This window comes from Crotalus tigris, unplaced genomic scaffold (genome assembly GCF_016545835.1).
Source record: "Crotalus tigris isolate CLP2741 ecotype Arizona unplaced genomic scaffold, ASM1654583v1 scf7180000017585.4430047, whole genome shotgun sequence".
Lineage (NCBI taxonomy): Eukaryota > Metazoa > Chordata > Lepidosauria > Squamata > Viperidae > Crotalus > Crotalus tigris.
Window position 1 is genome coordinate 3,099,253 of NW_024096493.1, and position 288,358 is coordinate 3,387,610.

Sequence of the window (288,358 nt, forward strand, 5' to 3'; positions counted from 1 at the left end):
GAGAGTCTGCAATCTCATGGATTCTATCAGTAAGGAATCCTGGGTCTCTGCAGGAGGCAAGATAGGCAGATGAAACAAGCATGATGACATCATCAAGGAAGTTCCATGGTTTCCTTATTTGCCTCACACATCTGGCATTACCAGAAATAAGAGAATAATATACTTGAAAGAGACCTTGAAGGTCTTCTAGTCCAACCCCCTGCTCAACCCCTATGCCATTACAGACAAATGGCTATCCAATTTCTTCTTAAAAACCTCCAGTGATGGAGCACCCACGAGTTCTGAAAACAAGCTGTTCCAATGATTAATTGTTCTCACTGTCAGGAAATTTCTCCTTAGTTCTAGGTTGGTTTGCTCCTTGATTAGTTTCCATCCAATGGTTCTTGTTCTTCCTTCAGGTGCTCTGGAGAGTAGGTTGACCCTCTCTTCTTTGTGGCAGCCCCTGAGATATTGGAATACTGCTATCATGTCACCACTAATCCGTTTTTTTCATTAAACTAGACATACCCAATTCCTGCAACTATTCTTCCTATGTTTTAGACTCCAGTCCTCTAATCATCTTTGTTCTTCTTCTCTGCATTCTTTGTAGGGTTTCAACTTTTTTTTTAATATTGTGGCGACCAAAACTGGATGCAATATTCCAAATGTGGTCTTACCAAGGCATTATAAAGTGGCATTAACACTTCACATGATCTTGATTCTATTCCCCCCATTAGTATAGCTAGGACCATGCAAAGGTATCATTGGTGTGTTGACACCACTATCATTTTGACATTATTGTGGTTTGTAGAGAATGCTACTGAATAAGAAAGGAAAGAGTAAGGGAGCTAAAAGTGAAAGTGAAAGATTAGGAGAATCTTGGCTAATTAAACCGGATCTTTATTAGGGTCAAAGATCAGCATAAGGTGGGAGGGGTACAGCCAATTAAAAAGCATAGAAAATAGGTCAAAGGCTAAACAGTAATAAAAAGCTATGGATAAAGATATAAAACAAACTTGTATATAAAAAACATACATCTAAAACGAGGGTTAGGGTTAGGGTTAGGATGTAGGAGACTGTAGAGGCAGAGTAAATCTAGCACAAAGCAGAGCAATCTATAATAATAAACTAGGAGCCATTCAGTTTAGTTTATGGTAAAGGTCATCATCTGATGCATTTTAAGGGTCCATATTCAGAACCAGGCAACATTTTTTTGCTTGCTCAAGGTTAGTATCTGAGAGCAGCAGGGAGATATAGAATTATCCTGTGCATCCTGGATATTTATGCAATAATCGTGACAGGAGATTAGTACAACATGTCTATGAAATCTGTATAAAATGGACACCAGATTTAAGCCTCTCCGAGCCTCACAGTAGTCTGCAGCAGCTCGTAGCTCACTTTGAAGCTGTTCTGCCAATCAGCTGGCTGGCGATGCTGCGGAATGCTCCGAATCGCTCCTCCGGTCAGGTTGGTGTCCGGGAGAGGCAGCGTCGGCCCTCAGTGAGTCTGTTGCGATCTTAGGGATTGGAGCCTTAAGGGCTGCACTACGGAAGGAAAGGGAGCAAAAACAAATTTAATGGAAATATTAAAGGGAGCATTCAAATGCACGATGGTTTGTGCGAAGCCAGCTGGCTGGCTAGGGCAGGCAGCTGCCTGGGGAACCTAAGGTAGGATTCTCCTGATAAGGAGTTCCAGTAATTCAAACTAATAATGAAGTAATGTCCAGAAAAGGAATATAGAAGATCTAAGGATATAAGGATATACACTTGTCTAATTTTCCTGCTCCAAGAAACACGTCTGTAGAGCAAGAGACTAAGTCTAAACTGGGGTGCAGTTGGCACAGCAGAGGCGGTTCTACACTTCAGACTTAGTCTTATTGGAGCAGGAAGATTAAGACAACCCATTCGTGGATTCTCCATCCAATCATGCTTGAGAAGTACACGTTCTATTGTTTCTGTGTGTCCAGAGTCACAGATACCAAAGTGGTGGTTAGGGATTCTGAGGTTAGTTAAGTATGCCATAGAGCAGGGGTGTCAAACTGCTGGCCCGCGGGCCGGACTCGTCATCCGGAGGTTGCACCCACCCTATTGCGGCATGGCAAAATCGTCCCAATATGTTGCACGACGTCATGTGACATCGTGAGTTTGACATGTCTGCCATAGAGGATCTTGGGTACAACCCCAAACTGAAGGCAGAATCAAGGTATTTTGAGGCAACTGAACGTAAAAATAAAAGGAGAGATATTTTTTTCAGTACTTTTTCAGTTTTTTTAAAATTTAATAGATGTAAATGGTAAGTCTTTGAGATTATTTCTCAAGTTATTCTTTAATTTTCATCTATTTATATTATGGATAGCCAATCTTGTGGGGCAAATTTGTATTTTTTTTAAAAATTAAGCTATTAACCCTTATCTCTAACAGTTTATATCTGAACATTATGTATTATTTGTACTTGATCTTTATCAAACTGCAAATGTTAGCTGCTTATGGTGTTTTTTCATTTTAAAAAGAAATGAAGAACTCAAATCTGACTTTATTTACTGTATTTAGGCATTCATTCCCCACTTTTTCTCTGGAATGTTGAAAATTACACTTATAAATACACTTTCACCACAATTCTTTTGAAGCTTAAATTATTGTTTACATTTTCAGTACTCTCAGCTATGGTTATGTTCGAATTTTGTAATAAGGTAGATCAATGCTAGGAGCTCATCTAGGCTTATAACCAGCTACATAATACAGTATAGAAGAAAACCATAAATAGAGGCAGTGGGAAAGAGAGGGTCTGTCACCACTGTATCCTTCGATTTATATGAACACTTTTCGTATGCCCTTTGAGAACTGGGACGGCACCTTTTTTGATTAAAAGGTTTGACAGAGTTGCATCACTCTGAGCTATAATTTGTAAAGAGTATTTTATGGTTAATCTTTGTAAAGAGTAAATTTGTAAAGCGTATTTTATGGTTAATCGTTATCTCCAATAATGACAAAAGTTATTATAAATAACTGCAAAGAAAGAAGCTGAAAGAGTTACTACACCAACCTGAGTGAGTGAAGCCAAGGTCGTTCTGAAAGCTCAAGTACTTTCCAAGCGCATCAGGTTTGAATAGAGAGTCTGAGTTAATGCAGAGGAAGTTTAGATCCAGATTCCAATTTAAAATCCCAGCTGAGCTGCTTTTTGTTTTTGTTTTTTCTTTTTTGGTCAGGCTTCTTGATTTTGTTAGCACCATTGTGCTTCTTTGATTGTTACCACTTAAAATTCTCTCTCCGTGTGATTCTAATTATTTTAGTCTGCCTGCCTTTAAATAGCCATGCTCGAGGTCACTTACTCCACCCGTTGCTGTATAGCTGAGATGTTCCACTCTCTTTTGACTTCAGATTTTATAGTCCATTAACTTTTAGGAGCACCTAAACAGATTCTCCATGTATGGCGGGTTACAGAACAAACATTTTTAAGAGGAGTTGACACAATGGTAAATGTGGTACACACATTTTTAACAAGGGTCTCTAAGCGTTTTCTTCCTCAGCAGTGTCATCAAGATTAGAGAAACAGTTCATAGCATTTTACAGGTCGATAAGAATAGCTTTATTGCATTATAAAATAACCTAATCACAGGATTTGGCATAGTCTTTGAAAAGCATAGTGCCATAGCTACGCCCGAAGGATGAGAGTCTCAAATATTATCTTTTATAGTGTTCTGGATTTTCACCTCCTGGTCACCTCCTGTCCTTTGGGGTAGTGGCGTGGTAGTTCTCAGTGTCAGGGTGCACTTATCTGCTATCTTTTCCCTATTCCTGGCTTCCTGAAAACAGTGACTCTTTTCTGGGAAATTGAAAAAAAAATGAAGTAAATTCTGCAATAGCATCTCCTGATCATGTAATATTGAGGTATGAAACTATGGGAGTCAACCATTTTTCATGCAAAAAAAATAAATCAATTTTTGTTTTTTAAATAAACGGAGAGTAGAGAATGTACACTGTCCCCCTCCATTTTTTTATCTTTAAGTAGCCCCATCCATAGCTATTCAATCAGAAAGAAGATAGAAATACAGAGTTGTTCAAATCACAAATTGCACCTACCAGGGACTCCCATAAAAAAATGCAAAGTTTGTGGCAAATCACAAGATGATTTTGGCCTGTGACTTATTTAGAGGCAAGTCCACTATAAAGAGATTCCAAATGGCATAAAATAACCATTTGAAGACCTGACTATGCTAATTGGCCTGGGGTCCTGGTGGGGCATGAAGGTAATTAATGGCCTGAGATAAGAACTCATCTCCTTCCAGTATATCTCTAGCTCCCTTCCTTGCCAGCTTTGTCAATTTGTAAGTAAATTTTAGTGTTAATATTGATTATTTTAATCAATATTGTTTAATGTTTTATTTTGTTGCTTTTATTGGTTGCAAGCTTTGCAGAGTCACCTCCAGGAGAGATGGGAGGCTTACAAGTGAAATAAATAAGTATTGCACTTCCCCCATATTATTTATAAACATTTAGATAATAATAAATTGGACGGTTTGATTCTTTCAATAGAGGGCATCCAAGTAGTGCAGTCTTTCATATATGGTGCTTCATTGCCACCCTATCTGTCTCATGGATCTTAATAATGAGAAAAGATCCACGATCTATTTAAATGAAATAATTTTTCATAAAAAATTTCCTGGCTATATTTTTATAATGCCCAAGGTTAACATTTAATACAGTGCTTATTGAATCAGAATACTAATCTAACATGCTTACATATATCATACAGTACAGTATAGTTTAAAGAAATGCACATAAGTTGTATTAAATGCCTGTAAGATGATGGACTTGTCAGGAAAGATTTGGGGAAGGATCCTATTCTTGCATAAAATTTTGCTAAGTTTTAATTTCCTTGAAATCAATAGAACTCCATTCGACTCTTGAAAATGCCTTTTCTTTAGTGAATACTGTCTTTTAATGTCCCTCTATAGTGTCATCAAATTGCTGTAGATTATCTAACTCATTACTCCATTGTTTGTACAAATTATAAAAGACAAATAAACCAAAAAAAAGTTTGTAAATCTACGTCTGACAGCATCCCAGTGTCACTAGATATGTTTTAAATCAAATATCACATTATAGAGTAAGATCATGACCTGGACCAAATCCTTCCGACAATTTCATTTCATTGAGTTCTTTCCTCCTGAAGCTATTCCTTTTCTGCATCAGGAGAAAAATATAAATGGTTGAATTATTCCATGATTAAAACGAGGAGAGGACTGTGAAAATACTGAGGAAGTTTATGAATCAAAAGAGGAGGGAAAGAGTATTGTGCTATAAAGTTGCATCTTTATTATTTCAAGTCCTCAACTGAGCGAGAGGAACCAAAGATCATACTTGGCCATAAATGTGTCCAATGTTTTAATGCCTCTCGTCTTCAGTTGAAGGACTTCAGTAGCTAGGCTGTAAGCCTCACCGGAGGACTGCTGCTGCTGTTTAGAAGATTATATAGACTCCATATAAAAAGTTGATACCTATAAAGACAAGTAGCAGCCATTAGGGTTGCCAGTTAATCCCAGATGGCACCAATATAGTTCTCTCCATTCAATGGGTAGAAAATCCAGGGTTTTATTAAGTGACCCAAATGGAACTGAATCTTCAGCTTGAGTTTCAAGGCTCAGAGTATTGAATTCCCAGGAAAGCTGGATAAATGTGCCCTCCTCCCTTGTTGACTCCATCAGGACTCCCTCCGCACATTTTCCATTATCAGAAGAGCTCTGTTAAGCAAACCTATTATCGTTTCTCCCTCTGGTTTGTTTTCCAAGTTGTGAGAGGGAGAGCAACTTCTCTAATGGCCCACAGATTGATGATTAACATTTTTACATGTCCCTGCTGGTAAGTAAAAGAACTGCTTTGTGGACAAGGGAAATGCCTGGGAGAAGGAACCGGAGTCATCTTGCGGTATTCAGTTGTGCTGCTTCATTAATCACCATCTTTTATTATTTGGAGGGCTTTGAGCCAACTCCAGTGGGTTTCTCCGGAAAACGGGCTGGATCCAAAGCAAATGCTCTGAATGCACCTTTGACATCTGGCCTAGCAGCTGGCTATCTGCTCCACAGCTTTCCAAGAACAGAGAGAGCCACGTTCGGCATGACCCTTCCATTTTGTCTGATTTAAAGTGACTGCAGAGGGCAATGAATTACCTTAAAGGAGCTCTTTGATAAAACCCTAAAGTTTTATGCTGGAACCCTGCCGGCCTTCCTACTTGGTGAGCGTGAACAATCAGACAATTGAACTGATTTGACTTTGCCACTCCTGGAGTTTCATTGCCTTTAACCTGGGGATGTAATGATGGTAATGTTATGCTAAGTGCCTCTCTTACGGGGGTTGTCAGATCAAGTAGGCAACCCATTCTTGTTAGTTGAAAACTCTGGTGATTTGCAGCAAGAGGGAAAATAGTCTGAGCCTGATTAACGTGGCTGGGAATGGAGTTGAGTTCCTTTAACGTTCCTGCAGGTTGGTTGATTATTCTGATTATCTGCTTTAATTGTTTATTCATTACAAGATGAGTTTATTTTGGAATTCTTCAGCTCCAGGAATCAATTGTTTGGTCTGGGAGCTAGCATGTTATACGGTGGATGAACATTGGTATTCATATTTTGGGGAAGGACTCTGATTTTAAGGAGCTCATATTAAAAACAAGGCTGGGAAAGGGTTGCATTTTTATAAGAACTGACCTAAGTCACACTTTCCAAGTTAATGGAGATACAATCAACTTTTGCACTTCTCTAAATTTTGCAATTCCTTGAATTTTATGAGCCATTCCCTGATTGTTTTTTTTAAAGTACATTAGAGAGAAAGGAATACAAAAAAAAAAAAAAAGTATACTAAGAGCAACCAAGTTAAGAAGAAATCACTTGCAAAAATATGGATACTTGAGGAAAACATGCAAAAATCATTCAAGGGTTTCTTTAATGCAAAAATACAAATTTTCATATAACTTTTCTTTTGAAATGTGCCAGATGACGTTGAGCTATGATAAAATAAATTTGTAAACATGTGGCCGTTGTTGAAATGAAACAGACAAACATTGCCATTGTTTCTAAAGAGATAGATTGACCCCCCTCACAAGAGGTTGATAAGCTGGCTCAGTAATAAATCAGTCAGGCTTGTACTGGTGATCATGAATTTCAAAATGGAAAAAGTGCTGCCTAGGAAGAAAGAGAAGAGCCCTTTGCAAGTAGTGGTGTAACTTAATATTTGAGGCTCTGAACTTCATAGATTCAAACTTCCTCTCTTCTCTTTTAGATCAGGGCTTTTTAACCGGTGGCACACATACCACTGATGGTACACTGGCACACATACCACTGATGGTACATTGGCACCTGGCAGGTGCTATGTGTACAATGGGTTGAAAAGCACTGTAAAAAAAAAGTGTAAAAAAAGTGTAAAAGTGGATGAGGTGATGAAGCAGCAGCAATGCCAACCAGGCTTGTGGGAAAGTCAGCTGGAGCTGTATAAGAAGTTGGCTGGGTTCTGCTGAGAGCCCAGGATCAGTGTATGCAGCTATAGCTGATTGGCGGCAGCCTTGGGGGTGGCAGGCAGCCCCACACAGTCTTCAGGTGGAGATTCAACTGGAGCTGCATGAGGTGTTGCCTGGGTCCTGCTGAGAGCCCAGGATCAGTGCCCGCAGCTACCGCTGATTGGTGCTTCCAGTGCACCCAGAAGGGAAAAGGAGAAGAAGAAGAGAGAGGAAAGGCTATAAAAGGAGCAGGTTTTGGTGGGAGAGGAAGAGAAAAAAAGATAACGGGGGGGGGGAGAGAAGGAGGGCGGTGAAAGTGGAGCCGTAAGGAGAGCAGTCAGATGGAGGTGCACTGAAAAATGGGGGGGGGGCAGAGGAGACAATATAAAACGAGGGGAGAGAAGAGAAGATATAAAAGAAGGGGAGAGAAGAGAGGATATAAAAGAAGGGGGGGAGAGAAGATATAAAAGGAGGAAGGGTGAGAAATTTGTTAAATGAGTTTTGCTCCATTTTGTGACTTTTCTTGCCACATTTGTTAAGTGAATCACTGCAGTTGTTAAATTAGCAACATGCTTTTTAAGTGAATCTGGCTTCCCCTCTGACTTTGCTTGTCAGAAAGTTGCAAAAGGGGATCACATCACCCTGGGACAATGTGACTATCATAAATATGAATCAGTTCTCAAGCATCCGAATGTAAACCACATGACCCTGGGAATGCTGTAACGGCCATAAGTATGGAAAATGGTCATAAGTCACTTTTTCCAATGCCGTTGTAACTTTGAACAGTCACTAAGTGAACTGTTGTAATTCAAGGACTACCTGTACTTTATCACTTTTTTCTTTTTTGGGAGGGAGGGGATCATCAAGTTTTTGACACCTTGCTAGGCAACTGGTGGTACTCGAATATTGCTGTATCCTAACAGTGGTACTAACCTGTGAAAAGGTTGAAAAGCCCTGTTTTAGACATTACTTCAATTGTGATGCATAAACCAATTCTGGAGCAAATACAGGCAGCATAATATAGGGCACTGTTTCTCAACCTTGGCAACTTTAAGTTGTATGGACTTCAGATCCCAGAATTAAGATGCTGGACTATGACTGGAGGTTTAATCAGCCTTCAGCCAGCAGTTAACCTGGTGTCTGAGTTATTTACTTTTGCTCAGAAAGGCCAGCCCATTTTACTGGGTTGTTCTGGAGAAAAACTGTGATGACTGCCCAGGACGCTTCCCCAGATACCTCTCTAGATGTCAGCTTGGAGGAAGATGACCCATTTCCAGGGGCATCCAGGAGGGGAGTTGGTCAATGGTTCCAAGCAGCCGAGAGTGATTTGGTTGAAGCACAGCTGCAGCAGGACAGCCCCGAGGCTTCAGATGGAGAAAGCATGCAGCTGCAATCAGTCAGTGAGGACGAAGAGGAACTGCCTTCAACACCTGATCCAAGAACACGTAGGGCAGTCAGCCAGATTACTCGTGAGGAAGCAGCCTCTCCCTTCTTGATGGGCTGCATCAGAAGTTGGCTATTTAGGACAGCAGACAGATGGAGATGAGGCTAGGAGCAATGTGTTTGGGTTTTTTTTTGCTGTGTGTTCTTGCCTTGAACTTTGGATTGTGTCTCTTCAGCTGTTTGCCTTTGCCTTTGAACTTGCCTTTGCTTTTTCCTTTGCCTTTGCCTTGGGAATTTGCTTTGGCCTAGTGGACTAGAGTTGCCTTTTCCTTGAGGACTAGTGTTGGCTTCATTTGAGTAGCCTGTGGAACTCATTGGGTTTGAGATGGTGCCGGCATAGGGAATTGCTGGGGAATACCAATTCAGGTTTCGAAGCCTTAATAAAGACCCCTTACACCTGCGGGGTGTGTGCGCATATGTGAGTGGTACAGCACAAAACCAGGAACACAAATCTATACACACTGAATGAAGGCTGGGCTGAATGAAGACTGGACAGCCACCTGTCTGAAATGGTATAGGATCTCCTGCTTGAGCAGAGGGTTGGACTAGAGGGCCTCCAAGGTCCCTTCCAGCTCTATTCTGATTGATTGCATGAAGAGTTACTAAATGTCTATAATTATTGTAATGAAAGGTTGGAAGTTTATATATTCTCTTTATGATATTCTTTCTTTTCTCTTTCTTGGCTTTTATTTCTTACTGTTCTTTTTCCTTTCTTTAAGTTTAATTTGTGTTACCTTGTACTATTGGAATCAAAATCCTTAATAAAATTATATACCCAAATTGTAGTTTTTGAAGAAGGTATTCTCCTTGACAGAACAAAAAAAAAGTCATTTTGTTTCATTTGCAGTCTCAGGGTTAAAGAAAGTAAGGGACACATACTTTAAAAGGCATATACTGGGTGAGTTGTGAAATTTTATATTGGTTGCTATGGTAGTCAATAACTGCTAGAAAAGCAATGATTGAATTTTAAATGCTGAACAGCTTGGTTTATGTAAATTGAATATCTATAAATTATACAGAGTACAATATTTTTGTGGCTTCAAACACATTCTGTTTCAAGATTTTTCTCCTCTTCCATATCCAGCCATTTTTCTACTTTTTTAAAAACTAAGAACTACATTTTTTTTCTATCCAATCACAAGAGATTCTGTTACAAAGAAAAGGATCACATTTACTATGTCATTACACATTCTTATATAACACATAGTACCACATACTTATATATGTATCTGTTTGTTTTTAAATGCTTTTAAGAATCAAATTGCATATTATTTTAAATGTATAAGAAACACAGGTCACTTCTCTTCCCTTTGCCCTTCCCTCATCCCCTCCCCTGCTCCCACCGCTCCTCCTCTTTCCCTTCTTCCTTATTCCCTCCCCTGCTCCTACCCCTCCTCCTCCTACAGATATCCCATGGTGAAGAAGTATGTGAGCTCATATCTAGCCACATCTGGAGGGCTAAAATTCACTCTTCCTCCTTTAAATTAGTTTAAGCAATGGGAACAAAAGCATGACTGCTGAAATAATCAGTTATTAACGCAAATGCCTTTATTTCCTCCCAAGCTGATCCCTCTTTTCCTTCAGATTTCATAGTGTTTAGCAACACTTCAGGGATCTACTCTCTCCCCATTCCTATTTCCCGTCTATATCAAGACCTATGTCAAGGTCATCCATTAGCACGGAATATAGTATCATCAACATGCTGATGATACCCAGTCATATATCTCTGTCGTGATGTAGAGGTAGACCAGACTAGAATACCTAAAGTTATGAATTCTATTTCTAGTTTTATTATATACTCACAATAACAAAATCTTGCAAGTCTCAAAATGCTTCTTCCCTCCCTTTTCTTTTCTTTGTGAAAACTAGGGAAGATCAAGTTGAGATGTTTTCTCAAACTACAATTACACCTGGGCTAACCAAATGATCCCAGTAAGGTTTTTTTTTCCACCAGTGTTGGAAGACTGTAGGGGTTTGGATGGGGGGAAAAGAGGCTTCAGCTGAAGCCCGTGGCCAAGTAAAGTGAAACATCAGCCTTGAATTGTTACTATGCTGGAAGTAGCACAGAAAAGATATTCCTTAATTCTCATTGCTGTTATCAGATAGATGCACAGTGTGCTTTCGTCTGGCAAAATTCTGTCTATTGGTGAACAGCAATAAAATTATTTTCAGTATTTACATGTGTCCTTCTTGGTTTCCCATGCCTGACAGGCCTGATAAAATTGAGTAACTGTGGAGATAAGTCTAAGTCCCTTATATCCAGAGACTTTCCATCTTTAATTCTGTGGTGGCACTTCCCCAGTGAGAGTAGATGCACAGTTTGGAAATCCTCCTGGACTTATGACTTCTGTTTAAAGGAGGCCCTTGCATAGGTTAATCTGGCATGTCAGTTGTGCCCATTTTGGAACTGGGAAGCCCTACTCACTATTTTTCTCTTTCTTTCTTTCTTTCTTTCTTTCTTTCTTTCTTTCTTTCTTTCTTTCTTTCTTTCTTTCTTTCTTTCTTTCTTTCCCTTCCTTCCTTCCTTCCTTCCTTCCTTCCTTCCTTCCTTCCTTCCTTCCTTCCTTCCTTCCTTCCTTTTTGTTGGATGACTGATGTGCAATCTCCTGATGTGCAGGCTGCCCTTGAGAGCATTCAGAAGTTGCAACTGTTCTAGAATGCAGAAGTATGAGAGGGTTTGGCATCTCTTGTTAAACCCATGTAACATCATGAGTTGCAGTGACTCTCAGAGAGCTTCCAGGTGTGATTCATGATCCTGGTTTTACTTAAAATGCTCTACATGGCATAGGATAAAGCTATTTGCAGGGCTGCATTCTCCCATCATTTCTGCTCATCCCACCAAGAGGGTTCCTTCTGTTCTGGGTCCCTTCCATTAAATAGTGTCATCTTATTGGACTCTGGAGTCATGCCTTCTTTGTGGGAATATATATATATATATATATATTCACACTTGGGAGATGATATAAATAAACAAACAAATATGCTCAGATGAGCCTCTTTTTGCAGCTTTTAGTATTTGAATGTTATTTATTTTTGGAGGATGTTTTTATTTGTCTTAGTTCAAAGTACTTTGAAAGCTATGTGCAACTTAACCCTTACTTATTCTTCCCACATGAATCTATTTTAGTTGGAGTTAATAAAGTAAAACATCATTAATTCAGAATAGGAAATAAGCTTGTGTATATGAAGCATCATTCTTTGAATAGTCTTTATGTGGGTACATCATCCAGAAGTGTTCCCTTGTGATATTTCCCTAGCAGCACAACAGCAGTGCTGATTTCAGAGTCCCTAAGCTGATTGAAATGACTCAAGGTCTCTTCAATTGTATCCAAATAGGGTATTTCAAGCAAAATCCCTGATAATATGGTAAGATTTAATCACATTCAAATAAATGTGGACAAAATTCTTCTTCAAAACCTGTTGCTCTGTGCAGAAAAGCCAGAGTAAGTGCAAGCAAGGATACTGAATGGAGCATGGCTGAACGCTGAACAAAGCTTTGTAGCTATTTTTTTAAGAGTGGTTTTCCTGTTTTCAGTTATCTTTGTTTCTGAAACGAAGAAGCAACTACTGCATTTCAGAAGTTTAGCCAGGAGGAATTCTTTTCCCTTTCAAATTGCTCTTTGACACAGAGAGAAGCTGTGGTGAGTGGGAATGGATGTGCCCTTGCCTCACTAAACTCTTTAAAGGGAGGAGATTTGCTAAAACCAAAGAGAAGGCAGTTGTGAACTTGATCAAGTTCCCAGAAATTGTGGAGTCTTGGGTGCTCTCTGAGTTTGGTTGTTTTCTTGCAGACGTTTCATTGCCAAATTAGGTAACATCACCAGTGCTGATAGGAAGTGGAGTTTGCTCTCATTTAATATACTTGTATAAAAACTAGTTTAGTATATAAAATGAGAGCAAACTTCACTCTCTATGAGCACTGATGTGGTTATCTAGTTTGGTAATGAAATGTCTGCAAGAAAAGAACCAAACTCAGAGAACATCAAGGATCCCACAGCTCAACTGTGAGTTACAAATATTGTCTTCTATCATTCCTAGGACTGAAAGCAAAATTATCTTTATAATATTATAATTATAATTGTATTTATAATTGTTTTTTTACAAATCTAGCTGTAGTTGACTCTTTATTTGTAGAGTGAATTTCACTAACTTCTAATTATTGATCATGCAAAAATATCAGAATTATGGAAAAAAACTACCATAGGCACAAACTGTTTTATTCGAAGGATAAGGTTCGATTTATTCACAAAGGACACTCATTCCAGAGTATTTTTATATATATATATTTTAATTTTGTTCAGCATTAAAGAAAGAAACTTCATTAACATTGATTGTCATTTACAGAAAACATTCAAAAATCATGTGTGCATTATTATGGAATGCTAACAGTATTGAACTAATAACTTACAGGACATAAAATAAAACAAAAAGCTAATACATTCTAAAGAAATATAAAATCTTTTAAAAACTTCAATAGGGGAGGGTGGGGGATGCTGGTCCTAAAACATTTGTAAGAAAAAATGGTCACTTTCTAAATGAATCAGGCTGTAGTTTGCTTGTTTTTTTTTAATTTACTCACGTTCACATAAATATTAAACAAGGGAAAAAGCAGAGAGAGAGAGAGAGGTCAGAAAGAAACTGCAGATATCAAACAAATGTTATGTCACCTGTTTACTCTGCATCTACAGGCCAGGAAGTATTATGAGTATTATACAATTAAATTTCATGGGCAAAATTAATATTGAGATTATGAAATGCATTCCTCTAGATTTTTTTCCTGTGCCAATTTTCAGGCAACAACATAAATTTGATGGGTTTTTTGCCCCCCACCAGTGGCAATTAATGTTTGATCAAAATGGAGAACTATCCATACAATATAGGGAGATAACTTAAACCTACAAAAATGACAGCTACAGCCAAGCACCAAATAATTTTTGGCTCTAACAGCACAATCAGAGATGTTATATCTCACTGGAAATAGAATAAAAATATTAAAGTTCTGAAACTTGGAAGTATATGAAAATCAGTTTATCTCATCATTCTAAAAGCAAGGAAGCATTTCAAAGGATTTTTTCCTCCAAAAAATATTAGAAAGTTTTATTTAAATCTAAATATATATATTTTAAAATAAATTGGTCATCATAAAATACTACCCATGAAAATTCAATTTAGGTAACCCATAAAGGCAGCCTAAATCATTTGTATTTTTGATCCCATCTGCTTTTCTTTCACAGCTGTTTAGACCCCAGAGGTATTTTCCCCCATTAAGATCCTTCAAATATTATTTGGAGAAGGTCAGTTATGGCTTCATCTTGCAGCTACAGAGTGATCTGACCTCGGATTGAAATAACAAATGAAAAATGTACAAAAATATCTTAGTTCATTTGACAGAAAACTTCATTTCGGCTAATTTACACTGGAAGGGTTTGTGGGAAGACAGGAAATGTCATCCGTGAGAAGGTTTTCCTGTCCAAATCTCCCCAAACTAAATACAGATTGGCCCAGGAATTGGGTGTTCAAACTCCTTTTGTGTCAGCTGGATTTCTGTAGGAAAACTTCCCAAAGGATTTGTCTAGAAATATAAGTCAGCAATTATTTTGCAAATGGAATTTTCTATTCCACTAGGTATTTTCCAATTTGCATTCTTACTTGAAATAGGATTTACTGACAACTCTTCCCCTCCCTCCGTTATAAAACAGGAATATGACACTAAACACCAAGACTGTTCAAAAGGCTTTATCTATTACAATCAGTTTCCATAAAAAAACTGAGAAATACATTACACTCATAGGAAGCAAGTACATAATTTGCTCTTTGATGTTATTTTCTCCTTAAAAAAGCATTACAAAGTCTTATGCTTAAACACAGACATAGGAAAAAAAAAAAAAACCAACAGTGTATTTAACTGTCCCAAAGATTATTTACAGGAAAAAAATTTACAGAGACAGCATACATAGTATTAGATCTTCTGCCAGTATATATTAAAAGTAATTCCATTTGAAAAAATATTGTATTTGTCTTCTACATTTCTACAATACATACTCAGGCTTTATTGTTGTATATGTGTGTGATTTTTTTTTCAGTGTCAAACAAATGAGGCAGATATTAGAAAGTTGGATGATAAGGACAGAGTTTCTGCAGATATTTAAATTCCTGTTGTATGTAAATTGCCTCTCACGTACAGCCAGAATAAATTATTTCTTTAAAGGTAGTCAAATAAAAATAGCTTTTTGCATTATTTTTTTCAACAGTTCCTTTCCAGGTGATGCCCATGCCTGAAAATTTTTTTTTTAGGAAAAGCTCAATTAAAAACAACAACAAAAAAACCACAGCTGACATGGCAAAGCTATCATGGAAAAAAATTGGAGATCAATGGTTTTCATGAGAATGCTCTCACGTGCTCTCATAAGTCCTGGTTCAGCCACATTTCAAGGAAATCCAGTAATGACTTGTCATGTTTTATGACTGTCAAAAGGCAGAGCCTGACTTGAAAGAAGAGATGGTATGCTATCGCTGCCAAAATCAATAAAATAAATTGTCCCTGAATGATATTACATAATCTGAATTAGGAAAAAAAATGGGTTTCACCACTTCAGGACTATCAATGAGGCCTGAAGCCAATATGTATTCATTAAGTAGTTTCTTTGATAGATCACAGAGATCCTAATAGGGCTCTAAGCAATAGTGAATTCTCTCAGCCCTGAGGATTCAAGTCTATTTTACAGAGCAAAATATAGCCATAATAGTTTCCTTTTGTTAACCATCTCCATTTGTGTTTTAGTATGCATTGAAAAAATGCATGGCTTTTCAATAAGAAACAGATATAACCTTCAGACGTAGGCATGTGTCTGATGCAAGGCTATCAAACTAGTAAAACAACTAAGTTTTTTAAAATATTGCATGACTTCTGAATCCATCTAATCTGGACAAGGAACCCAAACCCATTATGCTTATTAGCCCTGGCAGAGTCCATTGCTAGCAGAATATTGTTAATTATACATTTTCTGCGCAATAGAGGAGATGGCTTAGGGCAAATATGAATACCTCAGAAAAATAATGCAAAAAGCAGTCCTAGGAAAAAAGCATCACACCTTTCCTACCCAGTGTTTTAAATGGGGTTCAGAAAGCTCAATATATTTCAGTTGTGCTTTGGCCACAAGTGCAATCATTGTATCTCTATGCCTCGTGTAGACTTATAGGTCAAGCTGTGAGATAAGAGAAATGCTATGCCATTTGATGGCTTTCCAGAATAAGTGCAGGATTCCCGTCGCCAAAAGAGGAATGCTTGGTTTGCTTGAGGGAACTTCCAAAGTTTGTAGAACATCGTATGACACAGGTTTTGCCTGATTCAGACATTGAAGTAATACATTGAAAAGACACAATCATAGTGCATATGAGCCTTAGAAGATGGCATACTAATCTATTTTGCTTTGATTCTTTAGGTCAGGAATTTAATCAAAGACAAATATAAGTGCTTTTTTTAAAAAATAAGCCGTTTTAATAAGATAAAATCTTTGAATTTTATCTTCAGGATAAAATCTGTTCTTTACACCAACCTAAGTTTATTAACCATTTGGATTTCTGCTTCTGGAATAACAAAGAATCCAATCCAATGGGGCAATATAATTTTAAAATATCCAAGATAATAACTTCTTAAGTTATTCTTTTCCTGCTGAACATGTTTGAATTGCCATTTTTTTACTTACATAAAACTTCTCTGTCTTTCTAGAAAGAAGTATACATTCCCCCTAAACCAACAGCAGTATCTTCAGTCATATTAACAGTTCCATCTTTCAAAAATGACCTAACAGAATGCCAAAATAACAATAAACCAATATGGATATAATTACAGTAGAAGATTTTTTTTCTCGCTGAAAGTTTACAGAAGACAACGTGCAAAACAAACATTTTCTGCAAATATGCTTACAAAAAAGAATTTTCGGATTTTATTGCTGCTATATCCAATTTTTTGCTCATCCTATGAGTGATGGTACCACTGGGATGAGGAAAATAAACAAAGTATTACATTTTAGGGTACTAAATTCACTGTACGCAGTTCTAGCCTCATGGTCTGTGATGATGCTGGAAACATTTTTTGGATCACCACATTATAGTCCTCCAAAATATTTGTGCGTTTCTTTATTTTTTTTATGTAAACTGAAAGGATGGAATTTTTTTTGTTTCTTTTAAAATTAATGTATGAGCACAATCAGTCCATGTCACTATACATTCAGATTGCTGTTTTAAAAGAAAGTTCTGGAAGTTACCACTGGAGAAATATTATTAGGTATCTTTTAAATAAGGAGAAACAACTATTTTGAGGGTAAAACGTGGTTCAGAATTAGGTATATGGAAGAATTTTCCAAGTGTAAGAATATTTGAATAATGAAACAGTTTCTTCAAGAATCTAGCAGAATCCTTTCATATTCTTAGTGTTGTCAGAGCTGAAGATTAGATTATATACATAAAATTCAAATTGTTTTATAAGACATGAATCTCTAGTGTGCCACGTTGTGAATAGATTTACAGTTGTGCAAAGCTTTTGGAGGAGGTAGTCCCGCAAAGCACATTCACAAGCTGAACATCCCAGCTTGAAATGTTAAAGTAGCTACTATATGTCTTTTGGATGGCTTTTGCTGCAGCTGAAAAAACCCTGCCCTCAGAGGACTGCCAGAAGTGAAATTGCTATGTACACATATGCATAGGCAGATGACTCATGAAACTGCGGTATAATCTTCCTACTTGTGAAAAATTGCTTTGGGAGAACCTCAAATGCTTTGCCCAATCCTAATATTTTCATGTGATGCAAAAAGAGGCATACGACAAATTTAGAGTAAGTGTGAATGTTGAAGCGGACCAATGCAGTTCAGGACAAGCTCCCTTCACCAACCTTGTCCTGTTTCAAGATCCTGCTAGACCTTGTTTTTCCTTATTCAATTTGCTGAAGCATGGTTCTACAACAAGCATGATAGGAAAGGGAAAAAATGCATCAAATGTCATTGGGAAAATTCATGGTAGGACAAGTTTGTCACAGCACAGACTGGCCACTGCAATCAGACCAAGGTAAGTAGTGATAGGAAAGGACTCTGCATGGAATTTTGATAAGCCAGTATTGGGCTAGTAGAATGCTGTTTCTGCCTGCCCTCTCTTAAATGCCAGTCATTTCAGTGGATTAGATAAACACACATTTTAACCTTGCTATTATAGGACTTTGCTAAAGAAAGTGCTAAAGAACTTGTGGGTTGTTGATCAAATTGGACCCCCAAAAATCGAAAAAGAATGCAAATGAGGATGACGGGTGACTGAAGTGCAATCAAGGACTTCAAAAATACTTAATAACGCAAAGTCCCTCTTGGTCTATATTTACATCATTTAAATACCAAACTGACTAGTAGCAACTTAATGGATTTCCCCCCTCATCTTCCCTTTATGTCGAATTTAGTTTTTTAGAACAGCTTTAGTTTGCAAGGAATTACTAAGTGGATTCAAGGAAGGGGGGTGTTTTTATTTTTATTTTATTCACATAAAAGGCATGGTAAGCTATTAAAATAAGGAGGACATTTTAAAATAATAAATGGTATTACTTTTAGAATATTTTTATATGCTATGTGAAATTCCAATTTAAGATACCATTTGTTTCCCAATTGAGATTATGTCACTTGTTTTAAAAGGTATTGTCATTTATTTTATTTGTTTGTTAGATTTATACCCCACATTTTCTCCAGCAGGTCAAACTGAACCAATGAGCTTGGCCAAACCAAGAGATTAGTCCAATGAATTTCCAATACCCAGGATATATTTGAAGTTGGGTTTGTTTGATTGTAGTCCAACAAATTAATGAGTGTATCATGCAAGCTATACTGTTGAAAACTATTAACTGACAAGTTAAAATAGTGGGTGAATCAATACTAAAGGCACATTCATCTTCTATCATTCACAGGCTGTTGGCAAAACTTCACAAAGGCAAGATACTTTAAAGGATGTTGATGAGTAAATATAGCAATAGTTGTTTGTGATCCAACCTAGATTAAATTATGTGATGCAGTAAGGAAAAGGCAATATCCTGGAATATAGGAAGTTAGGAGGGAGATCATTGATTAATTTGTCCCAGCATTATCAACTTCAGTGGCTTTTATAGTAGTCTTTATGGCTATAGACAACAGTTTTTCAATTTCTCCTAGATGAATCCTATGAGATGTTTAGTCTTGGAACACACACACATACTCCTCTCTCTCTCTCTCTCTCTCTCTCTCTCTCTCACACACACACACACACACACACACACACACACACACACACACACTCACATGAATTGTGCCAAAATATGCCAGTAATTCATATTATTATAGTTAGGCCAGAAAATATTTGGTGTGAATTGTTAAGATCATGGAAAAATTTTGATTGCCAACACACAGACTTGCACGAAAGGGCTCTTCTAAAATAAAAAGAAACTATGGATATGACCTGTTCCCACTTTTTCTAGCATTGTCCTATATATTTCTCCATGTGGTAAATCAGCGGTTAATTGTTAATACATTGAAATGTTTGGAGTCCAAGACATTGATTCTAAATCATTTATCTAGATTAAATCCCAAGTCTCACTGATTTATAGATATATATTCAAGTAAGTGCATATACAATAGCTGTGCAATAAATCCACCATCCTCAATCTTTCAAATCAATATTTTTTGCCAAATGGTTTGAAATTTTTGCCTATATGCGCAACAATTTGATTTCAATGGATGTATGTTACGTTTAAAATATGGATTTTGTGCTCCTAATGAAAATGTACCACCAGTGGTGAATGATGCTCAAGAAGAACAACAGTGAATTCAGTTTCTAACCATTCATTTCTAAAGCTGGCTTGAAAGCCTTGTCTGGTTTTCCACATTTTGGCATCTCAATTTGTGCCTTTCAACACATTTCTAATAGTTTTTTCTTTCATATTAATGTCATTATATATTATTTTTAATAAGGTAATAATATCCCTGAGTGGCATACAGTGCAAATCTGCTTTAAGCAGTGATTGTCAATTACAAAGAGTGAAGGTTTCACATGAAAGAAGAAGATGGCGCTATAGTGTTTGTGGTACATCAGGTGTTGATTAGCTTATAGAAATGAGGCAAAATGGCTGGGTCATCACAGTCAGACATACAATTAAGTGTCAAGAAAAATCTGGAAGTCTCAGTTTTCAGTGTTTCAAGTCCATATGCATTTCACCACTGCTTCCATATTGCCATGTTGGGACGATAACTGAACCCAATCTACAGTTCCACATTTGCTCCATGGTGTATATGGGCTCCTTAGCTGGATGGGCTCTCCTGTTATTTCAAAATGGAGAGAACAAACTCCTTAATGTGAAGGAATCACTAGATGAATTTACTTTTATGTCATCAGTCTGATTTTCCCTAAAGATTTGCTAAAAAAGGCAAACATGTAATGGACCTTATACTTGATCTGGGCCCCAGGCATTGTCCAATTTTACCAATTAATTAATTTTACTAATTTTAAAAAAATCCTTCCTTCCTTCCTTCCTTCCTTCCTTCCTTCCTTCCTTCCTTCCTTCCTTCCTTCCTTCCTTCCTTCCTTCCTTCCTTCCAACATATTGGCAGAGTGCAGAGAAATGGAATTAAAGGAATGATCAACTTGGACAGCTATTTGTGTATGCGTAGCTCTAAGAATAAAATAAATTTAAGGGAAACTTCCCAATTTCCCCCCAATATAGAATCAAGATGGAGTAAAAAGAAGGAAATCAAGAGGACCGTATTATATGAGAATTGGAAGAGCTCAAGACCTCCTAGTCTCAAGTCCTGCAAGGTCCCTAATGCAAACAATCATCAAATATATATTGCATTTGGAAACAGCCTGGTTTAATTGAGTGTCTTCTATTACCCTGTTTTCCTAGCAATCGGTAAAGTAATCTTTCCATTAGAAGGAAATATGACTCTTGGAATTAATTCTTTATACAGAGAGCCAGCAGGAGTGACATTTATACAAAATTAAGTCCCTGTAGAAGTGTAATAAGCAGTCTACATCTGTCTGCTCAGACACTGAGAATAAAGTGACTCAGTGCTTGTACATTATCAGAATACAATATAAAGTGTTATTGCTGTGTTGGTTCCAGAACAGAAAAATCAACTAAAGACAAGAAGGATATCATTTACTGGGACAGTGTCTCTTGTCAATCCCATTCCTTGTAGAGGAAAAGTTTTAAACAAAATAAAATAGGATGTAGCACACATTGATCCAAGAAAGATGTTTTGATATAACTGCACCTCACACACTTCTTTTTGTAAGAATTGCAATATTACTGCAAAACAATACTGTGGCATGGCTAAGGTGCATCTTCTGCCTATCTCTAAAAGGCTCTGGAGCCTTGCAAGAAAAAGATACAAATGTCAGAACTAAACAGTTGGAAAATTATTATGGTAGTGATATTTGTGTGCGTGTGTGTGTTTGAGAGAGATAAAGATAGATAGATAGATAGATAGATAGATAGATAGATAGATAGATAGATAGATAGATAGAGAGGCAGACAGACAGACAGACAGACAGGAGAAGAAAATGGTATGTTGCTCTTCATTTCATCCTTTTATAACAGGTACCGTATTTTCCGGTGTATAAGACGACTTTCTAAATCCTGAAAATCTTCTCAAAAGTCAGGGGTCATCTTATACGCAGGAATATACGGGTAGCTGTTCTCTGAATTTCAAACCAATCTGCCCCCTAGTGGCCAGCCCTATTTTTTTTTACAGAAATAAGCACTAACAGGACAAAGCTTTCTAGCAGCAAAGGAGTTCCTATTGTGCTCATCTATAAACAGAAATTCAATATTGTATTGTATTTTCTGGCGTATAAGATGACTTTCTAAACCCTGAAAATCTTCTCAAAAGTTGGGGGTCATCTTATACGCCCAGTCGCCTTATATGCCGGAATATATGGTACCTCTAAATTAAGAGAAGTAGCTAATTAATCCCTTCCAGCAAAAAGCTTCTATTAGCAGAAACAAAAATTGCAATTTTCAATCCCCACTGATGTTTACTTTCAAAACCTGTAATGGATGATTTAGGGACTAACTAGCAAATTTCGAGGGATTGTATAAGAGAGAGAAGCTCTCTTGTATTATATGAGTGGGAGTCTGCTTATGTATTTCCAAGTTTCATCTTCTTTAGATCTCTCATTACATTGTTCAGAGCTCAATGGATTAATTTAACAGTTTAGGAAAGAGTTGCTTCAAGAGGACTGTAAGATAATGTATTTCTGGTTTGGAAAATCAGAGGTAGAGATGTTGAATACCTTTCAAAAAACACTATTGTACCACAGCCCTGCTATATATTTCTATAGGAAAACCTGGAGTGCAGAACACTGTGTGAATAAAGCAATTTTAAAAGAATAGCATTGAACATTGTAATCTGTAAAGAATGTTAATGTCAGAAGCTCAAAAGAATGACTTTATGGGGTAGCAGACATCTGAATGCAGGTGTAATGCAAAATAATGTAAGTATTCTATAGTTTTTTTCAATTTCTAAGATGGTAAGACAGAGCAATAATGAAGGCCCAATTATGAAGGATGTGTCTTTGTAAGACCTTTAATAACTGTACGTGCATACCTCCGAAGAGTGAATCTGAATCACACAATCCTAAAGGACTAATGAAAAATATAGTTTGAGAAACTCAAGAGAAAGAGAGTGATGGTAGGGAGAAGACAATTGTATTGTACCTGTTTATGAATTCCACTTTATAATTTGTGGGAGACTAAGAAAATTTTAATAGAAAGTATCCTGGAACTAGGGTATAAAATTTTGTAGAATAACTATTTTCCTATTAATTGAGTCATTTGTAGGGAAAATAGATCTAAAGACAGAGCTTCAACTTTATTGCACATTAGAAACTACTCAACTAGAGCTCTGGATATGAAATGAACCAAAGAAAAAGCTGTTGATCCCAAAGCTGCAGTATAGTTATATAATGGTGATGCATATGGGAAGTCTGCACTCTCACAAAAGATCCTAGCTGATGACTGGATGGCCTTGTGACTTTTACTTCATTCTTCAAAGCTGTCTCTTACTGGACCTGCTCTGATGGCCCTTGAAGGATGTCAGAGCAAACTGAATCTCTAATTGTTCTTGTTTCAGGAAAGATTAATAAAATAAATTATCTGGTCCACACAAAATAAATGTACTGCGTTGGATGCTGTATGTTGTACTCTGCAATTTAAACAGTTGATTGGTAATATATTTGATAATAGTATAGTTTAGTATAGATTTCAGCGCTATCATTGATGAAAAGAAAAATCTCCCATTAATTTTCTCTCTGTCCATTTGAATTATCCAGACAAGGCTTTGGCACCAATTACACAAATCTGACTTTTCATTCACTGGCTGAGTACTCATAAACATTATATACAAATTGATCAGAAATGGTACCATCTTGTCATTATATATAGATGGCAGAGCAAAATTCTACTTGCCCAACATAAACCTAACACATTACAAAGAGAAATTTAAAAATGCAGGAGAACATCCTTAAAAACAGGGATGTTATTTTATGCTACAAGTGTGCATGTGTTTGTGTGTGTACATTCCTTACGCATATATGTATATAAGTGTATAGTATTTGGTACATTTCAGGGATGGCTAACAGTTGACTCATAAACCAATTTTATCCTCTCTCCGATAGTATTGTCAAATGTGAATTAAATCTTGATCAAAACATTTCCTGCAATTTTATTCAAAAAGGAAAAAAAATGTTTTTCAAATGATGTTTAGGTTGTGTTCCTCTGTGTATGAGAGATTTAATATTGCATCTCTTTCTCTGGATTTTATAAATAAGGTCCTAGATTAGTGTTTCTCAACCTTGGCCATTTCCAACTGCCAGAATTCTTATCAACGGCCATGCTGGCAGGGGAATTCTGGGAGTTGAAGTCCACATACCTAGAAATGCCCTGGATGATTCTGTTTTATTGGAATTTATAACGGAGAGGTGATTGAATGGTGCATAAAAATTTTTCCTGGTTACAAACATGGTCTAAAGGATAGATCAGGTTCAAGAGTGTGAATGTTGGCCCTCCCTGATATATACTGCTCATAGACAGACAGGACATGAAGTTTCCCCATGTGTCAGAGAATCCATATGGGACTTCAGTACTCCAGCTGTTCCCTTATCCCCCCACCCCAGGATAACACATAGGGCAATGGACAGTCCCCAACAACCTTTGTATACTGAGTAGGGAAAAGCGATAGGGCAAGCATGGTATACTCACTCTACTGCTTTGAAATATGCTTTGCTCACTCTTGTGCCAAGAATTCAGGGAAAGCAGAGCCTTTTAAAATCAGTATGAAGCCCTCAATGTATTGATGCCGCACCCACAAAGGGAAAGTCCATGACTTTTTGCATACACATACACACCTGTTTCCAAGACAGCTACAAATGGCCACATGCATTTAACTAGCTAAAACATAGAAATAGGTAAGCCTAGTTTAGTGGATTTTCCTTAAATTATATTTGACTAAACAGAGTAATGTTGCAAATTACTCCTCTGCTTTCTTTTATATCTACAATAAACATCTATAAACAGTGGTCTCCCAGAACATAGCTCCAATAAAATAAAATAAAATAAAAAATAAAGATAACACCCAGTATTCTATACTTGTGATTTTCTGGTCAGTTAAAAATTAAAACGGAAAACAAAATTAACCAAAAGAAGAGAAACCATAGAGGCTCCAGTCAGGAGTGCATATTTACATTCTTCAAACTGTAGCGGTGAAAAATAATTCTATTAAGTGCAGGACATTCCTAGGTTTGCAGTAGTGACATGTTTTAAAGAAAGTCTTCATGACAACAATTCTTTTGTCTGATCAGTGATGCATTTCCAGGAGCTTTAGCTTTCCCTTCACTTGCAACCAGTGGTAGAATCTGGATTGAACAGTTCCTTGTATAATGGAGGAAAAAGTGTGTTCACAATATCAGGATGAGATTGTTTAAATACCTGCAATTTTTCTCCATGCAGGTTGCAAAGTGCAGTAATGGTTGGTATCTTGGCTACTAACTGGAAGGCAGACAGAGAAAGATAAACCAAGAAATTTTTTTATTCCATATCAAAGAGTACGTAAAGGCATACTTTCAAATTCTTCCAACATCGTTATTTTTTTTTTACTTTTAAAAATATTGTAGTAGAATTTAATTTGGGGCTGCTTAATAAAATTGCTGACTTTCCTATGCCAACTAAAGCTAAGGCTGGGCATTAAACAGTTCATAAACAAAGTACACACTGCTTAAAGAGGTTTAAATCACTCAAATAAAGTTTAGGGAACCAAAGACTAGCTAAAGTCAATTTTAGGAAAGAAAAAGTGATTTGTTAGAAAGACAAAATCAGAACTTCTGTGACAGGCATCCTGTCAATTAGATTAATCAGTTAAGGCCTTCTTAATATACTTGAGAAGCTTAAGCCAGAAAACTCAAAGGGAAGCACCTCATTTTATAGCAAATGTCTGTTTCTCTCATGAGAAGCATAACTTTGCATGCTTCCATTCAGTAGAAGAGAATTTGCAGCAGTGACATCATCCATTCTGAGGGGAGCCAGAGGCAAGATGACTTTTGGGGAGTCCCTTGCCTGACTGGGCCAGCAATGTGCTTATTCAACTTTCAATACTTTGGTTTTCCCCCCCCACTTATATAATCTCCTCCTCTTCCTCTTTGTATACCTCACCCCCTGACACCTGTCAAGGAGGTGAGGTAAAACCTATCAGCTCATCTGACTTTAGAAAAATATACTTACACTGTAGTCAAGGCTACTTCTTCAAGCAGCTTTTCAAAGTAACATTCCCTTCAAATGTAGTTTAGTAGTAAGCCTAGCCAATCACACGCTGCTTCTTGTACAAGGGAGCTAATTAGGGCATTGGTTACAGAAGGGCCTTGCAGAGAAGATCCTCTGCAACTCGTGGTTTGAGTCCAGTAGGTGCTTCTGAGGTACAGAAGAATTCCAGCAACACATTTCCAGCTATGTCATTTGGTCTTCCGCATGAACCTACTGGAGGTCCATAAATATGGTGGGAAATAGCCTGTTAGAGATGAGGAACAGTGTTCCAGGAACAACTAGCTTCAGCCAGAATTGGACCCCAAAACCAATTAGGGTATTATGTCTAAATTAACCTGCTGTTTAAGCAAGCTTCCCCATGGAAGTCTATATACCTGTAGGTCTGTACTTTCCTTTGATGTCATTGACAAAGCTTTTCCAAGTAAGCCTGGGAATCATTAGATCTGAGTAATTGCTTTCTTTACTGGGGAAAACTGCCATTACAAACAAATATCCTAGTATAGTTGTATTTCTAGACATTGGGTTCTCTGTATTGATGCTCTACCTTTGCCAAAGTCTCATCATCAAGATGATTCTTCTGAATCACATGTTGAAGTGCAAAATAAATCTTTTCCTGAAGTTTCTGGACTTTTCTTGGTTCTAAGAGCCAAGCTCGATCTGGCCAAAGAAGACAACAAAAATTTTAAATAAGCATAAACATAAGTCATTAGTAGGTGGAAAGGAGATTCATGGTAATTGGTTTAATATTCAGCAATGTAATATCTCTGGTTTGTGAAGGAAGTTCACTACTATAGTTTCAAATCAAAATCGAATTACTTTGAATTAAGCAAACAATGGCTTTCCACTTTGCTGTGAAATCCTCAATGCACTTCTCTAACAGATCAATCTATTAATGTGCCATGCAGTGTTATCAATTCCACAGGAACATAGTTTACGATTCAGAAGATGTTCTATAAATTTAAAGGACATTGAATTTAAAGAATTTTCCAAGAAAGTGGAAGTACTTGCAAACTACCTCCAAGTAACAATCAAACTGTCCTGTTCATTCATCTCAGTTGATCTGATGTTGAGGATTTCTGAACTACAAGAACTGATATCTGTGGGGTGCTCAGCAATGACTTTTTTTCTGGGCCTAGCTTCTAAATCTATAACTCATACCCCATTAAAAATAAAACACAAAACGGATTCCATCAATTGACGGTGGTGGAATGTAAGAAAAGGAAAATCAGTTGCAGAAAACTACCTGGTGATATCAGAACAGCAGATGAAAACAAGGCAATTTCTTCCTCGGTCAGCTGCAATGTACACAAATTCTTTGCGAAGTCAAATGCTTCATTCACAAGGTCATCAGAACCTACAGGCAACACAGAACACAGTCAAGTTCTGGAAATATCTTCTGAGTGAGAAACTTTGCAAATGCAATGATCTTTTCAACTAGAAAAGCTGAGAACTTCATGCTCCTTCTGTGTCTGAAACAGTGCAAGAAAATAAAAGCCATTTTTCCTCCCAGCAGCTGAGTTTTTGATATTCTGTAAAGATCTACTTTCACATGAATTACAGTATGAGCATTAGAAATATGTTCCTCTAGGATAGCACAGAATAACAGAGTTGGAAGGGACCTTGGAGGTCTTCCAGTCCAACCCCCTGCTTAGGCAGTGGCTATAGGATTTATACAGCTCAACTGTTAAGCACTGTTGTCAAGATATTACCTCCTACATGAAGTTTCTGGGCATGGGTTTGAAAATAGCGAGAATGAATCTCACACTCACATGCTTCAATTAGTTAAGCTTATATACTTTATGGTTGAAGAGATCTAGTTTTCCATTCAGCTCTATCAACAGCCTAATCATTCTCAGTCCTGGGTCCACTCAAGGGAGTCACATGATCCATGAGAATAATACTGGTGGGCTTTCCTGTCATTTGCCCATCAATTCTGCATGCTGCTGTCTTAAATACCCACCTCAACTTTAGAGATGGAATACATGAAAGAGGAACTAGTGAACAGTTATCAGGTTTGTAATGGAGCAGCCAGTCATTCACCTATCTAAATCAGAGGTCCCCAACCTTTTGGGCACCAGGGACCGGTTACGTGGCGAGAGGTTTTTCCACAGACCAGAGGGGGCATGGTTTTGTGTGCTGCCTGCATCCTGTGGATGGGGCTTTGCTTGTTTGTGCAGCCTGGTTGCTGGCATGCCGTGGCCCAGTACCAGTCCATGGACCAGGGGTTGGGGACCCCTGATCTAAACCACTTAGGAATATAAAGACAAATTGTGACCTGTCACTTAATTTCTTATTATAAATTTAATGTGCTCATTCACTTCATGTAATCTATGTAGAAGTAATTTCCCCTTTCAGGTTAGCTATCCACAAAAGAAAAAAAAGCAAACAAAAAAAACTGAAGTTACTTTTTAAAACTTTCTGAACACACTAGAATTTGTGATCTTACAAAATAACCTCTGCCCTTTCATACTTGTATCCTGAGGTCAGACATAAAAGCTGCCTCAGGATGTTATGATGTCTGTCTGACCAACTGGCCCTCATCTTTCCTGCTATGAATGCCTAAGCTCTCTCACTCTAAATCTTTGGATTCCTCCATCAGAATGTGTGTGTACTACCTTATACCTTAATCTTATTCTGATCCAAAATCCAAACTTCTACCTTTTCCAAATCTAGTAGAAGTTTTCAGCCTGTATTTTTTTTAATAATTTGGTAGTAGCTCATAAATCTACGGGAGAAATGAATTTCAATTCTGCTTACTTAGGTGACATGGCAAAAGCATGTAAAATAATTACTGAATAAACAGAGATTCAAAAACAAGAAAGTTGATTTGTTGCTACTATATGGGACATAAGCAGAATATCGTGATAAGAACTGGATTTTAATTCTCTTTCAAGGAAATAGATCTAGCAGATTCTTGGTCCCCTAAATACTGCAAATGGTGATGAACTGATATATATATATTTATCCCAATTACTTACAAAGCCCTCAGTTTGAATAAACAAAACAGCCTGCCTACCCAAAGCCTTGAACATTTGCATTCCTCCATATTTTCCTTCAAACAAGACGGTGTTGTTGAGTGGATTGAAGGCACGACACATTCTCACTAGAACAACTTCCAAGCAGCCTGAAATGATAACAAAGGTCCTGAGATATTACATAGAAATATCCCAACAAGATGGTATAGCCAGTTCTGTATTGTAAAAGTACCATCTCTGGTATTTGATGAATGTTGTAAGAAAAGATATATCAAAGCTTTATTCTAGAAGATCATTAATTGTTTAAAAGTTTGTTCCACTATGATGATGATAGATTTATTTATTTAATAAATTTATATATTGCCCATCTCACTGTCAATTGACTGGGGGGGGGCGGCTTATAACATCATGCTTTCAATCACTTTTATGTGCAGTTAAATCTATAACATTGGTGTTTCCACATGATAGATACTGTGCAATTTTCTATTCTGCATTCTGGAATAGAAAAAAAATAATGTTAAGAATTTGTAATTTTTACTAAGCATAACAGGTCCTGTATCTTTATCTTCTTTTATTGATCAACAATAAATAACAACATCAACAAGAAATTGATCAAATTTTATTGATGCTGATTAAGTATTGTATTTAAGTATTAAGTATTTATTATAATCTCCTTCACAAACCTGATTTGAGAAGTAGAATCTGATCATTCTGACAGAGTTCCATGAAGCCCGCTATCCGTTTTGCAAATTCCACCACATACTGAATCGCGTGTGTGATCTGGATTGCGCACTGCTGCCATAATGCTTCTCTTGACTTCAAGAAGAAATCACATGAAAAAGAAGGAAACCAGACAGAGAATGTTCTTTAGGTCAGAGATGAGTAGAGATTATGCTGTTGAAAATTGGTAGCAGATTGCCAAACATCTAATGTTTAATGTATCTGGCTAAGGTTTTTTTTTTTTTTTCTAAAACTCAGTTCCCCTCCTCCTCTGTCTCATGAATCTGTTTACCCACTTGCATAATGTCATTGTCCCATTCATTGCAGCTCTTATTCATTTAAAAAATATTCTCATTCCCCATAAAATTTGTCCACTCTTGAATTAGATTATGATCATCATGAAATGATTTGCCCTTCTGGATGTTAAATAAATCCCTAGTTTTCTTTAATAAAGGTTTCTGCTTCACTATCATTATGCTTATATTTCTAGCACTTTGATTCCAATCACCAACTTCTCTAGGAGGGTGGACCCGTAACAAAAAAAAGACCGGTATTAGGAATACCCCTCCTTATTTAAACCCAGGAATGGTTTTTGAATAAGTCTGGATAATACATTAGTTCTGCCAAGTTCTTAACACAATCAAATTATATGATTCCACTTTTGATATTTCTCTAATGAGGAAATTACAAGTGGAAATCACAAAAGAACAGAGAATTAGAAGATCAGTTGGGCATGTTTCATTCATTGTTCTAAGTGCACATTCATCTGGAAACTTGCACGATTAAATACATGGCAACTAAACATACAAACTGTGTTCAGAAATCTTGTACTAACACAAATAAATGACAATGCTTTCAACAACTCATAGAATGACTTAGGTTATAACCATATGACAGGTTGTTAGGTTTGTTGGAAAACCTTTTTCTCCACATTTGCTTATAGCAGGTGTATTTTCAGAGAAGGGAAAGAGGTAACTTTATTATAAGAAAGAACTGTAGTAGTTGGGGTTTTAATCTTCTCCTTTACAATAAAAGCTGAGTAAGAAAGGGATGATTATTGTAGCTACAATATGCATTGTGTAAAGAAAATAATATCAGCACCTCAGATCATCCAGTAAATTAAATTCATGAAATATAAGAGAAAAGATTTTTTTTTCCCCCACAGACCATAAGTAAAAGGCAGGAACACAACTGAGGGAAGGTACACAAAGTGATAGACACAAAAGGTTAGTACAAAAAAATAGATAGAGATTGGGACGATTGCTCCATCTTTTAAAACATCCTTATTTAATTTTGCAACTGCTGTAGTTACAATCATGAATTTAGAGAGGCAATGCAGATATTAGTTCTTTGTGGAAGAAAGAAACAAGACATTTTATTGAAATGTTTTTCTACCTTGCTCTGGTATATTTTGATTTCTTCATATGTGTGGGTTTGCCAGGCTAGCTGGTGTAGTTCCTCCATTGTATACTGACATGTCTCCAAATGGGACTTAATTATATTCTGTGCAATTCGATCTAAGAGATAGGAACAAAAACAAAACATTTGATTTACAAATAATTATATATATATATATATATATATATATATATATATATATATATATATATACATACATACATATACACACACACACACACACACACACCATCAGGAAAAAGGCATATGAGAAGCAGAAGAAGTACTGGGGGCCTGAAAAAGGAACTAGAGAGGATGTGGAAAATAAAGAGCAGTAAATGGTAAGAGCACTTGGGGCTGGGCCTCCTAAGCTGGGACAGTGGCTCCAACAGATCCCAGGGACAAAATTAAGCCTTTGTCCAGAAGAGTGTATTGCTAGGAAAAGTTAAGATCCTGTGTGGAATCTTCAAACTCTCAGGCCTCTGGTAGAGGACCTGAGATTGAGAAAGACACAGACCACCCATAAAGGTGAGGAAGGAATTTACACACATATGTATACACACACATACATATGCATACACATACTTTAATCATGTCATAATATACACTCTTTGGTTAGAAAGACAGGATAAAAATCAAATAACATTATTAAATAATAATTTTATAAAATCTATAGGCTGCCCCAAGAACTGATGGCTAGAATCACTGTCTTTCACCTCAACATTTCTAGCAGTAGTTCATTGTAATGACTTCATTTAGTGAAATGTTACACTGATAGTCCAAAGTGATATAAGACCTTGAAGTTGATTCATTGTGTTGTCCATTCATTTACAAGTTTTGGGGGGGGCATTCAAGTTATAAATGTACAATTTTACAATCAATGGAAAATGTAATCATTTCACCTTTGAGGTTTCTTTGGACTCAGATCATAAATTCAGGGATTATGAGAGAAGTGAGCATTGCAACAAACCTTTGCCCCAATCAGAGATACAGAAAGCTACTACTGCACACATGTACTGGGACTTGGGATGCTGAGTTGCCTATTACATAATGTTACTTTTCAGCCATTTTGAATTATGGAAGAATACCTTTTTCCTATGTTAAGTATTGGTACTGATAAGTAAGGAGTAAAATATGACGAAAGTCATGCAATAGTTTCTACTGAATATTGGATTGCAGCAGCAATGATTTAAAAATGATCCATTAATTTTCATTCTTACCAGACCATGTATAGATGGCATAGATGTGACAATATTCCACTCCTTTGCATGGTGAGTTACTGAATTTTGCTGCTACTACTGAATTTTTACTATTCATGATAAAAGAATTTGGGGCCAGAAAGATAAATTTAGTATCTTTTCATCTGGATTTGAAAAAACAATTTACTTCTTTTTTTTTAATTAAACTTGGCAAAATAGGTGACAGTGAATCGACCCTTTAGAAATGTATGCTGTGCATTCAACATACAATTACAGAATTAGAAAAGTCTTTATAGGCCAATAATGTGAGACAAGTAATCCAGGAACAATAAATCAGTCAAAACCTCTGCAAGGTAAAACATGGCTTTGCTCAAGATGTCAGTATAACCATTAATCCTTTATTAGGATTTCTCTTTAGAGGTTTACATGTTAAATAAAAGGTATAATAGTTAGTACTTCCATCTACTTTTCATTTGAGCTGTTGTGGTTAGCATGTAGCCCATGATTAAAGGGGTTTTGTTTGTTTGTTTGTTTGAACAGGTCAGTCTTGATTCTGTGCAACTTCCTGGACAAGTCCCTGCAGTTTTATAATAATAATAAAGTTGGAAGGGACCTTGGAGTTCATTTAGTCCAACCCCCTGCTCAGGCAGGAAACGCTATACTATTTCAGGTAAATGGCTGTTCAGTCTCTTCTTAAAAACTTCCAGTGTTGAAGCATTCACTGCTTCTGGAGGCAGGTTGTTCCACTGATTTTCTCAGCAACATATTGGGAAGTGGTTTGTTATTGCCTTCTTTTTAGGATTTAAACAGAGTGATTGACTCAAAATCACCAAGCTGGCTTCATGCCTAGAACCCAATATCCTAAATTTCTATTTTGATGCCTTAACCACTATACACAACTGGTTCTCAGTGCTTAAAGTACATGTACATAATGGTGTATCATCCACAAAGAAAGGAAGTTTCTCAGATAAGTGTCTGCACAGTGCATTATAAGAAAGTTTCTCAGATAAGTGACATCAAGAATATATACATCCACCAGGAGCATTTCTATGTCGTGTGAATACATATTAACTAGATGTCTGTTTTGTAATAGGAGTAGGGGTTATCTAGGGCTTTTCATAGACCTCTTACTTGAGACACTGGCTGTTGTTTAACCTGCCAGTGGATTTAACATATATCCTACTTGTGTTACAATTCTGTCATAGAAATGACTTCCCTGAAAATTGTTCTCTTTCACTTTAACAGAGATTATGCAATGTAATCATATAGCAAATGTCACTTTATAATACTAAAAAGTTGTCTATTGTCCAATTCACTTTGTGATATATTACATTTCCAATGACCATTAAAATCTGCACTTTATTTTATAAGGGTGGCTTCATTAATAATAAAATGATTTGCTAGGGAAAAGGGCAGGGTGTCATTTACAATCCTGATGTTGCAAAGATGGAATTAGGGAGCACATACGTTTCAAAATAACAACTCATCTGTCTTCTGATTTCCATATTTTCTTTTTCTGATACTGCAACACCTTATTTTTAAGCTATGGCATACTTTTCAAAACAAGAGTATTCTCATAAATAATTTATGGCTAAGTTATGAATATTGCTGGAGTTTTAAATAAATACTTGGAAATATTGTAAAGGTTGAACCAATTAGACTTTAAGGTATTTTAAAATAGAATATTGCGTAGTTCAGTGGGGAAATCTTGAGCCATAATATTCCTTATTTATATTCACTTCTCTACTTTATTGGCTTTATGAAGTACCAGCTGCTCATTTCTCAACTCTATAATTTTTTTAACTCTTGAGAAGTGTGAATGATTTTGCCAAAGATAGTTTACTTCTTACAAGACTAGGAAGTAACTGAGATGCTTTTCTTATATAAGCAATAATACCTCTTTTACAATCCTAAACTAGGAAACCAATATGAGCACACAGGCATGGCTGGAAAATCCACATTAAATAGAGTTCCTTATGTCTTTTTTTAATATTTATTTAAAACAACACCAGCCTAGCCAGACTTTGAAACGGAAAGAAAGAGACTGAATGGAGAAAGGATACAGAATCCCTCCTTCCCTACATTTATTTGATTTTTTGCTGGTGGCTGTAAGAATGCAAGGAATTGAGCTACAGAAATTAAAAAAAAAAAAATCCAACTGAAAATGAATAGAGGAAAAAAAGCCATATCTCTCATTATCTGCTTTCTGCCTTACTGATTATCACCCTATCTTGACTGGTCTCAGAATATATGTGGTTTATACAGTATATAGCAGTGATGGTGAACCTTTTAGAGACTGAATGCCCAAACTACAACCCAAAACCCACTTATTTATCGCAAAATGCCAGGGGTGCATCAGCATTGTGGTGCCCTCAGCGGGGGTGGGGGGGCATGGCGCACTGGGTGGGCATGGCTGCAGTGGTCATGGCAGACTGGGTGAATGTGGCCGGGGCCAGTCTCTCGCCATCTCCGGGGCATCCCAGGGTCAAACGCTGCTTGCTTGCTGACTTCCTGCCCTGTTGCTTCCAAAAGCCACGTGCTCGCTACTCTGGTGAACTCTGCTGGGGCAACAGCTCGCGTGCCCACAGAGAGGGCTCTGAGTGCCGCCTCTGGTACGCGTGCCATAAATTCGCCACCACTGGTATATAGCCTGAGCTTTAGATTGTGAAAATAGTTTAAGATTAAGATAGTTCAGAACAGAATGTTGTTCTAAAGAGACCTGTATGTCTGTCTCATTTCCTGTCACAGACTCCCTAATATTTATCAGAACATTTATTTTGGTCTATTTTTTTAAATCATTGTTGTTAACTGTTACCTGCAATTTCATTCACCCTGATACTTCCATTTTAAGTTGGTAATCATGAAGTATTAAAATTAAATAAAATTAAATAAAATTCCCAACATATCAGAATACAGTCATTTTGAGAAGACAAAATGGAACGGAACTCCTGGAAACATTTGGCGGGGGGGGGGGAAGGGGAAAATTTAGAATGTGGGGATTATAATTTTTAACAGTGGTAGATTCTATTGGCCATGAAGTGAATGGGATCGTGCCATCTCCCTCTATATCAGGGGTAGGAAACCTTGGCTCTTTTATGACTCGTGGACTTCAACTCCCAGAATTCCTGAGCCAGCCTGGCTCAGGAATTCTGGGAGTTGAAGTCCACGAGTCATAAAAGAGCCAAGGTTGCCTACCCCTGCTCTATACAGAATGGAATACAAAAAAGGACAAGGTTAAACAATACCTTTAAAATTGAGAAAAGACACATGAAACTTTTATGATGGGACCTAGAAATCTAGGCAATATGTGTCATTTCTCCTTTATTATATTTCCTTTTAAAAGCATTACAATCAACAGAAAAACAGAATGCCTTTAAAACATTGCAACCTTGTAGCAGCTAGGTGACAGAAGGCCACCTGAAGAAACTAGAAGCATTTGAAATGTGGATTTGCAGGCGACTGTTACGTATAAGCTGGGTTGACAAGATCAAAAATGAAGAGGTGATAAGCTGCCTGGGAAAGCCAAGGGAAATCATCAGAACAATTAAAAAATGAAAATTAGAATATTTCGGACATGTGATGCGACACCCAGAAAAATACGGCCTACTCCATTTAATCCTCCAGGGAAAGATTGAAGGCAAATGAGGCCCAGGCAGAAGAAGAACATTGTGGCTTCAAAATCTAAAGGACTGGTTTGGACAAAACTCAGTAGCACTTTTTTGTGCGGCTGCTGATAGAAACAGGATCGCCAACATGATCGCCAATGTCTGATAACGGATATGGCACAAGAAGAAAAAGAAACAGCTAGATATCAGCTCTGAACCTGCCCATCCACACAGTGTTGCAGACTCTGTGAAAAGAGTTGATTTAATACTACTTTAGGTGGTGGCATAGGTAAAACTATCATAAAGATAGGTCATCGATTTGTTTTACAAGTATTACAATTTATTCCCTCATTATTAGAAATCCTGAAGTTATGCCACCTCTGATTTTCCTACTTTTTCTCTTACTTATTCTTTCTTTTTTAAACTCTACACTTCAGGAAACACAATTGTGGGCTGGATTCACCTTTTTTTTTTTTTTTTGAGGGGATGAGGAGTCAAATAGGTTAGTAAATTATTGAAATTTCCAATTTAGTTTGCACCCAGCAGACAATTATTATATACAGATCATAGTGTGCACATATATCCCTTCAGTCCAGTTTTAGCAAAAATGTAGCTGATGTTTATTTATTCCACACCAGTAAATGTCAAAACAAACTAGCTGGCAAAACTGGAATAAAAGATAGAAGACATGCTAAAGAAGGGAGAAAGACAACTTGCAAAAATTAACATCTAGATCTGTTAAAAAGTACAGAACTTTCCAGAACCAAGTTCATTCCTAAGTGAGCATGTCTGTCTTAGAATGTTTTTGATATTTTTCCTCCTAAAACACAATTTTGAATCAACCAATAGTTTGTCAAGTCCAACTGCAGAATTATTTCATATTATGTAATTTATTCTGTTTCATCTAAGCTATCCTGGTTTGGGCTTCCTCTAGATGTAGCATCTCTGAAATTGAAAGGACGCATTTTTCAAACAGTGCTTTCAACTTCAAGTTTCAGATGCTATTATTCTTTCCCAAGATTTTCTGATTCCAATGTCATTGCCCTTTTCAAGCACTTTATGCCAGCCTTGTAGTGTGAACCAATTGCTTTTCAATTAGGATGGTTTAAGGAGTATCCATAATGTCTACCCTTTGAATATTGATCCACTGGTATGCTTTGTGAAATGTCTGAACATAAATTGAGATGTTTTCTAAATTAGAGTCTCTGGGTAGTCCGTCTCCCTGCTGGGCCCATAGCCAGTGGTGGGATTCACACCACTTCGGCAGAACTGGTAGCTAATGTTTTGTTGCCCAGGCTCAGAATGGACTTCTGGAAGTGGCATCCACACAGAGAACCAGTTGTTCACATATTTGAATCCCACCACTGCCCATAGCTATTTTGCTGGAAAATTACTAGGGACAGTTTTCAATTGCAGCACACTCCCAGTCAACCCATATCTCCAGATTAAAGCAAGCACACATGTCCCTCCTATCAACTAGCAAATATATGGCTTGATGTTATTTATTAACATCAAACCCAGTTAACTGGCAAAACAGGCAAAAGGTGGACAAGAATCAGGTAGAAAGGAGACATGAACAACAAGCAAAATTTTACATTATTTTACATCTATAGCTGTATCTATATCTATTTCAAAAGATACAGAACTTTCCAGAACTACTGAAAACATGGAGATTCCCCAAGGGGCTGGCCTTCAGTTATTCTAGTCTTAACTCTTGTATATATGTAATAGTAGCTGAATAGAAATGATACAGGATCCACCCTGTATTTTGCACCAGAAAGTAAGCAATTTGATGTACAGGAAGGACACATCCTTCCTGTGCAGCAAGTTGGTTCCTTTCTGGTGCAAAATACAGGGTGGATCCTGTATCATTTCTATATCCATAAAATGTGTAAGAGCCCTTTGTTTTTCTTTCACAGGTCACTAGTAGGACCTTCAGGAGAAAACAAAGATAATTGACTCTAAGAGTGGTGCAGATAGGATAAATTTCTCTCATAATGTAGTTCACCCTAGGATCATAATATCTTTTAATTATTGTTTTTGTCCAACTAAAGAATAAATAGATACTGTTAGTAGTAAGCTAAATGCTCCTCTGAAGCATCTTCTCTTTAATCGGTTTTATTTTCCTCTTGAGAGAACCTTGGCTTCTTAGCATCCACTTCATATCCACAGGGAAGAGCAGAAGTTTGAAGTAGGGCACTAAAAATGCGGATAATCATCTTAGTTAAAATTAGTAATGAATTTTAATTGACTACTTACCCATAGGATAGAATTACATTGCAAAGAGCTCACTTCAGCATACAGAATTGAGCCCAAAATTTCTGTTGCTAAGCAAACATTTGTTAAGTGAGTTTTGCCCCATTTTACAACTTTTCTTGCCACAGTTGTTAAGTGAATTGCTGCAGTTGACAAATTAGTAACATGGTTGTTAAATGAATCTGGTTTCCCCACTGACTTTGCTTGTCAGAAGTTTGCAAAAGTTGATCACACGACATTGATTCCCTGCAACCATCATAAATATGAACCAGTTGCCAAGCATCTGAATTTTGATCATGTGGCCATGGGGATGCTGCAATGGTCGTAAGTGTGAAAAATGGTCATAAGTCACTTTTTCCGTGACACTGCAATTTTGAACGGTCACTAAAAGAACTATTGCAAATCGAGGACTATCTGTATAGCTAACCCAGTATGTCTCAACCTTAGCAAAGGACTAAGCAATGGACTTCAACTCCCAGAATTCCCTAGCCAATATGTTCAGAATTGAAGTCCACACATCTTAAAATTGCCAAGGCTGAGAAACCCCATCCTTGGCTTCAAGAAGGCACCCTACTCTGTGGAGGCCTCCTGAGGATCCTGTCAGTCAAGGAACTCTGGCTGGTGGGATCCAGAAGATGAGCCTTCTCTGCTGTAATGCTGGCTCTCTGGAGTATCCTGCTCCCTGGGGTGAAATTTCCCCCCCATCTTTCTACCCTTCTGCAAGAACCTGAAGACCTGACTCTGCCAACTGGCCTGGAGATCCAAAAGGGAAGTACCACACTGGAGGTGGTTACTGGACTAACTAGCTGACCCCACCACCCTCTTCCTCTTCCTGCTCCCTTTTCACCCGCCATATTATTATACTTTTATTGTTTCATTGCTTTGCTTTTGTTATGTTTACATTCTTCATCATTTTTTCCCCCATTTTACTGTTGTAAGCCGCCCAAAGTAGCCTCACCGTGAGATGAGTGGCAAATAAATTTAACAAACAAACAAACAAAATGTCATTACGATGGAGCTCTTCTGGAAAGATGCAAATAGCATAATGTGAATACAGGTCCCATTCTTTGTTTGGGAGAAAAACAGTCTTTAATGCTTTTCAAATTTTCAAGGTTTGTGGGTGTGTCTGGCAGATGAGTATGAGAGAGGGAGTGTGTGAGAGAGATACACATAAAAGAAAGAAAGAAAGAGAAAACCTATATATGCTTAGTTTGTTTCTTTAGAATTCATCTGTTTGTTGAAGCTGGCATATAATTTTGTAATATAACTCTAAAATTTATGGGAAGATAAAAATAGAAAGTCAAAATTAAGATTTTAGATTGTCATTCTGTCTCAAGGATATCAGAAATCTAGCTGCTTTAACAAAGTAATAGATAATCCCTATTAAAAGCACAGATACTACTTAATTTGAAATTCCCATAAATAGCCAGAGTATCAATTTAGCATTTTGTCTCAAAAAATTTGAGGATGCTTTTTCTTAGTTTTACTTCTCCAGAAAGAATAATGCACATATATCTGAGATTATGCTGAATAAAGTTTTTTTAAAAAATCATTTTTATGATTTAATTCATTTGTGCATATGATTGCTTCTTTTTCTTGCCCCTTTTTCCTCTAAATAATAATCTAAATTGTTTTATATACATGTACATCTACCTTCCTTGGTTTTCAAAGGGATTTCTCAATAAATAATGTCTTTTTAAAATAAAATTTATCCCATATGCATGCCTTAGATCAGGGCTTTTCAACCTTTTCACAGATTGTAGGACATGACAATATTCGAATACCACCAGTGCTTAGCAAGGTGTCAAAAACTTGATGATTAAAGAAAAGGGGGGAGGGATTTTGAGTTTTACTGGTTAGATTCATTTGTTCTTATAGAAATGGCTACTTTATACTATTATGGAACAATAAAAAGTTGAGGTTCAATGTTAATGCTTCCTTCTACTGCAACAGAGGAAGTCGGAAGTCAGTGGCTTTTCTTTTTCCCTTCTCCCCCTCACTTTCCCCCCCCTTTTCCTCCCCACTGTGTCCTACAATTTGCTTTTGTATTTTATTGAAGCAATAAAATGTTACAAATTGTAAAAAAAAAAAAAAAGGTGGGGTGGTTCCTTTGCTGAATCACTTTCCCTTTGCAAGGGAAATGTATGATGAATTTCTCCATATTTATTAATATGCATCGCTACCTTGATAGTCAGGTGTTCAGTCGGCCCTGCTTCCTCTCCCTCTCTTTCTTTCTCCTCAGCCTTCGCTCACAAAAGCCCTCTCACACACACCCACACACACACACAACCTCCCCAGAAGCCTTTCCTCTCTGCCCCCCCCCTCTCTCACACACACACACCCTTCCCCACAAGCCTTCCCTCTCTCTCTCTCTCTTTCTCTTCACTGCTTCTCTAACAAAAGCCTTTTCTCTTCTGACTCTTTCTCCAATGTCTTTTTTTTCCTCTCCCTCTCCCGCCAAAACTGCCTCCTTTTATATCCCTTCCTGTCTCTGCCCCGTTCCTCCTTTCTCTTCTGGATGAGCCAGAAGTGCTGGTCCCGAGGCCTTTGTCTCGTCCCAGCAGCTTTGCAGCTCCGGAGGACTCTCTCTCAGGGCAAGTCCTGCGCTTCGCCGCTTTTGCTCCTTCCCTCCCCTGGCTATGCTTGGCTGGGCTAGGCAGGGCCATGAACCACCTGCCAGGTGCTAATGTACCACTGGTGGTATACATACCACCGGTTGAAAAGCCCTGCCTTAGATCATGGGTGTCATATTCGATCACATCATGTGACGTATCATGATGTATTGTGACATTTTATGCCTTTGCAGAGCCGGGGTGGGCATGATTTGAGTGTGTTGCATCCAGCCTATGGGCTGCCAGTTTGACACCCCGGCCCTAGATTTAAAAAGTAATCCAAAATTCTATGTAATTTAATATACATTTCTAGAGCTTTCAGTTTGCCTTGAGATAGATAGTTCAGGATTATCTCTTGAATTTATTTATTTGTTGGGGAACAATCTAAAAAAGTATGGTATGTCTACACCACTCCATTTAGTCCAGTTCTGAATGTTTATATGTGTATATGTTGGTTACCACCAACACTATTATTTTAAAATAATAGTGGTCAAAAAAATGCTATTCTGAGAATCAAATTTTCTAAAAGTAGGACCAGGTTGGTGCAGTAGTTAAAGGCATCAGGTTAGAAACCGGGAGTTTGTGAGTTCTACTTCAGCTTTAAAGACAAAGCTAGCTGGATGGCTTTGGGCCAATTATTCAGTCCTCTCAAACCATTTCTAAATGTAACTCAGGGTTGAACTGTGGAGTCCTTGGTTTTTCCTCTGAGCTTGTTTGTTTTAGACAATTCATTAATGTTTGCAAACAAACAACCAAGCTCAGACATCATCATGGACTGCACATAAATGTACTCTCAAAAAGGCACTTGTTTAAACCCCTTACATGCAGAATCTCTTCAAATGTTTTTTAAATCAATATTTTGCTAAAACCTTTTTTACAGTCTCTTAGATGTATTCTGCCCTGTTGAATGAACTTCTGTTTTTCTATTTGATTATTTAAGAGTTTCTTCTGGTGGTAGTTTGAACTATTTTATTCTTACAAATGATGATGTATATGCTGCTGCTATGTTACTTTCTACTACACATCCTTCCATCACTTTGAAGTTTCCTCCTTTCATTTCCCAAACTGAAAATCCCGTAAGAGGACGTCATCATGATGATGTCTTCTCTTGGAGTTTATGTCTGAAGTATTAAATGCTACATTTATCACTCAGCCACTTGCTTACTGATTTGCAAGAATATCACATTCCTGCCAAGACTACTTGAATTCTGTTAAATATTTTCATATAGAGTGAAGCAACTCAAATCCTTCCTCTTGATCATCTAGGGTGGTTCTCTTTTCTTCTGAGATTATGCTTCTATGCTTCATGCCAAACAATCTAATTCCTTAGACAAATTTCCTTTATCTTTCCAATAAAACTGGCTTTGGTATAAAATTCACAGGTTATATTTGCTATTTTTTTTTCCTCTCAAAATTTTCTAAGTTCACATTTTAGGGTAAAGAATGTCTCCCAATTTAACCATCCAAAAATATATTCTTCTTTATCCTGGGTTTGCAAAACAATCATCTTTTTAAAAAAAATTCTTAAAAGTTGAAAAGTTGAAACAAAAAAATTGAAATTTCAGGATCTCCTAAGATCCAAGGGACCTAAGTAAAAATTAAAATCAATTTATTCATTTGTTTTATTTATTCAATTTCAATAGCCACCCGTTTTAGTCAATGACTCTAGGCAGCTTACAATTAAAAATTGTTTTGATATTTTCCCAACTTTTAACTCCTAATCATCTTGGCAACCTTGTATTTACTTCTGCCACTATTCTAGATACTTCAATATAATCACAGTATCCATTTTACATTATCCCCCCCCCCAAAAAAATCAATTTACTGTAAAGATTATGTTCCACATTTTCTCACAAAGTCCAGTAACTGTTTATAAATATTTTCTTATATATCAATGTTTATGAAATGATGTCAGCCACAACAGCTGCAATAAAGAGGCGTGACAGAATTTTCTTTTTCCAGGATAAATAAATATTTTACAATCTCATCACCCAGAATGAAAACCTAGAATTGGGCTTGGCAGCTAAGGTGATTAGGGGGAATGATTATATTCTGCCTCTCACTTATTCAGGGAACCAATTCCATATAGACAATTCCAATCTTAATAATAACATTATATGGACAGATGTTTTTTTAGTTGTTTGAAACCCTGCACTTATTTACAGAATTAGAATTTAAGGAAGGAGAAAAAAGAGAAAGAGGAGACTCAATAGCCAAGTGGGTGAGTTTAATTACAAAAGTGATGGGTGCATTTTGGAAGACATGAAGGACCACGTTGGAGAGAGATCCTTCTGGACAAGATATCTAAGTGGGCACTAAGAGTTGATACAACATGGTAGCACATAACCAATCAGTCAGGATTTCAAAGTTTGATATACTATGTTTGGACATGATTCCCTCAATTTTCTGAATCAGTTTGGGTGAGCATTACAGGTGAATGAATAAGAATATAATAACCCATCAGAAGTATTTATGACATTCTAACTGTTGGAAGTGGCATTGCAATCTAAATGATTTAAAAGAAAAATGTTTAACAAAACATAAAACATTCCATTTCTACGCAGACCATGAAATCTATAAAACATATTACACTCTTTCGATTTTCTCTGCAGTGTAACAAGATGATCTATGTTTTGGGACACTACCTATAGGGCAGGGGTGTTAAACTGCTGGCCTGCAGGCCGGTTTCATCATACTGAAGCCACGCCCACCCCATTGCTGACAATGCAAAAAGAGTTGCGATATGTCACGTGACATGGCGAGTTTGACATCCGTGCTATAGGACAACAATCAGTAGTTTATAAGCCTCCCATATGAAAGTCATACTTCTTTCAGTTCAGTCTTACATGTGTTAATAAAGCAGCCATTGTATACTCATTATGATCAACTTTAATACTTGCAATTGTTAATAATTCTAATTGTCTTTGTGACCAAGAGGCTATTATCCTTCTTCTGAGTGAAATCTTCAAAAACCTCTAACAGGTTTACCAAATTCTTACCAATAGCTATACCTGTAGAAATCTGTCTGGTTCCTTTCTTGTCCTATTAATTGTTAGCTATTAATTGTTTTAGGGTTTTCTTTTAATTTTTAAATTTTCTTTTTATAGATATTGCATTGTATGCTGGTCTTTTAGTGCATGTGGTCTTGTAATGTAAATAACTTTTGATTGCTTTGTTTAGAAATATAATGTTTCTGTTTTCAAGTGTGATTTATAATGCCTTTGATAAAGGACCTGTTGTTCAAAATGTATCAGATTATGCAGGAAATTAAGAATCATGTTTTCATTTTGTTTATAACTGGGGGAAAAGTAACTTTGATGGTGCTAGATCTAAAAATCTGCATCCTGTTGTAAAGTATCCTAAACAACTTTAGGGTAATTTTCTTCAACAGATCATATGACAACTTGCTATTTGCTTATCTTAGAATAGCTCACCAATTATGTATCAGAACTGAATCTAGTGTGATATTGTTCATTTTGGTTTATTTATCCATCTTTACTGACATTTCATGTAATTTTGAGCAAACTTTCTAAGGACACTGTCTACAAAAGGTTGCCAACATTCGTGTTTGCTGTTCATACATCAGTTTTAATCAGTTTCTTTGAAATGATGGTCCTAGAAGTCTATGGAGATTGTCAGTCATCCAGGTTATGGTTGTCCCAAAGGTGCTTTTTCAAGAGGCAACCGGACTTTCTTATTTTTCTTTGAAGATGTTTTGTTGTCATCGAAGAAGCTTCTTCAGCTCTGACTGGATGGTGGAGAATGGAAGGTATTTATATTCCTTGCAGACAGCTGGTCATTTGCATTCTTTTAGAGAGGCCACTTGGAAGTTTATCTGTGATCTCAGGTCATCTGAGTAGTGCAAAATCAGTTCAAGTCAGCAGTTCCAAGAAGGCTCCATACCCATGTGCACTACTTAGGTGACCCTGAGGACATAGACAAACTCCCAAGTGGCCTCAACAATTCTCTAAAAGAATGCAAATGAACAACTGTTAATATAAATCCTTCCATTCCCCACCATCCAGTTAGAGCTGAAGAAGCGTCTTGGATGAGAAGCAAAACGTCTTCAAAGAAAAACGAGGAAGTCCAGTTGCCTCTTGAAAAAGCACCTTTGAGATGGTCCTAGAAGTACAAATTGCAGAGATTAAAGTACTTATCTGCCTAACTTTGCTTGGGTGCTATTTACACTTCAGTGTAATGTGGGGTTCCATCTATATAGCTAATTTTATTTTCAGCTGCACTCCCAATCTTATATATCTAGAAAGGAAGGATTGTTTTGCAATTTGTCAAAATCCAATTTTGTATTGATGTCATGCAATAGGATAGGGATGGCAGCATGCAGATTTTACAGCTTTTTTCGGGCTGCAGATCCCATCATCGTATCATGCTAGCTGGAGGTGATAGGAATTGAAATCAAAGACTGGTTGAAAGCCACATATATCCCATCCTCCCAAAAGGTACTGTTATTACAATGTCTTTGAAGCAACAGATACTGATTGTTAGAAAGCATTGAAAATCAAGTAGTATATACTATGGAGAGTAAATATCAATTACTGAGAGCTAGTAAGGGAAATAAATTATTGCAAAAGCCACCAAAAATAAATGCAGCCATTTGACAAAGTATAGATTTCAGAAATTAGCACTGTACTGCATTCTGCCAGTTGTTAAACACTCTAGCACCAAGCTGTACCCAAAAGTTAATGGTGCTGCTGAAAATGTACTGATTTTGTAGTGACATCTTCTTTTAAACCTCCTAGGCCAGCCTAAGAGGATTTTTATCAGGCTTCAAAGAAGGAACAGTTTTGGAATAGCAGTTTTGGTTTTATTTTTGCTTTTGTGCTGATTGTGGTTTTTAAGCATTATGATTTTTTTTGAGCTTTGGTTTGTTTTATATCTGACGGTGGATGTTTTCAGTTGTTCTACTTCTATTCTATGAGAACTCTGCTGAGAAGTAATTTTGATTTTAGTAGGGTAGAAGTATGTGTATATAACACTGATACAGACACAGAGAGACACAGACTCACACACACATCATGCCAAATAATGGGGAATTATTCTGATTACTTTCCAAAAAATACTGGTCATAAGATTTTTTCCCCTAAATGTTTTGCCCTCAGGGTGATTCAGCACAAAAAATACAAAACTATTAAGGGAAAAATAAATCCAGCTCACAGTAAGGATATGGCTGATCCACTTTTTGGAATAGTCATTATTGTTCAAAATGAAAAAGGGGGATATTTGAAGGGCTTTGATGCTAGCATAAACTGGTAAGCCCTCAATTAGGAATACTACCAAAAGTCATTATTTGCTGATTTTACATTGACCTTATTTGATGCCCATGGGATATAATGAACTGGATTTTTCTATAGCAAGTATACACAATTTAAATTCATTCTATATATTCTTTCTGCGTAACATTTTTTGAAATTTTATCTACATAAGAATGGGCATTGCATTATTAACCATGTAGAAATAATGTTACTAAAATTTTAACTGCATTATTTTTAAACTCATCTGCTAATTTTATTTTTCCCTTTGTGCCCCAAGGCCAAATAGTTTTATAGGCACCTCTCTGTACCAATCTCCTTTCACTACTTAGAGTTTGCCCTGCACCCAAATTCAATTCTTTATTTTGGGGGGGGGGTACCATCTAATTTAACATTGTTTCTGAAGGATTCAATCTCATATTATAAACTACATTCATATAAATTTATATAAGTTAGATATACACATACACACATACACACACATTCTTAATGCAATTATACTACAGATAGTAAAGAAAAGGACTTCAGTCAATGGGGTATTTCTTTCTCTACAAAGTCTGTATAAAAGTAAGCACTCCAGCCAATCTGGATAAGTCCACTTGATGTAACATGAACTAAATAAATAAATAAAAAACACCTACAAACCATAGCTTAGGCTGAATTTGCAATGAAGTTCTCCACTCAAGAGTCTCCCTTCTCTTCTATTCATATGCCTTTCATTTTTCTTCCGTTTTAATTAGCTTTTCTAGTATTTGTTAAAAATCAAAACTGTGGCATTTAATCTCCAGGCTTCTGATTCAAGTATCAGTTTAAGAAAAGCCTTATAGGTTTTTCACTTTTCCCAGTGATTCCTGCCAGTAAAGGATGGTTAGACATCACAAGACCATGTCAGCAATTGGTCGTGTGGAAGAACTGGATCATGCACTGCTGAATTCAAGATAAGAGGAAAATTCCGATATAGCAACATAGGCATTTTTCCCTTCCAGTTTCATTGCAAGTTAATGGCTGTGGCTGCCCCCATCTCTATGGAATACTTTGTCCCCTGAGGTCCTAGTGACTTTTAGGAAACTAATTTTTTCATCATGTCTTTGGGGCTTAATTTTTTTTCTGACTATTTTTAGGGTATTTTAATTAAGTTCATTTTTAATTCAGCTTCCCCAATATGATTCTTTTTGCTGACCTTGGGATTTTGCATGTAAAGTGCCTGTAAACTTTTCATGGATTTCTGCAGTATGAGGATGGGGATGGAGAAAAGTGTCAAAAAAACATTTCTCCCAGGGGTTTTTGCCATTTTGCCTTTTCCAACCTTCCCCTTCGAGCCGCCTAATTCTTTAGCCTCCCCCTAAAGAATTAGATGGCTTACACCTACAACAGTTAAAAAATAAATAAGTTAGAAGGAGCAAGATTGAATTGAGGATTTTTTCTTGATCAGGAGTGTAAGAAGAGTATTCTGAAAACCTGCCAAACATTTTAGATGACCCTCCCAATGGTGGGAGAGGTCAAAACGTAGTTGCCCTCCCAAGCTGTAGTAATCCAGTATGGACCCCAGATGATCAAGAATGGAGCAAGGAGTACTTTCAGATCCACTCTATATGATTCAAGCAATCAACGACATGACTTAGTATTGCCCTTTTTCTTGATCTAACAAATTCTGTAAATATTTGACAAGGCTGTATGTCATATAGAGCCAGTTTAATCTAGTGGTTATGGCACTAGGCTAGAAAGCGGGAAACTGTGAGTTAGGTGGGTTATCTTGGGCTAGTCACACTCTCTCAGTTCAACCCACCTCACAGGGTTGTTGTTATTGGGGAAAATAGGAAGAGGGGGAAGGTATTTTGGATACAGTAGATTTGCTGCCTTGAATTGTTTGTAAAAATAATAAAGGCGGGAAACAAGTAAGTAAGTAAATAAATAAATAAAACAGTGTGTCTGTTATAACAAAAGGATTTGATAACTGATTTAAGCATAAAGAAGTGTCTCTGAAAGGTTGCTTGTCTATTGAATTTTATTCATAATAATGATTAAACAATATTTTTTTTCTTCTCTGCTCTGTTATCTGTTTCCCCTCATTTCCCCTCATCTTCAGTTTTCTTTTTCTCTTTCTGACCCTATGCAAATGTATATTTTCCTTGCCCTATCACCAGTGTTTCACATTGCCAGAAAAATGTGAGAATGGCTTTCACGTGAAGTAGTGCGTGGGCCCCTGGAGGTGACGCTTCATTTAAATTGGGGGTGTCCAATCATGGTGACTTTAAGGAATTCTGGGAATTGAAGTTCACAAATCTTAAAATTGCCAAGGTTTGACATCTGTGATTTAAGTGAAAACATGAGGTGATTTTTACCTCCATAAAGCAATTCATAGGGCCACAGACAACTTTGGACTAGTGCTGTGGAGAAGGCTTCTTTCCTGAAATGCTTCTTGTGCTGCTTCCAAGTCCTTTGGTGTGGACCTCAGAACTGGCTGCAATGGCTGCAACAGGAACTCAGCTTGAAGTGTCCTCAGGGCATACAGAAAGGATTGTCTGACCCCTGGAGATGAGGTGGGTCCCCAGTCTTATGGGCTTCCAAAAAAGTATCAAATTCTGGCTGGCATGGGGGGTGTCTAAGAGTAAAGTTGGTTGGTGACTTGGAGGAAGTCTCTTCACTTTTGAAACTTTTGTAATCCTTAATTCTTTTTTAAACTCCATTTTTACTATTGTTTTTCTATGTTTGTTTTTTTTAATTTTTATTTATAAACTGCCCAAAGTCATTTAAGACAGTATAGAAATTTGATAGATAGATAGATAGATAGATAGATAGATAGATAGATAGATAGATAGATAGATAGATAGATATTATATTCCTTCATGAAGTTGCTTTGAAGGTACATTTAGTTTTAAAGTTAATCGAATGAAGCTCCCTTGTAGCTTGCATAGCCTTAGCAATTTATAATTCCATTGTCTAAATAAAGGAAGGAATTTAAAACTGATTTCTTTTGGATAATTTCTCCTGCCCAGATTTTTCTGAACATGCCCGTCACTGCCAGAATAAACCTCTGAAGGGTGTGCAGTATTTCTCTATATTTACTTGGGAGCGCCTAGGATTGTAGCTCATGCAGGGCTAGCATCTGCCATAAATTGGTCTTGACTATGTACATGTGTAACTAAACTTTATAAGGATCTTATGTTAGAGAAGAAGTACGATCAATCTATTACTCGTAGCTATGCTTCTGCATGATCACCTACTATTGTTGATTCTCCCTAAAACAGTATTTTCCCCATCCCCACCTTTTTTCTATTTCTAGAATAGAAAGATACTCAAATACTGAGACATTGCAAACATACAGAGGGAAAATTGTGCTGAGAACGCTCATGATCAAAATTTTATTTTCTCCCCCTTCTCCATTTTAGTTTGGGGAGAGGAAAAAACTTCTTTGTTCCTCACATCCATTGCTATGTCAGTACTGATGCTCAATGCTCTAGCTGAGTCACTGTGGGGAAAATGGGCCTTATTACTTCTGCATAGAGCTGTGGTAGCACAGTGGTTAGAATGAAGTATTGCAGGCTACTTCTGCTGACTGCCGGCCACCAGCACTTTGGCAGTTCGATTCCCACCGGCTCCTGATTTACTCAGCTTTCCATCCTTCTGAGGTCAGTAAAATGAGGACCCAGATTGTTGGGGGCAATATGCTGACTCTGTAAACTGCTTTGAGAGGACTGTAAAGCACTGTGAAGCGGTATATAAGTCTAAGTGCTATTGCTATTTCTAGGAAGGAAAGAAGGAAGGAAGGAAGGAAGGAAGGAAATCCCTGTTCCCAAATATGTAAGAACTTAAGCAAATTCATTTTCTTCCAAGAGTGTTTTTTTCTTTTTGCATGTCAAGATTCTTTATGAATTTCTAATATGTCTCTCTTATTTCTCAAGTGCACATTTCACCTATGACCAGGAATAATAGACAGGGCAGGACTGATAACTGACTGCAACTTTCTGCACAAGCACTAGATGGCAGGAAGTAGATACTCTACTTCCTCTACAGCAGGGATGTCAAACTGCCGACCTGCGGGCTGGATGAATCACATTGAAACCACGCCCACCTCATTGCCGGCAATGGGGAAAAAGTCAGGATATGTCACGACACGTTGCGTGATGTTACAAGTTTGACACCCCTGCTCTAGAGTATCTGTTTAATATTTCTATGTCTTTCTTTGTACATGTTATAATTTACTTATTAGTTTTATTTCTTTTATTTACTTTTTTTTCCAAAATTTGTATTGTTTTTATTCTTTTTTAAAATTTAATTTATTCTAGTTCAAAGGGTCATTGTATCTGAACAAAGTCAGAAGTTATTCTTTTCTGTAATTTTCCTTTCCTGTTTGCATGCCCCATTTTTGTTTTCTTCCCTTCTCCCCCACCTTTTCTCTTTCCATTTTTTATTAATTTATAATTTATATTTTTTTAAATTCAATAAAATTTTATGAAAAAAAATTATTTAATTGTGTGTGTGTGTGTGTGTGTGTGTGTGTGTGTGTGTGTGTGTGTCTCATACACATGAGTATTTGTTTGTTGTCACGTAATGGTCACCTGAATTTTTTTTTTCAGTTTGGATATGATAGCCCTGAGATGTGATATAAAAATAAATAAAAAGAAAACTATAACAACAACAAAAAGGGCTAAAATTGCAGGTTACATAAAATATCTTCTTCTCAAAAGTCAAAGTTATTCCTCTCACTATTTTAAATAGTCAGTTAAGATTATCATAATATTTGAAGGAGTTTTCACCTACATTTATAGCTATGTACATAAATAAAGCTTTAAGCAACTTTTTAATATATAGAATAACACTAATTAGTGAAAACAGAAAAGCAGTGAAGTACTTTTTAAAAGAACTTTATTCTGTAAGCCTTCAAACAAAGTTCAAGGCACTTATGGTGACTTCAACTGCCAATGTACTAATTTTCTATGATTCACTAAACCCACAATCCTCAGCTTGCTTACCTAGTAATAATTCCACTGAACTCTTGAGATTTATTTTTGAGAAGATATGCATAGAGATGTGAACCTTGTTTGTGGTCCCTTTCAAAAATAGTCATATTAAATTCCATCACTAACAAATTTACCAGAAGATAAATTCACGAAGTAACTTTTCTCCTCTCTTTTCTATGTATTCTGACTCTTCACTATTTGAAACCAGGGAGAATATAATTATGATGAAACTAGGCTGCATTTTCTAAACACTACCCAAAACTTTGTTTTTGAGATGGGTGACTATATAAATTGGAATAAAAAATGAATAAATAATGTCTAAAGGATTGAGAGGCTCAGAAGTATTTTTATAAATAAAAAATGGTGCTGGAGCCCTATGCACAGTGTTTTAAAATGTAAACATATCTTCTATTAATATTATTTAATTAAAACACCTATTTTAAACAAGGTAGAAATAACATGGCTTTGGGAATTCTTTCCAATCTTTGACCAGGAGTGGTCATAGGAAGTTTCTCATTTTCTTAGGCATGGTGAAGTATTATACTATATCTCTGTGTGCTTCAGTGTCTCTTTGTCTTGTGCCTATACGTGTTTGCATATGTGTGCACTGGGCAGGTTGCAATCTTTGGACCAGAAGCCAAGGGACTGGGAGAAAGGAGGAAGGAGAACTCAATCTGGAGCAGTCAGCAGGATTTTCATGTGTTGCCCATCTGCCCTCAATATCAGATTCAGCCAGTGGTGGGATTCAGCCAGTTCATACCACTTTGGCAGAACCGGTAGCTAATTTTTTGTTGTCCAGGCCCAGAATGGACTTCCAGAAGTGGCATCCACACAGAGAACCGGTTGTTCACATATTTGAATCCCACCACTGATTCGGCCATTATGTTGTATTCACCACTGAATAATATTCACTCTGCACAATGTAGTCCACATATTAAACAGTGTTTTAACTGCACCTCTAAGAATCTGATGACTTCAATACTCACTAGATGGCAATCTTGATCTACAGAACTATAACTGAGATATACCCAGGCAATCTTTAAAGCCGGAATAATTAAATATGATTCTCTAAGAGGGATCTTAAAATTAGTTGTGAGCAAGGAAGATAAAAGAGGACAGAGCCATAAGAAGTCTCCAGGCAAATAATTTTGTGTATGAGGAAGAGGTTTAGGATAAAAGTAAATGTGTGTGAGAGAGACAGGGAGAGAAAGGGAGGCAGAAATAGAGAGAGAGATTTTGGAGTTCAATGATAATTAGTAAATAAACTCCAAAGTTGGGACACATTGTCCCTTGGGAAAGTTCTGTAAAGGACCATGAATCAGAAAATGCCCAGCCTGGTATGTTGACATCAGAACAGTTTTCCAGAAGATTCTCTGTTCCGTGTTCAACAAATGCAAAGGGCGAAAACTCTGACTCTATTCCCCCTTCATATCTCTCTCCTATGGGAATCCAGCTCTGTTTCTGTGAACAGCCACAGGATCTCTAATGTTGTCATTTTAGGACGCTAACAAAATGCTCAGGTTTTCTTGTTAGTACATTTCCCCAGCCAGGGTGAACAGACACACAGGAAAAATGAAAATAGCCTAAGTGATGTTAGGTGTGTTGAATAATTTTTTTTTTAATCATTCAGGAGAATTTGAAAAATAACTTAGGTTCAGTAAAAATACATGCACAGCTAAACCACGTTTCTGACCTTTCTTTTAAAAGTGTACCTGCAAACACAGAAGGATAACAAAGCAAGGCACAGGGCTCTTGTTTGCTCTGCATTTTGGCAACCCTGTAGCCCATTCTTCGCTTGGCGGGTTTGCTTAAAAAGCAGTAATTTGCATTGTGAGCTGAGCATTCAAGGCTGTTCCACAGTTTTAAAGCATAAGGAAGCTTTGTTTCGATCTGTAAGGATCTGAGTGCTGTGATCCCAATCTGGAAAATGTGGTTAGAACCTATTCAGCCCTTGATAGTATCTTTCTCATGGGATACCCTTCAAGCTAACAGGGTTGTCATTGTGTACCCACTCTTCCCTTAATTACTGAATCATTCTCTGTTTATCTCTTTTAAGGCCAGAAACAAACAAAAAATTAATATAACTATACCATTTTAAGAAGCTTGCCCTTCTTTCATACTCTGTTTAGAACTGTAGTTTCTCTGCAGGGTTTTCTACCAGTTTTACTACTTTTTTAAAAAAAATGTTGGTCCCGTTGTGAGGTTTTAACAAACCGCTGGACAAAGAGGAATTCAATACATGAAAAGCATTCTCAGTAACTCTGTCTCCATGCTGGAACCATCTTTCCTACTTAACTTTTTTCCCATTCTAAGCTGCTGTGAAAACATAAGATTGAAAAATAATGCAATGCTTGGCTTCCTCTAGTTTTTTTAGGATTACAGTTCTAATGGTAAGTTAAAGATTGATCATCTTTCTTGAAACATTTTGATTCTAATTCTTAATTCTGATACGTTGTTAAGGAATGGAATACAGGGAGTCCTGGACTTATGACTGTAAGTCATTGCAGTCAGAAGGCAAGGTGTTGCGTTCAAAGTTATGACTGTTTTTAAGTGAACACCATGATTATTAAGCAAATCCATTTCCCCAATGGGTACTTTCTTTTGCCAGAAATTTTATTAGGACTAAGAAAACATCTCTGGTGCAATATTTGAGTTGTTCAAAATTCTTCATTAAGTTGCATGTTACACAAAAGAAAAATATTTAATGACTAAATTCAGATATCATTTCTTGGTGTCAGTTACTTAAGTGAAATTTAACCTTTGCTACAGACCTCAGCTAATTAATTCTACAAGTGAAGAGGCATGGTTTATTCAGTAAACCATGTTAATCAAACTATAGCTTAGCCATTAGAATCTGAATCAGGCTTACATCTACAACCTGAAGTCACTTTTTTTAATCATCAAACCCCTTGCTTTATGTAACAAAGTTATACTGCAATCTTATACAGTAACCAAGAAACAATGCTTCTGAAAAAAATATACACATAAGATAATACCACTAAAGCAGAGTCTACATATCTATATGTTTATTTACATTGGTCCTATGTTAAAGGATCTTTAGGTGAGAGAGTAGAAGATCTAGGATGTTGGGGTGTACGGAAAAACAACATTCCATTAAGAAAAATACTGTTGACAGAGATTGAATCTTTCTCTGTCTCCATACTAGCAATTCTTATGGATGACTGTACAATGTCTTATTCATCAATTCAATTTGTATGTTGCACCAATCCAGTGTTTTTCAAACATGGTCACTTTAAGTTGTGTAACTTCAATTATCAAAATTCTGGGAGTTGAAGTCCACACATCTTAAAGATACCAAGTTTGAAAAACTTTGCATTAACCTATAATATGATGGGAAATACAAGAAAATTAGTTGAATTCACACAACATGCTATGTTTATGTATATATTTATAAAATTTACTACAGCCACCCCACACTAAAGAATATATTTATAAACTATGAAGACTGGATTATCACATCCCTGCTAAGCTTGATCTACCAAATCTGGGTTGCAAAGTTCCAGCTGACCACTAGAATAGCAGCCTTAAGATGTTGGGGCAGCTCTGTCACATCCCTACTTTTGACTCCTGTGTTTCAAGAGATGGAAGCAAGGGAAATGTTAGCTTAAGGATTTTTGTAGCACCTCCAGATCCCAACTAGGCAGCAAAGACTAAAAGCGTTAAACAGCCTTTTGATGCCAGCTAGCGGTCATCTAGATTTTTGCAGGCCAGTTATCATATCCACATGTGAAGCTAAGAGCAAATCAATTATATTTTGGCTTAGTTTGGTAGGTATAGTCTGTGTAGTGTAATCAGCCAAGACCCAGCAGATTTGAGAAGACAGCCCCAAAAGAGTTATGGCTTTGTTCTAATTAGTCTGTGGTTTTAGGAAAGCTCTGGAGCTCAAGGCTATGCAACGCTTCAAAGGGGTGCTTCACTCCGACAAAGATTCAGTTCAATTCCCATGGAACAGATTCACAAAATGAAGTAGGGACCTGCTTTGATGTAGCAAACTGAATCAGATGGCTCCAAAGTGGTTACAGACTCCACGGCTTTTCTGCTGTTTTGGAAGCTTTTTGCAGACAAAATGTAATTTTGCCTTTTCGCTTCCATATATGGAGAAGACTGGGGGGCGGACAGGGAGGGGGGTGTTGTCAAGTATTTTCCCTGGCATTTAGTAAGTGACTGGCCAATGCGTTTATCGCCTCATTAAGTTCTCTGCCTATCAGAGCTCTCTTGGGGTGGTAAGGGTGGCACTGCTTCAGGCTTCCTTCATTTTCTTAGTACTCAGTGCTCATTAATATGGCCAGCTAAAAGGCTTAACTTTGCTCTCTCCTGTGCAAACAGAATTATACATGTTTGTGATGATCCTGTCAGCCAATTTAGAGCCCTCTTCATTTCTTAGCATTTTGAATATGGTTTCACAGCTGACCAGTCCAGCAGCTCTTTGGAGCCATATCTTACTTTTAAATTCTGCTTGATCCATGCTCGCGTAAGTTTCTCAATTATGAGTGAATGGATTAACATTTATTTATATATTTTCTTCCCATTTCTAAAGCTGCCCAGCTTCTTTCAGTGACTAAGGGCAGAATATCAATTTAAAATCAAGAAAGAGAGAGGATTCATAAGGGCTGGCTGAAATGTTCACTGCTTTTAAGAATAAGAGGACCGCAAGCCTACCAATGTCATTTTCTTTGGGCCAACCTGTTCACAGCCTGCATATCTATGGCCTTTTACCCCAGTGGACCAGCCTACTTGTTCTAATGAACCGATAGAGTGGCAGCCAAGCTCTATGAGGTGAAATTTATCAATGGGCTTTTCCAGCCTTATCCCATTCTGAGAGATTTATTTTAGGAGCAGCCATGTTTGCCATCCAGCTATCCCAATATACCTGATACAGAAATTGTATTAATTAGAAGGCCAAGTGAATGGGAATTCTTCACTACAATGTGAATCTCAGGATCTCAGAAAATGAAGGGCCTAATGTTTAAATGGTTTTTGAAAAATAATGCATTTCATTTGGAGGGAGGATACTTTCACCATTGATTCAACTTATCTCTGTAGCCCTTTGGGGGAACAATTTGGAGTTTGCTGTGTTGTCCTTTTTCCATCCTTGTTAATCTCTGCCTTAAAAGAGGCATCAGGGAAATATTTCAAACATTTAGTGGAGTCCTTCACTGCACCTGGCTGAAACATGGCAGGGTCAATTCCTTTTAAAAAATCTACCATTTTAGTCTGCCAAAGAAAGGAAGGAACAAAAGTGGCTGCAGGCATTTTGAAACTTGCCCATTACTGAATATGCACAAATCTGTTTTGAATTGAATTTTGAAGTAGCTTGGATCATGCTTATTCAACTTGCAAATGTACATCTCCAAATTCAACCAAGACTAATTGCCCAGAAGTAGCCTATTTTTATTCCTCTGCATAAATTTAAATGCTAGCAGAACATATTTATGGCTGTATTTTTATGGTCTGAGAAGAAGAGTTTTTAGAAAACACATTCCACTGAATGGCATACAAGATTAATAAATTATTGTTATAACAAATATAACAATCATTGGTTGAAAACTAATTATGTATTTTAACATAACTGTGAATAGAAAATATTGGTCATCATAAAGACATCTCCTTCCTCCCTATACAAGACACCTAACAATGAGGTTACACTGCCAATTATCAGAGTCATAACTGAAGAAATTATGCCTAACAGTTGAAATAAAATTCTCCAATGAATTAACAGGGAGAGTGTGAAGTGATTTATGCCAAATGCGGATGTAAATCTTGAGTCTTCAATGCAAGACCACAAAGTTCTGCATTATAATTAATTTTCATGCCAGTCCTATTAATGATCCACTTTCAGAGCGATTTGTTGACAAGAATGTGTATAGTTGTCGAAAAGATCATTAAACCCTCATGATAATGAGCTCTTTTGATAGAAACTCTCTATTTAGTAATTATCATTTGATGGATTTATCACTGACTGTGGCATTCAGCTTCATAAACAGATCATGAATTGCTCCATTTAAGTAATGTAAACATTTTAGAATTCCGTAAACTGACTCTACAACAAATCTAGTCAGACAGGATCAACCCGTTTCAAATGCAACCTTGCAGCTTGAGAGATGGACACACAACCATTGTGAAAATTACACTGACCACCAAAGACAAGATTGTCTTACCTATTTCTGCCATGGTTATCCCTGGAGCTAATTGTCCATTGTTGCAGAAGCTATAGGTAAACAAGTTTGGTACAGAAGTGAGGTCATAAATAGGTTCTTGCTTGATCTGTTTGATTCCGGTCATGTCTAAGCCAGACTGATCTGGGGAAGGCTGAGCAGAATCCACACTGTAATAACCCTCTGACTTCGGCAAGTCAATGACGTGCCCATTTGAATAAGTGCCATCTGTTTCATTGTTCAGGTTGCTTAAGCCATTGCTGATGCTACTGCTGTAGACTCGGGCCAAGGCTTCAGCCTCGCCGCTCTGTTGCTGGCGCTGCTCCTGCAGCCGCTGCTGATGCTTCTGTACCTCAGCATAGAGGCTGTCCCTCTGCTTCTTGGACATTCTTCCAAACTTTACAGCTGAAACAAGAACAATTTCAAAAATACATTGGTATTCTTATTTTTAAAATATCACTTTGACCAGGTGCAGGGTACTAAGTGCTTCAAACTGATTAGAGATCATTAATCTTTAAAGGCTATGCCAGTTTGTGATTTAATAATGGTTATTAGATAAAGCACAATTAAATGGATTTATACCACATACAAGGCAGCGAAGGAGTTTAAGAAACCACATTTGTTGAGAGATTTTTTTATATGGTATAAGATGTCCATCACTGGAACTATTCATTCATTCATTCATTCATTCATTCATTCATTCAGTATAAGAAGCACCATGGCATCTGGGAGATTGCTTTCAGTATGCAATCTTCTTGAAAATCTTTGCATAAAAATCTCTTATTTTGTCTCAATTAGACCAACAGAGAAATATAGATGTATATATTTGATCCTTACTGTGCAGAGGCTGAAATAACCTGTACAGGAACTCAAAGAGAATTAATATTGAGCAACTGTGAACTTATCCATTTTTAATGGGAGAAAAAATTTGTTCATATAATAGTTCAAGCAATTCAGTTTTGTTTCCACCTGTTTAACTTCATGGTGAGAAAAGCTTTGCTTATATATACTTGTTAAAGTAAGAATCAAGCTGTTTCTGCATCATTCCCTTGGAAATCTCAGCAACTTTACCTTAAGACCAGTAAACATGAGATTAATCTACTAGAAAGTAATGGACCTAAAGCAGTGGTTCTCAACCTTCCTAATGCCGCGACCCTTTAATACAGTTCCTCATGTTGTGGTGACCCCCAATCCCCAACCAGCTGGCCGGGGGGGGGGGTATCAAAAACTTGACCAAAAAAAGAGAGGGAAAAAATGGGAAAGTATAGGTAGTCCTCGACTTACAACAATTCGCTTAGTGACTGTTTGAAGTTACAACAGCACTGAAAAAGCGAATTATGATCATTTTTCACACTTATGATTGTTGCAGCATCCCCAGGGTCATGTGATTTACATTCGGATGCTTGACAACTGATTCATACTTATGACATTCACACTGTCCCAAGGTCAAGTGATCAGTGGCCAGGGGGCATGGCCAGCTGATCACTCAGGTTGCAGAGTGCCTGTGGGGTGGAATCTATGGGTCTCTGGGATGGGACTGGGGTGGGTGCCTGCCTTTCTTCCCTCCCATCTCTCCCCTTATCCCTTCCTTCCTTCCTTCTTTCCTTCCTTTCCTTCACCTCCCTCTTAGTCTTCCTCCTTCCCTCCCTCTTTCCCATTGTCCCTTCCTTCTTTCCTTCCTTTCCTTCACCTTAGTCTCTTCCTCCTTCCCTCCCTCTCTCCCATTGTCCCTTCCTTCCTTCTTTCCTTCCTTTCCTTCACCTCCCTTAGTCTCTTCCTCCTTCCCTTCCTCTTTCCCATTGTCCTTTCCTTCCTTCTTTCCTTCCTTTCCTTCACCTCCCTTAGTCTCTTCCTCCTTCCCTTCCTCTTTCCCATTGTCCCTTCCTTCTTTCCTTTCTTTCCTTCCCCTCCCCTTCCTTCCTTCCTTCCTTCCTTCCTTCCTTCCTTCCTTCCTTCCTTCCTTCCTTCCCTCTTTGTCCCTTCCTTCCTTCCCTCTTTGTCCCTTCCTTCCTTCCTTCCCTCACTTATTGTCCCTTACTTCCCTCCCTCTTCGTCTCTTCCTTCCTCTCCCCCTCTGTGCCCAGGAAGGGACAAGGGGGAGGGGGATAGGCTTCCAGAGGCAGAGCTCCGCCCAGCTCACTTGCTCAGCTTCACCAGAAAACATGTCGCTTGCTAAGTTAGCAGAAGCCCCAGGATCAGCGCGAGGCTACAGCTGATTCACGCTTCTGCTAAATTAGCAAGCGGCATGTTTTCTAGCAAAGCTCAAGCAAGTTTGCTGGGCAGGAGCCAAGGGGAGCTGCTACAGCTGACCTGCTTCTTGGCTGCTCTGCAAAAGTGCGGATCAACTGTAGAGGTTTGGTAGAGTTCGTGTACACTGCTGCCAAGCAGCATATTTTCCACAAACAAGTGAGGTGGAGTGGAGGGGGGGAGGGAGAGAAGGCGGTTGACAAGCCCTGCCTAAGACCATTGGAAATATGTGTTTTCCGATGGTCTTAGGCGACCCCTATGAAAAGCTCGTGCGACCCCCAAAAGGGTCACGACCCACAGGTTGAGAACCGCTGACCTAAAGTAAAGACTCCAGATACAACAAGAAATGTTTAGCTTTAACTTCATTCCATTTAATAAATAGTTTGTTAGTTAAATTAATGGTCTTTCCATTACAGTAAATTGAAATTTTACTGCATATGCCATTTATGTCAATTACATAATTACGGATGTAAATGGATGCAAATTATGTAATTTGGATTTAATGGATATTTGTATTTAACAGATGACCCTCCATACTCATTATTGTCATAGATTCACTTATCGAGTTTATCAGGATTATTTTACAGTTGATTTCTTCTTCAATGTCCTGTAAATTTCAGTCAGAATAGTCTGCCCTGTCTGATTCTTCTAAAAATCTTTTTGGTAGTTGAGATATACATTCATTAAAAAAACGGTTTACTATAAAATAATGATGATTTTTTTAAAAAATAAACCAGCTTGTTCATTGTTTTATATTGTTTGGAATAACAGTTAATGTTGGTCATTGTAAAGAGAGAGTATTTTAATTTTTAACTCATAGGCTTTCACTAATAGAGTGGAAGAAAATGATGCGATATAGTCCTCTGCAAATTTGGAATTTAAATAATTCCAAATTATTTAAAAGCCGAAAGGATGTCCTTTGAGTTAAGCATTCTTTTTAACTGAACTTGAGATTTCTGAAGGAAATGAAGAATATTTTAATTATTTTCTTTTAAAAACACATAGAGTCTGACAGTGACCATAGGATATTGTCACTCAAAGTGACAACCTTTTGTCCTTTTATGTATACTCTTTTGCTGGTTGCCTTTTCCTGACAAGGGAGCTGTAGGGTCTAGTCTCCCAGGCTCACTCACTCCAATTGCTCACCCTAGCCAAAGTTCGATTGAAATCAAGAGAATATTCTTCCTAGAGTGCCAGGCAACCACCATCCTGCTGTGCATAATGAGCAGCCTCGCAACTGCTTTTTCATCTCCCCATGTTCACTGTGCAGCAAACCAGGGCTCTAAAAATATTGTTTTCAGATTTGTATCCTGTGTGATTTATTAATTTTCTCCAAACCTTTTATCTGTGCGCTAATAGGATTAGTACTCTTGGAAGGTAACAAACCCCAACTCCCTATTATCACAATCTGTCAACGGGGCTATTATCTTCACACACACTTTTTGGGGGAGAATGTTATACAGATTACAATGAAGGGAAATAACAGACTAAGGGAAACACTCTACAGGAATCACACTTCCTCTAAAGAAGCACAATTTGTAAGTTACATCCCAGAAAAGATTTGTCACATATAACTTTAAAGTAATAAAAGGGTTCATTTCTTCTGACGAGAAAAGGGACAAAAATTGCCAGTCATAACGCAAAGCAATATTGTCATCTTCATTAGCCGTTTTTTTCAATAGGTTGGTACAGAGCTGGGGACAGCACCATGCAGGAATCCTTGCTGTTTTTGTCAGAATGATGAAAGCAGGGTCAAGCATTGCAAGCTCTTCTGCCTTCCGACATGTGAGTGACATCATGACCGCATTCCAAAGAGGCAGAGCTCATGTTGTGTGCCTCAATGTTGCTTTCATTATTCTGACCCCCTTTGTTCTCTCTCTCTCTCTGTCTCACATGCACACACACACACACACACACACATACACACACACAAATGCACGCTCTGCTGTTGACCAGGGAAAATGTAGCCCTATAGAAATTGCTGGACTGAAACTTCTATCAACCCAAACCTTTAGCTATCTGGCCTGGGATTTATTTGATCTGCAATCCAAAAACATCTGGCAGCATCACTTCAGCTCCACAATGGACACTATAAAAGCCACCTGTATGAATAGACATTTCTTTCTAGATTGAGGTAATATTTGGCCAAAAAAGTGACATGATATTGGGTAGGCACCTGTCGTCTATGGAAATCATCCAGGTCATGGTTGTCCAAAATGTGCATAGGTACGTGTCCTTTTTTGGGGGAATACTCTTTGACCCACTGCCATTATGAAGAAAGTATTGCAGGGTAAGAGATTTGGTCTTTTTAATGAAAAATAAAAGAATAAAATATGCAGGAAAAAATGTTTTTAGACTTGTGAAAAAAATGGAACACAGCAAGGACACATCCCTCAAGAATTTTCGATATTTACTGCGTTGAAACCCTTAAGAACATAATGGAGCTAACCTTTAACGTAACATAATTTCTATAAAAAAATAAATGCAGCTTCTTGTATATTAACATTACTCAATATTAGGCTTCATCCTTCCTAAAGGGTTATTTAAAATATTCAAGAAATTGCATTCATTTTCAAGGCAAAATATATTAACTGTAGTAGACTCTCCTGTCCTTATGCATTGCATTCCAGTTTAGTCCCCTGTCTCCTTAAAAAAACAAAAGCCCCAAACAAACTGGTAAGTTCACCTAAGTTGCTTTTACAATGTGCATTTAACCACACCAATTTTCATATCATTTCGTTTTCAGCTATATTGGAACATAATTCAGTATCTTTCTTCTTCCTCCATATTTGTAAGACTGACCCTGGTGAACAACAGTAAAATCAAATCATGGAAACAATTAATCAATGAAAAAACAATGGTTAACCAGGAATAAACAATCCACTATCTGCCTTGTGCATCCAGCTTCACAAAGTAGTTCTCCTTTCACTCTAGTCCAAGGCCTAGGGGAATAGCTGAGTCTTTAAGGCTTGTCTGAAGAAGATCAAGCCTGGGACTGTTCAAATCTCTGTGGGAACGCTGTTCCAAATGACAGAAAAAGCACACTTTCATGATTCCATGAGATGGTTAATGGATGGACCAGGAGCGTGTTGATTCTGTCTGAATAGACAGGCTGGAAGACAAGCAGCCAGTTTGGTCTGTGGCTAAGGCACTAGGTGGGGATACTGAGTTCTAGTTCTGACTTAGGCATCAAACCAACTGGGTGACCTTAGGCTAGTCTCTCTCTCTCTCACTTCTAAAAAGAAGAAGGCAATGGCAAACCACTTGCAAAAATCTTGTTAAGAAAATTGCATGGATTGACTCAAAGGTCAACACAAACATATTTGTGTTGACCACTATTCAAGCAGCCACAATCTTTCTGGCAACGAGGGCAGCCTGTAAAAAAGAGGAGTTGCCTGGGCATATGTCCGTTATTGCTGGCACTACTGCATTGTGGAACAGCTGCACCTTTGCATGTTCTTCAAGGCGGTCTCACATAAAGTTGCTTTTGCTTCCTTCCATAATGTCCAAGTTGATTATGATTTACCAATCAGGGTAGAGGAGTTCTGAAAAATGCTTCTGATTGACAGCACTTTCAGCCACTTGTTGCTCAGCCTGTGCTAGTGAATAGCCAAGAGCAGAAAATGCAACCAATCCAGGCTTGCTTTCTCCTCTTTAAATTTACCAGTTGCTAAATGCTCTGTCTCCCAGTTAGTAATATTTCTTTCTCCTTTGCTTCATAAAAACCAGAAGCAAACAAACAAATATTTGTATTTATTCATTAAATTTATATGCCGCCCATCTCCCCAATAATATTTCCAGCAATTGTCCCTAAAACATGCACAGACAATACAATAATTTGCTCACGTTATCAATTATAATGGTTATAATTGGTGGCTGAAATTTTCTTTTTTGTACATTTACTCAATGCACTAGTATTTTGTTTCTAGCCGTATTTCCTTACAGTAATTTCAATTCTGTAGGCTACCTTGAGCTTTTTTTGACTCAGTGGCCTTCCATCCATCCATCCATCCATCCATCCATCCATCCATCCATCCATCCATCCATCTCTATCTATCTATCTATCTATCTATCTATCTATCTATCTATCTATCTATCTTTCTATCTATGGAAAGTTTAAGCTGCCCATTTCGGTCACATAGGGACTTTGTGGACTCTAAATAATAGATAAAAATAAATAATAAAATAAATAAAATAAAGCTTTCATCATAATAGGCTGCTCTGGGGCCTGCTGTGAGCAATGTTTGTGTTTTGAGATTAAAGCATTCCCTCAGTTTAATAGACAAATGAGGGGGGCATGGGAAGGGACCTGTTAAATAGCAAATGCTGCATTCTAAAGTCTACTTAAACCAAGGTCTGGCAAATCCCATTACAGTTGTTGAGAAATTTAGCTTAATGCTTATCAGCAATTCTGTTCCAAATTTCCATTGTGACATCTTGTACTTGGATTAATTTTACTCTCTGTTTGACATCATAACCCCTCTAGTTACAAAGCCTTCTTTGGGGAACAGCAGGGATCCATTTCCCCGAACAGAAAGATGCCTTTACTTTGGGAAAGGGAAAACAGACTGCAAGGAAGAACAGTTCCAAAGACTGATCTGTGAATCAGAAAGCCAGGGCTTTACCATCTCGAGACATTCCCAGGGCAAGACACTTCTGCAGTCGGCAGTGTTGGCAGCGATTTCTGTTGGTTCTGTCAATTAAACAGTTTCTCTGCCTTGGGCAGGAATATGAAGCATTGTTTTGCTGACTCCTCCTGAAGAATCCCTAGTGAGGAGAAAAAGAAAGACAGCTAGATCTCTGTATTTAAGGCAGCATCTCAGAACCATCCTTGCAATTAAAATAGTGTCTGGATGTGGTATAATTTTTGAAATTTTGCCAGGTACAGATAAAGTTGGGATAATAATGAATGTCAGCCTTAGTGCTCGAACACAAGTCCCTATTTAGCTACGATACTCTGAATAATGCTAGTCTGCCTGCATTCTCAACTTAATGTTTCTCTCACAGTTGTTGCAAAGGTTAAATTAGGATAATTTTATACACACACTTTCCCCCAGAAGTTCCAAAGATTTTGGAAGGATTGTCAGGATACAAAAGTGAGAAATTAATAGAAAAGGGTTTTTCAGCTATAGGTTAAGAGGTGTGGACTTCAACTCCCAGAATTCCCCAGCCAGCATGGAGTTGAAATCCACACAGCAAAGTTGAGAAACACTAATGTAGAGTAACCAGTTTAACTCAAGAGTTATCTCCAAAATCTCTTGACTGGCAGTGCTCAGTTATACAATCTATAAAAACGATGAAGCTACTATTGTAAATAAAAGGAATACTTTTATTAGCCATATCTTCAGAGTTTCTGGAAAACTTGATATCCTTAGAAAAAAGAAGAAAGGAACAAACATTATGAATAAGGAGATTATGAACGAGGGGATGGTTTTTTAAAACTTTGTGAAGTACTGTTCAAATCTTAACTCTTATTATTCAGAGTTGAATAATATGAGTTGCTAAAATTTTGCAATCTTACATATGCTTACTTGGGAGGAAACTCTGTTCAATAGTATAGACTATGCCAGTGGTGGCGAACCTATGGCATGGGTGCCAGAGGCAGCACTCGGAGCCCTCTCTGTGGGCACACATGTCATTGCCCCAGCCTTGCCTCCACCTGTGACCCCCTCACCAGCAGCCTCCCTGGAGGAGAGTCACCCCTGAGCATGGCCCATGCGGAGCAGTGCAGCCAAGAACATGGCAGCCAGGCAGATATACAAGACTCTGCCCTCACTGCTCCAACATGCACAGTTGATGCTGCGGGGCGTGGGCAGAGGGCGTGGCTCCTGTGGCGCTGCTGGGCTGCCTGGGCGATATGTGGCAGTGACTGGGGGCAGTGAGTGGCCCTGCGGGCAGGCAGGCTGGGGTGGAGTGAGGGTGGGGGCGGGGCAGGGGGTGGGGCAGGGATGGGGCAGGGGCGGGGCCAGTTTTTGGGCACTCGGTCTCTAAAAGGTTTGCCATCGCTGGACTATGCAATGCCTTCTTAAATAGATGTTTCTGCTCCAATTTTATTCAAAACATTTGCTCCCCCCCCACCCAGCAATCTGGTATGGCAAACTGAAATATCCTGCTGTACTGGCAGTTTTTATTTCCCCTGACTAAGCCAAACAGAGGGGAACTCAAGTCTTTTTCATTCAAATGTCATAGTTTTTTTCTCACAATTTGAAATAGGAGCTAGAAGCAAGACTTGAGCTAAAGAGACGTGTGCATTTATATTTGTTGAGAAGCTGTTTTATATTTACAGAGAACATGTTCTTTTTGTGCTACTTGTACATGCCCTCAAACATTTTGGAAAAAATCACATGTATAGTCCTGAGATAAGGGAGAATGGCTGACATTTTTGCACCATTTTGAAAATCCTTGTTGAAACGACTCTCGTTTAATCCAAATATGATGGAAGCTGCCACAGAATGCAGTGATAACACAGACACATAAACATTACATACCTTGCAGCCTTCACAGGTGATGACCCCATAGTGTATTCCAGACGATTTGTCACCACAAATTTTGCATGGTATCACTTCAATTTGTGCTGGAAAAGAAAGAAAGTGTTGGTGCATGTTTCTGCCGTTCTCTCTTTTCCTTAATTTTGCATCATGAAATAGATAGCTGAGGAAGCCCAGCCGGTCACTATGGAATTCTATCCTATAGTGCTGTGAATTCTCAAACACAATTTCACTGTAAATAATGTAGGGTTATTCCAATTTCTTCTTTCAAGCTACTCTTATCTCTCTAGACAGCATGCTCCATAGATTTCATCCTGCATTTACTTGTCTTGCTGATAAGTCTAAATTCTTCTTTTCATAATTACATGACACGAAAATCTATTCTTCTCTATAAATTAGCCTCTTGCCTCTTCTAATAATTTTTCAGGCAGAAATCTAGACTTTTCCTACAGCCCTGGATGACGTGCAGAGAAATAACAACTCTTTTCATTTGCACCTGGCATGGTACAGTTCATATCACTATCGCAATATTGATCCACAATTTCCCCATAAACTATTATAATAGAGATACCAGGTCAGAAAAGACATCAATCTATTTATAAGCTTCTATGAACTTTTAGTCTAACTGCAATGCTATGTATATGGGAAATTAGTGAAATTCCATTTTGCCCACATTTTCTTTTTTTCTTATATATCAATGTGCATTAAAATGACCATCTAAGCATTATCAAGAAAAGGGATAAGGTTTGCATTAAAACCAGCCTATAATAATTTGCCAATTTGGTATAAATTTCAGTATAATGTGATATATAATGATGTAACCATTATATTGTTAGGTTTGGTTTTTGGTCGCCTCTTCTGGTTCCTGAACTTTTCTATCAGTCTCACTGAAGGACTACAGGCGAGTCACTTTTTTCAGTCCAAACCACCACATGACTGGTCTGAGACCCATAGAAAAGTTTAGAAACCTGAAGAGGCCACCAAAAACTAAGCCTAAATCTCTTTCCATGTAAGATTGACCTAAGACATTTTGTGACTGCATTGGTTTTAATGAAAAAGAAATCTTTATACTAGTATCATAATACTGTCCATGCTGACATAAAATTACTCATAGAAACTTAAAAGCCATGGCAGCAACAACATATTTACTCTAAAGTTGGTTCAGGACACTTTTATGAGGCATCTGAATAGAGTTAAGGATATTAAAGAAATATGTGATTTATGAGGCAATAATGAATAGAGTATTCATTCTTCTTCACGGCTAGGGCACAAGAAGAAGAAAAAGAAGAAATGTATACAGGTAGTCCTTGACTTATGACCACAATTGAGCCCAAAGTTTCTGTTGCTAAGTGAATTTTGCTAAGTGAATTTTACCCCATTTTACAATTTTTCTTGCCACGGTTATTAAGCGATTCTCTGCAGTTGTTAAGTTAGTAATATGGTTGTTAAGTAAATCTTGCTTCCCCATTGACTTTGCTTGTCAGAATGTCACAAAAGGTGATCACATGATCCCAGGATACTAGTCAGTTTCCAAGCAGCTGCAATGATTGTAAGTGGAAAAAATTGTCACAAATCACTTTTTTCAATGCCGTTGTTACTTTGAGAGGTCACTAAATGAACTATTGTAAGTCAAGGACTACCTGTATATGCATTACAGAAGATATTATCCATGCAACTTGAATTCAGAAAATTATACGCAAAGCTCCATATATTAAGAACCCATGTGCGCAAAACATTCTATATTAGTGAAAGTTTTGAACAATAACAAATGAATATTTTTCAGAAGGTATATAATAATCAGCTGGATTTCAAGTGATTTGTGCATCCCTATCTGAAATGGTTTCCAATAAGAAAAATTAAATAATGTGTTAGAGAAAATAGCTGGAAGCTAGATTTTCAGCTGTTAACTTTTGATTTTTTTCCCATTTGGGGACTATTTTGTACAAACAGGCATAATTAGACGATAAAGCTCATCACATGAGAATTCTACCCTGTTAAAAAGTCATTTATGCGTCAGCCCTAAGGACTTCAATCAAAGACATTCAAAGGTAATATGGATCAAGGCCCTTTGTGTACATGCTATATAAAGAAGAAATCTCCTGATGCCACGCTTCACCTAATAGACTACTCAAGAAATAACGCCTATTAAAAAAAAAATCCTGTAATTATGCAAGTACATTGCCTGACAATCAGGATGTTTGGGGAAGGTCTATTACTATATAAAATGATCCAGTATAGCAATGATTGCTTTTGGACTAATGCATAAGCAAGAGTCATGCACACATTGTGTATGCACAAATGCATTCATTATGAACAAATGAATTACACACTGGAATCTGGAATATAACAAGAAAGAGGTTTACCAGGAAGAGCTTTAAGAAATGATTGGACAACCGTTTATCTGAAATAATGCTTGAGCAGGGGGTTGGACTAGAAGACCTCCAAGGTCCCTTATAACTCTGTTATACTGTTATTCTGTAAGTCAGTTGTGTTATTTTGTATTCCACAAATACAATACATATGTATACAATACATATTCAAAGCACTATGTAGGTTTTACAGAGTATTGTGAATTTTCTTGAGATAACTCCTAATGTATGGAGATCCATAGATACCAAGCCTTATTTCCTCCAGAGAGGAACTAAAAAGTTCTCTCTTGAGAGTCTCTTATCTCCAGCTCCTACATTAGATATACTGTATGCTCTGATCACATTGGTGCCATCAGACCGATTCTCTCTTTCTTTGAGACACCATAACATCTGAACTTCATTATCTTCAAGTCTCAACCCAGAGAGTCCCATGAATGAAGAGCCAAATGGTTGGCTGAAATGTCTTATATTGCTCTTGACAGGAAATGTCACTATAGTCGTGTTTGCAGCTTTGCAGCATATTTCTATTAATATAGGGACAACTAACGCAACAGAGAAAAGAGAAACAGGCAGGCTTCATGTTTTGCAATCACAAACATATGCTAGGAAATGCAGACAGCAGCATTAGCCTTTTTTCCCCCTAGAAGACTGCAACACAGTTTAAGGCCTTGTAACAGAAACTTGAATCAATTAATGGCTGAAAGAAAAAGAAGTGATTATATTCCAGAAACATCTTGAATTACTGTAATTAACACACAGGGTACTAGGTTTCCTTTGCAGATTTAATGATGGCCAGCATCTCCTACGTCTTGTGGACATTGCAGCTTTCTTTGACAATTGAGAACAAGGTGTCCCTCCAACTCAGCTTTCCCCCATAGAGGTAGGCAAATAATTGATAAATTAGTTTAGCCTATGCTTCTTTCCATTCAGTGGAAATGAAAGGAAAATCCCCTCTTCCAAATTTATCCTAGCAGACACATTTGAAATTTTGTACAAGTTTTGTGGAACGATGGCTTGGCTTATAAAGAAGGGATGCTGAATAGGGATCTTTTTATTGGTGGAATGCAATCTGCTCAGTGGTGGGATTCAAATATGTGAACAACCAGTTCTGTGTGGATGCTGCTTCCGGAAGTTCATTTGGGCCTGGGCAACAAAAAATTAGCTACCAGCTCTGCCAAAGTGGTGCGAACTGGCTGAATCCCACCACTGAATCTGCAGAAATAATAGAGAAGGAACAACATTTTTCTAGTTTTCTTACTGTTGCCTTCTATGTCATCTTATGTAATGTCCCAGATACTCCTGTCTTGTAGTTTATGGTAGGAAAAATGTAAAGCAAAGATACATAACCCAGTCCAGAATCCTGAACTGAATTAAACCATACTGATTAAATTGGATTACTATTTAAACTTTCTTGTCAATCAATAAGACCCAAGCAACTATTACCAACTACAGTTATGAAAAATGCAATGTCATAAACCTGGATGTAAGCACCTAATCATAGGTTTTCATTCATCACTTACTCCCCTTACTCCTTACTGTGACTGGTTCTATAGAGATCTAGATAATTCTTATAAAGAATTCTTTTTATATTTTCCTGCATATCATAACACAGAAAAGGCCAATTTAGATTATACTGTATTAAAATATAGTGCATACTGTTCTATATTATCTTATAAATGGAATGCTGTCCATGCCATTTTTTTTCACTCAAAGCAATATTAATTAATTCAATTTATTAGTTACCAGAGTAAATTTTTATTTATTTATATTTCACATTTCTGAACTGCCCATCTCCCTCAAAGGACTGTGGGTGGTGTATAATAAAACATCAAAATATAGAAACAGTATATAAATATTAAAATGTTGGAGTTAAAATTTTAAAATTAAAAATGTGAAAATAATAAAATATTTAATGAGGCAAGAATAATTAAACCCTGTTCAAAATTAGTTGACAAAGGCATGGGGAAAGTCTCTAGTTATCTAAGGATATTTTGGATATCTAAGGAGGATTTGAGCAGGCACAGCTAAAATGATATTTCCTGTCCTTTCAGGTAGACAAAATTCAAAGATTTAAAAAGTGCCAATATTGTAAAAAGTAACAAGCTAAAATATTTGGAGACTAAAGAATCTTTATTTGGTGCCCCAAAGGAAAAAAAATTAGAAAGCCTCTCTTGAGAGACATTCCATTTCCTACATTCTACCCCAGTATATTAAAACATATTAATTTGTTTTTACATAACTGAAAATTAAATGAAAACATTTTCACTAAATGCAAAATATTTTCAATTTTTATTTGCAGGAAACCTTATTTCCTTTTTTTGGTACAATATACAGCAAAGTTGTATATATACAGTATTCTCACAGACATAACCTACATATAAACTATTATTTTGCATATGAAACTATACTGATGATACCTAGTTTGACAATGAAACATCTGCAAGAAAACCACCAAGCTCAGAGAGCACAAAGGACCGCAGGGTTTAACCCTGAGCTACATATATTCTCTTCTGTTGATGACAAATCTATAGTATAAAATAATGGGTAGAAAATGCAAACTCAGCACTTGCCTTTGTTTTTGGCACAGCTGATTTTCAAACATTTCCACAAAATGAAAAGTTTATTTGAAAAATGAACTCTGAATTTAGAAGACTTTTTTCCCCCTTTTCCTATTCTTGAACCTTTTATGGGAAGCTTCACCTGAACTGATCCAAATCTGGCATTTTATTAGATTACACTAAGATTAAGTAGATGATCAATTCTATTTCATTAAATAAGAAAGTGATATATCACCATGCATAAGCCCTTTTGGATAGCAGAAGAAAGTGTCTCTTCCCTCAGAACTTACTTTATCTATTTATTTAAAATATAAAAGACTTTTGAAAATCTTATACTGTATGTGCTTCTCTTATGTCATTTAATTCTTTGACAGTTTTCTTTTATTCCAGATCAGACTAGTATGCTTTTTTTTTAATCCAAGAAAGATTTTCGTCCTAATTTTGGGAAAGGTAGATCTGATTTATCATTTCAAAATGCAGTAGCAATTTCTCATTAATTAAGTCTTTGTTTGCAAGCTAGGGCAATCAAATAACAAGGGTTCAAGAATGAAACAAACAGTTTCTTGAATCAAATTAAGCACTTTCCATATTCTGAATTGTTAGAATACAATTGTAACAGCAGACTTTAGAGATAACAAAATGGAAGAGAAATAAGTATGAAAAAAAATAGAACGCTGTTTGACACAATTTATCGCCATTTAAGGTTTCCTGTAAAAATGTTTTGATAGGAGTCTTCACTGACAAATTACAAAGTAAAAGTGGATATGGTGGCCTATCACAGGGGTTCCTAACCTCCGGTTCATGGACCAGTACCAGGCTGCGGCATGCCAGCAACCAGTCCGCACAAACAAGTAAAGCCCCATCCGTGGGATGCAGGCAGCACACAAAACCACACACCCTCCAGTCTGCAGAAAAACCTCTCTCCATGGAACCAGTCCCTGGTGCCCAAAAGGTTGCAGACCTCTGGCCTATCACATTTTGTAAAATGAAGAAGCAAAAAGGAGAAAAACACACCCACTGCTGGAGTCTGCTGAACATATGTGAGCAGCAGAATTGTTCACAAGCAACACTTTAAATGTTTTTGGTACATCTTTTTTTTTTTTTTTTGTCATTTAACATAGTATGATTTGTTCAGGGAGGCGGGAAGAGGGAAATCTAACCAGAACTGTTTGCAGACAAGCAGATGTTAACTGTTTGGGATTAAATGGTTCTGCCAGAAATTTTTGTTTTATTCAAACAGCCCTAAGCTGCAATCCTGAACATTCTGCTTCCTAGGAGCAAGCTCTATTAAACACAGAAAGATTTATTTTCAAGTAAACAAGGATAGGATTGCAGAATACTCTTACACTTACATGTAGTTGCAATTTAAACGCTTATCAAAACTGAGCTAATATGCTCTGTGATACTTTGGATACATTTTATAACAGGAAATGGTTTGGAATGAGCTAATTTTTCCCAGAGTTTCAGAGACTAATTTCTGCTGTAATCATGTAAAATAATATTGGCTTTATTATATTGGTCAACAACAATAAAGTTTATTACTACCTACTGTTGCTGGTTTTATTTGAACAATTAAACATATATTGTTATGTTTCTTCTTCTGAAACTGATCGTTCCTAAATGTGATTAACTTATGATTGTGTAGCTTGTCAATTCCCTTATGTAGGCTAGTTCTATGATTTCCTAATATAAATTCACATTTTGTTACATATTTCTCAGTGTAGGAATTGCAGCATTTTGATACCAAAATCTACATCTTAAATTCATCTTGAAAATAAGTTATCAATGCTCACCCCTCAGAATTGGTAAAATATGATCTAACATGCAGTAATTAGCAACCTAATTGCTACTTTTTGCATCAATAGAAATGTATTATTTATTCAGGAGGATAGACAGCCATTGTGATGTCTAAACAGGATATAATTAGGTGTAATAAATCAAAACTATGCAGAACAAAATGTAGCTGTACAAATATAATTCTCGCCATCATGACTATTAACAATCCAGAACCAGTATGGGATCAGGTAGTACTTCCAAGCTCAAAATCTTTTAGGAGTATGACTGTTTCACAATATGTTAAATCTCAGAGTTTGAACCGGTCTGGATACTGATCAACATCATTTATATTTTCAATCTCTAGCTCATCACATCTCCATGATCAAACTTGTGTAATCCTAGTGCCTCAATTCTGGAATATAATAAGGGAAAATTATTTCTAAGATGAAAGAACAGAATGTTAAATAGAACAACTGGCAGAAACAATTTTGCCTTAATTTCCCACGAAGACCAAACACCTATACCATTTTTCTCCAATTCACCACTTCCAGAAGTATTGGAGCTTCTGTTTCTAAAGTCTCAGCACATACTCCCATCACATCTGAAGGAAACACATTGAAAAAGACTGGCCTAAAGATCATTCACTGTATACTGATAGCTCTATCATGGGCTGAATTAGGATGTCCCAGTGAATTATTCCTTGCCTCGTTGACCTTATTTGCTTCAAGGATACTGATGGATACCTGCATTCAGCAAAAGTTTTAATAATTCTATTCATTTTCAAAGGACACCTCTGGCCCACGTATGACCCAAATAACTTCATCTTCTGGTCTAGCAAAATGGCCGAGGTTTGGATATGATGATAACATCAGTGGGCCTCCCAATCAATTCTTAGAATATCTGTCCTTAAAAAAATAAGATTCAAGAGAAGTCAAGCCCTTTTAATTCAAGTCTCCCTGTCAGAAATACTGATTGCTTGGTAAAAATGCAGATTTTAAAAATATCATGACAAGATAGCTCATAGTATTTTGATACACACACCAGGAACCATGTTTATACCACATTTAGCTTGTAATGGGGTGATTTTCCTTCAGCATTTGTTATCACTGTGGGAGACTGCCTTCCTTGCAAAGTCTTTTTATGTAGCAGGCTTAGTTGTAGTCACTTTACCTCAGGAAGAAAAGTAGAGACTAGAAAAGATACCAGAAAATCTGCCTTACAAGAAAAGGTTGCAATATTTTGTTTAAAAAAATGACAAATAAAAGTTAATATAATAAATATATAAGATTATGCATGGTATAGAGAATGTATATGAAAAGGGCTTTTTTCCTTTCTCAGAATTCTAGAATCTGAGACAAAGTGAATGATGGGCAATAAATGATATTTGGTAGATTTATGGAACACAATGTTATCCACAGCCGCTTATAATGATGTTACCAATGTTATCAATTATAATGATGTTCAAAGGTAACATAGACCTTATTTCATACCCGCTTTGAGCAGATATTTGGTTAGTAGCTACTGGTTTAATCCAGTGGGCTCTTTTTATGTTCTTAACCCAGTGAAACCAAAGGAACTTTGCAGAATTGTGAGGATATTTATATTTTTCTACAGGACAGGCAGAACTGAGTGTCGAAGCAATAATCACCATCTATGATACTGATTATCAGGCCTTCTTTGGGAGTTTGTCTGATAATGGCTTACAATTCCAAGATTTCAAATTAATCCATTGCTAAATGTGATACAGAATTGTAAAGAAAATAAACAAAGAAAAAAGGGAAAAACCAGGTATCAGTAATAATGTTGTTTGATTTTTTATGAAAAGTCTGCAATGGGCTTTATATATTTCTGTATAAAGTAAAAGGAAGACATTTTATAAAGCAGAAAGGAAACAGAATGGCTGACAATATGTCATGCAGGAATTCTAATATCTGTGTATTTAAAATGGTCATTGTAGATTCAATTGGAGTTAAACTGTAGTGTAACATTGAAGACATTGTTTATTTAAAAGAACAGCTCACTTTTGCATCACAAAAATAATCATTCTGTGGAGAGTTCTGTATACAGTTTTTAGTTTGGAATTGGATTTTTTTTTTTTTACAAGTGAAACTGAATAATAGCTTCCATCATGAAAGAGAATATATCCCCTTGGACAAAAACTATAGAGAATAAACTTATCTATTTATAGAACCTTATCTGATCTCATGTGTTTGGAGTAATAAATGGTAATACTTCTTAGGCTCATATTTACCACGCTATGATAGTTATATTTGGGTCCACTGAAATCCTTTTGAAAATGCATCCATAACTCATATAAGAACCCTTTCTTAGTAGCATCCAGTGCACAACATAAAAAAACAGCATCTTGTAGGATCATTATTTATATCATTATTTTGAAAAACAGATCAAAATATAAGAGAATGACAGCTGGTGAAGTGCTGCTGAAATAAAATATGACAGATAAGAAGAAAAGACCAAAATTCAAAGAGTTTTTCTTCTTCCTTTGGATGGCACAGTCCAAGTCACATTAAAATTGCTTTAAAGCAACTTGTCAATCTGAAACTGGGATCTATTGTATTTCTTTGGATCCAGACCAAGGGTGCAGTTTTCTTAAGGCCAAAGGCTGTGCTTAGCCTTTGAATGGCCAGGGGCCACACTCCAAAAAGAATGCTCAGCCAGAAAAAAGCAAAACAAACAAATTGGAATAAATTTAATTTAACCTTAAGGAAAGCATGCATTATATTGGCAGGATTTCATTTGTTTATAGGTGATAAAATTAACATCTATCAGAATGTGTGAAAAAATATCTGGTCTGTTTAATAACAAACCTACGGGATATAATGTATAGAAAGGTAAAGAAATATTATTATTATTATTATTATTATTATTATTATTATTATTATTATTAATAATAATACAAAGACCTGCAAAAAGAAGCAGGCACCAAGCAGGCAATTTGGTGCGATCCCAAAACATCTGGAGTATTGCTTTGTATACCACTGGTATTGACAAAAATCAACATTAGTCAATTGCAAAAGACAGCATTGCATGGAACAGCTTACATCCTGCAGCAGTACCTTTAACACCATCAGACAACAATATCAGTCTGTCCCAGGTTGTTGGGAAGTACTCGACAGATGGACAAAAATGCCAAATACAGTCCAAACAACTGCCTGACTATTCTATAAACCATCATAATAATTCAACAATGTTGAAGGCTGTGGATAGACAAGAAACAATTTAAAACTGATTTGTAAATTGGAAGAACAAGCCAATGCATAATGAAATACTTTAAGGATATAGAATGGAAAGCCAATAAAAAATTCACTTGGAGCTAGTTAAGATCAGAGGTGTTAAAAAAAAGAAATGGAAGGCTTTATTTTAGTGGCTCAAGAACAAGATTTGCCAACTAATTGCATGAAAATTCAGCATATAACAAACTACAGGAAATGTTGCCTTCATAGAGAAAAGAATGAAACAATTGATCATTTGATCAGTGGCTGATCTATAAGCAGTGTCATGACCAAGTTGCCAAAATTATTCATTGGAAACTTTATTGGAAGTTGAATTTAAATTTTACAAAAACTTCAGGGAACATCAAGTAGAGAAGGCTTTGGAAAATGAGGCAAGTTAAGATCTTATGAGACTTTAAAATCCAGACAGACACTTGGTTTACAACACGCCTGATATAACAGTCATTGAAAAGAAGCAGGTCTGGTTCATTGATGTTGCTATTCCATGTGATGCTAGCATTAATAGAAAACAACTGGAAAAAAATTCTGGAACTTGCAAATGAAAGTTGGGCATTTATGGAAAAAGAAATCTTTAGATTGTGAATCTAACTGTAGATTACTCAAAATAACAACAGTTTCAGTTACACTGTAAATAGTTAATCTACTTCACATGATGTGTGGGTGTGAAAACACTTCAAAGAGTCTTCTGCTTTCGCCAGGGAGAAAACTTAACGACAAAAAAGGAAAAAAAAATGATAAAGTACACAAACCCAGATGCTCCACATTTGAGAAGCTTTTCAGATAGATTTACTGTACCTGGTCACTCATTCTGAAAATAGCTGCACTTTGGGTTTTGACAATACAGATATCCTCAATTACCATCCACATTTGAAACTGATTACTTGGTCATTAAATAAGGTAGTAGCTAAGAGATGCCACTGCTGTACTTATGAACTCTGTTCAGCTTTGCAGACTTGCAAAGATTTTAAATGCAAGGATAGGTTTCCCAGTTATTTTTTTCCCTCAGTTTTTAACTCTGAATAGTTGCTAAATGAGGCAGTCACTAAATGATGACTACTTTTATCAGTAATTTATACTTAATACCTTTTCTAGTAATGATTACCTTATCACAGAAATATTCATATGATTAATAATTTAGCTATTGTGCAACCAACTTCCACACGCAAGGTGTTAAGTGAGCTGCCTACCAGTCAGAGCTCATTTTTCAATTAAAGCACTGCTGCTTCATACCTTTTACTGATGTGGCTGCCTAGCTACACAAGAGCCTCTTCTCCCACCCACAAAACTGCACTGAAGAATTTTACATATTTTATTCAAGTTGAGAGCACCTTTCTAAGTACTTTTCAGAAAGCAATGGATATCTTCTTCAAAACCACCTGATTTACATAGAAATCATTCAGGGTTCCCTATCCTTCCCTGCTTTTGTCAGAGAGAAGAAGTTCCTAGAGAGGATCAATTCTCACAGATAGGCCGGCTGCAACCCTCTCAAATTAATGTGATTTTTTGTTACTGAACTCATAGCCACAGATAGGACCATACTGGGTAGATTGAGCAGAAATATACCCCAGCAAATATGATCGGGCAGAGATTCTCAATTCATCTTAAGGCAACAATAAAAAAAGAATAAAATATACTGTTTTAGTGAAATAAAAAATTCTTGACCAATGAGCAAACTCAGCCTTATCAATAACTCAGCAATAGTTAATAAAACAGGAAAGGCAACAGGGTCCTTCTGAAGAATCCAGATATCATTCCAGGGTTTCTACAAGTCCATTTTTCAAGACAAAAGTGACCAGTCCATAATTAGAGAAGACTCCTAGTACCTTCATTTGCATTCCTAGGAGATTAGCAGCCTATTTTCCCCATTTTAATCCTTAGAACCTCCACTCTTCCCCCATAAAAGGCCACCAAAAGCCACATCCAATGAAGCCCCTCTGTCCCCCAAACAAAAAAAGATTTTCCTATCCCTCCTCAGCTTGATATCTGGGAACAAGGAAGCCCTCCCATTTGAAGCTTTCTAAACTTCCTTCATCCAGATTTGGAAAATAAACTGTGGCTGCCTTAATATTTACCCCAAACTAACCCGAATTCCAGAAATGTGGTTTTACAGCTGATTGGCTGTAGCTGCGCGTACCCATCCTGGGCTCCTACCCAGCTCACTTGCTTGCGCTTCGCTGGAAAACATGCTGCTTTTTAATTTAGCAGAAGTGCCAGGATCAGCGCTGGGCTACAGCTCCTGGGCTCCTGCCCAGCTCACTCGCTGGCTAACTCAATCTGAAAACATGTGCTTGCTCGCCCTTCCCCCAAAACATTTGCTTGCTCGCCCTTCCCCCAAAAACATGCTGCTTGCTCACTCACCCTTCCTCCAAAAACAGGCCACTCGCTCTCCTCTCCTCACTGCTTCAGTAAGAAAAGCCTCTTCTCTTTTTGGTCTGCCCCCTTTATACCTTCTCTTCTCTCCACCCTCCTCCTCCTTTTCTCTTCTGGGTGCACCGGAAGCTCCAATTATCATGTTGCCACGTGGCAGATCATGGGGATTCTGCCAAGTTCTGCAGCTCCAGCTGATCTCCAGGTCTGTGCGGCTCCGCTTTAACTGGTTCCCTCCCCCACTACAATTAGCTAGGGCTCACATACCACCAGCCAGGTGCTAAAGTACCACTGGTGGTACACGTACCACTGGTTGAAAAGCCATGGACTAGAAGACCTCCAAGATCCCTTTCCATCCCTATGATTCTATGTTCTAATGTAACTACTTAGACCAATCTCTGAAGTTTTCTTGGCAACATTTTTTGAAGTGTTTTGCCACTGCCTCAGAGGTGAGACTGAATGACTGGCCCAAGGTCACCCAGCTGGCTTTGTGCCTAAGGTGGCACTAGAATTCACAATCTCCTGTTTTCTAGCCCTGTGCCTTAACTACTACATCAAACTTGCTCTCAGGATTATCCGTTGCATATTTATTAATTTTCTTCTTCTGCATATTATAAACAGTAATTTGATGACAATTTCTGGAAGATTCTGGAGGCTACTGTCAAAATTCTGGAAACTTAGTTTATACTCCCCATTAACTTTTTCAAAAATATAACATGCAGTGAAATGGCTTAGTGCTCTTCTTGTAATGACCTTTAGTGCCAGGGGATAAAAGAAACCCCAAGATCTCAGTGCAGTTCCTAACTTTCTGCATCTCTGAAATGCAAACCTCTTCCATATCAACTATTCACTGAAATGGGATGGAAGAACCTTAATCCAAAATCCTATACAGGCAGATTTTAATACATATCTATATTATTACTTAAAATACTAGTGGACGGCAAGAGAAAGTGGCTGCATGTTCATCTGGCATGGCTATACTCTAGCTTACTATCCATTCACAGCCTCATATTTCCTTGGACCTAATGATTTCTTATCAAGCAGCTGAAAAGATTCAGAGGCTGTGATAATAGGTGTCCTTGTAAGAATAACTTCAGCAGCCACTGTAAATTCAAGATTACCACTGAACCCATGTCAAGCAGTGGCATTTTGGCAGTATGCGATAATGCAACCTTATTTGGTGCAACTTTTACTGATACATCCCAAAAGGGCAAGGGAACTTTTAAAAAAATCCATAGCTATTTGACTCAATTCTTCCTCCTTTTCCATTAATAAGAGCTGGACAACATAGTATGCAAAGGAAACATTTTATTTTGGTGATGTGGAATATATATTTATGAAATAAATATGTGTGTGTGTGTGTGTGTAGTTGCACAAGGAAGAATCCCTCCCCCCCCCAGTACTGCAATTACCTGGAAACCTTATAACAAAATTCTCTCTTTTCTATCTCTGTTTCTACAATCTAATCATTTAATTGGCGGTTAGTAAAGTCTGAAGTGAAAATAATAGTCTTTTAAATACCTGGAAATGAAAAGCAAATTAAGTTAGCACAGTGTAAGAGCCAAGTAATGATATCATGTCAGTTCTGCTTTATACAGTTTAATCTTTAAAGTGTGTGTACAGAAAAAGGATATGTCAGTAAGAAAATTGTCGACTTCAAGTGAATCTGTTTCTCCATCCCAGCAAAAAGGGATTATTACTAGGAACAGCAGCGTTTTTTACTTGGAATGTATCTCAAATGCCACCACTAACATGCTAGTTAGTGTGGATTTAAAGATTTCCCTTTTGCCCGTCACTCTCAAGTGTCAGCAACCCAGGATGAAAATTTGCCAGCTTGGGAAATAGTTCTGCCTGAGAAGCCAATTTTAGCTGCCATGCTTTACAATATATGAGAAAGCACAGAGACACCAACAAAATAAAATAAGAGGAAAACATGGGAATTGCTACATTGGATCATTCTGTTCAGGGGGATTCTTCAGGCCCTTGCCCAGAAGATGATATACTGCTGATGACAAAATTACTGGCTTATGATAGCAAGGTTGTGGTCATCTGCAAGATTCAATTTCTGACATAGATATTTATAGTCCTGCTGCCACAGACAAATATCCTGGACTCTTCTTATGTCAGAGAAAAATGATCAGGGGTTGAATGTGCAAGCTCTTGCACATGCTACTTTTATAAAAGATGAGTGATGATAAGTAACACCTTGCCCAAATTCAAAGATGGGTGCTCAGAAAAGTAATGATATATTTAACTCTCTTCAACTTCAAGTGAAGGAATCTTCATTTATAAGTCACCTTCACTATAAAGGTGGAATTGTCAAAAGCTTTAAACACCTTGGTCTGTGATTGATATAGTGCTTGCCACAGCTCAACAGATTCTCTAATGGTCTTTTCGCTTCTGTTCTTTAACACAGATCTCCAAATTTGTGCATAATGGTTTACATCCCCAAAAATCCTCTGAGCTTTATATACAAATGTCCATTAATTCAGTTCCTAGAACATTCTTCCCACTGGGTAGTGATTTGGGGGGGGGGAATCCTGAAAAGTAGAAGAGAAGAAATTATTTGTCTGCTTCATTAGAAATAAAGTTTTCACATGAAAAATGAGTTTCACATTTTGAAAGGGAACGCAGCCAATTGCTTCAGGCAAATTGATGGAAAAGAAAGAGAAACCTTTCAGCTCTTTAACCAATGTCTTAACAGTCTAGTCTGTTTTTGCAATTTTCTGATATCCCTATTACAGACTTGATTTCTGTCTTTCTTTATTACAGTGCTTATTCTGTCATTATTTTATGGTGATAGTTATAAAACTGAATCAACATTATAATAAGAAAACCATTCCATCAACCCACAGCAAGGGCACTCATATTAAAAACATATGAAAAGGAATCTCAAAACAATATGAGTCCTCAAAATTCCAAGGAACAGCAACAACGAAAGGAACAAGCCCTCCATCCCAAAGTCACAGAGGAACAGGACAGTTTCAACTGGCCTTCTTGAGGACTATTCATTTGGGCAGCCTGAACCACTGGGGACAGACTGTTCTATAAGAATGGGGCAGCAGCCCAGAAGATCTGCCACATACTTTTTTTGGAGGGAGAAGATCCAAAGCATCCCTGTCTTGAGAAGAAAGCATGGGACAAATTCCCTTTAGGGAAGACATCCCTGTAGGGCTTGATAGATCAGATCCAGCAAACTGTCCCACTTAGTTCCCTTCAAATGTTCTGGGACAATATGTTTTAAAGGCACCAATTTCTAATCAGCTGAACAATTGTGCAGAATATGCACAACTGCATTTTTTGATTATTTTCCTTGCTATGCAGTGTATTTTTCTAACCTAGAAGCATAAGAGAAAATTTCAGATCTAGAAATTTTTTTGTAATGATGTCACTCCTCTCCTCTCCTCTAAAAAATTCTTCTGTCTTTATAAGCAAATGTTTTTTTTTTCCGATAAGGTTTGCAAAATGTGATGTTCAAAGTGCATCACTTCCATCACTTCTGCTTCACATTCCACCTATTTATTAACCAGATTAATAAATCATTTGCTACAAAAAAATTATTTTATGGCTTATTCAAACCACCTGTGTCTCTTATAATATCCATGCTTTTATTTAATTAATAGCATCAACACATTTAAGTATCTTATATTTGAGCTCGTCCCTATTGTTATATGAGCCACTTTCTTTGCAGAGATAACTAGCAGCTTATAAGCATTTTTTTTTGCAGATTTACAGTCCAGGTTTCTTCACTCCTTGGTTGCACCCTATTCAGAACTGAAAAATCCAGATATAAGGCATTATAAATTCTCTTTTCAATAGGAGTCAATAGACAAATGTTTCAACTTGCCACCACTGTTCAACTGTGTTTATATAAATGAGATCTGACATTACCTCGCTAACCATTGATGCATCAAAGATACTTATGAGATATTCTTATAAATAAGCTCTGCAAGTTTTAATGCATTTTTTTTTTTTTTAGAAATTCAAGTATTTTATTCTGGATCATTTCATTATGTTTGCCCACACAATGAAATACATTGAACTAGATAGTTAATAAACATCCATGTATAGTGCTTTAAAACCTGTGAAATTTTACTTTACGACCTGGAAATGTATAGCCTTTAGAAAACTGGATACTTCATATTGGCACTTCACTTTGACATTTTTTTCACCAAACAGAACCATTGAAATTCACAAAGGATGCAGTAATACTTTCAGAGACTAGACACACAAGGCCATAGCATTAGGCTTGCTGTATACACAAAATGGAAATTGCAAAATCTTCTTTTGCATAAGAACATGACTGACATGAATTAAGGCCATTTGGCTTTGTAATACCATTTGCTTTACATTAAACTTGTTGAGTCCGTCGCGAAATGGTAAGACACGAGAAGCAGTTGTAGTTCTCAGGAAACCTTTATTCTTCAGTTCAGCTTACATTGGAATATGGCGGCAACGCCTAAAACTCTCGGCCTCCTTTTATAGGCCTTTCCCGGGTCAATCTGCTACTTTTGGCGCACCAGAACCCGCGCATGTGCACATGTACTGGCGACAGCCTGTCTGGTCCCGGGCAGCTTGCACCTGCCCGGGACCGCCTGCAATGCCCCGAGCCTGCTTGCAAGGCTCAGGACATAACACCCCTTTCCCCCGGGCTAAAACTACGACCAATGCCATAATAATACACAACCCACTCTTAGTACAATGCTCTGCTCCCCCAATGTTCGGAGTTCCCCCCGTTTCCATTGCCTTAATGTTTCTACCTTCCTACTGGCTCTGTTTAGCCAATAGTGTTATGTAATTTTCTAAGTACTTAGGAGATTTCCTTGCTCTCTGTGACCTCCTAAGCTCTGGGTGTCTGATAGGTACCCCCTGACTGAGGGTTGATGTGTGCCTGTTTCCCTTGTTATGCCTTGGTGACTCCCAAGGACTGTGCTCCAATGCCTGGCCTGCTTGCTTGCCCACCGGGCTCATCAGGCCAGGGCTTCTTCCAGTGTATGACCTGGTTGTCTAGCCTAGCTGTAGGCTCTCTGGCCCTTCTAAGTGACTGTCACTGTTGGACATTTCTGTAGAACCTCCTTGGTCCATCCAAGACCTGTCAGGAGGCTGTCTATCCCCTGAATCCCATTCTGTGTCCGGGCTTGTGTGGGTTTCAGTACTGTCCCAAAACTCAGTTGTCCCCTGAGTGTAGTCAGAGGTGTTGTAGTCGGGATTTGGTTCCTCAACCACCTCCCTGTGTGTTTGCCCCCTTCTAGGGACAGGGTTGAAGTCAGGCCAACTAGGAGGAGTGTGTGCCAGCTCTCTTGCAGGGAATGGATTGTTGGGATGCTCCCAGGTATTCTCTCTGACTGGAGTACTGAGTGATACGGGTGAGAAGTGATCATGCCCCCGGGGTGACTCCCTGGCTGGAGTAGGCGTGAATGCCTGATAACTGGTTAAGCTCCTAGAATTCCTGTTTGGAGCACTTGCGGAATTTTGGGATGGGCCGTTTGTGGCTCCCTCATTGGTAAAGGGCAGCATTCCATGCCCCTCCCTTTGCTCAAACGGCTCCCCCTCCCCCCCTGGAAAAGACCCAGGAGTCTCAGCAGGAAGGTCCCATCTAGGGCGAAGTTGGTCAATGTGCCGACGCAGGACACGACCGTTGTCCAGGGATACCTCATAGGATAGAGGACCTGTGACCCTGGATATAGATGCGGGGACCCATGTATGACCAGGCCCGTAATTATGAGTCCAAACCGGGCACCCACAAGTAGTTGCCTAGGTGCCCTGGGGAGTGAGACAGAAGGAGGCAGTCTGTCCGGATGCAACCGGTCAAGCTTGGTAGTCAGTTTGCGCCCCCAACGAAGTTCAGCTGGGCTCCTCCCTGTAGAAGTGGACGGTGTGGTGCGATAAGAAAGGAGGAAGTCAGCCAACCTGTGATGCCAGTCCCCGTAGGTGAGCCTCTTCAAGGCGTCCTTGGTGATGCGAACCATGCGTTCAGCCATACCGTTGGTGGACGGGTGGAAAGGTGCAGAAGTGGCATGACGAATCATGTTAGCCTGCAAGAAAGCTTGGAATTCGGAGGAAGTGAATTGAGGGCCGTTGTCAGACACAATGACATCTGGGAGCCCGTGTGCAGCAAAAATCCCCCTCAGTACCTGAATAGTCTTTGCAGTGGTGGTGGAAGAGACAGGTACAACCTCAAGCCATTTTGAATGACTGTCAATGAGGACCAAGAAGAATTGACCCTGAAAGGGCCCAGCGTAGTCAATGTGCACCCTAGACCATGGAGACTGTGTTTCCTCCCATCTATGCACAGGAGCTTGGGGCATTTCAGGGCGTGAGCGTTGACAAAGGTGGCAAGCATGCACCTTAGCTTCTATGTCTTTGTCTACACCTGGCCACCACAAGTGGCTGCGTGCAAGAGCCTTCATGCGAACAATGCCAGGATGACCCTCGTGGAGGGAATCTAAGACCCTAGTCCTCATTGAGGTGGGAATGACAACTCTGCTTCCCCAAAGCAGACAACCCTGAGAGGTGGACAACTCGTTCCATTTAGACCAGAAACTCTGAAACTCAGGACTAGGACAGTGCTCAGGCCATCCAGACAAAACCCAAGAAAGGACACGTGAAAGTGTGTGATCTGTGCCTGATTCAGCGGCTACATCCCTGGCATTCAGGGGGGACTCGGGCAAGGCTTGAATGGAGAGAATATTGATGGCTGGTGCGGGGTCAGCCTCTATTACCGGCAGGGGTAATCTACTGAGCCCATCAGCATGGCCCATTTCCTTCCCAGGCTTGTGAAGTAGGGAAAAATCATATGCAGACAAAAAGATAGACCACCTGAGCATCCTGGGGGAGATGATTTGGGGAGTTTGTTTACGTGTGGTAAACAGTCCCAACAAAGGCTTATGGTCATTGAAGACCGTGAAATGCCTACCATATAAAAAATCATGGAATTTTTTAATTCCAGCAACAACAGCTAAGGCTTCCCTGTCTATTTGAGCATAGTTGCGCTCAGCTGAAGACAATGTCCTGGAGTAATATGCAACAGGAACCTGAGTTCCATCAGCCCTGAGGTGGCTCAGTACAGCACCCACCCCATAAGGGGAAGCATCACAAGCGATGCACACAGGAAGGGACTCATTGAAGTGAGCAAGTACACTGTTAGAAGTGAGCAAGGCCTTGACCTCATTGAAACTAGCCTCATGTGTTTGTGACCACTGCCACACTGCCTGTTTATCTAATAGCCTGTGAAGAGGTTCAGCTACACTAGCCTTGTGTGGAAGAAAAGAATTGTAGAAATTCAGAAGGCCCAGAAAAGCCTCTAGTTCGGCCTTAGACTTTGGCCTAGGGGCTTGCATAATGGCTTTTAGTTTGGATTCAGCAGGATGAATCACAGCAGCATCAATTTTGAACCCCAGAAACTCAGTAGAAGGCACCCCAATTTTACATTTGTCCTTCTTGAGTTTGAGTCCCGTTTTTCTGAACCTTAATAGGACAGCCCTTAGCCTTTCAGCTAGAATGTGTGTGGAGTCTCCTGCAATTAAGACATCATCAAAATAGGGGTAAACCCCAGGTATATCCCATAGTGTGTTTTCCATTACGCTTTGGAAAATCCCAGGAGCGACATTTACTCCAAATTGAAGTCGCTTTACCTTGAAAGCCCCTCTGTGGGTCACAATAGTCTGAGCTATAGCAGCGTCATCATCAACAGGCAGCTGTTGATATGCTTGAGCTAGGTCAAGCTTTGCAAAAACGCGCCCCCCCTTGAGGGAGGCCAGGATATGACTGACCACAGGAACAGGATAGGCATGTTGCTGCAATGCCTTATTTAGAGTGCATTTGTAATCAGCACAGATGCGAATGTCCCCATTTGCCTTAAGAGGCGTGACAATGGGGGTCTCCCATGGACTGGAGTCAACTGGTTCTAGAATTCCTTGTTGGATCAGTTTATCCAATTCAGTGTCAATTTTAGTCTTTAAAGCAAAAGGGACCCTTCTTGCTTTAATTCTAATGGGAGTGACCGTGGGGTCTAGTTTTAACGACACAGGGGGTCCTTTGAATGTGCCCAGCTGGGGGCTGAAAACATCTGCAAATTCTTTGCAGACTTCCTGTAGGTCGAGTGTTCTTGAGCCCTGTGACCGTGTATCCCCAAGGCCTCAAACCACTCGAGTCCTATGAGACTCGTTCGTTCACCCTCTACTACTAGTAGGTCTAGTGGACCCTCAAAATCTTTATACTGTACGTTAAGGGTGGCCTCCCCCTTAACACACACTCTGGAGTTTTGTAAGTCCGTTAGCACAATGTCAGAAGGCCTCAACTTGGCCTGGGTTCCGCTGCCGGAACAAATCTTCCTAAATGTGTGCATAGAAATGATCGAAAGTGCAGACCCCGTGTCCAGTTCCATAGTTAATGGAACCCTTGTAGCTTCACCTTAAGTGACAGCTTTTTCTTAATGGGCTTGTGTGTGCCTGTCCTGTAGATGCTTCTTCGCGAAGTGCAAAACCCCACCCTATTCTGGCTGGGGACCCTGGTACCTTTCAGGCGCAATTCTTCCTGAGGTTGTACCTTCTGACAGCCCAGGCACACAGCTGCAATGTGTCCTTGTTTTCTGCATGCCTGGCAGATAGCGGAGCGGAACTTGCAGTCGGCTCTCTTGTGGCAACCTCCACAACCGATGCACTTGGGGAGAGCTGAAGAGCTTCCTCTTGGTTTTCCTTCCTTTGTGGGGTGGAGATGGTCCACTTCCTTGTCCGGATCCTCCTCGGAGTTTCTTTGGACTTCTTCCTGGTGCACGGACGCAGCATCTGGACTGTTTCTGATCGGCCGCATGTTCTTGATGGCGCTGCCCGCTGCTTCCTCTGTGGTGACCTCTCTCAAGGCATCTTGGAAAGACAAGTCCTCCTTGGCAAAAAGTCTCTGTTGCAACTCTCGATGCCTTAGCCTGCATACAAACCGGTCCCTCAGTCGTTCCTCGAGGTCCTTGAACTCACAATGTTTGGCGGCTTTCCTCAGTGCGGCGATGTACTCCTTGGCCGATTCTCCGGGTCGTTGATCCCTCTGCTTGAAGGTGTGGCGCCACGCGATGACGGACATCTTAGGCTGGAAGTGCTCCTTCAATAACTTCTTTAGATCTGCGTAGCTGACAGACTCTAAAGGAACAGGTGCTGTGAGGTTCTCAGCGATTTCGAATGCATCTTGACCGCAAACGCACAGCAGGGTGGCAGCCTTCAAGCTCTCTTCCCTCACCTGGTTCACTTTGAGGTAGTTTTCCACCCTGGCTACGTAGGACTCCCACCTCTCTGGATGTGAGACGTCGAATTCTGAAAGCCTTCCACTCTTTGCCATTTCGAATCAGGAAGGGTCTATCAGCCAGCCTACCCCCGAATGCGCACTGGATTGGCGGGTAGCTGCCGAGTCAATGCCGTTCCTGCCGCTCCGGACTCACTCAGGTAAGCTTTACACCTTTTCTTCTTTGATGTAAGGCAATCCCATCCTCGTCGCCAGTGTTGAGTCCATCACGAAATGGTAAGACACGAGAAGCAGTTGTAGTTCTCAGGAAACCTTTATTCTTCAGTTCAGCTTACATTGGAATATGGCGTCAACGCCTAAAACTCTCGGCCTCCTTTTATAGGCCTTTCCCGGGTCAATCTGCTACTTTTGGCGCGCCAGCACCTGCGCATGTGCACACATACTGGCGACAGCCTGTCTGGTCCCGGGCAGGTTGCACCTGCCCGGGACCGCCTGCAATGCCCCGAGCCTGATTGCAAAGCTCAGGACATAACAAAACTAACATCATAAAATGATGAAAAGTAAGAGAAAAGAATGGCTGGAAGCAGTGGTGGGACTCAAATCGGTTCTTTGTGTGGATGCTGCTTCCGGAAGTCCATTCTGGGCCTGGGCAACAAAAAAGTAACTACTGGTTCTGCTGAAGTGGTGCGAACCGACTGAATCCCACCACTGGCTGGAAGCATTGTAGGAAGAAATGGAGTCCTATTGGTGACAGCAAAAAAAGAAAGATAAAGAATCTGAGGCCACAGTTTTCATCTAGGAATTGACTTTTAAGACTGCAACAAATGAGAGATAAAATTCAGAGCTGGAGACATTGGCTATAGAAAAACAGCACAAGGTCCAAAGGAAAATAATAATTAAAAAAAAACTATGTAAAAACTGAAGCCTCCAAAATTGTAGAGATCCATGCTAAGTGAGAAAAGCTGTGGACACTGGAAGTGGATATTGGCAAATGTTCACAATAACAATATGCACATCTCACTGCAAGAAATGACTGTCTAAGGTTCAACCTTGCACAACAAGCTCCTGTAAACAGAGGGACTCTGAAGTGTGTAAAAATACACTCCAGAGGATGCTCCTTCTTGCTCCCCACTCAGCATGCTTTAGAAAACATGAAGGTGCCATCTATCTGCACATTTATACATCTGGGAAGAAACTGTGCAATCTCCCAAAATGCAACTATTACCAAAATTGGGGCAGTTCTAGAAGTTTTGATAAAATGAAGAATTAGAAATTATCTTTAAAATTCATTGAGGAGGACAACAGGTCTTCAACTATTAATAGAGAAGGAATATGGTTTAAATTCAGTTTCAAAAACTGCATATCCCTCACAGATAGATTTTTGCTCTTACTGCAATTTTTAACTTATACCCCAAAGGAAGGTTATTACTCTTTTGTGTTCTTTCGAAGTCAACAGGATGTTGAAAAGAGATTATATAAAGAGGCTGAGATTCTTTTTGCTCTCTTTAATTGAAAAAAAAAAAGGGGGGGGGGTCAAATTAGCTGTGGTGCGTGAAGCTGGCAAAAAAAAAAAAAAATTACAAAAGGACCAGATAAAGAAGAAAATAAACCCTCTCTTAACCCTACCAACTCAGAATGATGCTAATTTCTCAATTTTAAGCCTGCATCTTTCCTGGTCACATGACCCAGAGCAGGGATGCTGTTAAGGGAATGAAAAGCATTCCAGAAAGCATGTTATTTGTGTCTTCCCTACCTTATTTATGAAGCCATGTATTTTAAACTGCATTGTTATACTTTTTAATCAGTCATTTAAAAATTAATAAAGTTTAAGCTATTCCACTGATGTCATTTTATTTTTAGCTCCATAATGGGACATTCGTTGGCAACATTTATTTTCAGTTCAAGGGGCTTATTGTTTGATAAGTAGTTACAGGATTGCATCCAACCACAAGGATAACACATTGAATAGACAGACAGTCTTTAAATATTATTTTTCTAGCTGATGAACACAAATATGCCAAAATTGCACTATAATGTGTCCATATGACAGGTTAAGTAGAGACATATTTATTCATTTATAAAGGGATATTAGGCAAAAACTGCAGGTGTGTTGCTGATGTCTTGGAAAAGATACAGTAAATGAACTACTGTGTATCTAACTATTGTCTTTTTAAATTACTGTGTCACTAGTAGATACCTGAATGACATTAAAGTCTATATACTTATTCCATCAACTGTATTCTGAATAGAGAACTGCCAGTTGATATATAATCATACAGATTTTTCAGCTAACGTGATAGCCAAATATAAAAATACCCTGCTTGAATTTGTCACATAGATATCTCATATTCTCTAAACAACTAGGATCTGCAAATACGGGAAATATAAAATATACATTAGATTCATTTAAATGTGCCTTTTTATTACTGTCAGCCGCAACATGGAAAAAAGTAACTAAGACAAATATTTTATGGATACGACACTACCTATCTCCTGTTTGCATCACAGTCCTTTCAGCAGTTCCAGGAAGATTCCACACCCATGAGGGCCCAGATAAACCTCCAAGTGGCCTCAACGACTCTCAGAAAGAGTGCTAACAAGATGATTGTAAGAAATATAAATCCATTCTCTGCCATTCAGTTAGAACTGAAGAACCTTCTTGGGTGAGAAGCCAAACGTCTTCAAGGAAAAACAAAGACAGTCCAGTTGCCTTTTGAAAAAGCACCTTTGGGATAACCATGACATAGATGACTGAGAACTTACATAGAGACTAAGACAAATATAATTCCAGATAAACTAACATAATTTAAACCTTAGCCTATTTTTTTTGGTGAAAAAATCCTTTTGAACCTTACATTTATAACAACAAATAACTAAGAATTGCAGCTATAAGAAGAGAAAACTGGCTGCATTTTGTATTTATTGAAAATCTCTGAACAAGATTGGCTAGAGTTTAGATTTTGAGACTTTGGGAAAAATCACATTCTCATTGTATTATAATCAGAGGCACTTTAAGTTCATGCTGCAGTTTCTAATTTCTAAGGCAATGGATGGCATTTAGGGTTATTGCACAGTGGGAAGTAGGCAATTCGTAGATTTTAAAAGAATAGAGGGCTGCATTCATCATGCAGTTCAGTTATGGAAACCGTTTGTACCATGAATCTGCTGAATTCTATTCCTTTAAGATCCATAATCAACGGTGGTTCCAAAGGGAAAAATTGATACTTACAGCAGCCCTTTTTACTTGCTTATGCTGATGGTGAACTATTGCTAAATCAATCTGCAGTCTGGGGAAAGGAAGAACTAACATCTATCTCTCAATCTATAGACATGGGGCATTTGCTTAGGGAATACATGCACAAAATCCTTGTTGCTTAATCATCTTGATTGTCAGGTAGCACAACTAAATATGTACACTGCTTTAATTGGGAAACTTACCACTAAAATACTAACATTCCCTAATACCAAGTCGTGGAACATGCTAATTATGTCATTGCATAAAAAACATATTATGTCATATATGTTCTATTTTGTAATTTGCATCAAACTCAAATGAAATGTAATGGATTAAATATAAATGCTATATATTTGGTCTCATAAGGACTTCTAACATAAAAATGAATTATCATGTCAATTGTCATGATGTCAATTGTCTGTATTTCGTTGCATAAAAAGGGGGTTGGAATTTTTTTAAACCTTGTGTGTTAGTAAACAATTGAGAGACAACTAGCAGCTTATTTTAACTGATGGATTGTGGTCTTGCCTAGGCAATCTGGCCTCTGAATTCATTGGACTTCCAAACACAATATGAACATCAAGCTCAGCCACAAATGAATTTTTCCACAGCATACAAGAAAGAGTCTTGAAGAACCAGTTGTTTGGTTGCACAAAACTACTTCAATAAATAATGAGTTTGCTTGGAGTAAATATTTCATTGAGATCTTGGGTAGACAAATAGTTTTTATAGAAGTCTCATTTTTGCAGAAATCATATTTACCACATATATCTATCACTTGTATCTATAATTTACAGAGAAATATAATGTTTGTGTGTGTGCACTTTTATATTTATTTTGTTTTCTGTGGTTTTAAATAAATGTTTCTTTTTAAAATATAAACTGCTATATTTTTAAGCATAATAAATATGCTCTGACTTAGGAATCAAGAAGCTACATAAGGTTTATCTTTTTTACTCAGTGAAACCATCCATTTTAGAGACATCCAGGTAATAGGGTCAAAATGATTCACATGATTTCTATGGGTATTTAATGTAAATTCAGAGTGGAAGAAGAAAACAATCTAGTTCATAATCAGAGCAAGCATGGGTATATAATTAGATACACAATCTGTATATTTGTATTTGGTATCTTTCCATCTCCATGTTCATCTTCCTTTTGTAGTGTTTGTAATATGTCTACTCCCTCCACTATGGCTCGCTCCTTCCTTCCTTCCTTCCTTCCTTCCTTCCTTCCTTCCTTCCTTCCTTCCTTCCTTCCTTCCTTCCTTCCTTCCTTCCTTCCTTCCTTCTGTTGAGAGAACACTTTTAGCTTGATCTAAATAATTCGCAAGAGCTGAAGAACTAGTAGAATGGCTATCACGACAAGTAAAGGGGCAGAACCCCTGTTCAGCTGCCTTGGGTGAAAGATCCACTGAATTCAATGGGATTTGGGTCTGAATAAAAATATGTTGATACAACTGCCCATTCATAAAGCAAGACCTAGCACAAGTGAGCAAACTACACCATTGAATTACATCTACAGCTAGTACTCAGCTCAAGCAAAACTGATCCCTTGGTTGGGCCTGCATTAGAGGCACCTCTTTGTCCCAAACCCAGGAACGGAAGTGTACCACCTGCTGCTTTTGTCATCTGAATTGTTTTCTCTTTACACATTTTCACTCCATAGAAGCAAATTGGAAATACGGTGCTTTTAGCTGAGGTGTAAATTTGAAGGAAGTAACACAAAGGCCATTCTGCAATAGTGTCTGTGAAATGTTGCTTAATAATAGAAAAACCTCCTGCTCTGAGAGAAAGGATTTGAAAAAAGAGCATTTGAGAAAAATCAAACCTAGAACTACCTCTTAGCAATTAAAAATATCCCTTTATTTTCTTATATTATTTTTAATGATCTATCTATCTACCTACCTACCTACCTACCTACCTACCTACCTACCTACCTACCTACCTACCTACCTACCTATCCTTGTTCTAGTTCAATTTCCCATCCTATGGAGAAATAGCACAAATGATATGAAGTGTATTATCACATAAATATTTATTTGTGACATCCTTATGGTTTACATCAGATTCCTAGGATAGAATAATACTACATTTAGAGAAATTGGTGCGCTGAAACTTCTCCAAACAATTTATTGTTTCTCTAGATGAAATTCTTGTTATAGAATAATATTTCATAACATTCTTTATATGTGCCGATAAAAATACAAATTGTTACACAAAGATAAGAGCAGTTGGTTCTGATTCAGGGGATTCTTAGACTCCTCTCAAAAATACTTTTCCATGTTAACCAGGCCTGGAATATGGACCTTATAAAGATGAAACCATAGATGTTTTTCAAGCATGATCCTTAGACTGAAATCCTCTAGCTAGAGAGCCAATTTAACATATAATGATTTTATGCACCAGGCAGAGGTAGCAATTTATTGTTCTTTTACCTGGTCATTTGCAAAAGAAGGGAGGGAGGGAGAGAGGGAGAGAGGGAGGGAAGGAGGAAGGAAGGAAGGAAGGAAGGAAGGAAGGAAGGAAGGAAGGAAGGAAGGAAGGAAGGAAGGAAGGAAAAACTAAATTGGAGATCTTGCTAAGAGGAATTGTTTTGAGTGCAAAGGTACATTTCATGCTGCATTTAAACTCCTATTTAGGATAGAAGGACAGAAGATGGGCATTTTAGTCTATTATTTTATTGTAAACTATAGAAGTAGTTTAGCTATCACAAGGCCGTAACTTTAAACCGTATCTAATTTAAATAGGAAATTTTGCAAAGAACTATTTAATGATTTTGCCATATAAACTAAATACTTATGTTTGCTTGTTTGTATTTTTAAAAAAAAAATACTGATGTTTTTAATATCTAATGTATAATAGTCACAAATGCTGTTCTGTATGTATTAAAAGAAATAAGGTTCCTATAATCCATGGCTAGTCTTTTGGCTTATGAAGGATGTAGGAATTATTCTGTTTATCAGAAGCTAAAGAGCTTCTTCTTCTTCTTTAGAAAAAAAATGTCTTTCAAAATTCCCTTCAAAAGATATTGAATTGTGGGTTTCTATACTTTCAATTGCTTATTCTTGTTTTTAATGTTTTGCTTTATGATTATAATTGTTATTAATGTCAACATTGTAATTGTATGTGACAGCTGTAATGATTTTTCACTGTTGTTCTATCTGTGCTGGGCTTTGATCTAGGAAATATAAATTTGAGAAATAGATTAATTAAAGAAAAAGCTGTCGTTTTACAATTAGCATATTCTTTTGTTTGTTAAAAGATTTTAAACCTATAATTTGGAGAGGTCTATTTATTTTATGCTAACAGTGACAAAAATATACCGCAAAAAGAAAGCAAACTGAAATTGTGGGCCCCTTACTAACATCGATACACCAATTTTTATCAGCAAGCTATTGCACTTAGTACAAATGAATCTTTAAATACAGCACGACAGGGTTTCCTATTTCTAGCCTTGCTGTCAGGTCAGATCAGCTACATCACTAGTTTTAGCGGCAGCTAGGGAATCAGGTATAACTTTGGGTTTTTTCCATTTCATACAAAAGTGGTTTTTACATTCAGTTTATACAACTGTTGTGTCTTTTCAGCTCCCTATTTCTATCAATCTTTCTTGCCTTCCCATCCCCATCCCATTACAGGTAGTCCTTGACTTACCACCATCTGTTTAACAACTGTTCGAAATTACAATGGCACTGAAAAAAGTGACTTACAATTGGTCCTTGCATTTACAACCACGGTGGCATCTCCATGGTCACATGATCATAATTTGCTTGCTTGGGCAATTGGCATGTATTTACAACTTTTCGCGATTTGTAACCTTCCCAGTCAGCTTCCACCAAACAAAATCAATGGGGCAAGTCAGATTTGCTGCATGATTCACTTAACAACTGCAGTGATTCAGTTAACAATTATGGCAAAAGAGGTAAAATCTTGCCTAGGATCCAGATTATGGTTTCCCTTAAAAAGAAACAGAACTGTGAATAGATCCCTATCCATATCCATCCTTCTTTGTGATTTTGAACAAATAAAAATTCAGATGTACACATGGATGGGTGTAATTGTGACACCTCACCTTTCTTTTGTCATTTGGGTTAATGAAGATGTTAAGCTTACTGATAACACCTTTGGCAGATTTATGTAATACGAGAAAAACTAAATGTTTACACATTTAACAAGTGTATAAATGAATATTTAAGGACTGATGACAAATGTGATAGACATAACCTGGATGAGACTTTGCTAAAGAAGAGAAGGGTTATTAGGTTGTGCCTTTTCTAGATGTGTTATGTGGATTAAAATAAAAGATTTTTCCACTGCTTTGATACTAAGTGAAGTGGACTTAAAAGTTAATTCAGACAGTATCTTTTTCTTGCACAAAATTTGTAGCCAAACTTAAAAAAAAATCTTCTTTATAAGTCTGAATCCCTTTGTTAAAGAAAAGAAGGGAAGAATCGTCATAATTATAACAATAATTATAGTCCCCAGTGAGGCATTGCTCTGAGGAAGATGAGAGGAAGATGAGAGCTATATCAGAGGTTCCTCTGTCAACAATACTGCACAGGCCATGGCTATGAAATATTGAAATCATCTGCCAAACTCTCTCACCTCCTTTACATGTACAATCTGAACCTATATGGCAAAACACCATCTGAAAATGAAATTGCTGCTCAACATTATCTGAATAAAAGAACCAAGACATTGCAATGGAGTTTGGAATGGACAAATATGTCACCCTCACCACCAACAGGAAAAAAAATAGCGAAAACTGAAGGACTCAAAATGCCCTGTTGAAATAACATCAAGAGTCTAGATGAAGATAATCATTGCAAAGATGATGTTGTCCTTCAGGCTCACAGTATCAAGCACACTAAAGTCAAGAAAAGAATTAGAAATGAGCATCTCAAGAGAGTGAAGATCTTAAAGTCTAAACTCAGGGGCAGAAATACCATCAAGGCAATTCATACCTGGGCAATTCTGGTCATTAGATATGTAAGTGGAATTATGGACTGGATTTAGGCTGAAGTAGAGGCCCTGAATAGGTAGATTAGAAAAAGAATAACAATGAAACACGTCTTTCATGCATCAGCAATGTTGACAGTCTCTGTTAGAAAGGAGCACAGGAGGGTATAAAATATTGTGAGTATACCAGATAGTTGAAGAGAAAAAAAAAGGCCATTGGAAGAATACCTAAAAGAGAGTGAAGAAGATGCACTGAATCTAGTACACCATTAAGATGTTGTTGTTTTTTAATACCAAACAGACCAAAGTGGCCTGTAAGAAAGACCAAATAAAGAATAGAAAAGAGGCATGGTAAAGAAAAGTATTATATGGCCAGTACATAAAAAAAAAACTAAAAGGAAAAGAAATTAACAACCGGCAATGGCTAAAGTAGAAAAATAGAAGAAAGAGGCAGAGGGTCTTATTATGGCTGCACAAGATCAAGCCTTAAGAACAAATGCAGGCAATGCCAGAATTGATAAGACAACAAGAGAAAGCAGAATGCAGCTGGAAGGGACACTGGAGGTCTTCTAGTCCAACCGCCTGCTCAAGCAGGAGACCCTATATACAAAAGCTAAAAAAATCTATACTGCACATAAAACTGTAACGTTGACAATTAATGGTTGCCCCAGCAGTGCTAGTTAAGCAAACAACCACAAAGAAGTTATATAAGGGTTAATGAAACTTCAAACATATAATTCCTAGTGTTATCCTAGCAGGTAATTTTACAAAATAATATTTAAAAAAAAATCAAAACAGGTCAGGTTATATACTTCAAGGAAAACAAAACAATATTGTTAACAAAAAAGGGATAAATATGCCCATTATATAGTACTCTGTAGCAGGGGCCCTCAGCCTTGGCAACTTTAAAGCTTGTGGACTTCAACCTCCAGTTGAAGTTGAAGTTGAAGTTCACAAGTCTTAAAGTTGACAAAGTTGTGAACCCCTGCTCTATAGGTATTTTAGAGTTTGTAAAATCCAATTAAAGCCAGGAATATATAAGAAGTAATTTGGTTAGCCAGTTAGAACAATTAATCAGTGGAAAGCCTTGCCTTCAGATGTTGTGAATGTTGCATCACTGGACATTTTCAAGTAGAGATTGGACAGCCATTCGTACAGAATACTCCATTTGTACAGGATGGTATAGGGTCTTCTTGAGCAGGGGGTAGGACGAGAAGACCTGCAAGGTCCCTAACAACTCTGTTACTCTTTTAAATTCTGTAAAATTCTGATTTGCATTTTATGGAAGTTTGTTTAATTTGTATCTTCTCAACTATAAATGGAGATGCATCTGTATTCTGAGGCTCTCATCTATCCATAGTCTGCAGTGCATCTGTCAATCAGAAACATGCACAAAGATGAATCAATTAGGGAAAAACATTGTGGAAAGTTCCTGCAGAAATGCATTGTATTGAATAACAATCTTAGAAAAATGAATTTCCATTAGGAAATTCCATTTCTAAATGTGTATATTGTAAGGCAATTGTGCAAAGGTGTAAGTATATACATTTTGATCTATATTTTTCATTTCAGATGCACTTAAGAGTACAGAAAATGATTTAGAAAAACTTAAGATTTGGAAATTGTCCATCCCTATTGAAAGATTAGAAAAGGACTTTAGTCCTGGCTCTTTAAAATATGACATCTTCTTTATTTGTTGCAAAAGGAAAATTTAAAATTATACACCTATGTCAAGGAGTTCTCTTTTGTAGACTTTGTCTTGTAAATCTGTGAGAACCATTAAGCCTACTCTACAGTTAAATCAAGAGAATAAATAAATAATTCTAACTCTTATATCTACTGTAAATTTTAGGATATAAAATTTATTATATTTATTTATTATTAACACATTTACCCAATAAATACCTATAGTAACAATAACAGCAGTACTGGTGTTTAGTATATAAAAATACTAAATTACAAGTCAAATTTTTTATTATTTATCGGTGAGATTTATATCCTGCATTTTTCCAGGAGTTTGATAACTGCATGAACAAATATATTTACATGGACCAGTCCTGATCAATAAATCCAGATATTAGAGCATCTCTTTAATTCCATCCATTTTATCTGCTATCTTCTCATCAGATACACTTCTCATAACCTTGTGGAGCATACTCATTTTCAAGTCCATGATCTGATTGCATCACATACCCAAAGTATATAAAATTCTGTTTGCTATCATTACTTAAGAAAAGAGTTATCCTTTATTTGGTTTAGATACAATTGGTTGATTCTTCAGATTTTTCAGTTTTCATTTTACTTTCATAATAGGTTCTTCTGAATCAGCCTTCTGCATTCTCAAACTTACTAGTATTTTAAAACCTAATTTTGATTCCTGTTGTCCTATCAGACTTGGTATTTATGCTGTATAAACAAATACAGAAATAATATGCATTTTTGTCTTATTCCCTTCCCTATTCTGAACCATTCTATTTCTCCAAACTCAGTTCTTGCTCATTATAAAAATTCTTCTAAATAGTAATCAGGGATTATGGCTTACACTAGTCTTAATATATTCCACATTCTTACATGATCTAAGTTTAAAGGCCTAGCTGTCAATAAAACAAAGGTAAATTCCTTGTATTGTTTTGTTTTTTCCATTATCTATTTTATCTAACAATTTGGTCTCATATTCCTCTGTTTTATCTGAACCCTGGTTGTTTAGATTTTTTTCTCTTCATGCACTGCTAAATGCATTGTAAAATATTATTATAATATATACAAGTTTTCCAATACCTTGGTCAGCCTTGAGCATATTTCTTGACATAGAGGTTACTGCCTCGTATGTTCATTTTGATGCATTTAGGGTTAGGGTTATGATTATAGTTCAGTCTCCCTTATTGTACATTGCAATCTGGAATAAAATTAAACACTTTTTAAGTAAATAACATAAGTGGGCAATTGCCAAAAGATCAGGGATAAAAAGCCTTGATAGTCCACACAATGAGGTATTAGTAATTCTTGCTCATTTGGTACAAAACAGCTAGATAGCTATCAATAGATCTTTGTTTACATGGTGTATATGTGGATACTGAAAAATTAGAATGTACTTGAAATAAAACAAGTACCAATAAAAATAGATAAAAATAACCTGTCCTGGAAGAATCTAAAGCTATCATCCGGCAAAAAGCCAACACTCAATTTAATCTCTAGAACAGAAAAACTGGATTCTAAGTGCAAGTTCTATTTCTGTATTGTTCCTTTAGTGGTTTGAAACTGCAGGGAATCTGTAAAGTTCTCCCTCTTTAAAAGACCTATGGTTCTTTATGACAGGCAATCTAATATAAAGTTCAGTCTTAAAAAGACTAAAAGAACATGAAGACTTCCACAAGAACTGAAGAGTTCACTGTTTGGAATGTATTTTCCTTTTAGGAATCTGATTTTATTTCATCCCGATATTTGGTCAATTACATATATGGAATTACCAAATACAAGCACACTGTTGATTGACATAAACTATTTGTTTGTCTTCTTGTTTTTCTAAAGTTCTCCGAGAAGATTACAAAACTGCCTAAACTATTAAAGATTTCTAAATCTACAGAATATGCATCAAAAAAGAAAACCATAAAAACAACACAGCACAATTAATAAATACCAGCATAGGAAAGATATATATACCATTCTAATGAAAACAGGATATTTCAATTTAAAATTAACCTTAAAACTGAAACAGAAACAGAAATCTTGGAAGAAGGAGAGAAATGTCTCCTGCTAAATGGGTAGACCTTTCTCTACAGGCAAATTTATAGCCGAAGATGCCTTTTCACCTGTAGAAACCTACCATCTTTACTTGACTTCATGGACATCAAAGGATGGAGATCCCAAAGGATGATTGAAAAGCTGACCCAAGGACTTCTGGTTACTGTTCGCGGCATCCCTAGTCGTACGCAGAGACTTCTCTCCTCGTCAGCTAGTTTTCCCTCCGCCAGTAGACCCTTATGCAGGTCAAAAGTTGCCCTGGAGGGTGCGACTTCTGTCGACGAGGCTTTGCTCGGCTGCGGAGGAGTGGCGGCTCCTCCAGCTGTTCGAGCTTTCTCTGAGGGCCGACGGAGAAGGAAGATCAGCCAAGTAAAATGCTTCAAACCACAAGTCAAAGAACATCTAAGCATTGAGAACCACTGTGGTGAATCCGGGTGAGGTTTTTTTTTTTTTTTGGCTCCTCTCTCTACTCTACTTTGCTTTTTTTTTTTTTTTGCCTGTAAGAGTTTTGTCAGAATTATTTCCCTGTCTTGGAAAAGCAGCTTCTATATGTTTGGGAAGAAAGGCGTGAAACAAAAGAATAAAATAAAATTTTAGAGACTATATTTTACTTCATCTCTTTTTGGGGTACAGAAAAAACTCTTTTTTAAGAGCAGTATTATCACGTTATGCTGGAAGATTATTTCTTTTTTCACATTATATGTTAAAAGATTGGAAAAAAGAGGAAAAAATGATGTCTGGAAAAGATTTTCTTTTAATCTATTGAGGACATCTAGTGGCGAAAACCTAATACTGCAACCTCTGATTTCTCTTGGTGGGTTAGACCTGACCTTCAAATTTTTTCAAGAGAAAAGATAAGTTGATGTAGCAGTGGGAATTGTGGGGGTGGATACTGCTCAACTTTTATTAAATACAACCTCCACAAAAAAAGGATAAAAAAGGAAAAAAAGAGACTCTCTTTAATCACTATCAGTATGGAGAAAGTTCAGTTACAATTAAACTGCAAACTTATATTGGAAAAGATTTATGAAGCCACTGCAGAAATATGTGCTACAATAAAAGAGTTTACTACAGAGTTAAGAACCAGAAGTTCCATCTCAAACCATCAAACTGATCTCCAGACCATATCTGACCATTCTACAAATCAAAACTTACTAGAAGAGGAAACAACTGAGATAAAAGATGTCACCTTATAAACATGTCATTTATAGTTTTGAGGATCAGAAGAACCAAAGATTAAGACTTGAGACTTTAAAGCAACAAAGCTTTAAGAATGAGGGAAATAGAGGCCTAATACAGAGAACAGGATTTCTATCATTTCAAAGGACACTGCAAGCAATAAAGAGAGACTTATTGGTGGAAAGGGAAACTTGGATATGGAAACCTGCTTGGCATAGAAGGAAGGCCAGAATAAGACTGAAAAGAGAAATTTAAAATGATGTGTAATGAATTAAAAGGCACTGTTGATTTATGGACTGTTTCAAGGATTAAGATTCAGACTTAGAAATAAGAAAAAAAATAGATATTTTAAAATAGATTAAGAATGTCATGGGTGGAATAATAGATTTATTTTAATGAAAATTATTATGTATTGGAATGGAAAAAAATGGTGGTTTTTTAGATTTGGATTGTTTTAATAATTAATTGACTGTTTTAAATTAGTGGATGATGCTTTTGTATGATAATATAGATGTGATAAGATATGATAATTAACTGAATGAAATTTGAAATTTGCTTGATGAACTGAAATGATTTAAAGCTTAATATTATTGTGTTATTTTAATTAATAATGGATTAAAGATAATCTAGAATATCAAGAATGTATTTTTTAAAACAATAGGTTTATTTGTATGAACATTATTATGTAATGGAATGAAGAAAATTGAAAAGATGTTTTAGATTTGGACTGAATTAATAACTAATTGAGTTAATTTAATAAGATGATGTGTTTTGTTTGATGACATGTATGTTATTAGTTATGATAATGAATTGGATGAAATTTGAATTTTTTCTAATGGATTGAAATGATTTAAAGTCTGATATTATTTTGTTAGCTTAAAGAGATTGATTAATTGATGGATTAGATATGTATATGACAGATTAATAGTTTATTTTAAATAGGGGATATTAGTGGAAGAAGAAATAAATAAGATTTATGACAAAATTAAGGAATTAGATTATATTTGGAAGGGATACCTGAATTGATCATGTTTTTATTTAAAGTTAATTTGATTACGGTATTGTAAATTTATAAAGCTTTAAAACCGGTCTAGGTTGAATAAATTTAAGCTAGAATTGGATTATTTTAAATATACTATGCTACTTGAGGGAAAAAAAGAGGGAATATTTGATGTATTGATTGAACGATGTATATATGTTTTGCTTTTGGGTGTTTGATCACCCTAACACCACAGTGTGTCCTGAGTACTTTGTTTTAATAATTAAAAAAACCTAATAAAATTTATTTCAAAAAAAAAAAAAAGAAAGAAAAGCTGACCCAAGGAAAGGGGTGATCTTTGAGATCAGTTGTTCAGGTCTTTAAAAATTAGTACTAAAATGTTAAATTAAGCATTGGCTTCATTACAAATGTTACATGTCAGGCAAAATTTCTTTGTTTAGCCTCCTTCAGGGATGCCCAGAACTGAGACTGTCCCTTCTGTATATAAATTACATACTCCTTTACTGAACAATGCCCCATCAGATGCATGTAACAATAAAGCAACCATGCTGTGCTATTCAAGGATTTCTATGACAGATATGGCCAGATCACACGTTTTCTTGTTCCCGCTTCCTACATGAGCTACACTAAATTTACATCATAGTTTAAATTTTAATGTGAAACAAGATCAGTGAACAACACTTGGATATAAAAGAGCTTTCTGCAATCCACATATTCTCATGTAACTCCCAGAATTTCCTGGAGTTCTCATCCTACTACATCTGGGTGGTACCAAGTAGCCAAAGATTGGTGCAAAAAATGTTGCTATATTCTACGGCAAATTAATATGTGTAGCCATCATTAACATATGCAACCATCAACCATTAAGAAGCATCATTAATAATTCATTTTATTAATCATATTTATCTGCCCTTCTACTGAATTGTGATATTGTCCTACAACTTATTTGACAAGATGATCAAAGGGATGAGAATCTGCAGATATAAGAGGTATAGCAGCAACTATAACTCAAGCATAACAAGCATTAAGAAAAAGCAATCCTTTTGTCAACCTCATTATCAACAGCAGAAACAATATGAAAAAGATGCCCCACCACTATGATTATAGATCAAATTGCTCCTCTTGCACTGCTGCTATTTAGCCACCTAGAAGAATCTTCTTAACAGTAGAGAGCTTATTTAATGTAACATTATAGCCTTGAAATTCTTTCTCAATGGAAAAAAAAACACACACTTCTGTAGTGCAAAGTGGAGGGATGGGAAAGTTCCTGTATAAATAGAAGCTTGAGTTCAGTAACGTTACAAAAGCTTTATATAACAGTGGACAAAGGAAAAATCAGTGTCAAAATCTTCATTACTCAGCCCTCCTATGGTGCTTGAGGGACACAGCTTTATTGGTCACCAAACTGAAGCGTTTCATTGTGTGTGTGTTTAACAAGAAACAATTCATTAATTTTTGAAATTTTTCTACTGACTTTTTCTTACTGAAAGAGTCAAAACAGATTATAATTTGGTTGAAGAGAATAGTATTTCCCAAGATAATGGAATTTGAAAGCTTGCACTTACAGTTTTATTTCTTTTAAGAGTCACAGAAGATGTGCTGTTAAAATGCACTCTTTTTTTTTCCTGCCCTGCCTATACTGATTCTCTTTTATGGTCCTGCATTTTGGGGGGTTAGAGATGTTGCATGAAATCATTTAAATCAGCCTTCATAAGCAGAAGTTCACTATATGTATAGGGACTACAATTCCCAGAATACCCTGGCAACAGAATCATATTGGACATTTTAGAACATTTCCAGTTTGGGAAGGTTGGTCTAAACCAGTGATGGTGAACTTATGGCACGGGTGCCAGAGGAGGCACTCAGAGCCCTCTCTGTGGGCACACATGACATTGCCCCAGCCTTGCCTCTGCCCATGACTCCCTCCTCACCAGCAGCCTCCCTAGAGGAGAGTCACCCCTGAGCGTGACCCACATGGAGCAGTGCAGCCAAGGACATGGCAGCCAGGCAGTGTTGACAAGACTCTGCCCTCATGCCCCAACGCGCACAGTTGATGCTGCAGGGCATGGGCAGAGGGCGTGGCTGCCGTGGTGCTACTGGGCTGTGTGGACAATCTGCAGCAGGCCCTGGAAGCAGTGAGTGGCTCTCCGGGCAGGCAGGGTGGGAAGGAACAGGGGCGGGGCAGGGGGTGGGGCAGGGGTGGAGCAGTGGCGGGGCCAGTTTTTGGGCACTCGGTCTCTAAAAGGTTCACCATCGCTGGTCTAAACTATGTATATCAAGCATCCAGTGGTGGGATTCAGCCAGTTTGCACCACTTTGGCAGAACCGGTAGCTAATTTTTTGTTACCCAGACCCAGAATGGACTTCTGGAAGCGGCATCCACACAGAGAACCAGTTGTTCACATATTTGAATCCCACCACTGCAAGCATCTCATACCTCTTTAAGGAACATTTTAGTATAGCTTTACCATTTTTCTCAAAATGATTTCTGAACTGATCAGGGAGATAGCTTTGATATGTTCACTTATTTATTTACTGTATTTGTTAATTTGGGCACTGCTTAATTCAGACTAATTCCAGAAAACTCACAGAATAAAAACAATATCAATAGATATACAGTAAATATAACAATACTGTACAAAATACAGATTTTAAAAAAAAGAATGAGCCAGTTAATGAATCTGGCCAACAGCAGCATATTTGCAACTTACAAGGGCTGCAACCATCCTAGTCCAAAGCCTGGAAGAAGAGGCAGGTCTTTAAGACCCTCTAGTCTAGAAGACCATCCGGGTGGGAACCATGTAGATTGTAGTGGTACCTTCATTCCAGAGGCCAGGGACCATGGCAGAGAAGGCATGTTTATGCTCTCCCAATAGATGGCACTGCTTGATTGAAGGAACTGAGAGCACACCAATGCTGTCACATTGAACTGGTCAAGCTAATATGGGAGATAATCAGTTCCTCAAGTAAGCACTTTGAATGGCAACCAAAAGTAAACTGGCAACTACTGTAGCTCTTGAAGCAAGAATGCCATACGGGCATTTCTCACAGCACTGCATGTTGAACAATTGAAGTTTCCGGGTAAAGTGGTCTTCAAGGGAAGCCACATAGAGAGTGCCCTCACACGGCAATTTCATATAAGTGTTGAATAAAAGGGCAGAGAAGCTCAAATCCACCAAGATGGGACTGAAGGAGTGGTCTCTCACTTCTAATCAGCATCAGATTAAAATGATCCCCAAGGAAGGAAAAGAATCACCAATATTCTCTTTGGCTGAACTAACACAGCACAGTTGGCTTAGTCTGCCACTGCTAGATCAAAGATTTCTGTTAGCCCCAACTCTCTCTCAAAGCAAAGTTCTCACAGCCACAAAGGAGGCATGTTACTTCACAAAATTGCCAGTTGTAGATTTTACACAACTGGAGTATGCTAAGCAAGAAAACTCTGCCCTAGAATATAGGAGCTTATCTAATTTTGTTTGAATTTCTATGGATGATTATCAGTTATGGACCTGAAAAAAAGTCCAAATATTTATGCTTTCTTTGGAGGACAACTATAGTGAGACTACCATCCCCTCACAATTATACACCCAAATTCATCTGCTACACCAAAGATGACTGCGTATTTTGGAAACCACTGTGCTTTAATATTCATAATTCTCCCAGACAGAGGAGAATTATGTGTCATGGCATGCACATTTAAAAATAATTCTAAAGGCTTGTGATGACTACAAAGCACCTTGCATGTTCTCTCCCACTGTCACATTCTTTAAAAGCACAGCCAACATGGTTGTTAAAATATTCATTACGAAAGCTGCCCCCAACCCCCACAGCAGCCTCAGGAGAAAATCTTGGGATAACTTTATGTTTTTACTATTAACCCCAGTTCAGCAGCTCAATTCCATTCTGACGAAAGCAAACAATGTTTTCCTTTCTGCCTCATGAAGTTGTTTACCTCATTAGTGGGCCTTTGCTAATTGTTTTTGATTTAATATTAGTGTACCACAGTCGGGTGTGAGCACCAATAAAAAACATAAATCCTACACATTAAACCTGGTTGTTAGTTGTTTCTGCTTGGTGCTGAAGTTGGTTAGATCAGGTTTCCAGAAATTTTATGCAACCAATTCTGAAACAGAGAAATGGATCTGTTTAAATATGGCATGCACAAATGCTGCTCTGGATGATTATTGGGTACCCAAACGTTTGCAAATTAAAGTTTATTTGAAAAACTGCACTAGCTAAAGCATAAAGTTCCTATTTAAAAAGCAGCATGAAGAAATTGCTATGTTCTTCAATCTATTGATTTTTATATGAGATTCAATTACCCATATCCTAAGAGCTTATTCACCAAGCAACTTAAAAGCAATAACAACAATAACAACAACCCTATCCAAGAATCAACTTTTAAAAATTACTATTATTTGTATACCTTGCTGATATTTTCTCAGAAATTAAATTAAATGCAACATCGTGGTAGCTGCTTTTTCAAAAAGCTTCTGAGGAAGGTGTGTAATCATTTTATCATTTGGAGAAACAGCTCCCCTCATTGGCCTTTTTGAACAACAAGGCTACACTTGAAGATGAAAATGTCCATTTTAGGAAATGTTTCTAATAAACTACCTGGGTTTATGGTATCATAACAAAGTGTGATTATCAATTGATTGGAATCACTATTCTTATTGCTTTTTTTCTAGAGTCAATGCTAAGTTGCTCTTTGTTAATACTGAAAGGACAGTCAGTGCTGGTTTTCACTTCTGAAAAATGGAAGAATTTTTGATATAATAATAATAATAATAATAATAATAATAATAATAATAATAATAAATGGTTGAAGAAGAAAAATGGCTTTGAAAGAATATCTGAAGAACAATGATGAAGATGCACTGAAATTAGTATATCAGGAAGGCTTACTGACTACTGGAGAGACCAAACTGGCCTACAAGAAAGACCAAATGAAGAACAGAATAGAGGCATGGGAAAACAAAGCACTACATAGCCAATACATAAAAAAATAGCTGGGAAAGCAGATAATAACAAGACCTGGCAATGGCTAAGAGCAGGAAAATTGAAGAAAGAGACCGAAGGATTAATTCTGGCTGCACAAGACCAAGCCTTAAGGACAAATGCATATAAAGTCAAAATTGAGAAGACAGCAACAGACAGTAAGTGCCGCCTATGCAAAGAAGCTGAAGAAACAGTGGACCACTTGGTAAGCTGTTGCAAGAAGATTGCACAGACTAACTACAAGCAGCGGCATGACAAAGTAGCAACAATGGTGCATTGGATAGTGGATGTGGCAGACAGCAGAATAGTGGACGTGGCAGTGCCTGGAGACAGCAGAATAGAAGAATAGAAGAGAAAGAACTGGAGAAGAAGAACAAAAGAACAATAGAAGAATAGAAAAGAAAGAACTGGAGAAGATAACAAAATACAAAGACCTATAAATAGAAATAGAAAGACTGTGGTAAAAGCAAGCAAGAGTAGTACCAATAGTAATAGGCTCCTAGGGTGCAATCCCAAAACAACTGGAGCACCACTTGAACACCATTGGCATTGACAAATTTGCTATTAGTCAATTGCAAAAGGCGGCCTTACTAGGAACTGCTTCCATCCTGCGACGATACCTGTAATACCATCAAACATCCACATCTGCCTATCCCAGGTCCTGGGTAAGGACTCGATAGGTAGACAAAATGCCAAATCCAGTCTGAACATCTGGCTGACTGTGCGATGATCAATAATAATAATAATAATAATAATAATAATAATAATAATAATAATAATAATAATAATGGAAAATTGGAAGGGACCTTGGAGATCATCTAGTCCAACCCCCTGCTCAGGCAGGAAACCCTATACCATTTTGGACAAACGGCTGTCCAGTCTCTTCTTAAAAACTTCCAGTGTTGGAGCATTCACCACTTCTGGAGGCAGGTTCTAGGTTGCTTCTTTCCTTGATTAGTTTCCACCCGTTGCTTCTTGTCCTGCCTTCAGGCACTTTGGAAAATAGCTTGACTCCCTCTTCTTTGTGGCAGCCCCTGAGATATTGGAACACTGCTATCATGTCCCCCCTCATCTTTCTCTCCATTAAACTAGGCATACCCAATTCCAGCAGCCGTTCTTTATATGTTTTAGCCTCCAGTCCCCTAATCATCTTTGTTGCTCTTCTCTGTACTCTTTCTAGAGTTTCAACATCTTTTTTACATCGTGGTGACCAAAACTGGATGCAGTATTCCAAGTGTGGCCTCACCAAGGCATTGTAAAGTGGTAATTAATATGTTTTAATATACTGGGGTAGAATGTAGAAAATGGAATGTCTCTCAAGAGAGGCTTCCTAATTTTTTATCTTTGGGGCACCAAATAAAGATTCTTTAGTCTCCAAATATTTTAGTTACTTTTTACAATATTGGCACTTTTTAAATCTTTGGATTTTGTCTATCTGAAAGGACAGGAAATCATTTGAGCTTTGCCTGCTCAAACCTTCCTTAGATATCCAAAATATCCTTAGATAACTAGAGACTTTTCCTATGCTTTTGTCAACTAATTTTGAACAGGGTTTAATTATTCTTACCTCGTTAAATATTTTATTATTTTCACATTTCTAGCTTTAAAATTTTAACATTTCTAGTTTTAAAATTTTAACTCCAACATTTTAATATTTATATTCTGTTTCTATATTTTGATGTTTTATTATACACCACCCACAGTCCTTCTTTGAGGGAGATGGGCAGTTCAGAAATGTGAAATATAAATAAATAAAAATTTACTCTAGTAACTAATAAATTGAATTAATTAATATTGCCTTGAGTGAAAAAAAATGGCACGGACAGCATTCCATTTATAAGATAATATAGAACAGTATGCACTATATTTTAATACAGTATAATCTAAATTGGCCCTTTCTGTGTTATGATATGCAAGAAAATATAAAAAGAATTTTTTATAAGAATTATCCAGATCTCTACAGAACCAGTCACAGTAAGTAGCAAGGGGAATAAGTGATGAATGCATACCTATGATTAAGTACTTACATCCAGATTTATTACATTGCATTTTTCATAACTGTAGTTGGTAATAGTTGCTTATGTCTTATTGATTGACAAGAAAGTTTAAACAGTAATCCAATTTAATCAATATGGTTTAATTCAGTTCAGGATTCTGGATTGGGTTATGTATCTTTGCTTTACATTTTCCCTACCATAAACTACAAGACAGGGGTATCTGGGACATTACATAAGATAACATAGAAGGCAACAGTAAGAAAACTAGAAAAAAGCTGTTCCTTCTCTATTATTTCAGCAGATTCAGTGGTTGGATTCAGCCAGTTCGCACCACTTTGGCAGAACCGGTAGCTAATTTTTTTTTGTCCAGGCCCAAAATGGACTTCCGGAAGTGGCATCCATACAGAGAACTGGTTGTTCACATATTTGAATCCCACTACTAAGAAGATTGCATTCCACCGATAAAAAGATCCCTATTCACCATCCCTTCTTTATAAGCCAGTGATGGTGAATCTTTTAGAGAATGAGTGCCTAAAAACTGGCCCTGCCCCCATATTGGAACACTGCTATCATGTTCCCCTTCGTCCTTCTCTTCATTAAACTAGGGATACCCAATTCCAGCAGCCGTTCCTTATATGTTTTAGCCTCCAGTCCCCTAATCATCTTTGTTGCTCTTCCCTGTACTCTTTCTAGATTCTCAACATCTTTTTTACAGCACAATGACCAAAACTGGATGCAGTATTCCAAGTGAGGCCTTACCAAGGCATTGTAAAGTGGTATCAACACTTCACGTGATCTTGATTCTATCCCTCTGTTAATGCAGCCTAGCACTGTGTTGGCCTTTTTGGCAGCTGCAGCACACTGCTGGCTCCTATTTAGGTGATTGTCCACTAGGACTCCGAGGTCCCTCTCACAGTTACTACTATTGAGCAAGGTACCCCTATACTATACCTGTGCATTTGGTTTTTCTTTCCCTGAGTTCATTTAATTTCATCTGCTTAAATAACTTCTCATCATTGTTAGGCCTGTTTAAGCCAAATATTTTACTCCTAACTAGGAGGTCAAAATTAATGCTTTCAGTGGAAAAATCTGTATGATATTTTCTGAAATAAAAAAAATGATAAATTCCTGCCATGGAAATTCTACAATCTAAAATTAAGGGGGTGGAGGAGTGGAGAAAGAGTGTGGAAAGGACATAACCTGAGCAAATGTTGTGACATGGAGACATAATCTTGTTATAAACTATGATGAGGGAAACATAATCAAGTCTTGTGGTGTTATGTTTTGACACAAACCTGGGCTTTGCTTGCTTCTGGATACCAAGGTTTAAAATTAGTATTCAGAAGCTTACCTAAAGTAACTTTTTGAAAACTTTCCAGTTCAGAAAATCTTGGGACATTGGAATCATGATGACGGACTGCCTTTCTATTTCCATAATGACTCAGAAAGGTAATTATTCAAATTTTATGCTGACTTCTTTGATGCAGAACTTACCAGCTTCGCAGAGGGCTTCGCAGAGGGCTTCAAAGGAAGCGATTATGAACTGCGCCTTTTGAATGAGTCAAAGTATATTTGCAATTAGGATATATGTTTGTGATGTATGTGTCTTCATTCTTAGGGATATATAAATAAAATTCATCATTTTATTTATGTATTGAATATATTGCCTGTATTATAAATATTGCTATGTTATTACTTCTTGAAATTAATTTATACGCCTGAATAACATAGCATCAAAGACATTATAAGCAACATTTCTCCATGCACAAGCTTTATCTGATGTTCATTCAATTGCCTATAAAAATATCTACAAGTTGGCAAATACACCAGAAATTGTACTAGGGTAATCCAAAAATATGGCTCAGGACATCTTTTTTCCAATATGATTTCCTTCTTATCTCATTGAGATTGTTGAGGGATATTTGCTAACAATGACCACAGCAATAAACCTTTTCCGCAACTGACCAGATCTCGGCCAAGATGAGGACCCTGGCCAAATTCGTTGGATTCTCAAACAGTCTTTAAAACACAGAACCCTAATGGCTAAAGATTGCAGCATAAGAGTCAGGTGCAAGGAACCAAACCCACACAGTGAATTGACCAATTTACTTATTTATTGTTGCAATGCCTATTTACAAGAGTCTCACCAGACTGACTACATTTTCTTGGGAACAGTGAGATCAGGCTTGAGGAAGGCACAGACCTTACCTTCTGAGGAAGGTAAGGTCTGTGCCACTTTCCACTGTGCAAGGACTCTAAGCTAGCTCCCTCTTCACACCTACCCCCACCTTAGGTTTTTTTTTTAATGCTTTTATTGCAAAATGCTAAGAGAGATTATAGTGGTATTAAACAACCAAATAAATGAATAACTAGAATCCAGAGATGTAACCATATTAATCTGTTGCAGCAAAAAAAAAAAAACTACTGTAGCACAAAGAGTCAAACATTTTCCCCTTTAATATTAGAACAAGCATGAAAATAGCAAAATAAATAAATAAATAAATAAAGCTCCTTTGAGGTCTTATTCCAAACAGGATTTGTTAAAATAACATGGCAAGGTTGAACAAGGTTGAACAGCAAAAATAAAAGGATCTCTTCCTTTTAAAATTACACACTTGCTTGACCTTGGGAAGGAATTTCAGAACCATCAAAATCCCTAGCAAAGATTTCAGATCACAGTCAGGTATGGAAATGAATCCCAGCCCACTTTCTACTAATGCTAACAAAGTTCAGAATAAAAACAACAACAAACTCTCTTTCTTTATACATGTTTACAGATAATATTAAGGTTTTACACTTGAGTCACACTTTGATTCAGTAAAACCTGGCAACACAATAGTGATGGTTCACTAAACTGTTGCAAAATCCAGCTATCAGCAGCAGGAAGAGAATTAGGTCAATGCATATAAAATAGAGTTCTGAAATCCAAACTGTAAATTATCAAAACATCTGTTTAGCAAAAGAGGTGGAAAGGGCACAAGCTGTTTTTCCCCAAAATGCTGCTGCTGCTGTTGCTGAAGCTCTTTGGGGACTCTGAAAAAAAGGTAGCAACATGTGCAAAAGCAGCAACAACACTTGAGTTGTCTTGCAAAGCAGATGATTTAAGAGTACAAAGAGTACCCGACAGAAGAGAATATTTGTACTCAGGGTTGAGCTGTAGGGTCCTTGGTGCTTTCTGAGCTTCGTGTTTTTTTTGTAAATGTTTCATTACCAAACTAGGTAACATCATCAGGACCTCACTACCAAAAGTCATTGCTAGAGCAAAGATATCTTGCCCATTGTAGTTCCACTTTTTTTGTGGCAGTGATAATAAAATCCTAATTAAGCAGATGTTTTCTGTTCTCCCAATTCTTAGTATGACCAAATAGTTCATTTATGTGCAGCAAACTATTTGTCTAGGACAGTGGTTCTCAACCTGTGGGTCGGGACCCCATTTGGGGTCGAATGACCATTTCACAGGGGTCGCCAAACAACGCAGTCCGCCATTTTTTCCCCCTTTTCCTTAGCTGTGCTACTCCCTTTTATTCTATTGGCTTTTGAAAGCCAATAGAATAGACTCTCTTGAATAGAGTCTAATTCTATTGGCTTTCAAAAGCCAATAGGAATTGTCCAGGCTGTCTCTGCCCTGCTGAGCCCGCCAAAAGTCCCATTCTGCAAACGGTGCTGCACCAGTTGAGTAGTCCTCGACTTACGACCAGTTGAGTAGTCCTCAACTTACGACCGGTTGGGGGTCGCGGCATTAAAAAGGTTGAGAACCACTGGTCTAGGACCAGGTTCGAGTCTATTTTCAACCATGGAAACTCACTGTCTGATTTCTGACCATTCATTCTTTCTCAGCTTGAGGAATTTTGGGCATAAAAATGTTGGGAGATTTTCATGCAAACAGCTTTAAATTCATCAGGGACAGGGAGGATACAAATCTAAGAAACAACCACATATTATTTGTCTAATGCCACTGTAATTTTGATATAGTCTGGTGATAAACTATATCAGTTATATGTAACGGATTCTCTGACTGCTGTATTTTGCCAGGTTCACTTTCTTCAAACTACGGCTTTGCAGGCTGGTCTACTGCAGATTACTGTAACCTGCCAGAAACCGGTAATCCTATCATGTAAGGATCTTTTCTTGAAGAGTACTGTGCTAAAAGTTGTGAATAGCTACTTTTATGCCTCTAAATGCACAGCAAATAGGTGAACCTTTTGAATGGAGATTTAGGTAGCTTTATTTGGCTCAGTGAGCTCTGCCTCTTGTGCATTTATTAAGGCCTTAATTAGGTTTGGCATTTCGGGTTTCTTCAGCTATGGACTGAAAACCTGTAAAACATTTATTGTAAGCGTGGCAAATATAGTCATTTGAAGTCTGGTTTCTAAAAGGACCTAAATGTCTATCAATATTGTAAATTAGCAGATGCATATAAAGAAGAAAGAAAAAAAACCAGTAATTTTTTTTATTTTCTTCACTTTCTTTTCTTTTCTGATATTTTAAACCTTGTTAAATTTGCTTCATTTATTTAGTTTTTACTTTTATTTCACACACACACACACACACACACACACACACACACACACACTATACTGGACATTTAATATTAAGTCATCAGCTTAATATCAAAACCTTTAATATAAATAAATACTATGATGCAATTTGCAGGTTTTTTTTCCACTAATACTCAACTTTAGATGAAAAAGTCAAATAGTTTAATGCTTGTAATATTGATATCCTAAATTGTAATTAGTTGAATGCTTTTTCCTCTTTTTTATTTTCAATGGTAAGTTATCTAAATAATAGAATGTTAATAATCTTTAATTACTATCACTGCATTGAAACAATATAATGTTATCAACATTCATAACTATATAATATAAAGACAAAATATTATGGAAAATTTCTCTGTGTGTATCAGAAAGAGGAGGGGAAGGAAGAGAGAGAGAAGGAGAGGGGAAGAAAAAAGAGAGAAGGAGAAAGAGAGAGAGAGAAAGAGAGAGGCAGGGATTTTAATACATACAGCTCAAAATGCTTCTGTTATTATGCTTTTACAATGAATAAAAGAGTAACCTGAATAAATAAATTTATTTTTGGTTTTGGAAAATATATAAGGCAGGTTTATTCAACAATAAAAAAACTTGTCTGACACAAAGCCCTGTACCGGGCTGAACGTTTATTCATTTGTTAAAACTGAATTGTATGGAATGTAATGAAGGTATGTTGAACTTTTGGGAAAGTTTCATAGGGCAGAAATACAAAAAGTTAAGAGGAGTAATAATAGTAATCTTTATTACAGTCACTAGCCAATTCAAAATCAAAAAGAGACTCAATTCTGAGACAGCACATGAAAACCAAAGTCAAACTGTTCAAACTTAATAATGATAAAACTGATGTGATCAAAGTATGGCATATTTTACAAATGGCAAAATGAAACAAACTCACTTTTTAAGACAATAGAATCACACTGACCCAATAGTAGCAATGGTAAATAAGATGGATTGTAAACGGGCAAGCATCTTTGTTATGGATTAAGACAGTATAAAAGAGACCACTCCACCACCACCCCATCCATAAATTTCATTATGATATCACCTTTGTATGATTGTACTAAACAATGTAGTGAATTTCCAAGCTGAGTCATGATTTCAGCTGAGCATGATACTGAGTAGCGTGAGCAATACAGGAGCTCTCTGGGCTTGGCAACTCCAAGGCATGTGGACTTCAAGTGCCAGATTTCCCAGACATTGGCAGTGACAATCATTTAAAACATTTAACTGTATGGTGTATAAATGATCAATGGCTTTATTCAATGTAATAGAGTTTGAGAGACTGAGTACTAGCCAAAGTGAAACTTCTGGAGACTGTATTCAAACTACTGAACCTATAATACTATACACACAATGGAATAAGGTCCGCTGAACTCAGGAATACAGAAAAACCTAATTTAAGCATTAAGTTGATGCTAAGTATAAAGTTAGTCATCACTGAAATCAATGAAGTTTTTCTTTCTTTTAAAACTGATAGTTATTGTGCATTTTTCTTTTTCTTTTTTTGTGTGCCTTTTGTCTTGAAATCCATGCAGATTTCCAGCATGATTTACCATGGCGTCATCCTAATTGTATACTGTAAAGTTTGCATATAATTCTACATTACATAATTATGCACAGAAATATAAAAAGTGTTCTACATTCTCGCTAGGAATGGAAGGAAATTAGGTATGTTATATATTGTCTCCAATGATCTCCTGATCAGTTCCTGTTCACATTTTAAAATATATCATAAAATGATTTATTCACCTATGTTCCTTGTACCTACAGAGAGTTTGTATGCAGCCTTTATGACAAATCTGCATTTTGGTTTATGGTTTCCTTAGTAGCTTTTGATAAGGATCAACGTGCACTTACTTGCGCACTGTCCCCTGCCATACATAAGCATCTCCAAATCATGACCAGTTTGTTTGGCAGAAGATATTTTATAAAAGGTAAACTCTGCCAATACCAAAAATTAAAATTTCGCACCCTCCACCTTTTTTTATTTCTGAATCAACAACACTGTGTTCAGTAAAGGATTACAAGTCACTATGGTCCAAGATGCTAATTACAAACTCAGGAAAACTGATTTCAACTCTCTAATCCATAAACCTAAGTGTAGTTGCCTTGTTGATCAGCAACAAGCAAGCAAGGAACTTTGATAGATCATACTTATAGACTTTGAGAATGACTTTCATAAGGTAAGCAGCATAGAACAAAAGAAGGTGGAGCTAAAATAAACTTAGATCAGATCAATACTTAAAGTAAAATATTACTAGGAACAGGCTGGATTGATTAAATGCAGTTAACTTCTGAAATTTTTAGAGAAGACTGATTCTATTCCGATCTTCTGTTTGTACACTAGGAGTAAAGGCTTTCTTCAGATATTACTGGCCAAGATGCTCCCAGTTTTTAGTCAGGGGTAGGCAGCCTTGGCTCTTTTATGACTCGTGGACTTCAACTCCCAGAATTTCCTGAGCCAGCATGGCTCAGCATGGAAACCTCTCCCTTTCCCCTCCGCGTGGCTGGCTCAGGAATTCTGGGAGTTGAAGTCCACAAGTCATAAAAGAGCCAACGTTGCCTACCCCTGTTCTAGGTGGTCAGAAATAGGAAGAGTTAATGCTGTAACATCCATCTTGAATGAATACATTAGACATAGAGGGGAGAGGGAAGGAAGGACGGGGGAGAGAGAAAGAGAAAGAAAGAGAGAGAATTGTCACGAAACAGCAGCAAAAGAAGAAGACAACTGGCACTGTTATGTAACATTTTACTTTAGAGACTATGAGCTGGCACAGTAGCTGCAAGAGATGTGATTTTAAGGCTTCAATCTACGTGTGCCTCAAAGGGTTGGAATTGTGCGTTCAACAGTGAGTACACTTAATGCGTTCTTTTTATGGAAAACCTCTGATAGGCATATAGTGTTTCTTCTTCATTCTTCTACACTGTTTACACAAACTGCCACATCATCTCTGCTTTTCAGAATGATCAAAGACAGGGCTGCAGACTTCTGTTTGCAGCTGCTTCTAAAAAAAACTTTAATTGGAACTCTTTAGCAGTAAATGTTTGGTTGTCCTTACTTCCTGAAGTTTAAAATATTTAACCAGTAGCAGTAGGCAGAAGAATCTTCTCTCAGTAGATTCAAGACTTAGACCATGGCTGGCTGGGGAATTCCAGAAGTTGAAGTTAAAGTTGCCAAGGTTGGAATACCCCTGACTTGGATCCTTGAACAACACTAGCTAATGCTATCACTATACAGTGAGTTCTGACGAAAAGTACTGTTCAACAGAAGAACTGGGCACAAATGTTTTTCAAACTTTTTCACTAAAATTGTGAGCAAAAGAATCATATGAATGATTTGTCTGAATTCTTCAAGAGAAAAAAGAAATTAAGCAACAATTTCTCAATAGCAATAATATTCCTTAGTGATAACAACAACACTGCTATTGGAAATGTCCAGCAGCAGACTTATATATCTGCAGACTTAGAGATGATCACAGGCCATTCATTTTGTGATCATCTCTTAACTAAATATATGTATCACATTCTATTCACGAGAATCAATTTTCTTCAGCTTTGAAAGAACCATAACAATCATTATAAAAGAAATGCTTTATTTTTAATATGGAAATATATATATATATTTGGAAATATATATATATATATATATATATATATATATATATATATATATATATATATATATATATGTAGGTCTTTGGTTTTCGGGTTTTCTCCCACGTAAAATTGGAAGTGTCTTGGCGACGTTTCGACGAAGTCCCATTCATTCTCCCATTACGTGGGAGAAAACCCGAACAACCAAAGACCTACATACAAATACCCGCGAAAACCTCAGAAAACAAATATATATATATATATATATATATATATATATATGCGTTTAAGAAAATTAAAAACGTGAACCCTGGGAGTGTTCATGATAGGAAATAAAATGATCACCAGGGTAATAAAACTATAAAATTTATTAAAAAGCGCCTAGCTTTCGCCGTCACCTGCCGGCATCCTCAGGGCTAGTGCGCCAGGGAGTGGGAGGGTCATTCTTATAGGTGTGGTGAGGTCTGCGCACGACTCCTCGACCTCGTCATTGGGCCTAAATAGGATAACTGCGTGCGGCTGGTCTGTTCCTTTCTATTCATCTCAACCGCCCGTTCATCCTCCTCCATCCTTCTCTCCCTCAATCTTGAGGTGGGCGGGCAAATGTCTCTATGGTTGCAACAGTCTCTATATTTGAGCTCTTTTCCCTCGGGGGTAGGTGACAGTGTGCATTTCGTGTTTCTTTTACAGTCCTCCTTCGTTCCATCGTTCTTCCTATGGCAAGTTTTTTGTTGTTGAATTTTGATATCTTTGTTTCTTATACAGGTATCATTTAAGTGATCACATGGGTCCTTTCGAGGTAGTTGTAATTCATTAACGGTCTGGGGCTGGAGGGGGGGACCTTTCAAATGTGGAGGGGGTAGTGATTCTTCAATTGTCCCTGTGTGTAGTCGCTTTGTGCGCGCTACGCCCTGTTCGGGCGATCCGGAAAGGGTAGCGGTGGGGCCATGCCTTCGCTCTTCCTCTTGGGGTAGGTATCGTCCAGGTGATCTCACACGCCCCTCCCGAATAGATATAGTTCGTCGGCAGTCCAAAGCCGAAGGGCAAGCCACTCGGTCGTGGGTGGAGGGGGGCGGAGGCTCCCCGCCCGTCGCCACCCCCAGCTGTCCGGCGCGTCTCCTGCTATGAGTGATCGATCCGGGGGGAAGGTTAGCAATAGAGTCGTGATCTGTTTGGTCTTTGCAGCGTCCTTCCTCGCTACAAGTAGATATAGATCGTCGGCAGTCCGGAGCCGAAGGGCAGGCCATTCGGCCATGGGTGGAGAGGGGCGGAGGCTCCCCGCTCGTCGCTACCCCCAGCTGTCCGGCGCGTCTCCTGCTGCGGGTGATCGGTCCGGAGGGGAGGGTGGCGATAGAGTCGCAATCTGTTTGATCTTTGTAGCATCTTTCCTCGACTTGTCTCCTCCTCCCTGCGTCGTCGGTGGTCATACGAATCCTCCGAAGCTCTCCGGAATACGCAAGCGGGGGGAACGGTGGCTTGATCTCTTGAGTTCTTTCTCCTTCTTGCGGTTTCCTCTCTCCTAACTTGGTCCCCTTGATCCAGCGGGGGGCTCTCTCTTTTCTTTCTGAAATGACTGGCATATTTCCTCCCATATGCAGGTGGATTGCCATATCTAAGGGTCTCCCCCCTCCTCCAACCGCGATGTCTTCCTTAGTATTGGTCACCACATTTCGAGTATCTATATCTTCCTTAATGCCATTAGAGTTATTATTGGAACGTCGGGGGTGCTGTCCTTGATTACTAGTGCTCCACAGCCTTAAAGCCATATATGCCGGGCACAGGTCCACATGCCGGTTAATAGAATTGTCATCCGAGAGCCATGCCTCCTTAAGTAGGCGGCCCCCCTTGGTATTGTCGCTAGCCAATACGCTGACCTCACTGAAATTAAATTTGTGATCTAGTTCCGCCATGTGTGCCCATATTTGAGAATGTGGATCTCCCCTTCTTACTGCTAACTTATGCTCGTGGACCCTGGTTTTAATCCGTTTGGCTGTCTCCCCAACATAGTTGGATCGGCAGTCCATACAATTGATCTTATAAATGGCTGCCGACCTTTCAGTGTTGGGGAGCGGGTCCTTTGGGCGCATTACAGCTGCCCGCAGTGTTTGGTTGGGTCTATGGGCCACTTGTATCTTGTGCGGTGCTAAGATCCTTGCAGTGGCCTCTGAGACGTTGTGGATATAGGGGAGAGTAATACGTGTGGTTACTTGAGATGTAAGTCTTTGGGGTGTGGGGTCACTCCGGGGTCCAGATGGTTTGCTGAACCGATTAATAAATTTGGCCGGGTACCCATTGTGTTTACACACCCGGAAGAGATAATTTCTCTCCTCCCTCTTGGCTCTGGCAGTGCTGCAGTGCGACTCCACTCGCTTGAATAAGGTCCTGACACAGCTGGCTTTATGAGCCATGGGGTGATTGCTCTCAAAGTGTAACATCCTGTCTGTACATGTGGGTTTTCGGTATACCCTGGTAGTCAGACATCCGACAAATATATATATATTTGTTTTCTGAGGTTTTCGTGGGTGTTTGTATGTAGGTCTTTGGTTATTCGGGTTTTCTCACGTCAAATTGGAAGTGTCTTGGCGACACTTGGGGCCCCATCCAATCAGAGCACAGCCAAACCCCTAACTAATCAGAACATACCTCCACCCAATCAGAACACAGCCAAGCTCCCACCCAATCAGTTCATACCCCCACTGGCAGTTAAAAGGAAGAAACAGCTAAGACCACACATTGCTCCTCGAAGCACGAAGCTGAAAACACCAACCTGAAGATAACGAATGGGACTTCGTCGAAACATTGTCAAGACACTTCCAATTTTATGCAGGAGAAAACCCAAATAACCAAAGACCTACATACAAACACCCGCAAAAACCTCAGAAAAAATGTATGTATGTATGTATGTATGAATGTATGTATGTATGTATATAAATTCCAGGGTGGCTTTCAACAATGGAAGCGTTCACTCACCCAAATTTAATTAATCCTGAGAAAATTTTAACATACAAAGATATCCTGAATATTTCGAAGGGAACTTAAAAACCAAACAAGAATTAGAAAAACAGGGCATCGACTTATTATGGCGGCCACATTTACAAAAACAAACAAGATATGAGAAAGATAACAAAATATATGGTTTGTATAAAGAGCAGATAATGTTTGATCAGGTACTATTAATATCAGACAAAAAACTAATTAAGAAACTGATAATTGTTTGTTAAACTTAAAGATGGGAGATGAACAACTAAAAGAAACAATGATAACATGGGCTAAAAACTTTGGGCACAATAATAGAGTTAGAAAACTGGCAAAATCTTTGGGAAAGAAACTATAAAATAACAATGGCAACTGCATATAAAGAAAATCTATATAAAATGTTTTATAGATGGTACTTATCACCAGCCAGACTAGCAAAAATGTTTAAAAATGTGTCTAGCAATTGTTGGAAATGTAGGCAAAAACCAGGCACATACTATCATCTTGGTGGACGTGCCCTAAAGCAAAAAAATTTTGGACAAAAATTCATCCTTGGTGAGAAAAAGTGCTAAGAAAGCATGTAGACTTTAAACCACAACTATTTTTATTAGGTATAATTTCAGGAAAATATAAAAAAGAAAATGTATATTTAATAGTACATGTATTAACAGCAGCAAGAATTGTTTTTGCTCAGAACTGGAAAAATGAAACACCTTCTGAAGATGACATAATCAAGAAAATACTGAAATGTGCAGAAATGAACAGACTTACATTGAAGTTTAAAGAAAAGGAAGACACAGAGTATTATCAAATATGGGATCTATTTTACCAATGGCTGGAAAAACGGTGTAGAGATTAGGATTTTATTACATGTTACTAAAATAAGATCCAGACAACATGTTGTTTGTTAAGCATTTATGAAATGTAAACTTATAAGACAAAATAAAATATATTATATATAAAAAAGTCTAAACTGAAAGGAACATTTAGGCCAACAAGTCCAATGAGCTGCTCTATGCAGGAATCCATATCATTATTTATACAAGAGGAACTCCCCATGTCTGAGTGATTGTTTCCATTATTCTTGATTTCTAAATCACAGAATTATGCCTTGCAAAAATCTTTCATAGTACTTGTTTTTTATTTTTTAATTGGCAAATTGAAGTTTGCAGCAGAAGTTGCCTGCAGAAAAAGCTAATGTTTCCATGCAGACCATTAAATGCTTCTCTATAAAAATATAATTAATATATGGAATAGTTTTATATGAGCCTCCTCAGACAATGCTGAATCAATCACTTACCCTTCCTCCTACTCATTCCTTCACTTCCTCAGCACTGACATCAGAAATCCATTGAGAAGAGAACATACATTCATACTTGTAGGTCTACAAATGTTCATGCTTCTGTATGTGTCTTCTTTCTATTGGATTTTGAGTTAACAATTGCAGAATAAAGCTATTTATTACTCCCATAAGTGCATTCCCTCTGTCTGTCTGTCTGTCTGTCTGTCTGTCTGTCTGTCTATCTATCTATCTATCTATCTATCTATCTATCTATCTATCTATCATCTGTCTTGTCTATCTATAATGTTTCTATGATATATTTACTTCTGAGTAAGTGCACATGACTTAATCCTTAATGATACCACTTTGAATTCACAAACAGGATTTTTTTTTTCTTTTTCAAGCAGAAAAGGAGCCTTGAATGAACTATTGGAGACTCTGTTTTTCTTCTTTCTTTGGATTCTTGTGACATGAGGAGGGGAATTTTGGGATCAAACTTGCTGAAGAATGAAAATAATCATACAGCCATTCCTATTTGGATTGGGATTCTGCACACTAACTTAACATCCAATAACAGGAAGAGATAGGCTCAACTTTATATAATGTATAACTCGATCCTTGGATTGGAATTTGATAACCACGGAGATGTGTTAGTGGAAACAATGGAACTTATATCTGAATAGGCTCTAACTGCAAGTAGGAACACTGAAAAGATTTCCCTGAGTCAAACAGCTTGCTTTTTATAGCAATCTGGAACCCTGCCACAAAAATAAAAAGTCGGAGATTTGTCTTCCCTAAAGTTTGTAATTACAGAATATAATTAAATCAAACATACAAGCTAAACTGTATTTTATTGGTGGTTTTCACGAAACAAAATGGGTTTTTTTAAGATGTACAGTTAGTGTTATTTGCTTGCCTTGAGATTAGTGATTTTCTCAGTTCTTGGATCCCAGCCCTGTCAAGGTCTAATAAAAGAACCTAAATTGCAACCGGACAAAGGCTGCTACTGTAGTTTAAAGAAAAAGATTTAGAGTCATATGCTATGCAGAAAGCTGAACAACCTTCCTGAATGAAGTAGAATACATTACATGTGTGACAGACTGATGCAGAATTGTAGGCATATTTGAATGTAAACCTATTGATCCTGCTTTAGCTGTCAAGAAAGCAGGGAGAGATGAGAGAAGCAGCTGAGAAGACAGGGTACCACTTGCTTTTAATTAGCGGCGTATGATATTCAGTATTCACAGGTTTTAGCACGTGCCAGTTTGCATTTTCTTCTTTGCTTTCAGAAATGCAATGGTACAGACAATATGAGAATGGCAGGAGATGCAATTTCCATTTTAAACATCCTAGGACTGTTAGTTATGCTGCTTTGTGGAGGTGGGAAGAAAGAAGAAGAGCAGAGAAGAACTACATCAGGGAAAATGCTGAGTGAGGGCTTCCAGATAAGTCTGGATTATTGCTGTTTCAAGACCACTTTCTTTTTGTCTTCCTTTGCCCTCATTGTATTAACACTTTCTTCGACAGAAATTGGCTTGTCTCAAAAACAACAACACATGAGTAATGGAAAGGGGCACCAGTCTTTCACTCTTTGAAGAAGAAGTAAACAATAGATTTCTGCAGAAACTCAATCTGGCACTTCTCAGGTTTACCTCATGGAGGTACCCTTGCCTACTGCCTTTAATTAATTATGCCAGAAGGAAAAATAGCAAGCAATGGTAGAAGTTAACAAACTAAAGTTTTGGCTGCAAGCACATCTAGACGGGGAAGCAGGGATTAGCAGGCAAAGTAACACTGCTTTTAAGGATATATTTCTGATCCAGCAAATTTCAAATCCGATATTCTATTTTAAATCAGATTGACAGAGTAGAGCCAGAAGCAGATGGCATTGTATAGTACTTACATTAGAAGCAGTAAGATGTAGTCAACATTTACAATCCTAGTATGCTGGCAGGTTTGAGTTCTTTTAGGAAGTATCACAAAAGAAAAACACTTGTCAAAGAATTGTTACTGCTGTTACATTTTCTAAAGGAATTAGACATCTCTTTTCTACCTCTTAAAACTTTGTCTGCAATATGTGCTTGTTTGTTTGTTTATTTTTTTATTTTGTGTGGAACAACAGACACTATTGGAAATTAATTCTGCTTAGCAAAAGAATATGCCTATCACTTTTAATCAAACCTAAAGAATCACTATTGGTCAACAAATGGTTGTTTCTGCATCTCTTTGCTGCCATCTATTAGTCATCCAAATTTTTGCAACTCCAATATGCTAGCTGGAAGGAAGGAAGGAAGGAAGGAAGGAAGGAAGGAAGGAAGGGAGGGAGGGAGGGAGGGAGGGAGGGAGGGAGGGAGGGAGGAAGGAAGGAAGGAAGGAAGGAGCTGCCATAATTGAGGGAGTAGACATACTACAAACATAATGCAATCCAGATGGACACACAACCCAACCTGAACCAAAGCTTGGGGAACAAAGATGATTCTACATCGATGATTAAAGGACAGTCATGTTTGAACATGTCTTTTTGGAGGATACTATTCTAGAAAGCAAGCAAGAGTCCTAGAGATACTGAAATTCATTCCTTCAGGATCCTGAAATTCTCAAGCTTAAATTTCAAACTATTCATAAAATTTACTTTCAGAACACAAATATAGCCATTTATTTATTTGTTTATTTATAGGTACATTTCACCTCAGTTAGAAGGGTCTCTAGGCAGTTAAAAACATAGTAAACAAAACACTAATGCATTACAATAACGGTCATAAATTATAAATTCCAGCAATACATTATATATTAAGTAAAATAGGCCCTGATGGATCCACAACTAATCCCCTCATACGTGAATTACTGCCAGGTGAAATAAACAATACTGAGCATGAGAGTCATTATAGTATAAGGTTCTCATAATCTGGCTTTACCGAATTGTGAGATGAAATGGGGTGATCTTGTCTTTTTGTAGTATACAGAACCTTTCCTTCCATGGAAGAAAAGCATGCCTAGTACAAATAGACTTTCCCCCCCAAAGGTATGGTTTTATCTGAATACACATCTATCAAATGAAACCAATAAATCAGGTAAGTGACAGCATTGCCCTATACTTGGAAAAATATCATTGAGTTTAATGAGCAAGCATAGAACTGTTGCAACCTGAAGCCTGAATTCAGGAGTATCTGATGATGGCAGGTACAACCGTGTCATTAAAGCCCCAATCCTTAATGGCTATGTGTCAATACCTAATAAAAGAAGTAAAGATTTCATTGTGCGATTGTGCCCTGCAGCTTAACTTTTTTAACCTGTTTGTATTACTTGATAAAACTGGGGCACGCTTTCAAAATGAATTAGAAGATGTACTTAGGAAACTGCTGTAATGCAAATTCAGCATATCTTTAATGAAGTTACTTCTTTTTTGGAGGGGGGGGGAGTTCTCTGTGGGCCTTAAAAAAAACAAGGCTACTTTATTGAGCTGCATTGAATAATGATGATGATGATCATGATCAAGTTTCAACTGTGTCTATTTTCAGGTTTCTGTAGAAATAAAAAATGACATGGCAGCATTAAAGAGTAATTGTGTGATTCTGCATAACTGAATCATTTTTTCTGAGTCATTTTTGTAATATGGGCAGACCTGTAATAGTATGAAGTTTTATGTACAAGAGTAACTAAACCAAATTTAATGGAGTTTATTTCTGGATCAGCACGTGTAGAATTGCACTGGTTTCTTTAAATATTTTTTCAAATACTCCTTAATGGTCATGGCTACAGTATGTGATATGAAAAGGCAAACATACCTTGGCTCAATGCATCATCTAAACTGCTTCAGTCTTGAAACTATAACTAAAATGGAAAAGTTGTAAAATTGACTAGAATCATGACTTGGAATCTGGATATTAGATGTGAGATGCAGAAATCTAGATATTCATTTGAAAGCAGTGAAAAGTCACAGCAAACTCTAACTATTTGCTCCCTCTCTTACTCTTATTTAGCCTGAACATTTTGAATTTTGTCAGTAATTAAATATATGTGCAGGCCCATCAGTTTAAATCTAAACTGAACTATAGATTTGCAGGATAGACAGTTATTTAAAGAATCTCTAATATTTTAGCAAGTTGATGAGAGCAAAATATGTCATATTACATGGAAACTAAATGCATCTCAAGTGTCAAATGGCTTTGTTCCTTATTTGGCAAATTTTAACAAATCTTTTTTTTTAGCAGGTTACTTTTTTGGTACATCACAAGATCTTTTCTTAAAATTCTGAGACTGCTGTTTTTAAAGAAAACACGACTCCTGCTTACTGTGCTTTAAAGTGATGCTAAATGATTTTGAAATTCTTTTCAGAACAGGATTATGAAGTAGTTCAGAGTTTTAAACTAGCTTTGTCCTTGGCTATGTCTCAGTATATAAAAGGACTCTGTCATCTATAAAGGTCTGTCTAATGGAATTTATCCATATTATGGGATGGGAGGTTTTTTAAGAGTTTGATGTATTGTAAGTAGATAATAAAACCTCAGGGGGGGTTTCCATGTAATCTAACAGTAACTGTTCCTTCCTAGCCTCAAAGAGTTTTTTCTCTCTCAAAAAAAGTTACCTTGATATCACCACAGATAAAATGTATAAAAAGGCAAAGCAGTTTTATGCTTTTATTCTTCCCAAAATGGCCCTCCCTAATAGCTGGCGCTCATTTTCAAATGAAGCCCAAATGGTTTTGAGAAAAATAGAAATCTGTGCAAAATCACATAGTGGATTAGAGGGGAATGTAGATTTTGTATAAAGGGATAGAAAATATGTGAAACAGATTGTTCTCTTCCTCTTCCAGCTAGGAGATCTACTATGGTCTGTGTACATTGGCTAAGAGAAAAATCACCCTATATTGGAGACAGGTAATTAAATGTGCATCACTTAACCAAAAATATGAAGGAGTCAAATAACACACTTTCAGATTAATCCATATGATTAAAAGGTATAGCCATAAGTGAGCTACACGCCACAAAAGTTATTATAAACTAATACAGTTCTCCACCTACAATAGAGTCAGTCAGTAAGATAGCTCCTATTCCCACTCTTGCTGGAGTAAGTACCCACTATATCTGGAGGGTCATTCTGACATTCTGGAGAAGCAAAGGGGCTCCAGAAGTCCAGCATTATAAAAAAACAAATTAAAAAAAAACCTTAATTGTATAGGACATCAGTTAATTTCTTCCAAATGTTTACTCTTTTGAATTTATTTCAAACTAAGAAGCAGAGATAAGCATTTTGTGTCAAAGGAAAGCCACAGCTTCTTAGCCTTCCTTACTTGATTTATGCATTAATGGTAATTTTGGGTTCCCCAAAGATCAAATGGTATCCTACAGAAATATATAATTCAAACTTCTTCTTCTTCCTTCTGGATTCTTTTATGCCTGCATTTTAAAACAGTGGAAACACCCCCATTTGCAAATGGGTGCATAGAAGGCAACTGTTATGGAAAAGGCTGCTGTTTGCATGTAAAACAAATACATGTTTCACCTTGTTCTCCAGGGCTTCAAATTGCCAAGCATGTGATATGCTGTCACAACTTATGCGTGACTAGCTGGTTATAGTTGCTGATCTATATGAAGAGGTAAGAATTTCTCACTGTGCATAAGCAGAAAGATCAGTTAGATAAAGTGATAGATCTGTTCCTTGCCCGGGTTCATCTGTTGCTATATTAAGGAGACTCAGCAGCTGTCAAATCAAATTCTGTGCCTGGTTTTGTGGTTAGCAAAAAAGAAAAAACAGCAGTGATGTCATGATGGAACCACTTTGTGACATAATTGTAGAAATAATGATGTTTTAAACTTTCTACTGTGCAAAGTATCCTATGCAGTCACCACTTTCCAAATCTGCCAGAGGAATCCATTTTTTTCCAAATCGAATGTTATTTTTTTTTAATTTAATAAGCCATAGATAAGTGCATGCAATTGTTTGATTGACTGAATATGATAGAAAACCCTCCAGGCTAAATTCTTCTGGTTACTAGTTTCATTGAAATTTTGTGAAAAGCACAAAATGCAGGTAGTCCTCACTTAACAACCACAATTGAGCCCAGAATTTCATCATAACACATGGCTGTGATTAATTGGATTTAAGATAACTTCATTTTATGACTATTTTTATAATGCACATATAGTTGTTAAATGAATCATGTGAATCACATGATTATTAAGCAAATCCATTGTCCCAAAAGGATGCTTTTTGCTAGCAAAAAAAAAAAACAAAAAAACAGGAACTGACAAAAAAAGTCATGCATAACAATCATGTGACCACAGGTCACTGCCATTGATCATAAATGAGGAACGCAAAATGCTATCACATGACAGTGGGGGGCAGGGGGGAAGTGCAGCAATTCAAGGATGGTGGTCCTAAGTAACTTTTTTTTGGGGGGGGGGGTCATCATAACTTTGAATTGTCATTAAGTGACTGAGGACTACTTGTACCTCATCCTTACTATCCTTCGCAAATATTGCTACTGCTATACCTTAACTGTATGATTATGCTATCTTGAAAGTATTAACTTACAATGTAGTGCAATACAATCCAGCACAATTTCTGCTTGGATATATGGTCTATATCTCCTTCTATGCTATAATATAAGAAAAGGCAACAATGGTACAAGCTACACAGTGTTATAAGCTACACAGTGTTACATATCAAGTTGAATGCGACTTTGAATTCTGCCTCCATCTTTTGGAATATGGGTGAGCTTCGGCAGTTAGTAAATGAGACAATGAGTGGCTGCTTTAAGCTATAGCAGTTAATCATGTATTGAATAATATACCACAGGTAGTTTTCCACAATGCTACATGTTCTAACAATGAAATCATCATACTACAATTGTAGAATATAATTGGATGTAAAAGTGTTTGTTTTGTTTTATTTAGAATATGGCTCTTTTGTTCTCTGTTATGATGAAATATTTCCCCATTTCATAAGACCTCGAAAACAAAATCCTGCTTAACCCAGACTTTTCTACCAGCTGCAACCTGCAAATGGAAAATTCCTACAGAATGTGAGGCAGCAGCTCCTTTTCATCTATAATATTTAAGATTGGATGTATAGAACAGTAACCACTAGTGGTCAGCTTTATCCTGTATTTGACTTCATACCCAAATGAACTAGGCCAGTGATGGCGAACCTTTTAGAGACTGAGTGCCCAAAAACCACCCCCACCCATCCCCGCTCCACCGTGCCCACTGGACCATCCACCACCTCCACGGCCCACTACAGATCACCCAGGCAGCCCAGCAGCGTCATAGTGGCCAAGCCCCCTGCCCGTACCGTGCAGCATTATCTGCGCGTGATGGGATGCAAGGGCAGAGTCTTGTCCCCACTGCCCAGCTACCATGTCCTTGGCTGCACAGCATTGCATGGGCCGTGCCCAGGGGCGACTCTCTCCAGAGGGCTGCTAGTGAGGAGGGGACTGTGGGAGGAGGCGGGGCTGGGGCGACAGTGTGTGTGCCCACAGAGAGGACTACACATGCTGCCTAGGCAATCGTTTAAAAGTTAAATTCCACATCCCAAGTCTGCCCAGTCACATTGCTTACTAGAGCTTCAATCCTTATCATATAATCCTTATTATAGGGTTCCAGGCCCTATAAATGCACTATACGTTCCAGTGTAAGAATTAGATAAAAATTTCAATAGAGGAAGAGGAAAATGCTCAAAGTATGATAACAAAAAAACCTAGAGAATTAGAATCATTTCAAATATTATTAATAAGTCCCTTGAACCAGTTTGTTCAAATGAATCTTCAAAGAAATGAATCTTTCAGTCAAATTTTTAAAGCAATTGAGTGCATCAAATTAACTATGTGCCATTGGTTTGATTCAGAGATTAAGTTAATTTTCTGGTGCTTTGCGTGGTCTCAAACATTGTTGCAGCTTTCTCTTCTTATTTGAACAAAACTAGACAGGAATTGAGTGGTACGGTGGACTTTCTGATAGAGACTCAATAGAAGTGCTATCACCTCCATAAGTTTTGCTTCTCATAACATTAGGATGAATGCAGTTCTGTGATTGTGTTTCATTCTTCTAGTAGACCTGGTTAAACAGGTTTGTTGGAAAGGGTGCAGGAAAAGAAAGAAAATCTGTTTTTTTTTTCTTTAGGCATAGTCTGCCTTTCTGCCAATTTGTACCCATTTAGCTTTACTCTTCCTTACCTTTAAGCTTTCTGGTGTTGTTTGTGGTACCTCTGAAACTCTGTATGTAATTTGTTGACAGCTCAACTTCTTGTCATTTTCTCCATTTCCCCAATATTGTAAAGCAGTCCCCCCTGCACCCCTCTGTTTTCTTTTTGTTATTTTCCTGTCTCTATCTTATTTTGACAATTCATTCTATGAGTCTGAGATAATGAGCTTGCAGTCAGAGTATTATGTATAATTCAGTGTATTTCTTTGTATCGTGAGAAATGTTGTCGACAAATAATGATATGTACACATTTTCAAGACTTTTTTAAAAAACAATTGTTGCTCAAGCAGTGTTTTATATATCCAAAAGAGGCTAATATCAATGAAATGTGTCCCAAAGGCTGCCAGCTCAGAAAAGGAAATGGATAAGCAGTAGGAATGTCTTTGACCTTTAGTAAGAATATACTGTTTAATCAAGTTTTCAAAAGGGTGTTTTTGTTTTAATAGCAAAGGGTCATTTTATGATTTGGTTCAGTACAAGTCTTCCATAAACTTGTCAGTGAACAATGGAAAGCTGAAATGCTATCCTTTCCTCATCCATTCTCTCTCTGCATTAAACAAGTTGTGAAAGGAAGATTTTAAAAAAGAATTGCAGTGAATTCATTGAAGGTATCTAGCTGAAACTTGGCAGGGTTAATTATTCTGAAGACTCTTTCATCATTGCTATTTTCAACTCCAGTCTGCCAAAAGTGAAGCAATGGGAGCCATTTTGACATTTTCCCATTGTAGCCATTGGCTAACTTTATCAAATCACATATTAGATTGAATTATCTTTGGCTCCGAGCATCAGTCTTGAAACTTACCACCTCTGAATCTCGAGTTGAAATTATATCTGGGCTGCTTCACACACTCCTAAAAACTGGTTTTAGAGAAGACAAGAACACAATTTGAAAAACTGAGTATTAAAAAGAAATAAAATATCAACAGAACACATTGGAATAATTACATTGAAGCTTAAATATATTAAAAGCATGATGGTAACTATTCACTATCATGAACTAATCTTTTTACCAGTAGATTAGTTAAACCGATTTCCATGTGTATGTATATCTTTGAATTTAGAATAAGGCTTCATGCATCAGAAGGAGTAAACTATATTTCTTGTATTCCTAAAAACTTGTATCCTCACAAATATGAATTTGTTTTGTAATTCTCTCTAATTGTATTGCAACTAATCAAAGTGAATGCTTAAGCTTTATCATAGTGCAAGATAGCTATAATTTTCTTCCATGGGAAGATTTGTGAGTCAGAGACAACACAATTTTATTCGCTAATTCATACTAGCTAGACTGTCACAGATTCTTCCAGTTATTTGCAAATGTTATTTGAAGCAACAATTGAAGTGTAGCAGTATGACTCTCACTCTTCCCTTGTAGAAGTGAAGCAGCTTAAAGGGGTGCTTCCCTGAGTGAAACAAATCAACCTCTTGAAGATCTTCATAGCCCTACTGATTACCAATTGTTTATTGCTTCTGTCTAATTATAATGTAGTGTAAAGCTCTACAAAACAATTGTATACTTTTGTAATTACCATGAATAGCCGAGGTAGTATGCCTCTGCATTTCCTGCATATTTATAAATAGGCAACAGGCATTATAATATACATCATATTTCATATTACAATTTACACCATAAATTGTAAATGCTGTTACTTGCAAGCGACTAAATTTTCATTAATAAAAAAATACTGTTTAATTTATTTACAGTATTTTTTTCTTAATGAAAATTTAATTTATTTACTAGAAATATTAGAATACTGAATTGTTCTAATATCTAAAAGTATATACACAAATTCTGATTGCACAATATTTTCCACAATCTTGCTATATGTAAGGAGAGATGTGTATATTTCAGTGGAAATAAATAGTTTAAAGAAAAAAACAAAATTAGTCATTTTTTCCAGTTTTCAAGAATGAATCTTATTTATTTTTATGTATTTTATTTTTTAAAAATATATAACCACCCATCTTATACCAAACTGAATGGTTCCTAATCTTCATCAGAAAACAACAAAACATTACAACCATTACATGAGATATCCTTTTTATTAGTATTTGATTAATTGACAGATTATTTATGGTAAATAATCACTTTATTTACCCATTAGTTTATCCATTGCAACTTTTTATTGGATAGTTATATGACAGTTAATCTTCTATGTTCTTTTTTGTAAGTGATAAAAGTGATACATAAGTGATAAAATTCAAATTACATACATACATACATACATACATACATACATACATACATACATACATATATTAGAAAAAAATCCATATACAGGAGGACAGAGGAAACCCATCCAATATTAGGAGCAAAACATGTCTATGCCTGAATAATGATTATTCAGGCAGTTAAAAATTAAGGAATGATATTAAAAGTAAAGGCTAGATTAAAACTAGAGGCTGGATTTCTGAATATTCAAATTGTCTTTTCAAATATCCATATTCCATTTAGATTATTTTTGTGCTCGGTGACAACACAAATATTATATTTAACATCTTTGCTGTCACATGCAAATGAGGTCAAATATATGGCTGAAATCAGATGAGCTTTTAATGTGGTAATGGAACTATATAATAGAGAAATAAAAGTTCAATATATTTAATAGAACACATTAATAGGATGAATGAATTATTCCAAAGTAAATACTTAGTTGAATATTATATTTTCATGTGAAAAGTCTGAAAAATGTTTCTATGTAGAAATTTTCTCTTGCATGGCTGCTATCATGCCATGCCAAGTAAGCTTTTGGATAGATTTTATGTAAATTATTTGCTAGAGGATAAATTCACCTACCAGGTTGCAAATTTTTATGTGCTATCTATACAAGCAAGATGTAGCAAGATGGTTACTGTGGAGTAAGTCTAAATAACTTGGATAAATAGATCAATTTATGCAGGTGTCTATTGTATTTAATGGTTCTTTCATTTGATTCAGGTCTAATACTACTAAAAAGTTTGTAATAATACCAAATCAGCAGCTGCACTTCTGGCACTGTTAATATGAAACAAGGACATGTCAGCCACATTAATCAGTAATTTCTTTGTGGAGACAGTTTTGAATTGATCACAAGTACACTCATTGTGGTAATAATGGGGAACAAACATTCACATCTCTTTTACCAATTTCAGGAGACATGTGCGCTTTCATAAGTTTCTGATCAAATCTTACTTTTAGTGGATTAAGTATCCTGCTGTTCTCTGTGATCAAACAGAAAACTGTTTTCTTTATAGTACAAACTGTTCATACACATGTACTAAGAAGGATTTGCTCCATTCAGTAGGAATAAACAAATCCTAGCACAAAGGTTGGGGAGGAGGGTGGGAATTATCGTCAGCAAGGAAGAGAAAAAAGCTGAATAAGTGAAGATAATGACACAACCTCCGTATTCAAAGGTGTCTGTTAGAAACTCTTTGAAACTATCAATAAGCATAGTCACCATTTTTAAAATTTTCAGCAAAAAAAAGTGTTCTTACAAAATTTAGCTAGGATTAGGGTTACTGCTACATTTCAGTATTCTTAACATGCATTGTGAAGATGAAATAGCCACAAGGAAATAAATGCCGGCACCAGGTTTAATTTTTTCCATGTTCCATACAGTCCTGTCCATTTAAGCACGCTGTCTAGTTGTTTTAAAATATTTATTTTTCTTTTAAAGTGTAAGTCTGTTAGGCCCAAAGAACCATGAAGACCCAGGGAATTACTTCAGAGTAGTTTTTTTTATTGTCACTCACCTATAGATACATATCTTGCCAAATTAAAGAGGCCCTTCCTCCTGCAATTCTGGCCCACATTCTACCACAAAATCCTTGCTTTGGTCAGCTGCATATTTAATAATCACTTGTGCCTCTTATTCAAATAATAATAATAAGAAACACTATGAACAGAATAGAGCTAAGGATAGATTCCTGCAGCAGTGCATTCCAGTTTCATGTTGAGCTATTTCTGAGTGCTATCTGGTAAGGTGACCAACCGTCCTCCTTTAGGGAGGACAGTCCTCCTTTTTTAAGTTCTGTCCTCCCTCAAAAAGTATTCTCCTACATGTCTTCCTTTTCAATATTTGAAGACTAATCTGCAGGGCTTTTTTTTTCTCATTGAACGCTCAGAACGGTGTTCCGGCACCTTTTTTGATGGTTTTTTTCAACTTTTGCATGAGCTGTGCTACTCCCCTATTGGCTTTCAAAAGCCAATAGGAATTGCTGCTGAGCGCACCAAAACACCCGGCCGGCAAACTTTGCACATGTAAGTTGTCTGCAGCGAAGGCGAATTGGCAGGAACTTTGCACCCCTCCCTGCTACCCAACTACACCATCTCCTAGTTAGTCCCAAAGATACCTGGTGAAGACTGGAGCAGCGATGCCACGGTAACTTTCTCTTGATATTCGGCCCTGCTAGGGCAATAATGGCTGAGGGTGCAAGAGGCAGGGGCACTGGGGCTGCTGTGAGTGAGGGTTTGAGGGGCGGCAGTGGCCAGCTGCCCCCCGTGCCATGGGAGACATGGGGCCTGCTCTACATGGGGCTGCGCAGGGTGAGTGGTGGTGCTGGCGGGGCAGCTGCAGGTGGGGTGTGTCAACGGCAGGCTGCCCCCTGGGGCCGGAGCCGGCGCTGGCAGGGCGGCTGTGGGCAGGGGCACGGCATGTAAGCATAATTACAATATAAAATGTTATTGTTACAAATGTTTTTATTATGCATTTATCATATTATAGTGCACTTAGTATTATTGTTGCAATGAATAAAATGTTTCTTTTATTTACGATATTTTTTTCTTCAATTTATTTGTGTCCTCCTTTTCATTGTAAAAATGTTGGTCACCTTATAATCTGGGTGCAGACATAGTTCGGCAAATTATGAATCCACTGGTATAATGGTTATTATCTAGCCAATGTTTCCCCATTTTATTAATGAGGATATCATGAAAACTTTATCATGCTTGATTCCAACATCGGGGCAGGTACAAAACACAGAAATAGGAACATATGACAATAATCTCCAAGAAGGGAGTTTTCTTTCCTGCCTTAACTTCTACTTCCAAACCTGAGTCCAGCCATAGACAAATACAGAGTTAGTTCCATTTCAATATTCTATTTCTTTTGGCCACCTCCTATTTTTATTTTCTGAATATTTACTGTTCATCCAGCTATCTCAGATTACTCCATGTTGCAAGCTGGCTTGTATGCAAAGACCAATCCTGGAGGCAGATGGAGTAAAGGAAGGGCAAATCCTTCCTGTTCTCACAGAAGAAGGGGAGGAGATAACAAAACATCTTGGCTTTATCATATTTAAAAGCAGAGCAAAAGGCAAGCCTGTTTAAAAAAATTTTAGCACCAAAAAAACAAAACAAAAAAAAGTCAAACCTCGGTCTTCTCATTCTTATTTTTTAAAAAGCATAAAACTATGATTGACTTAACTAAAGCAAAGTGCTCTTTTGGTCCCCTGCTGTAGTCTACAAAAGAATCTCAGAAACATTACTGCTTGCTGCTGTGGTGTTTGAATAGGATTTATCCTGCTTGCAAACCTGTAACTAATAATGAAAAAAATCAATATACACTCCATCCTGTTATAATGCCTGCATTTTACATTGTCAAGGGTTTAATAGTGCACAGTAGGTATTAAAGAGAGGCTGGGCACATCTTGTTGATCTATTCACACTTTTATTTCTCTTTTTGCAAAAAAAAAAAAAATCAGTAAAATATCTGTTATGTGTTTTCAAGGCATCTCAAATATTTTTAAAAGTATTATCTATTCATTTGAATATTGCAATACAGTTTCGGAGTAAAACATTTTCCATTTCTTTTTAAAAGAATTATAGAAACTTTAAAAACTAAATTATTTAAAACCAAAAATGGAAGAGAAATCCTGATTCTGTTATGATTTGAGATACTACTGAATGTTCAGTTGTGTTCCTTAAAAAGCAGGGGGAATGGTAATAGAAAATTATCTCTGTGAGACAAGATAACATCTGTTGGGAGCAATATTTTAATATGTGTTATTAATCTTGATATGAAGCTCTTTTGCAAATGTAAAGTACTATTTGCAATCTAATAATTTAAAATATAGATAAAACATAAATGATAAACCTGAATTTTTGCAGCTTTTTAAAAAAAATAATTTATGAGAAGAACAGTGAAAAGCGTATTATATGGGGTGGAAAATAAAGGTTGTTATTGGGTCCCTGAGAAAAACAAAAATTCTAAATCTACAATTCAGCATTTTTGTTGTTCTTTGCTATTAGTAATAATATAAATTCTGAAAAAGAATCTGAAAGCTTTCAAAAACAAAATGTTTGAGAGTCTGTATGTACTCTAGGGAGCGCAGACTTTGGAAAGGAGGTAAGGAGATGATATTAGATGTTTTTGTTTCCTATATTTGATCCTGTGACCGAAGAAAGATGTTTCCTTTTTCTTTTTAATTCTTATAAGGTATGGCTGTAGAAACTTGAAATTATTAATTTTTAATGCTGTGACCAATGATTAATTCAAGTTACAAAAGAAGAAAATAACAGTGATAGGATGAGGAATAACAAAATTAGAAGAAAATATAACAAAATGAGAAAAATATGGTGAAGGATACACACATAGAAAGAGACGGGAGAAAGAAAAACAATTGGGAAAGCATGGAAACAGGAAAAATTACACATGTTAATATGCATTAATTGAAATTAGAATAGACTAATTGACCACAGTGAGTTAATTTGAGTGAACATATGTAAGGCTGAATTGTACATAACAAACTCAATATGGGATTTCTTCTTGTTTCTGCTCAATGCAAAGTAACTGAAACAAGGGAGGAAACAGCAGCAATTCAGATATTTTAAAGATTTTTCTCATTTTAGTTTCCCTACTGTAAGAGGTGCTTTGTGCTATGGATGGAAATCTTGTGAAAATGACACAAGAAAAATCAAAGTTTCACCAGGCCTGGAATGGCAGCGTTCCTTTCAAAATAATAATGTTAAGTATGGAATAAAATGGATACATGATAAGATGGGAAAAACTATCATTGTTATTGTTAAGTCCTGAGAGAAATAAAGAGGTCTGAAGGCTCATCTTGAAAGCAACAGTACTTTTATTGGTAACAGCTTTCTAATATGGCACTTAACAACCCAGAGACCCAGATAGAAGAGATACTTTCTCCGAGCGCTTTTCGCGCTCTGCGCATGCACGCAGAGCCAGCGCCACTCAGTCTGGTCCCGGGCAACTTCTGCAATTGCCCGGGACCCTTGCAACATCCCGAGCCTCAGGACACAATACCCTCCCCCCTAGAGGGAACACACTCTAACCTTTCTCACACAATATTTTCTGTGACCATGTCACACATTCCATCACTCAAATGCAGGGAATGTGAACTCTCTGATGTTGAGTTTGGGCATGGTGCTCTGTATCATTTTGGAAATAAACGTATACAAAACCAAAAATAATAACAATACCCAGGAGGCCCCTTTTTGTTTGGGCCCCCTACTTAGACCCCCGTAAACTGGACTGCAGGTTAACATATTCCCTCAGGTATTTGGGTGGGTGTTTGGTCCGTTGCGACCTTCTCAGACTTGGCGAGGGTGCTGGGCCTACCTGCTTGCCTGCCCTACAACCATAGATGCCCCAGGAGCTGTTGCCTTGCCTGCCTGCTCACCTACCAGGCTCAGCAGGCCAGGACTTAGTTGCCCCACGTACCCAGTCGACCTGCCCCTCAGCTAGCTTGCCAGACCCTCTACATTCAAGCCAGCATACCTTGGAGGGGTGGTAGTCCCCAGGTCAACAATGGACTTTCCTTGGGAGCACTGTCCCTCGGACCCAAGGCCAGCCGATGCTGGGTGCTGGGTAGTGGAGTTACCCCAGTGCTCTGGAGCTTTCCCACCTGTGTCTGAGGTGCTGGAGTCAGGAGTCACCTCCCTGGCCACCCCCTTTCCTGTGGACCTCCTTCTGGGAGCAGTTGCAGGATCGTACTCTCGCCCTTGCTAGAATCCCTGTTCACTGTCCCTTTGTGCATTGTTAGGATACCCCCGGTCAGTCTCCCTGTCTGGAGTGTTATCTGGCATAAGTGAATAATGTGGATACTCCCGGTGTGACTCCCTGTCTGGAGTAATTGTGGGTGAGTGTGGTGACCCCTTGTCCCTTGAATTCCGGTACTGCATATTATCCTCCCCTCCCCCCCCAGAGCAGAGTCAGGAGCGGAAGGGTGAGAGTCCAATCTCCAACGCAGCTGATCTATGTGCCTGTGAATGACGCGGCCGTCTCCCAGAGTGACTTCGTAAGACAACGGCCCAGAGGCCTTGCAGACCACAGCTGTGACCCAGAGATGACCAGGCCCATAGTTACGTGCCCAGACCGGATCATCCACTTGGAGTCTCATAGGTGCCCGCGGATGTGACACCTGTGAAGCCACCCGGTCAGGGTGCAACCTGTCCAGTGATGAGGCGGCGACCCCAACAGAGTTCAGCAGGGCTCTTCCCTGTGGCAGTGCATGGTGTGGTGCGGTGTGCGAGAAGGAAATCTGCTAACCTGTGATGCCAGTTACCGTAAGTCAATTTCTTGAGGGCATCTTTGGTAGTGCGCACCATTCTCTCAGTCATTCCACTGGAGGACGGGTAGAAAGGAGCCGAAGTCGCGTGCCAGATCATGTTGGCTTGCAGAAAAGCCTGGAACTCAGAAGAAGTAAATTGGGGACCATTGTCTGAAACCAGCACATCTGGAAGGCCGTGTGATGCAAAAATGTCTCTCAACACCTGGATGGTCCTGGCAATAGTGGTGGAGGAAACAGGAACAACCTCTAGCCATTTGGAATGGCTGTCAACAACAATGAGGAAGAATTGCCCCTGAAAGGGCCCAGCCTAATCTATATGCACCCTAGACCATGGGAACTGAGTTTCCTCCCACCTGTGTACTGGGGCCAGAGGCATTTCAGGCCGAGAGTGTTGACACACTTGGCACCCATGCACCTGGGCCTCGATAGCTTTATTGAGACCTGGCCACTAAAGATGGCTGCGCGCAAGCGCTTTCATCCTGACAATACCTGGATGTCCCTCATGCAGAGAGGACAAGATTCTAGACCTCAGTGAGGTCGGGATCACTACCCTGCTACCCCATAACAGGCAACCTTTGAAAGTGGAAAACTCATGCTTCTTTTTCCAGAAGCTTTGAAACTTAGTATCAGGGCACTTGTCAGGCCACCCTGACAACACCCATGACAACACGCGTGTGAGCGTGCAATCAGTGGTCATTTCTGCAGCCACATCCCTAGCATTGAGGGGACACTCAGGCAATTCCTGGATAGACAGAATATTAACTGCTGGAGCAGGATCAGGCTCCAATTGCTGCAAGGGCAATCTACTCAGGCAATCCGCTTGGCCCATCTCTTTTCCAGATTTGTGAATTAATGTAAAGTCATATGCTGACAGGAAAATGGACCATCTCAGCATGCGAGGAGAAATGATACAGTATGTGGGTCTGTTTGTTAGTGGTAAACAACCCCAGAAGTGGCTTATGGTCAGTATAGACCGTAAATTTGCGGCCATATAAGAAATCATGAAATTTCTTAATGCTGACTACTATGGCCAAAGCCTCTCTGTCGATCTGAGTGTAATTTTGCTCAGCAGAAGACAGAGTCCTCGAATAATAGGCCACAGGCACCTGCATCCCATCAGCCATCAGGTGGCTTAGTACTGCTCCCACCCCGTAAGGAGATGCATCGCAGGCGATGCAAACAGGCAGTTGCTCATTGAAATGAGCTAAAACAGCATTAGACGTGAGCAAGGCCTTAACCTCCTTGAAGCTTTTGTCATGGACCTTAGTCCACTGCCAAGGAGCCTGCTTGTCCAAGAGCCTGTGTAATGGCTCTGCCACAGAGCCTTGTGAGGTAGGAAAGCATGATAAAAATTTAAGAGACGTAAGAAAGCTTGTAGTTCATCCTTGGATTTAGGGCTTGGGGCCTTTTGTATGGCATGCAATTTATCTTCAGTGGGGCGAATTCCTTGAGCATCTATTCTGAATCCTAAGAAGTCAGTAGAATTGACTCCTATCTTGCATTTTTCCTTTTTAAGTTTAAGGCCTCCTCTTCTGAAATGGAGCAATACAGCCCTTAATCTTTCAGCTAAATTTTGTGCTGACTCCCCAGCAATGAGGACGTCATCAAAGTATGGGCAGACCCCAGGAATACCTCGAAGCGTGCTTTCCATGACGCTTTGGAATATGCCAGGGGCCACGTTTACCCCAAATTGCAGTCTCTTGACTTTGAATGCCCCTCTGTGGGTTGCAATAGTTTGGGCCTCTGCAGCTGCATCAACAGGCAGCTGTTGATAGGCCTGTGTCAGGTCAAGCTTTGCAAAGATACGGCTCCCCTTAAGGGAGGCCAGAATGTGACTTACCACAAGGCACTGGATAAGCATGCTGTTGTAGTGCCTTATTTAGTGTGCACTTGTAATCTGCACATATACGTATATCCCCATTAGCCTTTAGAGGCATTACTATGGGGGTTTCCCATGGGCTTGAATCTACAGGTTCTAAAATGCCTTGCTGGAACAATTTGTCCAGTTCAGCATCTATCCTGGCCTTGAGGGCGAAAGGAACCCTCCTTGGCTTAACCCTGATGGGCGTGATGGTTGGGTCTAACCGTAGCGAGACTGGAGGCCCCTTGAAGGATCCAAGCTCTGGACTGAACACATGTGCAAACTCCCTGCAGACTTCGGCTAGGCTCGGCGTTTGCAAATTGTGCAGCCCTGTGACCTGGATTCCAAGAGCCTCGAACCAATCAAGTCCAATAAGGCTCGTGCGTTCCCCCCCCCCACAACCAATACATCTAGAGGACCTTCAAAATCCTTGTGCTGTACATTAAGGGTGGCCTCCCCCTTAACACACTCCTTAGAATTCTGAAAGTCTGTAAGTATTATGTTGGAGGGTCTTAGTTTGGCTCGAAGGCCACTGCTGTTGCAAATCTTCCTAAATGTATTGCTAGAAATAATAGAGAGAGCAGATCCAGTGTCCAACTCCATAGCTATAGGAATCCGTTGCAACCTTACTTTAAGGGACAGTTTTTTTCTTTAAGGGCTTATGTGTGCCTGTCCTCAAAATACTCCTGCATAATGCACAGAAACCCACCCTATTTTGGCTGGGGACCCTGGTACCTTTCAGACGCAACTCTTCCTGAAGTTGTACCTTCTGTTGACTCAAACAGACGGCTGCAATGTGGCCTCGCTTTCCACACACTCTGCATATGGTGGAACGGAACCTGCACTCAGCTCTCTTGTGGCTTCCTCCGCACCCGAAGCATTTGATGGCTGCAGTGACCTTGTCCTGATGCTCCTTTTGCTTCCTTCCCGTTGGCTGGTAAAGTCTATTCACCTCTTCTTCAGGATCCATGTCTGATCCTTCTTTGACGTCCTCTTGATGGACAGTAGCTGTCTCAGGAACGTTCTTGGTGGGCCATAGAGACTTCACAGCTCCTCCTGCTGCTTCTTCAGCTGTCACCTTTCTCAGTGCATCTTGGAAAGTAACATCCTCTCTGGCAAAAATATTCTGCTGCAAATCTCTATTCCTTAAACTGCAAACGAAGCGATCTCGCAGCCTCTCTTCCAGATCCTTGAACTCACATGGCTTGGCTGCTCTCCTTAAAGCTGCAATAAAGTCTTTAGCAGATTCACCTGCCCTCTGGTCCCTTTGCTCAAATGTATGTCTCCATGCAATCACAGACAATTTGGGCTGAAAATGTTCCTTTAGTAATTTCTTCAAGTCAGTAAACGTGACTGCCTCCAGAGGTGCAGGGGCCACCAGGTTTTCTGCTATTTTAAATGCTTCCTGACCACAGACACACAGCAGTGTTGCAGCCTTCAAGCCATCTTCCCTTATCTGGTTCACCCTAAAATAATTCTCCACCCTTGCAACATAAGAGTCCCATTTTTCTGGGTGGGAAATATCAAACTCAGAAATGCAACCAATCTTCACCATTCTGTAGTTACAGTCTTCCCTCTCACTCCTCTACTCTTCCTAGTGGGGGGGGAAAGGGTCTTTCAGCCGAGCTCACCCTCCAGCGACGCTGTACTGGCAGGCTTGAGACGCTGATTCCAATGCCGACTTCCCCTCTTCAGGACTTCTTTGTGGATAATTAGAGCTTGCCTCTCTTCAGCTCATAAATCATCCCACCTTCGTAGCCAGTGTTAAGTCCTGAGAGCAATAAAGAGGTCTGAAGGCTCATCTTGAAAGCAACAGTACTTTTATTGGTAACAGCTTTCCAATCTGGCACTCTACGAGGCACACAGGCTCTTTTAACAACCCAGAGACCCGGACAGAAGAGATACTTTTTCCGAGTGCTTTTCATGCCCTGCGCATGCGCACAGAGCCAGCACCACTCAGTCTGGTCCCGGGCAACTTCTGCAATTGCCCGGGACCCTTGCAACGTCCCGAGCCTGCTCCCCACAACACCTATTGTTGGGGAGGACACAACACCTATTGTTGGGGAGAATTTCTGTGATTTAAAAAAAAAGTATTAGAATGATGCTTCTGTTTCAAACAGTACCTATTTTGATTACTAAAGCACCATTTAACAGTGGCAAAAAATTTATCTAGGTTTATATGACAAGGGAAAGAAACAAGAGTTAAATCTGAAATTCTTCAAGAGGTAAAGGAACGAGGAGGATTGGAATTGTCTGATTGGAAATTGTACTTTGCAGCCTGCTGTTTGGTTTGGATGAAAGAGTTACTGAGAAATAAAAGAATTTTAGAAGTAGAAGAGCACGGCCTGAGGTTTGGATGGCATTTATGCTTCCACAAAGCTAAGGTCAATGTACACTTTAAAAACCATTATTTTAGAAGTGCCATTTTGAGAATATGAAATACAGACAAATGCAGGCTGTGCTTAAAATGCCTTTGTGCATCTCAGCACAGGAAATATTTTATAGAAATGAAACAGCAGGCAAAGGAAAATGGTTAATATACCAAGAGTAAAAACAAGAACATGGCAAATACAAGATGAAGTCAAAAGATCAACTGATTGTCAAAGGATTTAGTTTTCAACTGTTTTCATATGTTCAGTTAAGAGAAAAATTTAAAGTAGATAAAAGGATATTTGTAACTGAACATAAGACAGAATTGAAACTGAGTTATGTGTAAATAATGAATTTGTAATTGCTGAAACATAAAAGTTTTTACTTAAATTTGAAATGGAAGAACAAATTAAAGACTATGATAAAATGTGCTGAAAATGTTGATTATAATATATAGATGGAACAATGGCAAAATATGTGGCTGAAAGGACTGAAATTCAGATTGTGTTACAATTTGAAAGAGAATTTTTTTATAAAATGATGTACCCTTGGTACATGACATTAGAAAAACTGTATATACTGTATAAAGTTGCTTCAATTCTATGTTGAAAATGCAGAAAATATGGTCATTTTATTATGCTTGGTGGGCAAATTTAAACTTTGGATTCATGTATATATATATAGTGAAACAAAATAATGTATAAGTCTACTATTCAACTGTGCTGGGACTAATGGACAGACAACTTGGAAAGACTTATGGAACGTTGTTTTTGTACATGCTAACTGCAGCAAGACTATGTACAAAGATGAAAAGACTACAAAGGAGGAGTGATTGATGAAGAGGACAGAATTTGTGGAGACAACAAAATTGACTTGTTTCATTAGGGAAAAGGCAATATTTACATTTATTAGTGACTGAAAACCATTTATGGACTTTTTGCTGAAAACAAAAAAAATGATCTTGTGACCTATGGGTTTGAGGATTAGAAAGGGTAGAATTGGAAAGAACAAAATCATGATATAACCTTCAAGAGAGAGGATAAAGAGATGGGGGGCATATAAATTTAATAAATAAATAAATAAACATTTAAGGTCAATGTACACTCTAAAAATTATTATTTTAGAATTATTTATAATAAATAAATAAATAAATAAATACATTCATTTATAACTCCTGTAAAGAAGATTGGAAGCCACTTCTTAATATCTTTTCTTTTTATTTCTTTTCTCTCTTTCATCCCTCTTTTCTTATATTTATTCCTGATTTATTTATCTCTTTTATTACTTGTATTTTTTTTTGTTTACAACTGTATTGCTTATATTCTGTAACCTATAGAAATGTGGCTATGTGTACAATCTTTTCTACTATATTACTGAAGGATTACAAATAAAGCAAGCAAGCTTTATGAATTAGTTGAAACTTAGTTCTTCCGAAACTGAGCGTATGTGAGCAGTCACATAAAGTAGCTGCCATGCTCAGCAGGAAGATACAAAAAGATCCATTTACAAGGAGGTGAATGCACGAGAATGCTCATGATCATGGACTCGCCTCCCAGAGTCTTTAGTAGCGCCCAACCCCCCCCCCCATTCTCTGTCTCCTAGTACATACTCATCCTTATAACTACTGGGCTTATATAAACCAATCTTTATTTAAGTTCTTGTAAATAAAGGTTATGCCAGAAGTGGCACGTTCCATTGTGCCAGCTTTCCCCTTTCTGTATTTTTCAACTGAAGTAATAATTAAAATTGTTAAACATACTAAGAAACTTGTAGCAGGTTCATGAGCACCACAGATATCATCTTGTCTATGACAGATTGAAAGGTTTACAAGACTAAATTATTTGCATGCACTAAAATAATGCCCCAAGATGGCAATTAAAAAACACTGTACACAATTATGATGGTTTTACCTTTTATTAGGCCAAACCAAATATCACAAAATATCATACAGTTTCAAATTTTCCAGAACTCTTCCTCGCTCTTCACCAAGTGAACAAAATAAATAATGTACAACACCCTGCTGATCAGAATTTTTCTAAAAAATTCAATTGGAGGCAGGAAGCCTGGCAGGTGTCAAGAGAAATTTCTGTAAGCACATTCTTGCCCTTAGTACAAGGCTGAATATCCTTGGTATATTAGTTATATTTATTAGTATTTAGTTTGAAAATCTCAAATTATGGAACTAGGGTGGTCAACCCAAGACTGTTTCCTGAGGCAGTAATGGAACATTATGTGCAAGTCTATTGAATTTACTGAGAAACATGGGGGTAGAAAAATAGTTTTTCTCTATGATAATCAAAATTAAACAAGTACAAGTTGCATGTTTCTATCCTTTCATGATATCACATATCAGCTGAGCCAAAGTGCCATACTCTGCCAGATTGCAGGACCAGCTCTGTAACTCTTTCAGAATAAAAGTGTTATGAAATACTTCTTCATGATGTTACTCAGCTGATTGAATGAATCTCTGTCCTGCACTGTGAAAATGATACTGGAAGTCAGAAAAATAACAATTTTTGACTCTGCATGCAAGAATTGTTCCTGTTAAACGTTAAATATTACATCAGTATTTTTCAGCCTTAGCAATCCTAAGAAATGTAGACTTTAGCTCCCAGAATTCCTCAGTCAGAATCTTAGCGTTGCTAAGATTGTGTAACTCTGCTCTACATGACATGGATGCAGACATAGTTAAAGGGTTCCTACTAGATCATGGGTGTCACTCGATCATGTCAAGTGACATATTGTGATGGATTGTGACTTTTTTTTTGCCTTTGCAGCTCCAGAGTGGGCGTGGCCCACGCATGACACATCCAGCCTGCGGGCCACCAGTTTGACATCCCTGTACTACATGGTCCTTTAAAGCAGCTATGACATTTGAGCCCATTGCTAAATACTCAGATTTTGATCATGTGGCCATGGGGATGTTGTACTGGTCATAAGTGTGAAAAATGGTCATAAGTCCCTATTTTCAGTGCTGTTGTAATTTCAAAAACTCACCAAATGAATTATTGTTAAGCCGAGGACTACCTGTATATGATTTTATAATCAAAACAGATGCAAAATGGGAATAATGAAGTTTCCGTAGTTTTATATTAGTTATCAGATGAAATGAAAAAGAATCACACATGTCTAATCCAGTTGCATAACAGGGGTTCAATATACCTGTGCTTCTCACATTAGTAAAAGCACTGTTATTTAGAAATATGCCATTTTATTTTACTTCATTTGACTCAGCTACTATAATGATAAATGACTGACCTTTCATTTGAACCTTGTGGGATAAATGGCATAATTCTATCAGTGTCTATAAATCTAGCTGCTTAGCAACAAGAGCAACAATTCTTTCAGCTGAGCAATATGATACAAAGTATGATACAAACTAGCACTCCTGATAATGGTTCCTGCAGCAAGTCTATTTCTCAGCCACTTTGTTTCATTGAAGTGAGAAAAGTTACTTAGATAGAATTAGCTGATAAAACCGAAACAAATATGGACATTACTGGAAAATTTTTAATTCCTTATACTTTTCCATATAATGGCAGAAAATATGCATTTATGAAAAGAAAAATGAAAAGCTTTGAAGTCTAGATACTGGGAAATGGAAAGAAAATGTTTTAAAATGTAGAGCTTTGTAAGATCGGAAGGATAGTTGGATTTGGATAGATGAACAGAAACAAGTCCAACATTCTTGCACCTTAGTCTTCTCGATACTAAAAATATTTCTGTTTCTGTACATATTTAAGTATATTGCAATTTTCATGTACTTAGCCCATATATATATTAAAATTGATAAAATTTGTCTTTATAAATAAGTAATTAAATAACAAATGCAATATATTATATATTTATAATATTTATAAATGAATGTAATTATAAATATTACATTATAAATAAATAATGTAATTATTAAAAATTGGATACTGGTAAATCTAATATATAGGCTTTCGAACTAGCGATTTGTGTGCATATTTCAATGTGCACACAAATATGCACGCAAGAGAATGACCTAAAGACAGTTCACCTGGTTTCGTTCTGCTAATGAAAACACATTTCATAACTGCCCAGAGCATATTAATGAATCACTCATGGTGCTGCGGATGAAGTTCAGAATGACACAATGTATCCCAGCGACTTCTTTTCACAGCAGTTTAATTGATTGATTCTCTCTAAATATTATCCGAATGTGCACAACAGCTTCATGATGTGTTTCCACAACAATGATGCTGAGGTTCCAAGGGGAAGCTTATGTAATAAGTATTACAAAGGATGGATAAAACAAAATTGAATAAATCCTCTTGGATTAAATTAATATGAGTTAACATGAAAAACTCTTGGTGTTATTGCTCATTTAATTTTGATTTTGATTTTTTTTTTTTTTTGGTATCTAGATGACTGGATATTCATGAAAGAACATCACTCACTTATTTGAAACTGAAAATAAACAAAGGGAATTGTCCACAATATGATATTCTTATATTTATTTTTTTTCTAGTGTCTTGTGTGCAAATATCAAAATTAAAACAAAGCACATTGTTAGTTGAAAAGTTAATCATATTGGGAGTGAAAAAGGAGAAGGGGCTGCCTACTAGCTCCACGCTATAAAAATGACACTGAGGTGACCATGGCAGATCTGAAGGATGCAGTGTGAGACAAAGGGGCATGGAGAGTGCTGATCCATAGGCCCAGGGTCAGACACAACTGAATGACTGACAATGACAATGATATTGTTAATGTTATCAATATAACACATACAAGCTAATGTGTGAAGATGTATGTTGAATAGTGGGCAAAATAGTTGAATCGAGGTATGACTTCTGAATTTAGCCTGACTCCAGAATATTTCAAACTCAGCAGTTAAATATAGTTACGGTATCCAAGTGCAGTTTGGTATAGTGGTTAAAGCACCAGGCTAGAAACCAAGGAAGTGTGAGTTCTAATCCTGCTTTAGGCATGAAAGCCAGCTGGGTGGCCATTGGCCACTCACTCTCTCTCAACCCACAATCTCAGGCTTAGGCAATAAGCTAGTCAATTCCTTCGCAACCAGTGGATCAATACTCACTTGATCCCCCCTTCTCCAAAATGGACCCTGCATTTTTGGGGAAAATACTAGGAAAAATTAAATAAATTAAATTCAGTAATCAATTTGCCAGAAAATTCAAGTCAGCATTATTTAAACAGAATCCCTTTTAAGGATTTTAGAGAAGCAATTAATAAATGTCAATATTCCCTTTCCAACCCAATGTTTACTCTGTTCCATCTTGCTCATTCTATCACTTTGAATTTCCTATAAAATGTACTTGAGAAATATAGAGTGATTTGGGCAACAGGGTTAAGTGTCTTATCAAGTTTTCCAGTCTTTAAACTTACTTATTTCCTTTTCCAAAACAGGTGGGGGTAGGGGGTGGGGTGGGGGACAACAGAAAAAAGGGTCTCTTAGCCCTCATTCCAAACATTTACTAAATCAGACTAAAACCATTTGCAAGTCAATTCTGGAAATTTCTGATATCCAGATGTTCATTGCTTTTCTGTAATTTTTTTTTTTAATTTTAGATCATCATTTTTGGAAAAGAGGGCAGGTAGAAAAAATACTATATGATCCATTACCAGTTGCATTCTTAGAAGACAGATATTACAATATTCCTGTAAAGATTTGAACTTGATTTATAGCATAGGAAAGTTGAAACTTTAATATATGTTCTATTGTACTATTTATTTTGCCAAGTTGTTCATGCCAGCTACATTATTCTGCACATGACTAATGATCAAGCAGGTATGACCTATTTTATACATTTCTTACTTTCCCTTTTTGGAAAATACATATTCAGTTGTTACACTTAACTCAATTTTTGTGCATAGGCTTGTAGAGATCTAGGTATGGTTATTTCAGACTTGGCCAGATGTTTTGCATATATATGCAGATATACCCAAAAATGCATACTATGCTATTCACACACAGGGAGAGAGACAGACAGACTGATAAATATCTACACAAATTCAAATTTAAATTCTACTTAACTCTAAAAATAAGGAATGGGAACAAAAAGGAAATAAATTCTTCTTTTTCATGGAAATATATTTTTCAAAATTGGAAACTGATTCTGTTTGCAGGTTCTGAAGGAGATAATATAAAAAAGGGTTTTTTTAATTTTTTCTTGCATGGGACAGTCTCCCTCTATTCTCCTCAGGTTTCTTCACTAGGACATTGGGTCATTCTAATCAACAAACATTTGAGAATATTTGATAATTTGTCCACAAGTTTCCAGTCTGCTTTTTAGCTTTTTTTATTTGTTTCATAACTACAATTAGAAATTATAAAAAGTCAAAGCTGAATTGCACTTTGATACTCTCTACTCAGTCCATTGCACAAGAAAGTCACACAAGCTTTATTTAAAAGTGTTAATAAAATTATTTTTAAAAAAATATAAATTCAAAAACATTTTAAGACAAATTGAGATTTCAGAGTATAAATCAAATTTTTAATGGGCTCAGGAAGGAAGACATTTTCAAGTCCATTGTTCTAAGATTCCAGTTATAAAATATCTTTGGCATTATTATTAGTTTATATTTCATAACTGATCTCTATGATATGCGAAAATGAGAATATCTATAATTGCAGCTGATTGATATATTTAATATTTGATTCTTGATATTTGGTAACTACTTGTGTTATTTCCATGTACTAATAATTGAGACTGTACCACCTTTAGTATTTAACAAACCACCTTAGGAGAATATTTGATTTTCTTTTACTTCAGGCACTGCATGCATAATAAGATTTAATTTTTTTTAGAAGATATTAACTTTAAAATAACTTTATGCATGTTTTACTGACAACAAGCTTTATAAATAAACATGATAATGCTATACTTGAAATCAATCCGGCTCTGCAGGATATTTCTGTGCCAGCTGTCTTACTAAAGAGTTTAGGACAACTTAGGAACTTAACCCAGTGGTATTTTGATGGATATAATGAAGTTACTGCCCAGTTCATTTTTTCCTTTGTACCAACATAGAAGTTTTTTTGAAAAATTGTTTTCAAAAATAGTATTTTGTTCCTAAAGTGGAATTCATTCATTACATAAGTAATACATTATTATCTATATATTATAATACTAGTCATAAGGTTGCTAAAAATTCTTTTGAAAGTAGCAATGAAATAAATGAGAAATGAATAGTCAAGCAATGTGATCAGCATGCTTCTATGTGCCAAGATTTTTTAAAAATAAAATGTTATAATTACAATTCTTCTATTTTTAAAAGAAAACCTTTTAAAGCAAGATATTGCTATTAAAATGCCTTTGATAAAAAAGATATATTTCCTTTTTAACCACAAGAGAAACATTCATGTGGGTTTTTGTGTTTTCTGATTAGCATATATAACTGACAACTTCAAATATTGAAGGACAAAATAATTGCAGAAAATATAGTATGAAGAATGAAAACACAATCCTCATTCTGCCATATCAGATAGATTTATGATATGTCTTACTGCATAACTTTATGCATTATGTATGCATTTTTTTTAAAAAAAAATAAGCACTGAAGTGTTAGATCAAGATCAGGAGAAAACCTCTTGGGTACAGAAAGAATTTTTGCTGAATTTACAGCAGGGCAAAAGAGTTAAACTCTCTCTCTATACTCTATGATTTAATTTCTAATATTCTCCCTATAATTTTTCTCCCTTCAAACAATTATTTACAATGTTTAAAAATAGATGTGCAATACTTTTTTAAAAAATATTTGGGCTTGAAAATTCCTTGTTACAAGATCAAAACTGTTGTTTTGCATTTTAAAAAAAGATCCAAATTTCACTAGAAGTGCACTCCCATTAAAACGTTTCAAGGAAAAAAAAACAGTGCAACTACTGCAGAAAAGTTAATGCGAGTAGAGAAAGTAAAAACGTTAAGCTAAATCCCATAACGTAGAAGCTGACTTGCTAGACCTGCCAAACTTTACTGTTTCTAAGTAAGTTATATAAATATGTCCAGTGGTGGGGATGGAAGTAAAATGCTGGGGAAAGAAGATAATTTGGGCACTAGATGGAGAGTTAAATCAGAGCACTATCAAAGTGCCAGGTCTGAATCTGACAAGGCAAAGAGGAATAGAGGAAAAGAAGAGAGGAAAAGTGTTTGCACCTTTGTGGGAAGAAAAGACTATTTATAAATAAGAAATGTAGGGAGAAGACATTAGATTCGCCCCTCTGCCCAGCTGGGATTCCATTCCTTACAGAATGGAGGATGCAAAGAATTCAGGGGCATTCCTTGGCAACTAAGCCAATGTGGATGGAGAGATGCCAATAATTTCTATCAGTGAGATAGAAATTGATTGGCTGAGGAAGGACTGGATTGTGAAGAGCCTGAAAAAGTGGAGAATCCATTAGAGACCTGATCAAGAATGAGAGGTTAAGGAGCTAGGAGGAGCGTGATCAAAGCTACTATACAAAGGTGGTTGTTACAGTTATTATGTTTGCCGGGGGGGGGGAGAGGGATAGATTGTTTGAATATGTACATTAGTTTAGAAATATCCTGCAACTTTAAGGAGACTGCTTGCTCTATTACAGGGTTCCCCAAATCCGGTCCATGGACCAGTACCGGGCTGTGGCATGCCAGCAACCAGTCTAAACAAACAAGTAAATCCCCATCCACTGGATCCAGGCAGCACACAAAACTACTCACCCTCCAATCTGTGGAAAAATCTCTCTCCACAGAACCGGTCCCTGGTGCCCAAAAAGTTGGGGACCTCTGCTCTATTATGTGAAGGAGATAGCAAGAGTTTAGTGTTATTAGTGTACTTATGTGATCCTGTTTATGTGTCTGTTCTTTAATGCCGAAGGTAACATTTTAGAACATTCATAACTATTGTAAGAGCGTGGCTTTCTTATAATAATATTGAGGGAGAGAAAACACCCTTTGAGGGAGTTCTGGCAGTAGGCTTATTTAAAATAAGATCTGAAAGGGTATTTTGCTCAAGCAGTCCATGCGTGAGTCAGACTCCACACTGACTTCTGTGTTCCAGCAGGCCTAGATTTCAACAAGATTTCAATTTGGAACCCTAACCCTAAGCAGATCAGAACAGCCTGCTTCAGAAACATGTTCACCTAATTTCCAAATAATTTTGCTGCATATTATCTCTTGATCTTCTGCTGAATGGAAACCACCATTCATTGGAAAATACACTTTTAGCCACAATACTGAGCACATTTGGAAATATCACTCTACTCACTGAATTACCTGCAAACATTTTACTGTGAAATGTTAATTATCATAACTGTTGTATGTAACCAAGTTCCACTAAAAACAGTAAGTCAAAATAATACTTTAATTGAAAGTAAATATATGTCAGGTGAAGATTTTGGCAGATTAATCCAATGCAATTATGAATGGAATCATTTCATGAGTTTATACATGATGGAGAATTACAAAAGAGAGAACCATGAAAATTATGTATCATGAGCTTCAAAACAGGATATTCTGTTGAGGAGACAGTTTGGTTTTTGACAGCCTAACAATTTTGGCAGTTCTGAGTATTTTGACAAGATTTGGAACCAGTTTCCAAAGAAAACTGCCACGAACCTATTTCTTTTCAAACTCTTGCATTGTAGAAATCCAAGAAATTTGAGCAATTGCAACAAAAGACGCTAAAGGCTGCCCATATACAGCACAAGCTCAGTTATATACATTTTTTAGCTCACCACACTGGGCAGATAAGCAGCAACCAGTCCAATGCCAGGCTTCATCCATTTAATTCACTGGGGAGGGTCTAATACATTTTTCCTGAAAGATTGGTGCTGTTTCTTAAACAGTCTAAATATATGTTATGGTAATTATTAAAATTCAAATATACATCCAGCATTGAGAAGCAACTGATTGCACCATATTTATCGCGTTTAGAATATCACCATCTATTATTTATTTTGGTTATCTTAACAAAGAACTCAAAATTTAACAGATCTTGGTCAGAATGCACTTGTGAAATTTCTAGCTATGAATGTTCCTCCTGTAGTGCTGTAAATGCAGTCCAGCCTGTTCCTTTGTATCTGGTGTCTTTCTGCAAATTTGAATCTGTTGGCATCATATGAACTTATTCCCTAGATGAATACATGGTCCAAATACATAATGCTGCCTTTCTTTTAAATGAAGCTGTACAGAGGGTCACTGCTATAAACCTGCTGAAGCATTTATTTCTACGCTATATTATAAGCAGAGCTGCAAATAAGTACATAGTTAAGCAAACATTTGCTCCTATCTCATTGAAATGCTGGTCGGCATTTGAAATACACAGTGTTGAAATGCAGGACTGAAGCCAGGATAACTGCCTTTGGACTGTACAACAATCTCAGCACGTTTACCTCCCCTGTAACATGCTCTTTTGATGTCAGCAGTCTTGAAGGCTTGTCAAATTACTATGATGAAAACTAAAAACAGGGCTGAAAGGACTCTAAAGCACAGTGGCATAAGCTTCTCCCACTACTGTATCCCCCTAAAACTAGCAAAGGTGCTGGGGAGAGAACTCCTCTCTTGCCAGGGCCTTTGAAAGCTGGCCTTAACTGCTGAGGCTGCGATCAGGAATTTCAATTAGTGCTTACCACAGTGCAGCATATCTCTCTCTCTCTCTCTCTCTCTCTCTCTCACACACACACACACACACACACACACACACACACCACACACACACACACATACACAAACACACACACACACCCCTTTTGTTTTTTTGAGTTGATGAAGAAAGTTCATTTGAAAGAGGCCACCAACGTCCAGAACAAAGACCAGCAAAGAGGCATCTTTTAACTGCAGGAATCAGTCGCTGTCTGATTCAGATTCTTTAAGGCTGAAATAAGTTGGAGTATTGCTAGCCACAGGGTTACATGCATGTTTGAACATGGGGATGAAAACATGGGATACCTAGCTAGACGTTGATTCATTTTAAAAAGCATTGTTTAGATAACAAGCTATTTGGAATGCTAAGGAAAGACAAAGGCATACATTAGCCTTTCTCCCTTGGGGTTCCACTAAAGGTCATGAGGGGTTCTGCAAGAGATCATGCTTATAAACAAATAGAGGTTTGTTTGTTTTTTAACTTTGTGCTAGCATTTTTTATATGCTATGACTACCTATCCGCTGGCTACTTTGTTCTTGCTGTAAATGTGATAAATTGCAAATTGGATAAGTGTGGTTTTTTTTTTAATTATTTTTTTATGCAGGGCTTCCTTGAGGCCTAAAATTATTTTAAAATTTCCTCTCAGATAAAAATAAAATGAGAAAAGATGGCAAATATGCTTAAATAAATAAAAATCAGTGGCCTTTTAAACTCATCACTGGATAAATAGGTTTGAAGACCCGTTCAAAGCAGGGGCCTCTTTCAGCTCCATCAGCAGTTTTCTCCATAGTATGTTAAAAATTTCATTCACATTGTTCACATTGTTATAGTAAAAGCTAAGAGGACTTGAAAAGTAAAAACAAAAGGAAGATTTTACTCCTAATTTCTTACATTAAATTAACTGAAATTTATTTTTGTTCTATCATTTTTTGCTAGCTTGACACAATGAGGTATCCATCTAATGTACTAGAATTTTCTGTGACAACAAACAAATGGTCCATTTCTAGCCATGGAGGTAGTTGAGAGAAGAAGTGTTAAAGAACTGCTATTCTGGTAGCCCAAACTGGAACAGTTTATCGTGAATATAAAGTCGTCAAGGTGGTAGGGGAGGCTGTCTGTGGAAGAAGCTTTTAATTCCAGTTTTACTTTACCACAATTTAACATTGCATCAAACATAAACAATAGTTAACTATAATTTATTGAAATAAGCTAACTTCAAAAATTAAGGCATGGAGGAAGCTTATTTTATCATTAAGATTAACCATGATTTGAAAAAGCTTCCAAATCTTCAACTGTGGTTCATTGTGGATACTGGTTCAAATGTTTTAGATCTTGGGGGGAGGGGAATTGATGATTTTTACATGAAGTGCAGAACTACATGCCTTTTGTCAAATTATTAAGTCTCAAAGAAATTTAATTGTGTGTGTGTGTGTGTGTGTGTGTGTGCGCAAAGCAAAATCATATTAGGTGGAGCAAATCTGACTAATAAGCAGTTAACTGAGCCCTTCTTCTTTATTTTTCTTCTCCCCCAGAAGGTTTAACTTTGTGGTGTCTGCAGGGAAAGGTGTATTGATAATATTTTGGAAAAAGTGGAATATAGATGTCTATATAAATTAAAAATGGATGAAAATATACAGAACAATTTGAAAGCCAATGTGGTACAATGTTAAACGTGCTGGATCGGAAGCAGACAGATTGAGGTTCAACAGTTCTCTTAGTATAGCTGCCTGAATGATTTTGGAGTTGGACTGGGAAATTGACAAGTATATATTCATTAAACCGTACTTGATCTGTATGGTAGATCATGGACAATAACCTTCAGTGAAGATATTTTTGTCCTGCAGTTGTCTGATTTTTGTTAACTGTTAACAAGAATAGTTGTCTGGACTTGGGTGGCATGAAATCAAATCAATCAACCAACATAAAAATATGTTGAAATAATTTTTAAAATACTTAGCTATATGTCAATTTCCAACCGATGATTTCTTTACATATTATAAAAAGCTTTTTTAAATTTATAAAATAAATATCATTTCTAGTATTGATTTATATTAAAAAGTCAACCTGGTAATAATTAATATGCTATGCAGGCAATGAAGTCCGTTTGGAATAAGTAGAATACTTCCTGAATCAATCTTACGCATGAAATATATCAACCTGGAATATAAAGCAATCATCCTGATACAGTGATGCTACAGTCAGTTGGGCTACTTCAAGATGTAATTGAAGGCAAAAAAATGAGCAAGACTTCCTAACAAATGAATGCATTGGAAACAAATACCACTTTTTTTAAATTTTACACTTTTAATTTTAAAACTTTATTTTATGTTGAATACAGACTTTTGAAAAAGGCACTCATTCCTTCAGCTTTTGTTTATGAGAGATTACCCAATTTCTATTTTGGAAATTGCAAATGTCAGTAAGAGATATGACTGTTTTTCCTATTAAATAATTGTTATTTTATAAAAATATTGCTGTAAGTAACAAAGCTAAAAATTTGCTCATTAAGTTTGAAAGGACAAACAAAATAAATAGAGAATGGTGCAAAGGAGGGAGAAGAGTTATTGGCTACAGTATCTAAACTTCAAAAAGCCAGATGGCAATTTGACGGCAGAAGAGCCATTGAAGTCTCTTAACTTGTGTTTGTTTGTTTGTTTGTTTTTTGCAGCTTAGATCTACTAGCCTAGGAAAGAAGAAAGATACTTACCCAAGGTACAGTTCTTTTAAAATGATGAAGATATGAGAATCTGGACATTTTAGCCTATGGCAATGAAGGTAATAGTTCATGAATTTATTTTGATCTGACAATCTGGCACTCATCTCTTTGTCTTTCGAAGAAGGCAATCAGAAGCCCAGTGTACAAAGCAAATGCCGAGGAAAACTAAGCATGCTTTTAAGCAGATGGCACCATGCTTAGGAACAAACTGTACCGGACTCAGTAAGTTTGGATATTTGAGCTACAAGGCAGAGATTTGGATTTCAAATCATTATTGAAACAATATCATCCTAATCAAAAAGAATGATCCCCAAGCAGCTTCTCTTGGGAACATCAGCTGTTGCAAGCACAAAAAGGCTGATGCGGTCAAGCAAGACGACCACTGTTTCTGGCTCTGGCAATCATGCACATGGAACCATATGTTTCTCCCCACTCTGATTTCTATGCAACAGATTCAAGAAATCATTAGCAGTGAAGCATATACATATATCCCTCTGTGTGTAGCAATCCTTGGATAGTGAAGAGAACCTCATTTTTAGATCATTTTAGTTCTCAGCCAACAATTTGGTATTTAATATATACGCACACATTTACATCCCCAAACAACACACTTCTAACCTCAACATAAGCATTCCTTATAATTTATCCATCAACACATTAGATACATACATTTAAATACATTAACACAATCAAGAGGACATTATCATCCATGTCTTTACTCCATTCACAGCATTCAATCACATCGTTATAGCATTTAGGAACTTCAGTTTAAATATTTGTGCAAAATCTGTCACAATCCAAACCCACTTAATTTATCTCATGCTTCCTCTGACAAAGTTTTAATATTTTTTCTCATATGCATGTCTCATTGACCTGCAGAAGAATAAAAAAGGTGTATGTCAATTAACAATTTTACTCATTGTTACCTCTTGTTTTTGTTTTTTTAATCAAAATTCTATCAAACACTTTCTCAGTCACATTATAGGTTTAGTGCTTTTTCTTGCAACCTTTCCCATTGTATAGGGGAATACCAAAAGTATACCTCAAGTCATTAAGCACAGATGTCAAGTTGTCACACACATTAATTAAGTCACTTATTCAAGGCACTTTGCAAGAAAATCACATACAGATGCAACATTTTTCACTACTTATCACCAGCAAACGTTACTGTTTTTCAACATTCTCACAGGATTTCTTTATTTTGGGTTCTTACAGGAATCTCTGAAATATTATTTTTAGCATTCCCCGCTTCAGTTTTACCCCAAATAAATGCATCATTTTATTTCTCATTCAATTTACTGCGTTTGAGGCTCCTTGTTTAGTCCTTTTCCCCCACTTTTAATTAAAAAAAATCCTCAAAAATACTTCTGCGTTTTTTGTCACTTTTAGTTTCAGCCAAGTTTTTCTTGAGTACATTATCTGCAACTGCCTTGCCTCCCTATACACATTATACAATATCTTTCTTCATCTTTTTTGTAACAATCATTCTCCTATTTGGTTATTTATCTACCTCCTCTTCTTCCTTTCACCAAGCATCCCTCAAAGGCTTATGCAACATTCCTAAACATAATTCTTCCCACTTTATTCTAGGTGGTCACCAACAAATAAATATATTTTAATTTTAATCATAAATATTATTCGGTTTTTAGACAGTGAAAATACTGGATGCAGCAATTTCCTGGCTGAAGTAAGCAGATTTGAATAGTGGCTAGATGAAAAACTGTCAACAAAGCTTGCACATACTCTTTCAGGATGAATATATCATATAAATACAATATATATTTATTTATGAAATTTATATGCTACATTAATCATATTAGATTTAAGAAGTAAACAATGTGATAATATACTAATATATAATCTACATAATAATCTAACAAATTTAGTATAATCATGTAATACAATAAGCACCATAATACACTAGATGGCACCACAACTTACTCAGACAACTGTTATTCTATTCCTTAAAGACCTTCTGAAACAACCAGATTTTCACAGTCATCCAGAAGATCATGAGGGAAAGAACTTTCTTCACTCTTTGAAATGCTGTTGCACGGGGAAATTGGACAAAAGCTATCGTACAAAAGGTTTCTACTTATTATTCCAGTATTTATTATTTATTAATTTGATTTATATAGCTCAACTGTATGACACTGGAGGACTTCAACAATTTAATGACATATGAAACCAACGCAAATTAAATTAACAAATTCCACAACTAGCATTTAAAAGCAGTCTACATTCAAAATAGCCACTGTATAGGCTCCACTACACTTCTAGATCCCCACATTTGGTAGCACATCAAGTTTTTAAAGTATTGTAAAAATTGGTAGAGTTGGGGCCAAGCTGATTTCTGGGGGATGATCTCTGGGAAACATCTGGGTCCAAGCAGAAAATATTCTCTACCAGTAGAAACTAAGAGACTAGATGAACCTCCAATACTTGCCTGCTCTTTTAAGAGTAGCACAAATCCCATCAAAAATCAAAGAACTGACAGTTCTAGGAGGACAATGATGCTGACATTTCCTGCATCAATCTCCTTCCACAAGAAAAATAATGTGTGGTTTCCATAAATAGGCCTGCTTCCAGGTTGCCAGGGATCCAGGGAATCTGCTTTTTCCTCCTTAGTGACAATTACAAATAACTATTATTTGGGGATATTAATGAACTGTAACTATTAATTACCAAATAATAAACTAATTAAACAAATACATTCCTCTCAGGGTATGCAAACCTCTTTAGTAGTGGGCAAACCCATCTTTTTCTGGTGCTGGGAACTTCATCTTCTGCAGTGAGACATTGTTTATTGCCTGGACCAACCTTCTGTCCTCTATCTTGAAAATTTAACCAAACAAGGTAGACCTACACATGATGGAGCTCACCCTATGGAGAAACGTCTCAAACTCCTCATGATCACCTACAAAATAAAATAATAAAGTATCATCTCTGTCACCCCCTGAGGGCTATTAGGCTTCTGACGTGGAGGCAAATATGAAACCTTTTACTTACAGATGCCCCATTAAATGTCCTAGATCCAAAAGATAGGTATATTCTTTGGGTAATCCTTCTCTAAAAAGGTCTAGATTAAACATTTTTAGATTAAATATTTAACAGGCAGAATTATTAATTTTTAGCAACCTTACTGCCACATTAGAAGCTTGAACCTGAGCTCATACCCATATTTGATAATCACTGGCCGTTGTTCTCATGCAGAATCAGGTATGTTTTCACTCGTTACATCTCTGACAACTCCTCAGTATGTCAAGGACCTTCCTTGATTAGTAGACAGGGAGAACAATCAAGAAATTCTTTCTAGCATCTCATTGCTTTCATACTTCCAATGATAAGAGTGAGACATAATTAGGTAATACCCGCTGGTCCCTGGGAAATACCACAAATGCCATTTGAAATATGAAACCTATAAAGCAGACCATCCTAAATTGGTCCGCTCTCCAAATAAAGGTTGACAGTGCAAGTCAACCCCTTGGTTTTGAAAAAGTGATTTGTCCACAAGAAGAAAATTAATCAGATTGACTCATTTGCAACAGGGGTCAAACCAGAACTGACTTGGGATAAACCTGTAGTTGTCATGATAGCCTTAAATTCTTGAGCCGCCTTCAAAGAAGAAAGATTAAAATCACCCAGAATTAGTAGTGTCAGTGAATTCAAAATCAGTCCACTGAACAATAAATTCAAGCAATTCAAGAATGGCAGCTGGGAAGATTGGGCAAATATTTTATGATCAGTTAATCCAAAAGTCTGATGTTTCAATGTTTTGGTGGAGTTTTCCTTTTTTTCAGTGGACAGCAAGATATTTTAGGATTAAATATATGACAAGAATTCTGCTGCAAAATATTTTTTTAATTTTGTTTTAAGGGCTAATAAGATTGATTTTACCATAACTCTTATTTAAGCCAATCAATTCTACTAAATTTCCACCTATCATAACATTTCACTTAATGTTGTGTTATATAATGCCTGGATTAATGTGTTTTGTTAGCCTGCACAGCTAGAAACGAGTAAAGTGAAATACAGTATACAGCACATGTTAGATGCAAAAATAATGAATCTTATTCCGTAGGTTTACACAATAAATTATTTCTATAACCTATTTGTGGTATCCACACTTCAATCCATCCCCTCTCTAATTCCTGTTTCCCCCTTTTAAATCTTTTTTTGCTTTTTTACTTTGCATTTTATCTTTGTTTGAAATTTAATAAAATTGGTGTTATTACATGTTACAAAACAGACATTTTTTTCTTCTAAGTTAGACTGATTCAGTTGGATTAACAAGGGCATAATGAATCTAGCTCTAGGTTCCTGATAAACTTGCATTGTTTGCAATGGCCTCAAGGAAGATATGAAAGCACATACTGACAAATAGTGAGTATGTTAGAGAGAAGGTATTGAACTGATATGGATTTCTGTAATGTTATATGAAGTCTGCTAAAAGTTATGGTTGCAAATAAATGTTCATTACAAAATAAATTTGTTAAAAAAAAAACAAACCAGAATTGAATTATTTTGCATGTATTCATAGATATGTGAAATTGAATCCAGTACTCATAGCAATTACAGATATGTCTTATCACCAATGCTGCTTCCCTGCCTTCTTGTATAAACACATACTGTTCTCCAGAAACATCTACCAAGCTATCAAGGGATGTTTCTAATTTGGCTATTTTGAGGATGTTGACAGTTCATTAAAATATTAATATTTCTTAGGTGACTGCACTTTATACCTTCTTTTGCTTGAATATCCAGAGATATTTCCAAAATGTTATATTTTATCTCAGACTGTAAAAACATAATGTTGATCTGAGAGTTAACATGGAAGCTTGAAAATGTTATCAAGAAAAAAAGAGAGAACACCAACACCAACATTAGGACATAAGTCCAAACTTAATGATGAAACGGACATGGCAACATGTTATTTATTTAATAAAGTTATAGATTGTCCATCTCATATACATTATTTGGGGCAGATAAAATGTATTTATCTAATCTGGAAAATTTATTAATAGTCTACAATCTAGCACTGTGAATTTTGGGGCAAAGAAGTGTCTTTATATTCAGATATGGAAACATATGCTATTTATAAAACTGCTAAAATTTGTGGATAACTATTTATATGATAAAAATTGTAAGTAAGATGTTCAAATGGATTAAATTCATAATTTATTAAACTCTTCATATGCTGTGAAAATATTTTAAGTTGCCCTGTTTTTTCAGTTATTTTTTTTAAGCCGACATTTTGGATATTAAGATTCACATAATTACTAATAGTATTAAGATTAAATGCATGTAGTTCTAACATGAATGGACAGAAAAAGAGAACAGCTTAAACTAGAAGTTCAGCAATCTAAAAAATTTGTAATATTTGTCATATGACCATAATAATGCAACTCTATTTAAATTGCACTACATTCACTAGAATTTATTTTACATAATTTCACATACCATTATAACGTGATATAGATGCAGTAAAAGGTTTTCTTCAATCTAAAAACACGCAATTGTAAAATGGAAGACTGTTGGTGTTTATTCTTTCTAACACATGTAAAACTAAATATGTGTATCCACACACAACACATACACATAATTATAACATATTACAGTAACAAGCCTTTAAAAAATAGACATCTTCTACAAATTGCATAAGATAGATATATAAAACAAAGCAATGAATACATGTTAAAAGGCCCTTGTATTTTATTGTCCTATCTTTCAATAGTGCATGATTCAAACTCAGCATTGTAATTGGAAAAAAATCTTAGAATGAGCTTACTGAATATAGATTTTAGACTGATTTCAAGCTTAGCTTTTCACATTTAATTTACACAAATCTTAGTTTATGTATAATTTTATTTTTGTAAATGGGAAAAAAATCATGTACTAATTAATCTCCAATTTTCATATTCTGCATGACAAAATGACTAATACAATTTATTTCTACTTTTATGGAGAATTTTCATGGGAATAAAGTTTAACTTTTCCTAATATTCTATTCAACATTGTTGAAAGTCCATTATTTTGAGAGTATGCAGAAGTAAAATGAAGCAATTCATTAAAAATGATTACAAGAAAAAAAAACTTTAATGCAGTGATTCCAATGAACTAGAAAGTGGGGGTGTCTTATGAGAGTCTGAAAACCACTGGATTCAATGCTGTCATTCTGCTAAGGGATACTATTATAATTGAAAATAGAATTTAATTAGCACAGAATTTCACTTATTTCTCAGATTAGTTCCAGATTGATGGATATTTTAAGAAAATTTAAGGCATAGATTGAGAAGAATTTATAAGAGGTCATTTTATACAACCAGGGTAAATTCATTCCCCAAAATTATTACAGACCAAGATGCATTAGATACTATTCCTGAGCAAACATGCCAAAGATTGTACTGGTAGCTTATAACATATTATATGTACAATCAAGAAATAAAATCCCGTCCAGAACATATCAAATCATAAAGAAGTCTCACTGAATTTACTTCTCAGTAAATATAATTATGACAGTACTACACGTATATTTATTTCATATATGTAAGTTACAGAATGCAGTAGTTTACACTTTCTATTTAGTGCCAAATAATTTATTCAGACTTGGAAGTCTCTTAAATGATAAATCTATTTCATTTAATACTCTCATATGTTGGTTTTAATGTTGTTAATTTTTTTAGTTTTAGGTAACGCAAGTACAGACTGCAGTTGAACCAGTTTGGCTTAGTTTAATAAGTTGCATATGAAAATATTCATTTTAGATTGTATCATTCACATGCCCCAAGGAATATTCATGTACATAAGACCCAACTTTCTATTTAAAAACAAAACAAAAATACAGGGAGTGATGGGCATTTGATCAAGAGCTGGAATGATCAAAGAGACCAGAGCTAAAGGAGCAATTGAAATTTTGAGTGTATCTATAGGTATGAAAGATAGCAGAAGGCATTCTGACATAAAAAGAGTAATATATTTATAATGTAATTATGTTGTTTAGTTTCAGCCATAATTATTTTTATTTGACCAACTTTAAGTTAATACATTGTATTATCAGAAGTAATGATTATACTTAGCAATTTATTATCAATGTTAGAAAAATACTAATTCATTAAGCAGGTTTGCTTCTTTTCTGTGACTTGTATATATAATTGCACTATTAAATTCAGAGGAGCATTTTTTTTTCAGGAAAGGAAGTGCTTTCTTCTAAACAGTCCCACCCAGAGAAGTCAATAGTAGCAATGAGCTGAGTATTCCAAACCCCACATCTGTTTCAGGTCTCCAATAGTAGCTTTAGTAACTTTAGTATGTATAGTTCTATGCCTACAACAGTAATCCGTTTACCCAAATTTATTACAAAATTCAGTAGGAGCAGGATTATATCCTTTGTTAATGTTAAATAAATTGTGTATGGCTTTGATGACTACAGAGACTGTTTAATCTTGCATTTCATACAACCTCAAGCTATTAGATATCACATGGTTGTACAATATACATTTTCAAATTTGATTTGCTTTGTTCATGGGAGTAGCCTCAGGATAGCAACATTTCCCTGCAGTCTATGAAATAATTCTCAAATAATGAGTTCATCTGGCAAGTAACCACTGTTATTTGACCTTTAGTTGAAAGAGTACTTTGTTTTCACTGCTTTGGATTCAGAGATAATTTCACTTTTTTTTTTACCTAGACATTTTCATACCATTTCTTAAAATGATTATGGATGTTGTCAGCTTCTCAGCATAATTCAATCACAAGAAAATGAGGTAGCATACTGAGATCAATTACCAAACAACAGAGTCCTCACTACGTATTCTAATAAAGTACAATAATCAATATACTCCAAACATATAATTAAGATACCAAGCTCCCTTATTTTCAATGGGGGAAATATTAAATGTGTTAACATCTAATAAAGTTTTGAAATGCTTCTTTTGGCTGAATTATGAACACTGTATGAAACCCTAGTAAATCAAACAATGCTGCAGCATTCTCTGTTCTTATTCAGACACTCAAAAGAGTTTATTCCTGGGAACAAATATATAGGATTGCACTATCTGTTGAAATCTGTGAGAATCATAGATTGGGGATTATGACGGTGGCATCATGGTAAGAAACACATAGTTTGGTAGGCATACATGAAAGAGAAAATCAAGATAAAATTATAGTCTTCAACTATGCTACATGTGGGTGCGCATGTAAATGATATAATTAATGAGGATGGATTCAAAAATACAGTGTAAAATTAAGCTAACATTCTAATCAGATAGTTTTTTTATTTGACATTACCCTCTAAGGACTTTGTGCAATTATACAAAGCTCAGTTCAGGTGAACTTAGAATTTGAATTTAGTTTGAAACATACAAATAAATGTTAAGAGAAATTTTACCCAACAAGATACTATGAATATATTATTAAATTCTTATTTAAATGTTCTTTTATTTTTTATTATTCTCCTGTTTAGAGGTTTGTCAGGGTTGTTGTTGCTATATAACAACTCACAAGAAATTCTACTAACAGTCACACTTCCACAGTATAGCATGATTTATCACAATTGTCATTACACACTTATGAATTTCTTTGTTAAAACTGAAGCAACAAGTAATAGGCTATGAAAGAGTTAACTTGACTTATAAGTTAGTAGCAAATGTCATTCCTGATTTGATCAATCATTATGTTATCTTCAACTTTTTGTTGCCTTAATTAAAAAAACATATATGCATCAATTTCATAGAAGTAATGCTAGCTATCTGTGAAGTTTTTACATCAACTGAAAAGGTAACAAAATATATATTCAATAAGTCCTGAGCTGGCTTTTTACAACCAGGTGACCATTGCAAAAATAATGGCAACAGCTATAAACTGCTGAATGTTATTTACATTAATGGTGCCAGTTTAAAACTAAGCCTTGGATTATATATTTATGACAATACATATTTCAATATGAATATCACATTCACATTTTGATCAATTTCTATCACTAAGTTTGTTTCTTATAATATTTGAAACCATTTTTTCCTAAAGTATAGCTCTTTGTCCTAATACTACATTTAAATAATGAATAAAGTATTGGGAGAAAAGAATATCAGAAAGACATTGGGGCTTTGATCAAACTAGATTTGAAATTTACTTACACAGGGATTGCCAAAAAGTTATGTATATTTACTTGGGAGAAAGCCCTGCTGAAACAACTACAGTTTACTTCTGAATATACATACATTATATTGTGGTGCAGTAATTAAGGTATTGACCAGCACTGCAAAAACTCTGTTTTCTGTCCATCATCTGCCATGGACTCTGCTACTTTGCCCATTCATTCACTCCTAGTCCAATTTACCTTACAAAGTTGTTCTTGTGGCAAAAATTGCAGGATAGAGCACTACATATACCACTGGAGCTCCTGAATGAAGCAAACAAAGAATCAGACTGCTCTATAAGGAACTGTTTGAGAGAACTGGCTAAAATCTATAAAATGATTTCTTGATACCTAGTTTATACCTTTAAATAAAACTGCCAAATAAAATACCAGGAAAAGTGCAAATCTACAGGATTCATAAAAGACTGATGAATTTTTAATTTAAAATTTGATTAGAAAGCAACTTGTGCTAATGGATCATATCTCAAAAAACATTAGAGCAGATGTATAAATTGTAATGTATCTTTTGATTTGCAACTTGTGACAAATTTGACTTTATGCTTGAATTTCAGTGAAAGCCTATTGGTTACAGTTCTTTCTAGTAAAGATATAAACTTCAAATTCTGTCATACGGCATCATCCTTTTAAAAATCAGTGGTTCCCCAGATCATTTTTATCTTCTTTTGGATTGCTCCATTAAATAATAACTAAGTTCACAATGATGAACTTAAACAGAACTATCCATTCTTGGCAGGCCTATGACCATGATGATATAAATCAGTAGTATTCTAATGTAAGCATTATTTACAATTGATTATATGATGATAAGTCACCATAATGTTTCAAAAACACATCATTAGCAATAATTAAAGGATAAGTTTATTTAAGTTAATAAGAAGATGACATTACCTGTATTTCAATGCTGAGGAGAAAACATGTATTTGGAAGGCTCTTTAATGAATCAGTGAAACTGCCTAAATTGTTGATGGGGAAGGGAACTGAAATACCACAGGTGAACAAACAGCTGAAAGATGTGATTATGAAGTTTAGGGAGTACAGTTTGGACATTATTTTATACATTTATTTTTAAAAATATATATATAACAGTGATAAGAGTGATTCAGACTACTGTACTCTGAGTTTTCAAAAACTGCGTTTTATGATTTTACATACAAAGATAAATCTTTAAATAACAACAAAAACAAAAGTAAAAATGACTTTTGAAATGTTCCAATAGATGTATATTTTTTAAAGAGGAATCACATTCTGGCTGTGCATTTTCATTTGGACAGTGCAGTGTTTTAATCATCTGGTGTTTATATTTTTAACTAAGTATCCTAGAATTCTGCTTGATTTTCCAGGACAAATGGACATCTTAATTCAGTAACATAAGTAGTACCACTCTGTTTCTTTTCATATTTCCTCCCCATCCCACTATGCCAACTAATCTGAAAGAGAAGTGTCCTTAAAGCAAAACTAGTTTCAAACTACAGACTACAGCAAGAATAGGATGTCCAACCACTTATCATCTATCTTTGAAATATTTTAATAGCGCAATTATAAATCAAGTTTTATCTTGCTGAGGCTTCAGGACAGTTTCTAAACCGCAGGAAAACAGGGTAAATTTCAACCCACTTCAACCCACTCTGTTGGGTTGCGACGTAAGCCAGCCAGCCAGCCAGCCGCCGCGAGGACAGGATCCAGCCCCTCCTCTCTTTTTTTCTCGGAGCACCGCGGACCTTGGCTGGACTTCCCGCGACCCCTTCGGACTTGAGGCGGCAGATAAGACCTCCAGCTTGTTCCGAGTAGGGTGAAATCAGTAAGCTGTGAGAAGTTTGGGATTTGAGGGATGGAAAAGATTCTGAAAAGGTTCCAGAAAAGTTCTGTGTATTATTAAGGTCACAATTATAGAAAAGAAACGCAGCTTATTACACACGGAAACCTCCCGGCTTCGTTTATTTGAGCAGAAGTTTTGCCCTAACTTCGGAAAGTCGTGATTTGATTTTACTGAAAGCCAATGGACTATTGATTGCCCGGGACTTTCGCCTTCGGGACAAAAACCTTTTTAAAAAATGGAGAGATTAATATTCCAGAAACCACCAAAATCGGTTCCCAATCGAACGAATCACTAGAGCTGGAGACTGGCCCGACTGAAAGTCGGGGATTCCCGCAATTGGCTTTTTAAAACAAGATGGGGGGGGGAGACGTTTTGAAGTGCCGGCCCAGCAAGAGGAAACTCAATAGGAGACCAGCTTCTCGGTCCCAGTTTGGCCTAAAATAGCACCGGTTGGCCCGAGATATCCGCTCCTCAACTCTGCCAAAGCTAAACGCCCCTAAAAAGCAGTTCCTTTAAGGGAAAAGTTCAGGCCTCCGATCTCCGAATGCTCTCCAAATGGAGAGGCGGGATCCCAGAAAATAAGGAGGGGGTGGGGTGTTGATTTCCAGTGCGGGTCGCTGTCGAGTCCTGTGGCCTTCCCCTCATTTCCTCCTTCGTGATAACAATATTAAAAACGACAAACAAGAGAAGTGCACGACAAGCGCCAGGATCGACCTAACTATTTTGTCTAGATCTCTGATCTCCCGCCCTCCCTTGGCCGGACTTTTAACGGTTTGCAAAGAAATGGGTCTGGCTCGACTGGGCTGTGAGAATCAAGTGAGACAAGGAGGGGTTTCCGTCGCCCAGGAGTTTAGATTGAAGTGGTAAAAGACTGGACATGTAGGATGGGTACGTTTGATGGATACCTTAATTACACAGCTGAGATCAACCCAGACTAAGGCGCCATGCCTATCCAGTTCATTGGTTTCAAAAGAAAGCAGGCTAAAGACGTCGGAAAGCGTTTTGATATTTCCTCTGAGGTAAAAGCCGCTGAAATCGTTGGAACTTATTTCCTGATTCGCCTTAGAGTGGCCGGTCTCATTCCATTTGCAAAGGGCGCACTCTTTACTCCGGACTTCAGCAGGAGTTGCCAACCGCTTCTTTAAAAGTAACAGGAGAGGCTCTCGGGAAAAAAAAAAAATCAGCCTGTTTTATAAGCTGCACGGGCACCTGAGTTGGTGAGGTTTCTAAATCGAATTAGCCACGTAGCATATGGAAACTGAGACGATCTGATGGATTGGAAAATATAAAGTAGGGCACAATTATTATACAATGTAACTAGATTGGGCCTAAAAAATGGGGTCAAATATTTAGATGCAGGCTGCCAATTTATTTTCAAATTAACTTTTTTTTAAAAGTAAAATACAGAAATTAGGTCTGTGCTTGTCCTTTAGGAAAGCCGGAGCGCTGGTCCACAGGGCGCTTAGACTTCGTGGGATAAGAACGAAGAGCAGATTCCGGCAATTTTCGCTGAATAATCTCCGCCTGTCAAGCGCTGGAGGCTGGGATGGTCCTGCTCTGGTCCTCGGACCTATTTTCTCAGCCGAGAGAAGTAGGTCAGTGGAGCACATGACAAAGGCCCAGGCCAACCCCAAGCAGAGGCAGCCGCAGAGCAGATTACGCGAAACGAAGCTTTGGCAGATGAATTCCGAATTCGCCCAACTGACCCCCTACAACTTGCGAGTTGCGAGTGCCAGATAGCCCGAAGCCACTTCTGGGTCCCAACCGCTGATGAGAACAATATATGGAGCGCCTGACTGCATATGTCCCTGGCCACTGACGAGCCAACCAGCTGTGCCTTAAAAGGTTGCAGAGAAGGCTCTCGTGGAGGGAAATCGAGGGGCTGTTTTATCCAGAAGCAGCAATATGCCAATCACTTTGGGCGATCTTGATCCTATGCTTTTTCACTTACCTGCCCTTCCGCCCATTAGTGCTACTTCTTCAGCAGAGTTTTGTCCCTATCTACCTGGACCTGTTGGACGCAACTGTTTAGCGCGGGGTTGGATTCAAGAGTAACACCCCCCCCCCAGCCAACCAAAGGGATCCATTTCCCAAAGGCGTGCATAGCCGTCTTTACAGAATCTTAACCGCGAGAGAACTCTATGGCAGGTATTCCCAAGTAAACCTGCCCGGGAGAGGGGTGGTACTACCAACGCCTGCTTCGAAGTACATTTCATTGAATGCCGTTGAGTTCACTTGTAGTAAAGTAGTGCTCGGTGTATTTGACAGAACCTGTCAAATTGGAGGCCTAATTTTATGGTATCTTATTTACCAATCATTTTTAGACCCCTCCCCAAGGGCCAAAGGCAAAGCGGACGTTCAAAGCGTAAAAAGGCGCTTTGAGGGAGTGTATAATTGCTTAGATCTTCAGCAGTTAACGGTGGAGGAATTTCAAGACCGGGAGGGGTTCTTATAGCTCACGAAGCAGGAGCTTCCTCAATCTAAGAACTTAAAAGCCTAGTTTCTTCCCAAATGCCCGAGTTACAAGCGAGGTCAGATCCTTGGAGGCGTCTATCCCTCGCCGGGAGAAGCTGCGCATCCCTTCATTAGACCCCTGAGTAAGGACATTCGAGACCTCTGGGTCGTTTTACAGCCACCCTCCCCCAGTCACTGTAACCTACAAGCGTTGTAAGTCTCTTTTTACTACCAACCCTTTTTTCGGCACTTATTCTCCGATTTAGAAAGTTTTTTTTTTTTAACCAGGATCTCCCCGTTTTAGATGGGGAAGGGGTCAACAAATAGACTTAAATTCCGCGCTTGCTTTGCGGAATCACCACCAAGTACTGTATTTTCTACTTTAACTGCACTTCAAGTGCTTTAAGAAAGTGACATAGGATATCCCAATTAACAGGGTCGTTTCCGTTCCCCGTAATTTCTTCTCTTAATCTCAGATTTATTCCAGTCATTCAAGTGGACGTCTGTCTTTTTTCGGTCTTGTTAACTAAGCAGGAGTGAAGCTGCCGCCAGAGAAGAAAGTTCACCTCTGTTTAGTCTGTAACTAGAGTGAGGTGTTGTTGTTTTTTTTTAAAAAAGCGACGTGGAAGGGGGGGGGGGAATAGCGATCTTTAAAAAATAAATAAGAGGCATAAAATAAGAGGCCTTTTATACTTCCAGTCCCGTTATTTTAATGAAGAGCGATTGGAAACGAGAACTGCATAAATCTGGAAAGTTGCGTGATTTAAAAGTAGATGCGCGTCTTCGGAGAGAGAGGGAGGATCTAGGAGATACTCTCCAACACAAACAGCCCGATCTACCACCAACCGCTGGATAAGCGGGAGGCCAATTTCAACAGGATTGTGCAATTTAACCTGAAAACAACGCCAAGGCCACTTTCATACCTGAGACACCATAAGGGATAACGCGCTGAAGGAATGAATGAGAATCTGGGTTTGTATTTTGTTGAGGATGTGAATTTGAGAGTGAGAAGGTGGGAGAGGTCATCCAACTTCCTTTTGTGATTTGAGTGCTGATAGGAGTGCTGTACTGATAGCAGTGCTCCGTGAATTATGATCAGTATGCTATCTTTGGATTCTCTGTCTTTCTCTGTGCCAGCTCCCCCTTGCTATTCAATGTATCATGTCCTAATCAGTCCACAGGGAAACATGCTTAAATATGAGAAGTAAGTTCAGAGACTTGAATCAGTGAAAAGTATCTCAAGGCCAGCAGAAAAGTTGATGTTCAAGAAATATATTTGGAAGACAGAAGCAGAGAATGATGACAAGTGTGTATACTGCTGCTGCTAGTGAAGTAGGTTTCCCAGTTGATTAGCCTTTCCTTCAAATATTTTAGTAACCCCCTGCAGTCATGCTCTTCAACACCTCAAGTTTGGCATACTGTACAACAAGCCTGCAAAGCCACAAAGAGTGCCATTCAATGGGTCATGGAGCCATGAAAAAATAGATGAATAAGCATGGCAAAGGAGAGGAACTGGATGCAAGAAGACAAATGTGTGTCTAGATGGACCAACATTACTGAATGTTGTCCAAAGCTGTGCACACTGGAAAGAGTGAGCTGATCCATTGCCCACTGCAACTGATTCCATCAGAACTTTTTCTTCAGTTCTGGCGAATGCCAGACTACAACTCCAACACTGCCAATTTGCATTTTCTCTAGGAAGATGTTGCATCTAAAGTATTTGGAATGGGGATGGGGAGCTTAGAAACTTGCCTAAAAAGAAGCCTCATCGTCCTGTTTGCCAAGCATTCTTTAGACAAAATAGTAGTCTAGACCCACCTCTCTCCAGAGCCCTTTCCGTATTACTGCTTACAGGCCATGCACTTTGTTTAACCCAACTTGGTGCCTCCATTGTGTTATAGTACCAATATATCTGGATGGCATACCAGTTTGGGATAGGCTGACCTAAGTTTCCAGTAGAAACTATGCATTTCTATGTAGTTTGCCCTCCTCCTCCTCCTCCTCCTCCTCCTCCTCCTCCTCCTCCTCCTCCTCCTCCTCCTCCTCCTCCTCCTCCTCTAGGCAGCCGCTATCTTTTTCTCCGTCTCAAATTTCCCACTCCCATTCAAAGGGAGCATCTCTGCTCACCAGCGTTTCGCTCAGAAGCGCAAGTAGCAAAACTTCTGCTTGTAGAAAGGAGAGGGACCACCTCCGGAGGACCTTCAAAGAGACCCTCACCCCTCTCCCGCTCCCCAAAATGGAGAAGGCATGGGATAGGAGAGAAGACATAGAGCACACCTGCCCTCCCAAAAGGGGGGGAGAACTTTCTGTTAACGTGACAACATCCACTGCCTCTCCATCTCTAATCTTCTCCAGTTCCCTTCAGAAGCAGTTCCTAAGGTTGGCTTGCCCGGCCCTTCCCTCCCTCCCTCCCTTCCCGGCCACGCCGAGGACACCGTCCCGCCCTTTACCTCGCATGGTGCTGGTGAGTCCCCGCTCGGCGCGGTCATGTAGCGCTCAACTTAAATCCCCACCTCAGCAAGAACGAAGACGACGGCTGGGGCGAGCCTGTCCCGCTGCGGCAACCATTCCTCCCACAAGGTGCTCTTCCTTTTCTTCCCGCTCCTTTTAACTTTTCTCTTTTTTTTTCTTTTCTATTTCGTCAGGGGCTTATAATAATCTCTCCGTCTGTCTCTCTCTCTCTCTCTCTCTCTCTTTCGGTCGCCTCACACGCCAACACGCTTTCAAAAAAGTGTCTCTGGGTGACTCGTTGGATTCGTGCGGGATCGGCCGTCTTCCCGGTCCTCGCCCGGCCTTCCGCGCTCGCTCGGTCCTTCTTGCCTGGGCTTTTCAAGTCCGCACAACCCGACTTGCCAAAGCTTTCTTTTGTGATTCCCGCGGCCTGGAGAGCGGCTGCGGCTGCGGCGGCAGGAGAGGGGGAAGGGGGACTTGTTGTCGGATAGGTGGTTATGAAGGGGGAAAAAAGAAACAAATCAGACGAAACACGGAGGAGAGGAGTTGCGCTTTTTGGAAGGAAAGAAGGAATAATAATAAAAAAGCCAAGCCACCGAAAAGAAGCAGAGGAGGCTACGGACGGTAGAGCCTGTGCGTGTTCACACGACAGTTGTGCCTGTTTGGAGCAGATTTCCCCGACGCGGCTGTTTTCATCCTTCGGTTGTACAAGGACACGCAGGAAACAGGAGCGCGAGGGAGCTTGAGTGGGAAAGCTGCAAAGAGGCTTATAGCGAAGGGCGGGCTGCGCCGGTTACTTCACGCTCCGCCTCCTGTCAGCCCTTCGGCCAATCCGAAGCTGCCGGAGTTGGAAGCCTTGACGGAGGGAAGAGTCTGGGCCTGGGCGCTGGAGGAAGCGACTGGTGAGGCGGAGTTTGGCAGCCGCTTTGTCAAGAGCGAAAGCGGGCGGGGCCGAGGAAAGGAGGCGACGTAGGGATCACGCGCGCGGTCTCGCGCGCGCCTTCCCTCACTCGCTCGCTGGCTCGCGCCCAGGCTTCGCTTATTTCGCGGCTTGGTTCTCTTTCGTCGCTTTCTGGTCAAAGCATCGACGCTTTTAGACGATCTCTTACTAACGGCCAGCGGTTTGAGGTGAACTTGGCTCCGGGAAGCTTTGCTCGGCGTCGTTAAAACTGGATCTTCTCACTTCTCCGCATCTCTGTCCTGTCCTCCCGTCACCCCAACAAGGCAAAAAAAAAAAAAAAAAGTTGATTTCCTATTCTCAAGCGCTCCCGTCCCACCCTTGATGCGTTTGAGGAGATTTCTCCACTCTGCTTCTCTCTGGCCTCTTTAGATAGAAGGACGTCTGTGAGTGAAACTCAGTTTCTTTATGTAGTAGGCTTAAATATATAATAAAATATAGGCAGATCTCCAGCTCGGGGAAGGATGAAGATGCAATTAAGAAAGATGCAATTAAGAAAGACTTCAGAACTGTACTTTGCAAAATGAAATGCAGGTGCAGGAGAACAGGACATAATTTTTAACTTAGGTTAAGATATAAAGTTATATCTTATATAATAGGATATTTGGTGCAGGTGTTAAAAAGAAAAGATCATCCTATCTATCTATCATCTACCCATCCATCCATCCATCCAATCCACAGCTGGGCAAAATATCTATTAAAACCAAGAAAAAAGCCACAAAATTGTGGTGGTGGTATAGAAATCTGCTAAATGTGGTATAGAAACACAAAATATTGGAGTTCTTTTTTTCTGCAGTTCTTTTGGGGAATATTTATTTATTTACTTGTATCCTGCCTTTATTATTTTTACAAACAACCCAGGGCAGCAAACATATCCAACATACTTTCTTCCTCCTACTTTTGCCACAACAACAGCCCTGTGAGGTGGGTTGGGCTGAAAGAAAGCAACTGGCCTAAAATCAGCCAGCTGATTTTCATGAATAACTCCCAATCTCCTGCTTTCTAGTCTGGTGCCTTATTCACAAAATCAACATATATAATATCTGAAATCAAGTAAACCCAAGCTGTTTGAAATTTTCTTTTCCTTTAAGTTTTAGTTTATATTATTAATCAATTTTAAAAATCCAGGTAAAAATACTTTCACTTTTAGAAAATGCAACTTTCTAAAACTGAAACTTACCTAGGATCTTTCCCTACTGCTGAGTTTAAAGTCCTCTTCAATAGGTCTGTGCAAGTTTCCAAAATTACTCGGGGAAAGGATTCAAAACTTGCATTAGCAGAAGCACAGCAGTTCTATGTTATTCATTAAAGCAGGCAGGTTTTTTTGGCTGGGCTGGCACCTTTTTTTTAAAGCTCACACAGAAGTCTGGGGAAACATTGGGTGGCTTTAATTAATTGTAGGGAAATGCTGCTCTTGCAAACACTGAAGTCCCAGAAGTTGTTCTGGATTATTATTACTATTATTATTATTATTAAAGTATGTACAGTGCTGCTATTTGCCTGTACTTGACTTGGCAAGCTAGAGATAAGAGCTTTATAGTTTTCCTCTATAGCAGGACTTTTCAACCGGTGGTACGCATACCACTGGTGGTACATCAGCACCTGGCAGGTGATATGTGTACAATGGGTAGGAAAGCACTAAAAAAAGTGTAAAAAAAAGTGTAACAGTGGATGAGGTGAAGCGGTGGCAATGCTGCACAGACTTGTGGGAAAGTCAGCTGGAGCTGTGTTGCCTGGGTTCTGCTGAGAGCCCAGGATTGGCACACGCAGGTCCAGCTGAATGGTAGCGGCCTTGAGGGTGGCAGGCAGCCCCATGCAGTCTTCAGGTGGAGATTCAACTGGAGCTGCGTGAGTTGCTGCTTGGGTCCTGCTGAGAACCCAGGATCAGGGCGTGCAGCTACAGCTGATCGGTGCTTCCAGCTCACCCGGAAAAGAAAAGGAGGGTGAGAGAAAGAGGAAAGGTTATAAACGGAGCAGGTTTTGGCAGGAGAGGGAGAGAAAAAAAAAGACGGGGAAAGAAGGAGACAGCAAAAGGGAGATGGAGAAGTGAAGCCTTGAGGAGAGCAGTCAGCTGGAGGTGCACTGAAGAGAAAAAGGGGGAGAGGAGATGATATAAAAGAAGGGGAGAGAAGAGAGGATATAAAAGAAGGAGGGGAGAGAAAGGATATAAAAGAAGGAGGGGAGAGGATATAAAGGGAAAGAAGAGAGGATATAAAGAGGGGAGAGAAAGGATATAAAAGAAGGGACAGAAAAGATATAAAAGAAGGGGGTAGAGAAGAGAGGATATAAAAGAAGGAGGGGAGAGGATATAAAAGGAGGGGAGAGAAGAGAAGATATAAAAGAAGGGGAGAGAAGAGAGGATATAAAGGAGGGGGAGAGGAGAAGATATAAAAGAAGGAGGGGTTAGAAATTTGTTAAATGAGTTTTGCCCCATTTTATAACTTTTCTTGCCACAGTTGTTAAATGAATCACTGCAGTTGTTAAATTAGCAACATGGTTGTTAAGTGAATCTGGCTTCCCCACTGACTTTGCTTGTCAGAAAGTTGCAAAAGGGGATCACATCACTCTGAGACAATGTGACCATCATAAATATGAATCAGTTGTCAAACATCCAAATGTAAATCACATGACCCTGGGGATGCTGCAATAGCCATAAGTGTGAAAAATGGTCATAAGTCACTTTTTTCAGTGCCGTTGTAACATTGAACAGTCACTAAGCGAACTGTTGTAAGTCAAGGACTACCTTTACTTTATGACTTTTTTCCTTTGTTTTTGGTCATCAAGTTTTTGACAACTTGTTAGGCTGTGGTACTCGAATACTGCCATATCCTAAATGTGGTACAATCTGTGAAAAGGTTGAAAAGCCCTGCTCTATAGGAGTGCGAATAATTAGGGTCAGATATAATTGCTAATGTTTCCTCCTTTCATTTTAGTGGTTAAAATTATGCTTTCTAGAAATCCGTGGTATGATACCCAGAGAACTCCTCATAATCCTTGTTTGCAGAGTGACTGGTGATTCTAGTAATATTCTGGGGTAGAAATGCTGTAATTGTGATGGAGAGCACTGGCATTAAACAGTTCCTTGAACTGAATATCAATGTTTTTTTTATTAATTTACTTCTCATTACACCCTTATCATTAAAACCATGTTCAAAATACCAATTTTTCTATTGCCACCAGTGTCAGATTCAAAATATTTTGATTTATAATAATGATGATCCTTCTTTGCGTTTGGAATCCATGTTTATAATAAAATAAATAGGACAAAATGGAAATAGAAAAAAGTGTACACACTGAAGAATCCAAAGCCATAAATGATACCTTACTTTTGGAGGCATTGTTAAGAGTCTATAATACTTTTACATAACTATTTCCTGATTACAACTGCAATGCATTGTGCAATTAATATTGCAATTAATATTCATATATGTGTTTTTTTTCTTGTAACAATTTGGTCAAAAGTGGAATATCATGAGATTTGCCTATTTTCAGTACAGAAGGCTGATATATTACAAGAACACATTACTGTGAAAAGTTTGGAATTGTGTTAATGAAAGTTTCAGGAACACATTAATTTTCTTTCATAAGAGTCTCTGTGAATTTTGATGTACATGTCATTGCTCTGCCAGATATTAATAGGGACAGTCTGGGTGATTTGTTCAAATACTTGACTATGAGTTTATTTCATTTTCACTAATGAATAATCTCTAAGCCCAATGTAAATTGTAGTTCCTAATTTAGACAGTTAGGACCAGAATATTTCTTTGTATGGTATATCCTATTCTTGTGTCCTACAAACTGACAGATGGCTACAAGAGACCAATACCTTTTCAGATATATGTGTTCTCATCCACTACTCCAATTTTGAATTCTATCTCAAAAATACTTTTTTGATTCCATTTCTTCTACTTAACAACATTTATATAGGCTTTTATATTTTTCAATACAGTTTCTCAGGAACAAAAGCACAAAACAACTGAAAAATAAATACAGTTGACAGAAACAGTAATAGAAGCATGGAACTGGTAACAAGCCCAATTTTATTTTTTTTAAAAAAACTAAATACAATAGATGGAATGAAAATTATACCATCTATGATTGCAATATTCATGTTCTGAAATAGAGACATCCATATTCAGAAGGACATTATCTGCAAGTTTGGGGAAAGCCCAAAACACACAGAAGAAAAAACTAATTAGGAAATATGCTGAGAGAAAAGCCCTTTCAAAAGATTCCCCCTGAATGCTAGGTACAAAGTGAAAATCCAGATATATGGAATAGTATAACAATAGCACTTAGAGTTATATACCACTTCACAGTGCTTTATAGCCCTCTCTAAGCAGTTTACAGAGTCAGCCTATTGCTCTCAACAATCTGAGTCCTTATTTTATCGACCTCAGAAGGATGGAAAGCTGAATCAACCTTGCGCTGGTGAGAATTGAACTGCTGGCAGTTAGCAGTCAGCAGAATTAGTCTGCAGTACTGCATTCTAACTACTGCATTGCCATGGTATGAAGTGTCCGTATTAAAAAAAAAAATAATTCTAGCCATAAACAGACATAATCACTTCTCTGCCTTGAAATCCTTTTCTTATTTTGATTTTTTCCTTAAAGCATTAAAGCAAAACCCTGAGATTCCTAAAGGATCTATTGCTTTTGCTGCCACCACCAAACCCTAGAATTGAGTGATTTTTCTACAATGTAGTATATAAGTATAAACATTACAGAATTACATAGTTAGATTACACAACAGCAGTCACTTTAAACAAGGAATCAATTAACATATATTAAATAACTTGAAATTGGTTGTAAACAAACTACTATTACAACATGTCCAAAGATTATTAATCGCCTTCCCTGAAAGTAAATATCTATTTATAACTCTGTCACTCTGACTGATGTAAGTTGTCTTAGGGCTAGGATTCCAGGTTTCTGTCAAACTTGTCTGTCTACCCAGACCTCTTAAATCCCTTTCTCCCGAGCTTGCTTCCTTGCTCTGGAATATAAACTGGCATGAGATGCCCTGTGTTACCATGCTTTGATTGACAGTTCTAATACCCAATCATTACAAGCAGTACTCCACAGATCTTTGAAGGATGCTTTCCTTTGTTGAAGGTTCAAGTGAAGCACCACTTGAAAGCTGTTTCTCTTTGCCTGCTCTGACCTTTGGTAAATCCACTAGCTAGAAGAGATTTCTGCAGACATGCGATTTATATATAGAACCTCTTCCAGCTATTTGAACTGCTGGCTAAGGCTTTAAAGGAACACAAAGCATCTCATTTAGGAGAATTTCATTGTCTCTTCACCTCCATAAAACAAAGTGCATAGTAAAAGGAGCCACAACAAGGCAGAGCTAAGCTTTTTCATTATCATTATTATTATCTGTTCACAATTATGTGAAGTCACAGCTATCAGTGCTTTAGTGATATTGGCCTTCATTTTCATTGAGTTTTTTCCAAGAACCTAGACTGTTGTAATGCAGGGGTGTCAAACTGCCAGCCTGCGGGCCGGATGCGTTATGCTGAAATTGCGCCCGCTCCATTGCTGGCAATGGAAAAAAAGTGATACATCGCGACACATCACGTGATGTGCGAGTTTGACACTCCTGTTGTAATGTATCAGCTTAGTATATGTATGGATCCAAGCAGTGTGGTTTTTGTAATTGACAGATGGAAATTTTGTCAATGCCCAGATTTTCTAAATTCCATGCAAGATTTTTTGGTATCCAGTGAGAACTACTGGGCCAATTTATGCCATAATCTTTCAACTTTGATTTCCAGATCTTAATAGTTTGTGATCTTCTCAAATTCTTTGTCTTCTATTTTACTATCCTCCCTGGTATTGCTACGTCAATTTATCCACCCATTTCTTCTTTTCAACCAGTTAAATTTGGTGTGTTATGTGCCAAGATTTATCAGTTTGTGTTCATAAATCCCACAATATTTAACTTGCTCATTTTAACTACATTTAGTTAAAATGTTTAGATTGAATCTGTCATTTTTGTCCACCTACTGACCTTCCCAAGAACCCATGATAGGCAGATATTGTAGTTTGATGGTGTAAAAGGTATTGTCACAGGATGTAAGTTCTTTCAAGCAAAGATGTTTTTTGAAATTGGCTGATAGTGATTTTGTCAATTCTGATGGTGTTCAAGTGGTGATTTAAATCTTTTGGAACTGAACCCAAGAGGCCCATTATTATTGGTACTATCTATGTTTTCTTTTGCCACAGTCATTCTATTTCTATTTGTGGGTTTTTGTATTTTGTGATTTTATCAATTCTTTCTCTTCTCTTCTGCTGTCTCCAGGTATTTCAATGTCTACTACCAAGACTGTTTTGTCTTTCTTATCAAGAACTATTGTCAGAAATCATGATTCTATTTGATGTCATGTTTTGAATACTGTTAACTCCTAGATGGTACAATGCCCAATATGGTACATAAAAGCCTTAAAGTGCTCATGGACACCAACCTTAGTGCCATCAGCTTTTAGGCTTCTCCTAAATTAAATGTTAGGTTTGAATTAAATATAAGATTAAATACTAAGGTGCAGAATTAAGAACTGGACTTAATCATCGTCTCTATTTAAACAATTCTTCTGGTCTTGCCTAGCCTGGAAGCATGCTTTGAAAATACCATGCAACTCAGGCTCTGTGGGAAGTTGCCCAGTGGCTTAAAACACTAAATATAAATAAGCTGAGATGCTAGAAAGGCTCCACAAAGGCTACAGAAATTAATAGGGAACAATATCACTAGTATACCTTCTGATGTCAAAATGGATATTTTGTGGAAATTATATGTAGTCCTCAACTTACAACTAACTATTCATTTAGCAACTGTTCAAAATTGCAATGATGCTGGAAAAAGTGACTCACAACTTGGTCCTCACACTTTACAATTATTGCAGAGTCCCTGTGGAAACATGAACAAAGTTTGGGTGCTTGGCAGCCGACATATATTTATGATAATTGCAGAATCCTGGGATCATGTGATCACCATTTGTGACCTTTCCAGCCAGCTTCCAACAAGCAAAGTCAATGGGAAAGATGTATTTGCTTAATAACCATGCTTCATTTAACAACCATGCTTCATTTAACCAATTCCCTTAACAATCATGGCAAAAAAGGTTGTAAAATCAGGCATGACTCGCTTACCAATTGCCTTGTTTAGCAATGGAAGTTCCCAGTTGTGGTTATAAGTCGAAAACTTTGAGATTGCAAATAATATGGTCCCAGTATTCTGAACTAGACCCAACTAGCCCAAAGGATTGCTGATCTTTGATGTAACATGAGGGCTAGATAGGTATTGTATTTTTTTTTTACTTTTAAAGCTGACCAGGTAATCCACTTATCTTCATACCTAGATGTTCATTTTGTATGGCAGAGGAGAAAGAGGCTCCCCAACTTTTATTGGAGAGGGAAAACAGCAAATTTAAGCAGACTGCGATCAAGTCAGACTTGCTGTCCTGGTAATGGTGCTCAAGGTCCTCCAAGGTCCCTTCCAACTTTATTATTACTATCGATCATCGCACAGTCAGCCAGATGTTCAGACTGGATTTGGCATTTTGTCTACCTATCGAGTCCTTACCCAGGACCTGGGATAGGCAGATATGGATGTTTGATGGTATTACAGATATCGTCGCAGGATGGAAGCAGTTCCTAATAAGGCTGCCTTTTGCAATTGACTAATAGCGAATTTGTCAATGCCAATGGTGTTCAAGTGGTGCTCTAGTTGTTTTGGGATTGCACCCAAGGAGCCTATTACTATTGGTACTACCCTTGCTTGCTTTTGCCACAGTCTTTCTATTTCTATTTGTAGGTCTTTGTATTTTTTTATATTCTCCAGTTCTTTCTCTTCTATTCTGCTATCTCCAGGCACTGCCACGTCCACTATCCAGACTTTTTTGTCTTTCTTATCGACAATTGTTAAGTCTGGGGTGTTATGTTGCAGGTGCTTGTCTGTTTGAATTCTGAAGTCCCAGAGCAGTTTAATTTTCTCATTTTCTATAACTTTCTCTATTTTATGATCCCACCAGTTTTTGCTTACAGGCAAATGATATTTTTTGCAGATCTTCCAATGCACCATTGTTGCTACTTTGTCATGCCGCTGCTTGTAATCAGTCTGTGCAATCTTCTTGCAACAGCTTACCAAGTGGTCCACTGTTTCTTCAGATTCTTTGCATAGGCGGCACTTACTGTCTGTTGCTGTCTTCTCAATTTTGACTTTGTATGCATTTGTCCTTAAGGCTTGGTCTTGTGCAGCCAGAATTAGTCCCTCGGTCTCTTTCTTCAATTTTCCTGCTGTTAGCCATTGCCAGGTTTTATTGTTATCTGCTTTCCCAGCTATTTTTTTCATGTTTTGGCCATGTAGTGCTTTGTCTTCCCATGCCTCTATTCTGTTCTTCATTTGGTCTTTCTTGAAGGCCAGTTTGGTCTCTCCAGTAGTTAGTAAGCCTTCCTGATATACTAATTTCAGTGCATCATCATCATTGTTCTTCAGATATTCTTCCAAAGCCATTTTTTCTTCTTCAACCATCTGATGTACTTGTAGCATTCCACGCCCACCTATTTGCCTTGGTAGATAAAGTCTATCAATGTCACTGCGTGGATGAAGGGCATGATTCATTGTCATTATTTTTCTGGTCTGCCTATCCATTGCTTTTAGTTCTGCTTGAGTCCAGTCCACTATTCCAGCTGTGTACCTAATGACTGGGATTGCCCAGGTGTTGATTGCCTTTATGGTATTTCCTCCATTGAGTTTGGATTTTAAGATCTTCTTCACTCTCTTGATGTATTCACCTCTAATCTTTTTCTTGACTTCAGTGTGCTTGATGTTGTCAGCTTGAAGGATACCCAAGTATTTGTAGTACTCTTCCTCATCCAGACTCTTAATGTTATTTTCGTGGGGCATCTTGATTCCTTCAGTTTTCATATTTTTCCTTGTTTGATAGTAAGTGTGGCACATTTGTCCAAGCCAAACTCCATTACAATATCTTGGCTATATATACGGACAGTGTTGAGCAGCGATTCTATTTCAGATGATGTTTTTCCATACAGCTTCAGATCATCCATATAAAGGAGGTGGGATAGTCTGGCAGATGTTTTTGATGTTTGATAGCCATGTCCTGAGTTATTCAGTATTGTTGACAGAGGAAACAGTGCAATAACAAATAGTAATGGTGATAATGAATCTCCTTGAAATATTCCTCTCTTGATATTAACCTCTCCCAGCCTCTCACCATTGATCTGCAACTGTGTCTTCCATTGTGCCATCGATCTTTGCACAAATTTTCTGATGTTTCTACTGACTCCTGTTATTTCTAGGCACTTTATTATCCAATCATGTGGCAGAGAGTCAAATGCCTTTTTGTAGTCAATCCATGCCACATTCAGGTTGGTCTTCCTTCTCTTGCAGTTTTCCAAGATCATTTTGTCTATTAGGAGTTGATCTTTTGTTCCTCTGCTGTTGGGGCGGTTTCCTTTCTGCTCAGGTGGAAAGAGATTGTTTTCAACTAGATGCTGTTGCACTGCATCAGCTACTACACCAGTTAGTAATTTGAAAGTTGTTGGTAAGCAGGTAATTGGCCTGTAGTTACCTGGTGTTGCCCCTTTTGCTGGATTTTTCATTATTAGGTAGGTTTTCCCAGTTGTTAGCCACTTTTCAATTTCTCCTCCTTGTAGTATATTGTTGAACTGTTTGGCAATGAGTGGGTGTATAACAGTTAGATGTTTCAACCAAAACCCATGCAGTTCATCTTCACCTGGTGCTGACCAATTTTTGATTTTCTTTGCTCTTTTTTCTACCATTTTTGTTGTTATTACTAGTTCTTTCATTTCAACTTCTGTTTTATTTGCATCCACCTCTTTTAACCAAGCCGCATCCTTGTTGTATTTCTTTGGGTTATCCCATATCTGCTTCCAGAACTGCACTGTTTCTTCCTTGTCAGGTACTGACTGATTCCTTGCAGTTTCTCCATTGATGGATTGGTAGAAACGTTTCTGATTGGATTGAAATTGGAGGTTCTGCCTATAGTTTGCAATTCGAGCTTCATATCTACTGATTTTCCTGGCTATAGCTGTTATTTGTTGCTTTATTATTTCCAGTGCTTCCTTGATCTTCCTTGTTTCTAAGTGGTATTTCTTGATTAGGTATTCTTTGGTCTTCTTGTTCTTCAGCTTCTTTTCTTTCATCTGTTCTAGCTTGCTTGCATGTGATCTTAACTTGCTGATCTTATTTTCTAGTCTAACCTTCCATTTTTCTGGTGCACTGTTTGTTTGTTTTTCTTTTTTGTTGATTTTGCATCCCAGGTATTCTGTTATAACTGCAGCTGTGCTGTACATTAGTTGGTTTGTTTCTTGCAGTGAATTGGTGCTTATACTTGATATTGCAGTATTTGCATCTTTTAATGCTTGTGCTAGCTGTTTCTTTGGAACAAGCTTCAATGCAGGTAGCCTTATTCTGTTGTTTTTGTGCTGTTCTAGATGCTCAGTTATTCTTTGTTTCAATTCTTTTATTTCTTTAGTTAGAGGGTTTTGTTCTTCCTGAGGTAGAGGTGCCTGGTTTCCAAATGAGAACAGTTGTATATCTCTGCTAGATTCCTTCACTGCCAACTCCCCCTGGTTTGCCTCTACATTCTGAATTACTTCTGGTAAGGCTTTGATTTCTTTGCCCTGGGTAAACCTTTGCAGTTCGTCCAATTCTGTTTCTGTGAATACTTTATTTCGTGTTATAAATCGGCGTTGATCTGCTAGTCTCTGTTCTGTTATTTCTGATTCTGGATGTTGTTCTTTCCAGAACTGGTGCATTCGTTTTAGATATCCTCTTCTTGTTGGACTTGATCTGTAGTAACAGATCATTATTTCTTTGTTTTCCATCACTGTGTATCTGCGACGGGTAAACACCTTTTCTTCCAGTAGTTCTGCAGCTGCTGGCCCTGGTTGCTCAGCCAACAGTCCTGAGTCCTGTAACCCATTTTTCACCAGATATCCAGGAACTCCAATATCTAGTGCGGACCTTGTTAACCCGGGCGACGTCCGAGCCGGTATGGCATTCTGAAATTTACGTCTCACCATATTTTTTATGGGAGAGACACTCTTTGTCTGACTCCTCTGATGAGACCTGTCCAGTATGGTTGAACCTCTGGCATAGCTCTCATCTTCCTCAGAGTACACAAGCCCCACAACCACGTCAAGGTAGTGCCTCACTGGAGGTTGTTATTATTATTATTATTATTATTATTATTATTATTATTATTATTACTACTACTACTACTACTACTACTACTACTATCATCATCTTTATCATTATCATTATTATTTAAGATTGTTGGGAGAAAGAGGGACCAGATCTCTCTTTCCTCCAAGAGAAACAGAGGAAGCACTGATCAGGAGCAGAATCCATGGAAGAGACTATCCTGATGGCTCTGCTTAAGGCTATTGCTTCCTCACTGGCAGCAGCATTAATCATGGGAGGGGAGTAAAGATAAAGCCTTTTCCCTCACCAGTAATCTGTCAATGAATAAGTGGATGTTTTATATATGTATGTGTGCGTGGGGGGGGGGGAGAACATGTACAGATCTGCAATTCAGAACCCCAAGACCTTGCGCCAAGTGTAACTGATGTGCCATTCCTTTTCTGAGGTGTCATTTGGCAGCACAGGTTCTCAAATTCTCCTTATCCATTTAAGCCATGAGAAATGAGCCTATACCCTAGAACACCCCTAGTATTCCACAAGCAAATAATTATTAGATGCTGTGAGTATCCTTCTTTGGTGAAGAGGCAAGTTATAAATTCACCTAATAAATAATAATGAAACTCCTTCAGTTGATGGAAGGCTTCTATTAGTAGAAGAGAAAGGAGAATGACTTTCAGCAGTTTGCTCTCTCCACAGTAACCCTTTCTTCAAATCTGTTCCAGAACAGCCTTAAAATAATGTTTATGGGGAACAAGAGTGCAGAGGGATCCATAATAATAACTTGGTCCTTGTTATGCTGATGAAAGTCTCCCATCGATGGAATTAATTGGCTTCTGGGCACTATCTGCATCTCAGGGAAGATCTCATTTCTTTCACCTACCCTGATGTGTAATGGCATCTTAAAACAAAATTTTGAAAGGTCTAATAGATGCTATGCAATAGCAATTCAGCTTGATAAGTTTGCATAGTTAGAATATTAACATTAAAAGCCTTCCATTTTTTTTTAAAAAACACAATATCAGTTTAGAGATGTTGAAAGTGTCCACATTTTAAGTGTGCTTGCTTATTTTTCATATTTAAAATCAGAATTTTAATTTGGGCCATGTTCAACATGGCATAACAGAAACAAAAATGAGAGAGATTCACAATCTAGTTTTATAAGGTCCAGAATGAAACCACAATTCTTGAATCAGGATTTATAAAAAAAAAACAAAACCCGCCCTATTCAACCCATTGCTTTTTCTCTTCTAGTGTTCGATGACAAGTCCTTCTTGCAATTTCTCTCCAGTACTAATCTATATAATCAATCCTGCAATTGGGAGATTCTTGCAAAGCCAGTTTACAGATTTGATTTGTTACAACCTAAGCATGCTTAATTTTCTCCTGATTATGCTTTTTTATGTGAGTAGTAATGTTTGGAGGGAATTTTTTTTTATTATCTAAATGAAAACAGGACTTGCATGAAGTCATACAAACATTTTTTTCCTGGAGTCACAGTATATTTATATCTGCATATGTTAATCAAATTAACATTCAGTGACAATGTGCTTAGTTACTTATCCATGTAAATTTTGGGATTATCTATTTTGCTTAGCATAAATAGTATCTGATCCATACATCAGAGTCCTCCAGTAAAAGTTTGGGAATCTATGTATTGAGATCCATGCACACACATATATATGTGTATGCCCAGGCATATACTTAACTAAGCATTCTTTAAACAATTTGAAAAAAGAAAACAATAAACCATGGCCTAAATCACTACTCATTTTTAAATGTTAGTCAAAAGAAAAACATAATTTTAAAATACTTGATCACAATAGGATTTTATCCTGATTTATATAGCTATCACCATTCTGAAGATTCATCCCTCTTCAACATTAATGCATTACATTGTACAAGCCTCTTGACTCACTGCTTCCATCCATATTTCTGGAGCAATAGCATAGGCATAAAGCATTTTGCTCTTCTTGGATTGCTCTGGCTCCTTTTCATACAAAAATGTTTCTGTTTTAGAAGGAAGGAGAGTGATGTGTCCTCTGAATCATTATTTGTTGTGATCCTTCATTAAAAAGCAGGACTGAGCACAATGCAATATTTGAAGAGCATCTGCCTCAAGCATATATGATGTCAACGCTGTTAATATCGGTTGTTCTTGCTTTGATAACAGATGGAAATGCAGCCATTTTTCTCTATTGCTTTTAAAGTTAGTTGATGCTGGGAGGGGGAATGTGGATGAGAGTCCAGCTAGTCATAACAATAATAACTCAGCCGTGGGCACCCAAGGTCACTGGGCCCAGAGTTGATAGAGTTTTGGTGGGCTGGAGAGTTGGGGAGAAAGCCCACACTTCAAGCTAATTGGGGAATGTGATTTATGACTGTTTATTGGAGGAGGGAATTGTGCTTTGTTACTTTGTATCCGGGGAGGAGAATTTAGTTTTTGGTTCTGACTATGTAGTGCCAATACTTGGTCTCTCGAATAAAAGATTCTTTAAGGTAATCAGTGCCTTGAAGTTCTTTTGAAGAGTTTCATCTGTTGGAACCATGACATATAACTTGAAAGGCAGGCATTTCTAACCTTTCAGAAATCATTCTGTATACAGTAAAGAAACTTTTCTTTAGACTTTTACATTTAAAAAAAGTTAGAAAAAGTGATTGCATTGATATCTATCCAAAACACTCATAACATGAAAGAAGCCAGGATAGCTACTTTTGTTTTTCATGTGACTTGGGATAAATGTTGACATTGGACATTCAGTATGAAGGTCTCATACTGAAGGAAGAGGCTTTCAAGTGATATAGGACTGTGTTGACCACTTTTTTTCACTTATAAATTTTAGTGATTTTTTAAAAAACTAATACATAGCCTAAAATGATTTTCATTGTTGTTAATTATAAAAACAGTTTCTTGATGTTTCTTTCTTACCTATCAAGAAACCTGAACACTTGGCTTGAAGATGAAATATCTTTATTTTAAACAATGGTGGATGAATCATTGTTTCTTGTACAAAGTGCACAATGATTTATCATATAAAACATTAGGGAGAAATTCATCTCAATTTATTCAGATTCCTTCCCATTTAAAGACTCCTGCAATGCAGAATTTAAGATTTCAACACTGTCAAATCTTTTCCCCCTTATTCCAAACCTGTTTTTGAAATACCCTTTTAAAAAAAGAAAGATGATCTTGTACAGTTTGGGCAATGATTTTTCTGTCAGCTTAATAAACATATCCTTCTATACAAATTTCTAATATTCTTCTAAATTGTGGAATTCTTTTCCTCACCACATGCAAATATTGTTTATAAATAAATGTGTTTATCACATGTAAATGTGGAATATTTACACATGTAAATCAAATGTGTGGAATAGACATTACACCTTGTCAAACCTCTGTATTGAAGACTTAGCATTCATTTTATGCCTGACTACCTTAATAATATGCTACTTTATTCCTGAACTGCATGTCATTTTCCTCAACGTGGATTAGCTTTTTATTCAAATAGCAATTTATATAATTAATATGTATAGTGAAAATAATAATCCAAGACTTGCTCTTGTTTTCTAACTGAATTAGTATAAGCAGAAGTAACTTGTCTTGAGATCATACTCTACAGTATTTGTAGAATATTATTAATATTTTATATTATTGAAGAACATATGCTGCCTTTAATTCTTTACTCACCACTAGGATATAAGTGGTGAGATGCTTTAAAATACTATTTAATGGTATAAATCATATGTGAATTGTGAATGTGTGAACTAAGTAAATTCATTGAGTTATTCTTGACTCCATACCATAAAAATTATTTGGCATTCCATTCTACCTTACAATTGTTGAATTTCCACTGGTTGTTCAACTAAGTGTGTATTAGATCTCACTTGCTTAGCTTTCAAAATTACCTCAGGTCAGCTAGTGGCTGTCACTAAATTTACCAGAAGTTAAGGAATTCATAAACATTTGAAGTGTAATGATGGAATTTATATGAATAATATTTTGATGTTTAAGCATAACATATACATTAACTTCTGATTGTTCAGAGATGATGTGGGACAAAGACAAGATACTCTATTCTTATTTATCATAGTCTTATTCCCATCCATATATTGTTCCAACAAATAATATGCTTTCCTCCCAAGGTGACAATAATAGCTGCTTTATGTCAAAATATTACAGTATTACTGTGAAATTAAATAATGTGATCATTTCTGCAGTGAATGATATAAAATGAATTTTATGAAGTAAAAGAAATAATATTCATATTTGTGGTATTTGAATGTGCTTATGACACTTTAAACAAAATTCAGAATCTGAATATATTGAGGTATTTTTATTTCACTGATGCAAGTAACATTCTTGTTTAGAATGATTAGTTTTTAATCTCATCTGATGGGAGGGTTTGAAAAAAAATGCTTGAAAAGTGTATTCCCATTCAAACTAAATTATAAATGACTAAACTTCAAAAATCTAATGCACTCTGAATGTATTAATGGGATGATTTAACTCAGCACTGGAGATAAAAAAAGGCTGTATAAAAGCTGGATGACTTAGGAAGTAGCTGTTGCCCTTGTTCCAAGATCCACTTGGAAACAGAAGTTCAAAATTACATTTGCTTTCTAAAAAAAAAATATGTAGTTGCATTCTTAGTTTCTCAACTACCAATTCTATTTAGCCTGTTTCCTTAATTCTTTATGAGTTTGGCAAAAACAAGAGAGAGGGAAAGGTAGCATCCGGTACACGCCATATTGACATCACATGCATCGTAAAGCTATTGTGTAAATTAAGCGAATTATATAAATGATGAGACCATGTCTCTGAGGGAGATGGGTGGTTTATAAATATGAAATATATTTAAATAAATAAAATGCCATGATTTTGTTGTGTACTTGATGGTGTCATTATGCCTGTGTTATCGCTAGCCTCTCCCTTGTCCTTCACTGTGGTCATCCATAAACACCTATAAAAATATGAATCTGGGAGTATCTGTCCTTTCCTTCCATTTCCATTTCTTCCCATTATATTATAATGCCTGGGATTTGGAGACTCTTGAAATGAATTTGCTCAGTCAAGGAAGCTTCTGGAAATTCACTGGATGGCTTTTTAGATTATCATTGAATCCATGAAATGTCCAAGAAAACAGCAACTTACAACAACAACTGAGCTCAAAGTTTCTGATGCTAAGCAAGACAGTTATTAAGTGAGTTTTCCTCATTTTATGAATTTATTTTCCATAGTGATCACATATTCTGGGAACTACAACTGTTATAAATATGAACCAGTTGCCAAGTGCTCAAATTTTGATCATGTGACCATGGGGATGCTGCAATGGTGGAATGGTCAGTTTTTTCAGTGTTATAAAGTTATACTTTTTAAAAATGAGATATCTATCTGCAGAAATGTTCAGAATATTAAAGTAGTAATACTTTGTACACATAATACTATCTAAAACAAAATAGCATGTACACACAGTACATAGTATTCAATTCTTTCAATCAGAGATTTTTAATCTGTTCAGGATGAGACTGATTCATACAGAACTGTCAATTCCATAGCACTAAGTTAATTCAGAATATGAGAATTAATCAATAGAATCATATAGATATAGATAAGTGAATGGAAAACAATATAGATGAGAAATATAGACAAGTGAATAGAAAAGAGAGAATGAATTCTAGAGTGGGTTATTACCCCATTTATTTTTACATGAAATGAACTTCCAACAAGCTGTAATACTGTGTGTGTGGTAATAAAAGAAAAATTGTGACCTTCAATGAGTTTTCAACATCTAAATTCACAATGAACAGCAATTTAGCATTTAAGGAATTACTATTATTATTTTTAATGAATTCCTTATTAACTAGTGATGATTTTTGACCTGGGGCGAGACCTGCAGCAACTTAAACACTAGTCAACTGGTTGTTAACTATATAAATGACTAGTTTCCTCAGGATTATTGCCCTTATATATGAAATGCTACGATTCAGAAGACAATCTGTATTTCATTAAAAGGAAAATTACTTTTGAGATGCCTAGAGTTTTCTTCAAGATGCATTGAGTTTAGATTCTCTTTCTTAGGATGCTTTGAGATTAATTGTTTCTGTTCTGCTTTATTGTTAAGTGCACTGAATCTATAATGTGCAGTCATACGGAAAGAAGAAAGAAAGAGACATTAATAAATGTAATTAAATTAAATTGGACTTCTGGTTCCGGATTACGCCGCTCGCAACTGTGCAAGGAAACGACTCTCCTTGCCAGCTGATTCTCCGCTACCGGTAGACGATTAATCAGGTCGAAAAGCCGCCTTGGAGGGGCGGCTACTGGTGAGGAGGTCCTCGTCATCCTTGGGAGAGTGGCAGCTTCTTCCAGGGACCGAGATTGCTCCTTTGGGCTGATGGTGGAAAGAATGGCCAGTAAAATGGCCGTTCATCTAGCCGCTGCAACCAGAAGTCAGAAGAACATCTAAGCACAGGAACCACCATGGTTGAGCCGGGTGAGACTTTTTTTTTCTCCCTCTCTTGGGTTTCTTTTTTTTTTGTGTGCCTGTAAAGAGCACTTTTGAAATGATTTCCCTACTCTAAGAAGGCGGCGTTTGTGAGTGTGGGGAAAAGAAGCTTAAATGGACTGAATTAATTTAAAGTGATTTTTTTTCCTATTTTTATTTTTATTTTCCTTCACTTTGGGGTCTTGGAAAATTTTGTGAATATTGAATCTGCTATTGGACTTGAATGCTTTTTTTTCCTGTGTTTCCTTATCTTGTTTATGAGATTCCTGGTGTCTGGGAGAAGATTTTATATTGTACTGAGGACAGTCTGTGAAAAAAGTTAAAATTGCAACTTTTTCTTTTGAGGATTGGACTGACCTTGACTTTCAGATTATCATAAAAGGGAAAATACAAAGAAAATTAACAGCTGTACTGGTGGGGCTGAACACTGATTAAATGTTATCTGAACACAGCCTCTACTAAATGATACAGACTGTTTTTGATTATCTTTGAAATGGAGCAACCCTTGGTTCAACTTGACTATAAACTTATACTGGAAAAACTTTATGAAGCTACTGATGAAATACATTTGCAAATAAAAGAATTTATGATGGAAATAAAAAATAGAAATCCTGATTTGAACTTACAAACTGACTCCCAGACTTTGTCTGAGCACTCTATGGACCAAGAAACAACAGAAGCGGGATTAACTTAAGGTAAAGAAGATTCCATTTTACTTCATACGCAGGCTGATGAGATCTCTAAGGAATTAAAAAGGACTGTAATTAAACCACTTACAACCCTAAAATTAACAGAAATGGACAGACAAGCCCAACGAACTGAGAATGATGCTAGCTTGGATAAACAACTATTAGCTACAAAATTGGACGTAATTGAGCCGGCCACTCAACAGTTTCAAATGTGGAGATTGAACTTTGTCAAACAACAAGAGATTATTTACAAAGGAGCTAGGTTTCTAAAACAGAAAAGAAGACGTCTCTGTTTGACTCAAAGGATACTACAAGACATAAAAAATGACTTGCTTATTGATATAGTGGCATTGTTATGGAAACCTGTTTGGCATAAAAGGAAAGCTAGAATAAGATTTAAGAATCTGATTGAAGGTTTTATGTAATGATTTTAAAAGGCTTATTAGATATGGATTGATTTATGGTTTATGACAGTTAAATAAGATGTTAGATTGAATAAAAATTAATTAAAGGTCTGAACTTAATAATAAGGTGTTTGTCTACGTATTAATATGTTTTGGATATAGTAACTGAGGAGGTTAAAGAAATGTGATATTGATATTGAGGGATTGATTGTTAGATTATAAAGTATAATAGAAATAGAAAGGTATTTTTTCACTTTTTTGTTCTTTGTTTTTTTTCTTTTTCTTTTTCTTAGTTCTGATATGAACTAATATACTTTTTTATATATACATTAGAACTGATAGTTACTTTGTAATGGAAGAAGAATAGGGAAAAAAAGAAATGATATTAATAAATGTTTATTGAATATGTTAAGGAAAAAGGTAATGGGGAGACTCCCGAAGTGTTAACTATGTACTTAGATTAGAAATATGGAATATAGTAATTGAAATAAGTAAACTTCATGCAGGATCTGGATTTGTGGATCTATTTAGATGAAAGGTTATTGAGGATTGATAGGATTGATCTAGTTGTATTGAAACATATCAGTTTGAATATAATATGTTATTAGAGGGAAAAGAGAGGGTTTTTTAATGATTTAATCTAAATTTTATGAGTATGACTTTGTTGTGTGGATAACTGATTGCCCTGCCAAAGTCCTGGACCTCTTTTCCAGAGTTTGTCTTAACTGATGCCATTAGCTATAAGCAATTTAAATCAGGATTCTGCTTTTCTTCTGACATTTTGTAATAAAAATCCAACATCTATAATTTAATTTAATCTTAGAAAGGCCAGAGGCCTAGTCTCCCCGGCTAGTCTTATCTGGGTGTCTCATAGAAGAGATTAGGATCCCATGTATTGTAGTTCCTCTCTTATAGCATGTTATCCACTTTCTTTCAATTTAATTACATTTTTTTTAAAAAAAACAAGTTTTATTGGTTTTTTCATTTTACAGACAAGTGCTTACGAAACAACTGATTTAAATTGCTTATAGCTAATGGCATCAGTTAAGACAAACTCTGGAAAAGAGGTCCAGGACTTTGGTAAGTGAAATAAGGAGGGCTTTGCCCCAAAATTATCAAGGCAGGCTAATCTCAAATGGAAGAAAATAAAGAGAGAGATTTTATTTTATTTATTTATTTATTTATTTATGAGACTTATACACCGCTTTAAGTGCAAGCACTCTCTAAGCCAGCGGTTCTCAACCTATGGGTCGCGACCCCATTTGGGGTCGATCAACCATTTTACGGGGGTCGCCAAAGAAGGCGATCCGCCATTTTCCCCCCTCAGGGGGCGCCGCCGCGCATGCGCGCCACGTTTGTGTGACGGGGGTCGCCGTCACACAAACGTTGAGAACCACTGCTCTAAGTGGTGTACACCAGTAAACAATGTATATATATATTTACATTGCCCCCAACAATCTGGGTCCTCATTTTACCTACCCCGGAAGGATGGAAGGCTGAGTCAACCTTGAGCCGGTGAGATTTGAACCGCTGACCTGCTGAACAGCCAGCTAAGTGGCCTGCAGTACTGCACTCTAACTGCTGCGCCACCTCGGCTCATAATACATACATCTTAACAAGGAAATTCTAAATCCTATTAGATGACATCCAGAATTTCATATCAATACTAATAATTCTGAACCATTTATCATTGAAATCCAAGATTGCAATCTTGTTCCTTGTGCCATTCCACCCTTCTGAGTGTACTACCATCTTCTGTCTCAGCTGAGATATCTTCCTAGATTGTTACCATTTTTGCTGTCATACTTTCCTTGTAAGAAAATAGAAATAATCAATCATGTAACAAAATTGAATAGAATAGATTTAAGACTATAAGCTTTGTCTAGCCAATGGGTACAATTAAGAAAAAAAATATTGAAGAAAATAAACCAACATGGATCTCTTGCTGCAAATCTCTCTGAAAAGTGAAGATGAAAGTAGGAGAAATGTGAAACAGTTTTAAAAAAACTCCCCCAGTAAGAATTATGATAGAAATAGATGAGAATACTCATTTATGGTTGTGCAGAGAAACTGCAAGCATAGGAAGAAGTAATAAATATAATACCAAAACCTGGAAAATGGAGACATAATCCCTAGAGAATAAGTTGGAGAGGGCATCTACCTCAGTGTGCCAGCTATTACAATAATGAGGTAAAGCATTAGTGCAGATGTTTTCCAAGAAAGCATAGCTAAAATCTTGCCTACTTTGTCATAAAGCAGAATATATCTCCTCTTTCTTTTCTAAAACCACAGTACCCTCAGTTTAAATCCTGAAATCTGTAAAGGAGACCTATATTTGAGCAACAGGGATACCCCTTGGGGGTGAAGTTAGAAATACAGACCCATCTAGTTCCAACATGGAAGTGCCCTTACGTTAATAAGAACAACTGATGGGATTGTCAGATTGTGTTTTTAAAAAGAGGCTTGCAGCAGAGGTTTCTAGAGTTTTACGGATGAAAGACTGAATTTTACTGAACTAAGATATTTTTAACAACAACAGCAACAAAATATACCAAAGGCTTTGTTTAAATAGGCAGCTTATTGGAAAAAAATACCAATTATTAAATAAATAAATAAAATCAAAATAAATAAATAAATAAATAAATAAATAAAACCACAAACCAAAGCAATCTAAAACAAGCACACAATGGGACAGGGACAGATGCAACATTTAATAACCATAAATAAAAATTCACAATTAAAAATTACTCTGAGCTTGACAAGGGCAGCCAGGAAATGTCATTGGAGATAGAAGTAGAAAGGTTACCACTTAAAACTGAACACAGTTCCTGTTAGCACATGTTGCCTCTGCCCCATAGAAATATCTCTTTTTCCAGTGCTATGTCATACAGGAGTGCAATCAAATGGAAACAGCTGTAGATCTGGTGCAGATAATGCCTACTAGCTATGTGTGCTCACAAATGTGTCTGCTTGTACTTTAGTTCAATAATTCAAGAGAAAATGCCAGGCAAGCGGTGTGTGATGTTTAAGATTTTTGCAAAAAAAAAAAAGTTTTAATTGTTATGACTTATGGGATTTTTATTTTTTTATTCTTCATGAGGGCACTATATTTTTTTAAAAAATGCATGTCTGCAATGAGTGATGTCTTGAAAGTCCTTGTCCTTCCGACATGCCTTCTCAAAATATGGCCAAAGTAATATTGTAAAATAATAATTATTATATAAATTAATTATTATTTGGGAATTAATATTAATTCCCAAAGTAATATTAGAAAGTAAAGCTTAGACATCTTTACAACAGGTTTTTTTATCAGGTGGAATCAGAAAAATTATAATTAAATGCAATGAATTGTAGTGGAGTCTCCAATGTTTCATGATTTCCAGTATTTTATTTCTGACAGTTTTAGTACAGAGTAGCAGTTCATTTTGAAATCCATTTAAAACAGTTGTTCTTTAAGCACTATTTTAGTGCCTTATATTTTCTGTAATGTACATGCAAGGGCAAAATTTAAAAAATCCTTTATAGCAAAATGTACATTTCCTATATAATTCCATAATAGAGGTACAGCTGTTCAGTTTAGTTGAAAGAGACATTAGTTTTGTCAGTTGAAATATTTTGAGGCTGCAAACAACACAAACCTAGTTCTACTCTATTAGAAGTATCAGAATAAATCATAACAGAATGAATTATTCAGAAATGTAACCAATTTACTCTTGTTGGTTGTATTGTTGCATAAGTCTAATCCACTTACTATTAATTACAAGTCTATCTTCTCTCTTTGTATTTTAGAATGTTATGGATGGTCATGAGTTTTTTATTAATATTTCTTTCTTCTTCCATTATGGGACAATCCTATAAATCCATGAAAGGATAACTCATCAGCTATTGGGTGTTGGACCCTTTCTATGGGATAAAGAAAGAGATCCGTCATTGCTTGAAGAAAAGCAATACTGCCATTTTTTTCATGTCTGCTTCTATGATGCTGTAAAAATAGAAAGGCCTTGAATCTGCAGAATAAAAAAACTTCCTCTTCCACTGCCTATCTGCTACAATAATTAATGCCTCAACAATAGAAAAGCCTATAGAAGCCATGGGCCTGGAGCCACATTGTTATTTTGGCTCCCCTTGGCATGAATGAAAGAGAAGATAAAGTGAGAATAACTAATCCAAGAAAAAGAGAATCGAGGAAAAACATTGTCCCTATTTCTTGCCAATGCTGTATAAACTCAGCAAAGTATATTAAGTGATTATTCTTCTACCATGGACAATTTTCCTGACTGATCTGCACTGTTCATCACAGAAAATATATCCAGGCACCATCACATTTTATTTCATTATTTATATACTCCACGGAGCATATTGAACTTGTAGTCATATCAACAACAGAAATAAATTAAAATTCTACAGTGCTGCCTCCTCATATTGCTGTTCATATAAGTAGGGTTCTCTGCAGAATACTACAGTTTTTAATTGTCTTCCTACTTGTTAACACACTGAGCAGCATTCTGACCTTGTGGGGAACCAAGCTGTTCCAGAGTGAGAAGAATATGATTGACAAGACCATTCTTTGCTTTCTTCCCTCCCCTCCCATCTCTGAGGAATGGGAATGCATAATATTTCTTCTTGATTCATACACACTGGACAGGTTCCATCAAGAATAGATGATCATGAAGGTAGCAAGGATCCAAGTTATAAAGAGATTTATGAATAATAATCAACATCTGGCCTTGGACCAGACACTTACTGGCAACCAGTAAGTGCATCCCAGTGGGGTTCTCAGAAATCAGCAAGCAGTCAGCTACTTTCTTCCTTACTTGTAGCTTTCAGGTCATTTTCAAGGTACTATGAAAAGGAAATTGAAGAAATTGAAGATGAGACATTATTTTCAGTACTTCCTGTGTCCTCACAGCCTCCAAACACGGAGTAAAGACTTTCTCTACGTTTTCTGTTTGATCCTGAAGTTAAATATGTGAATAGGAATAGATAGTCCTCAACTTACACCTATTCTTTTAGTGCCCATTTGAAGTTAAAATGACACCGTAAAAAGTGACTTATGACCGCTTTTCACACTTGCGACCTTTGTAGTATTCCCCATGGTCACGTGATCACCATTTGCATCCCCCTGACAAGCAAAGTCAACAGAGAAGCCAGATTCATTTAATAACCGTGTTACTAACTTAACAACTGCAATCATTCCCTTAACAATTGTGGCAAGAAAGGCCATAAAATGGGCAAAACTCATTTAACAAATTTATCATTTATCAACACATTTCAGACTGAATTGTGGTCATAAGTCAGGACTATTTGTATTATCAAGATAGATAGATAGATAGATAGATAGATAGATAGATAGATAGAGAGAGAGAGAGAGAGAGAGAGATAACCTTTAGTGTCATTTTTTACTGTAGGCACAATGGCACACATCAGAAATGAAATTTAGTTACTTGCTCTCAAAGTGTGCACAAACATAACACACATTTAAACATACTCTATACAACATACGTATAGACCTACACCCTTACATAAAAGTAACATATAAATATTAATCACTGTCCATCTTGAAAACATAACGGAAGGAGGAAGCTTTAGAGTTCACAAGGTTAATACTGTATGATAGGGGTCCCCAACCCCCGGTCTGTGGACCAGCACTGGTCCGCAGCATGCCAGAAACCGGTCCGTGCAAACAAGTGAAGACCCATCTGCAGGATGCAGGCAGCATGCAAAACCACGCCCCCCCCTCCAGTCCATGAAAAAACCTCTCTCCATGGAAACGGTTCCTGGTACCCGGGACCTCTGCTGTATGGAACAAAACTGTGACTAAATCTAGATGTTCTGCTTTGGATACCATGAAGCCTCCTCCCAGAAGGTAACAAGGAAAACAGGTCGTGAAGAGGATGTATAGTGTCCCAGACAATCTTGCGGATCCTGCTCAAGCAATGCTTATATGTTATATCCTGGATGGAAGGGAGGGAACTGCCAATAATCTTTTCAGCCAACCTTACCACTCTCTGCACTGCCTTCCTGTCTGAAGCAGTGATGCTTTCAAACCAGACTGTGATGCTGTATGACAGGATGCTCTCTGTTGTCCTCTGTAGAAAGTGGTAAGGGCAGGGGAAAGAAGATGTGCTTTTCTCATGTGATGCAGAATATGCAGGCGCTGCTGTTCCTGCTTCACCAGTGTCTCACTGTTGAGCAACCAAGCCAGCCTACTTATTAATTGCACACCCAAGAATTTGATGCTGGTAACCATCTCTACAGGTGAATCATTAATGCCTGCCTTGAAATGATCTCTTTGGTTTTTCCAATGTTTAAAACTAGGCTGTTTTCCTTATACCAGTTCACCTAACCCTCAACCTCCTTGCAGTAAGCACCCTCATTGTCATCTTGAATAAGGCCCACTACTGTTTCATCAACTTCACAATATGGTTGATGGCAAATATATTGACAATATCTTATCCCAAACTGACAATTGACCTCCTCTTCCAATGGCTTTATATAGAGGTGAGGAAGAGAGGACTGAATCCTACGAATCCCATTAAAATGCTTTTTCCTCAACAACAATTGTTTGAATCATCCATTCAAGAAAGAATATACACACCTTCATAAGTGGTCCAAAAAGATATTATGTGTTATGGTACTAAGGAAGGGTGAAATATCCCTATATAAGTGTCATTGCGGGTCATCAGTTAGAGCAGTGTTTCCCAAACTTGACAATTTTAAGGCATGTGGACTTCAACTCCCAGAATTCCACAGCCAGCGTTGCTGGCTGTGGAATTCTGGGAGTTGAAGTCCTCATGCCTTAAAATTGTCAAGTTTGGGAAACACTGAGTTAGAGTGACCATTATGAATTCCAACTATGTCCAAGGCTGAATTCATCAAATTGGACTATTCTGAATCCTTTTTAGCAACTTCTCTATGATCTTGACTTAAAAGGAGAGGTTGGAGTTGGGGCAATAAAGAGTGGGTTAAATAATGATTTCTCAGGAAGGACGTACAACTCTGATCAAATTACCTCCTTTCTTAATGCAATAATTATCACTTCCCAAGCCAGGCCATGATCCCTTCTCTGGTACCTTGTACTAGCTAAGAGTGAAATGGTAAAGCCCACAGGTACTGGTGCTTATCCCACAGAGAATCCTGTCCACATTTCAGTTTGTGTCAAGTTTGTCTGAATCCCAGATGTCCATGACAGGTCTCATGTGACCCTGATTCTCCATCATCCATCTCTAAGAGGAGAGAAGCACGTTTGCCTGCAAAATACTTGGCAAATTGGACACAGTGACATGCAGGTAAATTTTCTGAGCAATATGGAATAGGGAACAGATTACATTAAACAGTGCCACCAAATAGCATTTTGTATATGAAATGTGGAGAATGATATTTTATGTGACCTTCTATCTCTTCTTAGCCATTTTTCAGTATTGAGTGCTTTCCAGGGTTCTAATAATGAACAATGAAAAGCATTAATTTACATACTACTTTGTAAACAGGGTATTCACAGGTAGTAACAAAAGAGACAGGCACTTGATTCAAAATCATAAAATATGCTATCTGACCTCCAAAGTCTGTTCAGAAGCTGCTGTTACATGTTCAGTTTCCATACCATTCAGCCATTGACTTTCTGGGAAGGCAAAGAACAACAACAATACTATAAAAACAACTGCTACTATAAAAATACAGGGAATCCTGTAGTCCATAGTATTGATTGCAATTATTCCATTTTATATGGTATGTTTACTCTTAAATGTTAGCCCAGAGAAATTCATTTATGGGGAATATGATTAAAATAAAAGGCAAAAAAATGCAATTAAATAATAAAATTATAGTCCCAAAGTCTCTGTTTAGATTGCCCTCTTAAGTTGTGAATGCAATATAATTTTATTAAGGACTACTGACATCAAGGATTCATTCATCCATCCATCCATCCATCCATCCATCCATCCATCCATTCAGTTTAGGCACCACCTGACTCCAGAATGATTCTGGGTAGCTCACACTACAAAAAACAAAACTCAAAAAAATATTTTATAAAGAAGAATAAGGTATAAAAAAACAGGGTTTAAAAGATCAAAATGGGAAATCTGTCCAACAACCCTGGTATAGTAGTTAAGGCACCAGGCTACAAACCAGGAAAATGTGAATTCTAGTCCTGTCTCGGGTGTGAAAGTTGACAGGTAACTTTTCCATAGCCTCTCTCTCTCGCCCCCCCCCTCCATTTCACCTCATAGGGTTGTTATGGGTAAAAAGAAGGAGGAAGGAGTATTAGGTATGTTTACCACCTTGAGTTATTTATTAAAACAATACAGTGGGATATAAAAACATAAAAGCATATCAGTTATTATAAGGGAAGGCTAATTGGTTTTATTAATGATTATCATATGTCACACAGTTTGATTCGTGCACATTAATAGAAGGACGCGAAACAGGACAAATTAGCAGAGAAGTGTGTGTATGCAAACCATGTGACAACAAGGTAAAAACTGAATGGATGTTTGATGGAATTTGGATTGAATACCAGCTGAGTGACTGATACAAAATACTTATGATAAGATGGTTGGGCCATCCACAGAGATTGACTTGCAAAAACAAATATTTAAAGGAAGAGTAGCAGAAAAGAGAAGACTATGAAACTTGTGGTTTGTTGATGAAATCTTCATAAAACTAGGGAGAAGTTTAAGACAAAAATGCAAAACGTGAACAGATGTACCATGATGAAGCAAGGATGGTACTCCGAGGTAGTTCTCCATGGGAAAGTAGTGATTGGTCCAAGTGTACACTACATTTAAATTTTCTTGTATCTCTTGTTTTTAATTACTACTTTTCAGTTTTAGGCCGCACTTCATATATGGTCGCTTACCCCTAAAGGAACAGCATAATGGACATATGCATATCTAAAAAATAATTTTAAAAATAGGATTTTTTTAAAAAAAGAAAGAACGATAGAATACACAAATACAAAATGGCCTTTTAAAATCCATTTTATATTACATTTTGCAGGCCAGATTCCTATTTATTTGTGTTTATGTTTTCATTTATAATAAATATAAAATGCACTGCTCTATCTAGGAGTCTTCTGGGGCAGAAGATTTACTTAACATTTGAAAATATAGGAAGAATCTCAAATTTTTCTTTTCATAACAAAATCTCATTTTTTTCTTTTCACAACTGCAACAGATCTTTTAAATTTTCTCTTCTTGACAAAAGTGCTCTACATCATATAGCACCGCAGGCTTTCCTCCATGGTTACCTCCTCTGCAGGAATTTCTAGACCATTTGTCTTGTTACATAAACATTTCTGAGTGTGCAGCAAAAGAAAAGATTTTGAAGAGACCTGTGCACAATATGGGCACATTGTGTGGTTTTGTTATTGAAGCAGAAAAAATAAATAAAAAGCCAAAAGCATTGCCCACCTCATAGATGTTCAAAAATGTGATATGGAAAAGGATAAAATAAGTTAGATTTCATTGGTAGTTATATTTTATTTTCAGTCTCTAGCATTCCTCCATGATTTACCTAAATCTGAATGTCTAGTAATATTAACATTAAATGTTAATATTACATCCATCCTGACTGGTAAATGTATAGCATAGACCAGTGATGGCGAACCTTTTAGAGACTAAGTACCCAAACTGCAACCCCAAACCCACTTATGTATTGTTGGGTGCTGGGTGGCCATGGTCCATTGGGTGGGCATGGCCAATTGGGTGGGCATGGCCACTGGGTGGTATTAAAAAGACTGGGTGGGATTAAAAAGTTCAATCAATCAATTCCAACTTTGCAAGATCTTTTTTTTTTCCCACGAGAAGTTGAAATTGATTGGTTTTTTTTTTTTTTTGCACATGGCAGCGGAGGCCTAGAGTGAAAAAGTTTTATAAAACCCAGCTGAAGGCCTAGCACTGGGGTGACGATGCACATGCCCACAGAGAGGGCTCTGCGTCCCACCTATGGCACATGTGTCATAGGTTCGCCACGACAGGCATAGACTGATTATTTAATTTCTTAATTAAACCTTTTAATTTTAAATATACATGCCACATCATCTCTCGTTCATTCATTCCTTAACAAAGTAGACTCACAATAAATATTACTGCATCTTAGAATTTTTTTTAAAATATATATATTCTTAATGTAATGGTTGCTAACATAATGCAAGGAACACATTCTTTATTCTGAAATCCTGAAGCAGGTTTAAAATTGAAAGGATGGCAAAATAGTTTCTTGTTTATGAAGATTCTGTGTGGGTTGTTTATAAGTGAGAGAAGGTGAACTAAGGCCCCAGCTAGATAGTTTCATCAGCCTTTAGAAAAGGAAAAGTTAAGTATTTCAAAGTTCACATTAAATAAAATGAAGGTAGAGAAAAACTAAATCTAGGAGTGACTTGTTTCTTTACATTATTTGTGCAGGAGAAGAAGTGACAGAATCTGGGGACAGAGATAAAAGAGAAATCAGCCTAGAATCTCTACTTAGGCCAGCGGTTCTCAACCTTTTTATACGGCGACCCCCGGTCACACGGACGCACCGTGCATGTGGCGCCCCATGTGCGGCGCGCATGCGCGGCGCTGCCCCATGCGTGGTGCGCATGCACAGCGCCACCCCCTGAGGGGGAAAAATGGCGGATCGCGTTGTTTGGCGACCCCCGTAAAATGGTCGTTCAACCCCAAATGGGGTCGTGACCCATAGGTTGAGAACCACTGACTTAGGCACAAGTGGACAACGTCCAACCTCCTTGTATACCACTAACCCTTGTCTAAGCAGGTGCTGTTAGTTGAGAAGATTCCTATGCATCAGCATGATTGGCAATAAATCAGTTTAATTGGACCTTCACATGTGGACCTGATCTTATGTGCCTGACAGTTCAAGTGTAATTTCCACTCAGAATTAAGTCATATATGTCTGTCTATTTAATATTTCATCACTCACCCTAACTTGCCACTGAAGGCACTGACTCTACCAAAGCTAGGGCAAGAGTTCACAGTCAGATGGGCTTCAAATGCAGTACCACACAACTTTTCTTTTAATTCTTCCAAGTTCATTTGTAAAGTGAAATATTGAGGGAGTTTGTGAAGTTTATGAAGCCACTGTTTATGATTATGAAAGAGGTGACTTTTCCTTTGTATGCTAAGGTGGTGACAGTGATGCATCCTGTGTGTTCATCTTATACTTTTCAAGGAGCTTGTTGATCTGATAATTTAACAATAGCCAAGATGTTGTTGGCTTTGACTAATCCAGAGACAGAATTATATTTCTGATGGCTATGCACTCCCCTTTCAAGTTCAGAAATGCAAACCCTATAAGGAAATGCTTCTTGTCTCTAATCACAGTTCAGACCTGATGTGGAGGTGAATTGGCCAAATCTAGATATCTACCCTAGGAACGCTATTTAAGTGTGTTAAATGCATAAAATATAAATGAACAAATATTCCCTCTTTTGTTCTAACCTCCCATTGTAACAAGGCCAATTATGTAGGGACAGGATAGTGCACTTTTGGCACAAATCCATATTAGTGCTATCATCAGAGCACTAAAGAAAATTATTGGTCTTTTTTGCTATCTGGAAATACCTCAATCCTGTAATTATTGCTATAGGAAAAACAGCATTATGCTGTTACTAGTAGTGCTTCACTAGTGCATTGATTTAGACTGGAAGTGTTTTTTTTTCCCAGAAGAGAAGGAAAATATAGATGAAAATCCAAAATTTCCAGACTACAGGTAAGCCACCTGCAATTTATTAATTAAGAATAGACATCTTTAATGCTCTTTACCTTTTGAATTTTTCAGAAATAATTACTTCCGCTTGTTTCAGTTTATTGAATTTTCTGTGAAGTAATATTTCCTTCTGTCATAGTTAGTCATAGCACTTTGCAAATCTACACAAAACCAATGACATAATAAAGGTGGTTTCCTTTCAAAAATCTGTTTAAATAACATTTTATGGGCAGGAAGTTATATCTTATAAAGACTGTCTCACGTTTATAGCTTTGGTTTGCCTTTTAACATTCATCATGCTTTGTGGAGAATGTCATTAAAAATACATAGCAATTGATTTTTCTTCATATAGTTTAAATGGCAATCTTATAAATGTATGACACTAGGCCAAGAAAAACAATTGGGGAAAAAATGAAGAGATGTTATGGTAGCATAGGATGGGAGAATGTGCAGTAAAGAGGGATGAACATGCCCATCAATATAAATGTTGTTCCATTTTCTTCAGTCTAAACTGTATTGTATATTGTATACTGTATGTATATTGTATGTTGGTCAAATCATTGCATATTTTTTCACAAATGTCTCTGGTCCCTTCTATATCAGGAGTATAGTCCACCAAGTTTTTTCTGCAGTCCAACATACTACATTAGTCTCTCCCTGTATACATCACCTCCCTTTCCCCTCTAAATTCATCCTAAATATACTTCAAAAAACAGAATGGGTGTCTTTCTCTTTATCTGCCCTCTTCCCCAAAATGATGAGGCTGGAGAGTCCACTAATCAGGTGTAAGGAACAAGTGAGGTTGAATCATCCTTGTTCAGCTCCCTTCCAATCACCTGATTTACAGCTTGTTGGGGAACAGAGGCTGTGATTGTCATGTTCCATTTTCTATCACATTTAAGATAGCTGAATGTAGAGAAACAACGATCTCAGTTCTATCTCAAGATAGTTAAAGGTATTTGCAGGCAGGAATTCTGATCAATCTAGCTGGTGGATTGACTATTCCATTGAGCATGGTCAATGTAGTTTGATGCTACTGTTGGTGGCATATGTGGATGTGGGGGTGGAAAGTTTTCTAGGTCATGAGTTCCTTGTGCTTGAACCTTATAAGATTCTTGTAAATGGGAAAGTCCATTTGCAAGTAGTGGGCATTGCTACACAGAATAATTGGGTTTCATTTGATCTCAATTTTAGATAAACTAGAGGAGATCCACTTGACAAAAACCTATTCACTTATGACCAAGAAGGCCATTTTCTCATTCACTGTTGATTCTTCCAAGTGCTATGCTCTTGTAGATCTAAGGTTCCAAGGAAAACATCCCACTCAACTCCCTTTCCACTCAATATGTAAATCTGGAAGACTTAAATAATGGAAAGTAACATCCATTATTATACTGCTTAAAATATTTTTTTCCAACTTTGGCAATTTGTTCAACTCTAAGAATTCTCCAGCCAGCCATGTTGCCAAAGATGTACACCCTTGCACTAAAGTAGTAATTTACATGGGGAGGGAGGTTTTAAATTAGTGCTACGCAGAAAGAAAAATGTGTTCAAATATTTTCCTGCCAATTCTCAGTTAATTTGATGAAAGACAATTTACTTTCAGTGGGGAAGGGAATTTTGGTGAAATTTTCCTAGTTTAGTTCTCCTTCTTTAGTTGTGAGGTAATTAAGCAGTATCTCTGCAAGCTTTATCTTTCATGGTGCAATAATCTCTTCAGAGATCTGTGGCTCCTTGACTTCTCAATTTTCAATAAGCATCAAAAGACGTCTTCAAAATAGAATTCCTCACATTGTGGTTTTTTTTAGATTGGAAGTTTGAGCAACCAAGAAAGTCTCATCTTCTGCTATGGAAAGCAGAAATCAATGCCATCAGCAACTGCTTCTACTCCAAAAATGAAGTTAGCTAAGGAACAGTTTAAAGAGTTATTCTCAAGTATCTTGAAAATAAGATAGTAAAATAGAAGCTCAAGAAAACATTTGAGAAACTGCCAGGCTGATTTCTGTCGAATATGATCTGAAAATTCTCATCCCTGCAATTTTTCTGTGGTCCTTTTGGAAGGTTGGTTGGAAGTGATGGCTTTAATCTCAGCACTTTCAGTGCAGCTTAGTGAACCGTTTCTGCACAGAGTAAGTCTGTGCAGAATGAATGAAAAGCTAATGAGGGTCAGTGTCAATCTTTGGATGATGGACCATCAGGAGATCTTAGGGATTTAGGCTAGACAGGGAATTTAGGGAAACACTCAAAAAGATGGAAGTGTACTTTTGCCAGGAAAACTACTTGGATATATCAGTGCAGTCACCTGAAATCAAGACTCACTCTAGGGAGACTTTGCTTCTTCTGAAAATATAAAAGACTAAATTATTCAGATAAAATTTCCATTTTTGAAAAAAAAAGTTTAACATGCTTCTGAAAAGGGAATTAAAATATATGCTTATTGTTGTTCTGGATAAGTGATGTGTTTTACCATATGGGAACTGTCTTTAATTTGCCCAATAGTTTTTAAAACAAGGACTGATATCTCATGTGCCTTTTTCCTAAACTACATGCTTTTTTCAGATAATGTTATATTCAGCCAGTAGTTTAATTTCACCTGTTTGGGAGCATTTATCTTGGGAGGAGATCTGGTATTTATCTTTTTTTTCTCTCCCTGCTTCATGCCACTCAAACAGTTTGGCATGGACTACAGCAATTTTTGAATACATCAATGTCCTTTTATGCCAATGATATGCATACTATCTTACTATCTGTGTAAGGACAGCTGGAGAACACCACAATATTAGAAATGTAATTATAAAGAGCCCAAGCTTTGGCTGAGCTTTGGGCTAGATAAAAGGAAGAGCCAAAAAGATTCTGAGCACTTATCTGAAGCTCATGGAGATTACTTATTCCTAAACAACAGCTCAGTGCACAACTGTTGCTGCTTCCTAAACTATATAGTTGGGCTTTGATCTCCAAATGCTTTTTAAAGTTAGAACAGTGTGTAGCTCTCCATTTTTCAAATAGGTGTATGAAGGTGCCACCAGGCTATGGAGATTAACCTACTCCTCTCATTCACTAATGAAACTTTCAGCATGGATATGAAATATGCCTACACTTAACTACCTGGCTCAGGATTTCCCCTACATTTGGAATCCTTCAAACTCTCTTCTGCATGGTAGGCAACTGAGCAGCTTGATTTGTAATGTTTGAAATGCTGGGAAATTAATTATTACTTATTAATTTACCAGTTGTGTTCAAAATACATGTAGTCCTTGACTTACAACAGTTCATTCAGTGACCATTCAAAGTTACAACGGAATTGAAAAATGTGACTTATGACCCTTTTTTCACAGTTATGACCTTTGCAGCATCCCCATGATCATGTGTTCAAAATTCAGATGCTGGGCAACTGGCTCATATTTATGACCTTTGCCATATTCCAAAGTCATGTGATCACCTTTTGTGACCTCCTGACAAGCAAAGTCAGTGGCGAAGCCGGATTCACTTAACAACCAGGTTACTAACTTGTCAACTGCAGTGATTTGTTTAACAACAGTGGCATGAAAGATTGTAAAATGGCCACAAAACTCACTTAACAAATGTCTCACTTAACAACAGAAATTTGGGGCTCAATTGTGATTGTAAGTTGAGGACTACCTGGACTCTATATCTTTTTCCCCCGGTCAAAAGCCACAAGGCGGCTCCCATCTGATGTGTTGTTGCTACTTCATTCAATGAGCTTCATTCATTCATTGTGGAAGATATTGGAAGAGAAAAAAGTTAAACAATCAGAGGTCCTAAGTTACAGCTGCTGTCATTATAAAATCACTCCCAAAGTTCCAGCAGTTGGGAAAATAACGACAATGATGACTTCTTAAATAGAAAGATGAAATGTGATACAATTTTGTCAGGGTGGGAGGACAGAAACAACTTCTACCTTTATGATTAAGGAAACAAAACCTATTATTTCTTGATATTGAATGGGCTGGCTGCGAACAATAAAGGACTAAACATGGAAAATGCATGTATTCTGTAGCCCTTGTAGGAAGAATGAATCATGATATGTACATGCCATGCATCATAGTAACGAACGACTTCAGTATATTCCATAGAATCAATGGCAGAAAATGAGTAGGAACATTCTGTGTTTTCCCTTAATGTTTTGTTGCTGTTACTTTGTCCCCTCTGTTCAAATGTGTTTGCAAATTCAGACTGAGAATTGATAAAACAATTTTCCTGCTGCTGCATTTCTATTACATAATTGTAATATATTTTGATATGTGCATGTGTTTGTAAGATTGCTTGTTCTTTAATACTATCAATTTTGATTCTTCTAAAAATGTCTTTCCAGTGGGGAGAAGCTCATTGCAAACAACACGGCAATTACTGAACTTATTGGCTTCTAATCTTCTGTATAATTTGGCCAGAAACTATTACAACCATTTTACCATAAATAAAAGGACTCACAAGGTCTCTGAATGTGAATTGTTAGATTCTCATAATAGCTTTCAAGACTCGAGGGAATGCTTCTAAAAGGCTACTACCTCTACTGTATTAATTAAGCATTGTTTTCCTTTAAACTATTGTGTGTTTACTGATTTTTAAGCACCGTTTTGGAGCTAAATAAAGCTTACCAAAACTTCTCACTGATTTTTTTTCAGTTGATTTAAAGGGCAGAATGGGTATGTGTGAATAATAGCCAAATCCTTAGTCCCACTTCTGTTGCAAGCAGTGGGTATAATGTTCAAAGAAGTCAGTGTCAGAACATAATTATTTCTATGAACAAGTTACAGAGCATTAAGAAGTATTAAATATCAAAACTATGCAGTTCAGCATTTTTTCCAGCTAATTCCTACATCTTAGGACATGATTAAAGTAATGACGCCTCCCCCCTCCAATTATTGACAGTAATGTCTGACATCTCAAATGATGTGGTGTGGATCTTTCTGTGTGGATCTTCTGTCAGTTTTTTGTTTTGGTGACTGCCTGGGTTAATCCCTGCAGTTTTCTTTGCCTTTTCTTTTCCAGAAATGGCTTGCCATTGTCTGCTTCTAAGGGCTGAGAAAGAGTGACTGGACCAAGGTCACCCAGCTGGCTGTGTGCCCAGAGCAGTACTAGAACTCAACAATGTTCTGGTTTTTACACCAAACTAGTTTTATTATATCTGTCACTTTATCCACCCAGGTTTCAATAGATCAAGTTATATGTTATAGTATATGGCATTTCTATGTCTATGAATGTGTCTGTCTCATTAAAAGCAGATTCTTAATTCAGGGAGCATCACAATAAGAAACAGCACCAACCTTGTCTCCCTAGGGGACACAAATAGCTAACACTGCAAGAGATACTTTTCTAAGTATCTAAACGAACTTACAACAGTTCATTTAGTGACCATTTAAGTTACAACGACACTGAAAAAAGTGGCTTATGACTGCTTTTCACACTTACAATAATTGAATCATCCTTGTGGTCATGGGATTAAAAATCAGACGCTTGGCAACTGACTCATGTTTATGATGGTTGCAGTGTCCCGGGGTCATGTGATCCCCTTACGGGAAAGCAAAGTCAATGGGGAACCCAGATTCACTTAATAGCTGTGTTACTAACTTAACAACTGCAGTGAATCAAGAAAGTTTGTAAAATGGAGCAAAGCTCACCTGACAAATGTTTCACTTAGCAACATAAATTGTGGGCTCAATTGTGGTAATATGTCGAGGACTACCTGTATTCATTCTTCAAGCCATCAAATCCTTAGTATGTCTATTTAGAAGTAAGCCCCACTATCTTCACTGATATTACTCTTAGGAAAGTGCACACAGGTTTGCCAAGACACCCTTCTTGAGCTAGCACCATAGACCAGTGTTTCCCAAACTTGACAATTTTAAGGCATGAGGACTTCAACTCCCAGAATTCCACAGCCAGCAACACTGGCTGTGGAATTCTGGGAGTTGAAGTCCACATGCCTTAAAATTGTCAAGTTTGGGAAACACTGCCATAGACGAAACCTGCTCATTTCTCTGACAGATTCCGTACACCACTTTTCTTACTGCTCATGTGATAGTATCATTGTGCCACAGGGTATCTTTTTTTTTTTTTTTTTTTAAAAAGGATGTTTGTGCCACAGGGTAATCGTGGAGGTTCTCCTGCAAGTCTGATTTAATGGTAAAGTACTAAATTTGGAGCCAAAGAAGTTCCTGTGGAGAAATTCTCAAAACTATAACGCAGTAAAACAGGGTCTGCATAAACCAAAGTAGTCCCTTTGCTGTGATATTAGTTTTTTTCAGTTCTTCCATAAAGAGTGTGAGCTTTTATTATTATTATTATTATTATTATGTGCAAGCAATGAGGAACGTTTTCAATAAAATCTCATTCTATAATAAACTTGTTACTCTTTACAGTGCCAGTAAATATGTATTTTTGCTGCAACAGATTAACTCAAGTATTCTCCAGGGAAACATTAGGTCAATGCATACATATTATACTTGGTTTCTAGACTGAATTCTTGCAAGCCCACAATTAATTTTATTAATAAATGCCTCAGGTGGTTTAACATCCTGGAATATATTGTTTTTACTATGCACAGAAATTAGAAATTGTTTGTAAAAATATATTTATCTTTTTAAAGTATTCTACGTATTTTCCAAGCCAGGGGATTCCTTTCCTAACTGTCATCCATTGGAAACTAAGTGTACAAATATATTACTCAGCTGTTTATACATTTCAAACATGGAAAGTTTAGTTGAAAAAATTGTAAGGATGTATATTTCTTTCTGCTTTCTGAAACAATAATAACATAATCTTAGGTTTAAGTAAAAGTGACTCAGTAAAGAATTTTTGTCTTGAGAAACATTCATCTTAAAGTTTCAGAGTATATAATTCATTTAAATTGCCATTTGTGTTCTGCTGTGGTTCACACTTTTCTTATTTCCTCTTACCTTTTAGCTCTGTTCCTATATTTCTTGTGAAGCACGACCAATGGATTTAAAAATAATCATCATTTTAAATGGTACTTCCCCAGTGGCTCTTTTGGGTACCCACCCCTAAAATCTGTCTTTTCTTCTCTTGCTACCATTTCCACTTCCTTATATTAAAAGTTTCCCTCCAGGAATTTTAATTTTAGTTAAAACTTTGCGCCGCACATAGGTCTGTGAGACAAAAAAAGAAAAAAGAAAGAAAGAAAGAAAGAAAGAAAGAAAGAAAGAAAGAAAGAAAAGAAAAGAAAATAAACAAATCCAAGAAAAGAAAATAAATAAATAAATAACAAAATAATTTGCAATTCCTATCTATGGTCATGTGTGCTATAAGCTGTCAAGCAAATGAGAAACCTACTGTGTGTTCAATAGTTTTGTATATACATTCTTGTGGTAAGAAAAAATAATGCACTGGACTGGATTTCATAAATATTCCCAATACAAGAGTTTCATCTCAACATGCTAGAAAAATGTGCAAGAACCTTTTACTCTTGCCTCATTAAGGAAATAACATGGTGGATGACTTGAAACAGAAAAGACAAGACTCTGATTGGCCAGTAATTTTTATAAAATGAGAAATGAGTGACACTAAAAAAATAAAATAAAATTATGTATTTTAAAGTATTGCTTTGGCTATTCAAGAATGAAATGATAAAGAAAGGAGGAACCTGCGGAATTGCTTGGCATCTCATACATTTCAATGAGAAACTTAATACTGGTAGCAATAGCACTTAGGCTTATATACCACTTCACAGTGCTTTACAGCCCTCTCTAAGCAGTTTACAAAGTCAGCATATTGCTCTGAACAATCTGGATCCTCAGTTTATTGACCTCAGAAGGATGGAAGGCTGAATCAACCTTGACCTTGTTAGGATCGAACTGCTAGCAGTTGGCAGAATTAGCCTGCAATACTGCATTCTAACCTTTGCACCACCACGGTTCTTCACAGCTCTTCATGGCTATTCTTCTAATAGGTCAATATTTTTGACCTATTGGTTCAGTTTTAGGGTTTAGGACAGTGGTGGCAAACCTATGGCACGGGTGCCAGAGGTGACCTTCAGAGCCCTCTCTGTGGGCACATGCACCGTCTCCCCAGCCCCGACTCCTCCCATGGCCCCTCCTCACCAGCAGTCCCCCTGGAGGAGAGTTGCCCTGGGCATGACCCATGCGAAGCAGCGCAGCCAATGACATGGTAGCCGGGCAGTGGGGACAAGACTCTGCCCTTGCGCCCCGTCATACGCAGATGATGCTGTGGGGCATGGGTGGACGGTGTGGCCAGTATAGCACTGCTGGGCTGCCTGGGTGCTCTATGGCGGGCCGTGGAGGTGGTGGGTGGCCCAGTGGACAGGACGGAGTGGGGACGGGTAGGGGGGTGGTTTTTGGGCACTCGGTGTCTAAAAGGTTTGCCATCACTGGTTTAGGATGAGGTGGAGCAACATATTATTCTCTACCCAAGTGACTGTTAAAATTATGGCCCATGTAATTTCCAAATGAATCTGAAGTTTTTATAGAACAAGCTGTTTCGTGCAGAACAGGGCAGAAACCCAAAAAGAAACCTCTGTCCTACAGACAAGGGTGATGGAATCCTCTTTGCGGGGTCCTTGAGCCTTCTGAATTGCTGGGATCAGAATTCTGCTACTATATGGAAAAGTTTATGGGTGTAACTAATAGGAGATGACAGCTGAGTTCAGAGCTGTCTGCTTGTCCTTAGCTAGACCATGTTAATGAAATGTTTGTTTACCCATGAAAAACATGAACTTGGCTCGTAGAAGAAATGACCTGTTCCTATCTCACTGTCCAATATGGGTAAGTAACATTTTATCAACCACCATTAAGTAATTATTCTGGTCTTCTGAAAAAAAAATCCTCTAGTCAAATAGCATTCAGGATTTCACTTAAAATAAGATATAGTTTTGCTTGTGAGAGAACTATCTGTGGGAATTCTTATGGGATGGCAAATGTAGGGGGAAGACAGAGAAAAAGAGGAGACAATATATTTTAGCTGATAGCACAGAAATAAATGAGAGATTTTCAGGAATCAGTGCCCCTAAGAGCAATCTCTTAGGTAAAATATCTATTTCTTATTTGCCAATAGGAAATACTTTAAATAGTTTAAAGCAAGGGAAGGGGAGGGGAGAATCAAACCCATTGGATTATATATTTTTTGCATTTGAAAAACAATTCCAAGTCCCCAAAAAAACCCATGCACATATATGCACAATACGATTTATCAATCCAGTTTTCAACTAATAGCAGAAGAAATCAGTCACAAGCTTTTCTGCTTGCAAATCACAAAAGTTGAAACAAGTGCACACCCATGTACTGCATGGACATTTTCTACTTCAAACTGATTTGCAAGTACAAAGCAAATGTTTAAAGTAATACTAACTTCAACTTTATATTCACTTGTTTTGGTTTATATTTCAGTGGATTCAAGGGACGTTATTCCTAACAGTAGATAGACAGGAAACCACTGAGGTATAATTTGGTGCTTTTGATTGATTGTGAGTAAAAAGGATTGGCCTTTTATTGTGTAAGGACACCATGACATCTAAAAAAAAACCATCTAAAAGCATAGATCATTTCACCACTAGTGACTTATAGAGTCTTCCTAGCTTTATCACCCAATCATCCTTGAAGTGATATAAAGACTGTTGTCATTATTTTTATTTTGGTACAATGATGGTTGGATGTTCTAGAAGATGCTATGAATTGTGGTGAGAAAATGACCATATTATACTGCTACATATTGTACTGAATCTTTCTCATCTATTGGATTGATATTTAGGGATTTACATTACTTAATTGTCCCATCAACAGAACAGGACAGCTACCACTTTTTGAGGGAAGAATCAATCAATGTCAGCATGTATTAATTTCCCTCCCATAAAAAATTCAACCTCTGGCTACATTTTTCTATTAAACTTTCAAAATTATTTTCCTTTTATGTATTTCATGTGTGATTGTCTGTTTTTACTACTTACTACTTTACTACTACTTGCCTCCTGCCTACTTTACTATTTACTTTCTGAAAAACCTGCCGAGAAAACTGCAGGAACGTGTCCAAGCAGTTTTCAAGAATTGGACATGACTGAACAGAAGAAGAAAACAGTCTTCATCCTATAGTTTATTCCATAGAAGAAAATGCGCATATGAGAAAAATTTAGGAAGAGAAACTATGTATGTGTATTTATATGTTGCATACACCAAGATGGATTTGGGGAGCTTGATTTAAAAGAGACGTATAATTGGGACGTGATACATAATTCTGTGCACTTCGGCCTCAAGAATCAAAACAAAGCTGAAAATGGTGAAGTAAAGCAAAATCAAAATGGATTGGAACAACCCTGTGTAGAAAGATTGGATTCTTTAGCCTTGGAGGAGGAAGGTAAGTAAAAAACAGAAAAAGAGAAAGAAAGAGAGAGAGAGAGAGAGGGGGGGGGGGGTGGGGGTGTCACTGCTTTTGTTACTGGAATCCAACATCATGCAATAAATCTGAGTATCAGATGGGGCTCATTCATGTGCCCTGCTCACTGGCAGGAAGATGCCCACTATCTGTTTGTCAAGAACATAAATGTCCAATGACATCTTTGACTCAGATTTAGCTCACTGTGGAGATAGCTTTCACACAGCTTTTCTGACTCCACTTCAAAAATGACCATTTTTAAAACCAAGTGGTCAGTTTAAAAATTCTGAAATTCAAAGGTATATTTAGAAATTAGGACCTGGCTACTTTAATGGCCCCTTGAGACTACTCTGGACACCTTGGCCCTCCTGTTCCTGGCCACTGTCTTTCAGGGCCATTCCCATTTTGGCAGGGCTTTCTCACTATGCTATCACTGCCACTTCTTTGCCAATCCACGAGAAGGAGAAGATGTAGATTTTTAGGATGCTGGGCCTCTTAACACTCAATAACATACTTCTTTTCACAGAAAGATGAAGTCTTGCTCTCCAGATTTCCTTTCCTACAGCAAGATATTAAAAAAAAAATCCAGTGATATAAAACACATCTTTCTAGATCAGGCTGTCTCATTCAAGGACCAAAAAAGGGGGGGTGGGATAGGAAAGAGAGCAAAAGACAGAAATGTGGAAGGGGTCAAAAAAATAAAAGACAATTGGTTTTCCTCTCTGTGCTATCTTCAGTTTACTTCAATATCACCCATTAAATGTAATACAGTCTCCCAAGAGATTATCCCTACAAAGGTTAGACAATTGAAAACAAAAAGAAAAAAAGAAAGGAAAAATAAGAGAGAGAAACTTAATTCTATAATACATATAAAGGCATTTCATTCCTTTCCAAGGACACAGATTCTGAAAGGAATCATAACTGTTGGATATCTGTGATAGGGTGAGCAATTTCTGAGAATACAACCATCCCCTTATGAAATTACAAGAATTTTTTGAGATACTTATTCTGAGTTTGGGGTTCCTAGGATCCTTATCTGAAGATGATGGCATCAAATATAGCAGGTGTAAAACTGAAGTAAATGTAGAGAAGCCTAGAGAGGTTATTTGCATTTCTCATAACTAATTATTCTCCTTAGGTCGAGCAATCTGAGAAATAATGGATAGAAAGTTTACAATGATCTAAAATTTTATACTAAGACCACTTGTATGGCTAGATTCATGCTTTCCTGATTATACATGGCCATCAGCATTTAAAAAGCCACCTTTTAACTTTTCTGAATGAAAGGGCAATGAAGGTTAAGCTAAGTGCTTCTTGTAAAGCAAAGAACTTCAACTTACAATGACAATGATTACAGTGCTTTATGATAGAAGAGAAAAGTTAATTTTGCTATTGCAGAATTTACATTAATTATATTCTCATGGCACCCTGATTTAATCCTTGCAAACAAGGAAGAAGACAAATCACGGTATCATCTATATTTATTCTACTAAACATAAGACTTTTTCCCTCTGCCTGGTATTTCAATTAGTTTGGGAGTAGAACACATTGCAAAATAAGAATGGTTAACATCCTGGTCCTTTAGGATATAGATAGAAAATATAGTAATATAGAATATAAGATAGAAAAAATGTGTGTTAGACAACATCACCACCAGATGGATTCATACCTAACTAACCAACCACACTCAATGTGTAGTCAGTAATGGAACTGCTTCTACCCAGAGAAAAGTATGCAGTTGAATGCCATGTCCATTTCTACTCTGCACTAAGTTGCCTTTTATCTGACTCTTCCCCTGGCTGTGATTCTTCCCGTCTCTCAAGGTCATTCCCACATACCATTACAAACCTTTTTATACGTGTGTTTTCAAAACCAATGAAAAATCCCAATATTTCCCCTTTCCCAAAAATCATACATGTCAGGCCCACAAAGGTGGCCCAGACCTCTGTTTTGGCATGCTAAATGCCAATGTAATGGCTTATAGATATTTAAATATATGTGTAGGTCTGAACATGTCCATTTGCATGTATGTGCAAAGGTCTCCACATAGTAAGGTATTAAAGTCAAGATGGAATGCAATTGAAGCCCACACTTTTTCACACTAATTGTGCATGTGACCCAATAAAAAGGGGAAGGCTTTGGTTGCAACTGCCATCTTGGCTTTTTTAATATATCCACCCACCACTGCCATCTGGTGTCAATCATCTCCTTTCACATAAACAGAATCTATTTTCCTGGAGTCTATGTTTGTCTACATATTCATATACATATGTACAAATAGTCCTCAACATATCAGATAGAGTTATTAATTGAGTTTTGCCCAGTGGTGGGATTCAGCCGGTTTGCACTGGTCAGTAGCTACATTTTGTTGAGTTCGGAGAACCGGCTGAACCCATGCTGCTTTTGGAAGTCCATTCTAGGCCTCAGAAGCCTGGAGAAGGTCTCCCAAGCCTAGAACAGCCTACCGGAAGTGCATTGATGTCACTCCCGGAAGTCCGTTCTAGCCCTTGGAGGCCCAGGACTGCATCCACACAGAGAACTATATGTTAAGGTATTTGAATTCCACCACTGGTTTTGCCCCATTTTGCCACAGTTTTTAGGAGAATGGCTGCAGTTGTTAAATTAGCAACATGGTTGTTAAGTGAATCTGGCTTACCCTTTGCTTGCCAAAAGGTCACAAAAGTGACTACATAACCCTGGGACACTGCAAACTGTCATAAATATATGCCAGTTGGCAAGTGCCCAAATTTTGATCAAGTAACCATGGTGATGTTGCAACAGTCATAAGTGTGAAAAATAGTCATAAGTCACTTTTTCAGTGCTGATACTAAATAAATGGTTGTAAGTCGAAAACTACTTGTAATGTACTGAGTGATTAGCAAAGTTACTCTGCCATTGTATCTGTTTCAGTAACCTGAGGTGACTAACTAGGAGTGACTTGTCTATAAGATAATAGCAAAATTCACTAATAAAAGAGCTTTTGAGGGGAGAAAAGTGAGAAGAAAAGAGAGTCATACCACAGGAAAACAGGATATTGTTTAACTGAAAGGTGGCATTATCTGCCTCTCCTTTTAAAGGATGCTACTCCTGAATTCCTTTCTTTTCAGTTGGTTAACGATATCACACTTAAGGCAATTAAAACAGAGATGTTCTCTTTCTTTATTCTTCTTGATGTTTTGTTACTGTATTTTTTTTAAAAATTCTTACCTTTTGTAAGAATGTGTGCATTATGTAGAGAATTCAGAGGTCAGACTACGAACCTAGTTTTCATCTCAGAGAAAATGGTGACTGAGTTTTAATTAAAAAAAAATTATGGAAGATGTATTCCTGTCATTATTCAAATAGAGCCTTGGGAGGTGTTTTAGACACCTTAATAGCTTGTTAAAGTTAGAACTATGGCAACTTCTTGGATAAACCAGCATTGAAACCCCTGACTGATAAAAAAGACAATATTGTGCTTCTGTTTAAGATGCTTCCTAGTGATTTTACATGCCATTCTTGGCAGCAATACCGAAATGGTTTGCCATTTCCTCTTATCAGCATTTTTGCCTCCAACTTTTTAGTCTAGGGCAGTGTTTCTCAGCCTTGACAACTTTATGATGTGTGGATTTCAACTCCCAGAATTCCCCAGCTAGCATTCATCAATGATTTTGACAGACTGCTTGTCTTCAATAGTTTTCACCCATCCAGTCAGAGCTGGCAGAGTGGGGCGCTCCAGGTCCTCTCAGGTAAATAGTTATTGGTTAGAAGGACTATGAAAATGCACTTTTTCTGTTGTAGCATCTATCCTCTGAAACAGCATCCCCCAGAGGTTGGTATGGCTCCTGCACTAAAAAGTTTCCACAAGTCCTATGGCTTTGCTCTTAGGCCTGGAGTCAGGCAGTTTAATTCCCTGATATTTTGGGGGGTAAAATATTGGTTGTCTTGACATAGTTGTTCTTTTCTCTTTTAATTGCTTTTCTTTTGTCTTTCTAACGATGAAGGCAACTCAGAGTTTGATGGGGGGGGCTGAATTGAAAGGAAGGAAGGGAGGGAGGGAGGGAGGGAGGGAGGGAGGGAGGAAGGAAGGAAGGAAGGAAGGAAGGAAGGAAGGAAGGAAGGAAGGAAGGAAGGAAGGAAGGAAGGAAGGAAGGGCTAATAAAATAAATTAAAACTCATTACAAATTGGTTGTGGTGGAATCATCCCATCTTCTGTTTCTGAACTATTTGATTGCTGATGTTATTGGTAACTTTTATTTAGAAAGGATGCTATTGCAAGTCATATCTTGTGCTTAATATTTTAAACACAAGATGTGACTTGCAACAATTCCCTTTCTTGTACAAATTTACATGCAGTTGCGCAATAATAATACCAAATAATGTGGAGAAAAACATAAGAAAAATAAGCTTCTACTGATGAACTGATGATCACTGACACTATTGAATCATCTAAAAAAAAGTTAAAAATAACATCAGCAATAAAATATTTCATTTCCTGGTATCTTTCACAAGTTTTGATTGAGGTTATTAAGACAGTCTATTTTATCAAGTTTTTGGAAACATTTTCAATAGATGGTACAGCTGGATTACCACATAAAATCTTAAAACAATCTTACAAGTATAGAGCTTATTTATAAAGGGCAGGTAGATTTAGCCCTAATGTTTTATGTATTGTCTTTATTTTTTCCCCTATTACTAATTGCACTGTACACTGTAAAACTCTTTTGTTAATTGTAGCTTGAAATGTTCTTTGCACCTCAACATTTCCATTAAGTTTGAATCTTTTTAATTAAAGGATATATTTCTTATTCCATGGCAGCAATGAAAGAATACTACACTTTGGAAAGTGAGAAAAGGATTAAAGAGTTTAGAGAGTTCTAAACAAAGGTACAGCCAATTAGTTGTGAGCAGGGCTTTTTTTCTCATAGAATGCCCAGAACGGAATTCCGGCACCTTTTTTGGATGGAACCTTATAGGGTAGGCAAGGCGGGTTGTATGACATGTGTGAGTTCCGGCACCTTTTTTTTTTTTTTTTTTTTTAGAAAAAAAGCACTGGTTGTGAGTACTATTTTACTACATGTCACTTACTGTTTCAGAAGTTAAAATATTATAACAACGTATTCATCTGTCTAGAAGATATAACACACCACCTGGATAGACAATGGGATATCTTTTGTATTAGGGAAGATTTTTCTTATGGATTATTGAACAATACTTCATCCGAACCCTACTTTTTACCAGTTTTGTCCTTTAAAATGATGGGCCACAGGCTGAAAAGTGCTTTAAACTGACATAAATAATTGGTCTGTTCCCTCATAATACCCCAATTAGAAAATTCTAAGTTGTTATGGTATTTTTTTTTTAAAAAATGTTTCATTTGAAGTCACTATAAAATCGATATTTTCTTTGCAACACTTTGGTTCTAAGAAGAATGTGAATAGGCTCTTTTCCCATTTGTAGGAACACTTGACTCACCACACTTCCAAATAACTGGATTTCAGTTTTTCCCAAAGGAAAAGGGTCTTGATAGCTTTTGAACTTTTTCATCATAGTAACTACTAGGATAGGCTGGTTTTATCTGTTGTTGTTTTTGCAGAGAACCAGACCTTTGCACACAGTGTAGATGTGCTGGGGGTAACAACAAGCAAAGTATTTTATTTCTCCTTTGTGTGGAAAAATGGTAAGAAAAAGAACCTTAAGTATTCCTTGTTAGTATTTCAAGACTGGCTAGTTTTAAAAACAATTTTGGATGTCTTCAAGTTACTTTTAAAGATTTGGAGAGAGAAAAGAGACATTAAACTGAAGGGCCGCTAGACCCACTCATTCTCTCTTCTAAATGTCAATGACTCAGTATCAGATTGAGAATTATAGGCTTTTTTTTAATCTGTTACAATTGAATTTGCTCTAAGTCCACCTTTCCCTTGTTTAAAGAACATTGGCCTTGAATTTTCTGTGCAGTGTTTGACCCTGGATCAATGTGTCCACTATCAAAGGCACCATCCCCATTCCTTGCCTAGCTTCCAGCAAGTGACTGTTTTCAATCCACAGCCTTCCCCAATCATGCAATGTGCTTGAGTGCAGCTGTCACCCTGCCAGCAAGACCATTTATTTGCCAGATGTTAACAGCATACATAAAAGTACCAAGCAGCTTTCATTGTACCATTGGAATTGCTCCTCTGCTCTTGAAATAATCAAGCCTTTCATTGTGATTTGACTAAAATCTGCTACATTTAACTGTCTTGTCAATTATGCATCTCTTTTGGCACTTCAAGTCAAGCATCAGAAAGAGTGCAGGGGGTTATGCAACTGCTGCTTTGAACCTGCATCAACAAAACCCCTGACATTTATTTTCCCTAACAACACTCCATTGATCTCAAGCTTTCAGGATGGATAAAGCACAAGCGTGACTGAGGCTGCATGCTAAGAAGATATTTGCAATAGTATTTCCAGAATTCCACATTTGGGGAAGCCTTACGATAGCTGGGAGGATGCCAGAGTTTTCTTAATGAGCATTGCCACATCAGAAGATGCTTTAGTAATAATAATAATAAAAAAACTTTTCACCTTCAGCAGAGGTGTCTAGCTTACTCTGAAGTGGCCCTTTCTCAGAGAGTGGGACATTAAAAAAAATAGTCTTATAAAAACTTGGGACTGAGACTTCTTTCTCAAAGAAAAGGCCATGAGATATTTCTCTTAGCATGTTTCATTCTTCTTCCTGTTCCAACCCATTTTCCCTGGAATCAAGTGATTACATCTTTATGTTTGAAGGCAGCAGATCATCCAGTCATTTTGGAGGGGAAATTTACTGCATGCCTCATAATTCCTATGTTTTGAGTTTGTATCATTTTTTTAGGGGGGGAAAAAGCAGCTCAAACAGAAATGGTGGTTTATAACAAATTAGTGCATTGATTAAACCAGCTCAGGGATACCTACTCTTACATGCAATGACTCCCTAATGGTTTCGGTTAGAAATTTGCCAATTACCTCTAGGTAAGAAAATATAAAAGAAAATATGTTAAACTATTCACCCTCACCAAGCGGTAAGAAATACTGAAGATTTACAGATTCAGAACAATGCAGCTTAACTAATTAATTGATGTGAAGGATTCTTAGTTATGGACAATATTCTGAAGTTTGCACTCACAATCAGTTGGGAAGCTTGCTAACTAAATTTCCTGTCCCTCCTCCAACCCTAGAGTTCCATAGTCTACACAACTGTGAGAAGACAATAATTTGGGTTCTCATATATTTCTCATATATTTCTTGTGGATCACCAAGGAGTTCCATGGATGAAGAATTATTGTTGTAATGCAACGTTTCTTGTTACTAGAGCAGCGGTTCTCAACCTGTGGGTCAGCTTATTTATTGATTTGTTCTCAACCTGTGGGTCAGCTTATTTATTTATTTGATTCATCCATTGATTTATGTTTATGCCCTCTATCTCATAAATACAACTGTAGGTGGCAAAAGAAGACATTGAACAACATGAAATATTAATGAGAAATAATAAAAAAAACAACGGTTACTGAGGAAGAGCTTAACAAAATAATAGAGAGAAACCTCTCAACGGATCATCTAATTCCCTAAAACCCCAGCCATGGAGCCCATTTCTCAGGAAACATGTGTAGGATGGCATGGTAAGTGCCCTGAAAATAATTTTTTTTTAGCTTTACTAATTTCCATTGGATTGAGCAGGTGAGCTTTGCTCAGTTTACCAACCATAAAGAGTACTTATCTTTGATTTAGGAATGAATCAAGTTCCTGATGTTCTTTTAATTTTGAGATAATAAATATTCCTCCAATTCTTGCCAAATGTGGAGAACTTAATGAGCCCATCCCATTTCTTCTCACGGTTTGTAAATTAGCTATAATTTATTTGGATGCCTCAGCATAATCAATTTTCTTGAGAAGACTGGATGGAAGGAGAGCAGAACATAAGGAGGGCAGAATGGACTTCTTTGGCACGGCAAAATAAAATCTGTAAGGATTGTCTTGTCAGTTAATGTCTTGGGATTTACAGCAAGGAAGCCATTTGAAGGTTCAGAGAAGTGTTTAGTTCTCATGAGATTCATGATGGAAAGAAGATTCGCAAAGAGACTCAAAGATCTTTTCACAGATATAGTCAAAGTTATTTCTTTAAAAAAATCAGTGATTTTTCAACTATATCTCATAGCTATATTTTATGCCTCAGAATAATGAGAAAGCTGATGGCTTTGGGACAGAAGAGGTGAGACCTACAGTATACTCCACAGACCCCCAGATTCAAATATCAGTATACAATCATTTGAACCTATAAAGAAACTGGACTTCTCTCACACACATTGTTAAAAACATTTAGCAATCCATGCAAATTCTCACAGGAACTAAAAGTACTCAAGATTGAATGGATAATGAAAGAAAATAATTTTTAAGCATTTCATTTGAATGCAGGATCAATCTGGATCAGTCATCAAGACCAGAGGTTTAGTCTTCCATGCTCTCAGACTCAGGCTGTAGCCCATGCTCAGGGAACTTCTCTCTAGCAGAGTGTGCGCTTTGGTCTATTCTGTGTGTGGCATTTATATGGTGCCTGTTGTGCATGGCATTTTTTAAGATGTTGATGGCTGGCTATTAAATCATTGGCTGTTGTTTTCCTGTGCTGCCAAGCCCTTGTCTCCTAAATACTTGATAAGCTGGTAGTAAATCAGCATTCCTGGTGACTTCCCTGGCTGTTTTTGTGCCTGCTCATCCAACAATCTTAGTAGCAGCAAAACTGAATGTATGTTCTTGTTTATTGCAATGTGAGGCTACCAAGGATTTCATCTAGATCTTGGAGATTGGATGGAAATTTTAATTTAGTGATTCAGAATGGTCCTGCATGGGTTACCTGAATACGCAAAAGCAAGAGAGGTAAAACAATGCAGATGTAGATGCAGAAGAGACTTTGGTGCTAGTAATATTTTCAGTTTTTAAAATACATTTTTTATGTATTCATAGCACAACAGCACTTTGCTAAATAAAGTTTTGGTCTAGTAGTCAAGGCACTCAAAAACAGGAGTCTGTGAGTTCCAGACCTAGAACATGAAAGGCATGAAAGCCACTTAAGTGACCTTGGGCCAGTCATTCTATCTCAGCCCAGCCCACCTCACAAGGTTATGGTCATGGCAAAATAAGAGGAGGAAGGAATGTTAGGCATATTTGCTGCCTTGAGTTATTCATAAAATAATAAAGATGGGATATACATACCTACATACATACATAGAATAGATTAATTATAAAATTAGATGTTGGATTAATTATAGGGAAAATTCTGGTGAATGATTATGTGTGAACTGACATGAATTCAATTCTGTGAAGCAACTTGAGAAATAAGCTGATTCATTTCATTGAAGCAAAGAAGCTTGACTTGCCACGACAAAACAATTTGGTTGCCTCAGATTTCTCCAAGTGAGTCCTGCAAGAGAAGATGGTTCTGTGATTGTCTCCAGCTTTTGACAAAGCAGCTCAACCTGGAAGGCCTATAGATGCATTGAGAGCACTGCAGACTGTGCCCCTTCAAAAGACATTGTACTCAGTGTTTGCTAAAGCCACCTCACCTGAAACACTTCATCTAGGCCTGCTCCTTTTGGCAATTTTTAGCATTGAACATTAAGATCTTGAAGCTATTATGAGAAAATATTATGAGAAAGCTCATTCTGCAGGGGTGGCCTAGATATCACCCAATGAGTGGTTCTTAGTGTGGATTGCATTGAGGGGATTTCAGTCTGGCTAGTTCTGGCCTAAAAGATGGAATTTCTGGAGCTATCCAAGCTGAAAAACTTTCCTCAGCCCAGATCATCAGAAAAACACTGACAAGGCACTGAATCTGGACCAAAGTGAAGTAGTCTGCTAACTTTGTTTCTGTCTTTGTACAAAAGTAAGAAACTCTGTTTCTGCAACCATAGTTTTTTTAGGAAGCAGCTTGCTCTGGTCATGGAAAACACTTCTTCAAAGCTTTAACTGAATATAGAAGGCTTGATCCACCAAGCCCTTTCCTCTAGCTGAGCAAAGCATCTGAGTCTGAATCAATTTTCAACAGCCTCGAACCCTCTTGCCCAGAGCCTGAAGCTGTGCAACTGGTTATTTTTGATCCTTGAGTTCTGATTGCTTGACAAATGCTCCAACATTATACTGATGAGGACCAAAATTTTGGTTAAGATTTTGGACAGGAATCCTGACTGCCCTTCTATGCCTCTCCAGCTAGAAAAAATTTTTAAGGGTTGTCTTGTCAGTATACTGGGTTAGATATTTTGTACAAATATATATTTTAGTGCTCTAAATCCCCTCATACTTACTCAGAATGTATGTTTAATTTTCTGTTACAATAGAACAGGGCTGATAATCCAACAACCAGCTCCAGTCCATGAGTTAAGATTCCTGGAATACTCCAGGTAGTGCTGCTACAATTTCAGGAGTTTTTAAGGAAAACAAAATAGATTTTGCTGTTGCTGTCCTTTGGAACGTAGTTTCTCCTGAGATTAGATGTTCTTAAAATGATGATGATCTATTTCCAGGCAAGGAGGTTGGAGTATTAGAGTCCATGGTATGGGTATTATTTGTCTAGATTGCTTTGGCTCCTTGTCTGTTGTTTATGTTTTATATTTTTTAAAAAAAATGCTGTAAACCACCCCCAGTCACTTTTGTGAAATGGCTGCTATATAAATTGCAGAAATCAGTAATAAAAATAAAATGGACATGTTATACTTCAGAGCAACAAAGCTCTTATTTTACTGAGTCATTCAAACCTCCATGAAAGGAACAAAATTATGAGTCCCACCCTCCCACCCCCAACGTTTATGTATCATCAATACCATGTCCCTTGGAGGTGCTACTTTTTTTTTTTTTTAAAAAAAAAAAAGTAGAGTCCCTGCAATAGAGCATTTTAAAGGCTGAGCTGCATCAAATGCTAGTCAAACGAATGAGAAATGGAAATCTGAGGAAAAATTACTATTTGACCTGCAGTGTCAAACTAGGCATTTACCCAGAGTATCCAACCTTGGGCAACTTTACAACCTGTGGACTTTAACTCCCAGAATTCCTGAGCCAGCATGCTCAGTAATATTTGGAATGTAAGGAAGGATTAGGGCAGTAGTGGGATTCAGCCAGTTTGCACCAGTTTGGCAGAACCGGTAGCTAATGTTTTGTTGCCCAGGCCCAGAATGGACTTCCAGAAGCGGCATCCACACAGAGAACCAGTTGTTCACATATTTGAATCCCACTACTGGATTAGGGCTTGATCTTGCCAATGCACACCCTTGATCTGATTGGGTGGGCATACTCAGATTCTTCCATAGGATGACAAGCCCACAATAAGCTTCAAAGGCTATTATTCCATGCTTCTGACTTGTGTTTTCAATGAATATTTTTGGTATAATAAGGAACCAACTAACACCTTAATGTTCCATCTCTCCTATAATAAGCGTAAGTCAATTCAGCGTGTTATTTGGTCTCAAAGTACAATCATATTTGTCCATGATTCCCATCTGGAGATGCCACTCTATTTTGCAATCTGGACATGGTAACCAAAATACTAAAACACTGATACAGTAAACAAGAACAAATAATATTGTGAGAAACCTGGCAGATCTCAAGGTCAAAGAATTTTCCAAAATTGTGTAACATTCCCGGTCAAATCAAAACTTTTCTCACTTGCTGTAAGAAGGAAAACTTTTCACATGCCTGCAGCAACTAAGGATTCAATGGCAACATGCCAGAATAAAAATTAAATGGGGATGTAATCCTCTAAGGAAAACAGACTTATTTTTCCCCCTTTTAATGAAGACTTTGTTTTGCAGACAACATTAACTCTAGTCAGACAATAGCAACAACATCTGTTGATAGTCATAACAACTGACCTGTTAATCATGAACAACTCATTTCAGAATCATAGCAGCCTATTACAATCACAAAGGAATTCTTCTGCAACAAGACTGAATCTTGATAATTGCTTATTTTATATTTTCACTAGATAAATGACTTCTAGAATTTTTTTAAAAATGATTATTAAATACTGACACAAAGGAATAAAAAAGATGGGAAGTGTGGCTCTCATCAGAGTCTTTTTTTAGACTGCAGAACTCTAGGATAGTATCTTGATAGCTATAAGATTAAAACGATTCCCCAATGAGCTGCAAGAGGAGACTGATTTTGAAGGGCTGAATAGAGCAGTAGTTCTCAACTTTCCCAATGCCGCGACCCCAACCATGTGGTCGTAAGTTGAGGACTACCTGTATTTCCCTGTGGGCAGGGCAGGAGGAGGCGTGCACGCTGCGCCTCCTCTGCTGTGGCTGCACGCAGGCCGTCGCCAGCAACTTCCTCGGCCCGGGAGCGCCGCACATGCATGGTGTTGCCCCCTGCGCCGGCTGAGGTGTAGCTGGCAAGTGGCAGTGAGGGCGCAGGCTGACCACCGGCTGGGCCACCAGCTGGCCCAGCCCAAGGGAGGTAAGCCACCCGCTGGGCCCCATGCGTGCCAGCAACCCTCCCTGCGTCCGCCACTGCCCCGCTAGCCTCACCTTGGCCACCGCACGTTCGATGCGGCAGGCAGGCCCAGGTGCTCCTGGGCGGCCATGGCATGCGGCAGTGAGGGCGCAGGGTGACCATCGGCTGTGCAACCAGCTGGACCAGCCCAAAGGAGGTAAGCCACCCACCGGGCCCCACACATGCCAGCAACCCTCCCTGAGCCCGCCGGCCTCCCACCTCCCACCTCTGGCCCTCTTTTACTTATTTTTAGAAGTTGCTCAGCAGGGAGGGAACTTTCCAGAAAGTTGGCCTTGCAGCACTGTTTGCAGACTGGGGCTTTTGGCGGGCTCAGCAGGGCAGAGACAGCCTGGACAATTCCTATTGGCTTTTGAAAGCCAATAGAATTACACTCTATTCAAGAGAGTCTATTCTATTGGCTTTCGAAAGCCAATAGATTCTGTTGGCTTTCGAACACCAATAGAATAGAGTCTCTTGAATAGAGTCTATTCTATTGGCTTTCAAAAGCCAATAGAATAAGAGGGAGTAGCAGAGCTAAAGAAAAGGGGAAAAAAATGGCGGACAGCCTTGTTTAGCAACCCCCGTGAAATGGTTGTTCAACCCCAAATGGGGTCACGACCCATAGGTGGAGAACCGCTGGAATAGAGCCATGGAGTCTTCCTTCCTCCCAGCCTTCACAGTTGGCTTTTTCCAGGATCTGGAAATTCAGGTGTTAGGCTTAAAAGGTGTCTCCTGTAGGTGTCCCAAACTAGCTATTCCCAAAGCAGATGCACACTTTCAAGCAGCCTTCAAGCTATTGACATTGAGCTACTAACAAGACTTGGGTATTGGGAGCAATTTTGCTGAGAAGTAGAAATTGTTTTGCCTAAATGCTTCCAGGAGAAGAGCTGCTATGCTGAGGATATTATAGTGTCTTGGTGTAACATTATGCAATTAAGGATTATTTGCAGTAAACAAAACAAAGCAAAGCATTGGATAGCCATGGGAGGCTCATATATGAAAGGTGACTGCCTGGACAGTCCCTTGCCCCAAATACTGTGAACAAAGTAAGCAACTTTACAATGCAAGTTGTGGCTCCTTAATGTCACATATTTATTAGTACTTTATTCCTATTGTGTTACATTATATTACAATTATATTACATGAGATAACTCTTTTTTAGGAAAAAAAATCACTGTGCTTATGTTTGTGTACCAAGTGGAAAGCGTGCAGAGAAATATAAAATAGGAATGATGAATGCTAGCCAATAGTTTAAAAAAATAATAATGGCATCTTTGTGTGCAAATGGAACTGCAGAAATGGCTTCTTCTCCATGGTTATATTTACTATAAATATAGGCATAAATCTACAATATGCACAACATGACAGGCATGCTTACTGTTAACTTTGGTTAGATTTTTGTGGTGTAAATTAAGTGAGCAATCAGATTAAGTATGTTCTGTAAATGCAACCAACAAAATGATGTCTCTGTGGCATATTTCCATGGTGAATACCAAACATTTAATATTTCTTCTGTGCAACTGCTTTTTTTTAGTTCTAACACAAACTAGGCAGCATTGTCCCAAAGATGTCCTTTTAGACAGATACTCTGATTTAGCTGTGGCTTTCCTATGGGATAATTTCCACAGATTCCTTTCTTGACTCTGTGATTCTCAGAACCAAACCTGCTCCAAAGAAGGGGGAACAATTCAGAACAAACATGAGAAAGTGAGAATTTGTAAATCCTCCTCCTTCTGTTCATGAAAACCTTTTCCGGATCAGGGATCCTTCTGTGAATAGCCTTGCATTTGAATTAGGAGATGGCTTGGAGTCATCTCATCGAGGTGGATCGTGTCATGGAGGAAATGTGAATCTCATCAAGGGACTTCATGTCATTCTGAATCCTCACTGGCAGTTAAATTAGCCTGAAGACAGTGCTGATGCTTTCAACCAGCTACTGAAGTGAACCAGCACAGTCACTTTGCTTTTAGAATGGGAGAAGTTACGTTATTTGCGAAGATGCCTCAAAAGAGGGCTTCATTCAAAGCATCGTTGAACAGAAGCACCCCTGTGAAGCTCTGAGCAGATCTACACAGTCCAAGTTCGTGGTTTTAAAATTCCTTCCCCTCTTATTTGTAAAGAAAATTATTTTTGTCTCAGCAAAGGGATACAAATAAGTATGTATCATGACTGGAGGTTTAAATAAATGATCCAAATATTTTCTATTTTGAACACTTTGAATTTGCATATTTCGTTTTGTTCACTTCTATTGAGATTTTTGAACTGATCTATGTATAACATTTCAACTCAGTTTAACCGGGTTTATGGGGGAGACTCTTATTGCAAACCTGGTCTAAGGGAAAAACAAAAGCTGGGATTTCAATAATAGCTTGACTGCTTAACAGTTCTCTACAACATTTTGCAATTGGTCTTATAGCACTTGATCCACCCCAGGTTAAAAAAAAAAAAAAAGGAGGCAGTTCAGATGATTGCTTTCTGGGAGGGTAGAAAACTTCTCAAGCTTACAAAAAGGATTGAGTATAGACTGATGTATCAAGGTGTTCCTTCAGCTCAGCCTCAGACACATTTATTTCTATGTAGCTTAATATGCTTAAATCTTACTGATAATTGTCAAAGGAATCTGTCAGAATACAGCGGTATAAGTGGGATTTCAGGAAGTAAAAATAATTGCAACAAAGAAGGGTAGATAATTTCGTATATTGATTTTACAGTAGTCGAAACTACTATCGTGTCTGAGAAATAAAAATGCAACGTATCTTTTAGAACTGTGAAACAATAAAGAAAAATACTTAAAATATATAAATGTAATAACTGCTGAAATAATAAAAATTCTCGTTTTCGAGACAGGAGAGTTTACGGATACTGTTAAAGACGGTTCACAACCTCAGGGGGAGAAATGGTCTTGCAAATGCTATTATGGTTCATGTGATTTCTGAATCGTTACATCTCAGTTTACTGTATCAAGAATGGAAACGTGTCACTGCTGGTGGCTTCCAAACCTCTTTTTTGGGGTTTTTTTTCCCCCCAAATTTCTAACCTCTCATTTTCCATTGCTTAGAATTGGTGGGGTGGATTTTTGTCAAGGGTACATGTAAAAGCTATAATACATACACATACACATACATGTATACAAATACATATATGTACATTGTACACAGAATAGAAGAGTTGCAAGTGATCTTAGAAGCCTTTCTAATACAACTACCTGCTCAAGAGGAGGCCCTATACCACATGCACACACGCACACCTGCACACACAAACACACACACAATATTTTACAAAAATTTGGAGACTACCCATATTACTCATAGATCAAGCTTACCATATTCTTGATTAAAAAGAATTATTTTACAAATTTCACCTGAATAAATTGCAGTGACATTTATCTATATAAATGTCATAGCGTGGCTAGGCAAAGAAAGGATTTGGAGGGAATAGGGACGATAGGATGGATGGTGAAATATTGGAATCACGGATGGATGGATGGATGGATGGGGTAAAAAGGATGGAGGAAGTGAGCATGGTGAAGGCTCACAGGGGGGAGGTGATAATAAGGGGGCATTGGGAATGCCGGACCTGACCGTACCACCCAAAACACATAGGGCAGGGATACCAAACAAGACAGGGTTAGCCAAGAGGGGGAAGGAGGGGGAAAGGGATAAAAAGGGGGGGAGATTGGACTTAAAGAAGAGCCAATGGATAGTCCAACTGACCGCAGGCAGACGGGGCAAAGATACGGGACACAATCGTGCATAATCCTTAATTGCATAATGTTACACCAAGACACTATAATATCCTCAGCATAGCAGCTCTTCTCCTGGAAGCATTTAGGCAAAACAATTTCTACTTCTCAGCAAAATTGCTCCCAATACCCAAGTCTTGTTAGTAGCTCAATGTCAATAGCTTGAAGGCTGCTTGAAGGTGTGCATCTGCTTTGGGAATAGCTAGTTTGGGACACCTACAGGAGACACCTTTTAAGCCTAACACTTGAATTTCCAGATCCTGGAAAAAGCCAGCTGTGAAGGCTGGGAGGAAGGAAGACTCCATGGCTCTATTCCAGTGGTTCTCCACCTATGGGTTGCGACCCCATTTGGGGTCGAACGACCATTTCACGGGGGTCGTCAAACAAGGTTGTCCACCATTTTTTTCCCTTTTCTTTAGCTGTGCTACTTCCTCTTATTCTATTGGCTTTTGAAAGCCAATAGAATAGACTCTATTCAAGAGACTCTATTCTATTGGTGTTCAAAATATCTTTTTAGCAACAAACAACTGGTTTATACCTCTCCCAGAGATCGAAGATTGTGTTATTGAACAAATATGCCTGGGATTCGCATTTTTTGCAGCTATCAAGGATATATATATATATATATATATATATATATATATATATATATATATATATATGTAGGTCTTTGGTTATTCGGGTTTTCTCCCGCATAAAATTGGAAATGTCTTGGCGACGTTTCAACAAAGTTCCATTCGTCATCTTCAGGCTGGTGTTTTCAGCTTCGTGCTCAAGGAGCAATGTGTGGTCTTAGCTGTTTCTTCCTTTTAACTGCCAGTGGGGGTATGAACTGATTGGGTGGGAGCTTGGCTGTGTTCTGATTGGGTGGAGGTGTGTTCTGATTGTTTAGGGGCTTGGCTGTGCTCTGATTGGCTGGGGGGTTGGCTGTGCTCTGATTGTCTGGGGTAATGTTCTGTTTGGGTGGGGGCTTTGTTGTGCTCAGGTTAGTCTGAATTTCAGGGGGATTTAAGATGGTGGGCTGCCTTACTATTTTTGGCTTCGCGTTCGTGGTCGTGCCTCATCTTCATGGTGGGTGTCAGTTTGCTTCATGTATGGATTAGAGGGGTTTAAAGTGGCTAATGATGCAGCTGTGGTCTGGCTTCTGGTTTGTGGTCGTGCCTCATCATCGGTGTGGCTTTGGGTTTGTTTTTTGCGTGGATGTGTGGTGGTGACCTCCTGTGTGGTTTTTGTGAGTGTGGGTCTGGTGTCATTTTTTGTGTTAGGGAGTCGTTTGTCAATAAGGGCGGGTTTCCAAATGGCTGGTAGGCGGGAGATATCATCTCATTTGTTCATGCTGTGTGGGCGTTTTTCTATCTCGATGGCTTCTCTGATTATTCTGTTATTAAAATGTTCAGTTTTGGCGATAGTTCTGGTATTTTTAAAGTCAATTTCATGTCCTGTGGCTTTAAGGTGTTGGACCAGGGAAGATGTTGGTTCCTCTTTTTTGACTGAGTATATATGTTTTCTGAGGTTTTCGCAGGTGTTTGTATGTAGGTCTTTGGTTATTCGGGTTCTCTCCCGCGTCAAATTGGAAGTGTCTTGGCAACATTTAGATGAAGTCTCATTTTTCATCTTCAGGTTGGTGTTTTTGGCTTCGTGCTTCTAGGAGCAATGTGTGATCATAGCTGTTTTATCCTTTTAACTGCCAGTGGGGGTATGAACTGATTGGATGAGAGCTTGGCTGTGTTCTGATTGGATGGAGGTGTGTTCTGATAGGTTAGGAGCTTGGCTCTCTCTCTCTCTCTCTCTCTCTCTCTCTCTCTATATATATATATATATATATATATATATATATATATATATATATATATATATATATATATTCAATAGCTCTAGGAAGAGTCCAAAACTCAACTGCATTCAAGTGGAGAATTTATATTGGGATAATTCTTCATTATCAATAGAAATCAATATTTATGTTCTCTTGGGATTAGGCTATTTTTCAGATTTCAAAAATAGAATGCATAAAAATTAACCCAAATTCTCTACTCAGCCATTAATAATAAGATGAACAACCACAAAAAAGTAGGGTGATGGTGCTTAAGGGGCTGTAAAAAATAATAAAAGATAGGAAGAAGTAAATTTATTTGCTTGCATGCTGATTAACTGTGCTGGTGTCTCCTACTGATTGGTCTATTTCCTACATTTCTGTTTTGAAAGACTGTTTCCCATTCATGACCAACAACATGATATAAAACATAAACAACCAAGGACCTAAAGCAAAGTAGACAAATAACAACATTACAAGTTGCAACTAACTCCCTGACCCTCGTGTTTAGGAAATCCTGTGCTACGGTGGATTAGTTGATTTTTTAAAATCTCAGATAGGCTTCTTTAAATCTCAACTTCAGGCTGGGGGTGAGTTCATTACATTTCTCTTGATGCAAAATCAGGTTGTATGCCTGGAAGTTCTTTTTCTGATGGGCAAGGAGATTCTTGTACTCATAGATATACAGATTTAATAAATATTCTGATGTAGAATAATGGATATGCGTATGTTGGACACAATCAAGTACTTTGGATTCTTACCTATAACTTAGTATAAAGTTATTCGGATCCCCCACTTATTAGGGTGAGGTGTGGGGGATCAGAATCATTTTATACTGATAAAGAAATACTGACCCTTTATCTTAACTGAAATTTTAGTTCACTGCATGTGGGTCAGCTGGAAGAAACATACTCAAGTCCCCCTGGTTCTGCCTATGGAAGGCACTTAGTTTCAGAAGTCTATATGGAAACTATTTTAATATTTATGACTTCTTTATATAATATAAGAATTTAATGCTATAATACATGCCACATCAGGTTTTCTTTATCTAGTTAGTATTATATATAGTAGGAAAATCCTTCAGCTATCCAAACAGATCTCTTTGGAATATTAGCTACATGAGCAAGAATGTGTTTTTTCGCCTAGGACTAAACTTTACTAAACCCTAATAAATGTTTTTAACTCAAATAGGATATATACTGGAGATTGGAAGGTTTCATTGCTTGAGATGTTTCATTTTCAATTTATCTAGGATAAAGCTTGAATAGAACTGTAGCCAACTTGAGATTGTGGTGTTTCCATGAACCAAACTATTTTTCCCATTCTCGGAAAGTGTCCATGTTAGGGCCAAAACACCTGGTTGTCTTCCAGCTCCACCAGATCCCCTTCTAGTGCCTTCAAACTAAAGAAGATGAAACCTCATATGTCTGGAGATTCTTTATAGTTGGAGCCAGGGAATTATCCCTTCCTCCCATTGCTTTGAGAAGGAACCTTAATTCCTCACTAGTTTCTCTGTCTCTCTTGTTTTTCATATTCCTCTCACATATCCTCTACATGTCTTAAGAAAAATGCTCTTCCCATTTTCCTTCCCATTTTACTCCCCCTCTTGCATTAGTCAGTTAGCTTTTTCCCTTCTTCTTTTATTCATTTCTAGTCAATCATTTCACCTTCCATTTTCTGACTCCTATATATTTTAGTAGTCTGCTCACTTCCAGCTGGCCAAGCCTTTCCTTCCAGCCTTGATGCAACCATATTCATTCCCAGCAGCCAGTTAACAAGCAGTATGTTGGGACCATCTGTGTTATCAGTTTGGGATTTCTCCATCTGCAGCTATCCCAGTTCTCTCTCTCTACCATCGGAAGGGGTGGCTTGCACTGATAAGCTGCCACAATTCTTCACCTCTGAGAAAAGTTTCCATAGACCACTTCTCTGATCTTATGGTAAATTTGGACTTCGCTTCAGAAAAAAAAATCAAAAAGGAGTGATATAGAGCATCTATATTTGATGCAAGAAAATTATGGTGATGCAATTGCCTAGTCCTACCCATACACAAAATGTTTATTGCTAAAGGCATGCTCACTTTTGATTTCTATAAAGCTGGATGAGGGAAGGTTTCTCTCTAAACTGCTTAATGAAATCTTCTTTAGGGCAAATGCTGGAGAAAGTCTGAGCTTTAAAACTTGACAAAACAAAAGACGTTCTTGAAAGTTAATCTGTCCTACAATGTATTCCCATATAGAAAAAGCTCCATTCAAATCAGGACACCTTAGCTGGTAAGTTAGTGACTCAAGTTCAAGTGAGGTGAGTCTGACCTCTTTTATACTATACTATTCCATTTTTTTAATTGACAATGTTCACATCTTTGATTTTTTTTTAGATTTCGACTTTGATAAAATTGGCTTGCAAAGGCAGATGGCAGGCTGTTATTTTTAATTCACAAGCAATGTTAAATATATGGCATATGTTAAAGAACTTCTCAGGCACAGCCTTTGAATGCTTTCACAATAAACTTACAAACTCACATCAAAAAGCATTTTGACAGGAAGACTTATGCATACTTTTTTTCCCTGGAAAATGAGGCAAATGGTTAGACATCTTATTTGATGAAATTATACAAAATCCATCAAACTACCTTTGTAAAGATACTGCCTCATAAGTTAAAAAAAAAAGATTGGAGATCTTGGTAGAAGCAATCACAAATAATTTTAAATAGAATTATTTAGGGATTTTTAAATGGAAAATGCTATGATCATTGGTCTAGACCAGGGGTAGGCAACCTTGGCTCTTTTATGATTTGTGGACTTTGAGTCCCAGAATTCCTGAGGCAGCCATGCTGGCTCAGGAATTCTGAGAGTAGACGTTGACAAGTCATAAAAGAGCCAAGGTTGTCTACCCCTGGTCTAGACCAAGGCTAGGCTAATATGGAAACTTTACGATCTATGGACTTCAAGTTGAAATCCACAGGTTATAAAGTTGCCATAGTTGCCCATCTCTGGTTTAGACCAGTGTTTTTCAGACTTTGCAACTTTAAGATATGTGGCCTTTAATTCTAGAATTGCCCAGCAAGTTGGCTAGGATATTCTGGGAGTTGAAGTCCACATTCCTGGAGAATCCTAGGAGTTGAAGGCCACAGGGTTTCAAAGTTGCCAAGTGTGAAAACCATTGGCCTAGATTTTACCCAAACAAGATAATGCCTTTGTGTCATGAGGCTTCTTTAATTTGTGAGTCAAGGAGGTATCCATCATGGCTGCCACACAAGGAAGTAGCCTCCTTCAACAAGGCTTGAAGGAAACCATCTCCAGAGCTTCTTCATGAAGAAAGTCTGGAAATGAAGCAGAACAGCCCTGTTGTTTCACTTGTCTCTTCAAAAAAATCCTCTGGCAGCTCCAACATCCATTGTAACTAACTCAGGTGGCACAAAGCAAAGGAACCAGTCCAGTGAATTTATCTGGTGTCTTTGCCTTAGAGAGGAGCATGACATGCCATGATATAAAGCAACTCACTGAAACCAAACCAAACTGTTTCATGGGTGCTTAACCTGCATACATTCTCATTGTATTGCTCATTGTTCAAACATTTATGTGTGTGTGTGTGTGTGTGTGTGTGTGTGTGTGTGTGTATTATTGCTATAATATAAATAATAAATTGCAAGCCGGCACCTTGCAAAGCAAATCAAATGAGGTGATAACTGAAGTGCTCCAATTTGTTTGAAAATGAACTCAGTTTCAAAATAGATTTTTTTTTTAGAAAGGTTAGGATATCTGGGCAGCAGGGCAACAAGGGGAGGGCAAAGAGATTGCCTTTTGGTGAAACCCATTTTATAACTGGCCATACCTGTTTTAATAGTTGCTTTGGGAGCTTCTTTCATGGAAGCATTTTGTAAGAATGTCCATGATATATGATCCCAAATAAGTTCAAAAAGGTTGGAGACAGTCTGTGAACTTCAACCCCCAGAATTGTGTTGAAGGCATAATATAGACTTCAACTCCCAGAATTCTTAGAGTTAAGTCCACACATCTTAGAGTTGCCAAGTTTGAAAAAATGTTCTATGTGTCATCAACAATCAGGTTTACTTCAACAAACTATCCACTTATCTTTAAAACGCAGTCATATAATTTATTATTTTTTATTATTAGGTTTTTATCCTACATTTATTGTTTTTACAAACATATCCTACACACCTTCCTGCTCCAATTTTCCTCACAACAACAACCCTGTTATGTGGGTTGGCTCCATGAGAGCAAATGGCTCAAGGTCACCCAGCTTGCTTTCATGCATAATCTTCTGCCATCAGGATAGCAATGTCAAAATAAGGCACCATGATCACCTTTTTTAAAAAAACATTCTCTGTTGTAATTTTGCTACTGCTTGTAAAACTTCAGAGGATTATACAGTGTGTCCATTGGATTGGAAATCTGCTGTTAAATCCCTAGCCAAAATTCAGTGGCATCTGCAAGCTAATCAAATGTGGCAGAGCCTAATCAAATTTAAAGCTTCCGTATATAATTTTTTTTGTCAAGAAACCCATACAGAATAAGCAAATACACCTACTCAGTACCCATAAGAAAAAGAGAAAAAAAATCCAATAAAGTGGAAGAAAATAAATGCATTGTGAGAAATGCAATGATTGCAATCAAGTAACCATGGTAGTTCTTATCTGCCTTTTTAACAATCACAAGGAGAAGCACTACTATGAGTTGCTGGGATTCTAGGAACAGGAAAAAAATGACTTACTGTATTGTGCAGTCTGGTAGATAGTTACTCTGTCTAGCCCTAAAGGTGTTGGGGAAATTACAGTTATTTTTGACAGGGTAAATAGTCACACAGCATCTCATGGAGAGGAAAAGTAATAAATCCCCACCATATTGTAGCCGTTCTTCAACAAGACAATGTTATCTGGCACAAAACGGATTCTTCCTGGCCCTTTCCTTTCCCTAGATACCTATTCATTGACTTTTTCATGCATTTGCATCACTTTTCATAGACCTGGGATTACGATTGGCTTGCCTGGGAAGAGAGGCAGAGGGGGTCTCTATCTCACATGATGTTCAAACACAGACATCCACTCCTTCAGTGCACTGAAGAGCCCCTTGTGGCAAACTGGATTGACAATTAGCCTAAGTTATTTTGAGAGGGTAGTTCATTGTGATTGCAGATTTTATTCCAGATTCTAGTGCACTTGAACTGCTGAAAACTGCCTGGAGCCACTGGGATGGAAGTTTTAAAGAAATATTATAAATGAGTGCCAAGGAGCAAGTGCATTTTCTAGGCAGAGTTAGAATGGCTGGAGTTGTTCATTATAAATAATTTATCCTTTCAGCATTGGGGTTTTTTAATGAATAAATTATTTGAGGTTTTTATTTACTAATAAATTAGATAGCTAACTATTCAGCAAATAGATTTTTATTCTCCATCATGGATGAAGAAGTGAAGAATTTCCCTTATATTAGCTGAATTTAGCATTTTGGTATATAACAGCCATGCACTGCATATTAAACTATCAATTAAAACAATGCTATTATATATACAGGAGAATGACAAGAGTGAAATTTTTATTATAAGCTAAATACAAATTAATATACATAGAAGACACAGAAATGTAATATGATGTTGTCTTGAGACTTTAATATCTTTTGTGTGTCTAAAGTTTCACAGAATTAATGAAATGATTTAAAGCTTTCTTTTCCATTTTACCAAACTGAGAAGCTGCTTAACCTGAGAAATTAGGTCTGGTTGTAACTTGCAATCCAAGATCCTATTGGTATCCAATTGTTATTTATTGGATAAACATGAAAGGGAGGGCTTTTGATCTTGTAGCTATGATTCTGAAACGCACCAGCTTTTACTTGCTAGCTTTTTAACATAGGCATCTCTGTAGGAGGGCAAGGCAGGTGACAAATGAAGACATCTGTATTATGATGTCATCGCACAAAGATGCAATTTTGCACCATTTGTGTTGTTATTGTTGTTAATTGCGAAGTCGTGTCCGACCCATCGCGACCCCATGGACAACGTTCCTCCAGGTCTTCCTGTCCTCTACCATCTTCTGGAGTCCATTTAAGTTCACACCTGCTGCTTCAGTGACTCCATCCAGCCATCTCATTCTCTGTCGTCCCCTTCTTCTATTGCCCTCAATCTTTCCCAGCATTAGGCCCTTCTCCAGTGAGTCCTTCCTTCTCATTATGTGGCCAAAGTATTTGAGTTTCAACTTCAGGATCTGGCCTTCTAAAGAGCAGTCAGGGTTGATCTCTTCTAGGACTGACCGATTTGAACGCCTTGCAGTCCAAGGGACTCGCAGGAGTCTTCTCCAGCACCATAGTTCAAAGGCCTCAATTCTTTGGTGCTCAGCCTTTCTTATGGTCCAACTTTCACAGCCATACATTGCAACTGGGAAAACCATGGCCTGGACTATATGCACTTTTGTTGGCAGGGTGATGTCTCTGCTTTTTAGTATGCTGTCTAGATTTGCCATAGCTTTCTTCTCCAGGAGCAAGCGTCTTTTAACAGCTTAGTACTTGCATCATATCTGCAGCAAATTCACACATTGTGTTATTGCATGAGGGCAACATGTGAATGAATTATGTCTGCTATTAAAACCAAAGCATTTTTGTGGTACTGCTAGAAGCAGGGAATTTGGCCACTGCTTGGCCACTACTAGAAGTGGACAGATAGTTACCATTTTCATAAAGCTCTATCTTGTTTCATTTGACAGTAATTGCCTACTCTGTTTATTTCTCCATATGATTAATTATGTCAATATACACTTCCAAACTTTATAAGTATCCAGTAGCATTGATTTCCTTTTGAATAAGGCCTTTCTTAATCTTGAATGATATTTTGTATGTATCAACAATAATGAGATCAATTTCACTGAACACTGATCTAAATAAATAGCGAGCATTATGGCACAATCATTTTATTGAACCAAAGGTGCTTTTTTAAGACTTTCTTTGAAGACACTTTTCTTGAAGACATTTTGCTTGTCATCCAAGAAGCTTCTTCAGCTTCTCAACCAAGAAGCTTCTTCAGCTGAAAAATGCAGGTCACCTTATTCATGGATAGCATTGTTCATGGTTTTTTTTAGTTAAAAATTTGAGGGCCTGCTTGTCCATCCTTAGGTTGTATGTAACTTTATTAGTTGCAATTAGAGTTTGTGGCAAGACATTGAAGGAGAAAGAAGGGGAACACGTGAGGAGAGGAGCTTTCCCCAAATACCAAAAGAACCTTATTATAAGTGGGAAATCAAACCTGCCATGTTGCCTTACATCAGGGGTGTCAAACTCGCAATGTCATGTGACGTGTTGCGACGTATCGTGATTTTTTTTTTGCCATTGCTGGCAATGGGGTGGGTGTGGTTTCGCTATGATGCATCCAACCCATGGGCTGGCAGTTTGACACCCCTGCCTTACATTGTTTCCTCCATCACCGGTCCAGGTTTGCTCCCAGTAGCCTTGATACTGATCAAAAATTTTTCCCAAGACTTTTCCTTTCACCTGTCTAGAAACAGCTGTTGCTCTTCACTATTGATTCTTATTGTCACACCCTCCTACATCAACAGAGGGGCTTGTCAATACAACCTTCCATCACCCAGAATAAGAAGTAAACAGATAACTGTTATCATCAGTGTTATGGAAATAATACCAGCAGCTGCTACTCCATTTTCTCTCCCTGTGTTACCAGCTGTTACGGGCAGCAGTGACTGCCACAGAAAGAAAGGTTGGGAGATTTCATTGCTCTCTTCTATCCTTAAAAAAAAAGGAACCTCACCAATTGCCATCTTATTAAATCACCTTTCCCAACCTGGAACCCTCCCTCCCAGGTTTCATGATGAAATTTGGACACTAATTATCCACACTTGTAATGTAAAGAGGCACAATCTATTTTATTCAGCTGCATGGTTTGTAATAATTGAAATCTACTTGGTTCAAGTCACCACAAAATTCATTTAGGACCTTGAGCTTGTTGCTAAATCTCAGATAAAACCAAGTGCACAAAGTAGAAGGGCAGTAAACATGTATAGCATATGTGTAGGTTTTTTTGGGAGGAAATGAGATATAAATGAAATAAACAGGGATCAAATTCATTCCATGAAAGGTTAATTTGAAATTTTACCTTATTATACACTTGCCTTTAAAAAAAACAGCAGAGCATTGATGTTGACAGAAGAAGAAACATGGAGTGATTCTTTAACCGTGATTCTTTAATTGGCCTGATGTGATTAGTGTGTGAAGCAACATTTCTAGAAAACAAGAGTTATTGGAAAATAAAACATACTATCAATAACTCTGAGGAAACATAAGAGTTCAAAGCAAGTCTGAGTAGTACAGAAGATCTCAGGTGTTGGGATTTTTTGGGAGGGGTTAGGCTGAAGGAGGAACAATTATCTTGCATCCCCATTCATGAAGGGAATCCATTATTATTAATATTTGAAATGATCAGATAGATCTATATTTTTATTCAAGGTGGCAAAACTAAAATACCGTGTTTAACTATTTGTGCTTCTGAGCCATTCTGGATTATCGGTCTCTTCATGGAGCCACTGTGGTGGTGCAGTGGTTAGAATGAAGTTTTGCGGGCTAACTCTGCCGACTGGTAGCAGTTTGATCCTCACCGGTTGACTCAGCTTTCCATCCTTCCAAGGTCGGTAAAACGAGGACCCAGATAGTTGGGGACAATATGCTGAACATTTGCAAACCACTCAGAGAAGGCTGTAAAGCACTATGAAGTGGTATATAAGTCTAAGTGCTATTGCTATTCAATGGAGAAAATTTTTGCATTGACATAGGTGCAGTGAAAAGGGAGATGGGTGGTTAAGAGTTATATGGGTGTTAAGAAGTATGAAATATAAATGAATGAATGAATGAATGAATGAATGAATGAATGAATGAATAAAGTCACCTGGAACATTGAGATGAGGGGCATATAAATTTAATAAATAAATAAAAAGAAAATGGCTGGCTTGGTGCCAGTCAAACATGCTTCCTCTAGATCAGGGTTTTCCAACCTTAGCAACTTTAAGACCTGTGGACTTCAACTCCCAGAATCCCCCAGCTGGCATTTATGCTTATACCATGACAGCAAACATGCTAAGACTGTGTTCTCCCTTCTATATTGTGTCATAAAATCCCAACCAGAGTTCTGTATTCTCATTTTGCTTACTTCTGCTTACCTCCTATCCTGGCACTGACTCTCGTATTTATTTCCACAGCCAAATTACTACATTTACAAAAGATCAGTAATGGTATAATAAGGAGGATGTGTTTCTCATAAGATTGAGGACTTGAAGTTAAATAAGCATTTTTTATGGAACGCAGTAATTATTATAGTAATTTTCTTCTGGATTAGCTACCACCTACCACACTAATCTAGAAAACACTCACTCATTTGCAAATAGCATCATTAGGCACTGCAGTAAATAAGCAGCTGATCTGCCGCATACTAGGCACCAGGCCTTGAAATTTTTCTTTCCTCAGCTCTTTTCTCCCCCTTGTTTGCACTCATTAATTCAGTTTTCATGGCTGCTGCAGCAGGTGGAGTATTTTATCTTCTCATCTCATTAATCACTAGAGGCTTGCTGAGGAGAACTCTATTAATACTTGGTCAGGAGACAGCCACGCAATAATATATAAAACCTTTTTCAATAGCAGAACCAGTTGTGGACTGTTTCTCCAGCATGATTGTATGGAGAATCCACTACTGGGTTGTCTTAATGTTCCTGCTCCAATAAGACTAAGTCTGGAAAGTTGCCACGCCTTTGCTGTGCAAACCCCCCCCCCAGTTTACGACTTAGTCTCTTGCTCATCAGATGTGTGTTTTGTGCTCCCTTCCAGGATTAGCAGCAGGTTGTATCATCCCTAGTGGATTTTCCTTTCTTAATTATTTCACAATAATTATTAGAAGAACCTATGTTGGATATTTTGGATTTAGTTTACAAGAGGTCGCAGGGATTGGGGCTGAGGGTAGTCCCCCTCCCAATTTCAGGGGTCACTGCAGGCTCTGCCTACCGACGATCAGGGAGGGCTAGCTTCAGTGCAAGCCCTCCCCTCGGGGAGCGGAGGGGACGGATGCCCTTCACAGCCCCTGGCCCAGGGAGCTGTTGTATGCCTTTCCTCCCCTTCCTCTAATCCCGGCAACAATCTGCAAGATTCTACACGAACAGGCGGAGGTCGTCCTGATTGCCCCACATTGGCCGAGGCATCTATGGTTCACCGACCTGGTGGAGCTTTCAATCTCAACCGTGGAGGATTCCCTCGGGTCGCATCGGCCTCAGTCAGGGAGTACTTCAGCATCTAGATCCCCAGTGGCTCCAACTAACCGCCTGGCATTTGAACGGTGGGCCTTGACCAGAGGCTCATATTCATCGAGGGTGATAGCAATGATCCATCAATCCAGATGCCCCTCTACAAATACGATTTACAATGTCACAATGTCTGTGCCTGGTGTTCAGATCACAAAGGGGTTCTTTTGGACATCACTATTCCGGTTGTTCTGGAATTCCTGATGGATGGGTTGAACAAAGGGTTATCACCAAACACCATCCACAGACAGGTTTCAGCACTCTCCATGGTGATCGTGTGTGATAATTCTGCCCCCTTGGCACAATAACCTGCGGTACGTTCCTTTCTAAAAGGGGCTACAAATGCCAGGCATCCAGCGGTCCACCGTTACCCCTCCTGTGACTTACCCCGGGTCTTACAGGCCCTCACATTGTCACTCTTTGAGCCCATTACCACGTGTTCACTGAAATTGTTATCCATGAAGGTGGCCTTCCTTGTAGCGGTCACATCAGCCAGACGAATTTCAGAGCTGGCCACCCTCTCCATCAGACAGGACCTGTGCGTTTACCACACAGACAGGGTGACTCTACATCTGGACCCTTCCTTTGTTCCCAAGGTTAATTCCTTGTACCATAGGTCCCAAGAGGTAGTGCTTCCTAACTTCTGCCCTAACCCGACTCACAATCTAGAGAAACAGTGGCATACTCTGGACGTTCGCAGGGCCCTGCGGCATTACATCAAGAGGACTTCTGCCTTCCATAAATCCGAGGTACTGTTCATTTTCTTTCAGCCCTCATCCATGGGTCAGAAGGTTTCCTCATCGACTGTAGGCAGGTGGATCCGGGCTTGCATTTCTCAAGCCTATTGGTCCCAATCACTGATCATCCCTGGTCACATCACTGCCCATTCCACCCACAGTGCGGCTACGTCGGCAGCCTGGGATACCCAGGCGCCTATTGGGGAGATCTGCAGGGCGGCGATGTGGTCTTCTCTGTCCTCGTTTGTCAAGCATTATAGGATTGACAAATTTGCCTCCTCGGATGCTTCATTCAGATGGAGGGTGCTACAGCAAGTGGTATCTACCAGTGGAACTCAGGGCCAAACTTCTTCCTCCCCTTAGGGACAACAGGGCTTTGGTATGTTCCACTAGTGGATTCTCCATCCAATCATGCTGGAGAAGGGGCGTTGTCTTACCTGAACACCTTTTCTCAGCATGATGATGGAGAATCCACACCCTCCCATTTTAGTATCCGTTTGGTCATAGGTTCTGTATAGGATGAGCACACTAATGTCAGACTAATATCTGTGCTTCGTCTTTGTCGCAAACTGGGGGTTCTTGCACAGCAGAGGCATGGTAACTTTCCAGACTTAGTCTTATTGGAGCAGGAAGATTAAGACAATCCCACTAGTGGATTCTCCATCATTATGCTGAGAAAAGGCGTTCAGGTAAGACAACACCCCTTCTCATCTCATTAATCACTAGATGCTTGCTGAGGAGAACTCTATTAATACAGTACTTGGTCAGGAGACAGCCACGCAATAATATATAAAAACTTTTTCAATAGCAGAACCAGTTGTGAACTGTTATATGGTCATATAATGTAGCTTAATTAATGTGTGCGGCTTGAATATGAGACATCTGTATGTTAAACTCATATTAATTTAAACAAGAGGGTAACATATTTTAGGGATCAAAGGACAAACGTATAATTGGGGAACAGCTTTCTTAAAAAAAAAGAAAGCCAGGGAATTTTCTGAATTAACTGGATGGTGGAGGCCATGTATCCCACTGAAAATTTTTATATACCAGCAAAACAGATCAAGAGGGAGCCTTTTGGTGAATCATGTTTTATCCTTATTTCTCATTTTTAAAAATAAAGGTTCCATAATTCATTATTCTCAACAATAAAGAAACTTTCTCTTCTATTTCCTGCTATAGTACACTGAGGCCATATAACTGAGGCCAGTTGGAGAGAAATAATACTCGTAGACACAGGCAAGTCTCAAGTGCTTGAGGAAGCTATTTCTTCAAACTTCTTTATCCATAACAGTCAAGTGGAAAAAAAGTGCTGGAACCCCATTCATTCATTCTGTATGAGATATTAACAAGTGGAAAGAAGAATAGAAATTTTTTAGAGATAAACAAATATATTTAGCTAAAAACCGAGTTGTGTAAAGCACCAGAATCGATAGTGTTATCATGAATGCCATTTAAAGCATAGGAGAGGCAACCTATTTTAGATGTCATCCTCACCAAAGGATAAATTGGATTCTTAGTTTGTGTTGAAGATTCATCACAAGTCTGGAAAATTTCATTTGTCAAGTCAACATACCTTTCCTGTTATTCATTCTGATTGAATTTCTTTCATTAGAAGCTTTTCTATTCTCAATATATTGAGCAAAACTTCCTTTAAAAGGAGTCTCAAATATACAAATGACTTACGGAGCATCTTTTCATATATTTTCAGTTATGGAAATCACTCATAGAATAAACCTTCTGAGTTGGTGGCTTTTTAACTGGCTTCTCCAGATAAGTCCTTAACATGTCTTGATATGTACATTTAGCAGATGAAGATTTTCATACATGGTGCAAAATCATGTTATATGCATAACAATGTGATGAAGTTTATGAGAAGGTCCCACTGAAAAGCTGACACTTGTAAACACTTTTATATAAATATCTTATGAATAAGGCACCTTCCACATACAGCCTGTGGCAAAAAGTAAAATTTAATAGGAATTTTTCTGAGTGGAGGAAGGTAAGAAACAGTACCACAAGGATCTGTGTTTGGATCACTGCTTTTGATTTGTTAATACATTTTCTTGACATAACAGTAAGTGATGAGCTAGCCAAGTTTCCAGATGATTCCAAAGTATGCCAAGTGATGAAAACCACAAGTGATTATGAAGAGCTTCAGAAGAAGCTCTTTAAATTGAATCAACTAAATGGTAAATGCAGCTCAATTTAAATAAGTGTAAAGCAAAACACTTTGCAGCAAAACCTTTGACTTCATATATACATTGATGGGGTCTGAACTTCTATAACTAACTTGGAAAAGAACTTGGGGTCATAAAACAATATCACTTCAATGTGCAGCAATTGTAAAAAAATTGTAAAAAAAAAAGGCAAAATCTATACTAGGGATAATTAAGAAAATAAAACTGCCAACATTGCAATGCCCTTAAACAAATCCATGATATAAATCTTTGATAAAAAAAATTAAAAAAGGAAAAAGAATGAAAGAGAGATTTAAAAAGTGCAGAAAAAGACAGCCAAAGTGATCAGGGTTTCCAACAGCTTCGTGATTTTTTTTTAAAAAAAATAAAAACTAAAATAATTGGATTTTTTTTTCTTTTTTGATTAAAAATGACAATGAGGGGAACATGACTGAAGTTATAAAGTCAGGCATGGTAAGATATAAATGAACACTCCCAAAATACATTAGCAAGTGCTATCCAATGATAATAAAACGGACAAAGAATGCAAATCTTTATACATTCTATTATCGAATAGGATTCCTTGGCACTATTGCAATCTTGCAATAGCCACTAACTAGTCTTGTAGAGCCAATGCTATTGTGGCTTGGAGGAAGCATTCTAACAAACTGCAGTTGGGGAAGAACTGCAGGGAAAAGTAGGTTTCTTATCCTTGTGCATCCTCCAAAAGCATCTGATAATTGTGAGAAATGAAATGATGGAGATGATAAGACTTGACCTGATCTATCAAAGCTATTCTCATATTCTCCTTTATTGGTTATTCTTATGCTGTTTATGAAAGATAGTAGCTAGTGTCTCCCAGGGCCTGTTATATGTTTCAAGTATCATGATATTTTACAACAGAGTATAGAATACCTTTCAGACTGCAGCATGCTTTGAAGTGACTTAGGGGGATCAAGACTGAAAAGGAGGTCTAGTGAAGATGGAAAGTGTGGGCAGAAGAATTTAATTCAATTTGATTGTAATGAGATGTCACTAATTAACTGCAGTTAACATTATTACTCTATGTGTTTTCATAGCTTACTCTCATAAGCCATATTACTTATCATCCTTTAAATGCAGCTTTCAGCAGTTCTCTCAGAGAGATCTAGGAGTTCTTGAGGAAGTTTCCATAAAACTTTCAAGTTCAGATTAAGGTCTCTTTTTTATAGGAATTCAGGCACAGCAAAGTCCTGTATGTATGTGTGTTTCATTATGCATCAGTAATTCAGCTTTTCTCTAGGGAGGGACAATATTAGACTTGGAACTTAATGTTTTATAGACATTTATATAATCTAATTGCAAGATAGGGGTCAAATATTTTCAAATCTTACCTTTGAAAAAACAGTTTCACTCTTAGAAATGAGGACCTAGAGATCTGGCCCCACACTTTGACTTATTCAAATTTCATTCTGGTTAAAATTGTCAGAAAGGTTTCAGCCCCATTTCAAACCCAAGGAATATACGAGAAAATCCAGCCTTTCTGTCACCTCCTACCTTCCACCCCTTCTCCCCAACGAGACCTCATTCCATCCAATAAATAAGGTGCATAGCCAAAACAGATTTGTCCCGGTGATAAATTATTAGCAGAACTCGTTCTGACAAACTGTGTGATCATTTGGCCTGCCTCAGAACCAGCCCCTTTTTATCAGGCGTCCCATTATCAACTTCTTTTGATATCTAAGTGTCTTGTATGCTTCCCAAGAAAATGCAGAACTTTTGCAAGTCATTAACATACAGCTGCTGTGTGGCAGCACACAGCCAGAGTTTAGCCCCCCGCTTCTCCCTAAAATAAATAAATAAATAAAAAAGATTTGCATGCCAGAGATTTTATACAAATTTCCAAATCGATGAAAACCCATTGACTAAGTGACTGGATACATTACAATTAAGAAAGGCTCAAGAACTGAAGTCAACAGTAGCACAATTGATACACGTAGACCAGAGTTGACCATTTGGGATTTCAAAGGCTTTTTAGTGACATACAGTACATGCTAGGCCACTGACCATTCTTGATTTTATGATACATTTGAATACTAATCCCCTTTGAATAGGGATTAAGCTTCAATGAACGGGGAAAGAAGCCATTAGAATTCATCTCATCTTCTTGCTTGAAAAAAATAGTCTGCAGCCCAGTTTGTGCTACTCTCTTTTAGCGCTGGCAACCAACTGCCCAGACTAGCCAAATTAAGTGCCAGTGGCATGTTGAAACAAACTGCAACCATTTTTTTTTTTTGTTCTTGTTCACTCGAAAAAGCCTCATTTTCTTTGGACAGAAAGACACCATTTCAACACATAATAGCCAGTGTCACAACAGCAAGTTCTCCATCTGGAAATAAATAGAGACATGATCCTTAAGTACGGAAACAAATATAGCCGTGGCCTCAAAGGAAGGCAATCTTCTCTTGACTCCTGCACTCTGGTTGCTGCACTCATAATTTAAGAGCCCAGAAGGCAATGAGATCAAGTATACTTTTCCTGATGCAACATGCCCTTGGAAACAGTGGAAGATATGGAATTCTTGATAAAAGTCAGCAATATTTATTTATTAAACAAATATATTTGGCTGCCCAAATCACCCGTTGTGGTTTCCGGACAGATTACAACATTTTTTTTTAAAAAAATGCAAAGCATAAAACCCACACAATCGCACCTCCACACGCACACCCAAACATACATGCACGCACATATACATGTGCTGCAGCAGCAAACATAATCATATCTGCTACTTGATTGGCTTCATATCAACTTAGGGTTTTCAGGCCTGCACAGAGAACCACATCTTCAGGGCTTTCTGGAAAGAAAATAAGGTGGAGGTCAATCTTATCTGCAGGAGAATGATAATCCACGAGGAGGGGGCTACCACTAAGAAGGCCCTTTTTCTTGCTCTCACCATGGAAATTTCTCTAATAGATGGGACACACAACATGCTCTGCCTTCACTGCCTGGTGGGTCTGGTAGATGTAACTGGGGAGATATGGTCCTGCAAATCACCTGGGTCCAAACCAGGTAGGGCTTTAAAATATGACACATCATTGGCTGAAGTGTTTTAATCTCTTAAATAGCAGAAACAAGAGCCAGATTGGTGTAGGTGATAAGGCACCTGGCTAGAAACCAGGAAACTGTGAATTCTAGTTTTGCTGGGTAATTTTGAGCCAGTCACTCTCCGTCTAAGCCAACTCACCTCACAGGATTGTTCTGAGGAAAATAAGAGGAGAAAGGAGTATTAGGTATGTTCACTGCCTTGAGTTATTTATAAAAATAATAAAGGGATAAAAAAAATCTAAAACAAAAAGCAAATGCTCAGCTTCTCAGCAGAATGATTCTGTAGATAATCTCTCAGGGATGATTTAGGCTAATAGTACTCTTGTAGATTGATTGAACCTCTCTAATGCAATAGAACAAGTGTACTTTTTTTCCAGGCTAAAGCTCACACTTTTAATGGCAAGCTGGGTGAAAATTTTGGCAATAAATGGAGATATGGCAGAGAAGGTGTTTGACCAGGGGGGGAAAAAAATCCAGATTGCATTATATTTGACTATTTGAAATTAAATGATGTTAATGCGATTAGTGCTCATTTAATAATGAAATAATTTATTATTAAATATTTTCCCTTTAAAAAATAAAATTCAGTATCAACTTTTTGAGATGTCAGGATCTTGTGCCCTTTGAGCATGCTCAGTTCTTTTAAGATTTCCATGGTTGTCATTGGCTCTGTCTCCTGAAGCTACCACACATTGTCAGAGTTTTCTCACTAAAGATGTTTCTACTTTTTAAACCTTGGAATCTGAACAGACATAATAATAATAATAATAATAATAATAATAATAGTATATATAGCCAAGATATTGTAATGGAGTTTGGCTTGGACAAATGTGCCACACTTACTATCAAACAAGGAAAAATAATGAAAACTGAAGGAATCAAGATGCCCCACGAAAATAACATTAAGAGTCTGGATGAGGAAGAGTACTACAAATACTTGGGTATCCTTCAAGCTGACAACATCAAGCACACTGAAGTCAAGAAAAAGATTAGAGGTGAATACATCAAGAGAGTGAAGAAGATCTTAAAATCCAAACTCAATGGAGGAAATACCATAAAGGCAATCAACACCTGGGCAATCCCAGTCATTAGGTACACAGCTGGAATAGTGGACTGGACTCAAGCAGAACTAAAAGCAATGGATAGGCAGACCAGAAAAATAATGACAATGAATCATGCCCTTCATCCACGCAGTGACATTGATAGACTTTATCTACCAAGGCAAATAGGTGGGCGTGGAATGCTACAAGTACATCAGATGGTTGAAGAAGAAAAAATGGCTTTGGAAGAATATCTGAAGAACAATGATGAAGATGCACTGAAATTAGTATATCAGGAAGGCTTACTAACTACTGGAGAGACCAAACTGGCCTACAAGAAAGACCAAATGAAGAACAGAATAGAGGCATGGGAAGACAAAGCACTACATGGCCAATACATGAAAAAAATAGCTGGGAAAGCAGATAACAATAAAACCTGGCAATGGCTAAGAGCAGGAAAATTGAAGAAAGAGACCGAGGGACTAATTCTGGCTGCACAAGACCAAGCCTTAAGGACAAATGCATACAAAGTCAAAATTGAGAAGACAGCAACAGACAGTAAGTGCCGCCTATGCAAAGAAGCTGAAGAAACAGTGGACCACTTGGTAAGCTGTTGCAAGAAGATTGCACAAACTGATTACAAGCAGCGGCATGACAAAGTAGCAACAATGGTGCATTGGAAGATCTGCAAAAAATATCATTTGCCTGTAAGCAAAAACTGGTGGGATCATAAAATAGAGAAAGTCATAGAAAATGATAAAATTAAACTGCTCTGGGACTTCAGAATTCAAACAGACAAGCACCTGCAACATAACACCCCAGACTTAACAATTGTCGATAAGAAAGACAAAAAAGTCTGGATAGTGGATGTGGCAGTGCCTGGAGATAGCAGAATAGAAGAGAAAGAACTGGAGAAGATAACAAAATACAAAGACCTACAAATAGAAATAGAAAGACTGTGGCAAAAGCAAGCAAGGGTAGTACCAATAGTCATAGGCTCCTTGGGTGCAATTCCAACACAACTGGAGCACCACTTGAACACCATTGGCATTGACAAATTTGCTATTAGTCGATTGCAAAAGGCAGCCTTATTAGGAACTGCTTCCATCCTGCGACGATATCTGTAATACCATCAAACATCCACATCTGCCTATCCCAGGTCCTGGGTAAGGACTCGATAGGTAGACAAAATGCCAAATCCAGTCTGAACATCTGGCTGACTATGCGATGATCGATAATAATAATAGTAGTAGTAGTAAAGTTGGAAGGGACCTTGGAGGTCATCTAGTCCAACCCCCTGCTCGGGCAGGAAACCCTACACCATTTCGGACAAATGGCTGTCCAGTCTCTTCTTAAAAACTTCCAGTGTTGGAGCATTTACTGCTTCTGGAGGCAAGCTGTTCCACTGATTAATTGTTCTCACTGTCAGGAAGTTTCTCCTTAGTTCTAGGTTGCTTCTCTCCTTGATTAGTTTCCACCCGTTGCTTCTTGTCCTGCCTTCAGGTGCTTTGGAAAATAGCTTAATTCCCTCTTCTTTATGGCAGCCCCTGAGATATTGGAATACTGCTATCATGTCCCCCCTTGTCCTTCTCTTCGTTAAACTAGACATACCCAATTCTAGCAACCGTTCCTTATATGTTTTAGCCTCCAGTCCCCTAATCATCTTTGTTGCTCTTCTCTGTACTCTTTCTAGAGTCTCAACATCTTTTTTACATCGTGGTGACCAAAACTGGATGCAGTATTCCAAGTGTGGCCTTACCAAGGCATTGAAGAGTGGTATTAATACTTCACGTGATCTTGATTCTATCCCTCTGTTAATGCAGCCTAGCACTGTGTTGGCCTTTTTGGCAGCTGCAGCACACTGCTGGCTCATATTTAGGTGATTGTCTACTAGGACTCCGAGGTCCCTCTCACAGTTACTACTATTGAGCATGGTGCCACCTATGCTGTACTTGTGCATTTGGTTTTTCTTGCCTAAATGTAGAACCTTGCTTTTTTCACCATTGAATTTCATTTTGTTAGTTAGTGCCCAGTGTTCAAGTCTGTCCAGATCCTTCTGTATCTGAAGCCTGTCTTCTGGAGTGTTGGCTATTCCTGCCAGCTTGGTGTCGTCTGCAAATTTGATGAGTTCCCCATCTATCCCTTCATCCAAATCGTTGATGAAGATGTTGAAGAGTACTGGGCCCAGAACAGAGCCCTGGGGCACCCCACTACACACTTCCCTCCATATAGATGCAGTTCCATTGAGGACCACTCGCTGAGTACGGCCGGTCAGCCAGCTACGGATCCATCTGGTGGTGGTTCTGTCTACCCCACATTTTTCTATCTTGTCAAGTAGTAGGTTGTGATCTACTTTATCAAATGCCTTACTGAAGTCCAAGTAAATTATGTCCACAGCATTCCTCTGATCCACTAATTTTGTCACTTGGTCAAAGAATGCAATAAGATTTGTCTGGCATGATCTATTTTTGACAAACCCATGTTGGCTTTTAGTAATGACTTTGTTTGCCTCTAGGTGTTCGTTGATTCGTTGTTTGATTATCTTTTCCAGGATCTTCCCAGGTATTGAGGTCAGGCTGATAGGTCTGTAATTTCCTGGATCCATTTTTTTTCCTTTTTTGAGGATGGGAACTACATCAGCTCTTTTCCAGTCCTCTGGTAGTTCCCCTGTGTTCCAGGATCTTTGAAAAATATAGTTCAGTGGCTCCGATATCACATCTGCCAGTTCCTTGAGAACTCTGGGGTGTAATCCATCTGGTCCTGGCGATTTGAACTCATCTAGGCTGGACAGGTGCTCCCTAACCATTTTCTTGCCTATCTTAACTTGTGTTTCTGTTTTGTTTTTTATGGCACTATTTTTGATAGGTTGGTCTGTTTTTTCCCTTTGTGTAAAGACAGATGCAAAACACGAGTTTTCTTTGTACCCCTTTGGTTACCTATGGATAATGTTAAAGTTGAGTATTTATTTTATTATATAATACATAATATAATATATAAAATACATAATATAATATATATATATTATATATATATATATATATATATATATATATAGGTCTTTGGTTGTTCGGGTTTTCTCCCGCGTAAAATTGGAAGTGTCTTGGCAACGTTTCGACGAAGTCACATTCGTCATCTTCAGGCTGGTGTTTTTAGCTTCTTGCTTTGAGCAGCAATGTGTGGTTTTAGCTGTTTCTTCCTTTTAACTGCCAGTGAGGGTATGAACTGATTGGATGGGAGCTTGGCTGTGTTCTGATTGGGTGGAGGTGTGTTCTGAATGGTTAGGGGGTTGGCTGTGCTCTGATTGGCTGGGGGAGTGTTCTGTTTGGTTGTGCTCAGGTTAGTCTGAGTTGCAGAGGGGTTTAAGATTTTGGGGTTAGGGAGTCGTTTGTCAATAAGGGCAGGTTTCCAAATGGCTGGTAGGCGGGAGGTATCATCTCGCTTGTTCATGCTGTGTGGGCGTTTTTCTATCTCGATGGCTTCTCTGATTATTCTGTTATTAAAATGTTCACTTTTGGCAATGGTTCTGGTATTTTTAAAGTCAATTTCGTGTCCTGTGGCTTTAAGGTGTTGGACCAGGGAAGATGTTGGTTCCTCTTTTTTGACTGAGTTCTTATGTTCTTCAATGCGTGCACTTATTCTTCTGTTGGTTTGTCCGATGTATGTGGTGGGACAAGTGGTGCATGGGATTTCGTATACTCCTTGATTTTCTAATTCAATTTTATCTTTGGGGTTTCTAAGGATGGTGGATATTTTTCTGTTTGTGCAGAATGCTGTTTTGATGTTGTGTTTATGGAGGATCTTACTGATTCTGTCTGTGGTGCCTTTTATGTATGGGAGGAGGGCTTTGCCGTTTTCTTGTTCTTTGTCTTGGATTTTAGTGGGGGTTTCTTTTTGGATTAGGTTTGTAATCTTATTTCTATGGAATCCATTGGATGTTAGTACATTGGTGAGAGTGTGTAGTTCGGGTTTTAGGTGTTGTTCGTCAGCTAAGCGTTTTGTTCTGGAGATGAGTGTCTTGGCTACAGAGTTGATCTGTGCTGGGTGGTGGTGTGAGAGAGCGTGCAGATAGCGGTTTGTGTGTGTTTTCTTCTGGTAGATGGTGTGTCCTAGGGAGCCATTGGATTTCTTGTAGACTAAGACATCCAGGAAGGGAAGTTGGTTGTTAGCTTCTGTTTCCATGGTGAACTGTATTTTGGGGTGTAGGCTGTTGAGGTGTGTGAGGAAGTTGTCCAGTTTTTCTTTCCCATGTGGCCAGATTATGAAGGTGTCGTCTACGTATCTTAAACCCCTCTGCAACTCAGACTAACCTGAACACAACCAAACAGAACACTCCCCCAGCGAATCAGAGCACAGCCAACCCCCTAACCATTCAGAACACACCTCCACCCAATCAGAACACAGCCAAGCTCCCATCCAATCAGTTCATACCCTCACTGGCAGTTAAAAGGAAGAAACAGCTAAAGCCACACATTGCTGCTCAAAGCAAGAAGCTAAAAACACCAGCCTGAAGATGACGAATGTGACTTCGTCGAAACGTTGCCAAGACACTTCCAATTTTACGCGGGAGAAAACCCGAACAACCAAAGACCTATATACAAATACCCGCGAAAACCTCAGAAAATATATATATATATATTATATAATATATATATTATATATATATATATATATATATATATATAATATATAATACATAATATAATATATAAAAGTAGGGAAAAGCACTAGGCCACTCAGGTATGAACTAAATCATATTCCTGATGAATATACAGTAGAGGTGACAAATAGATTTAAGGAACTGGATCTGATAGACAGAGTGCCTGAAGAACTATGGATGGAAGTTCGCAACATTGTACAAGAGGTAGCAACTAAAACCATCCCAAAGAAAAAGAAATGCAAGAAAGCAAAATGGCTGTCTGAGGAAGCTTTGCAAATAGCTGAGGAAAGAAGGGAAGCGAAAGGCAAAGGAGAAAGAGAAAGATACACCCAATTGAATACAGAATTCCAGAGAATAGCTAGAAGAGATAAGAATACCTTCTTAAATGAACAGTGCAAAGAAATAGAAGAAAACAACAGAATAGGGAGGACCAGAGATCTCTTCAAGAAAATTGGAGATATGAAGGGAACGTTTCATGCAAAGATGGGCATGATAAAGGACCAAAATGGCAGAGACCTAACAGAGGCAGAAGAGATTAAGAAGAGATGGCAAAACTACACAGAAGAACTATACAAGAATGAGCTTAACATCCCAGATAACCACAATGAGATGGTCACTGACCTCGAACCAGACATCCTAGAATGTGAAGTGAAATGGGCCTTAGAAAATCTGAGCAACAACAAAGCTAGTGGAGGTGACAGTATTCCAGCTGAGCTATTCAAAATCTTAAAAGATGATGCAGTAAAAGTGCTACACTCAATTTGCCAGCAAATTTGGAAAACTCAACAGTGGCCACAGGATTGGAAAAGGTCAGTTTACATTCCAATTCCAAAGAAAGGCAATGCCAAAGAATGTTCAAACTATCGCACCATTGCACTCATTTCACATGCTAGTAAAGTTATGCTTAAAATCCTACAAGCTAGACTCCAGCAGTATGTGGATCGAGAACTACCAGAAGTACAGGCAGGATTTCGAAGAGGCAGAGGAACTAGAGATCAAATTGCCAACATACGCTGGATCATGGAGAAAGCTAGGGAGTTCCAGAAAAACATCTACTTCTGCTTCATTGACTATGCAAAAGCCTTTGATTGTGTGGATCACAACAAATTGTGGCAAGTTCTTAAAGAGATGGGAGTACCAGACCATCTCATTTGTCTCTTGAGAAACCTATATGCGGGTCAAGAAGCAACAGTGAGAACCGAACACGGAACCACTGATTGGTTCAAAATTGGAAAAGGAGTCCGGCAAGGCTGTATACTGTCACCCTGCCTATTTAACTTATATGCAGAGCACATCATGAGAAAGGCAGGGCTAGATGAATCAAAAGTTGGAATTAAGATTGCCGGGAGAAATATCAACAACCTAAGATATGCAGATGATACCACTCTAATGGCAGAAAGTGAAGAGGAACTAAAGAGCCTCTTGATGCGGGTGAAGAAGGAGAGTGCAAAAGTTGGCTTGAAACTCAACATTAAGAAAACCAAAATCATGGCATCCGGCCCTCTCAATTCCTGGCAAATAGATGGGGAAGAAATGGAGGTAGTGACAGATTTTATTTTTCTGGGCTCCAAGATCACCTCAGATGGGGACTGCAGCCAAGAAATTAAAAGACGCTTGCTCCTGGGGAGGAAAGCTATGGCAAATCTAGACAGCATTCTAAAAAGCAGAGACATCACCCTGCCAACAAAAGTGCGTATAGTCCAGGCCATGGTTTTCCCAGTTGCAATGTATGGCTGTGAAAGTTGGACCATAAGAAAGGCTGAGCGCCAAAGAATTGAGGCCTTTGAACTATGGTGCTGGAGAAGACTCCTGCGAGTCCCTTGGACTGCAAGGCGTTCAAACCGGTCAGTCCTAGAAGAGATCAACCCCGACTGCTCTTTAGAAGGCCAGATCCTGAAGTTGAAACTCAAGTACTTTGGCCACCTAATGAGAAGGAAGGATTCACTGGAGAAGAGCCTAATGCTGGGAAAGATTGAGGGCAATAGAAGAAGGGGACGACAGAGAATGAGATGGCTGGATGGAGTCACTGAAGCAGTAGGTGTGAATTTAAATGGACTCCAGAAGATGGTAGAGGACAGGAAGACCTGGAGGAACATTGTCCATGGGGTCGCGACGGGTCGGACATGACTTCGCAATTAACAACAACATAATACGTTTCTAAGGTTTCCCAACTGGAATAAAGTTCAAATTAATGGTGAGCTGTTTCTTACAGGTGAAAGCAAACTAGTAGCTGAATAGATGATGCCTAGATGTGCAAAGCATTTACAGAATACAGAATAACAGAGTTGGAAGGGACCTTGGAGATCATCTAGTCCAACCCCCTGCTCAGGCAGAACACCCTATACCATTCCAGACAAATGTCCAATCTCTTCTTAAAAACCTACAGTGAAGGAGGACCCACAGCTTCTGGAGGCCAGCTGTTCCACTGATTAATTGTTCTGTCAGGAAATTTCTTCTTAGTTCTAAGTTGATTCTCTCTTTGACAAGTTTTCATCTGTTACTTCTTGTCCTGCCCTCAAGTGCTTTGGAGCACCTCTTTTTTACGGCAGCCCCTCAAACAATCAAAGAAACCATCCCTAGACCCTAGTCCTTCTCTTTCTTAGATTAACATACCCATGTTCCTGAAACCGTTCATCATGTGGGGATGGGATACGTACATACATACATATGTACACATGTGTATCCCATCCCCCACATGATAGGATGTGTGTGTGTGTGTGTGTGTGTGTGTGTGTGTATAAGCGAGTCATTACATAAAATAGTTTTTAATACAAGATTGCTACTAGCCAGCAGAGTTGCAGCAAAAAAAAATGGATTAACTTCTCTGATTTTACTAGGGATATTGAGGCTAGTGCTAAGGTCAAATTAGGATATGCACAGGGCTTTTTTTCTCATAGAACGCCTAGAACAGAATTCCGGCACCTTTTTTGGATGGAACCTTGTAGAGTAGGCAAGGGGGGTTGTATGATGTGTGTGAGTTCCAGCACCTTTTTTTTTAAGAAAAAAAGCACTGGATATGCATAATTAAATAACTGACATTGAAAACCCTTGCTGATCTACTGCAGATCCAGGAGATCTTCACCTATCTCTTCTCAACCCCTGTTTAAAATTTGGCTTGCTATCCTACTTAACTATAGGGAATAGAAACCATTACATTTGTCAACCACACTTTAAATTTATTTGAACAGTTGGAAGTTGTGTTTCTCATTGGGATAAGTTATCAGCAGATAAGGCCTGCTACCTGGGAAAATATTCATTACAAATTATTTGTCTAGTTTTAAAGTTAAACAGTCACTCATTATAATTAGCTAGCCTATCTCCCATGAAGACTACACAGCTCATTTTAATTACATATTTTTTTCTCAGTTATTCAGGCCAAAATGTTACAGATCCACATTGTTTATTGACCACACAATTTTAATTACAGTTCTATCCTGGTCTCATATTGATTGTGGCAATTAAGTGGCTGGGTGGTGCATTCTGCCATTGTCAAAGATAAGAGAGGCAAATGGAATGCTAGGTGTAAAAATTAAAGACTGTATGTGGCAACAACTACAGTTTACAGTCTAGTGCAAAAAGTAATCAATATAGATCCAATAAAGGCACTCTCGGTTGTAACAATACAAAAAATAGAAATGCATGCATACCCACAAACAACATAATAGTTAGTTTAATTTACAAAGTTAACAATGATCTAAAAAAAATAAAATATTAATTAGAATACCAAATATTATTGCAGTGTCCAGATAGAAAATTAGCTTAATATAAGTTAATTTTATATTATCAGCCTCTACTTTTATATGCAATTGTTCTGATGCTGGTTTTAAAAGGGGCTTTTCTATTGGCTATAGCTCTACAAATTTAGGCAATCTCTAAAATTCCAGTTGGAAGCCTTTGGTCTTAATATGTCTACATTAAAGATGTGCAGATCAGTAGAAATCCACCCCATAGTACTGTCTGCATAGGGTTTTAATGAGAACTCTAAAAAGAATATTTATCATTGTTTGTTAGGAACTTTCATAGAGCAGTTTGGTACACAATTTAGTCTAAGGTGTATCTTAATAGGACTGCGCAAAGCTTCAAAACAATGCTGATTCCCTCAAGAATCAGCATAATCAGTCCATCATGAGCATGCACTTTGAAGCAGTGGAAAGAATTAGGTGATTTCAGCCTGCTTCATAGCCTTTCAAAGCACTTCACAGATGCAATGCGGTTGTTGGGTTTTTTTTTTTTTTTTTGCTGTTTTTAGAGTGTTAGAGATCAAATCCAATAGTGTAATTGTAGTTTCATGTATAGAGAATAGCAGGGGCAGAATGGGCCTGGGTGATGTGAGGAGCTGTCTAATATTGGTATAGAGCTGGAAGGGACCTTGGAGATCTTCTATCTAGTCCAACCCCCAGTTCAAGCAGGAGATTCTATACAATTTGCGACAAGTGGCTGTGCAGTCTCCTCTTAAAAACTTCCAGTGATGAAGCATCCACAACTTCTGAAGGCAAACTATTACACTGGATAATTGTTCTCACTGTTAGGAAGTTTCTCCTTAATTCCAGGTTGTTTTTCTCTTTGATCAGTTTCCATCCATTATTTCTTATCCTGCCCTCAACTGCTTTGAAAAATAAGTTTATTCCCTCTTCTTTGTGGCAGCCCTTCAAATACTGGAATATTGCTATCATGTCACCCCTAGTCCTTTCTAGACTAGTCAAACCCAAATCTTGCAAATGTTTTTCATAGGTTGTAACCTCCAGGCCTTTAACCATCTTAGTTGCTCTTCTCTGCACTTTTTCCAAAGTCTCAACAACTTTTTTGTAGTGTAGTGACCAAAACTGGATGCAGTATTCCAGGTGTGGTTTTACTAAGGATTTATAAAGCGGTACTAATATTTCATGTGATTTTGATTCTATGCCTCTGTTTATAACAACCAAGAACTGTATTAGCTTTTTTGGCTGCCACATACTGCTGGCTCATGTTTAAGTGATCGTCCAATAAGCCTCCAAGGTTCCTCTCACAGTTATTGTATTTGAGCAAGATTTTGCCTAATCTGTACTTGTATTTTTTTTTCCTGCCTAGGTGTAAAACCTTGCTTTTTTTTCCACATTAAATTTCATTTTGTTGGATAGGGTCCATTGCTCATGTCTGCCAAGATCCTTTTGGATCCTGAGGTTGTCTTCTGGGGTATTGGCTATTCCTGCCAGCTTAGTGTCATCTGCAAATTAGATGAGTTCCTCTTCTATTCCCTCACCTAAGACATTTATGAAAATATTGAAGACTACTGGGCCTAAGACAGAACCTTTTGGTACCCCACTGCTTACTTCCCTTCATGTAGATGTAGTTCCCGTCATGTAGATGTAGGACTGCTCCTTGAATATGGTTTGTCAGACAGTTATAAATCTATCTGGTGGTGATGCTGCCTATCCCACATTTTTCTACCTTACCAAGAAATTGGTTGTGGTCTGCTCTTTCAAATGCCTTACTGAAATCTAAGTATACTATGTCCACAGCATTTTTCTGGTCTACTAATTTAGTTGCTTTGTCAAAAAATGAAATAAGATTTGTTTGGCATGATCTGTGCTGAACAAGGCCGTGCTGGTTTCTAATTATAACATTATTTGTTTCCAGATATTTACAGATCTGTTTTTTTATTATCTTTTCCAGTATCTTCCCAGGTATTGATGTTAGGCTGATTGGTCTGTAGCTTCCAGGGCACTTTTTTTTTTCTTTTTTGAAGATGGGAACCATATCAACTCTTTTTCAGTCCTCAGGTAGTTCCCCGATGCTCCAGGATTTTTGAAAGATATGGTACAATGGTTCTCAGATAACAACTGCCAGCTCCTTCAGAACTCTGGGATGTAATCCATCAGGTCTGAGTGATTTATATTCATCAAGATCAGACAGGTGTTTTTTTACCATTTTCTTTCTTATTTTAATTTTTATTTCTAGTCTGTTTTTTATAGTTAACGTTATTCTGTCTTTTAGGTTATGTTATGTTAGAATTTAAAACAGAACCCTTAAAGGAAGGTAAAGCAGAGAAAACCTATCTACTTTTCAGTTAATCTAATAGTGCTTCTCAACCGTGGCAACTTTAAGGTATGTGAACTTCAATTCCCAGAATTCCCCAAACTGCATTTTGAAAAACAGTAATCTAATAGATCTATCCCATTTTAAAGATAAATTGTTTTGGAAAACCTCTGCCTTCCTTAAGGTAAACATAATAGGCTTAGGATTCAAAAGCAAAAAAGATATTTCAGAGGATTTATGAATCAAATTGCATTGATATGTAGTCCCTTAAAGCAGCCATATCTTTTCCTGGGATCATGGAACACTGGAGCTGTTGCCTGAATCTGTTACTTTAAGATTTAAGTAGATATAGTGCCATATTCATCTTAGAGCAATTCGTCTGTTGAATAATATGCCTATTAGGTTGTAATCCAACTATGCACAAGCAGAATTTCACATGTGTGACAAACCTGCCTCTCGCTTCACACCATTGTTTCTCAAACTTGGCAGACTGTGTGGACTTCAACCCCCAAAATTTCCCAGCCAATTCCCCTTGCAGCCTTGGACATTCTGGGAGTTGAAGTCATCACATCTTTAAGTTGCTGAGGTTGGCAAACACTGCTCCAGACTGTTGATAGAATCAATCTGGTTGGTTATTTTTTGTCTATTACTTGTTTTGTCATGTATTTTTGTTCACTGCTCAAAGTGGCAATTGTTTTGGTTGAGCAATCACGTAAAATGTTTGACTAAAATAAAATAGATAACAATAAAATAATTGGTGCTTATCAGCCATTTTTCTGTCTAGAGGACAACTCGATTCTGACCCTTAGGAAACTTTCATAACGTGAAGGGGGAGGAGGATACTTATTAAATAAGCACTCTTCCCTGAGACTATTGGGATTTTAAATCAGATAATGTGTGGTTCCTAGGCAAGCTTACAGATTCTGAATAAACAATGATAAACAAATAGTACATAAATAAAAATGACTTTGAAGCTGGTAGACAAGATGCTGCTGCAAATGTCCCATATTTTCCCCCTTCACTAGTACTGGTTGCTGGAACCTATGTTTGCAAATTATTACACAGTATGATTGTGTTAATTCCTGGTGTGAGGAAGTATAGACAAGAACACAACCAGGAGTACCTCTGCTATCTTTAAACTTACTGTATACTAAAAGAATCTTGCAAGGCTGGATGTATTTCTCTCCTTTCTTTTTACTCTCTGGAAAACTAAGGGTGTCCCTTCTGAAATGTTTTCCACATCCTCCCTCTCTTTGTAGGCTGAGATACACCAGTTGTCCAAGCTGTGGCTCTTCCTCTTATCTCCCAAGGTCATTCTCACTTGCCTTTAAAGACTGCAGATTACTCCCGTAATAAGGAAGAATCTGATAAACACACACACACTAGTGTGCTGTTGGTTTTAGATTTAACTTTTAAGTCAGGTCCATCATTATAATTTAATGGTATGTTTTATTCAATACTCTGTTGAAATTTGCCATCCAGTTTTCCCAAAGCTTTTATTTTTCCAAATTCATTTAAATTCTTTACAATTTGCTGGGGTGGAAGTCTTGCACTTCGTTATTATTGAAGGGTGGTAGAAAGTATTGCTGTTGCAGTGTTCAATTACCCATATCTTTATCATTCTACTGGCTCACTGAAAAGGCCCATAGAAAAGTGTCCTGTTGTCTGTCTTTGGGATTAAATGGAAGCATAACAGGAAAAGATGCAGACTCTCTTCATAGTCTTATACAATGACAGTCAAAACTGTGACACAAACTCTGGCCACCTTGTAAATAAGATGGGTAGAGGAATCTCATATTCCAGTCATGAGAATTTCACTGAAATATTATCTAAGGGGGGGGGGTGTGTGTGAAATCAAAAGCTATTTCTCCCCCATCTGGCTGAATGACAATGGTTTTAAAAATGTAGAGGGAATTTTCAGCATAGCACTAATTAAATCTCTGGTGCTTCCTGCAAAGCTATCTATCAAGAACACAGAAGGACATTATCAATGGCAACCCCACAGTCATGAAAGTGCGAGCTTGTAAAATATTACTGTGTAGTTCTAGTCAGCTATAGAAAAAGCTGGTGTAATTTCAGCTCATTTTGGAAACAGCCATGGATATCGTCCTCCTACCAAGAGATTTAAGCCGCTTCCCATAAATCTGTGTGATGGAGCCCTGTCATTTGTGATCTGAGGAGAGCATCACAGGTGCCCTGGATGCAGTGAGGAACTCATGCATAAGAAAGAAATACCAGAGTTTCAACTTGATAAATGCTAATTTATATTGCTAGTCCATGTATGATGTGCCCTACACTAAATAAATAAATAAATTCAACTTGGTTGTTTCTCTTAACTTTAGTCACACTTTGAAGGCTACCTTGGATTGTGGCTTGTCATTTGGTATTAAGAACAGAATGATTTTGAACTAATATTAGTAGATGCTTCCTAAAAAAAATCTTTCTAAAAATCTATAAGAAGATTAATCTTTCACAGTAACTTCATTGGAGCGATTCTGAAGGGCAAGGACCTTACTTATTCAGTAATCCAAGTGAGTTTTTCAAATACACTCACCTTAAAATGTTTAGTGTCTTCCCTTTGAGATACAAGGATTCTTCCAGACATGTCAAGTTTTCATCAGCTTAATATGTTTTTTAAAGTCTCATAGTTTTTCACCCCCTACCCAGCAGAAATCTTCTCTCTGTATCTCTATTTCATGCATAGCTAAGACCAGCTAATAAAATCCCTTGCAACAATGGTGAAAAGCGGGAGAGATGGATGTGTAAATTCATAATGGATTAATTTGCCAACATAGATAACCATTGCCCAATTTAACATCTCAATTAAACAGCACCGTATGTGGCTGGAGCTTCTGGAGTTTTGAAATAAAGATGATGTGATATGATTAGCTGAGCTGCAATGTAGCTTTATTAGATCTCAGATTCAGAAGAGAAAAATATCCTCACTAGTAGCCATTTTAGGAGGAGGAAAAATGATAATCTTCTGATTCCTGTTGTTATCCCCATTTTAGCAATTAAAAAAAAATGTCTGGCTGATTCAGTGCTCTGATATTAAATAAAAATTCCAGGTTAGAAACAAATACAATATAAACTGTAGACTTGTAAAGCACATCAAGCCGAGATACTTTGATTATAGAAATATCAGTAAATGGCTAGACTTCAGTTATATCGTGTGTTTTTGTCTATGAGCATTGAGTAAGAATTTAGTAATAATTTTATTGACTATAGTCTACTAAGTAATGAATGATAATCTTGTTACATTAGTCTACATACAATGTTCTGCCACCTTTGCAATTAATGACAAGTAATAAAGTGCTGTGCTGTGAAGAGCTGAATATTGATTGTACATTGCAGTGAGTCCTTATATAAAACGACAAACATCAGGAATGCATATATTAGGTTCCAAGGTCTGTTTCTTTTTCACAAACAAACAAGCTTGAAAATTTTCCATTTGTAGCCAGAAGTAGGATTGAAGATTGGTCAAGTTGATATATCTAAAGAACTAAAAAATTGAGATCTCAGAGGGCTTTGTAATCAGTTCTAGAATCAAACTCATCGACCATGCCAAAAAACAAAAACCCAATCCTCAAAACAAAAACCCAATCCATCCTCATCTTCCTCCCAGTGTATTTGGGGTGTGTTTCAATGAGAATGTTTGGATTTACTATGCTTAGGTGGTTTAAAGCCATAGATTGCCATCTACTTTCTGTCTATCTATTTAGGGATTTCAAACTGAATGATGAGAATAGAAGACATGATGAATTTGCTGCACAACATATGTGACTGGTGAAGAAATACCACACCAGAGAAAATAACAGGGGTATTTTTTGTCACTGTTGTCAACAATATTAAATAAGAATTCCTTCAGATCTATCAGTGTCCAAATTGCACAGTGATTAAAATGTCGTGAATCAACATGGAAATGCTCCGTTCCAAGCTCCCTTTTTTTGACTTGGATCAAAAATAGATAGATCTTGAATGGGCATCTCAATTGTAATCAATGGGAGAGAAATAGTCAACACACACAACTGATATTAAAAACAATCAAAACATACATTAGAAAAAATATTTTTTTTTAAATAAAAGGAGGCTGGTTCTTTTTTTCTTGACTTCTATTTAAAATATGGTCTCCAGCCCCTCTTTCTACTTGTTTTGCTCCAATTTTTTCTGCATCTGACATGCCACCTTCTAGCATTCTGCTTTTGTGAAAAAACACTTTATCTGAATCTGTTTTCTAGTTCTTGACTTTTTAATGTGCGTCTTAATAAAATTCTACCCGCAACCTTTCTATGCAACTGAATTGCATTTGATCTCCAGCAAATTTGTCACTCTATACCTTTGATTTTGTTTTTTTGAAAAAAAAACTGCAGAAAGCTTTGAAGATATTGTTCTGCTCTGTTGTGAAGTTAATGGATTTTCTAAAAATAAGAGTCTCATCATTTAATGTTATATATCAGGCCAATGTAAGTATTATGCTGAGAGAAAAGATACATCTCCATGGTATAAATGAAACAGTTCAGAGGATATCAAGAAACCTTCTCAAAATTAGTGCCCTCCATTGAACTTCGACTCCCATGATCCTTAGCTATTTGTCCAACCAAACTGGTAAGTGCTAGTTTAAAAAGGCCACATAATACATATATCTCATTTATATTATAAAGATAATTTAAGACTAAATTTATGTTATCATGTAGACAAGAGAATTTCATTACGTTACTCCATTACCCTTAGAAAATACCTCATTAGCTTTCTTTCCTAACTCTAATTTAAAAGGATATATTATTTTGATCAAAAATGGGTTTGTTTAAAAATTCTTTCAATCTTAGGACTATTTATTCAGAAACAGACTTCATTAAATCCATAGTCCAATGTCCAATGTATTCTTGGAATTGCAACATACCGGCACTTTACATTTCTCTACTCATTTCCCCATTTTTAGTAAGAAGTTCACTTTATTTAAAATATATGTTTCAATGATAACTTAAAATAACAGCTATTTCAATTATTTATTTTTATAATGCACTGAGGCTACATAGCTTTCATAAATTCAGTGCAATAATTTTGTGTTTCCGTAGCTTTTGTCTTGCTTGATTGTGGGTCCACTTGCTTTTCATTGTGCTTACCTAGTTCATATGATGAAGCTTTTGGTGCATAATATGATGAAACGTTTCATTTATTGGCCAGCTTCCTTCTGAGTCTGATGCTGATAAGGAGAGAATATGACTGGTTCAAGGTCACTTAGATGGCATTTGTGCCTAAGGAAGGATTAGAATCCAGCTCTCCTTGTTCCTCTGACATATTATTTTTTTCTTCATATTATAATTGAATGCTGCTCTTGTGAAGAAATATCATTTAGGTAAATTGCTATCTAACATGGTACATCTCAGAGAGAAGTTTTCCATCTCAGTGAAAACAGAATTTGTCTCTCCAGAAAGACAATTTCTCTGTTGGTTTCTAAAGATGACGATTCAATATCTAAATTCTGTTTTAAGCTGAGCTGTACATTTCCCTCGTAAATCACCATGGCTTCAATAAAATCCTTATTTTAAACTGTACTCATGTTATAAAAAAAATCACAATGAATTTGTATTATGTTTATTGTTTAAATGGAATAGAATGATAGCTCAGAGGCTATAATTAGGGGTCCTAAATGAATAAGATGTCGTGTATAGTAGCAAACAGGGTGATAAGGTGGGGTGGGAGAGTCTGTGAAAAAATTATATCTATATATCTCCAAACTTATATTCTGCTACTCCTGTGGAGCTGGCATCTATTTCAAAGGCTTGACCAAGCTGTTCTTTTTCCTTCCAAAAGGAAAAGAACATCTAAGGGTTTGTTTCTGTCAGTGGCTGAGAAGATTCGTAAAAACTTTGTTTTTGCCCTTAGCAGAAATAATTTGCACTCTTCAATTTTTTGAAACTTCTTTCCTTTCCTTTTTTTTTTAAAAATCATGTAAAGTTAGTTGCTGACTTTGCCTCTTTTTCAGCTGTACCCCCTTGAGGTGTGTTATTGAGGCTGTGAAGTTGGTTATGTTAGGTGTAGGGTTTATGAATATGAAAAGCGGGAAATTTGCATGATTGTAGTGTATCAGTCATTGAAATTCTCTCCGAGAACATCAAGAGGATATCAACGCATGAAACATTCCATTAATGAAAACTAAATCTTTAAAGACAAAAGAACAAACTTTTAAAAAAAGAAAAAATAACCGGGAAGAAGAAAAGCATAAAGCATAGGATGGTGCTTCTAACTGGAACATTTTTAAAGACAGAATCTGAAGTTCCTCTGTCCACACCACTGTGCCTTCAAATCTTAGCACTGCTGTGGATTATCTCAGCAATTCACACTTTTGCTCTTAAACCAAAACAAGAGAATATCCCCTCCCAACTGAAGGATTTTGCTTTCACAAAATGAAAGCCTTTGAATGGCACAAGAGCAGCAATTATGTCATCTCAAACCATGACAAAAATGCTTGAGAGGGAAGAAGGGGGGAAAAATGGAAAAGAGAAAGCCCAGTTTCAGGGACACCAGCAAGTTATACCTAGCAATGGATAATTTCACTTATTTACCTCTAAGATTTTCATGAAAACAAATAAAAGATCAAGCCAAATTGGTCTCATTCTCATGGAGAACATGAAGGCTTGACAGGAAGTAAATAACTCTTGTTTAACCAACTATATTAATCGTTATTTGCAGATGTGATAATGGCTCCAGTTTGTATTACTTCTCAAACTGGCTTGAACTTCTGGTTTTTGTCTTGTTCTCAACACCAATCTTGTAACTAGGGAGTTACACTATGCTGATACGGTTAGAATTAGGAACCTTGACTTGTATAACATCTGTGTGAATCAGAACTGATAACACAAGCAAAGTTGGGTCATTTCAAAACTTTGATCTTCTGGTGAAATCATTCTTTTGTTGATTTTGGAGGCATGCTCTGGACCATTGTATTGTATTGAAAAATGGAATTCCTTTTCACCTTCAGAATTTTAGCTAGCAAAGGCCTGAAGATTGGGTGCCAAAATTGACTGATATCTGAAAGTGCTCATAATTCCTTCCATCTTGACTAAAATCCCAGTTCCAGCTGAAAAAATGCAGCCCAAAGGATTATACTACATCCACTATGTGTCACTGTGGGTATGGTGTATTTTTGGTGATGTGCAGTGTTGCATACTTTCTGGAATTATGGCCCAAAAGTTCAGCATTGGTCTCATCAGACCATATCATATTTTCCCACCCGTTTTTCTCAGACGTGATGTAGGTTTTAATAAAATATAGCTAGTCTTGGAGGTTTTAATTTGTAAGAAAAACCTCTGTCTTGCTACCCCACCTCATAGCCCATACATATGAAGAATACAGGAGATTGTTGACACTTGCTGTAGTACACGACCAGTACCACAACCAATTCCTGCAGCTCCTTTAGTGTGCTGTAGGGCTCTGGGTGGCCTCTAGGACCAGTTTTCTTTTTCTTTTTTTTTTTTCATCAATTTTGGAAGAACATCCAATTTGTGATAAAGTCACTGTTGTACCATTTTTTTCTCCATTTGTTGATGACTGTCTTCACTGTGTTCCATGTCTTGACAATTTTTTTTGTAGTCTTTTCCTGACTGACACCTTCCACCTTCCAAAGATCCCTTTGATGTTTGGTAAGTTCTTTGCAGATCATGTCTTTTGCTATAATAAGCAACTAAGTAATAATAATAATAGTAGTAATACTAATAATAATAATACTAATAATAATATTAATACTACTACTACTACTACTAATAATAATAATAATAATAAAGTTGGAAGGGACCTTGGAGGTCATCTAGTCCAATCCCTGCTCAGGCAGGAAATCCTATACCATTTCAGAAAAATGGCTGTCCAGTCTCTTCTTAAAAACTTCCAGTGTTGGAGCATTCACCGCTTCTGGAGGCAGGTTGTTCCACTGGTTAATTGTTCTAACTGTCAGGAAGTTTCTCCTCAGTTCCAGGTTGCTTCTCTCCTTGATTAGTTTCCATCCGTTGCTTCTTGTCCTGCCCTCGGAAAAGTCCTACTACAACAGCTGAACTTTATATGGGCTTGATCAGACTCACTTTAATTGATAGCAGATATATACTGACTATTACAGTTAGTCCTCAACTTACAACAGTTCAATTAGTGGCCGTTTGAAGTTACAATGACTGTTTCTCACACTTAAGATGATTGCAGCATCCTCATGGTCACGTGGTCAAAATTCAGACACCTGGCAACTGGCTCATATTTATGACAGTTGCAGTGTACCCAGGTTATGTGATCACCTTTTGCGATCTGCTGACAAGCAAAGTCAATGGGAAAATCAGATTCACTTAACAACTGTATTACTAACAACTGCAATGATTCACTTAACAATTGGAGCAAGAAAGATCATAAAATGGAACAAAACTCACTTAATCAATGTTTTGCTTAACAACAGAAATATTTGGGCTCAATTGAGGTTGTAAGTTGAGGACTACCTGTATTTAACATTAGTTTGAATATGATTAGTTAATTCTGAACACAACTAGATCCCTATATATAAGAGGGTGTACAAACTTATGCAATCATTTTATTGTACATTGTTTATTTTTATTTCTATTCACCCCAGTTTGCTTTTCAATTGAATTGTACAACCTCTATGTTATACTGGAGGTGGGAAAAAAATATGAAGTCATTTATCTTGGTCTGGTTTTTTTCTTTACATCTCAAAAACCAGTCATTTTAAAAAGGATATCTAGACTTTTTATATCCTCCGTATTCTAAAAGCTCTTTGCCAAATTGATGGATTTAACTTTATATCCCATCTGTATAAAAACAAACAAATTCATTTACTTCTTTACTTTTAAAAGAAAAATTAAAACTAGGAAATGCAATTAAAATAGAATATGATCATCCCAAAGATAATATGTCAGGGAAATGATCTAAAATAATTTTAAAAAGATTATTATTTTTAATGTTCTTCTAAGCAGGATTTTACTATAGAGAGAATTGTTTGTTTCTTCTAGAGAGCATTATAAATTTTAGATTAGGTTCTGTGGGTGAATGTATTTATTTTGAATACGTAGTTTATCAGCTCTACTTTGGAGCAGGGGGTCTCCAAACTTGGCAACTTTAAGACTTGTGGAATTGTGGACTCTGGCAGTTGAAGTCTACTATTCTTAAAGTTGCTTCAGAGAATCAGTAGGCAATATTAATTTGGGACTGGATGTGGGTCCATTCCTGGCCTTTTACTGGCCGATCAAACTGTTTATGTCATAGCTCCAATAGATGAGATCAGTAGAAATAAGAAATCTGAGGCAATTGCTTTCCTCAAAGAACACATTTAATGGCTACATAGTATCGGCACGAACAAAGGTGAAACCAAGACTGAAAGTCCCCCCCCCCCAGTAACTTACAAAGTTACAAGCTGAACGTCCCACCCCTGTAATATGTCATAAATCACAATCCCAATTAAAAACTTTGGCGGGCTTTCTAACGGAAGCTCCAGCCCACCAAAACTTAGGTAGCTTGACCTTGGCTCTCACAGGAAAATTATTGTTATGACTAAACTAGAACAATACATCTTCCCCCTCTCATTGCTATGGCAACTGAAAACGAAGATGGCTGCAGCCAGAATCATTTGAAAGTTGACAGCTTAATCCGGTCCTGTAGTGAGCTTTATTGTTCCATAACTAAGCACAGATATGATCTTCTCAGATAGGCATGATCTTCTTATACATCTGTGAAACTCTTTGGGAAACAATAGCTTTCCAAAAGTGAGGAACTATGAAGTTTATGGAAAGAGAAAGAAAAAACACGACCAATGAACATTGTTGGATGATGCAGCTTTGAAGAAGCTGAAACATTTGCCTCTTCCAGGATGTGATTATGGATCTAATCTACAGAAAACCACTGAAAAAGAAGATGGATGGAGAGATCCTTGCCTCAAGGGATCCTTTCCAAATGAAGACGTGGGACATATCACAAAGGAAAAGTTACAGAGAACAAGTGTTGCCATCTCAGTCCATAATGGAGCATGGGAGTAGGAATTTCTATGCTCTTTCATGCTAAAATCAGAAGTTTTATTTTTCAAACAAGACTGTTACTTAGATACACTCTCAAAGAGTACCTCATAAATCCAACCCACATTCCACTAGTACAAAAGAAGAAGGAGGAAGGATTTGACACTGCTTATGCATGCTTATTCAGACTGGCTGAAATCATTGTCTTTTACGCTAGGAAATGAAACTAATAACCCATCTCTTGTATGACTGAAGACAAAACCAACAAACAAAAAGCAAAAAAGCCGTTAGAAGGCTTGATGCATGCTGAAGTGCTTCCATAAAACCGCCAGCCCAAGTACTCATTGTAGTGACAATGTTGATAACAAAAGCCATCAGAAAAGTCTTAAATTAAAAGTACATTTGGAAGGGCTTAGTATAACCAGACTACATCGCTGAGTGTTGCCTAGCATCACAAAACAAGTAATCAGGATGTAAAAGTTCAAGTGATATATGTGGAGAAAGACACACCAACACACCTCTTACAAACCAGTCACAGAGCTGTGCTAAAGAAAAAGGTTTTTGCGATAGAATCATAATGTTAAAAATAGGGGGTTTAGAGAAAGTGCAAGGCTGAAACCTCTCTTTAGCCATCAGCAACTTAGGACTACTTTTTTTGTTTTTTGGTTCAGTTACCCTTTTATAATTTTGGGTTATTCAACTTTTCCTGAGATATACACTACAAAAGACATACACTTACTGCAATGTCTTAAATTTGTGTGAATCTATCCGGGAGCTCGTGTGGTACAATTTTTCATCCCACTCGCTACTTGAGACAAATCTAGCAATAACTTCATCTGCAGGAGAAATTGGCTTTGGAGGAATTAAACAAACAAACCAAGTTAAATTAAACTCAGACAGCACCGATTGCCCAAGCTGATTGCTGTCCGCTGAGGTCAGTTTTCCACTTGGGAATCCTTCTTTGCCCACTCTTGGGTCTTCAGCATAAAAAAAAGTGCAAAAATGCACCATCGATCATGGTTCTGTTTGTCATCTTTGGTGATTGGGATGGGGTGGTTGGAGAAAAGTTTTTTTAATAAATGTAGTCAGAGGCCAAAGAACTTTGGGCAGTTTTCAAGTATGGCACCCAGTTTCACCATTATAACTCAAGATCATTTATAATATGCTTTAATTGTCTTAGTGAGCCCACACCTACTGCTTTCTACTGCATGAAAAATACATGAACATGCCTTTGAAGGAAGAGCACTTTTTTAATGTTATTTTGTTAAAATATAAAAATCACTACTTTTCCAAAGAGAACACTTTGGATCTTTAGCTACAAAATCCCGATTAATAAAAGGAGAAAGTTTAAAGTATTTCTAAGGTATGAAACGACTATTTATCCGTTGCTCTTCAGCAGAGTATAAACTGTCCTTTAATAAATAAAAAGTGGCAATAATATTTAAAATAATAGTAATTATTATTATCAGGCTGCTTTTTTAAAAAAATCCAACTGTACTCTCAGGGAAAAAAAGCACAGGTAGCAAAACTTCATCTCCCCAAAATGCACTTCAATACATTTTATGTCTAAAAACCTAATTTAAAATAATGTCAGCATCTTTCAGCTACAGAATATGAAGCTCAGCATCTTTAAATTATTTAAGAGGTCCTCAGAGAGTTGGTTATGCTTATAGCATCAGATTTACTCAAAGCAATGGAAAGAGCCAAAGCAAAATGTCGAATCAGGGCTTCCTAAGAGATTTCACAGAGGATCCTTTCTTTTTTTACTTCACTGCAATTGAAACCTTATGAAATTTTTGTGCAAAAAATATGTATCCTTCAAGATAGGTTTACTGACAAGCTTTGTTTTCCGCTTTATTTAAAAGAGCCGATCTTTGAGAAAGCTCCAGTGAGTGTCTCCATCAAGAATGTATCAGGCTAATTTGAATATGAAACATACAAGTCTATCAAACTCTAAATGATTGATCTGGATTTCATGGGTAGCTCCTCTCCTGAGATATTTTCTGTCTGAAGTTCAAGAGGGATGCTCTGTACAAAAGCACCGTGCTGTATTTGGATGTATAGTGGAAGTTTAATTGAACTGAATAACATTGATGCTTATTGGTGAATAGTAATAATGTTTGGGAATGGCCAGTCTAGAGAAGAGAAGGACTGGGGGGGGGGACATAATAGTAGTATTTCAATATTTGAGGGGGTACCACAAAGAAGAGGGGGTCAATTTATTTTCCAAAGCAGTTGAGGGCAGGAAACAATGGATGGAAACTAATCAAGGAGAGAAGCAATTAAAGAATTAAGGAGAAACTTTCTAACAGTGAGGACAATTAACCAGTGGAACAACTTTGCCTTCAGAAGTTGTGGGTGCTTCATCATTGGAGGTTTTTAAGAAAAGACTGGACAGCCACTTGTCTGAAATGATATAGGGACTCCTGCTTGCGCAGGGGGCTGGACTAGAAGACCTCCAAGGTCCCTTCTAGTTCTATTCTTATTCTGATTCTAATTGAATAACTGTTTCTCATGATTTTTTTTTAAAAAATACTTGGAAATTAGTAGGCTTTTGTCAGCCCCACTAGATAGACCAGAAACTACTTTTATTGAGAACTGACCATAATAACAGAGCTATAATAATATATTATATATAATATATATAAAACTAGTTTGGTCTAGTGGTTAAGGCATTGGTAAGCAGGAGACCGTGAATTCTAGTCCCACTTTAGCCATGAAAGCCAGCTGGATGATTTGGGCCAGCCCTTCTCTCTCAGCTCAGCCCATAGGTTTGTTGTGGGGAAAATAGGAGAAGGAAGTTATGTTCATAACATATTATTTGGGAGAAAATCGAATTATTCAAAAGTGGTAACTAAGCTGCATAAAATAAACAAAACGGCATATAAGAAAAAAAATTGCATTTAAAAAGAAGAAAAATTGTGAGTACATGTTATGTTCCTTGTTGTGGGGAGGACCAAGTGGTTTACTGAAGGAATAATTTTTCATTAGAAAAAGAATGGAATTAGCAGTTATTCAGAGGTGAAGTAAACATCACAAACTAATTGGGAGAGACAGCCCTGGTTTAAGAGAAAGGAAAGATGAATTTGTCATCAAAATCACATTTTATCTTATTTTGCTGTTTCAAGTTTATAAGATCAGATTACCATATTGAGAAGAAACACTGTTGCACTGTTAGTTTTTATTTATATTTATTTACTTATTCAATTTCTATAGCCGCCCATCTCAGTCAATGACTCCATTGCTGTTGTTACTCTTGCTTAATATTTTTTGTTATGAAGGAGAATTGTAGATCAAGATTGCTAGAAGCAATTTTATGGGAGTGGATGGAAATTGTGGCCCATTTTCCAAACAGAACTTGTTCACCCAATCCTATGTATCCCTGTAGTTTTTGAGCAGACAGGTCATTTTTCAATCAGGTTTTGCATTCCTTTCTGTTTCAGTAAGATGATAGTCCAAAGGACAAAGACTATAATTAACACTATGATGTTTGTCATCAAATCCACTGAAATCCCTGAGTTATTGATTATTAAGCAAAATTAGTTTTTTAAATCAAAAAGAGAGAATTAGAACGCACAGCTTTCTCACTGTTGTTCTATCTTGCTCCATGGCTGAATTCTGATAGGCATGCTTAATTTCTTATATATAAATGCAAATTCAATCATAATTTAATTGTTTATTTAAAGTGTTCTCCTTTAAGTGGAAAAATAGGTAACCATTTCCTGCCTTATAACTCACTAGATTCTGTTTCTGCAATCAGAAACGATTTCTCCCTGCAGCAATAAATAAATGCACCTATTTAAAGAAAGAAGAGCAAAGGATTAAAGTAAAGAGTCGTACACCAAATCTTCCCAAAGCTAGTATTTTGAAGATACTTCTCCCTCTATAATTGTTGCACATTTTCCCTCTTGCCTTCAAGAACCATGAGTGAAATGCTAAGATCTTTTGAGTTTTCCCTGTTTGAGTAATGAAGTTTTGGCAACCAAAACTTCATTACTCTGCAAATATGTAGCAGCTACAGATCTAAAGTTGCATCAAAACTTCAATAATAAAAGCATGCATGTAGAAAAAGAAACCTAGGTCCTAAAAAAAATAGCACCACTAAACTTGTATGGAAAGAACAAAAGTAGCTGGAATTATTCTGATAGGTCAATTTCTTTTTTCACACTATTCATCTGTTTTTTTAAAAAATCCAAGGAAGGGGATTTTTACCCCTGCGTCAAATTCAGGATCCATGATCCCCACTTCAGAAGAAATCCTCCTTTTTCCATTTCCTCCTTCCCCTATTGTAGGTTGGATACAACCAGTGGCGAGAGAACCAGTAGCTAAATTTACCTGACTTCAGAGAACCGGCTGGTTTCTGGAAGTCCAGTCTAGGCCTCGGAGGCCTCCCAGGCCTAAAATGGCCCACCGGAAGTGCATGGATACCATTTCCATAATAATAATAATAGTAGTAATAATAATAATAATAATAATAATAATAATAATAATAATAATAATAATAATAGAGTTGGAAGGGACCATTGAGGTCTTCTAGTCCAGTGTTTCTCAACCTTGACAATTTTAAGGCATGTGGACTTCAACTCCCAGAATTCCACAGCCAGCATTGCTGGCTGTGGAATTCTTGGAGTTGAAGTCCACATGCCTTAAAATTGTCAAGGTTGAGAAACACTGTTCTAGTCCAACCCCCTGCTCAGGCAGGAAACCCTATACCATTTCAGACAAATGGCTGTCCAGTCTCTTCTTAAAAACCTCCAGTGTTGGAGCATTCACCGCTTCTGGAGGTAGGTTGTTCCACTGGTTAATTGTTCTGACTGTCAGGAAGTTTCTCCTTAGTTCTAGGTTGCTTCTCTCCTTGATTAGTTTCCATCCGTTGCTTCTTGTCCTGCCTTCAGGCGCTTTGGAGAATAGCTTGACTCCCTCTTCTTTGAGGCAGTCCCTGAGATATTGGAACACTGCTATCATGTCCCCCCTCATCCTTCTCTTCATTAAACCGGAAGTGCATTGATGCCACTTTTGGAAGTCTGTTCTAGGCATCGGAGGTTTGGAGGAGACCTCCCAGGCCTAGAACGGCCCACCAGAAGTGCATTATGCTACTTCCGGAAGTCCGTTCTAGGCATCGGAGGCTCAGGCCTGCATCACATAATAGAACCAGTTGTTCAGGTATTTGAATCCCACCACTGGATAAAACTGTAACCAGGAAAGAATGATGCATAAGAGCCCATAGTGTTATCTGCACTCAGGACTGCAGAAAAGGCTCTGAATGCCTTTGTGGAAATTTGCAATCTTTTCTAGAGGAATCAGATTTCTGTTGGCTAAAGCTTCGAGAATAGCTTGCAACAACATCACCTTCCTTTTTATTTATATTTTGCTTAACTAGTAATATAGAAAAATAGACTACTACTTTATAGTATATAAAGCTGGAAGAGTATGGTGTGACATAGTATATTTCCAATGCTATAGCACTGCTATAATGCCATAGGAACTAGGCACTAGAACAGGGATTTCCAACCTTGGCAACTTTAAGACCTGTGGTCTTCAACCTTCTTCACTGTCTTCACAAGGTTGGCTGGGGAACTCTGGGAGTTAAAGTGCACAGATCTTAAAGTTACCAAGGTTCGACATCCCTACACTAGAACCACCCAAATGACTGCCTTAGATCAGAGGTCCCCAACTTTTTGGGCACCAGGGACTGGTTACATGGAGAGAGGTTTTTCTGAAGACCAGAGGGGGTGTGGTTTTGTGTTCTGCCTGCATCCCGCAAATAGGGCTTTGCTTGTTTGTGCGGATCAGTTGTTGGCATGTCATGGTCCGGTACCGGTCCACGGACCAGGGGTTGGGGACCCCCGCCTTAGACTTCAATCCAAACCAAACCAAGCCGTTTTGCATTCAGAAGCTGCACAAAGAACAACTTGACATCTAATCCAAAATGGGTGCATTTTGTTTTTCAGCAAACTAGTCCCATTTTCTAGTAATCTCCATGATGGATAGTTTAGCACAGTGGTTCTCAACCTTTTTAATGCTGCGACTCCCAACTGGTCGTAAGTCGAGGGCTACTCAACCAGTCGTAAGTCGAGGACTACTCAACTGGCGCAGCACCGTTTGCAGAATGGGACTTTTGGCAGGCTCAGCAGGGCAGAGACAACCTGGACAATTCCTATTGGCTTTTGAAAGCCAATAGAATTAGACTCTATTCAAGAGAGTTTATTCTATTGGCTTTCAAAAGCCAATAGAGTAAAAGGGAGTAGCACAGCTAAAGAAAAGGGGGAAAAATGGCGGACTGCGTTGTTTGGCGACCCCCGTGAAATGGTTGTTCGACCCCAAATGGGGTCCCGACCCACAGGTTGAGAATGACTGGTTTAGCACATTTGATACCTGCTCCTATCCATGCAACCTTTCTTCAAAGGCAGTTTCAAATTTTGCAAACAGAACAGATTTGGCGCTCTTCGTCGTTGACTCCTCTATCATATTGGTAATGCATCAAATTTCATATGATGGGAACCTCCTAAATTGCATACCCTCTTCCTTCCCTTCAGACCTTATTAATACATCCAGTGCTTGCCACAGAATATAAAACATGGGTGGAGCAGAGTCTGACTGAGTCTTTTAAAAAAAAGTTGGGTCTGAAATCCTCCCTTAAATCTTTGAAGGGCTGCAATCATTTGTAGCAGTTCTTAAAACATGGAAGATTTTTGGAGGAAAGAGAGAAAGGCAAAGGCTCCTTATTTTGGTATGTTACATTTTTTCATTAACACACAGATTTGGGAATTACTTTTCCATGACAAGGCAGCTATTTTTTAAAAAACAAAAACAAAATACATCTCCGACAGACTTGTGGTTGTGGTAGATCAATGCAGCACACTGGTACTTTTTCCTTCCTCTTTTTTAAAAAGCTTTTTTTGTTTGTTCAGTGTGCAGTCTAGTTGGTGTACCAATGATGTCATGATGTATTATTGGATTGTTGTATGGACTGCATATTCTACTTTTGTGTAGATTCAGTATTTGACTGAAGTGGCATAAAAGCACTTGTAATAAGTGACTTAATGCAGTAGACAATACTTTTAAAATGGTGGTTATTCACAGGGATGATCCCACTTTTGCTCTCTCCTTGTAACAATCTTTGGCAATGCTTTGTTTACATCCTTATTCTAAAGTGTAAACCAAAGCAAGAAAGAAGGAACATATAATGTGGACTATAGTTTTGCAAATGCATAGGATAACTAATGTGCATGCCAACAGCATGTTGTTGTTGTCGTTGTCCTCCACATTCCTCTCCTGTGATCATCATTTATACAGGTAGTCCTCAACTTACAACCACAATTGAGCCCAAAATTTCTGTTGCTAAATGAGCCATTTTGCTCCATTTTACAACCATTTTTGCCACAGTTGTTAAACAAATCACTGCAGATGTTAACTTAGTAACACAGTTGTCAGAAGGTCACAAAAAGGAAATCGCATGACTCCGGGCTGCTGCAACCATCATAAATGTGAGTCAGTTGCCAAGCATCTGAATTTTGATCACATGAGCATGGGGATGCTGCAACAGTCGTAAGTGTGAAAAATGGTCATAAGTCAATGCCGTTGTAACTTTGAACGGTCACTAAACACACTGTTGTAAGTCGAGGACTATCTGTACTTGCTATTACATGACAGGGGCATGGAGAATGCAGACGTTTTCCATGCCCCTGTCATGGAATAGAGTTATAAATAAACAAGATCAACTAAGCTTAAGTTTCATGGATGTCAGCCTGAGCTATAGAAACATCTATTGTAGGGTCACCAGATCTGGGTTGCAAACGTCCAGGCAACCTCTAGATGTCAGCAAAGGGTAGGAGTTTTCTGTGTCTCTTTTCTGGCATTTCGCAGAATCTTTTTTTTTTTTTTTTGCAGCCTAGATATGGTAGCCCTAAAGAGTTGGAGTGACTGAACATCTGTTGTGGCAGCTGTGGACTAGAAAGCCGGAGTCAGGCACTCTAATTAAAATTAGACTTAAAACTATATATTTTACAAGTCATATGGTTCTTTGGACTGAACAAAGAGGAGACATTGAACATCCTGGCTTTGTCTCTTTTGTGCGTTATTCTCCTTTATGTCAGTTACTGCTGTTGTCTTACTGTTCCAATAATGCCTCAGTCTTTAGAAAATGATTACTAAGATTTGCTTCTAACATGCTGCATTGAAGAGAAAAGACCAGATTTTATTATTCCCATTTGCTGGGTTTCCTAGGAAGTTTATAAAACCTGGAATTTCTTTCTCGTATCCCCATTCAGATGTGCATGTGCATGCACACGTGCTTGTATGCATACATGCATTTTGTATTGATAATTACTACATTCATATTTTCTAAACCTCTATTTTACTTTTTGCATGTACAAATCTTTAGATTTCTATCCTTTGGATTATTGGACATCTAAAAGCTCTGTGCTTCTCGCAATCAGGACCTCCATCCATCTAAATGATAATTGGGATAGTTAAGATTTCAGTTGATTTTTAGCAATCATGCACTTTCTCCAAGAGGGGGGGGGGATTGGTTTAAGTCTTTCAGCTGCATCACTTGAAATGTTATATACTGCATGGGAGGGGGAAAAATCATTCTAGTTTTGGCCATTGGCTGAAAATGAAATTTAGTTTGTTTTGCCATTGATATGAATGAACTTGTTCCTTTTGCCATATATCTTAGCGATTCAATTAGATATTTCAAACACTTTTATTCTGGAACTAAAAGATAAGACTTCTCATCCCATTTTAATAATACATATACCCCTACTTGCCCTATTATCTCTTTATTAGAAGTGGCATTTAATTAAATCAAATTTAAGAGTGAGCTGGGTGGATTTGTTGATGAGGAATTCATTTGCCGGAAGTGTTAACTGAAATATATAAGATATTTGTAGGGGGGAAAATGATGGTAAAAAGAAGGGTAGCTTCAAATCTTTCCTCCATTAAATTAAAAGATAATGCTTAGATTGCTGCCAAGAGCAATGCCTTCCCAAGATTACAGATATTGCCCCTTCTTCAGATATACATGAATGAAGAACTAGTGATATCAATCAATACAATTAATAGCTATTTTCTGGATTTAGCTATTAAGGGCTTTCATCGTGCGCTAACATGTGAATGTTGTAAGTTCAACTGGTGGAGTGGGTGGTGGTCAAGAACTGACACATGATTAAATGGGTGTCAAGCATGTGAAAGAGGCAGAGTTTGCATCAGGGTGGTATAGTGCTTTTTTTGTCATTCTGACAAAAGGTTGGATATTTCTGATTGTAAAAATGACTTCCTTTAAAGCAGCAGTCCCCAAACTTTACAGTTTGGCAGCCTGGTGTGTGTGTGTGGGGGGGAGAGAGGTGAATTAACCTGTGCATGCATGCATGTGCCAGCCTGCCACTCATGCAAATCAAGCTCTGTGCACATGCATGCATTGGCCAGCTGCTCAGCGGCCCAGTTCCGAACAGGCTATGGCCCGGTAGTGGGCTGTGGCCCAGGGGTTGGGAATCCCGGCTTTAAGGACATAAAGACCAACTTTGTCTTTTTTTGATGTTCTTCCATTCTTATTATACACAGACTAGGTTACAAAGCCTCACTTTCCCCAGCTAGCATTCTAGAGATAACAATATAGAGCAGGTATGTCCAACCTCCAGCCTGTGAGCTATATGCAGCCCTGGACAGCTAATAATCATAACGTTTTATTACATCATTTATTACATCATTATGCAATTTATATACATTAACTATATTTATTAACTATGCTATATATTTTGGGGTGTGCAGTAGCTCAGTGGTTAAAGACACTGAACTTGTCAGCTGGAAAGCTGACAGCCCAGGTTTGAGACCTGAGTGTCATGCAATGGGATGAGCTCCCATTACTTGCCCCAGATCCTGCCCACCTAGCAGTTCAAAAGCATGCAAATACGAGTAGATAAATAGATACCAAATAGGTGGGAAGGTAACAGCGTTCCATGCGCCCTGGCATAGAGTCATACTGGCCACATAACCACGGAAATGTTTTCAGACAATACTGGCTCCTTCGGCTAAGAGATGGAGATGAGCACTGCCCCCACCCTGAGTTGGAAACTTGGAAAAGGGAAAATCTTTAGCTTATTATATATTTTATAGCAGCGGCAGTGGGGGGGGGGGAAAGAGGGGATCACGTGTGCATGCCCCTTTCACAAATGCAGCTTTTCACAAATGTGCACACTCGCCTATCACTTCTGCAGCCTGGTTCTGAACAGACCGGAGGTTGTGGGGCCCTTGTTTTATAGGCAGCCCAAAACAATTCCTCTTCATTCAATACAGCCAGGTAAGGCAAAAGGTTGGATACCCATGATATAAAGTGTAGTTTAGACAACAGTGGAACGACCTGCCTCTAGAAGGGTGCTCCATCACTGGAGGTTTTTAAGAAGAGATTGCACAGGTATTTTTCTGAAATGCTGTAGGATTTCCTGCCTGAGCAGTGAGTTGGATTAGAAAACCTCCAAGATCCCTTCCAGCTCTGTTATTCTGTTAACAGGAATGCAATTCAATGCTCCTTGAAAACAATTTTGTTTCATTTATTAATTTAATGTTCTGCCTTTAGTTTGAAAAACTTAAGGCAGTACACAGAATGCTCCTTCCTCCTTTTTTCTCCAGATCAGCAACCCAATGAGGTTAGTTCAGCTAAAAGAGAGTGACTGGCTGAAAGTCACACCATGACTTGTGCTGAAGAGAAGATTAACTGGGGAAGGCTGTATCTGACTAAATGGGGAAGTAGGACTAATAACAGGAGTTAACTGAAGAATTCTTGCAGGTATGCGATATTTTGCATCTCCTCCCCCCCAGAATTTCACTGTTAAAATAAAGCCAGTTAAACCACTTAGCAAGATCGCAAAATCTATATTTGCATTTCTCTTTGTGCAAAGTGACACAGCTACAGGTCCCAAATATTTTTTGAGAGCACCAGCTCTAACTACTGAGCATTGATGGATGAAAACAGGCTCAACTCTTGTGCTACTTTTTCAGTAGGAAGAAGAAGGTAAACAATCCACTTCCAAAGATAGATTTTTCTTTCCCTTAGCTGGTTAATATGTCCAAAGTTGAAAAGTGTTGTTTCAAATATTAGCAGTTATTAATTATGTTTCTAACAATATTCCGGATCAAACGCTCCACAATGAATTTGTGATTTGATTTCTTTTTTAGTATCATAATTACACATTGTAAACAACATTCCCTTTTCCCACAAGGTTGTGCAATTTTATAAAAGCAAGAGAAGAAAGAGGGAGGGGAGTGAGCAAGAACAAAAAATTCCATTGAAGTAGAAATTAAAAAGAGATGTTTGATATGATAAATAATGACTAGATAATGGGTTTCAATGGGATATGGAAATATATTCTGCAACGTGAAGACCTGTTGAAAGGATTTGCTGGAAAGGAGGGAAGAGGTGACATTGAAATTTTACATAAGTTATCTAATTTTCTCCTCCGTGTGCAAACAAGAGCATATTTGATGGATTTTGATTCCGCAGCAGACCAAAGTTGTAGATGTAAGTCACATCATCCTAGTTATGTAGAATGAATAAAGGAATTCTTTAATGGTATAAATCAAGGTCAGTCTACAAAGAACAGATAGATAGATAGATAGATAGATAGATAGATAGATAGATAGATAGATAGATAGATAGATAGATGGACAGACTAGAATATTTTCTTTAAAACAGAAATGATAGAAAGTGTGCTTTTGTGTAGTAGAATTTTGAAATAGAAAGACTGTGGCAGTGGTCTTTATACAGACGATTTCTCTTAACTATTGCATCTGGGCCACAAGAGACTAACTGTAACAATCCATTTCTCTGATACCGCTAAAATTCCAGTGCTCAGTGGGGACCTCTAGTATTTATAGAATGAGTAATTAACTGCTTTATAAGAAAACTTGAAAACAAACAAGAAACGGGGGTGCAAGGGGGAAATATTAAGAATGAAGCAGTGAGTAGGATTCTGAAGTACTGCTTATCTCTTTGTCCTACAAGGATGTTTTGGGAGAATAATTTTCTCTGCAGCCAAGCTGAATCCACCCCATTTTCAAACTCCATCTTTATTTGTGGCTTCTTCTACAATGCCAAATTTGGACCAATCATGTTCTGTTTTTGGAAAATTAATCTGGTAATAGTCAGACAGAAGAACGGCCAGAGTCCCAAGTTTGTTTGTTTGCATTTCAGCTAGTTTGTAATTCAGCTAATAATTCAACTCCACCAATCACAGTTCTTTAGACATGTTTCTTTACCTAGCTTTTTTCCAACATTCTTTTGGGTTGGAGACAATAAACAAGTATTCTAACAGTAAGAGCATCCAGTTATTCAGGTAGCTGGTAATTGGGTACATTCAAGTAGAAGGTAGATGTATTCTTGTACCTGGATTTCTACACTGAGCAGTAATTGAACAAAATAACTCAATTGGATTCTTTCAACACCATAATTCCATGAATCTCTGAATTTAATAATCCTGGAAAATGAGGAGTCTTAGGTGACTTGAAATGTGAAAAAGTCCCATGAATATGTATACTGTACCTCTTTTGAAAAAAATGATTGGTCAGGCTCAGAGGAAAAGCCAAATTGCTGTCTACTACCGTATCCGCTGCAAATGCCAATTTATTTGTAAATTGTGGGAGATGTACTCAATAATCAATGGTAATTAATGCTATTGTGAATTTATTATTTATATCTCCCAAGGTATGTAAATAGATGCAGTAGAAGAAGTCTATTATTTTTTTCCTGTTAGCTGCCAGATTTATTGCTAAATATTAGGACATTAACTGCATCTTTGAATCAATAGGGCTAAAAGTTTGGAAAATTGTATCAGACAAAAACATTTTAAAGAATCCTTCAATTAAGGATTGCTTTATTTAAAGTTAATATCCACCTTTGTCTATAAGGACATGTTTTCACATAGAACCACTGAGAAAAAGAACCATTAAAAAATAGTACTGAAAGTGAGGCTATTAAAAGGCTTGTTTTCACCTCACAATTGTTTGGATTAAGAAAATTGCTCAATAAGAGCCATGTTGGCACAATGGTTAGAATGAGCATTGCAGGCTAACTCTGCCAACTGCCAGCAGTTCAATCCTGACCGTCTCAAGGTTAACTCAGCCTTCCATCTTTCTGAGGTTGGTAAAATGAGGATCCAGATTGTTGGGGGCAATAGGCTGACTCTGTAAACTGCTTAGGGAGGACTGTAAAGTACTATGAAGTGCTATATAAGTCTCAGTGCTATTGCTGGTGCAACTTTTAAATAAATGCCATTACATTCTGGCCTAATAATTATCTTGGTAGCATAATTGCATCAACTGAAATTTCCTTCAAAAGAGAACTGGTTATCCAAATTGATAGTCCAAAATAAAGCTTCCTACTAATATTGTGCATTTTACTTACATGTTCAGTCAACTGTCCCAATTAATATGTTGGTAAATTAAAATTAAATCAGCACATCATCAGTTACTACCCTAATCTAACAACAAGAAGAACAAAGCGACTATCTCCAATTGTTTTTTCCCATATATTAGATTTCATGATTTCTTCTGCCATTGCTTTGACATTTCTCCTACTACTCAGTCATCCTTTGCACAAAGAAATGCCACCTGAAAAAGGTGTCCACTAATTCTATTATTTTCACCAATCCATTATCTTCATTGTCTTTAAATTATTATCTTAACTAATTTCTGGCTGGCAATTCATTTCTTTGCTTTCACTATAACCATAATTAGTCCCTTGCTCTATCCCATTATAGACATCCTTCTTTCGTATATGTTAACACTTCGTTTTATACATTTATCAAAGAATATACAAATCCATCTCATTGCTATGACTCTTTATTTTTGAAGAGATGCCAAAATAATATACTATAATAGAAAAATAGAAAATTAATTCTACTAATTCATATGGTGATGTGTATAAAATTCTCTATCAGTTAAAAGTCTCCAAATAAGAACTTATTCTAAATATTACAGGATGTTTTTTAAAAAAACCAGTAACATCAATCCAGACAAAAGCAATTTATGTTTCTGTTACATTACTTAAGAGATCATGATCGAAGTTACAGGAAGATCATTAAAGCTGTTCTTCAAATCTCCATGAAACCTGAAGTAACTGTGATTAGATCATTCCCAGCTTTCAGACTACACAGCAAAATATGTTTTGATCCAGAAAAGAAATAGATGGAAATATCTGACAGAAAGTAGGGCCTTTGGAAGTGAACTATCTCTGATCTATCAACACTGCCACCCACCCAAGTTGCATTTTAAGATAGATCGCTGTACAAAATTTTAAAATAAAATAAATCCACTTTCATCTATAACGCTCCATGTAAAAAACATAAAATAAGAAATGTTAACATGGGATTTTAAAGCCACTTAAGAGAGCTGACCAAATTGTCATTAAAAAAAAAAAAGATATTTTATTTGTATTTACAGAAGAGAAGACTAAAAATTGAAAGACAAGCAGGCAAAGCAAGTTATTATTTTCTTGAAACAGTTCTTGATATTTCTTTGAATCTTTGACATTATAAAATAGATTTTACCATCTTCATGGAGGTTCTTAGGTACATACAGGTATATTTAGATCATACAGAGGATCTTAGGCACAGAGTCTTAGGGGTGCAGAAAGCATTACCCTAAAGAAACATATGTTCTTATTTAAACATGCATTATTACCCTTGTGGGAAATAAATACAGAGTTTCCTTGAAATAATGCCATCTTTCTATGGCATTATTTTAACCACAATATTGGGTAGAGTTGTTTTCATGGATAAGAGTCATGTTCCAACACTCCTTTGTAAACAAAGGAATTCTGATAATTAATATTGGATTCACATAGGATGTTTCTACAGTGGGCTTCCCAATCAAGTTTCATTAAGAACACCAAACAAGACAAAAATAAAATACACGGTACTGAAGTTAATGAAAAGCTGATCTGATTTGAATGCTATATGTACCCGGACAATAGTCTGTTTGCTGAAAATTGAAAATGTTATTGGGGGATAACCCCAATGTTGTTCCCAACCTTGTCCTCATCCCAATCCTGATCCTAACCCCACCCTAAACCTTAATCTCTATCCTGATCCTATTCTATCCCTAACCCTATAAAATTCAATAAAATCTTTTTTTTAAAAAAAAAAGCTGATCTGATTTGGGTGCTATAATAGTAGAATGATAATTGTAAAAATGTACATGGTTATATACCAATTTCTTTAAAATAAAAATAAAAAATTACCCCCAAATTTATCATTTTATTTTCATGATGCAAAGCTGATGAACAAATTCAGCAACCCTGGAGGCAATAGAAATAGGCCGACAATTTTAAAACAATGTTAATTTTATTTTCCAAAGTTTCTTCAGTGTCTTCAGATGCAAATCCTTCCCTTCATCCCTTTTATATTTATATTGTATTGTACTGTTCTAACTTTCAAAAAGAGAAAGAGAGAAAACAAAAAAAGAAAGGGACAGGAATAAGAAAAGCAGTCACAGAAAAAGGAAACAACAGAAATACATTATGTTCCATACAGGAAATCATTTCTGCTCATTTTTAAATACATCATTAAGCTCTGATCACAAGTGGACACTTATTGATGTTCCAAGAGTATATATATGGAGTATACTTTTGTTTCAATATTAAGCAGAAATTCTTTATGCTATATCCCAAGTTTGATAAATTCTTAATTCTTCATACACACACACACACACACACACACACACACACAGAGTGATAACTCAGTTTCTGATTAATAATAATAATAATAATAATAAAATATTTAAATATTTAAAGTCATAGTGACCCTTGTAATACCATACTAATAAAATTGAGAATATTAAAGCAAAATATTGAGATGTGAAGCAAACACACAAAATTTATCATATAAACAAAATTTATCATTTAGATAAATTTCCCTTTACCCTTTTTATACTTCCAACACAATGAAAGCCATATCCAATCCTTTTTAAAAGCCAACTCTTTCTCCTACATATCAAGTATCTCAGATTTGGCGTTTTAGATATTGCTAATGAATCTGGACCAAACTGTGGAATCAAGAGATGCTTCAATATTAAAGTTAAATATTTTATGCCCTCCAAAGTCCCCTTGCAACATTTCAAATGGTTTAGAAACTTTACCAGCAGTAAGCTGATCTACAGTATTAATAAATAAATAAATATTTTCTCTGCATTTTTCAAACTAGGATTACTAGTATCCAAGAATATTAATTTCTCATATGAATAAGGGTTGAAATTAAACTTTCATTTCAACAACTCGTAAATGTGGCTTGTAGTCTTTAATGCAGCAGATAAAATGGAACTATGGTTACAAAAATAAATCCAGCCTATTAAGTAAATACTCACAACTTTTGAAATGTGCCCAGTGGCACTTCTATTCATGTACAGAATAGATGGACTTCAATTTCATAATCATAGCTGTAGTCTTGATTAAAAATAAAATCCTCCCCCTGTAGAAGCCCCTGGATTTGCCAATCTATGGTTTTTTATTGGCAAATTTGGCTTGGATCAGTTACACATGACCATATGAGCTGCATACCATTCAGATAGATAACAGTCCAGACCAGACAATCCAGTTACTTTTCCTGATTTCATAGATGGAATAGTATGGGGGGGGGGTTTCCCAGGAAAAGATAAATGTTCAGTTAATTAGGCAGCTTTGAGAAGTGCAATATTAGAAAGATTTACTATATGAACAAAAATATTAAAATATTCACTGATTATGTTTGACTTAACATTGTATGGTCATTCCTTAAAAAATAATAATCAAAAGTTGATTTATTGAGTCAGACTCATATACTTTACTGAGAGCATCTTTAAGAGTATAATTAGTGTTATATTGTTCCAACTGTTTCAACCAGCAAATAAGTAATTTTGCAGGTCTTCTTCTTCTCTCCTAATATCTTTGTTTTATATGATTTAATGAATATTCTGTTTCAAGTGCACTGAGGGAATTAAGTATCTATTTAGCACTCATAAAAACCTACATATAATTTTGGAGTAGAGTATCTTGCACGTGTGCGGAAGAGTTCACTGTTCCCCCCCCCAATATTTTCTTATTTAACTCTTTCACTCACTCACACACACACACACACACACACACACACACACAAATATACACAGAGACCTTAAAGTGTCATAAACATAAGCATATATTTGTAGAATGTCCACTTGTAAGAAAATATTCTGTGCAGTCTTGTTGTATTTATAAAATGTGGATCCTTTAAGAAAGATATGTGAAAATACAAGTTTTTATTGGTTTATTTATTGGATAGGTCATCCAACTATTCCAGCTTTGGACAACATACAGCATAAGATAATTTAAAATAAAAGATTTATACAAAAATCTTACAAAATCTACCATTCTAGAAAAAAAAGGAGATCACTTATCTTCCTTGTCTTTACTCTGATAGTATTTATCCTGAAATCAGATCGGAATAAAGGACAGGAAGAACCAACATGCCCTGCTTTTTCTCTCTCTCCATGTTGTGTGTGTAGAAACTGGGCAGAAGGTACAACTCTCAATCTTTCTCTTCCTCTGGGAATATAATACCCAATATAAGACAATATCAGCCTTAGTCAGAAGGAGAAAGTAGTTTTCCACTTATCAGGATAAGACTATCACTGGGAATTATCAGCTGATGATAAATGCTGGGAATGTAAGTTGATTTCTTGAAGGTAGATGTCCCCTTAACAAATGAAGAACAATTTATGGTGAATATGTAGTGAATCAAACAGGCATGATTTTTCTGCAAAGTTGTTTGCACATGTAGACATGGTAGTCTGACCAAATTTAACAGAAACAAAGGAGCATCCAGGTGAGGTCAACTTCAAGAGTGAGGGCCCTCACATCAGACCCTAAATATGAATCAAATATCAATAACTGATTTTTTGCTTTTCTAAGCATGATTTGTCTTAAAACAAATCTTAATTAAAAAAGGAAATTAGTGAAAAGCAGGAGCCTCCATGTCACTTCTAAATAAGAATCCGATTTAGGGTGGAGTATGGTCTTTGGTAACCATCATTCTGGTAGGGAAGAAATAGTAACATTAGTATTCAGATCTCTGGAAGAGAATGCTATTATTAAAACAACCGAAGAGGTTTATTATAAATATGTATGACTTTGTTGAACAGTAAAGAAATATATTCTGCTCAAAGTTCTCGTTGTGCTGAATATTTTAATGAAACTTGCAGCGTTTTTCTACAAGTGCTATAAATTGCCCACTTCAAAATTAGTTAGGAACTATTTGAGAAATAATTATGAGTAGATGTTCATTACAGCAGAGTTGGAAGGCTGAGAGATAAGGGCATTAGGTCAAGTCCCTCAATCTGCCTCCAGATACTCGTTTGCACTATTATACCCATAAGCACATTATGGCAACTGAATCTCAATATTTAGAAAAGTATAATTTGCTCCTTCACTTTCTACAGCATGAAAAGACACAAATGGGAAAAAAAAAAGCTCTGGAAACAAGGTCTTTTGCATGTCCAGAGAGCTGTTTTGGCTTTTAGTTGTCAGTCCTGCCAGCCAGACAAAGCCAATTGTCAATCAGGATGTTACCAAGTCCTCAGGAAAAGCTGCAATGGATTGTACTATTTATTTTAAAATGGCGTTGCTTTATCCTTGCTTTTCTGTTAATCACAAATAAGCCCCATCCATCCAGGACCTGCCAGGAAGTCTCCTCTCAGTCCATTGCAAATTAACAACATAATCTGTACAAATAATTAATCTGCTCAAATCATATTCCAGCAACACCTGCACAAACACTGACTACCAGATGTGCAATTGCTTCTCTTCTTCTATTTCACAGATTTGTTCTTTCATGGGACAGATGACCCTTCATGGTACATTAAGGACAGACTTCCTTGACCATCAGCATCCCATCTCTTATGGCGGAATCACAGCCAAAATCCTTTTACAAAATTGCACACACATCTCCTGTTTATCTAAAAAAGAACAACAGCGACAATTTGCATGACCGACTGACAGCATGTCTCAACAGCATTTCACCTCCAATCTGAGGTGCTCCATACTATTGCCATGACAGGAATTCTGGACTATAGAGTCACAACTGGAATATGGCTGATCGGAGGTGGCCAATTCCATTCAGTAACCTTACACTTAGTAAAGTTATATATCTATCATATATTTTACAGTTCCACAAAGTGGAAAGCCACTAAGAGGCAGGTGTTCATTATACCATTAGGATCCAGGATTTTAAGGATGGGAAAAAGAATATTGTTTTGATAATATTTTGTAAAAATTATCTCAGGACAAGCTGTAAGACTTGTCACAATGTGAAGTTGCTGCAACAGTTGTAAGTGCCAGGACTGATGGTAAATCACTTTTTTTCAAAATGCTGTGGTAACTTCAAATGGTTGCTAAAATGAGTGGTTGTAAGCTGAGGACTTCCTCGAAGGAGCAGAGCCAAGTGGATCTATTGGTCCTATTTTTACATTCTCATCTACCTCCTATGTTTCTCATATATCTAACTCATATATCTAAGCCTTCAGGGATTTCTGGATAAAGCAGGAATTGTCTTAGGAAGCGGGACAATAAAAAAAATAAGGGGCCAATTCCCATCATTAATTATTTCTTTCAGAATTATAGCAGGAAGTTATATCTTATTTCATTGCCCACTTTCACAGAGCAGTTTTTAGTACTTCTTTTTTCTCACAGAAAAAAA

At 37.6% G+C, this 288,358-nt stretch overlaps 1 protein-coding gene across 2 annotated transcripts; it reads right to left on the reverse strand.

Moving 5' to 3' along the window:
• Positions 1-21,732: 21,732 nt before the first annotated feature.
• On the reverse strand, positions 21,733-172,659 carry RORB (RAR related orphan receptor B). Of its 2 annotated transcripts, none has more exons than XM_039361529.1 (10): positions 170,818-172,659; positions 65,628-65,713; positions 63,765-63,906; positions 56,896-57,297; positions 30,814-30,935; positions 29,382-29,514; positions 28,740-28,847; positions 26,967-27,077; positions 26,268-26,380; positions 21,733-24,955 (listed from the first exon to the last, which is right to left on the reverse strand). In XM_039361529.1, the coding sequence occupies exons 1-10, from the start codon at positions 170,822-170,824 to the stop codon at positions 24,800-24,802; spliced, it is 1,380 nt and encodes a 459-aa protein (XP_039217463.1). In that variant the 5' UTR covers positions 170,825-172,659; the 3' UTR covers positions 21,733-24,799. The 2 variants fall into 2 exon arrangements, with proteins under 2 accessions (XP_039217463.1, XP_039217455.1); XM_039361521.1 differs by lacking the exon at positions 170,818-172,659 and adding an exon at positions 99,202-99,561.
• Between the last annotated feature and the right edge of the window lie 115,699 nt (positions 172,660-288,358).

Bases quoted from the DNA above. Each gene is read 5' to 3' on its own strand.
- RORB (XM_039361521.1), bottom strand. From the start codon at position 99,529: ATGCTTAGATGTTCTTTGACTTGTGGTTTGAAGCATTTTACTTGGCTG. The intron at 63,907-65,627 runs GTATGTAATGTT...TCTCCTCACTAG, and splicing joins TCACCTGTGAAGGCTGCAAG to GGATTCTTCAGGAGGAGTCA. The intron at 57,298-63,764 runs GTAAAGCCCTGG...TTCTTGTTTCAG, and splicing joins CCTGGGAATGTCTCGAGATG to CTGTAAAGTTTGGAAGAATG.